Source organism: Misgurnus anguillicaudatus, chromosome 4 (assembly GCF_027580225.2).
Source record: "Misgurnus anguillicaudatus chromosome 4, ASM2758022v2, whole genome shotgun sequence".
In the NCBI taxonomy this organism is placed as follows: Eukaryota; Metazoa; Chordata; class Actinopteri; order Cypriniformes; family Cobitidae; genus Misgurnus; species Misgurnus anguillicaudatus.
The window spans coordinates 35,881,714-36,161,141 of NC_073340.2; the positions used below are offsets into that span (position 1 = coordinate 35,881,714).

General features: G+C 38.0%; 7 protein-coding genes, 1 long non-coding RNA gene and 1 pseudogene across 8 annotated transcripts; all 9 read right to left on the bottom strand.

Annotated features, from left to right (window-relative positions):
* Window positions 1-4,708: 4,708 nt before the first annotated feature.
* Window positions 4,709-6,807, bottom strand: LOC129421355 (uncharacterized; annotated as a pseudogene).
* Window positions 6,808-18,406: 11,599 nt separating this feature from the next.
* LOC129420323 (IgGFc-binding protein) lies at window positions 18,407-143,705 on the bottom strand. The gene is made up of 81 exons (XM_073867205.1): window positions 143,679-143,705; window positions 139,133-139,156; window positions 138,302-138,328; window positions 129,207-129,335; window positions 128,611-128,739; window positions 124,590-124,964; window positions 124,458-124,508; window positions 123,556-123,969; window positions 80,899-81,288; window positions 80,755-80,823; window positions 67,223-67,612; window positions 66,364-66,768; window positions 66,188-66,271; window positions 62,008-62,135; window positions 61,617-61,895; window positions 61,432-61,527; window positions 61,182-61,335; window positions 60,521-60,774; window positions 60,269-60,415; window positions 59,596-60,175; window positions 58,919-59,505; window positions 58,240-58,804; window positions 57,503-58,107; window positions 56,737-57,292; window positions 56,276-56,475; window positions 55,849-55,984; window positions 55,615-55,683; window positions 55,422-55,472; window positions 54,845-54,966; window positions 54,455-54,733; window positions 54,263-54,358; window positions 54,006-54,159; window positions 50,917-51,170; window positions 50,691-50,837; window positions 50,012-50,591; window positions 49,335-49,921; window positions 48,658-49,222; window positions 47,921-48,525; window positions 47,179-47,734; window positions 46,717-46,916; window positions 46,289-46,424; window positions 46,055-46,123; window positions 45,862-45,912; window positions 45,284-45,405; window positions 44,894-45,172; window positions 44,702-44,797; window positions 44,445-44,598; window positions 41,017-41,270; window positions 40,791-40,937; window positions 40,112-40,691; window positions 39,435-40,021; window positions 38,758-39,322; window positions 38,021-38,625; window positions 37,279-37,834; window positions 36,818-37,017; window positions 36,387-36,522; window positions 36,153-36,221; window positions 35,959-36,009; window positions 35,380-35,501; window positions 34,990-35,268; window positions 34,798-34,893; window positions 34,541-34,694; window positions 30,973-31,226; window positions 30,747-30,893; window positions 30,068-30,647; window positions 29,391-29,977; window positions 28,711-29,275; window positions 27,983-28,587; window positions 27,220-27,775; window positions 26,800-26,999; window positions 25,945-26,154; window positions 25,642-25,830; window positions 25,256-25,545; window positions 24,599-24,870; window positions 24,108-24,227; window positions 23,835-24,019; window positions 23,548-23,707; window positions 22,027-22,267; window positions 21,763-21,925; window positions 18,908-19,010; window positions 18,407-18,789 (listed from the first exon to the last, which is right to left on the bottom strand). Exons 6-81 carry the CDS (start codon window positions 124,885-124,887, stop codon window positions 18,686-18,688), a joined length of 21,492 nt encoding a protein of 7,163 aa, XP_073723306.1. The 5' UTR covers window positions 124,888-124,964; window positions 128,611-128,739; window positions 129,207-129,335; window positions 138,302-138,328; window positions 139,133-139,156; window positions 143,679-143,705; the 3' UTR covers window positions 18,407-18,685.
* On the bottom strand, window positions 87,174-113,835 carry LOC129420661 (uncharacterized). Its single transcript, XM_073867315.1, has 7 exons — window positions 113,826-113,835; window positions 113,590-113,730; window positions 113,184-113,315; window positions 112,189-112,302; window positions 87,493-87,867; window positions 87,361-87,408; window positions 87,174-87,232 (listed from the first exon to the last, which is right to left on the bottom strand). Exons 1-7 carry the CDS (start codon window positions 113,833-113,835, stop codon window positions 87,174-87,176), a joined length of 879 nt encoding a protein of 292 aa, XP_073723416.1.
* Window positions 143,706-145,894: 2,189 nt separating the features above from the next.
* On the bottom strand, window positions 145,895-148,683 carry LOC141363653 (uncharacterized). Its single transcript, XR_012369140.1, has 4 exons — window positions 148,607-148,683; window positions 148,441-148,470; window positions 146,957-146,980; window positions 145,895-145,930 (listed from the first exon to the last, which is right to left on the bottom strand). It is a non-coding gene; the product is annotated as an uncharacterized lncRNA (long non-coding RNA).
* A 12,708-nt stretch (window positions 148,684-161,391) lies between these two features.
* Window positions 161,392-176,409, bottom strand: LOC129420663 (uncharacterized). Its single transcript, XM_073867207.1, has 15 exons — window positions 176,010-176,409; window positions 175,841-175,906; window positions 173,714-174,121; window positions 171,974-172,366; window positions 171,824-171,895; window positions 168,387-168,776; window positions 167,812-168,219; window positions 167,644-167,709; window positions 165,793-165,912; window positions 165,521-165,705; window positions 162,921-163,078; window positions 162,564-162,809; window positions 162,318-162,480; window positions 161,977-162,079; window positions 161,392-161,891 (listed from the first exon to the last, which is right to left on the bottom strand). The coding sequence occupies exons 1-15, from the start codon at window positions 176,302-176,304 to the stop codon at window positions 161,878-161,880; spliced, it is 3,087 nt and encodes a 1,028-aa protein (XP_073723308.1). The 5' UTR covers window positions 176,305-176,409; the 3' UTR covers window positions 161,392-161,877.
* Window positions 176,384-196,142, bottom strand: LOC129420664 (uncharacterized). The gene is made up of 19 exons (XM_073866518.1): window positions 196,096-196,142; window positions 195,874-195,932; window positions 195,384-195,410; window positions 192,722-193,138; window positions 192,217-192,609; window positions 192,064-192,135; window positions 191,258-191,647; window positions 188,939-189,352; window positions 188,185-188,304; window positions 187,926-188,110; window positions 186,559-186,716; window positions 185,079-185,324; window positions 184,831-184,993; window positions 184,537-184,639; window positions 178,685-179,086; window positions 178,533-178,604; window positions 176,652-177,041; window positions 176,584-176,599; window positions 176,384-176,408 (listed from the first exon to the last, which is right to left on the bottom strand). The coding sequence occupies exons 2-19, from the start codon at window positions 195,920-195,922 to the stop codon at window positions 176,384-176,386; spliced, it is 3,642 nt and encodes a 1,213-aa protein (XP_073722619.1). The 5' UTR covers window positions 195,923-195,932; window positions 196,096-196,142.
* Window positions 196,143-217,248: 21,106 nt separating this feature from the next.
* On the bottom strand, window positions 217,249-241,893 carry LOC141363660 (uromodulin-like). Its single transcript, XM_073866519.1, has 8 exons — window positions 241,884-241,893; window positions 239,165-239,284; window positions 238,905-239,089; window positions 219,219-219,376; window positions 218,867-219,112; window positions 218,626-218,785; window positions 217,535-217,637; window positions 217,249-217,456 (listed from the first exon to the last, which is right to left on the bottom strand). Exons 1-8 carry the CDS (start codon window positions 241,891-241,893, stop codon window positions 217,356-217,358), a joined length of 1,083 nt encoding a protein of 360 aa, XP_073722620.1. The 3' UTR covers window positions 217,249-217,355.
* Window positions 241,894-242,596: 703 nt separating this feature from the next.
* Window positions 242,597-252,399, bottom strand: LOC129420331 (uncharacterized). Its single transcript, XM_073866520.1, has 9 exons — window positions 252,339-252,399; window positions 252,161-252,225; window positions 252,003-252,029; window positions 251,730-251,780; window positions 245,164-245,571; window positions 244,489-244,881; window positions 244,346-244,414; window positions 243,248-243,637; window positions 242,597-243,084 (listed from the first exon to the last, which is right to left on the bottom strand). The coding sequence occupies exons 2-9, from the start codon at window positions 252,207-252,209 to the stop codon at window positions 242,597-242,599; spliced, it is 1,875 nt and encodes a 624-aa protein (XP_073722621.1). The 5' UTR covers window positions 252,210-252,225; window positions 252,339-252,399.
* A 7,587-nt stretch (window positions 252,400-259,986) lies between these two features.
* LOC141363732 (uncharacterized) lies at window positions 259,987-277,887 on the bottom strand. Its single transcript, XM_073867208.1, has 17 exons — window positions 277,787-277,887; window positions 277,609-277,673; window positions 277,451-277,477; window positions 277,183-277,233; window positions 276,905-276,958; window positions 266,157-266,564; window positions 265,473-265,859; window positions 265,331-265,399; window positions 264,484-264,873; window positions 263,922-264,344; window positions 263,657-263,776; window positions 263,398-263,582; window positions 261,571-261,728; window positions 261,215-261,460; window positions 260,970-261,129; window positions 260,707-260,809; window positions 259,987-260,623 (listed from the first exon to the last, which is right to left on the bottom strand). Exons 2-17 carry the CDS (start codon window positions 277,655-277,657, stop codon window positions 260,589-260,591), a joined length of 2,865 nt encoding a protein of 954 aa, XP_073723309.1. The 5' UTR covers window positions 277,658-277,673; window positions 277,787-277,887; the 3' UTR covers window positions 259,987-260,588.
* Window positions 277,888-279,428: the final 1,541 nt, after the last annotated feature.

Consider the following 279,428-nt stretch of genomic DNA (forward strand, 5'->3'; position numbering starts at 1 on the left):
TAGCCACATGATTTAGGGTTTTCGCCCTAACCGCAATCCCGTATTGTACAGTGCTACTGAGAAGCCAACAGCAGAGAATAACTAGCAACCCCAACAACCGTGATGTTCACATTTTAAGCGTGATATTTTTTAGCTTTAAAAGCCTTATAGCGTCCGCACCGCGGATGAATGTCCTGTTTACCTTTACCTGAACTTGACTTTCACCCGCATGATTTAAATCAACAACAAAATCCGCGTGAAACATGACCGACTCCCCTGTTTCCTGGTCATTTTAATATGATTTAATTAAAAGAGCTAACAATTTCCTAAATTTCCTGTTCATAGTGCTTAAGAAGTAATGTAATTTACAAACACATATAAGTAACCTTGCATAAAACCAACACTGAATAAATGGTTAATGTTATTATGGTTTGTACGTGTTTTAAAGTAACTTAAAGTATGTTAAATGGGACAGAAACAGCCGATTGACCAGAAAGAAGCGCAACATTCACGTTGATATGTCACCATGAAAACTCAAACATTATAACGATCCTGAATTCTGCCATTAAATATTAAATCCCTCTATGAATAGGAGCATATAACATATGCCTGAATAACTTAAATACAGTCAGCAGTGTTTAAATGCTTTTGAATATCGATTTATTAAGATACTTTTAAGCGTAGCTTCCATTGCTCCACAAATATGAATGTATGCGTCTCTCACCTGCGCTCCATGACCTAACGTCCTTTTTTTTGACAGTTGTCAGTGAGAGGAGATGATAGTGGGCGGGGTTTTTTGTGACGTTGACCTGTAAATGCAGATACGATGGCTGGATTGCGTTTACATTACACTGAGATCCGATCACAAAGCGTCCTCGACTACCTCTGCATCAGGACACACAGATCGGATAATGTCACGGGGTGACTTCAGTAGGGCGGAACCTAATAAGAGTGTAATGGTTCCGCCCGGACCTATTTTCGAGGAAACACCAGCGCTTCCGGGTTTCCCGGGAACCCCCGAAATCACCGCAATGGGCTACAGCTGTGCCGATGACGTGGCGGATAGCAATTCGTCAGGATACGCTGGAAGGACGAGTATAAAAAGAGGAGTTAGGAGAGGCACAGGCGTGTGTTGTTATTGAACAGTTGAGTGTGTTGGGCAGACGCTGGGCCACCTCCGTAAGGATTACTCTGGGACTGCAGGAAAGGAAATTAGGAGATCGCTGGGCATCTGCAAAACAAGAGAGAGACATCGTGAGGATTAACGCAGGGTGAGCAGTAGAGTATTAAGAACGCACAAACGATTGGATTGTTGCTGTGTGTACGGAGGCTGGAGAATGCTTCTCACGCGAAGCTGGAGAGAAACCACGGAGCTGTGAGTAACTGCATATATTGTCGTTGGCTACCCGAAGTGTTAAAGGAGTGTGTGTTTTACCTTTCTAGCGGCCCCACCAAGGGAAGTCAGTGGGTGAGCCGGACACCGAGGGAGCTGGAAAGAAACCCCGGAGCCGTGAGTAATTGCATTCATTGTTGGTGATAAACCTAAGTGTTAAAGGAGTGTGTGTTTTACCTCTCTAGTGGCCCAACCCAGGGAAGACAGTGGGTGAGCCAGAGACTAAGTGCGCCTACAGGCAGCGGGCATTAAAGCCTTTAGTTGATTGGGATTTCGTCAGCGCAACGTCAGAGGCTGCCTTCTTCGACCAAGAGCTGGTTTTGTCTAGAGAGGAGCCAGACCCTAATTATTCACTGGAGTGTGTGAAGTGCTGTGTGAGGAGTGATCAATTGATGTGAGTACACAAGTTGCAGTGTGGTGCCGTGCTTTATTGTCTGTGTTCCCACTCAGGGAAAAGGAGCTCTTTGTGAGTACCATCGGCAGCCACCGCGTCGGCGGATACCCAGTCTACCCTATACACGCCAAGATATAAGCCCTGTAAGGACCCTGGGACGCGGTAGGGAAGGCACTGAGAGGGACGTAGTAGTCTGTGCAAGAACCACTGGCGGAGGAGCCGCCAAAAGGAGGGCTGGGGGGCCCAGGAGCTGTAAAAACGCTGTGTGTGGCTAGAGCACCGGAAACAACTGCTATCCCGTCTAGATCTTCGCCTGCCCTAGGAGAAAGGGAAGAGGACGTGTGGATCCCGTTAGCTGGAATCCACGGATAGCGAGGCACCGCCGCGCCAGCCACAGTATCAGAAGGGACCCCCCCCACTCCCGTGTCTGGCTCCGTTGGTGATGTGGTGACATATACCTTTCTTTCCTCCACTTCCTCCAGTGTCACTCGTACTGTACAACATCTTGAGTGCCCTGTAGAAAGAACATACCCATTGTAAACGAGCTAAAGCTATACTTATCCAACACATCTTGAATGCCCTGTAGAGAGAACACACTCATTGTAAACGAGCTAAAGCTATACTTACCCAACACGTCTTGAATGCCCTGAAGAGAGAACACACTCATTGTAACGACCTAAGGCTATACTCACCCAACACGTCATGAATGCCCTGTAGAGAGAACACACCCATTGCAACGAGCTAAAGCTATACTTACCCAACTCGTCTCGAAGGTTCCGAGATCCCAGTGGAAGAATAAACTTACCGTGTAGTGGACTAGGGTGAACTTACCTTGCACGCTTGAACATATAGTGGTACCTAGAAGAAAGAGAATACTTACCTTGTGGCGAGGTGACGCGGCCCATCTCCAGCTTGGCCCAAAGAACCTGAAATAGAGAAACAGAGAAAGATTCAGCAACGAAGACGTGAGCCCGTTAACATATCATCACACTCACTCTGTGTTTTATTCTGCCCTCAGGAGGACGAAGCGGGCCGTGAGGAGACCGTCCATACAGGAGGTGGGTCGAGGACGAAGGAGCTCCGCCCGACCCTTGCCCTGTGATCCTTTGGCCCTACAGCATTGACCTCTCCCCTCCAACATCCCAGGCCCGTAGTGTTCCACCTGAGGGCGAGAGGACATTTTTTAGTCTCCCTTCCCCATTCCCTTTCTTCTTTTTAATTAAATTAAATAAAGATATTCTTATTTTACTTATCTTTCGTTTGTCTGGTCATTGGGGTGCTTTGGGGCCTCCTTGAGGCGGAACTTTGGTAAGAGCGTGACCCACGTAGTTCGTGGTCCGCTCAGGCCGTGACAATAACATTCCGATCACAGACGCGTTTACACTTGTCTTTTCAATGTGTATGTGGACAACATCCGGATACAGGTCGCATGTTAATACCAAGTGTAAACGCAGCCATAATAGAAACATGCAGAGTTTTTATCATTGAAGTCTATCAGTCACATGACTTATGGGTTGCATGCATTGCCAAATACGTCACTTAAACCTAGTCCCAGACTATATGTTTGAACTGTCATAACTGAACAGCTGCTACCAACATATCTATGTTTTCTCTACTGTTGACCCAGATATTGTCTTTACTAAACATCACTTAATATTTTGTGTTTTGGACATAATACTTAAAAATCTTATGTCAAGTGTAAGGAACCACCCACTGGTCCAACGAAGGTATCCAATGATCTGGCGAAGGGATTTTGTGTTCTCGCTTTCCACAGTGTTTCTGAAAGAAATTATCTTCATTTATTAGAATTTAGTTTAATTTACTAGAATTTGGGTTTAAGTCTTCGACTCTGTGAATAATTATAATCTGACTCCAATTGTAATTAATTAATATTTACTGATCATAATTTAACAATAATTATTTTGTTATTATAATATAAATATAGAATGTGGATACATTACTATAAACTTAAATTGAGGATATCCAGTCTAATTTAAGTTTATACTTATTCAGCCTTAAGAAGCGGTTTCTCCAATTTAGTTATAAGTTGAGGTTTCTCCATTCAAGTCTAAGTTGAGGAAGATCCAGTCTAACTTAAACCAAGGCATTCTCCAGTCTAACTTTAACTAAGGTTTCTCCATTTCAGTTATAAAAAGTTGAGGTTTCTCCATTCAAGTCTAAGTTGAGGAAGATCCAATCTAACTTAAACCAAGGCATTCTCCAGTCTAACTTTAACTGAGACAACTTAAGCGTAAGCATACACATTTACTTTCAGTGATACAAATAGTGTGTGTATTAAGAATTACTGACAACTCAGAATTATTTCAAACGTAACAATTTATTTTGCCAGGCAGGTTATACTTAAATCAACCAATCAAACTCATCAGATAGAATTAAAACAAACACATCATTAAATCAAATAATCAAAATGATCAACATAATATGAAACACACGTCACAGAATCAAAGTCATACCTGGCAATATAGACACACAGTAGTGTGGGAAGTTCTGATTGCAGATTCTTCCCTTGAGTCCTTTACCAATGTTCCTTATATACACCAATGAAATGAGAGTTATGGTCAATCTGGTATTCTAGTTTAGTTTCTCGTGCCCCTAAAGATCACCAAATGGGATCGCCCTCCATCTGTACTTACGATTACCTAAAAAAGACACGCCTCTTAGAGGAGCAGAGAATATGTCTTAAAGTTAAATCTCCAATATACTCTTATCTTAGACTTAAAGAAATTAGACCTCTTTTTACCCATCGCACCATGACCTTTAAAAAGATATCAAACATGCTATAACAATATTTCCATCATCACAACATATGATATACCCAATCTTACATGTGTTTAGTATATTTTCAGCCACAAAACCTTTAAGAAAGAGGGGAGAGGGGGAGATTTACAGTTCAGTTCCTGGGTATCAGTGACCCCTGTGTAGAGAGACAACACCATCTCTCGGGAACAGACATAGAATGTCGTTTTATTGTTTTATTGTCCAGCTCCAAAAACACACTCTTGTCCATCTGCCCTACATAACTCCACCCCTGGCCACGCAGGGACAATTTTAAAATGATCCCTAAGGGGACATCCTTGGATGTTGTGAAGTCCTTATGCATTATTTGTTACTGTAAAAGTCTTTGAAACGCAGGCACTTGTAAAGGTCCAAGTGTTAGCACATTGTTGATGGATTCCTTCAACGATCGAATCATATACCTGAAATAACAACACTGGAGTATTGTAAACATGAGAATAAAACCACTGCCAATCACGCATCCACGGAACACCCAGTCCCACCAGGTGTATACATACTGTGCAGACCGTGTAGATGAACTTGACAGTAGCTTTGCTGTTCCTTTGGCCAGGTTTGTTTCCACCTGAGCCTGATTAAGATGATACTCAGTCTGTAGAATAGTCCGTTGGACTAACTCCATTGTTTCAGTCAAAGTCTGTGTGCTGTGTTCGTAGAAGGTGTCCTCCCACCAGGGAGAAACATCTATGTCAAGTGGAATCCTCCCCAGGATATTTATCTGACCCATTGAAAAGTCCTCAGTTACCTCAAGACAAAAGGTATGGTTTGACGGACAGGTCAGACCTCCATAGGTGAAAGAATTCATCTCACTGATGACACACCACTGTGATTGCGAAACCTGTACAGCATCTGCATGACCATGTAATGACTGAACATTAATAAGCTTAGTATCATTAGGAGAGAATGGTTGTAAAGTGTTACAAGTACAAATGACATAACTTGAAGTTTCATGACAACAGGTACGAGTGGTAAATAAGGTCTCATTTCTTTTCAAAGTCATATAACCTGTTAAATGATCCCATTTAATGATCTGATTTTTTACTACCATGCCTATAGAACGTATAGTTGTGGAATTTTGAAAAATTTGATCTGGGTGTATTAAAGGAAAACTGACAAAAAACCCAATACATCCGGCACATTCATTTCCATTATACAACATCAAAGTTGATAACAATTCTGAATATTTAATGTCCTTCATTTTTTTCAGATGCAAACCACCTATGTAAATCCAAAATCTCAATAAGATCATTTAAAGCATGTCTAGGTGTTTTAAGAAGACGCAAGTCTAGAATCTCTTGTCTAGCAACAGTAAATAAATCTTGAGCATATGATCTGCAGGCTAAGTCACGTTCGATGGTACGGGTCTGATTGAATAATGTGTGGCTGATCAATAGAAGCGCCTGCGCTTCAGATCTAACCGCTTTGATAATATTTTCATTACTATTGCTGAGGTGCTGAAAACCAGTGGCCACCTGGTTTGCCAACCATGTTGAAAATTGTGATTGTCCAGTTATTTTGTAAGTGTTGGCAATTGAATTAACTGAGCCGAAGAGACCTGCTAAATTTCCAAGTAGATCTCATTTAGAGCGTACAGGTGGAATTCGGACAGCTAATCTGCCTTTATAATCAGAGATTAAATCATCGATTCGTGACTGTAGCCATGCATATGTTTTATTACCAGTACTACAATGTTTTACATAAGCAGACAAAATATTTGAAATATTATATGTTACATGAGTCATGACTAGATTAACATCATGCAACAGAGTCTTATTAATATTTCCCTTAATAAAACCACCAGGAGGGATTGGATATAATTTTGGACATTGCTTGGGTTTACTATACCCACAAGTGGTTAGATTAAAACAATGCTTTACAGTCCATGTACAATTTTGTGGGCTAGTATAACTATTTACATCAGGCTCACATTTACCCACACAATAGGTTCATTCTTTTCGGCTAGTCCAAATAAAAGTTTTTGGGTCATTATCATCCGACATATATGAAGTGAGGTTGAACTTGTAATCTGCAAATCTCATATGTGTGCTGTTGAGTGTTTCAGTATGTGTGCATCTGTATACTGTGGGTTCTAAATCTTTTATAGCATAACAAATTTTGGGATCTGTACCATTGTTAGATTTTTCATATAGGGTGCGCATACTCCCAATTTTTGCTCCTGGCTCAATTTTAAGTTGATACCAGGCTGTTACATTGTGTGAATATAGAGGTGCGGGGGTGTCACCTGAAATGTTAACTATGGGAGAATAGTTGGAACCTAATTTACAACAAATTTTTGTTGCGCAATTTGGTTCCGGCATTATACCGGGAGGCCATGTAACTATCTCTCTAAGCGAAATTGTTATGTATGATGTGGATGGCCCCTTTGCCTATTTCCAGACCCATCTCCCACATTTCAGGGTGTGTGCAAGTAATACCCTTTGGCCCAAGTCGATGCAGGTGGGCCCTGACACCTTCCTTGCGTCCGGTCTCCATGGGATCGCTGTGACCACCCTGAAACAGAGACAATGAGATATAGTCAATCATTTAGACAACGACATAGTTACTTATTTTTTCAATCCTTTGAACAATTTGCATTGAGACATGTGATACCATCTTAATTTTCCTTTGATGGACACGGCCACAGCGCTATTACAAGTCGCTTTAATTTCATAAGGCCTGTGCCACCTAGGAGAAAATGCATTTTGTTTTACAAAGACTCGTATCATCACCATGTCTCCTTTTGCAAATTTTGTTTTGAATGTTGGATTGAACTGTGCATCATTGCTCAGGTCTGACTGTTGTTGTCTCAGCACTGCCTGAGCTTGCAATACTTTCAGTCTTTCTTGCAGTTGTTTTAGCACAGTCTGCTGTGTTGCAACCATAAGATGGCCCAGATCTGTTGGAGAGATTTCTGGATCAATAGACAATTTCATCACCCTTCCAGTCATAAGTTCATATGGACTAATGCCTGTAGCTTTAGATGGTGTTGCTCGCAAAACAGTTAAAACTGTGGGCAGAGCATCAATCCATTTGTTTTGGTGTTGAACTATCTGTTTAGTGATAGCCTCTTTGATTGAGCGGTTTGCACGCTCGACCATACCAGAACTTTGTGGCCTGTATGGAATGTGAAACTTCTGTTTAATGTTTAGCATCTTATTCATGTCTTTCATGATCTGTCCAGTGAAATGAGTACCTTGATCAGATTCAATTTGAATTGGTGCTCCCCAGAGAGGGATGATTTGGTTCGCTAACAACCGTGCCACGGTAGTTGCAGTGTTATTTCTTGTAGGTATAGCATCTACCCATTTTGAAAATTTATCAATGATAACTAGACAATATCGATATCCACCCCTGGCACTTGGCAGCGGACCAATGAAATCCAACTGCAAAGATTCCCAGGGACCTTTTGGTGGTTCTGGCCTGCGCAAATTGGTACGACCCGGCTTGCCCTGGTTTACTGTGGCACACACAATACATGTACTACACCATCTGTCAATGTCGGCTGTCATCCCTTGCCACCAAAATTGCCTTCTTATCAACTGCAATGTTTTTTCAGAAGATACATGTGAATAATCATGATACAATTTGATTATTGGTTTTTGTAAAGCTTCAGGAACCACATATTTGCCATCTCTCAACACCATGCCTTCATTGACCGTGATCAGCTGATCTTGCTTTAGATGTGACATTAGTTCTCCCTCAGAAACCCACAAGCTTTGCTGATATTGTTTAAGGTCAATTGGTGTAGTTTGAATTGCACTTATTTCTACATATGGTTTTTCATCCCAAATGTCACCCTTGATAGCTGCTAATTTAGCCAGCTGATCTACAATGTTGTTATTTTGTTCATGCACGTTCGGGATTTTGTTTATGTGTGCACGTACTTTAACGACCGAAATGGGAGATTCACGTGTCGTTACAGCGTTCCATATTGCACTTATCGTATTGAAATGTTTAACAGGGGTTCCTGCAGACGTGAGAAATTTTCGCATTTGCCACTGTGTCATAAAGTCATGGACGACGCCGAAGGCATATCGGCTATCGGTTTGAATACACACAGGCTCAGAATGCGCTTTAATGGCTTCAAGCAATGCGACGAGCTCGGCCTCTTGAGCAGACATGTTTGATGGTAATTTTAGTAACACCTGTCGTTGCGCATTTGACTCGGGGAAACTAGGTGTCCATATCGCACATGCAGTATAGAAATGATCATTTTGTTTAAACCTGGATCCATCAATGTATACTTGTGTTTGACCTGGGATCTCATGATCATAAACAGGACTGGGTACCTCTTTCTCAGGCAAACATGTGTGCGGATGGCCATCTATGTCCCCGAGTATGTGTGGCAGAATGCGTGTGTTGTCTGTTGTGATGTCACGTGATTGTATATCAGCTAACCATCTGGCTAGTCTTTGAGATGACACTCCTTTTATTCTGCCTTGCAACAACATTTGTACTGGCGTATGCACTGTATGTATAATTATGGATTGAAAACCAACGATGGGCTCAGTTGTGTTTATCATCCAATGAACAGCCAGTACATGTTGTGTGCATGGATCAAACCCCTGTTCGACGGGTGATTTTTTCCTACTGTAATATGTAATTGGACGCAATTTTCCCCCATGTTCTTGTGCTACCACTCCACTTAAAGTGTCTTCGTACGCATCGACTTGAAGATGGAACGGTTTTACAGGGTTGGGTAAGCCCAGGGCAGGTGCGGAACACAGACGCTGTTTTAAATTGGTGAATGCTTGTTCATGCTCATCTGTCCATTCAAGGACATCCGACGGTTTGGTTTTACCTTTCAAGAGAGCATACAATGGTGCGGCAGTTTTTGCGAAATCTGGTATGAAATCTCTGAGATAGTTTGCAGTTCCTAACACTTTTTGAAGCGCATTTAAAGTGTGTGGACGAGGCAGTTCAGCGATGCATTTCCTTCTATCCTCTGTCAATGCCCTGTGATTTTGCGTAAGTGTGTACCCTAAGTAGTGCACTTCCTTTTGAGCAATTTGGGCCTTCTCCTTGTTTAGTTTAAAGCCTGCCTTGCCGAGCATTTGCAGAACTTTATCTACCACATTTAAGTGATTTTCAAGTGACCCTTCTGTAGCGATGAGAATGTCATCAACATAGTGCACTACTTGGCCATTCCCTAGTAAGGGTTCAAGCACGTCTGCGACTGCTCTATGAAATATGGCAGGGCTGTTATGCATTCCTTGCGGCATCCTAAGCCAGGAATATTGTATTTGGTTTACTGTAAAGGCCAATTTCCATTGGTCTTCTCGCTTGACTTTGATAGACCAAAACCCATTTTTGATATCAAGTACAGTAAACCATGTGGCATTAGTGGAAATTTGTGTCAATATAGTGGATGGGTTTGCCACTATTGCTGTAGCTTTGGGTATTACTCGATTAAGGCGTTGATAATCAATGCATAACCGCCATTTACCATTAGGTTTAGGCACTGGTAAACACGGAGAGTTAGTAGTTGAACTGCATCGTCGAACTATTTGCCTCATTTCAAGTTGTTTTACTATCTCATGAACAGCTGCTTCTGCTTCTGGCTTTATGCGATATTGTTTTTGCGGTGGAGGTGGTTCACCTTCAATGCCAATTTCAAAATTAATTAAGCCACAATCATGTTCATGAGTAGCCCACACGTCTTTGTGCTTGTCAATCAACAACTGAACAGGATCTGTATTAGAGATGGACATTATTTTTGCCTTGTTTACTAGCAAACATTGTTTTGTTGCTTTGTTCGTTTGCAATTCAATCTGTTTTTCAAAGCAATGAATTACAAATCCATGCTTTCCCATAATGTCCATCCCCATCACAGTCCCTTCACTGTTGTTTGGCAAATACCAGAATGGCTCTTTCAAAACAGTCACACCTAGGTCGATTAAAACAGGTTTTGTTTTGGATGCTATCATTAAGGTATCGCCTATGCCTTTGATTTGAATCGTTTCTGCAGTAAGGGGAAAGGGAAGGTTTGTGCAGGAGCATGCAGCACCGGTGTCGATAAGAACATTGGCTAACCGGCCTCCCAGGTTAGCTCTTATTTTAATCCGGTTTCCGCTAGTGATTATGCTTCCTACAGCAACGGAGGCCACGCACCCCTATTGTTCATTTAGAAATTTGTCTAGCACTGCCTGAATGCCTACCGCCAATTCTTCACGACGACTAATTGGAGCTGATGCTTGTGTGTCAGTTGGCTTAGCTGTCATTTGATCGAATTTTTGCTTTAAGCGTTCGTATGTTTGCTCATCATTTTTGGAGACTAGTGGTCGATTAACAGACCTATGTCTTGAACATTGTCTGCTTGCATGATTGCTCCTCCTGCACCATTGACATCGAAAATATGGTTTTGTGTCAGGCTGGTAACTACCTTTACCCTCTGCTGACCATTGCGTTGAGGCTACAGGACGTGTTCTATTTTGCTTTAGCCTGCTTTCTATTTTAGAGGCCCAATCTACCAGTGCACGATAGGTATTCTCAGGTGGCTCTGCCCCATGGTTTAATGCCTGCTGTATGTGGTTGCCTGCATTATTTTTTATAAGCTGCAATAAAACTTCCTGGTCCTTTTCTGCATTTTCTAACCCAGAATGTTCTTTATAACACACCCATTAGCGTTCTGCAAATGCCTCAAAAGACTCTTTTACTCCCTGTTTGATGTCCAATATTCTATTCCATTCTGCATGTGTTGGTCCTCTTAACTCCAACAATGCTTCCTTCAATCGTTCATATACACCTGTCTCTTCTTCATCTTCCCTCTTAACGATTATCTCTCCAGATCTTAAATTATCAGGCATTTTTGCTTTAAGCTCATTGGGTAGGGTAAGAAGGGCTATTTGCCACACATCTCTAAGTTCCAGATTATATACTGAAGCTTGTAGCATTAAATTATCCCAATATGACTGAAATGGGCCTTTCCTTGGCATCATACCTACAACTTCCTTATGCTTAGTGCATTCTTCACAAGTAAGCGGACGGCTGATTGTTGTTATCTCATCGTCCGCATTTGTCATTGTTTTGAGCACTGCTACACTCACTGATTTTTTAGTGATTGTGCCTGTTTTAGTTCTTGTTCTTATTGGACTACGACCTTTTCATTCGTGAGCTCTAACTTCGAGCGCAGCTTCCGGGGAAGGCTCTCGTCTAATTGGCACTGTCTCTAGCTCTATTACTCGACCATCCGAACTTTTCATTAAAGCAATATCCTCGTCGTCGCTATCATCTTGTGTGTTTACATTAACAGATTTTATTATTGCCTCTCTGACCGCAGCGACATGAAAACCTGCACCATCACAACACTCCTCGAGTGCTTTGGTATACTTTTAATCCAGTTGCAGTTTATGTTCGAGTTTTTTTATTTGTGCTTCAAACGCATCGCCCTGTCTTGCCCAACTTTGCTTATCATAGACAGACGCTTCGACTTGAGCGCAGAGTTTTTTTTAATTCATCCGATCGGGTTTTCTCCAGCTCTCGGATACCCGCTAAAGATTGTTTTGCATCCGCTATAACTGCGAGATCATTCCGGCGAAGTAAATAAACAATCGCCGCGGGTATTTTCTTAAATTTGCGCTTCGTTTGTAACTTCCGTCCTTCTGTGGCGTACCAAGCTAAAAGTTCATCATTACCAGAAGTTATTTTTACCTCTTTTGAGTCCAGTCGAACTAACAACGATTTAAGTTGCAACGCAAGGGAATCCATTATTTCCTTATCTACACTCTCGCTATCATTTCCCTGAAAAGCCATGTTGTCGTCTAATATTCTAAGCCCCACCGGATTTCTACGGTCTCCGGTCTATCACTGGGTATTCACGACCCGTTCTACAAATGTGTCTGAATGGTGCACTTATGCTTTCCCTCAACACCTCTAAAAGGCAAAGAAAAATCAACTTACCAACAGAGCTGAAGACAGAGAAGTATCTCAAACCTCATACTCAGCGATGAATGGAATAGTTTGTTTTGGATGCGATGTCGCGCTGGTATGACGTCACTCACTCGCGCCAGGGACACTCGTTCTGGTGTACACGTCACTCTTTCCAGCGTATAACGTATCACGACGGGATCACCAAGCTGTAAGGAACCACCCACTGGTCCAACGAAGGTATCCAATGATCTGGCGAAGGGATTTTGTGTTGTCGCTTTCCGCAGTGTTTCTGAAAGAAATTATCTTCATTTATTAGAATTTAGTTTAATTTACTAGAATTTGGGTTTAAGTCTTCGACTCTGTGAATAATTATAATCTGACTCCAATTGTAATTAATTAATATTTACTGATCATAATTTAACAATAATTATTTTGTTATTATAATATAAATATAGAATGTGGATACATTACTATAAACTTAAATTGAGGATATCCAGTCTAATTTAGGTTTATACTTATTCAGCCTTAAGAAGCGGTTTCTCCAATTTAGTTATAAGTTGAGGTTTCTCCATTCAAGTCTAAGTTGAGGAAGATCCAGTCTAACTTAAACCAAGGCATTCTCCAGTCTAACTTTAACTAAGGTTTCTCCATTTCAGTTATAAAAAGTTGAGGTTTCTCCATTCAAGTCTAAGTTGAGGAAGATCCAATCTAACTTAAACCAAGGCATTCTCCAGTCTAACTTTAACTGAGACAACTTAAGCGTAAGCATACACATTTACTTTCAGTGATACAAATAGTGTGTGTATTAAGAATTACTAACAACTCAGAATTATTTCAAACGTAACAATTTATTTTGCCAGGCAGGTTATACTTAAATCAACCAATCAAACTCATCAGATAGAATTAAAACAAACACATCATTAAATCAAATAATCAAAATGATCAACATAATATAAAACACACGTCACAGAATCAAAGTCATACCTGGCAATATAGACACACAGTAGTGTGGGAAGTTCTGATTGCAGATTCTTCCCTTGAGTCCTTTACCAATGTTCCTTATATACACCAATGAAATGAGAGTTATGGTCAATCTGTTATTCTAGTTTAGTTTCTCGTGCCCCTAGAGATCACCAAATGGGATCGCCCTCCATCTGTACTTACGATTACCTAAAAAAGACACGCCTCTTAGAGGAGCAGAGAATATGTCTTAAAGTTAAATCTCCAATATACTCTTATCTTAGACTTAAAGAAATTAGACCTCTTTTTACCCATCGCACCATGACCTTTAAAAAGATATCAAACATGCTATAACAATATTTCCATCATCACAACATATGATATACCCAATCTTACATGTGTTTAGTATATTTTCAGCCACAAAACCTTTAAGAAAGAGGGGAGAGGGGGAGATTTACAGTTCAGTTCCTGGGTATCAGTGACCCCTGTGGAGAGAGACAACACCATCTCTCGGGAACAGTCATAGAATGTGGTTTTATTGTTTTATTGTCCAGCTCCAAAAACACACTCTTGTCCATCTGCCCTACACAAGTGTATTAAACTAAAACATTCAAGTGAAAATGTTCAGGACATGTTGTGAGGAATACCCATAATGCTTTGTGCATGAATATTTTGATAAATATCATGAATATTCACAGAATAAAAAAGTACTTAAATATTTGCTAATAAAATGTCATGTAAGCTCTTATATTATAAATGTTGTTTTGTTGTAAATGAAATTTTGTGAATTCACCATTCAGGTGATCAGTTTTTACTTTCATGAACCCTGTTTAGCTCATTTTATTGTATTTCTCTCTACAGTAGTACTGACACTTCGTGTCAAAAATGCAGGTTTCTGTGGAGAATCGGCAAGATCACTTAAATGCAATTATCACCCTTCTGTGATACCATTAACAGAAATAAGCTTAGTAATGATAGCAAAATATGTAGGAGAGCATTGCTAGAATATACATATATTGTATTGCCATATGTATTGTTTAAATATTAACATTAAATCAAACTAAACAGATTTTTTTTTAATGAAAAGGTTTAATAACAGTACTGACTTAAAGTTACAATTGAAATGGTTACACTATTAAGGCATGAAATGGTAAATAAAATATGTACAAATAACTGTTTCCAATGTATGTAAGATATTACCCGATAGTATAGAAAACAGAGAAAGAAAGTTAAGAAGAAAGAGAGAAAGCATTGAGAACTGGAATCTTGGTCTAATGGCCTAAACCCAAGAACTCATGTGAAGAAGAAAAGCATAAAGAATGAACCAAGTTTGTGGAGCCCAAACGAGGATTAAGAAAAGAAAAGGAAGAGCCAGAACTCATTCTAAAGGGTATCGCACACCAGCCGCGCCGCGTCTACTTCAAAATGTAAAATATACGTTAGCAGCCAATGTTAATCATTAATGATGTGGGACACATATGATTTTATTTAATGTTAAACTATGTGATTGGCGCTCTGTGGCGCGACAGGGATTTGAACAACTTTCTGAGTCACGCTGGGCGGCGCCGGTGTGCGTACACTCATAGATAACAATGTGTTAAATTTTTTTAGAACGGCGCGGCGCTGAGCTGCGCGGCCGGTGTGCGATCTCCTTAAGGCTGTTCACATGAACACATATCCTTTAATCCAATGTACAATATTTCAAACCTGTTTCCATAATCAATTCCTCCGTCTTTGTTTTCTTCGATAGGTCCGCTCTTTCTTTAACTCCTCTTCATCCACTTTCAATGCCACTTGCCACAACGCCCGCTGCAACCACCGTCAACAATGGAACAAAAACAATGCCTACTAACTTGTGTTTTACATGCTCCTTATATACATCCTCTTCCTCCGAATCCTCCAATCAGCGTTCGCCACGCTGACGCTCTCACCTGTCGCTGGTTTCCGCTGATTGCGTCGCCCGGGGCAACCCGGAAGTGTCGGGGACGGGTTCGAACAAAATGGTCTGGGCGGAACCATTTTCCCAACTCTTGGTTCCGCCCCGATAGTCACTCGTGACAGTATCATACAACAAATGTTTACTGTATATTATGTTTGATGTCACATATTTCCAGATGGCAAAAACAAATTACAATTAATTACTGTATAAATAGTTGCAGAATTAAACTGAGTGATATACAATAAATAATTGTACAAATTACAGAAATGTCTAACAATGTTTGTAGTATTGTAGATATTTACAGTCCACTACGAAAATTGAGATTCTGAACTCACCTTTGTCCAACTGTATTAGTCTGAGATGGGGCTTCTGGTTAAAGGAGATAATCTAAGTCTGTTATCTTTGTCTGTTTGTAACAATCAGTCTTATCGACTGAGTTACAAAAGTATTTAACTCACAGTAAAAACCGTACTATTCTATATGAAGGTAACTTAATCTAAAGCACTAAATCATTTTAGTTATTACAGGGTGAAACTAAACGAGTTAAGTTGTATTAACATAGAAACTCAAAAAGCAGAAAGAAATACAAATATTCAGGAGCTAAGGATTATGGGTATTCCTCACAACATGTACTAATAATTTTCAGTTTACTTTAATGTGTAAGTTAAATGGATTTTGTACACTTAAAAGTTAAATTAACTAAACATTTTTACCATTCATCCAAAACACAAAATATTAAGTGATTTTTACTTCATTGTATAAGTAAGGGCAATACCTGGGTAAATGTTTACTGTTTATACACTTGCTCAATAACAGGTTATTTTTTGCAACCCAATTAATAAATGAAGGAATATGATGGATGCTGGAAATTGTGCCTGTCAAGATTGAACGAAAAATACTTTAAGTAGTGTTGGACTATTTTTTGTCAATAATGTCCAGCCAGTTCAGAGAAAAAAGTTAACATTATCTTCTGAAATGTTTGGTCCCCAGTGTAGGTGAAAGAGAGGTTTATCTCATTGGTCATCTGATCTTTTAAGATGTACTTGTTTTGTCACATTCTGGCACCCCGTGTTACGGTAAATGGACTTTTTTCATGTTCTTTTTATAAAACCAAGCACAATAACAAAACAACAGATTTGTTTTACTCTCTTTAAAACCACATTCTTTAAATCCTTTACAACTGAAAGTAAAAAATTATGACTTCATGCAAATAAGTCAGTCACATTACCTTGGCAAAAACTCCCCAGATGATGATAATGACATGCAACTGGGTTTGACCTCATGACCTTTCACACTCCTAATGCAATGAGAAACAAGCAACACCTGCAGTGAACTACAAAGACCAATCTGGCGGCTTTTCAGGACCTGTACACCTTCAGGACCCTGAAGCAGTTAAAATTGAGGCTGACTTCTCTCATCCTGTGGCCGGTTGCATAAACCGACTGCGTCTTAAGAATGATTCTGACTTACTAGCAATTAGTTAGGCCAGTCTTATTATTTGTATTTAAATAAGACCAATCTACCTTTCTATGTAACATACTTAAAGGAACAGTATGTAAGAAATGTATATCAATTAATCATAAAATGGCCCTGATATGTCACTAGGCATTAGGAAATAATTTTCATTTCAAATACTTATATCACTGACAACAGTGGTCCGGCCAGGATATTGTCATTTAAAAAGTAGAGTTGCAGCCCTCAACTGATATTTATGTTGTCATTTTGTGTATTGGCCACCAGTTGTGTTATTGCAGTACCAGTTTTAGCCACAAGTTTTGTTATTGCAATACCAGTTTTGGCCACAATCCTACATACTGTTCCTTTAAAACAGTTATGATCAGTCTTGAAGAAAAAAAATCATGACTAACTTTTAAGACTAGCCTTAAAGTTTTATGCAACCGGGCACTGGACACAAACTCTCTCCTCTGGCAGGAGGCTGATGTCCATCAGGATCAAAACCTCACACTACAAAACAGCCTCATCATTGTTATAAAATGAAAATAAAATGTATTTGTGAAAGAAATAATTCATTGTCAAAGGAATTATATGTATCACTTCTTTTAAACCACGCCTACACGTCAATCAGCGAGAGAGCTGAGTCACAGGCCAAGGAAAAGGCATCACTTCACGTGACAGCTTTGTTTTATATCAAGATTCAACAATGGCACAAAAGAAGAAGTGTGTTTTTGGATGTAAGGAGAAGAAAGCCAGTATTACGGAAACAATGGATATAGTTTGTTTATCCGGGGAAGCAGCCGACTTTTGCGTGTGTGTTTGTTTAATGCTGCATTTCATTGAAAAGTCCCAACCGTGTCATGAGTTACATGCGATAATTAAGACTTCTGTGTTATGTTGGAAATAAGCCCGTAAGTGCATATTATATAAATGACACAAACATGTAGTGAATTATAAGCTATCCAGTCAGTGCTGTATAAAGTGTTAACTCGTGACTTGCTCCTCACGCAGCTCGTAACTCCTCCTTCCAAATTTTTTTCGTACATTACCGGAAATAATCTGTAAAGCTAATCTGTCTTTTTTAAATCTGATAAAACCAAAGACTCTATAGGTACTCCAGATTAACATCAGATACACAGAAAAAGCATGAGTTATGGACACTTTAACCTGAGAAAGCACCCAGATGTGCATGCAAGATATCTGATTCTTACCTCAGACACATCTCTGCACACATTTTTTTTTAAATACCGTCTAATACAGATAACAACAAACACAAAAAAAACCTCAACACACAAGTAAAAAAATTAACCAAAAAGAAGTTACAATACTTTGTACGCATTCAGCAGTGAAGAGGTGTTGTATTACAAAAGCTTGTGGACGTCTATCCTCTTTTGGTACAAGTGTACAATGAGCAGCGAGTGGAGGTTTCTGCCAAGAACAAACTTTGTTGGTTGTGATCCTTATTAATCAACCAACCTTTTTGTGTTGGGGTTTTAAAGACATTGTTGGAACACAACTACCAAATTATGCAGCCTTATGTTGCCGATGCTACACCAGTAGTTTCTAAAGTATTCTTCTGGCAACAACAAATATGCCATATTCAAAGTCAAACAAATCAACATTTTGATGCTTGGTATGAACTTTATTTTTAACAATCGTTTTTTTTTTAACACAATAAAGCATTTATAAAGAAGAGACAATAAAAAAAGAAAATCTACAATAAAAAGACAGAATAGTCTCAAAATATGCATCAATATAAGTGCTGTTCTAATCCTTCATTAGTGTAATAGAAAACAAAATCAGATAACAGATATGATAAAGCAAATATTAAGCTTTAGTATAGAAACTTTTGAAATTAGAAATTATGCATTGTGGAGACGTCCTAGAAGATGGTGATGGCACTCAGAAGTGAAACCAACAGAATCATCAAACAACCACACAGACCTGGAGCTCCGGACAATGGCTCTTTCTCTAGAGCCCATGTGTCTGTGAATAGGATTCAGTGCATGACAAAGTTACAAAACTCAAATTAATAAGACTTTAAAATTAAACAGTCTGTGTATTTCCGAAACTAAAGTTTAAGAATATTAAAGCAAATGTTTACCTGCATTTCCATCAGACCAGACGAAAGGACCCATGGATATAGAAGAACTGTCATGGAAGTCCAGAGACCTGCCGACCCTCTGGTGATATCCAGAGCCACAGTGCTAAAAGATTGAAAATGTTTCATCAGATAATTAAAATATTGGAGATTTCACAAGAACCATACAATCATAACAGGATTGCATCTGTAAATTATGTAAGCTTTACGTCACGAGTTTTAGGGGTCTTGTACACCAAAGTGTTTAAATGCGGCTGAAAATGCCAGGCGGACGTCTGAGCGCTTTGGTTGCTATGATACTTCTGCTCTGGTCATCAGTCGTTGAACAATGCTTGATTGTTGGGATATTCCCTCCCTCTACGGCTGCGTGAGAAGTGACATTGACGAGCTGAACGTTTCACCCAAAGTTGAATATGAGCACGGAAAGATTGCAGAGCGGGCGCTCAGTGTAAAAAAAAAAAACTACAACAGCTTCTGGTGTTTATGAAAAGCACGGCACTTTCATTGGAAACAGTTGAAAACATACGCCAGCTGCTGTCATAAACGCCTTGGTGTACACACCACCTTATTTTTTGATTCTTGCGCCCTTTAGGGTACTTTCACATCTGTAGTTCGGTTAATTTGGTCTGGACCAAAGGCAAACAATTTCGAAAGCAGTTTTAGTTCCCTTTTACACCACACTGATGCTCTGGTCCAAACCAGTTGAAATGAACCAAATTGATGTGATCACATCACTCGTTGGCGACATGTGTCTTTGAACATTTTTCCTAAACATCCAGGATGTAAACAAAAGAAAAGGAAAATACTGCAGACATTATGCCACTGTTCACTGTATATAGTATGCAGAGACGACGTTTATATTCACGGCCATTATATACTACATAGTTTGTATACACTATGTGCTGCAATGGCGAAGTTTGTCTGCGAGCTGCCATCAGGCTTTTGTTGCTCGTGCTAACTGTCAACAGACACTTTCTCATCCCATAATCCACAGTACCGCTGACAGCAGCTGGATTATTTTGAAAAATGCACAGTACTTTTTGCAGTTAAGTTTGTTCAAGGCCGGATCGCATTCTCACCACAAACAAATCGCTCTAGAGTTCGTTTGAAAGCGTATCAAGACCTTCAAGGAGGTCTGCTTGTTTGGTCCGCTTTGTGTGCACACCCAAGTTCGATTGCTGCATTCTCATCTGCCCAAACGAACCGCATCAAGTGGGATAATGATCACTAGTACGATTCAACCAAACTAAATAAGGCAGATGAGAAAGCACTCTTAGGGGGCGTGCACACCAAAGCTTTTACGCCCGTGGCTGGCGTATATTTTCAATTGATACCAACGGAAGCTCAGATTTTTCAAAAAAGCCAGCAGCTAGGGGTTTTCTTCCGCGCTGAAAACCCACGCTCGGTGGCCGAGAGTTAAAAAAGATTCAACTTTGGGTGAAAAATTTCGTCAATTTCAGTTCTCACATGACCCTCCAATCACAGTGGAGGAGGGGTGGGATATTACCACTGCAACCAACTGGTGCATTGTACAACAACTGATAAACAAAGCAGAAGTATCACAGCCACCAAAAAACTCAGCTAAAGAAAGTTGATGCTCAGCTGAGAAAACAGTGGCATTCGGCATCCTCCAGGCGTTTCAGCTGCTTGAAAAGCTTTGGTGTGCACGCCCCCTTAGTGACGTAATGTGCAGCCTCAACAGAGGGAATTTCACATTCAAAATAGAGTGAGTGAGCATTTAAACCTGAGGAGACTTTGGTCCCGTACACACTGCTTATTAATTCGGTTGTCACTTCACCTTTTAATGCTTAATCCTGTTCTGACAACCGCATAATACAACCGAATTAACTTCCGCAAAATGCATAGGACAACCGCATTTACAAAAACTCTGCACAGTGTGTACATAACCGAACTGAACAACTAGTAGTTAATCAAGTGTTTAAAAGTTCATCTTCTGAAAAAATAAATGCTTAGAAGAGGAAAAAGTCTTCTGTATGCACGGATCAGAAAATGACAGAGTCACAAGCGTTTGCTGACTAGTGTTGCCAGATCTTGCACTAAACAAAACAGTGAACAAGAAAAATCTAATAATAAGCCGAAATAAATTAAATGCTTTACATCAAATTTCGAAATATTGGGGCCGGCACCCTCACACTTTATTAACACCAAAAACTTGATCGCTTCATGAGCCAAAAGCCATAAAAGGTTAAGAGCCAAAACGACATTTACGTACAAAAAAGACGAGGACCTGGCAACACTGCAAGACAGCCTCACAAAAGTGTAAAATACACAATGCAAAGACGGAGGTTTATTGCAAAACACAATGCTGTTATTATTTTGGTCAAAGCTGTGAGTGATAAGCACGCGAGACGGCAGAACTTTGCTATGGTTGTTTCTGTGTCAATCAACACATTTTCGGGAGTGAGTCTTGTTCCGTACAGACATGAAACTAACATTTAGGGGATTCACTCCCGCATTTAAATGCGGTTGTCACTCCCGAAAGTGTGCAGTGTGTACGAGACTTTTACGCATTGTCACCCACATTTTAGTGAATATTACCTGTCTGTTTATATTCCAGTAAGTAACCTTTTTCATTACGAGAGCTTTACCAGAAGATGAACAGTACAAAATGTTGACCCACAGTGGGATGTTGAAGGGGCATTTTTGTACTATGTGAGTTAGTCCAGTCTATTATTTTATTTATTTGTTTTATATTCTTAAATTAATTTGTCAGATTTTAGTAGATACTAGCCAAAATCCTCTGTTTAGAGAACAATGTCCTTATCCAAGAATGCTTGTGACGCATAGGTAGAAATAAAGTGTTTTGTGTACAGTAAATAGATTTTTTGTAAACTCACAGCTTGGCAATAATTGTTGGCCTGAATACAAAGATGAACAGAACAGTGCAGGTAAACTTTAGTGGAGTTTGAGTTGAAGATGAACATCCTGAAGGAGAAACGGCTGGATGTTGAGACACCATTCTGAAGAAGCTTCACTGTGTTATCATGTGGATTTGGACACCTGATGATAAGGAGGATTATTTATTGAACTCATCGTTTTTAAACACAAACACAAAAAAAAAATGTTCTTTGCAAACCCAAAGAAATGTCTTTCTCACTTACTCTCCAGTGATGAGATCCCAGCGCAGACTGTAATCTGGATCATTCACAGGTGTAGCCCAACATGTGTCAATCACTGTCACCAACTGTCGACTGTCAACCCCATCAACACGAACCTCAACAAAAATCTTCTGGTTGAGTTCTGCATTCACACTACCATTGAAGGGCTGAGAGAATCCAACATCATGATATGGGATCATTCGGACCTGATACATCCCTTGACCAACAAGATTCTTGTTCACACGACTGGGAAAACAACAACATAGATCTGTTATAATAAATATATGGGATATAGCCACTAATCTATATAACTGGATGACTGGATTGTGCATAGAATGCTAATGTAACAGCGAGAAATAAAGCCATCAGAAGAGTTCGAGCAGCCATTATTAGTTATTGCTTGGCAGAGGGCATCACTGACTTACTGTACATTCAAAATGATGATCTAAATTTACCTGGTTTACTGCATATTGGTCACACAAGATAAATTTTTAGGATATGTGTACTGTACGTAAAAATATTGTTACTTCTGATGTAGTTAGCAATTTACAAGAGGATGTTTTACTCAAACAGAATAAGGGATTTATAGAAAATGTTAAGGTAATGGTGTCTGCTGCATACTGTTGTAATGAAACAAGTGTAAATGCATAGAAATAAAGTTTTATGACATTGAGAGCATACATGGCCATGGTTATTTCTCTGAATAAGTTGTAAAGTAAAGAAGACTTATATTCTATGGCTTTTTACAAGCATGGCAGTTGGCATCGAAATTGGGTGTTGTTTTTATATTGGTTTTATATTAACAATGTTTCAAAATACATGCAATTGACATTGCAAACACACTTTTTCATATGAACAAAAACAATACTGTATAACATAATTGCAAAACCCAAAAATATTGCATGCACATTCAGTACTTAAAGTCGCCATGAAAATAAAATGAAAAACTGTAATTTGCTTTGGAATACGGTGGTATTTTTTACAAATTTATTATTTTTTCATGTGCCCTCATAATCTTTAAAATGCAAGTCACCTCCCCTCCTCAAAACGATCTGTCTTTACTTCCGGTCATATGGTATGGCGGGTGGGGGAGTCCGGGAGAAGATCGCTACGATTAGCGATTAACACAACCCAAATTCAAACGATTCAATCAGATCTCAATTGACAAATTCAAATGAAATTCTAAATTTTAATACTACATAGGCTGCGGTCGCTATATGTTCGCTACTGTAATGAAGATAAACGTATAGTAGCCCACTGTTTAAAATGTTTACTTAAAATACAGTAAATAACTATGTACATGCTGATGACATTTGCATTTTAATAATGTACAGGGATACTTCCGATATAAAAATGGAGACTGATAAAGTACAGTTTTATCATTGAAATCTGATAACGTTATATTGATTAAATGGTGGCACATTGGCTTCACAATTGTGACGTCATTTATTTAGATCAGTGGTTGTGTATTATTCTTGTATATTGATTATCTTTTATATTTGTAGCAAAGTAGAAATGAAGTCTGACTCTCCAGTGGGTTGATTTCTATCATAGAAAGTGTTTGGGTTTGGGGGTAAACACAGCTGAAAGATATCTGCAAAATCCTCTCTCTACTGATGAGACCTTCAGATGACCTTGGTGCTCCCAAAATAAAGTTCTCATAGATTATATGAGTGCCATTGGCCTGTGGATCACAAATGTTTTTAGTAAAAAAAATAAGAAAGGTCAAAAAAAAGATTTTGATTGAACAAATTGTCAAATTCAGGTATAGTTTGAGTGTATTTGAACACTATCTAGATATTGAGTCTTACCATAAGATTTGTACCACAGGTGTGTCCATCGTTATCAAAACTAAACTCCACTCGGCCATTCTGGATGATTCCTCTGCAGCTGGGATCATTGAGATGCAGGCCATGAGCTGAAAAACCAGCTTCAAAGAGCTGACAGCGAGATATAGATATAGATCCTGTACTGCTTTCACAGGTTTCAAAGAAATCTGAGATGAAAAACATATTGTCAGCACTGTAAAAAAAATGAAAAGGGTTATACAGTATTTCTGAATATTGTAAAGAGCAGATTCAAACCAAAATTGTCAGGATCAGATCTGGTTTTGTTCTCATTGCAGAAACAGCCGTAAACACTGTTCATCTCTCCACACCATTCATCTTCAGTACAGTTGAGCGCAGAACAGGGATCTCTTTCAGCTAAGAAAACAGATTAAATAGATTGTGATTTTATAAAACACATGGACAAATATTGGGTCCCCTGATTTATTTTACATTCCTGTTTGGGTTTAGAGGTAAATAAAGCTTAAAGGAGTAGTTCACCCAAAATGATCCCCACTGACTTGACCACAGTAATTTTTATTCCTACTATAAAAAAGACAGTTCGCCCCATTTTTTATTTTTTTGGTGAACTACTCCTTAAATGGCCTGAGTCAAATGATTTTTGTTGAACAGCTTTTTTTAACAGGAAGTATTTAGGGAAAAATAGTTTTCTTTTTATTTTTAATGTGATGCTGTGCGATCTGTACTGTGGTGGACACATTCGTTGCATGTTGAGAATTTTGACTTACGGCACTGCAGACTGGAGCGCCATTCTGGGATCTGTGTGCCCAATACGACACAAGCCGCCTCATAAGCCTGAACAGCTGAACACAACATGCCATTTTGTGCTGTGTAGAGACACAGGTCATACACACAGGAGTAATAGTACGGTGCAGGGTCAACATGATGATGGCATTCCTGGAAGGGGCCGGTTGGTTTGGTGATAATACTGCACAGATCAGAATACTTCTGTTTAAATGGACACTCGTCAGGATCTCCGGTCCGATCGCTCGCACCACATCCTGGAAAAAACACAACAATCAAGAGAAATTGAGGTCAGTTTAATGTGCATCAAAGCAATGTCTCAAGAACAAGAATGTGTTCCCAGTGCTGTTTTGGTTTTGTATCTTTGTAAATAGCATTGTAAATACTAAAAACTGAACTGAATGAAATGGCATGAATTTTACATACCGATTTAAGAGATTTGTGTAACTGAAAACATCTTCCCATGCCTTTAAGAGCTAAAAGAAAAGCACCTGCACTATGAAATTAAATCCCACATTATCTTAGTACGTTACAGAAATAAATTTGAATCTAATTGATTTCTTTGAATAAATCTGAACGCTATCAGAAGAGACATTTGTCCAGAAGTTGGAGCCACTACTTTAAAGTCCCACACTTCTTACCCTGGTGTACTGGTGTCTGATATCCAGCTGTTGCCAAAGTCATTATCATTAGGTGCAAGGTCTCCGTTAGGTGATGCAATATCATCTGCTGGGTCTCCATTGTAATTGCCACACATTCCACATACGGATCCATGGAAACTTTGGCTCAGTCTGACTAGAAGGGTGCTCTGACCATCAAAATGGACGGTGAATTCATTAAATGCATTCACAACCACAAATCCTGGCTCCTCATATACTTCCACAAGATCACTGATTTGAAAGGTTGATGAGTCAGTGGAGTTCCCATTAACCTGGAGGGAAATTAAAGAGTAAGATTACTTTCTTATTTCTCTCGTTTTTAATTAAAGACAAATGTATCTGCTTTGACAATATAAAATCTTACTCACTTTTAGTCTTCTGTTCTGTCCAATAGTGATTTGTGCCTGTTGTCCATGGTGGGACAGCCAAACATCCACTACAGACACAAATGACACTGCCATGTTTCCACGGTGCCTGTTGGTGGCCACCACACGGAACTCCAGATCTTCATCAGTAACATTACCACAGGTCTGGGCGATCTCATATGAACACGTTCCCTGATAGAAATTGACACGATCCGTCAATAAGTACTTTTAAGTACTTTCACTAATATTCTGTCATGAGTTGGTGAGAAAGTTGTAAGGACTCTTTTATGCTCTTTTGAATCATACCTGAAAGTGGGCGACAGCCCCATCAAAGGTGATGTAGTGAGGGTCACCCCATACTGTACATGTGGACATTTCACCATAGCAGCCACGATGTCCATTTCTGACTGTACACTCCATGGTCGCTGGGCAAGAGGATGCAGAACAACGCAGATCATTCGGGCCAAAACACTCACAACGTTGAGAACATTCTGAGCTCCAGAACTGTTCACCAATCTATTAAAACATAATGATTGAGTGTACATTTCTTTAGCTAAGTAAAAAAGAGGTTACCATTGAGTGCCATGATGTCACCAGATTTTCTTCTTTTTAGAACCACAAAAGGCAGTGCTCCGAATACAACTAAAAAATGAAGAGTTTGGTTCCAAAACGCGATAAACAGCATTTAAAAAATTGTTAATGCCAAAATCAGTATTGTATCAGGTCAGTATTAAAAAGTTAATTCTTTATTTTACGCAAAGTCCGATATCGGCCTTGTTATTCCGTAATCTTTTCTCCCATTTTTTCCAAACCATGACAAACCCCAGACCACCTTCTCTGCAGAATGCAATAAATCCACTCAACCAATCACAGTGCACAATTCCACACTTTGTAAACAATTAGGGCAGCACTTTTAATACACACGGAATGCTAGATTTCATCTTGTCACTTTATTGGTATAGAAAACACATTTTTAGCCAAATTAGTCGAAATGGATTAGTTGCGTTTTGGAACCAAACTCTTCAAATATAGTATATATCAAAACACTATTGTGATAGCACCATTGGTCAAAAGTATAGCCACAGTACTTGACATACTCATCCATAAAAAGAAATGACCAATAACCAGTAAAGCTTATAAAAGCAAAGTTTAAACACTCACATGATAGTAGAATCCGTCATACAAGCAGCCACATTGCTCTACAGGTACACAGAGTCCTGAGCTCCTCACAAATCCATCATTACAGAAACAACCCTCTGAACATGTGTGTTCACAACTAGCATCAATGCTGCTGGCACACGTATGACCACAGTCTGTGCCACACAACTCATAGTGACTGTTCTCTAACTGACACGGCATGACTGTCAATGAAACAAACGAAATATATTTATCACAAAAATGATAAAAATTTTAAGATAGCAATCTACTACACCATCAAATTATTTCTTAGTATCATTCACCCTGTATAATACACTTACTGTTATAAACATTATGCAAAATAACTCAAAGACAAATACCTTAAGCAACATATTTTTAATTACATTATGAGCTAATAAGTGTTTTCCACTTCCAGTCACTTACCACAGGATGCACTTTCTCTCCAGGGGAAGACAACAGCATTGACAGACTGACAAGCCCTCATATAGGATTCCAAAGAGTGGCACAAGACATCATTACTGTTTCCAGAGAGGCACACGTCAAATGAACAGTCATTAAAGTATGCTTGTGGATCTACATCAGCATGGCAGAAGCTGAATGGGCCCTGATTGTCCCTGATGATCTCACACAGACTTTGAGCAATAGTTTGATCTTGGCACAATGGACCTGGATCATCTCCAGATCTATCACTGCATGGCACTTCATCCTCAACCTTCCATTCTGCTCCAAATTGATTTGCTGAAGGTGCCAAAGAACCTGAAGGAGTCATGAAATCATCTTCTGCATGACCGTTAAAGTTGCCACAGAGTCCGCACGTAACTCCTCTGTAGTCTGCAGGTACAACAATGTTTACTGCCCAGAAGCCGTAAGTCACACTGACACCGAAGTCGGTTGAAACAACTGTTTGTGATCCAGTGGAGTAGACAGATACCCTGCCAGAGTCAAGTAGGATTGGAAGATTTCTGATCTCTCCATCAATCTGAACAGAAAAGCAAACAGATAATTTAAAAAAGCAGACAAATTGTGACTTAATACAACTGAGCGTATAGTTGGGGACACCACACAAGCTTGCAAAAGTAATGCATGTATCACTAATAAAAAGCAGTATTAGGATTAAATTGATCATTAATTTATTTTTTACATTTTTATTTAGGCACTAAAATTATAATGAGTGATGTTTGCTTACCTGAACAGAAGAATAACCATTCATGTCCTGCGTCATGTGCACAAGATGCCCAGAAACATTGACAAAAACTTGAACGGTAACTGAAACTGAGGATCCCCACCATGCCTCATTTCTTGCGTCCACCTTGAAGATCGGAAGCCCACGAGTGTCATTACATACAGTGGCCAGCACGTATCTGCATTTGCCCTGAAAATCAAAGTAGGTTCCATCAAAAGATATATAATGGGGGTCTCCTGAAGCAGAACAGCTAGCATGTGGATTGGGATGGCAGCCGTACTCTCCATCCACCACACGGCAGACTTCTTGTTCACTGCAAGATGATGGTGTGCATTGGACATTTCCAGTAATTCCATCACAAACACACAAAGACTGACACTCTTCACCATGCCAGAACTGCTCTCCAGGCTGCCGATAACGTCCAACATAGTGGCAACCACAACCTGTTGGAGGCACACACTGATCTCCATTCAGAACAAGTCCATCATTACACTGACATCCCTCCTGGCACTGCAAGGTGTACTGAAAGGGAAATGATAGACTAGGGCAGGACGCAGGACAGGATGTGCCACACAATTCGTAATGGGTATTTAGTGGACAGATGGGATCTGAAAACAAACCATAATAAGAATGAGCAATGCGATCAGCATTTTGCAGCTCAATTTAAAAGTAATTAATTAAACAATATTCAGTTTTAATTCTGCAAATCTCATAATTTAAAATATACTAACCACAGTAGGTAATGCTCCTCCACTCTCCAACTGTGATGCCTTTCTGTTGGCAGAGCAGTGTGTATCCCCGCAAGGACTCACATAAAGCCTCTCTGGCACCGCTTGTCTGCTCCAACATCTGAATGCAACCTTGTATGCGTTGTGCAGGGTCTAGTGTTCTGCTGCACTCCGCAAATGGTCCATCAGGCATGGACATGATGTTGCAGTGCTCACTGAACTGACTGCTGTTCTGATATTGTCCTGGTTCCCAGAGGTCAGCTGGGTCCTCACAGTGGGCTGATAGGGACCCATCACGCCAACTATCTGCAAATGTCTGGGTGTCATTCAGTAGTACACCATCTGGGCTGTAAAACTCGTCGTCAATGTTTCCATTGAAGTTTCCACATAGACCTCCGAGTGTACCACTGTAAGTGCTTGGTGCTGTGATTCGGACAATGTGTGGCCAGTCAGCTCTAATGGTCACCCCAAAGTTTGTTTCCAGAACAAAACCCCTAACACTGCTGTGATAGATTTGAATCTGACTGGAACCAACACTGATGGGCAAACCAACCATCTGTCCATCCACCTGTATATAAAAATGGAGAACAAATGTTGATTGATCTAGTGTATGGATGATTTTAACATTAGTTATGTTGTTTTTAATGCATAAAAAACTTATGAGATAAAGCATTTTGGCTAACCTGTACATTGCTACCTTCTCCCATTTCTATAGAGACCTGAGTTCCTTCTGCCTCAAACTTCAGGAACCTAGCAAAACCTTGAAGGCCTCTAGGCACTTTCTCCACTGTCAAAGCAAAGGATGGCAGTTGGGATGGCGCCATCACCCTTGCAAGGGTCAATCCACAAGCTCCAGGATATCTGAAAGTTTCTCCATCAAAGGTGTGATATGAACCTAGGCCTTCAACTGAACAGGTAGCATAGCTGGTGGGTCTGCAGCCTCTCACACCATTATGAACTTCACACACCTCTGCTGGACCACACTGATGCTGAGAGCAGATCATTGTCATGCTGCTGCAAACACATTGCCTGCCACAGTCCTCATCCAACACTACTGACTGTCCCTCAGCATAATAGAATCCCTCAAAGGTGCATCCACAGGCAGCTTCAGGAACACATGTCCCAGCACTAAGAATGTACCCATCATCACAGATACAGCTCTCCTGACTTGGCAAGGGACAATTCATCGGAGCAGAGGGATCACTGCAGGTGGCTTGGCAGCTTGTTCCTCGGGCCTCAAAATGGCTGTGCTCAATAGGGCATTGAATCTCTGAAAAAGAGAGGGTGTAAGTAAGAACATGCAAGAATATCTGATCTGTCTCCTTGAACAGTGGTTTATGTTAAGTGCAAACTGTCTTACCACAAAATCCCTGTTGTCTCCACTGGCCTAGTTGTACCCCCTGTTGTTGGCATTGAGCAGCATACACATTGAGAGCCTGACACAGAATTGGTTGGTATCCTCCTCCTAGGCAAAGATCGTAGACACAGTTCTCTACATACGTCTGAGGTGCAAGCACAGAGTGGCAGGCAGCAAAAGGACCAAAAACATCTCCTAGGATCCCGCAGTGGTTTGCATCACTGTAAATACTCATGTCAATTGTATTACAATTAGCACATGCCAGACCAGTGCACCTGACATTATGACATTCAGGGTCTGTGTCTCCCTCTACCTGCCACGAGTTGGCAAAGTCCACATCTGAGCTCAGTATCTCTCTAGAAGGAGAACGGAAATCATCTTCAGGATGCAGGTTAAAGTTTCCACAAAGACCACATGTTGCATTCTGATATTCATAAGGCACTGATATGGTGACCCAGCTGTATGCATCATATGTAACAGCTAAACCAAAGTCTGTGCTGATGACCAAGGTGAAACCTGACTGATAGACCTGGATGGAGCCATTGTTCAGTGTGAATGGCGTTGCTCTAAAGGTACCGTTAACCTGGACAATGTTGACATAAGAGAATTTAGGAAAATGAAAAGATAATCAACATCAAATCGCCATTATAGCAATGTAGTAATAGTATAAAGTAATACCAACCTTTGCCTCATAATAGTGATCTTTAATCAGTTCAATTTCTTGATCATACACAAACACTCTGACCATCCGAGTCCATGACACATGTGTACTACCTCGATGATCATTTTTGCCCTCAATGCGATAGTATGGCACACCATATCCACAAGCCTAAACAATGATACAAGTTCAGAATTATAAATGAATTATACATAAGGTCACACAATTAGATCACAAATATAAATCTAACCTCAGAGAGAACATAAGTGCAAGTTCCCTGAAAGTGAAAAATCTGATTGTCAAAGGTGTAGTAGTGAGGATCTCCTGCGATGGTGCAAGTTTGTCTTGGAATGTTCTGACAAGAGTATTGGAAAGCTGCTGCACGACATGCTTGGGAATAAGTGCAGGGTTCCAGGCTGCACTGGAGGCCACTGCTGGTACAGGTGCACCTCTCCTGACAGGTGGCATCACTCCAGAAAGAATCTCCCAATTGCACTGATAAATCTGAAACAAGAACTTACTGTTGGTTTTGTGGTTATAAACACCAAATATCATTCTTTAAAGCACTAGAAAAGAACCAGCTTAGATCAACATGAGTTTTAAAGCTAATCCAAGGTGGTTCATGCTGCTTTGTGGTTCACCATCCACAACTCCTGATTTACAGCTTTTGATGATGCTGGCAAACCAAATGACGCTTGCTGCAGTGTCTGCAAATGCGCCATGAGTGGGCCATGGGGGTGTGGTCCAGCCACTTGAGTCACTGTGCACCCTTATTTCTCGAAATAATAATGAACTTAATAATTCAAAAAAAATTGTGTTGCAAATTTATTTGGTTATACAATGAATACTGATAAAAATTAAGAGTATAATTACAAAAAAAATAAAAAAACTAACCCATAATGCAATGCTAACATAGTCAGCAGGGACGGATTGGCTATCTGTGCGTTCTGGAAAAGTCCAGAACGGCCGTTCAACGGAAGGCCGTCGCCCGGCCGTCGGCAAAAAAGTCTAATAATGTAATATGAACAGCCAACAGCAGGGGCACTAATACGATCACTTATATGCAGCTACGTGTAAAAAAAAAGTCGGCCTACTGGCCATGATTGATCCATGGATTCCCGGAATTCGAGAGCTTGAATACGCGAGCCTGAGCATCCACAGCCTGGTCATGATGAGGGACAGACAGAGTTAACTTCACATCAGCAAGAGGTCCTGTAAGTGCCAGTAGTCACAGGACACAGTGTATATTATAATGTCACAGTGACATTATAATATAATATAGAAGATATAAAAATAAATAAAACTCGCGTGAAAATGAACGTAATGCGCAACTACTGTTAGAGAGAGGCGTGTGTGTGTGTGTGTGTGAGAGAGAGAAAAAGAGAAAGAGAGAGGCGCGGGCGTGATTGAACAGTGGAAACGTAAAAACAATACATACTCCGTCATTTTGTTCATTTGGGACATCATTCAAACTGCAAAGTGTTTGCTTGTATTTGTGTATAGTCGCAATAAAACAAAAAATTGTGCTTTTGTCAAACTGTAACCTAACTGTCATCTAACCAAAATCACACACACAAACACCAAAGCAAAAAATATTTATCCAACCCAAAAACAGTCTGTGGGTGGACATTGTGGACATTCATCGTATTGTTTTGATTTTCATTTTTTCATTGACTTTATTGTATATGAGAGGTTGTAGTAAGCTCACATTTTCTGCTACAATGAAGACTAGGTATTGAATTAAACGTGAAAATATCAGGCATGCATTGCTACCACTCTAAACGTGCTAATATACAAGAAAGGGGGCTAAATAATTGACCAAATATTAGTTTAACCAAAAAAGCATAGCTTGCACTTTCTGTCTGTCTTCCATCAGAGTCCAGTTTTTCCTTGTCTTTCATATTTGTGTTTAGTATTGTGGAATTGGCAAAGACCTGGTGGTTGTTTATAAAAGCTTTACAGACAAAATTAATAGGGCCTAGCCATTTTCATTATTTCACAGCCTTATTATACATCAAAGTGTAATATGACATTGACAAAATATGAGATAACCTTGTCTGATAGTCTGACAGTATTGTGGCATAGTATCAGGACATCCTTCTGTCTGTTGCGCACTGCTAGGGGCAAATGGCCGGATGATGGGCCTATTTGGGAGAAAGTCCAGGGCTGTTTTTTAGCCCCAGTCCATCCCTGATAGTCAGCCAGTTACATACACACAGCCACTACATTTGAACAACACAAAGTTCTTGAAGCTATTCCCAGTGTATTGTCTGCACTGTAAGTTACTGTCACATTCAGGCCTTAATCGCCATGCGTGAAAACTCATTCTCTGTTCTAAATAATGTTTTTAAAGACTAGAGATGAGCCATGAGCCACACGTGTAAGTCTTAGCATTTGAGCGAGACAAAGAAATTTCACCACAAATAAAAGGACCTTGTTCTTAAAAAGTTTTAAAAACTCCTCTTGTCACCTGCAGCTCTTCTGAAGGTAAATATGCCTAGCATTAATATTATTAAACAATGTCATTGACAGATCTACACCAGAATGGTGACATTAGTCCCTTTCACACATACAGTCTTTACTGGTAATTTACTGGTAAATTGCAGTTAACAGATCATGTGTGAACAGAACCTTTCCGGTAAATCAGTGCTACCAATTTACCAGAAAGACAGGTTGTAAGATTACCAGTAATTTACCGGTAAGGTCTATGTGTGAACGAAAATTATAGGATTACCGGCATTTAGAACGGACGACGTCAGACCGTGCTGACAGTTTCGGGCCAATCATAGCGTTTTAATACAGATGACGCGTTTACCCCCGCACTGTTTACTGACGTTTCCACACACATGCTGCTTGAAAGTTGAGCACACCTGAAGTTTACGTCCACATTTCTTCACCAAAGTTGTTTAAAACAGCTTACCGCCGAATTGCCGACGTCTTTAGCACGCCCTCTGCGAAGCCTAACGTGCAAACAGTAGTGTTGTTAAAAACGCATTTTCGGTTTGACGTCGTCTCATTCAATGTTGTTTGGTCATGAGCAACTTCGCGACTGTTTACCACAGACGTGAAAACAGCAAAATACGGACCGTGGATATGAACGACGTGGATTGTTTACAAATACAACACTGAGCTCGCCGCGTGCTACAGGTACTTCCGCTTTCTCAACGAATTTACCGGTATTTTGATACTGATGTGTGAATGATGTCTTACTAGTAAAATAACGGAACGTCACTGCATGTGTGAACAGCACATTTTTGTATTTACTGGTTAATTCATTCTGGTAAATTCATGGTAATTTACCAGAATTACTGTGTTAAAGAGGCTATTGTTTATTAATATTAATATAAGGTTCAATAACTTACAGTCCTCAGTTTATTTAGATCTGATATTTTAACCATTATAAAAAATTAAATGTATGCATTTACTTGAGTAACAATGTCCCACAACAACTCTTTTCTTTAAAATATATGCTCGTAGTTGCTGTACACTCGCAGAAGTAGCCTACTTTCAGTTTTAGTAGTGAAAAGTATCCGGAGCACATGCTGTTGCCATGGTAAATTGTAATGTCGGAGCTTCATTGATGGTGGCTTTTCATAGTTTTTTTATGCACACGCTTAACTCAGAGTCAACCTACTTAGAGTCGATTGAACTAACTAAGTTCCGATGTTTTGTGAGTAAGTCAACTCAGAGTTGAAGTTTTAACTCAGAGTTGGTTGAACCTCCTTACAGATATGGGCCCCTGGTATCTTCACCGTGTCAACAAATATATATAATGTAATAATGAATACGCACTGGGAAAACTGGGAAAATAAAATTACCATTGAACTGACAACCCTGTGGTCCATAATCTGTTCTGAAGCCCCATCTGCCGGTAACATTGACATTGGTGCTGCGTGTTAAGCCTGTGAAGTCAGTCTGAAGTGTTCCAGTGATTGAGAAATAATAGCTCGAGTTGATGTTGTCATAACCGGCCTAATGGTAAGAAAAAAAGATCCAGATGTCAACTTAGTCATTTAGTTACAGATAATACAATTAAGTTTGATTTTCTTTTATTAGGTTTTCATAATGCGCATACCTGTACATATCGCTGTGATGGAGCAATTCTACCATAGTTCATTAAAACAAATGAGAGATGGCCATTTGAAATCAAAACCACTTGGAAAGATGTTTCCTGTAAGTATATAAGCAGTTTTTTAATATTGAAAGGTTAAGTCATCGTTTTGCTATTTAAATCTTTTATTGGACAAAAGTAAACCGGGTTTCTTACAGTTCCTGAATATGGATAATATGCCACTCTGTCCCAAGTTGCAACAAAGACCCATGAAGCAGAAAAGCTCAGATCAGGGAAGTATTGGTTTATGTCTTGTGTAGCTTGCGTCAGGACATCGCCAGAGGTGTACTGCTGATATGAGATCACACCGTTCCCACGATTATCAAGATCAGTCCAGAATGGAGCGATGATATCTTTTCCACCATGAGCTGGGAAGCTGTATGGGGAGAAGCTGGACCATGGTCCATCAAAAGTCAAGTGTCCATTGTTGTTGACCTGAGAAACATGGATTTATTATTTTGGACAGAATCCTTAAAACATCATCCTCTAATCTTTTAGATCTGAACAGATTTATAAAGAATGAATTTCATATAAATGTTTACTTACATAAATTTGGTTGTATGTGTGTCCAAAAAATATAAACGGTTGGTGGAGGTAAATGACTGCAGAACTTCCATCATCAATGCGTTCATTCACTGTGTCTCCAGATCCAAATGGATAAAATGGGACTGAAATAAAGTATATATAATATTACATACAGTACATACAAATATATACAGCATTTCAGTGACCAGCGTCATGCATATAATCAGGTCAATTAAAATCAGATCATCCTCTTCTTTTCCTCTATTCTTTAGTATATGATATTATTTTCTGCCATGTAAAATTGACTTCTTTCTATTCTCTTTGTATGATTGTTGTTTGTTTATCTCTGTAAGGTTGTATCTGTATGTCTTTGGCCATTGAAAAAAAAACAATGGATATAACAGGATAAGGCCAACCTATCCTATAAAAACAATAATTTTAAATTGCATAGTATTTTTAAAATCAAACACAAATCATCAATTGTGATCTGAAAAGGAACTAGTTCACCACAGATTTCACACACACTTTTATTACATTTTATACAGTCACTCCTCAAGCAATTCAGTAAGACAGTCCTCCAACTGAGGATACAGCACATACCAGTTATATTGTCAGTGGTTTCAACAGTAGTATGAGTAAATCCCCAACCATCTACGTAAAAAAAATGAACAAACATTAAATGAAGAACTAATAAAGAAAGAACTTGAAAGGTTTTGGCACTGATGTAAACACCATTTGTCAATTCAGTTATACAGTCCTCCAGACTGTAATCCAACAGATGCAACAGTACATACCTGTGTCAGTGGTTTCTCTTATTGAAGTTGTTGTCGGTACAACAGTAGTAGGAGTAAAGCCCCAACCATCTAAAAGAAATGAACAAACATTAAATAAAGTTTTTTATTATGTACTGTATTTTGGTATTTGTTGATCATAAAAAACCCCAAAACAACTGCTTGCCTTGCTTGTTTACTATTATGTTCCTTTACAATATGTAATGATACAAATATAAAAACAGAAAAGCGTATCACCATAGCAGCCACGATGTCCATTTCTGACTGTACACTCCATTGTCGGTGGGCAAGAGGATGCAGAACAACGCAGATCATTTGGGCCAAAACACTCACACAGTTGAGAACATTCTGAACTTAAGAACTGTTCACCAATCTATTAAAAACATAATAATTATTACATTTTATTTTTTTTTTACAAATTAGTTTACCGATAAATGCATTATTGTGACCAACTTTTGTTCTGTAAAAAAACACAACATGTAATGAATAAAGAAATCAACTACCAAGTACTCCATATGTAAAAGTACTATTGTGATACCATCATTCCACCATGTTTGACACTTGACATACTGTCCGTTCTTTCACGACTTCTCTGTATGATGGAATGTATTTAGACTTGATATACTGAAGCTTACATTAACATAAAAAAACAAAGTTTGAACACTCACATGATAGTAGAATCCGTCATACAAGCAGCCGCATTGCTCTACAGGTACACAGAGTCCTGAGCTCCTCACAAATCCATCATTACAGAAACAACCCTCTGAACATGTGTGTTCACAACTAGCATCAACATTGCTTGCACACGTATGACCACAGTCTGTGCCACACAACTCATAGTGACTGTTCTCTAACTGACACGGCATGACTGTCAATGAAACAAACAAATTATATTTAGCACAAAGATGAGAAAAATGTAAATATAGCAATCTACTATACCATCAAATTATTTCTTAGTATCATACAACCTGTATAACGCACTTACTGCAGTAAACTTACAATGTGAAAAATATATATATATTTTATTATTTTAGAAATAAAATGAAAGTAAGACAAATATCTAAGCAACATATTTTGAATTACATAATGGGTTAAATAAACTGGTATTTTTCCACTTTCAGTCACTTACCACAGGATGCACTTTCTCTCCAGGGGAAGACAACAGCAGTGACAGATTGACAAGCCCTCATATAGGATTCCAAAGAGTGGCACAAGACATCATTACTGTTTCCAGAGAGGCACACGTCAAATGAACAGTCATTAAAGTATGCTTGTGGATCTACAACCGCATGGCAGAAGCTAAAAGGGCCTTGATTGTCCCTGATGATCTCACACAGACTTTGAGCAATGGTCTGATCTTGGCACAATGGACCTGGATCATCCCCAGGTCCATCACTGCATTGCACTTCATCCTCAACCTTCCATTCTGCTCCAAATTGATTTGCTGTTGGTGCCAAAGAACCTGAAGGAGTCATGAAGTCATCTTCTGTTTGACCATTAAAGTTGCCACAGAGTCCACACGTAACTCCTCGATAGTCTGCAGGTACAATGATGTTTACTGCCCAGAAGCCATAAGTCACACTGAAACCAAAGTCAGTTGAAACAACTGTTTGTGATCCAGTGGAGTAGACAGATACCCTGCCAGACTCAAGTAGGATTGGGAGATTTCTGATCTCTCCATCAACCTGAATAGAAAATAACAGATAACTTACACTAATCAGTTTAGTGTAAAGTTGAGGACACCACACAAGCTTGCAAAAGTAATGCTTGTATCACTAATAAAAGCCAGTATTAGGATTAAATTGATCATTCATTTATTTTTTACATTTTTATTTAGGCACAAAAAATTATAATGAGTGACGTTTGCTTACCTGAACAGAAGAAAAACCATTCATGTTCTGTGTCATGTTCACAAGATGCCCAGAGACATTGACAAAAACTTGAACGGTAACTGAAACTGAGGATCCCCACCACGCCTCATTTTGTGCGTCCACCTGGAAGACCGGAAGCCCACGAGTGTCATTACATACTGTGGCCAGCACATATCTGCATGTGCCCTGAAAATCAAAGTAGGTTCCATCAAAAGATATATAATGGGGGTCTCCTGAAGCAGAACAGCTAGCATGTGGATTGGGATGGCAGCCGTACTCTCCATCCACCACACGGCAGACTTCTTGTTCACTGCAAGATGATGGTGTGCATTGGACATTTCCAGTAATTCCATTACAAACGCACAGAGACTGACACTCTTCACCATGCCAGAACTGCTCTCCAGGCTGCCGATAACGTCCAGCATAATGGCAACCACAACCTGTTGGAGGCACACACTGATCTCCATTCAGAACAAGTCCATCATTGCACTGGCATCCCTCCTGGCACTGCAATGTGTACTGAAAGGGAAATGAGAGACTAAGGCAGGATGCAGGAGAGGATGTGCCACACAATTCATAATGGGTATTTAGTGGACAGATGGGATCTGAAAACAAAGCATAATGAGAATTATGAAAATGAGCAATGTGATCAGCACTTTGCACCTGAATGTAAAAGTAATTAATTAAGCAATAATCAGTTTTGAATCTACAAATCTCATAAGTTACAAGATACTAACCACAGTAAGTAATGCTCCTCCACTCTCCAACTGTGATGCCTTTCTGTTGGCAGAGCAGTGTGTATCCCCGCAGGGACTCACATAGAGCCTCTCTGGCACCGCTTGTCTGCTCCAACATTTGAATGCAACCTTGTATGCGCTGTGAAGGGTCTAGTGTTCTGCTGCACTCTGCAAATGGTCCTTCAGGCATCATCATGATGTTGCAGTGCTCACTGAACTGACTGCTGTTCTGATATTGTCCTGGTTCCCAGAGGTCAGCTGGGTCCTCACAGTGGGCTGATAGGGACCCATCACGCCAACTATCTGCAAATGTCTGGGTGTCATTCAGTAGAACACCATCTGGGCTGTAAAACTCGTCGTCAATATTTCCATTGAAGTTTCCACATAGACCTCCGAGTGTACCACTGTAAGTGCTTGGTGCTGTGATTCGGACAATGTGTGGCCAGTCAGCTCTAATGGTCACCCCAAAGTTTGTTTCCAGAACAAAACCCCTAACACTGCTGTGATAGATTCGGATCTGACTGGAACCAACACTGATGGGCAAACCAACCATCTGTCCATCCACCTGTGTATGGGAATGGAGAACAAATGTTGAATGATCTAGCGTATGAATGATTTAACGCAAGGTACATTTTTTTATCTAGGAAAAACTTATTAGAAAAAGCATTTTGGCTAACCTGTACATTGCTACCTTCTCCCATTTCTATGATGACCTGAGTTCCTTCTGCCTCAAACTTCAGGAACCTAGCAAAACCTTGAAGGCCTCTAGGCACTTTCTCCACTGTCAAAGCAAAGGATGGCAGTTGGGATGGCGCCATCACCCTTGCAAGGGTCAACCCACAAGCTCCAGGATATCTGAAAGTTTCTCCATCAAAGGTGTGATATGAACCCAGGCCTTCAACTGAACAAGTAGCATAGCTGGTGGGTCTGCAGCCTCTCAGACCATTATGAACTTCACACACCTCTGCTGGACCACACTGATGCTGATAGCAGATCATTGTCATGCTACTGCAAACACATTGCCTGCCACAGTCCTCATCCAACACTACTGACTGTCCCTCAGCATAATAGAATCCCTCAAAGGTGCATCCACAGGCTGCTTCGGGTACACATGTTCCAGCACTGAGAATGTACCCATCATCACAAACACAGCTCTCCTGACTTGGCAAGGGACAATTCATGGGAGCAGAGGGATCACTGCAGGTGGCTTGGCAGCTTGTTCCTCGGGCCTCAAAATGGCTGTGCTCAATAGGGCATTGAATCTCTGAAAAAGAGAGGGTGTAAGTAAGAACATGCAAGAATATCTGATCTGTCTCCTTGAACAGTGGTTTATGTTAAGTGCAAACTGTCTTACCACAAAATCCCTGTTGTCTCCACTGGCCTAGTTGTACCCCATGTTGTTGGCATTGAGCAGCATACACATTGAGAGCCTGACATAGAATGGGTTGGTACCCTCCTCCCAAGCAAAGATCGTAGACACAGTTCTCTACATACGTCTGTGGTGCAAGCACAGAGTGGCAGGCAGCAAAAGGACCAAAAAAATCTCCTAGGATCCCGCAGTGGTTTGTATCACTGTAAACACTTATATCATTGGTGCTACAATCAAGACAAGCCAGACCAGTGCACCTGACATTATGACATCCAGGGTCTGTGTCTCCATCGACTTGCCAAGAGTTGGCAAAGTCCACATCTGAGCTCAATATCTCTCCAGAACGAGAACGGAAATCATCTTCAGGATGTAGGTTAAAGTTTCCACACAGACCACATGTTGCATTCTGATATTCATAAGGTACAGAGATGGTGACCCAGCTGTATGCATCATATGTAACAACTAAACCAAAGTCTGTGCTGATGACCAAAGTGAAACCTGACTGATAGACCTGGATGGAGCCATTGTTCAGTGTGAATGGCGTTGCTCTAAATGTACCGTTAACCTGGACAATGTTGAGACAAGAGAATTTAGGAAAATGAAAAGATAATCCACATTAAATCGCCATTATAGCAATGTAGTAATAGTATAAAGTAATACCAACCTTTGCCTCATAATAGTGATCTTTAATTAGTTCAATTTCTTGATCATACACAAACACTCTGACCATCCGAGTCCATGAAACATGTGTACTACCTCGATGATCATTTTTGCCCTCAATGCGATAGTATGGCAAATCATTTCCACAAGCCTAAACAATGATACAAGTTCAGAATTATAAATGAATTATACATAAGGTCACACAATTAGATCACAAATATAAATCTAACCTCAGAGAGAACATAAGTGCAAGTTCCCTGAAAGTGAAAAATCTGATTGTCAAAGGTGTAGTAGTGAGGATCTCCTGCGATGGTGCAGGTTTGTCTTAGAATGTTCTGACAAGAGTATTGAAAAGCTGCTGCACGACATGCTTGGGAATAAGTGCAGGGTTCCAGGCTGCACTGGAGGCCTCTGTTGGTACAGGTGCACCTCTCCTGACAGGTGGCATCATTCCAGAAAGAATCTCCCAGCTGCACTGATAAATCTGAAACAAGGACTTACTGTTGGTTTTGTGGTTATAAACACCAAATATCATTCTTTAAAGCACTAGAAAAGAACCAGCTTAGATCAACATGAGTTTTAAAGCTAATCCAAGGTGGTTCATGCTGCTTTGTTGTTCACCATCCACAACTCCTGATTTACAGCTTTTGATGATGCTGGCAAACCAAATGACGCTTGCTGCAGTGTCTGCAAATGCGCCATGAGTGGGCCATGGGGTGTGTGGTCCAGCCACTTGAGTCACTGTGCACCCTTATTTCTCGAAATAATAATGAACTTAAAGGAATAGTCTACCCTTTTGCCATATTAAACTATGTTATTACCTCAACTTAGACGAATTAATACATATCTATTGTTTTTCAATGCGTGCACTGTACAGCGCGTCGTGAATGTGTTAGCATTTAGCCTAGCACCATTCATTCCTATGGTACCAAACAGTGTATATTATAATGTCACAGTGACATTATAATATAATATAGAAGATATAAAAATAAATAAAACTCGCGTGAAAATGAACGTAATGCGCAACTACTGTTAGAGAGAGGCATGTGTGTGTGAGAGAGAGAAAAAGAGAAAGAGAGAGGCGCGGGCGTGATTGAACAGTGGAAACGTAAAAACAATACATACTCCGTCATTTTGTTCATTTGGGACATCATTCAAACTGCAAAGTGTTTGCTTGTACTTTTGTATAGTCGCAATAAAACAAAACATTGTGCTTTTGTCAAACTGTAACCTAACTGTCATCTAACCAAAATCACACACACAAACACCAAAGCAAAAAATATTTATCCAACCCAAAAACAGTCTGTGGGTGGACATTGTGGACATTCATCGTATTGTTTTGATTTTCATTTTTTCATTGACTTTATTGTATATGAGAGGTTGTAGTAAGTAGACCTGGTTGAGTCGCGACTCACTCGGATCTTTAACCCGGATCTTTAAATTAACTCATGAGTCGCGAGTCTCTAGTGTCATTTACCCGGATCAGTTGAGTCCTACTACAATTCAATGTAAAACCATAAACAGCGCCACCACACACACAAACCTCTTTCAACATTATTGATGAGACTTCGCTCGCACTACAGATCCACTCGTAACCACCTGATCTGCGCGAGAACTGACCCGAGAATCTCACTCAGAGCCGGAAACATTGCAAACTCAAGAGACCAGCGGATCCGTGCGAGCCGCGAATTGACCCGAGATTCTCCCTCAGAGCCGGAAACATTGCAAACTCGAGAGACCCGCGGATCCGCGAATTGACCCGAGATTCTCCCTCAGAGCCGGAAACATTGCAAACTCGAGAGACCCGCGGATCTGCGAATTGACCCGAGATTCTCATTCAGAGCCGGAAACATTGCAAACTCGAGAGATCTGCGAATCTGCTCTGACTCGAGAATCTTTCAACTCGTAACCGGTTGATCCGTAACCGGCTGATCCGCGCGAACTGTCTCTCCGCCTCTGGGGGCGTGTTTTTGTATATTTTTATGCGAGTATTATTAGGCCTATTTTTTTAAATTGTAGAACCAAAACACCAAACCTAAAACATAAGCAGGTTATCTAAGAAGTGTAAGGCGTTTGTTGGGGATTTGCTTTTGAGGAGACTTCAGTCGCTCTATAGATCCACTCTGAGAATCTTGAGTCGCGTGGATCAGCCGGTTACAAGTGGGTCTGTACTGAGTTTCCTTGGCGATTTAGCAATACTGACTCAAGTGATTCAAGTGACTCACACAACCCGGATCACTTTAGTGAGTGACTCACAATAACCCGGATCCTTAAAAGGAGTCGAGTTTGCAAGGCCTAGTAGTAAGCTCACATTTTCTGCTACAATGAAGACTAGGTATTCAATTAAACGTGAAAATATCAGGCATGCATTGCTACCACTCTAAACGTGCTAATATACAAGAAAGGGGGCTAAATAATTGACCAAATATTAGTTTAACCAAAAAAGCATAGCTTGCACTTTCTGTCTGTCTTCCATCAGAGTCCAGATTTTCCTTGTCTTTGTTTAGTATTGTGGAATTGGCAAAGACCTGGTGGTTGTTTATAAAAGCTTTACAGACAAAATTAATAGGGCCTAGCCATTTTCATTATTTCACAGCCTTATTATACATCAAAGTGTAATATGACATTGACAAAATATGAAATAACCTTGTCTGATAGTCTGACAGTATTGTGGCATAGTATCAGGACATCCTTGTGTCTGTTGCACACTGCTAGGGGCAAATGGCCGGATGATGGGCCTATTTGGGAGAAAGTCCAGGGCTGTTTTTTAGCCCCAGTCCATCCCTGATAGTCAGCCAGTTACATACACACAGCCACTACATTTGAACAACACAAAGTTCTTAAAGTTGTCTGCACTGTAAGTTACTGTCACATTCGGGCCTTAATCGCCATGCGTGAAAACTCATTCTCTGTTCAAAATAATGTTTTTAAAGACTAGAGATGAGCCATGAGCCACACGTGTAAGTCTTAGCATTTGAGCGAGACAAAGAAATTTCACCACAAATAAAAGGACCTTGTTCTTAAAAAGTTTTAAAAAGTTCTCTTGTCACCGGCAGCACTTCTGAAGGTAAATATGCCTAGCATTAATATTAATAAACAATGTCATTGACAGATCTACACCAGAATGGTGACATTGTTTATTAATAATAATATAAGGTTCAATAACTTACAGTCCTCAGTTTATTTAGATCTGTTATTTTAACCGTTACAAAAAATTAAATGTATGCATTGACTTGAGTAACAATGTCCCACAACAACTCTTTTCTTTTATATGCTCGTAGTTGCTGTACACTCGCAGAAGTAGCCTACTTTCAGTTTTAGTAGTGAAAAGTATCTGAGGCACATGCTGTTGCCATGGTAAATTGTAATGTCGGAGCTTCATTGATGGTGGCTTTTCATAGTTTTTTTATCCACACGCTTAACTCAGAGTCAACCTACTTAGAGACAATTGAACTAACTAAGTTCCGATGTTTTGTAAGTCAACTCAGAGCTTCACCGTGTCAACAAAGTGTTTGTCAACTGTTATATATATATATATATATATATATATATATATATATATATATATATATATATATATATATATATATATATATATATATATATATATATATATAATGTAATAATGAATACGCACTGGGAAAACTGGGAAAATTACCATTGAACTGACAACCCTGTGGTCCATAATCTGTTCTGAAGCCCCATCTGCCGGTAACATTGACATTGGTGCTGCGTGTTAAGCCTGTGAAGTCAGTCTGAAGTGTTCCAGTGATTGAGAAATAATAGCTAGAGTTGATGTTGTCATAACCGGCCTAATGGTAAGAAAAAAATATCCAGATGTCAACTTAGTCATTTAGTTACAGATAATACAATTAAGTTTGATTTTCTTTTATTAGGTTTTCATAATGTGCATACCTGTACATATCGCTGTGATGGAGCAATTCTGCCATAGTTCATTAAAACAAATGAGAGATGTCCATTTGAAATCAAAACCACTTGGAAAGATGTTTCCTGTAAGTATATAATCAGTTTTTCAATATTGAAAAGTTTAGTAATCGTTTAGCTATTTAAATGTTTTATTGGACAAAAGTAAACCGGGTTTCTTACAGTTCCTGAATATGGATAATATGCCACTCTGTCCCAAGTTGCAACAAAGACCCATGAAGCAGAAAAGCTCAGATCAGGGAAGTATTGGTTTATGTCTTGGGTAGCTTGCGTCAGGACATTGCCAGAGGTGTACTGCTGATATGAGATCACACCATTCCCACGATTATCAAGATCAGTCCAGAATGGAGCGATGATATCTTTTTCACCATGACCTGGGAAGCTGTATGGAGACCAGCTGTACCATGGTCCATCAAAAGTCAAGTGTCCATTGTTGTTGACCTGAGAAACATGGATTTATTATTTTGGACAGAATCCTTAAAACATCATCCTCTAATCTTTTAGATCTGAACAGATTTATAAAGAATGAATTTCATATAAATGTTTACTTACATAAATTTGGTTGTATGTGTGTCCAAAAAATATAAACGGTTGCAGGAGGTAGATGACTGCAGAACTTCCATCATCAGAGCGTTCATTCATTGTGTCTCCAACTCCAAATGGATAAAATGAGACTGAAATAAAGTATATATAATATTACATACAGTACATACAAATATATACAGCATTTCAGTGACCAGCGTCATGCATATAATCAGGTCAATTAAAATCAGATCATCTTCTTCTGTTCCTCTATTTCTTAGTATATTATATTATTTTCTGCCCTGTAAAATTGACTTATTTCTATTCTCTTTGTATGATTGTTGTTTGTTAATCTCTGTAAGGTTGTATCTGTATGTCTTTGGTCATTGAAAAAAATAATGGATATAACAGGATAAGGCCAACCTATACTATAATAACAATAATTTTAAATTGCATAGTATTTTTTAAAATCAAACACAAATCATCAATTGTGATCTGAAAAGGAACTAGTTCACCACAGATTTCACACACACTTTTATTACATTTTATACAGTCACTCCTCAAGCAATTCAGTAAGACAGTCCTCCAACTGAGGATACAGCACATACCAGTTATATTGTCAGTGGTTTCAACAGTAGTATGAGTAAATCCCCAACCATCTACGTAAAAAAATGAACAAACATTAAATGCAGAACTAATAAAGAAAGAACTTGAAAGGTTTTGGCACTGATGTAAACACCATTTGTCAATTCAGTTATACAGTCCTCCAGACTGTAATCCAACAGATGCAACAGTACATACCTGTGTCAGTGGTTTCTCTTATTGAAGTTGTTGTCGGTACAACAGTAGTAGGAGTAAAGCCCCAACCATCTAAAAGAAATGAACAAACATTACATAAAGTTTTTTATTATGTACTGTATTTTGGTATTTGTTGATCATAAAAAACCCCAAAACAACTGCTTGCCTTGCTTGTTTACTATTATGTTCCTTTACAATATGTAATGATACAAATATAAAAACAGAAAAGCGTATCACCATAGCAGCCACGATGTCCATTTCTGACTGTACACTCCATTGTCGGTGGGCAAGAGGATGCAGAACAACGCAGATCATTTGGGCCAAAACACTCACACAGTTGAGAACATTCTGAACTTAAGAACTGTTCACCAATCTATTAAAAACATAATAATTATTACATTTTATTTTTTTTACAAATTAGTTTACCGATAAATGCATTACTGTGACCAACTTTTGTTCTGTAAAAAAGCACAACATGTAGTGAATAAAGAAATCAACTACCAAGTACTCCATATGTAAAAGTACTTTTGTGATACCATCATTCCACCATGTTTGACACTTGACATACTGTCCGTTCTTTCACGACTTCTCCGTATGATGGAATGTATTTAGACTTGATATACTGAAGCTTACATTAACATAAAAAACAAAGTTTGAACACTCACATGATAGTAGAATCCATCATACAAGCAGCCACATTGCTCTACAGGTACACAGAGTCCTGAGCTCCTCACAAATCCATCATTACAGAAACAACCCTCTGAACATGTGTGTTCACAACTAGCATCAATGCTGCTGGCACACGTATGACCACAGTCTGTGCCACACAACTCATAGTGACTGTTCTCTAACTGACACGGCATGACTGTCAATGAAACAAACAAATTAGATTTAGCACAAAGATGAGAATAATGTAAATATAGCAATCTACTATACCATCAAATTATTTCTTAGTATCATACAACCTGTATAATGCACTTACTGCTGTAAACTTACAATGTGAAAAAAATATATATTTTTTTATTATTTTAGAAATAAAATGAAAGTAAGACAAATATCTAAGCAACATATTTTGAATTACATAATGGGTTAAATAAACTGGTATTTTTCCACTTTCAGTCACTTACCACAGGATGCACTTTCTCTCCAGGGGAAGACAACAGCAGTGACAGATTGACAAGCCCTCATATAGGATTCCAAAGAGTGGCACAAGACATCATTACTGTTTCCAGAGAGGCACACGTCAAATGAACAGTCATTAAAGTATGCTTGTGGATCTACATCAGCATGGCAGAAGCTAAATGGGCCCTGAGTGTCCCTGATGATCTCACACAGACTTTGAGCAATGGTCTGATCTTGGCACAATGGACCTGGATCATCTCCAGATCTATCACTGCATTGCACTTCATCCTCAACCTTCCATTCTGCTCCAAATTGATTTGCTGAAGGTGCCAAAGAACCTGAAGGAGTCATGAAGTCATCTTCTGCATGACCGTTAAAGTTGCCACAGAGTCCACACGTAACTCCTCGATAGTCTGCAGGTACAATGATGTTTACTGCCCAGAAACCGTAAGTCACACTGAAACCAAAGTCGGTTGAAACAACTATTTGTGATCCAGTGGAGTAGACAGATACCCTGCCAGAGTCAAGCAGGATTGGGAGATTTCTGATCTCTCCATCAACCTGAACAGAAAAAAACAGATAACTTACACTAAGCAGTTTAGTGTAAAGTTGAGGACACCACACAAGCTTGCAAAAGTAATGCTTGTATCACTAATAAAAGCCAGTATTAGGATTAAATTGATCATTCATTTATTTTTTACATTTTTATTTAGGCACAAAAAATTATAATGAGTGACGTTTGCTTACCTGAACAGAAGAAAAACCATTCATGTTCTGTGTCATGTTCACAAGATGCCCAGAGACATTGACAAAAACCTGAACAGTAATTGAAACCGAGGATCCCCACCATGCCTCATTTCGTGCGTCCACCTGGAAGACCGGAAGCCCACGAGTGTCATTACATACTGTGGCCAGCACATATCTGCATGTGCCCTGAAAATCAAAGTAGGTTCCATCAAAAGATATATAATGGGGGTCTCCTGAAGCAGAACAGCTAGCATGTGGATTGGGATGGCAGCCGTACTCTCCATCCACCACACGGCAGACTTCTTGTTCACTGCAAGATGATGGTGTGCATTGGACATTTCCAGTAATTCCATTACAAACGCACAGAGACTGACACTCTTCACCATGCCAGAACTGCTCTCCAGGCTGCCGATAACGTCCAGCATAACGGCAACCACAACCTGTTGGAGGCACACACTGATCTCCATTCAGAACAAGTCCATCATTACACTGACATCCCTCCTGGCACTGCAAGGTGTACTGAAAGGGAAATGAGAGACTAGGGCAGGATGCAGGAGAGGATGTGCCACACAATTCATAATGGGTATTTAGTGGACAGATGGGATCTGAAAACAAAGCATAATGAGAATTATGAAAATGAGCAATGTGATCAGCACTTTGCACCTGAATGTAAAAGTAATTAATTAAGCAATAATCAGTTTTGAATCTACAAATCTCATAAGTTACAAGATACTAACCACAGTAAGTAATGCTCCTCCACTCTCCAACTGTGATGCCTTTCTGTTGGCAGAGCAGTGTGTATCCCCGCAGGGACTCACATAGAGCCTCTCTTGCACCGCTTGTCTGCTCCAACATTTGAATGCAACCTTGTATGCGTTGTGAAGGGTCTATTGTTCTGCTGCACTCTGCAAATGGTCCATCAGGCATCATCATGATGTTGCAATGCTCACTGAACTGACTGCTGTTCTGATACTGTCCTGGTTCCCAGAGGTCAGCTGGGTCCTCACAGTGGGCTGATAGGGACCCATCACGCCAACTATCTGCAAATGTCTGGGTGTCATTCAGTAGAACACCATCTGGGCTGTAAAACTCGTCGTCAATATTTCCATTGAAGTTTCCACATAGACCTCCGAGTGTACCACTGTAAGTGCTTGGTGCTGTGATTCGGACAATGTGTGGCCAGTCAGCTCTAATGGTCACCCCAAAGTTTGTTTCCAGAACAAATCCCCTCACACTGCTGTGATAGATACGGATCTGACTGGAACCAACACTGATGGGCAAACCAACCATCTGTCCATCCACCTGTGTATGGGAATGGAGAACAAATGTTGAATGATCTAGCGTATGAATGATTTAACGCAAGGTACATTTTTTTATCTAGGAAAAACTTATTAGAAAAAGCATTTTGGCTAACCTGTACATTGCTACCTTCTCCCATTTCTATGATGACCTGAGTTCCTTCTGCCTCAAACTTCAGGAACCTAGCAAAACCTTGAAGGCCTCTAGGAACTTTTTCCACTGTCAAAGCAAAGGATGGCAGTAGGGATGGCGCCATAACCCTTGCAAGGGTCAGTCCACAAGCTCCAGGATATCTGAAAGTTTGTCCATCAAAGGTGTGATATGAACCCAGGCCTTCAACTGAACAAGTAGCATAGCTGGTGGGTCTGCAGCCTCTCAGACCATTATGAACTTCACACACCTCTGCTGGACCACACTGATGCTGATAGCAGATCATTGTCATGCTACTGCAAACACATTGCCTGCCACAGTCCTCATCCAACACTACTGACTGTCCCTCAGCATAATAGAATCCCTCAAAGGTGCATCCACAGGCTGCTTCAGGTACACATGTCCCAGCACTGAGAATGTACCCATCATCACAGATACAGCTCTCCTGATTGGGCAAGGGACAATTCATCGGAGCAGAGGGATCACTGCAGGTGGCTTGGCAGCTTGTTCCTCGGGCCTCAAAATGGCTGTGCTCAATAGGGCATTGAATCTCTGAAAAAGAGAGGGTGTAAGTAAGAACATGCAAGAATATCTGATCTGTCTCCTTGAACAGTGGTTTATGTTAAGTGCAAACTGTCTTACCACAAAATCCCTGTTGTCTCCACTGGCCTAGTTGTACCCCCTGTTGTTGGCATTGAGCAGCATACACATTGAGAGCCTGACACAAAATTGGTTGGTATCCTCCTCCTAGGCAAAGATCGTAGACACAGTTCTCTACATACGTCTGAGGTGCAAGCACAGAGTGGCAGGCAGCAAAAGGACCAAAAACATCTCCTAGGATCCCGCAGTGGTTTGCATCACTGTAAATACTCATGTCAATTGTATTACAATTAGCACATGCCAGACCAGTGCACCTGACATTATGACATTCAGGGTCTGTGTCTCCCTCTACCTGCCACGAGTTGGCAAAATCCACATCTGAGCTCAGTATCTCTCCAGAACGAGAACGGAAATCATCTTCAGGATGCAGGTTAAAGTTTCCACACAGACCACATGTTGCATTCTGATATTCATAAGGCACTGATATGGTGACCCAGCTGTATGCATCATATGTAACAGCTAAACCAAAGTCTGTGCTGATGACCAAGGTGAAACCTGACTGATAGACCTGGATGGAGCCATTGTTCAGTGTGAATGGTGTTGCTCTAAAGGTACCGTTAACCTGGACAATGTTGAGACAAGAGAATTTAGGAAAATGAAAAGATAATCCACATTAAATCGCCATTATAGCAATGTAGTAATAGTATAAAGTAATACCAACCTTTGCCTCATAATAGTGATCTTTAATCAGTTCAATTTCTTCATCATACACAAACACTCTGACCATTCGAGTCCATGACACATGTGTACTACCTCGATGATCATTTTTGCCCTCAATGCGATAGTATGGCAAACCATTTCCACAAGCCTAAACAATGATACAAGTTCAGAATTATAAATGAATTATACATCAGGTCACACAATTAGATCACAAATATAAATCTAACCTCAGAGAGAACATAAGTGCAAGTTCCCTGAAAGTGAAAAATCTGATTGTCAAATGTGTAGTAGTGAGGATCTCCAGAGATGGTGCAGGTTTGTCTTAGAATGTTCTGACAAGAGTATTGAAAAGCTGCTGCACGACATGCTTGGGAATAAGTGCAGGGTTCCAGGCTGCACTGGAGGCCTCTGTTGGTACAGGTGCACCTCTCCTGACAGGTGGCATCATTCCAGAAAGAATCTCCCAATTGCACTGATAAATCTGAAACAAGGACTTACTGTTGGTTTTGTGGTTATAAACACCAAATATCATTCTTTAAAGCACTAGAAAAGAACCAGCTTAGATCAACATGAGTTTTAAAGCTAATCCAAGGTGGTTCATGCTGCTTTGTTGTTCACCATCCACAACTCCTGATTTACAGCTTTTGATGATGCTGGCAAACCAAATGACGCTTGCTGAAGTGTCTGCAAATGCGCCATGAGTGGGCCATGGGGTGTGTGGTCCAGCCACTTGAGTCACTGTGCACCCTTATTTCTCGAAATAATAATGAACTTAAAGGAATAGTCTACCCTTTTGCCATATTAAACTATGTTATTACCTCAACTTAGACTAATTAATACATATCTATTGTTTTTCAATGCGTGCACTGTACAGCGCGTCGTGAATGTGTTAGCATTTAGCCTAGCACCATTCATTCCTATGGTACCAAACAGGGAAGCCACCAAACACTTTCGTGTTTTCCCTATTTAAAGACTGTTACATGAGGAGTTATACCAGTAAGTATGGTGCCACAAAATAAAACTTTTTTAGGAATGAATGGGGCTAGGCTAAATGCTAACACATTCACAACGCGCTGTACGGTGCACGCATTGAAAAAAGATAGGTATGTATTAATTCATCTAGGTTGAGGTAATAACATAGTTTAATATGGCAAAAGGGTAGACTATTCCTTTAATAATTCAAAAAAAATTGTGTTGCAAATTTATTTGGTTATACAATGAATACTTATTAAAATTAAGAGTATAATTACAAACATAATAATTAAAATACTAACCCATAATGCAATGCTAACATAGTCAGCAGGGACGGATTGGCAATCTGTGCGTTCTGGAAAAGTCCAGAACGGCGGTTCAACGGAAGGCCGTCGCCCGGCCGTCGGCAAAAAAGTCTAATAACGTAATATGAACAGCCAACAGCAGGGGCACTAACACGATCACTTATATGCTGCTACGTGTAAAAAAAAAGTCGAAGAAGAGTCGGCCTACTGGCCATGATTGATCCATGGATTCCCGGAATTCGAGAGCTTGAATACGCGAGCCTGAGCATTCACAGCCTGGTCATGATGAGGGACAGACAGAGTTAACTTCACATCAGCAAGAGGTCCTGTAAGTGCCAGTAGTCACAGGACACAGTGTATATTATAATGTCACAGTGACATTATAATATAATATAGAAGATATAAAAATAAATAAAACTCGCGTGAAAATGAACGTAATGCGCAACTACTGTTAGAGAGAGGCATGTGTGTGTGAGAGAGAGAAAAAGGGAAAGAGAGAGGCGCGGGCGTGATTGAACAGTGGAAACGTAAAAACAATACATACTCCGTCATTTTGTTCATTTGGGACATCATTCAAACTGCAAAGTGTTTGCTTGTACTTGTGTATAGTCGCAATAAAACAAAACATTGTGCTTTTGTCAAACTGTAACCTAACTGTCATCTAACCAAAATCACACACACAAACACCAAAGCAAAAAATATTTATCCAACCCAAAAACAGTCTGTGGGTGGACATTGTGGACATTCATCGTATTGTTTTGATTTTCATTTTTTCATTGACTTTATTGTATATGAGAGGTTGTAGTAAGTAGACCTGGTTGAGTCGCGACTCACTCGGATCTTTAACCCGGATCTTTAAATTAACTCATGAGTCGCGAGTCTCTAGTGTCATTTACCCGGATCAGTTGAGTCCTACTACAATTCAATGTAAAACCATAAACAGCGCCACCACACACACAAACCTCTTTCAACATTATTGATGAGACTTCGCTCGCACTACAGATCCACTCGTAACCGCCTGATCTGCGCGAGAACTGACCCGAGATTCTCACTCAGAGCCGGAAACATTGCAAACTCAAGAGACCCGCGGATCCGTGCGAGCCGCGAATTGATCCGAGATTCTCCCTCAGAGCCGGAAACATTGCAAACTTGTGTCTGTTGCGCACTGCTAGGGGCAAATGGCTGGATGATGGGCCTATTTGGGAGAAAGTCCAGGGCTGTTTTTTAGCCCCAGTCCATCCCTGATAGTCAGCCAGTTACATACACACAGCCACTACATTTGAACAACACAAAGTTCTTAAAGTTGTCTGCACTGTAAGTTACTGTCACATTCGGGCCTTAATCGCCATGCGTGAAAACTCATTCTCTGTTCAAAATAATGTTTTTAAAGACTAGAGATGAGCCATGAGCCACACGTGTAAGTCTTAGCATTTGAGCGAGACAAAGAAATTTCACCACAAATAAAAGGACCTTGTTCTTAAAAAGTTTTAAAAAGTTATCTTGTCACCTGCAGCACTTCTGAAGGTAAATATGCCTAGCATTTATATTAATAAACAATGTCATTGACATATCTACACCAGAATGGTGACATTGTCTATTAATATTAATATAAGGTTCAATAACTTACAGTCCTCAGTTTATTTAGATCTGTTATTTTAACCGTTACAAAAAATTAAATGTATGCATTGACTTGAGTAACAATGTCCCACAACAACTCTTTTCTTTCAAATATATGCTCGTAGTTGCTGTACACTCGCAGAAGTAGCCTACTTTCAGTTTTAGTAGTGAAAAGTATCTGGAGCACATGCTGTTGCCATGGTAAATTGTAATGTCGGAGCTTCATTGATGGTGGCTTTTCATAGTTTTTTTATGCACACGCTTAACTCAGAGTCAACCTACTTAGAGTCGATTGAACTAACTAAGTTCCGATGTTTTGTGAGTAAGTCAACTCAGAGCTTCACCGTGTCAACAAAGTGTTTGTCAACTGTTATATATATAATGTAATAATGAATACGCACTGGGAAAACTGGGAAAATTACCATTGAACTGACAACCCTGTGGTCCATAATCTGTTCTGAAGCCCCATCTGCCGGTAACATTGACATTGGTGCTGCGTGTTAAGCCTGTGAAGTCAGTCTGAAGTGTTCCAGTGATTGAGAAATAATAGCTAGAGTTGATGTTGTCATAACCGGCCTAATGGTAAGAAAAAAATATCCAGATGTCAACTTAGTCATTTAGTTACAGATAATACAATTAAGTTTGATTTTCTTTTATTAGGTTTTCATAATGTGCATACCTGTACATATCGCTGTGATGGAGCAATTCTGCCATAGTTCATTAAAACAAATGAGAGATGTCCATTTGAAATCAAAACCACTTGGAAAGATGTTTCCTGTAAGTATATAAGCAGTTTTTCAATATTGAAAAGTTTAGTAATCGTTTAGCTATTTAAATGTTTTATTGGACAAAAGTAAACCGGGTTTCTTACAGTTCCTGAATATGGATAATATGCCACTCTGTCCCAAGTTGCAACAAAGACCCATGAAGCAGAAAAGCTCAGATCAGGGAAGTATTGGTTTATGTCTTGTGTAGCTTGTGTCAGGACATTGCCAGAGGTGTACTGCTGATATGAGATCACACCGTTACCACGATTATCAATATCAGTCCAGAATGGAGCGATGATGTCTTTGCCACCATGACCTGGGAAGCTGTATGGAGAGTAGCTGTACCATGGTCCATCAAAAGTCAAGTGTCCATTGTTGTTGACCTGAGAAACATGGATTTATTATTTTGGACAGAATCCTTAAAACATCATCCTCTAATCTTTTAGATCTGAACAGATTTATAAAGAATGAATTTCATATAAATGTTTACTTACATAAATTTGGTTGTATGTGTGTCCAAAAAATATAAACGGTTGCAGGAGGTAGATGACTGCAGAACTTCCATCATCAGAGCGTTCATTCATTGTGTCTCCAACTCCAAATGGATAAAATGAGACTGAAATAAAGTATATATAATATTACATACAGTACATACAAATATATACAGCATTTCAGTGACCAGCGTCATGCATATAATCAGGTCAATTAAAATCAGATCATCTTCTTCTGTTCCTCTATTTCTTAGTATATTATATTATTTTCTGCCCTGTAAAATTGACTTATTTCTATTCTCTTTGTATGATTGTTGTTTGTTAATCTCTGTAAGGTTGTATCTGTATGTCTTTGGTCATTGAAAAAAACAATGGATATAACAGGATAAGGCCAACCTATACCATAATAACAATAATTTTAAATTGCATAGTATTTTTAAAATCAAACACAAAGCATCAATTGTGATCTGAAAAGGAACTAGTTCACCACAGATTTCACACACACTTTTATTACATTTTATACAGTCACTCCTCAAGCAATTCAGTAAGACAGTCCTCCAACTGAGGATACAGCACATACCAGTTATATTGTCAGTGGTTTCAACAGTAGTATGAGTAAATCCCCAACCATCTAAGTAAAAAAATGAACAAACATTAAATGAAGAACTAATAAAGAAAGAACTTGAAAGGTTTTGGCACTGATGTAAACACCATTTGTCAATTCAGTTATACAGTCCTCCAGACTGTAATCCAACAGATGCAACAGTACATACCTGTGTCAGTGGTTTCTCTTATTGAAGTTGTCGTCGGTACAACAGTAGTAGGAGTAAAGCCCCAACCATCTAAAAGAAATGAACAAACATTACATAAAGTTTTTTATTATGTACTGTATTTTGGTATTTGTTGATCATAAAAAAAACCAAAACAACTGCTTGCCTTGCTTGTTTACTATTATGTTCCTTTACAATATGTAATGATACAAATATAAAAACAGAAAAGCGTATCACCATAGCAGCCACGATGTCCATTTCTGACTGTACACTCCGTAGTTGGTGGGCAAGAGTATGCAGAACAACGCAGATCATTTGGGCCAAAACACTCACACAGTTGAGAACATTCTGAACTTAAGAACTGTTCACCAATCTTTTAAAACATAATAATTATTACATTTTAATTTTTTTACAAATTAGTTTACCAATAAATGCATTACTGTGACCAACTTTTGTTCTGTAAAAAAGCACAACATGTAGTGAATAAAGAAATCAACTACCAAGTACTCCATATGTAAAAGTACTATTGTGATACCATCATTCCACCATGTTTGACACTTGACATACTGTCCGTTCTTTCACGACTTCTCCGTATGATGGAATGTATTTAGACTTGATATACTGAAGCTTACATTAACATAAAAAACAAAGTTTGAACACTCACATGATAGTAAAATCCATCATACAAGCAGCCACATTGATCTACAGGTACACAGAGTCCTGAGCTCCTCACAAATCCATCATTACAGAAACAACCCTCTGAACATGTGTGTTCACAACTAGCATCAATGCTGCTTGCACACGTATGACCACAGTCTGTGCCACACAACTCATAGTGACTGTTCTCTAACTGACATGGCATGACTGTCAATGAAACAAACAAATTATATTTAGCACAAAGATGAGAAAAATGTAAATATAGCAATCTACTATATCATCAAATTATTTCTTAGTATCATACAACCTGTATAATGCACTTACTGCAGTAAACTTACAATGTGAAAAATATATATTTTTTTTATTATTTTAGAAATAAAATGAAAGTAAGACAAATATCTAAGCAACATATTTTGAATTACATAATGGGTTAAATAAACTGGTATTTTTCCACTTTCAGTCACTTACCACAGGATGCACTTTCTCTCCAGGGGAACACAACAGCAGTGACAGATTGACAAGCCCGCATATAGGATTCCAAAGAGTGGCACAAGACATCATTACTGTTTCCAGAGAGGCACACATCAAATGAACAGTCATTAAAGTATGCTTGTGGATCTACATCAGCATGGCAGAAGCTGAATGGGCCCTGATTGTCCCTGATGATCTCACACAGACTTTGAGCAATGGTCTGATCTTGGCACAATGGACCTGGATCATCTCCAGATCTCTCACTGCATTGCACTTCATCCTCAACCTTCCATTCTGCCCCAAATTGATTTGCTGTTGGTGCCAAAGAACCTGAAGGAGTCATGAAGTCATCTTCTGAATGACCGTTAAAATTGCCACAGAGTCCACACGTAACTCCTCGATAGTCTGCAGGGACAATGATGTTTACTGCCCAGAAACCGTAAGTCACACTGAAACCAAAGTCAGTTGAAACAACTGTTTGTGATCCAGTGGAGTAGACAGATACCCTGCCAGAGTCAAGCAGGATTGGGAGATTTCTGATCTCTCCATCAACCTGAACAGAAAAACAAACAAATAATTTACACTTAGCAGACTAAATTTGTGACTAAATACAGCTTAGCGTATAGTTGAGGACAGCACCCAAGCTTGCAAAAATAGTGCTTGTATCACTAATTAAAGGCAGTATTAGGATTAAATTGATCATTAATTTAATTTTTACATTTTTGTTCAGAACTGAAAATTATAATGAGTGATGTTTGCTTACCTGAACAGAAGAATAACCATTCATGTCCTGTGTCATGTGCACAAGATGCCCAGAGACATTGACAAAAACCTGAACGGTAACTGAAACCGAGGATCCCCACCATGCCTCATTTCGTGCGTCCACCTGGAAGACCGGAAGCCCACGAGTGTCATTACATACTGTGGCCAGCACATATCTGCATGTGCCCTGAAAATCAAAGTAGGTTCCATCAAAAGATATATAATGGGGGTCTCCTGAGGCAGAACAGCTAGCATGTGGATTGGGATGGCAGCCGTACTCTCCATCCACCACACGGCAGACTTCTTGTTCACTGCAAGATGATGGTGTGCATTGGACATTTGCAGTAATTCCATCACAAACACACAAAGACTGACACTCTTCACCATGCCAGAACTGCTCTCCAGGCTGCCGATAACGTCCAGCATAACGGCAACCACAACCTGTTGGAGGCACACACTGATCTCCATTCAGAACAAGTCCATCATTACACTGGCAACCCTCCTGGCACTGCAATGTGTACTGAAAGGGAAATGAGAGACTAGGGCAGGATGCAGGACAGGATGTGCCACACAATTCATAATGGGTATTTAGTGGACAAATGGGATCTGAAGACAAAGCATAATGAGAATCATGAGAATGAGCAATGTGATCAGCACTTTGCAACTGAATGTAAAAGTAATTAATTAAGCAATAATCAGTTTTGAATCTACAAATCTCATAAGTTACAAGATACTAACCACAGTAGGTAATGCTCCTCCACTCTCCAACTGTGATGCCTTTCTGTTGGCAGAGCAGTGTGTATCCCCGCAGGGACTCACATAGAGCCTCCCTGGCACCTCTTGTCTGCTCCAACATCTGAATGCAACCTTGTATGCGTTGTGAAGGGTCTATTGTTCTGCTGCACTCAGCAAATGGTCCATCAGGCATCATCATGATGTTGCAATGCTCACTGAACTGACTGCTGTTCTGATATTGTCCTGGTTCCCAGAGGTCAGCTGGGTCCTCACAGTGGGCTGATAAGGACCCATCACGCCAACTGTCTGCAAATGTCTGGGTGTCATTCAGTAGGACACCATCTGGGCTGTAAAACTCATCGTCAATGTTTCCATTGAAGTTTCCACATAGACCTCCGAGTGTACCACTGTAAGTGCTTGGTGCTGTGATTCGGACAATGTGTGGCCAGTCAGCTCTAATGGTCACCCCAAAGTTTGTTTCCAGAACAAATCCCCTCACACTGCTGTGATAGATACGGATCTGATTGGAACCAACACTGATGGGCAAACCAACCATCTGTCCATCCACCTGTGTATGGGAATGGAGAACAAATGTTGAATGATCTAGCGTATGAATGATTTAACGCTAGGTAAATTGTTTTTAATACATGAAAAACTTATGAGAAAAAGCATTTCTGCTAACCTGTACATTGCTACCTTCTCCCATTTCTATGATGACCTGAGTTCCTTCTGCCTCAAACTTCAGGAACCTAGCAAAACCTTGAAGGCCTCTAGGCACTTTCTCCACTGTCAAAGCAAAGGATGGCAGTTGGGATGGCGCCATCACCCTTGCAAGGGTCAGTCCACAAGCTCCAGGATATCTGAAAGTTTGTCCATCAAAGGTGTGATATGAACCCAGGCCTTCAACTGAACAAGTAGCATAGCTGGTGGGTCTGCAGCCTCTCAGACCATTATGAACTTCACACACCTCTGCTGGACCACACTGATGCTGATAGCAGATCATTGTCATGCTACTGCAAACACATTGCCTGCCACAGTCCTCATCCAACACTACTGACTGTCCCTCAGCATAATAGAATCCCTCAAAGGTGCATCCACAGGCTGCTTCAGGTACACATGTCCCAGCACTGAGAATGTACCCATCATCACAAACACAGCTCTCCTGATTGGGCAATGGACAGTTTATTGGAGCAGAGGGATCACTGCAGGTGGCTGGACAGCTTGTTCCTTGGGCCTCAAAATGGCTGTGCTCAATAGGGCAATCAATCTCTAAAAAACGGGAGGGTGTAAATAAAACAAGCAACAATCTCTGATCTTTCTCCTTGCACACTGATTTAAGTTAAATGCACATTGTCTTACCACAAAATCCCTGTTGTCTCCACTGGCCTAGTTGTACCCCCTGTTGTTGGCATTGAGCAGCATACACATTGAGAGCCTGACACAGAATTGGTTGGTATCCTCCTCCTAGGCAAAGATCATAGACACAGTTCTCTACATACGTCTGTGGTGCAAGCACAGAGTGGCAGGCAGCAAAAGGACCAAAAACATCTCCTAGGATCCCGCAGTGGTTTGTATCACTGTAAACACTGATATCATTGGTGCTACAATCAAGACAAGCCAGACCAGTGCACCTGACATTATGACATTCAGGGTCTGTGTCTCCCTCTACTTGCCAAGAGTTGGCAAAGTCCACATCTGAGCTCAATATCTCTCCAGAACGAGAACGGAAATCATCTTCAGGATGTAGGTTAAAGTTTCCACACAGACCACATGTGGCATTCTGATATTCATAAGGTACAGAGATTGTGACCCAGCTGTATGCATCATATGTAACAACCAAACCAAAGTCTGTGCTGATGACCAAGGTGAAACCTGACTGATAGACCTGGATGGAGCCATTGTTCAGTGTGAATGGTGTTGCTCTAAAGGTACCGTTAACCTGGACAATGTTGATATAAAGAGAATTTAGGAAGATGAAAAGATCCTAAATAACACATCACCATTAAAGCAATGTAGTAATAGTAATACCAACCTTTGCCTCATAATAGTGATCTTTAATCAGTTCAATTTCTTGATCATACACAAACACTCTGACCATCCGAGTCCATGACACATGTGTACTACCTCGATGATCATTTTTGCCCTCAATGCGATAGTATGGCAAATCATTTCCACAAGCCTAAACAATGATACATCATCAGAATTATTAAAGAATTACAAATTCCATCACACAATTAGATGACAAATGTAAATACATAAACACGTTTGTTTAAAAAAATCTAACCTCAGAGAGAACATAAGTGCAAGTTCCCTGAAAGTGAAAAATCTGATTGTCAAAGGTGTAGTAGTGAGGATCTCCAGAGATGGTGCAGGTTTGTCTTAGAATGTTCTGACAAGAGTATTGGAAAGCTGCTGCACGACATGCTTGGGAATAAGTGCAGGGTTCCAGGCTGCACTGGAGGCCACTGCTGGTACAGGTGCATCTCTCCTGACAGGTGGCATCACTCCAGAAAGAATCTCCCAATTGCACTGAAAAACCTGAAACAAGCACTTACTGTTGGTATTGTAAATATAAACACCAAATATATTTCTTTAAAGCACTAGAAGAGAACCAGCTTAGATCAGAATGAAACTTAAAGCTAGTCCAAGCTGATTCATGCTGCTTTGTTGTTCAGCATCCAAAATCCCTGATTAATAGTTAATTCTGCTGAAGCTGGCCGACCTAATGAGGCTTGCTGGTTAGGCAGCCAACCAATTTAAATGTTCAAGCACAAAGAAGCCATGCACATTAATGTGGCAGCATTCAATACTGAGGACTGCTGCCCAAAACACAACATGTATGCTGTTGACAGTGTGTGCTGGACTTTAAAACCTAGTAGCTTCACCATGTCAACAAATAGCTTGTCAGCTGTTAACATCAAATATGCACTGGGGGAAAAAATTACCATTGAACTGACAGCCCTGTGGTCCATAATCTGTTCTGAAGGCCCATCTGCCTGTAACATTGACATTGCTGCTGTATGTTAAGCCTGTAAAGTCAGTCTGGAGTGATCCAGTAATTGAGAAATAATAGCTGGAGTCGATGTTGTCATAACCGGCCTTAAAAATAAGATTCAGATGTCAACTTAGTCATTTAGTTACAGATAATACAATTAGATTAGATTTTCTTTTATTAAATTTTCATAATGTGCATACCTGTACATATCGCTGTGATGGAGCAATTCTACCATAGTTCATTAAAACAAATGAGAGGTGGCCATTTGAAATCAAAACCACTTGGAAAGATGTTTCCTGTAAGTATATAAGCAGTTTTCAATATTGAAAAGTTTAGTCATCGTTATGCTATTTAAATGTTTTATTGGACAGAAGAAGTCTCTTACAGTTCCTGAATATGAAAAATATGCCACTCTGTCCCAAGTTGCAACAAAGACCCATGAAGCAGAGAAGCTCAGATCAGGGAAGTATTGGTTTATGTCTTGTGTAGCTTGCGTCAGGACATCGCCAGAGGTGTACTGCTGATATGAGATCACACCATTCCCACGGTTATCAATATCAGTCCAGAATGGAGCGATGATGTCTTTGCCACCATGACCTGGGAAGCTGTATGGAGACCAGCTGGACCATGGTCCATCAAAGGTCAAGTGTCCATTGTTGTTGACCTGAGAAACATGGATTTATTATGTTGGACAGAATCCTTAAAAAGTAATCTCCTAATCTATCATATGTGAACAGATTTATAAAGAATGAATTTCATATAAAAAGTTTACTTACATAAATTTGGCTGTATGTGTGTCCAAAAAATATAAATGGTTGCAGGATGTAGATGACTGCAGAACTTCCATCATCAATGCGTCCATTTTCTATGTCTCCAGCTCCAAACGGATAAAATGGAATTGGGCCTGAAATAATATTGAAGAGTAATAGATCTGTAAAACTATCATATAGTTTTGTGTATGTGTGCATCCTTATGAAGAGTACTGCAGTCAGATAATACAGACTCCAGAACATTTTATAACCACAGGGAATGATCAACAGTGTTCGCCCAAGGGGGATCAGAATAAGACCAGTCCACTATTTTAAAATGCACTCTGCACTTTACACATAGACTATCTTACCCAGAAGTACTGACACCTTAAAACCACTACACTATGCTGTCACTAGCTGGGTTTCACCCTGATTTTATGCACATTTGAAGTATTGCACGAGAGTAAATGCAAATAATGGGAGATGGAACTGCATTTGTCAAATAAATAATGATATGGTGAAAATTAAAGCAATGTGACTGACCATCTAGCAGTATTAGCTAACGTTGTCCTTATCATATATGGGTTTCGATGTCATCTCAATGCCCTTGCTGCTAGTGCCTGCATCAAAAATGCTGCATTCCTTCTTCTGTGCTAAGCATTCAGTTTGGCAATTACAAGCTGCACTGCTAGTAAATGTATTACTTGCCCAATTGTAATTAAATTCAGTCTTGTCTCGAATTTTAAACCATGCCTTGTTTTATTTACTGTTGGTTATAGGTTACCAGTATCACAGTAATTCACTTGAACAACTTAATGGAACTGCACTTAATTCGCATTTGTTTGTTGTTGTTTTTTTGCGAATTTTTAAAGATTCGATTCATGTTTGCATGGAAACTCCCAGAATCTGCAAATTTTAAGTAAATTATTATAAAAATTGCAGTGTGTTTCAGTGGCGGCTGGTGACTTTTTTTTAAGTGTACAATGCGAAGTTTGTCACAACATGTATGTAGCCTGACATGTGTGTGGTTCATAATTTTTTTAAATATGTGTTCTGCGCTTTGAGAGATCGTGTATGCATCAGGTGTCATGCCAAAATAAGTGCCTGCTGCAGACGCGTCTAAAGGGTTTATGATAAAAGAGACGCTCGCGTTTGCCAGATACTTGCATAATCTTATGTGTAATCAGAGTTAATTGTTAAGGAAGTGTCTAGCGTGTATTTTGGGAACGTGAGCGTCTCTTTTATCATAAATGGTTTTGACGCGTGTGCAGCAGGCACTTATTTTGACAAAACACGTGATGCACACAGGATCTCTACACACGCAGGACACATATTTTGGAAAAGGGAACCACACACATGATTCTCCGAACACTTATTTTGACTTATTCGCGTATCCTGAGATGAGTAGTCACTTGCCGCCACTGGTGTGTTTTTATTTACTTTTGAATAAACTGTTATAAAACAGTTTGCCCTCGTCTAGCAATCTTTATGCTCTAATCATTTACCATCTAAAATTATATTTATTTGTACTTTTTGTAAGAGGTGTACCATCCTAAATGCTTAACCTAATATAAAGATGCTTGCCCATACACTTGCAAGTGACATTTTGGTTTCAGTTTTAAAACATGCAGGAATTAGAAAATAAAGTGCAGGACTTGCTTAATGATAAAAAAAGCTATTAGGAGCGATAAGACATGAAAACGATCTTTCTTGGGCTGACTGACAGATTCGAAGCATGCACAGACATACCCCAATAGACATCTACACAGAACTACAGTTTTAAAAATATCAGTTTTGACAACGAGTTCACTGGCTTTGCTGACTCTGTCAACTTCAAACAGGTGTAGCTTTGTTATTTTGGTCGAATTCCAAAAAATCATACATTGTTTTGAAGTTTTTTTGTATAATATAAATACTTTTTTTGCTCAGCACAACTCATTTTGCCAGAATGGGTTCCATATGTAAATATCTGTTATATTAAATAGTTTGCTCCGTTTGTTTATTTTGTATTAATTCAGTGTAAACATGTGCTGTAGTTATGCAGACGTTTGCCAGTAACTTATTGTAGATTTAAATTGATGTTATTTACTGACAAAAGTTTCTTCAAAATTAAATGAACATTAAAAATTAAAAAATTAAGTCTTTGTCATTACAGAATAAAACTGAAATAACAGCCTCATGCAAAGCATTCTAGGAACCAGAAATCCTTATGAACCCTTTTCTGTTGAAAAGGATGAGGCTATTATTTTAGATTTATACTTTAAAGAGACTTGTTAATGCTTAATGTTCTTTTAACTTTGAAGAAACTGTTGCCCGTAAATAACATAAATAAATATACAGTAAGTTACTGGCAAACAGCTACCAGAAATACTGTCATTTCTACAGAATTTTTTTTACAGTGTACCATTTTCTTACTTTCTTCTATTATATATTTGGTGCAGTATAGTTCTGGCTTTATATCTCTGGTGCACTCTAAGTAAACATGCTAATTTTCCGATATTTTACTGAATTCTTTTGGAAAACTTCTATTAAATAATCTGTATTCGGTAACACTTTATTTTGATGGTCCCCCTATAGATCTTATTTTTATTCTGTTATAATTATTTTAGGTATGGTGGTTTGTAAGCCTACACAAAACATTTACTATTAAAGAAAAAAGAGTTTCATGAAAATATGCCATAAGAGCACGCCCATCGCTATGGGCGGGCCTTAGGGGGCCGGGCCCGCCCTCAAGGACGCTTGTCCCCCCCCAGTATTTAAAAAAATACTGTCATTTTAAATTATTAATGTTGCTAATTTTGTGTTGCATTAATGTTGTATTCTTTATAATTAAAACATTAAAAATATAAAAACAATGGTGTGATTTTGTTTGATTGATGGGAATCTAGCTACACTGCAACAGCCTATCACAAGGCTACGTACGACACGTACGAGACGTAGCCTACGTCAGTGTAGCCGCTCAACAGTTACCGCACTTTTTTAAAACTGGATGAGTTTTCGCTTAGCTATACTGCTTTAAGATGGATATTATCCGCAAATGGTTAAAAGCCCAACAACAGTCTCCAAAAGACGCGCAGTAGTCAGACAGAAAGAAACTCCGGTGGCCTTGCAACCAATTTGGTGAGCTGCTCCATTGGTTTTACTTTGTTATCTGACGACGACACCAACGTAACCGCTAAAATGTAAATTTATAATTGACTGACATGTGTGTCTTAACGAAAATTAACCTTCCGACAACCACACAATGTTGCAGGCGCTCTTGGCAAACAGATGAGAGGTTTGAAAAGGACATTGACGCACACAGGCGAGAGAGTTTGCATCTTCTCGGGTCCGTTCAGAAAAAACACATTCATTTTTAAATTACCCGAGACCCGATGCCGCTATTGTTGTACCCGACCCGTGTCCGAGGCACTTGTGAAACTTTTAGACCCGAACCCGATCGGGTCTCGGGTCGGACCTAGGGTTTTGGGATCTAAGTGGACCCGTGAAGACCTCTACCGTGGAGCCCGACCCCGGGCCTAACAGACTACTACATTCAGAAGATATGGACTTGTTCACTGCGGTGATTCAGCTTGCTTCTGAAAAGGACCTCACTCACAAGTTTAATTCCGAGTGGACACTTTATTAATGAGGAGCTTCTGACCGGAGAAACGCCGCCTGCCGCTGTACTGACAGGAGGGAAGGGAGAGACGACAGCGCTGCCTCCACAGTACCGTAGGTTCAAAGTCTGCGTGTGTGTGTGTGTGAATGTGTGTGTGTGTGCACACGTGGCAATGCATATCCCTCTGTTGACTGCTTTAAAATGCAATGTTTGAGAGATGTCTCTGGAGTTACATGTAATATGTTGTATAGATTTATGGATATTCATAAAATTGTTTCTATATGTAATGTGGTGTGTAGGCTATAGGCTATCTGGTCATATTGCTGATGGTTGTTTAACGTGGTGATTACGTGCTGCACGAATAGAGTATATATTATTGTAAGTATACGTACTGTAGGCTAATAATAAGTGTGCCCTCCCATGCATTTCATATGCCCCCCTTAAGACTGAGGTCTGGTGACGGGTCTGCATAAGAGTGCAAATAAGAGATTATAAATCAGGGGTTCCACTCCTGCTACTGGAGGGCCAGTGTCTTAGCTAAACTCTGCAGGACACTGGCCCTCCAGGACCGACTTTGGATACCCCCGTCATAAATGAATACTTTACCAGTGGTTGTGATGGGTGAAGTAGTGGGTTGTGTGGTTGTTGTTGTCTGTGTTGTTGTTGTTGTCGTCGTCATTGTGTTACTCACTGTATTCAGAAGCATTTGTAGATATCAATGTGAATAATTTTTAAACAAAACCCAGAAATGATAAAAGAGACGGTGTGAGTAAATTCTCTACCTGCACAATAAGCTGAGCACTCAAATGGTCTGACAAATTCATAAACGTAGTAATTTCCTGGACAGGCTTTGACTTGTATGGGATGAGATTGAAAATCACAGCAGCTGTCCCTAGAGGACATACAGACATGTCGTGTGACCACTCCATCTCCCAGCTGTGGATGAGGATCTCTGAGGAACATTGGGTAATAAGTGCCACACATCCCCCAACTGACACATGATTCTGGCATCTGAGTACTCTGACCATTGATGAAAAGTCTGTACCAGCCGTTCCAGTCGACATTATAATCACACATGGCATTATAGTAGTTGTAATAGTTATTGTAAGAATTATCAGTGGATCTCCAGGGTTCATCCAGACTGGTGTAGCTGTCACAGGGGTCGACGCTTGTAGTGCTGAAAACAACTATTATAGAAAAAAATAATCCATTACTAAATGTTGATACAGATTAAAGACATTAAGGATAAAGTACTTTTTAACAAAAAATGTAAATTTCTGAAAATGTAGCAGACATATCATGTAATCAAGTAATCATGACTAAACATCACTAATTGTGAAAAACATAGAAAAAAACAAAAACAAAAAACATAGTTTGTACCTAAACCAAGGAAAACTTATAAAACATTTTATTTTGAGTACTTAACACTTAAGTCTTTAGTACCAAATACCACATAGAATACCCACATACCATCACACCTGAATATTTTAATTATATAAGCTTGGTCAAAGAATAAGAATTGACTATGAAGTCACTGTTCAGGTAATAAGTGTTTGCTTTGGTAAATATAGACCCTGATGAGCATGTTGTATTTCTTATCCACAAAAATTAAAATGAATTCTATAAGAAGATTGAATCTACCTGCACAATATGTAGGCAGTGGGATCTCTACGTTTGGTCTGGTGAATTTATAGACATAATAATCTCCAGGACAAGCTTTGACTTGGATTGGGTTTGATGTGAAATGACTGCAATGATCATAATAAGAGCCGTAGACTTCACGAGTAACAACTCCATCTTCTACTTCAGGATGAGAACCAGCAAGCCACAGAGAACTGAAACCTCCACATGACATATAAGCAGAACACCAGTCAGGCATCTGAGCGCTCACTCCATTTAGGAAGAGTCGATACCAGCCGTCCCATTTTACACGAGTGTCATCATGTTCACCTATCCATCCATACCAATACCAGTAATCCTGTGTGTTTCTCCAGTAATCATCCAGTATGTTGTAGCCTGAGCATGGATCACCTGAGATTCAAATAAATGTTTATTTCAATAAGGATTGTAACTACACAACATATATTTAATTAGTCTGACATCAAATATATGACCAATGTCATTTATGAGATTTATTTACATTTGACCAACACAGTTAGTTTCATTTTGGGGGTGCCATTTGTACATGTGCAAGACAACCTCAGGATAAAGAGTTCAGACCATTTTCTCATGTTAGCTCTGGGAGAACGGTTACAATGAAATCTCTTGCTGTTGTATTTGTTATTGGTAAGTATTCACTTTATATCACTGTCAAAGGATGTGTTTGATAAAGCAGGGTTGAAAGTTTAGCGAGGTGAAATCTTCCAAGCTTCACTTCAGGCTAGTACTGTCAGTAAGAAACTGCAACTGTGCACCAGGCAAGCTAACGGTGAAATTTCGTGAAATCTGATGAGCACTGTTTTTATGGTAATCCTACCCCTAAAACCTAACCCTAAACCTAAATTTGCAGGGGATTTAGGCCGTAGCTCTATTCCATCAGGTTTGTCCATTAATTCATCATTTAAGACTTACATTTCCTTGGTCCCTGCTGGAAAAAACAGCATACCAGCATGTTGTGTTTTGGTGCTGGTTTGCTGGTGAATTATGCTGTTCTATGCTGTTTTTTCAGCAGGGTTTGCATTGTTTCTAAACGTTTGGCACTTTCTAGTGGCTGCGGTGTTTTGTTTCTACTTCTTAAGTAGGTGATGCACTACACTTGCGTCTCCTTCGCATGCATGTAGAACATCACATCATCTTAACTGTAAATCAGACGAAAGGCACAATGCTGAGGAAGGTTACGTTTCAGTAGATTATCAACTTCAGAAACAATACCAATATAGTACTGTATGAAAATGGCTTACACACTACAATTTAAACTATTATCTCTAATGCTCAAATTGATTTTGCCAAGTGGTTGATGTCCTCAGGGCAACATATTGTGTTGACCCAAGGACAACATTTTTCTAAATGAAACCTAAGCCCACCCTAAACCCTAACCATAACCAAATAATAAAATCAGAGGGACATGATAAGGAAAAAACAATGGTCTAGAAACAGTTAATCCTGGTTGTAAGCTTAAACTTAAAACAAACTGTAAACCTATTTCTGAAATCTGATTGGTTGATTGAAATGTTGTCCCAGGGTCAACATAATGTTGCCCTGAGGACATCAACCACTTGGCAAAATCAGGAGAGCCTATCTGCTTTAGTGTAGAAAATATTAGTACTGCTGAGCCTACAGGAGCGGCCACCTTGCCGAAAACATCTCATTTAACATCTTGAGTGGTTCTGTGTGATTTGGATTTCAAGGTGTTCCCCCTGCTCTTAATTAAACCCCCTGCTTCAAGTTACCCCCGCCTTGTTACACCCCTGTCTTGCAGTCCACAGACAGATACTATTTTCACAGTGGGCTGTTTGATATCCTCAGCCTGTGAGATCACCGATACGCGATAGGGTTGGGTCAGTAGTTTACTCATTTTATTAATTTGTTCATTTTTGACTCATTTATGACAAGTCACTGGATTGGTGGAAAAAAGAAGCAAGGGCAACACCGTCATGACCGCAACCTTCTTTATTTGACACTCATAAAAAAGTTATTTCTTCTAAAACTCAATAAAAGTTTACATTTATTCTCCAAATTATAACTTTAAACATTATGGTAACCTACTCAATGTGAAGCTTGATCCAGGAATCACAGCTGGAGTTGTGAAATTGGTCTGTGATGCAGTGCTGGTGTCTAAAAAATAAGAAAACTGAATACATGACTGAAATCATTTTAAACCATTTTAAAGTCATAGTAAGAAAGGAAATGTTTTACCTGTACAGTATGCTGAGCACAAGTCTAGTGGTTTCACAAGTTCATAGACATAGTAATCTCCTGGACATGCTTTTACTCTGATGGGTTTTGACTTAACATCACAGCAGCCACCCCAATAATTTCCCCCACAGACCTCACGGGTCACCACCCCATCTTCTATCTGAGGATGAGGACCATTGAGTGACAGACTCAGGCCTGCATTACAGGTGTATGTATGAATACAGCTCTCTGCCATTTGGATGTTCATCCCATAATGATAAAGTCTGTACCAGCCATTCCAGGAGAAATAATCATCACAAATGTACAATCCACTTTCAGTTGTTGCTCTCCAGGGACGATCCAGAGACTCATAGTTGTAACAGGGATCGTTGATGCTGCTGCTGCTGAAAGCAACTGAAATGAAGAAAAAAGTTTTTTAGAAAAAGCATCACTGATAAACTGTATGTGCATAAAATATCATTTACAGTATGGGATCAATTATAGTGTAACGACATTCAGGTATATATAAATGTTGAATTTAATCCTTTAAAATATGCCAATCAAAATGGCTCCATATTGTTACTGTTTTAATGTGAGAATGTGGTCCTTTACATGATAGTTCTTCATTCATTGTAACAAAGGCCTTAACAACCTAATTGTCATTATGAAAATAATAATGGTCAATGAGCAGGAATGTTTACCCTAACAGTCATATAAATGGATTTACAATATAAATATATAGACTTTTGAGTGACAGTCATATTGTTTTTAACAGAACATATGACAGAACTTGAACCATTGAACATGTTTTAAGGAATTATCAGATTGTGCATTGTAATTGAATGAGTATTGTGGTTTGAATCTCTCTGTACTACAAATGCCAATAATATTCTTTTTAAACAAAATTTCTTTACAAAAAAAAAATTCTTATAGAAAGAAAATATCACACTTCAGAGATCTCTACCTGCACAGTATGAAGGTCTGTAGATTGACACATCTGGTGTGACGAGTTTATAGACATAATAATCTTCTGGACAGGCTTTGACTTGGATGGGGTTGGATCTGTACTGACCACACTGGTTGTAGTAATACCACCACAAACTGCTTCCAGCAACCTCACGGGTCACCACTCCATCCTCAATTCTTGGATGAGAACCATTGAGATACAGTCCAGTTTCACCACCACATCCCACAAAACTCACACACCATTCAGACATCTGAGCATTTGTTCCATTCAAATACAGTCGATACCAGCCGTTCCACTCAACAGTAGTGTCATCGTATCCATAGTCTTGATGTGAATTTAGCCGTATGTCTCTCCAGTATTCATCAATAGTGTTATACTGATAACATGGGTCATAGCTGAGAGTTGTAGGTACTGAGAGAAAAAGAAAGTTACACAAAGCCTCAGTTAAAAGAGTGAATCTGAACTGCTCATAAAAATCAATAATATAAACAACACAACACATACCAGTTGTAGTTTCTGTTATTGGGGTTGGGGTCGTGATAATGTTGGTAACATCTGTGGGGAAAAGATGAATATTAAATCAAAAATGAATTAATTATCATATACTGCGGGTAAAATAAGTATTGAACACGTCACCATTTATTTTGTAATTATATTTTTAAAAATGTCTAAATGATATATTTTTCTATAATATACAGTGGCAAAAAAGTATGTGAACCCCAAGGAATAAACTGGTTTTCAACAGTGATTTGATAGACAATAGACAAACACAACGTGCATAAGCTGACAACACACAAAGAGTTCTAGTTTCTTTTTTAAAACACCCATTACACATTCACAGTTCCAGAGGAAAAGGTAAGTGAACCCACAGATTAATTACTTTAATTAAAGCTCATTTGTGTCAACAGCTGGCAAACTGGAGATTAATTATTGAAATGAGTTTAAAGGTGTGGTTAAGTGCAAAGTTGATTGATTAAAAGACACTCAAACATTTTAAGATTGCTGTCCTTTAGAAGAAGCTCTCTAAAGATATCCGACCAAGAGTTGTAGCATCCATAAGGCTGAAAAGGGATACAAAACAATCTCAAAATGTTTAGACATCCATCAGTCGACAGTTAGACAAATTGTCTATAAATGGAAACAGTTTAATACTGTAGCTACCCTTCCTAAAAGTGGGCACATGGCCAAGAAGGCTCATAAATGGACTGCATTTATATAGTGCTTTCATGGACCAATGGCCATCCAAAGCACTTTACAATTTGCCTCACATTCACTTACACATTCATACACCGACGGCTGTGTCAGCCATGCAAGGCGCCATCCAGCTCATCAGGAGCAGCTGGGGTTACGTGTCTTGCTCAAGGACACCTCAACAATTGGTCAGGTGGAGCCAGGGATTGAACCACCAACCTTCCAATTTGTAGATAACCTACATGAACCACTCAACCACTGCCGCCTCATAAGGCACAATGCAGAATATTCAATGAAGTTAAGAAGAACCCACAAATAACAGCTAAAGGCTTGAAAACATCATTGAAACTGGCACACATCTGTCTTCATGAGTCTACCTCACGTACTGTAAGTCCTTGAACAGCCACGGCGTCTATGACAAAACACCACGGAGGGAGCCACTGCTCCCCTGAAAAACATTACTGTGAGCCAAAAGTTTGCAAAAGATCACCTTGGCAAACCCCACTGCTACTGGGAAAATATTGTATTGACTGATGAAACAAAAGTTGAATTGTTCAGGAAAAATACTATGGCACAAAAAGGGCACAGCTTACCAGCATCAAAACATCATCCCAACAGTGGAGTATGGTAGAGGAAACATCATGATTTGGGCATGCTTTGCTGCCTCAGAGCCTGGACCACTTGCAAACATTGAGGGGAAAATGAATTCCAAAGTTTAACAAAATATCCTACGTGATAATGTCATGGCTGGCCACCAGTTGAGGCTCAGTAAAAGTAAAAAATCCTTCTGAGCGCTGTGCAGGTCTGATTCAGAACTACTGAAAGCGCTTGCTTAAAGTAATTGCTGCCAAAGGAGGTTCAACAAGCTATATTAAATCCAAGAGTTCACTTATATTTTTCTCAAGCACTCTAAATATTTAATGGGTGTTTTCAAAAAAGACACAAGAAACTAGAATTTTTTGTGTGTTGTCAGTTTATACACATTATGTTTGGCTATTGTTGTGACCTAGATGAGGATCAGATCACATTTTATGGCAAATCACTGTAGAAAACCAGTTTATTTCTAGGGGTTCACATACTTTTTCTTGCCACTGTTTTTCTCTATACTTATAATGTCTACATAAAAAGGTGCTACTGACATAACATTTTCACCAGATTTTGGTAAAAACCCATGCAATCCACAGGAAATTAAACCATGGATTTCCATAAATTAAGTTATATGTACAGTAATCATTTTCAGTCCCAAAGGATGGCCTATAAAACAATGACTCAGTACCAAGGTGTCAGGCAAAAAACATCGGTAACACTTTATTTTACGGTGTCTTTGTTACACATGTTACATGTAATTATTATAGTTATAACAGTTAATTATGCATAATTACATGCAACTAATCCTAAACCAAACCCTAATCATAACCCCAACCCTACAGTAAGTAAATGTTGTTGATGATTATTACTTAGTACTTAAATATATAATTACAATGTAACAGTGACGCCTTAAAATAAAGTGTAACCAAAACATCTCATGACGGGCCAGGAAGAACTATGGAAGAACTAAAGATCAGAGTTGATAGATTAGACCCACATAACCTTCAAGATTTAAAAAATGAAAGGGGTCAAAATTACACCTGAGCAATGCATGCAACTTGTTTATCCATGCAGGAGGCTTCTTGAAGCTTTCATTACCAACAAAGGATTTTGTACAAAGTATTCAATACATTTTTGTACGTGTGTTCAATACTTTTTTCCCTGTGTCATTTTACATTATTACACATAATTTAATTTAAAATATGTTAACTGAGAAAAATTGTGACGCGTTCAATACTTATTTTACCCGCTGTACGGTGTGTATACAAAAGCACATGTCAATGTATTTACCTGCACAGTATGCCAGATAGCAGGCTGTAGGACTCACAAACTCATAGACATAATAATTGTCTGGACAGGCTTTGACTCTAATGGGATTGGAGTGGAACCGGCAGCAGTCACCGCTCCAGTGACCACAGACGTCTCGTGTGACCACTCCATCTTCAACGGTTGGATGTCCACCACTTAACCACAGTGGTGCATGAGTACCACATCTCAACGCTGGGACACATGTGTCTGGCATCTGAACACTCTCACCCTGAATGATGAGACGATACCAACCCGCCCAATTCACATTCATGTCACACATTATCTGAGATGAATCCTGATTACTGGTGGATCTCCAGAGATCATCCAATATATTGTAGTTGGAGCAGGGATCAACTTCTGTTTAAAACATAAGAGTAAGTACAGTTTTGGTTGACGTTATTTACTTTTTCTAACATGAAATATAGTATAAAATATCTCCCTATGTGGTATGTTTTAATTTGATGTGAGTTTCATGTAGTGTATGTTTTAGGGTTGGTGACATTGCTTGAGTCAGAAGGGATGACTCAGAGACACAGATAATGATTTTTATTGACATTTATTGCAATTTGAACACACAATGAAAAAAACAGTAGGATTCCCAGTTCTTGTCTATTTTCTATAGTCTAGTGGACTTTTCAAATTAAAACAGTTTGGGTGATGACAACGATAATTTGTGTCTGCTGTACGAAAGCCAAAGGGTAGCAAAATTTGAATTCTTGTAGAATAAAACTTGTCAAATAAAAATCTAAAGCTGAACATTGAGATTTGTACCCGTGGTCAGGTTTTCACAAATCTTCCCTATGAATTTGAAGTTGCAGACAAATGTGTAAACTAGCATTCACATTGACATATTTTATTTCATCTATTCAATTTAATTCTATTTATTATAAAGTTAATGAATGTGAACATTTTATTAATATTTTAATGTGTAGTAACTGCAACTTGTGATTTCTTAATTAAAGTCAGAAGTAAATAGCACCTGTTGTTTGTGATGCAGTCGTGAGTCCTGAATGAGAGGTCATCACTGGTGGTGTTGATGGTGTTGGTGGTATAGTTGATGATACAGGAGGCATTGAAATAATATAAAGTAAATAAAAACGCAAGAAAAATATATGATCATACGTTTTTCTCTTCTGTACACTGCATAACCTATACAAATTATTCAAAAATCAAACTTCTAATTTTTTTGTAAAAAAAAATTAAATATACTTTTCATAATTTTTATTTAACACAGTGTGCACTGTACATGATCTTTAGGCACATAAAAAAATATTAAAAGCTAACAAGCAGATTAAAATGTGAGAAGTAAATGTTTGTGTTGATAATATTTAGTCTTACTTGAAGAGCATGTCGGAATGTAGTCACTGCAGCAGTCCCCAAACACCATGCATATCTCATCACAATAACACCCACGGTAGCAGCCATTATTTTGTCCAAGACAGCAGAGCATTGAGGGCTGAGAACATGACCCTAAAAGACAAAAGACCCAAGATATTAATACAGCGAGGGACAGTTGTGGAAGTTTGTGATCGGTTCCTCAACCTTAACACTTGTTGGCATATTTTAGCACATTTGACAGGGGGTCCAGGGCATAGCATAATGTAGTATGCTAGAAATTATTATTTTAATATTTTTTGTGATGTAAACATCATAACAAAGTTGATTACTGATTACTTGTTTCTTGAATATTGTTAGTAGTGCATTACTGCAAAGAATACACCATGGTTGGGAAATTACTTTCAAAAGACCTCTGGAATAAAGTTGTAGGCACAAGTTAGGAGAAGGCTACAAAAACATTTGGAAGGCATAAGCTATACCCAGAGCATCGCTAAGAAGTAGAAAGCATATGGCACCACCAAAACATGGCCTAGATGAGGCCGTCCATAAAAACTGGATGACCAAGACAGAAGGACATTGATAAGCGAAGCTTTCAAGAGGGCAAAGGCAGCTTTGACGAACTTACAAGGCTTTCCAACTCTTACAAAGCTGGCCTGTATGACAGGGTGGCACGAAAGAAGTCTTTCCTAAAAAGTGCCACACACAGTCTCATTTTCGCTATGCAAAACACACTTGGAAGACATTTGGCAAAAGGCCTTTTTGAACTAAACTCCTGTAAGACAGAATGTTAAACAATACACTTTTAGTTTGTTTATGGAGAAACACTGTAAAGCAATAAAACCTCAGTGGATGTCATTAACCTAAATTTGACCGTCAGGTGGAGTTGTTACAGATATTTAACTCTTTTTTCTCCTAATCTCTTAATTACAAAGGTTTTTAACCTGAACAGTCTTCTTAGCTTTTAGGCTCACATGACTGGGTATCTGCTGAGAATATATGATTTAATGTACTGTATATATTATGTGCTTCTAAGATTGCAATTTCATATTCATAGGTGGCATAATTTTAAAGGTGATGGTGCGATGGGTAAATTGGACTAATTTCTATAGTTCTAAGAGAAAGTGTACCAAAGTTCAGAACTTAAGGCATAATCTGCACCCCTTTTAGAGGTGTGTTCTCCTGAGGAGATCTAGATTACAGATGGTGAACAATCCCATTTGGTTGCCCCTTCAGATCATGACAACCTAACCAACCAAATACTGATTTTTTTTATTTTATGGTCCTTTGTCTCATCTGTGTATATAAGGTGGCTTGGCAAGAAACTCGGGGGGATTCTGTAGTCAGAATCTTCCTACCCAACAGTGTGTATTAAAGCATAATGTAATAAATCTTTAAGTATCTTCCTACACCACTTGGTGTGTAATATATCCATTTTGGAAGTACTCTGTTGCCAGTGTCTATATGACTTTGTAACTTTTGCAACTGTTGATAATTTTTTATAACTGGAATTGAAATATATTCTGTATGATAGTATTTAAAGGCGCTCTAAGCGAATCTGTGTGACGTCACTTTTTGTTGATATTTGAACTGTTTTCAAACAAACGGAGCGTAGCTTGCTCCTCCCCCTCCCTTTCGTGCATTCATGAATGCGCCCAACCCCCACCCCCAAATACTTCTTGTCGTTTATTGGCTGGAACACTTTGTTATGGTTTCTGGTGGTAGGTTTGGCCACTTTGTTTTTATTGCAGTTTGTGAAGCCTGGGCTGTTTACAGAGATCGTGTTTTTTTACAGTTTGATCAGCGGACAGGCAGCAAGCAAATAGTGAGGAGATGTTTGCTGTATGTAACCAAAAAAAAAAAAAAAAAATATATATATATATATATATATATATATATATATATATATATATATATATATATATATATATATATATATATATATACACGCAATGGCTGACGTATACTCTGTGCGATATTGGGAATAATTAAGATAAATAGAGATAAATAATCAAAAATCTAAACTATGATCAACAGATAATTGGTATTAGGTACTAAATTCCTATTGTATTGAATTGGAGTCATATTATAATTTAAACACAGAGGTTAAAGAAAGAAATTGAAACCTACTGTAATAAATTGAATTATTCTTATAGAAGTGCTAAGGCATGAAAGAACACATGATCCCTTCACCCACGCCATTGGATGCCGTCGTTGGGCCGATGAGTGGCTTCTTACATTCCAAGCGCTATTTTTGGCAAAAAGCAAATCGAACACACCATCCAAAACACACCACACCTACTGTAAAACATGGTGGTGGCAGCATTATGTTTTGGGGGTGTTTCTCTTCTGCTGGGACTTGGCTATTGATCAAGATTGGAGGGAAAATGGATGCTGCCAAGTTTAATAAAAATATCTCAAAAAGATGCAGTTGAACGCTCATAGATGAAGGAGGACTTTACCAGTGTTTGTGATGGGTGTAGAAGAGGATTGTGTGGTTGAGGTCTCTGTTGTCTGTGTTGTCGTCTGTGTTGTCGTCTGTGTTGTTGTCTGTGTTGTCGTCTGTGTTGTCGTCTGTGTTGTTGTTGTAGTTGTCACTGTGTTACTCACTGTAATCAGGACCATTTGTACATATCAATGTCAATAATTTTAAAACAAAACTTAAAGGGATACTTCACCGATTTAGCATTCAGCTTTGTATCTGTAGAAACCCGGCAGTATTACTGAATGACCATGTTTCCCTCCATCATTTCCCCCTGAGAGGAGAGATATCTGCATTTTGGTTCTGCAAAAAAGTCCTCCGATGATGCAAAAATCGTCATATTACATCATCGGAGGACTTTTTTGCAGAACCAAAATGCAGATATCTCTCCTCTCAGGGGGAAATGAGGGAGGGAAACATGGTCATTCAGTAATACTGCCGGGTTTCTACAGATACAAAGCTGAATGCTAAATCGGTGAAGTATCCCTTTAATAATCTGACAATATAAGTAAATTCTTTCTGCACAATAAGCTGAGCAGTCGAATGGTTTGACAAACTCATAAACGTAGTAATTTCCTGGACAGGCTTTGACTTGTATGGGATGAGATTCATAACCACAGCAGCCGTTCCATGTTGACATACAGACATGTCGTCTGACAACTCCATCTTCCAGCTGTGGATGAGGATCTTTGAGGAACAGTGGGTAATAAGAGCCACACATCCCTTGACTGACACATGATTCAGACATCTGAGTACTCTGACCATTGATGAAAAGTCTGTACCAGCCGTTCCAGTTGACATTATAATCACACATGCCATAGTTGTAGTTGTAATAGTTATATACAGAATTATCAGTGGATCTCCAGGGTTCATCCAGACTGGTGTAGTTGTCACAGGGGTCGACACTTGGAGTGCTATAAACAACTATTAGGAAAAAAGAGTCCATTACTAAATGTTGATTACAGTATTTTGGCATTTGGCACCAATTGAAGGCATTAATGGTAATATTATATCTTTCACAGATCTGCAAATGTAGCTGAGATACAAGTTGCACACTAAAAATCCTAAATTTGTCTTTACTTATACAATTAAAGCTAATTTCACTACAATGCTTCAATCTTCATTTCATAAAGTGACAATAATATTTTCTGTGCTCATAAAGTCTCTGACTTTACTGTATTTATGAAAGAAACAACATGAGGTTAAATTAATGACAACATTTTCATTCTTGGTTGAACGAACGGTTTAAGTTATCATGACTAAACATTCCTACTTGTTAGTTAGAGACAAAAAATAAATATAATACCCATAAGCTCTCACACCTGAATATTTTGACTATATTAGCTTGGTCAAAAAATAAGAACTGATGTAAATGCCAATAGTTTACTGTAATGTCACTGTTCAGGTAAGTGTTTGCTTTGGTAAATATGGACCCTGTTCAGATGTTGTATTTCTTTACCACAAAAATGCAAATGAAGTTTGTTGTCTATTTCTGTAGAGAACCAGTCATGACTCCTACTCTTTAAATGATTTTGAGTAAAGACTACTGATGTAAACTTTGTCTAATGTATGCAGTTAAGGTTCTGTTCATACAATTGTCAGGTCAACTAATCCTGTTTAAAGTGAATTTACTACACAATTTATGAACATGTAAAAGCAGAATGAATGTATACCTGCACAATATGTAGGGACTGGGATCGCTACATTTGGTCTGGTGAATTTGTAGACATAATAATCTCCAGGACAAGCTTTGACTTGGATTGGGTTTGATGTATAATGACTGCACTGATCATAATAAGAGCCGTGGACTTCACGAGTAACAACTCCATCTTCTACTCCAGGATGAGAACCAGCAAGCCACAGAGAACTGAAACCTCCACATGACATTAAAGGAACACACCAGTCAGGCATCTGGGCACTCGATCCATTAATGAAGAGTCGATACCAGCCATCCCATTCTTCAATGGTGTCATCATGCCCGTTTATCATTCCATACCAATACCAGTAATTCTCAGTGCTTCTCCAGTACTCATCCAGTGTGTTGTAGTTTGTGCATGGATCACCTGAGATTCAAATAAAGTAAGTTTTCAATAAGAGGTGTAACTTTATGACATTTGTGATACATTCTTATGCTTATTAATGAAGCTGTCACACTGACACTAAAAATTGAATTTAAAGGCAACACATTAATATATATATATATATATATATATATATATATATATATATATATATATATATATATATATATATATATATATATATATATATATATGAAGAGTTTGGTTCCAAAACGCAATAAACGCCATTTTTGAAAAAAATGAGTTACTGCCAGAATCAGTATTATATCAGGTCAGTATTATAAAGTAAATTCTTAATTTTATGCAAAATCCAATTTCCGCAGTGTTATTCTGTCATCTTTTCTCCTTTTTTCCCAAAATGCAATAAAAGCCACTCCCCCTTTTCTACAGAATGCCATAAATCCACTCCTCCACAGATTACAGCGCACCTCACGCAATGTAAACAAAGAATGGCGGCGCCCTGAGTACACGGAATCCTAGTTTTCCTCATCTACTTTGTACTTCGTGATTACCAAACAAACAAAAACAAAATAATACTTTAATAGCATTGATAAACCTGTGATAGTTTTCTGTGACGGGAAAGAAACGGAAGCCATCAACATGTAATAATTTACGCAGAGGAACTCGGGAGACCGTTTTTTTTATGAAAAACTTTCCATAATTTTACTCAAAGTCAACGAAAATCGAGCAGGACCAAAACATTTTACAGCTGATCGCTTTGAAAAACGTTAAGCGAGGACGTCAGTATAACCGATGACTTCTTAATATCACAAAGTAAGTGTTTTGATTAATGACAATAATGTTTATATTTTTAATTAGTGTGTACAACTAAATGAATATAACATGGCAAAGATGAATGCACACTTATATAGGCGATTGATTCAATAGATTTATAGCATTTTTAATAAAAACTTGTCATGGATTTGTGGAAAAAATTATCCGTTTTTATAATAAATCTTTGAAAATCAACTTATGGATTAGAATTTTTTATGTTTTTATAACCTAAAGATGCTGTGTGAAAGTTTGTAACAGAAAATAGTGGTTTTCATCTTGTCACTTTCTTGGTATAGAAAACACGTTTTTACCGAAATTTGTCAAAATGGATTTATTGCGTTTTGGAACCAAACTCTTCATATATATATATATAAACTATAATACAATTATGTAATAATAATAATTAACAAATTTGAATTTGAACTAAATTCATCAATAACAGACTAACAAGCCAAATATGCACCAAATGTACTATAATTAATGCAAGAATTCACAGAAGCTTAATTTATTTCCAAATAGATTTTATTTCAAATGTAGACTTTATGTTACAGTTACATGAAAAGTTCCAAGTTTTTCCAAAATTAAATATTTTTTAAACATTATGGAAACCTACCAAAGGTGCTGGTGAATCCAGGAGTCACAGCTGGAGTTGTGAAATTGGTCTGGGATGCAGTGCTGATGTCTAAAAAAGAAAACTGAATACCTTAAATCATTTCAAAAGATTTTGAAGTCATAGTAAGAAAATATAAAATATTACCTGTGCAGTATCCTGAGCACCAGTCTATTGGTTTCACAAGTTCATAGACATAGTAATCTCCTGGACAGGCTTTAACTCTGATGGGTTTTGATTTGTAATCACAGCAACCACCCAAATAGTATCCTGCACAGACCTCACGGGTCACCACCCCATCTTCTATCTGAGGGTGATGCCCATTGAGCGTCAGACCCAAGTATGTGTTACAGCTGTATCCATTAACACAGCTCTCTGCCATTTGGATGTTCATCCCATAATGATAAAGTCTGTACCAGCCATTCCAGGAGAATGAATCATCACAAATCCACAATCCACTTTCAGTTGTTGCTCTCCAGGGACGATCCAGAGACTCATAGTTATAACAGGGATCATTGTTGATGCTGCTGAAAGCAACTGACATGAAGAAAAGCGATGTTACAGTATGAGATCTTAAAAGCACAATATATTAGTTTTGTGATTTTAAGCAATTGTAGTGTAACCGTTAGTCAGGCCCTTTACAGAAGATTGCTATAACCACATAAAAATGTTGAATTAAATCCAATTTAAACATGTCAATCATAACTGCTGCATTCTGTTATTGTTTTTTTTTGTGAGCATGTGGCCATTTATATAATATATGTCAGGAATCGGGACGAAAGGCGCGGAACACGAAGGAGGATGCAGATGCAGGTTACGAACAAAAATGACATTTATTTAAATAAATAACATCAAACAATACACAAGCAAACCAACAGGCAGGAACTGGAACAAAACAGAACACGGAGTACAACTGACATGTAACAGGCGACGATGAACCGGTGAGTGAATGACAGAAAACAAGGGTATAAATACACAGACAATCAAACAAGGAACAGGTGTAATGAGTTAATGTAATCAGTCAATGAAAGTCCAGGTGACAAGGATCAGAGACAAACACAAAACATGACACGGATAGAACCGTGACATAAGCCCCCCCATAAGGAGTGGCTCCCAGACACTCCACCACGACACAAAAACACAAGTCCAGGTGGGCGGATCTGGGGGAGGGACGGAGGGCTCAGAAGCCCAGGCGGAACCGGCAGAGCGGAAGTCCAGGGCGGATCCATCCACAACGGACCACCATCACTGGACCAAACAGCGCTCTTCTTCGGCCATCTTGGGCCAGGCAGAGAGTTCAACCACAGAGGAACTGACTTGGAAGGTTCGACCATCACAGGAACCGACGTAGAAGATTCGACCATTACAGGAGCCTACTCGGAAGACTCAACGAACACAGGAATCCACCCAGAAGGCTCGACTGCTACAGGAACCGACGTAGAAGGTTCAACCGTCACGGGAACTGACCTTGTCCCCACCGTTGCGTAACCCGCTGCATCCATGTATGACCGGTTCATCTGTCAGGAATCGGGACGAAAGGCGCGGAACACGAAGGAGGATGCAGATGCAGGTTACGAACAAAAATGACATTTATTTAAATAAATAACATCAAACAATACACAAGCAAACCAACAGGCAGGAACTGGAACAAAACAGAACACGGAGCACAACTGACAGGTAACAGGCGACGATGAACCGGTGAGTGAATGACAGAAAACAAGGGTATAAATACACAGACAATCAAAAAAGGAACAGGTGTAATGAGTTAATATAATCAGTCAATGAAAGTCCAGGTGACAAGAATCAGAGACAAACACAAAACATGACACGGATCAAACCGTGACAATATATATATATATATTTAACAGTCCTTGTGATTTGTTTATTGTAGCAAAATGACTAAAAATCCCAAACAAGTTTGAGCTTGGGGCCAGACTGGTATATCATTGAATTTATACCGGAACATGTGCTACGATTTTAACATGAAGTACTAGATAATTAAAATTAATAACATTTTCGTTGACTGCATTAAAATAAAAGCCTGAATGTTAAATAAAAATTATAAAACGGGCAGTTCTGGTTCTTCATTCTGATTGGTTGAAACGCGTTCTAAGCCTTGATAAAATACACCGGTAACCTCACGGTTCAGACCACATTACATAAGTATCACTGCACCACTGTTGCTGCGTACTGATTTATGAAAATAAACACAACAGTCTTTAATCATATTTTTAATTTGTCTACAATTGCACAATTAATGGCGATATATCCAAATAAATGTCAATAAATACTGTTGAGTCATCTCGTCGATAAAGAGAAAACGTTGTCTGAGGAGTTTATAACTGAAGTTCATACGCCCGCTATCCACTGGGTGGCGATCTTACCCAACTTAAACACTGACGCATTCACTGAAAACACCGTGTAGTACTGTTCATGGCTCCGTCTGAATCTGATCTCTTACTAAAGTTCTTCACAAAAATGGAATTATCTCCGCTTTTAGCTGAAAATTTGAGAGGTGATAACTGATAAGAGAACAAATTAAGGTAGGATGAAACTTTTTGTTGTTATTGTTGTTGTTTGAAAGCGGATGGTCTGTTCTTTCATTTTATATTTATGTTTATTTAAAGAAGATAATTTTTCTGTAAGGCATTAAACTAAAACCGGATGGCAACTTTAAAAAAAAACGCTGACGGGGAAAGAGTTCAGCATGCCTACAAGCATATTTGATCATCACTTCAACAGCACAATATAAATGTTAATGTATAAATTAGATGAATGTTGATTTATAAAATAAACACCACCGTCTTTAATCATATTTTCATTGTATCTTTGCTGCGTCTGTGTTGTTTGTGAACTGCGCTCTGTTTCAGCCACACTTGATTCTGAGGAACTACTTTGTTTGGCGGAAGAGTAATATTTGTGTTTTATTTTATAAAATCCCGCTAACTTTATGCATGTGAAGAAACCATTTTATAAACGCAATAAACCCCTCGAAGCGTTGGGTTACCAGTGCATTTATAACACTGCATTTTATAACGTGCCCAACAACGCCCCTTAGCTGTTATAAAATGCACTGGTAACCCACTGCTTCTTGGGGTTTATTGCTTTAATAAACATCATAATGGTTTACAAAGGTTTTTGTAACTGCAGAACACAGTTAAAAGAAAAGAATGATGACCATTTTTATTAATAATATTAATACTTTAATTAGTGAAATTACTCCCACAACATCAATTTTTATTATAAAACTGATCAAACATTGAAGCATCCTAAATTACAACGAATTACAGTTTGACAGTAAATATAACAATTATATTAAAGTAGACTTATTGTCCTACACTGCAAGAAACAAAACCCAGTGTTCATTTGTTTTCTTTTTTTCTAAAACACAACACAATTTAATGCCTAATTCAAAATACCAATATAGCCAATTTGTACAACATATGTTTGTTTTAAAATGTATTTTCTAAAATATTTTTTACTATTTAATTTGCATGTTCAATAGAGTCATAACCCACAACGCAATGATTAACAGAACACCCATAATCTGACATGAACATCATTTTAATTTTAATATTTTTAGAAAATACATTTAAGAACAAACATAGAAAAGCAAAGGCATCAATCCCAGGCCATCAATATCTCTGTTTGCCTCAAGTTTAATATTACTAATTTCCATAGGAATAATGTAGCTTTTGACTGCTACTTTTTATGTAATGCAGTCCCATCTAACTACAATTTACTGTGAAACTTTGTAAGTGTCGATCTGAGGCACAGCCTATATTTAAAATAACTAATGGCCTGATAACGTGATGATATATGTGCAGTGATTCCAAAAGGATGTCCAAAAAACTTAAGTAATACGTTAAATAAAAAGTTTAATGTCTCTTACATGTTAAATAAAAAGATTAATGCATTTTCTGCACCTGGCTTTCTTGCAATGAGCTTGCACCTTACAGCTTGCACCTTAAACTGTGGTCATACAGATAAAGGTAAAATAAACTTTCAAAATTGTAAAAGGTGTACTTTTATTTGTGTACACCCATGATAATAGAAAACATTGGGCTTCTTTAAAATAATTTACAAAATATAATGTGCTGTCTGCTGCATCGGTTTTGGAGCGTGTTCCAAAAAAAAGAACAGAAACTCATATACGTAGGCTAGGCTACTTTTTTTAATTAGTTTTGTTAATCTGATAATTATTTAAGTGAAACATATTTCGCGTAGGCTTATTTATATTATTATTATTTTCTCCAAACATAGACATAATCATCATGTTCTGTTGATTTAATGCTATTTGCGCATGAAACTAAACCCCTGTGAAAATTATATTTTAGGAAATGTATTTATAAATGAGTAAACAGCGTGAATCAAGAAAGGACTTTATTTCTCTATTTAGCTCTTTCACCGCCATTGACGAGGTGTCTCGTCGGTTGGGAGAGGACGCTTCCCCGCCGGTGACGAGATTTTCCGTCTTTCCGCAATATCGCTATTATCCACCAGGTGTCCACAACTTTTTAAACCCGGAAGTATTGCCCTATGGCAAGCTGCTGCATGTCCGTGTCTGTTTTAAAGATCGATCTGAATGGGATCTCTATGAAAAGTCCGTCACAAAAATGGAATTATCTCTGCTTTTTGCTCAAAATGTGGTGTTTTTGCAGAAACCTACCCATATTCAAAAGCTGATTACAAAAGATCTACTGAAGGTAGGATAAAACGTTTTTTTTGTTGTTGTTGTTGTTTGAAAGCAGAGGGTCTGTTCTTTCATTTGGTATATTGTATGTTTATATATTTAAAGAAGAACATTTTCTGGAAGGCATTAAACTTTGGTGAAAATCATGAAAAACGCTGGCGCTGGCTGGCAACTTTTTTAAAAAACGCTGGCGGTGAAAGAGTTAAGACAGCCAGTCTGACAGGGTGGACATTAGGTAGCCTGATTTTGCCATCTGCAGCCGTGGGTTATTCTAAAAGAGATACAGCAAACACCGAAAGTTTAGGATTAGATTTGGAGGAACAGGATTAGTATAAAAACAGCAGTCCTGGCTAGATGAGACACAGCTGCAGCCTGCAGGATTAGGATGAAACGATCAGGTGAGATTTCATTTGCTGTATCCCTTTTAGCCACAACTGCAGTCATGGAAGGCAGAATACACGCACCGGAAACACACAAGTGACGTTACCAGGTTTTGATAAATACACATATTATTAACTGATTAACTATTGTTTGACAAAGTATCTTGCAAATTAGCATTTTAAAATGTATGATAACCTAAATAAATATGTAATTTTGTTGTGGAGAATAACATATTTTATGAAAATCCCTGTAGCCAATGGGTGGCAGGCCCCCCGCAAGCTCCACCTAAAGGTCAACCAGCAGGAATCTGCAACCTAAGAGTCTTACAAAGTGATTTACAGATTATAAATCAAAACACACGTCACATAACACGAAACACATGTTTTTCAACAGAGCAATTGACAGGTTTCCTTGTTTCGGCTTCTTTGCTTGCCAAATTCTCTTTTTCTTTTTTTTCAAAAAGTATGAATATTCCAAGGGTCAACGATCGATTTATATGAGGAAAACTAAAGCATTACCACTTGAGTTGGAGTGTGATATTGCTCTATATCAGCAAGGCTAAAATTAGGTCAGAGGCGCGAGGTTGTATATTGCTAGCGCAATATTGCTGTATGTAAAATTATTATGCAAGATATTACAATTCTTTGGGTATTATAATAAACAAACTACAAAACACAGCGTCAAGATATGTGTTTATGATGTATTTTTACCCCAACTAGTAATTTTTTGATGCCAACCCTTGCATCCCAATCTTAAACTGAGCCCTGGTACAAAAGGAAATAAAAAACTATGCAAAAGAAAAAGTCCCGTCTGGCCTTCATTGTGAATAAAAACAATCAATGAAGCTAAAAAGTTAGAAGAACTCGAGCAGTTGGATATGTTTTGAACAATCAGTAGCAAATTGTGTTTTGCATAGCAACTGAAGTTTGTAAACTAATATTAATCTTTGTATCTTTATGAGATATAAAAACAGAAAAGACCACAATAGTTCCTTAAAGATCTTTACCTGCACAGTATGAAGGTCTGTAGATTGAAACATCTGGTGTGATGAGTTTATAGACATAATAATCTCCTGGACAGGCTTTGACTTGGATGGGGTTGGATCTGTACTGACCACACTGGTTGTTGTAGTACCACCACCATATATTGCTTCCCAAAACCTCACGGGTCACCACTCCATCCTCAAGCCTTGGATGAGAACCGCTGAGATACAGTCCAGTTTCACCACCACATCCCACATAACTCACACACCATTCAGACATCTGAGCATTTGTTCCATTCAAATACAGTCGATACCAGCCGTTCCACTCAACAGTAGTGTCATCATGTCCATAGTCCTGGTATGGGTTTAGCCGTATGTCTCTCCAATATTCATCAATAGTGTTATACTGATAGCATGGGTCATAGCTGAGAGTTGTAGGTACTGAGATAAAAGGGAAAGTAACACAAAGCCTCAGTCAAATCAGTGAATCTGAACTGCTCATAAAAATCAATATTCCTCTAGATGTTAACTGAATAAACAACACAACACATACCTGTTGTAGTTTCTATGATTGAGGTTGGAGTCGTGATAATGTTTGAGTCTGTGGGGAATGGATGAATATTAAATCAACAATGAACTAATGATCATATCATATGTATACAAAAGCATATGTCAATGTATTTACCTGCACAATATGCCAAAGAGCAGGCTGTAGGACTCACAAACTCATAGACATAATAATTGTCTGGACAGGCTTTGACTCTAATGGGATTGGAGTGGAAATAACAGCAGTCGCCGCTCCAGTGACCACAGACATCTCGTGTGACCACTCCATCTTCAACCGTTGGATGTCCACCACTTAACCACAGTGGTGCATGAGTACCACATCTGTACTCTTGAACACATGTGTCTGGCATCTGAACACTCTCACCCTGAATGAAGAGACGATACCAACCCGCCCAATTCACATTCATGTCACACATTATCTGAGATAGATTCTGATTACTGGTAGATCTCCAGAGATCATCCAACACATTGTAGTTGGAGCAGGGATCAACTTCTGTTTAAAACATAAGAGAAAGCACATTTACTTAGCATTATATATTTTTTATAAAATGTAATATGGTACAAAATATCCCCTTAGTACACTGTCGTTTGAAATGAAATCAAATGAACAAACAGTTTGTGTCAATATACTGTACATGCGTTAGATTTAAAATGTGTTGCTAGGGATAAAGATGATGGAGGGCATTGCACTAAGCACCACGACACAGACAATCATTTTTGACATGCAGCCTGACAAAACATAGTTAGTTCCAGTGCTTTACTCCGTGCCAAATGGAAAAAAAAGAGGACGTTTTGATTGGCCCACACTATTTCTGCTTATCATCCTTTCAAAACCCCCTTCATCATTATCTGAAGACATGGTAATCATAAACATTCCTTAAGGAAAAGCATTTTTCAAATATTGGCTTACCAAAGAACAAAACTATTTACATTCTTTCACAAACAAAATGGACTTAAAACCATCACCTATTGACTTCATACTCGCTTAGAGACACTAGCATTCTGAAAACATCTTAACAACGGTTATTAACATATGAATGAATGCATGCACGATATGGTAACATTTTGCTGTCATGTTTATACTTTTTACAATCAGGACAATGCCAAAGGTATTTCAGAAAGGATTTGGTAAGTGGAAAATCCATAGGTGAAAGTTAAATTCTGTACTATATGCTATACAAATTAGTTCCTCACAGTGAAGAAGGGTGGGACACATTCTGTGGGCTTCCTCTGACATCCACAGCCAATCACGGTTCTGCATTAGAAAAGCACCAAGATGCAAACTCCTCCTTATCTAAAGTTATAAAAGTACATTTTTTCCAGACATTTTTTGCTCTGAGTCTCACCCTAAAAAAGCTATGCGTCCTCCTAAAAGAGAGACATTAACAGGATACACACAATTTCTGAGGCTCCCCAGAGATTGTAACAGGACAAACCAAAACCTCAAAGTTCTGAGTCTCTGGCCCTTTGCTAACCCCCATCGCTCTGATTGTACATCCTGCATGTTAGAGATTGCAACAGGACAAACACCATCATTCTGAGTCTTTTGCCATGTGCTAAGAGACTGAAACAGAGCAACCAACTTCTGAGTCTCCTGCTGAGAGAGACTATAACAGACATTGAAAAACCAACCAAGTTTCTGAAGCTGTCCTTGAGATTTTTACAGTTCCTCGTTTGACAACAGAGACTGAACCAGACCAACCACAAGTTCTGAGTTTCTGGCTTGTGCGTCCAGAGATTAAGCATATCACACTACGTTCTGAGCTTCTCGTCCAGAAGGCAATCACAAACGTCTGCAACAAGGTGAAGCTCAGAAGAGCAAACCTATACTCCAAGGGACTTTCATCTGTGTGTTCCAGGACCTTCTGCACCGACTACAGGACTGCGTCTGCGTGTTCCAGATCGCTAGAAATCTCAATGTGCGTCCCGGGGATCAGCATTTTCACAACACTTTGTGTTCAAGGCTGTTGAACTAAACCTGACTCTTTCCCCATTGCAGGACGGGAAAAGCCTGACACGTGGCCGACGGGCCACCACCGGACTGCTCATTCAACCGCACACAACGTAAATATCACATTAACAAACCTCTTTCCATGGCATTGCTCTGTTCTATTAGTAACTATTTACTATAGATGCTTCTCAATATTGCATAACTGAATTCTTTAACGTTTATCAGATAATTCTTTGATTATTTGGGTTATTAGAAATAAGGTTTTCATCTAATCAGAAACAGAAAACATTCTGCCATAAATTCAGCTTGGTCACTTTAATTTTCTATTCTTTGTATTTTAGTTTCCATCTTTATCTAGTCTTTAGTATTTTAGTATCATTTAGTAGTGTTTTTAGTTTTCTTGTTTATCTTTTGTTAATAAATTCCATTTTATTACCACAGTGTCTTCCTTGTGTTGATAATACAGTTCTACAAGCTGGCCAGAATCTCACAAAATCCTTCAGATAAATTAGATGACAAACTCTCTCTAACTTACATATTTTCTTATTTGTTGAATAATCTATTTAGATCATTATTATTGTTAAAGTAAAATTCTTTAGCTGGTGCCTGAAGTAGAGAAGGGAGGGGTCATCTGACACGCACACACACTTAAGGTGAATCCTCTAGTTTACGGTGTATGGCATACTAAGCAATGGTTTCCAGTGTAAAAATCTCTAAATTAATTGGTGCCCGTGTCAAAATGACTACAGCTGTATGGAGGTCAAGCAGGATGCGTGTAGATTTAAATGTAAGAATTTGTAAAACAAATATTTGTACTTGTATGCAAAAATTTTGACACAGCTTCAGTGTTAAAAAATGTATAAAACTCAAATAAAAAGCTGAATGTTTTGATTTGCTCTCCTCAACAATATATGCACAAACTTTTCTTCTGAATTTGAAGTTGCATACAAATAATGTAGTCACAAATGTGTAAACTGGCATTCACACTGACATATTTTTAATGTTTAGTAATTAGGGGCCAAGCCCGCAGGGCGGCAGGCCACTATTGCGTTTGATGGTTTTCTTATTATTATTAGGGGTCAAGTACCGAAGGTGCTGTGACACCTATTGGAATTGTTAGTATTATTATTAGGGGTCAAGCACCGAAGGTGCTGAGACACCTATTGGAATTAGGGGTCAAGCACCGAAGGTGCTGAGACACCTATTGGAATTGTTAGTATTATTATTATTATTATTATTATCGTCCCATGGGAGTCTATGGCAGCCCTATGAACCGTACATAGGAAAATGATGAAATTTGGCACAGTTGTAGAAGTGGTCATAAATAGTCATGTGACCAAAAATGGGGTCTCTAGCAATAACTCTATAGCGCCACCAGCAGTGCAAAAAATCAATGTTCAAACTGTTATAAATAGTGAACCATATGATCTATGAAAATTCTACTTAGTACACGTGATTGCTCTCATCCCGCTTATTGAATTTGATAATTTACAGTAAAACTCCACCCATTACAGTAACGGCCATTTTGAAATGTACAGTATTTTATTTTTTCGCTACTCCTCCTTCAAATGTGGTTCAATTCTTATGAGATTTGGCACAGGTGATCTTTGGAGTGAGCCGCATAGAAATGACTGAACAGAATTTTGATATTTATCTTTGTTCAAAAGTAATAAATGCGCAAACTTAACGAGGTTGACGCAAAAATGGTTCTGAAGCTGTAGCTCAGTCATTCTTTGATCAATTGAAATGAAATTTGGTACACTTCATGTGGACCATGAACTTGGGGTCCATGCCAAATTTGGTGACAGCGCCACCTATGGGTCATGAGATAGAAAAATAGGCTATTATTGCCCATAACTTTTGAACTGTTTGTCAGAAAATTATGATCTTGATGTCTATGGATTGCTTACCTCATGCCGCATCTGTCGATGTGAATTATGCCGGGTTTGACCAAACCGCCTGTCCGCCATTTTGAAATTTCAAATAAATTGTTATATTTTTTGAACTATTGGACATATCCGCACAAAAAATGGTAAGGAGCTTCGACATGATGTCCTGAAGGTACATGGGAAGTCAGAGTACAGCGCCACCTAGTGGTTATAAACTATAACAGTTCTTGTTGAACTGCTTATAACTTCTGAATACATTGTCTGATATACATTTTCTTTGTGAAATTGTATTCACTGTTTTATGCCGATCGCAACGATACCTTGTTTGTCATTTTCCAACATTATGTTCAGGTGTTATTGTAAGGCATATGGTAAATGATTTTTTCGCTACTCCTTTTACAAATTTTGTGTATTTTATGTCAGGTTCTGCTCGTATAATGTTTGGAGCAATCCGCACAGATGTGACCGAACAGATTTTTGATATTCTGTTCTCTTTCTTAGAAATACCACTCTAAAGTTTACCGTGCCTGTGACGTTGTCTATTTGTCATAGTAATAAATTAATGTGACTGTATATTACATTGTATAGCATCACTATACATAATGATCTGCTTGTCTTCAATTTCACTTGAACTCATGTACATTGTATTTCTGTTATTTCTACTTCTGCTGTGTCAATTCTGCATCTTTGGTGATTGACATGTTAATCCTTTCAGCTCTCTAATCTCTTGTCTGCTGCCTCATGAACTGTGTCAACTGAGTGGCGCATCTAGTTAAGCCACATGCATTGAGATTCTGAGTTCCTGGGTTCGAATCCCACCTGAGTCATGACGTTTTGTTCTTCCTCATCAATTCTTCTCAACCTGTCTGTAGTTCACATGTGTTCTATTTTTCCATGTTTGCTGTTGTTGCTCTGCATTGTGGTGCTTCTGCTGTGTCTTTCCTGCATCTTTGGTGATTGACATATGTTAATCCTTTCAGCTCTCTAATCTCTTGTCTGCTGCCTCATGAACTGTGTCAACTGAGTGGCGCATCTAGTTAAACCACATGCATTGAGATTCTGAGTTCCTGGGTTTGAATCCCACCTGAGTCATGACGTTTTGTTCTTCCACATCAATTCTTCTCAACCTGTCTGTAGTTCACATGTATTCTATTTTTCCATGTTTGCTGTTGTTGCTCTGCATTGTGGTGCTTCTTGCTGTGCTTTCTGTGCTTGCTGTGCTTTGTGTGCTTGCTGTGCTTTGTGTGCTTGCTGTGCTTTGTGAGCTTGCTGTGGTTTGTGTGCCTGCTGTGATTTGTGTGCTTGCTGTGCTTTGTGTGCCTGCTGTGCTTTGTGTGCTTGCTGTGCTTTGTGTACTTGCTGTGCTTTGTGTATTTGCTGTGCATTGTGAGCTTGCTGTGCTTTGTGTGCATTGCACCGAAGGTGCTTGACCCCGTGTTGCTGCTTGCAGCTATATTTGTCAGTATTATTATTATTCTGCTGTTTCTTCTTCTTCTTAGCCATAGGCGTCTATGGCAGCCCTATGAACCGTACATAGGAAAATGATGAAATTTGGCACAGTTGTAGTGGTGGTCTTAAAAAGTCACGTGACCAAAAATGGGGTCTCTAGTACTAACTCTATAGCGCCACCAGCAGTGCAAAAATTCAATGTTCAAATGGTTATAACTGCTGATCCGCTTGATCCATGAAAATTCTACTTAGTACACGTGATTGCTCTCCTCATGCTTATTGTTTTTAATACCTTACATGAAAACTCCACCCATTACAGTAGCGGCCATTTTGAAATGTACAGTATTCCGTTTATTCGCTACTCCTCCTTCAAATTTGGTTAAATTGTTATGAAATTTGGCACAGGTGAACTTTGGAGTGAGCCGCACAGAAATGACTGAACAGAATTTTGATATTTATCTTTGTTCAAAAGTAATAAATGCGCAAATTTAACGAGGTTGACGCAAAAATGGTTCTGAAGCTGTATCTCGGTCATTCTTTGATCAATTGAAATGAAATTTGGTACACTTCATGTGGACCATGAACTTGGGGTTCATGCAAAATTTGGTGACAGCGCCACCTATGGGTCATGAGATATGAAAAATTGCTTTTTTGCCCATAACTACTGAATTGTTTGTCTGAAAATTATGATGTTGGTGTTTACGGATTCCTTGCCTCATGCCGAATCTGTCGATATGTATTATGTCGGGTTTGACCACACCACCTGTCTGCCATTTTGAAATTGATCATAAATTGTTATATCTTTTGAACTATTGGACATATTCGTGCAAAAATAGTCAGGGAGCTTCGGCATGATGTCCTGAAGGTACCTGGGAAGTCAGAGTACAGCGCCACCTAGGGGTTATAAACTATAACAGTTCTTATAGAACTGCTTATATCTTCAGAATACTTTGTCTGATATACATTTTCTTTGTGAAATTTTATTTACTGGTTTTTGCCGATTGCAACAATACCTTGTTTGTCATTTTCCATCATTCTGTTCATGTGTTATTGTAAGGCATATGGTAAATGATTTTTTCGCTACTCTTTTTACAAATTTTGTTTATTTTATGCCAGGTTCTGCTTGTATAATGTTTGGAGCAATCCGCACAGACGTGACTGAACAGATTTTTCTGCTGAGTGTCAAATTTTTGAGAAATACCTCTGTAAAGCGGACCGTGCCTGTCATGCTGTCCCTTTGTCATATTAAAAAGAATCTGACAAAATTTGCCCATGTTGTTTTATTATTGTACAAAATGTTCTTCACAAATTCAGTGCCATTTAAGTTATCTGATTGTCCTACACTTTGTATTTCTGTTTATTTTTGCTTTGTTGTGTTATTTTTGCCCTTTCAGTGATTGGCATGTCAATGTTTGCAGTTTTGAAGCCTCTTTTCCACAGCCTTTCAACCCATGATTCCTCAGTGGCGCGTGCGGTTAGTGCTGTGCTTTGAGAACCTGAGTTCATGGGTTCAAATCCCATGTGCAGTGGCTTTTTGTCTTAACTTTTTTTCTCACTTAGTATGTGATTTTCATACTATACATTGTATTTCAGTTATTTGTGCTCTCTGTTGTCATTTCTACACTTTTGGTAATTGCTGGATATCAATGTTTATAGCTGTAAAGCTGTATTCTATAGCTTGGACACACCAACTCAGTGTTTTAATCGTTTACTCAGTGGAGCATGCGGTTTGTGCTGTGCTTTGGGAACATGAGGTCATGGGTTCGAATCCCAGCTCTTACTTTCACTTATTGAGATTTCCTTTTGTGTTCCCTTTAACACGTTCTTCTCGACCTGTCTGGTTTTCCACACGTGTTATATTTTTGAAATCTTTTCTGTTGTTGCTCCGCACTGCAGTGGTTCTGCTCAGCATTTGCTTTGCTTCGGGTTCGGGCTCTGTATTGCGCGCTTTCTGCGCTTTGCGCATTTGCAGCGTCGTGTGGTTTTTGCTGTGCTTTGGGTGCTCATTGCGCTGAAGGTGCTTGACCCCGCAATTGCTGCTTGCAGCTATATTGGTCATTGTTTCTGTTAGTAAATTTTTCTTCTTCCCCAATGGGAGTCTATGGCAGCCCTATGAACCGTACATAGGAAAATGATGAAATTTGGCACAGTTGTAGTGGTGGTCATAAATAGTCATGTGCCCAAAAATGGGGTCTCTAGCACTAACTCTATAGCGCCACCAGCAGTGCAAATATTCAATGTTCAAATGGTTATAACTGCTGATCCGCTTGATCTATGAAAATTCTACTTAGTACACGTGATTGCTCTCCTCATGCTTGTTGTTTTTAATGCCTTACAGTAAAACTCCACCCATTACAGTAGTGGCCATTTTGAAATGTACAGTATTTCGTTTTTTCGCTACTCCTCCTTCAAATTTGGTTCAATTGTTATGAAATTTGACACAGGTGATCTTTGGAGTGAGCCGCACAGAAATGACCGAACAGAATTTTGATATTTATCTTTGTTCAAAAGTAATAAAGGCACAAACTTAACGAGGTTGACACAAAAATGGTTCTGAAGCTGTAGCTCGGTCAATCTTTGATCAATTGAAATGAAATTTGGTACGCTTCATATGGACCATGAACTGGTGGTCCATGCAAAATGTGATGACAGCGCCACCTATGGGTCATGAGATATGAAAGTAGGCTATTTTTGCCCATAACTTCTGAACTGTTTGTCTGATATATATATTCTTTGTGGAATTAGTTTCACTGGTTTATGCCGATCGCAACGATACCTCGTTTGTCATTTGCCAACATTCTTTTCATGTGTTATTTTAAAGCATATGGTAAATGATCTTTTCGCTACTCCTTTTACAAATTTTGTTTATTTTATGCCAGGTTCTGCTTGTATAATGTTTGGAGCAATCCGCACAGAAATGACCCAACAGATTTTTTATATTCTGTTCTCTTTCTTAGAAATATTGCTCCAAAGTTGACCGTGCCTGTGATGTTGTCTATTTGTCATAGTTAATTACGGTATATTACATTTCATAGCGTTTCTGTACAGAATGTTCTTCTTGTCTTCAACCTCACTTGAGCTTGTTGATTCTTATATAGCCTACATTATATTTCTGTTATATCTGCTCTGCTGTGTCATTTCTGCATCTGTGGTGATTGGCATTTGTCAATGCTTTCATCTCTGTACACTTTATTCTGCTGCCTCATGAACTGTGTCAACTAAATGGCGTATCGTGTTAGTCATATGCAAAGAGATTCTGAGTTCTTGGGTTCAAATCGCGCCTGGGGCAAGTTTTAATTTGTTCTATTAAAGTTTTGTTCTGTCTCACCTATTCTTCTTGACCTGTCTGTAGTTCACATATGTTCTATTTTCGTCATGTTTTCTGTTGCTGCTCTGCACTGCGGTGGTTCTGATCGGTGATTGCTACGCTTTGGGTACTTGTGTTCTTGATTCACCTTGGGTGTTCAATGCGCATTGGGTCATTGATACCTTCTATGTTGCTTGCTGTGCTTTGGGTGCTCATTGCGCTGAAGGTGCTTGGCCCCGAATCGCTGCTTGCAGCTATATTTAGGGGTCAAGCACCGAAGGTGCTGTGACACCTATTGGAATTGTTAGTATTATTATTATTATTATTCTGCTTCCTCTTCTTAGCCATTGGTGTCTATGGCAGCCCTATGAACCGTACATAGGAAAATGATGAAATTTGGCACAGTTGTAGAGGTGGTCCTGAAAAGTCAAGTGACCAAAAATATGGTCTCTAGCACTAACTCTATAGCGCCACCAGCAGTGCAAAAATTCAATGTTCAAATGGTTATAGCTGCTGATCCGCTTGATCTATGAAAATTCTACTTAGTACACGTGATTGCTCTCCTCATGCTTATTGTTTTTAATACCTTACAGTAAAACTCCACCCATTACAGTAGCGGCCATTTTGAAATGTACAGTATGCCGTTTATTCGCTACTCCTCCTTCAAATTTTGTTCAATTGTTATGAATTTTAGCACAGGTGATCTTTGGAGTGAGCCGCACAGAAATGACCGAACAGAATTTTGATATTTATCTTTGTTCAAAAGTAATAAATGCGCAAACTTAACGAGGTTGACGCAAAAATGGTTCTGAAGCTGTAGCTCGGCCATTCTTTGATCAATTGAAATGAAATTTGGTACACTTCATGTGGACCATGAACTTGGGGTTCATGCCAAATCTGGTGACAGCGCCACCTATGGGTCATGAGATATGAAAATAGGCTATTTTTGCCCATAACTTCTGAACTGTTTGTCAGAAAATTATGATCTTGATGTCTATGGATTGCTTATCTCATGCCGCATCTGTCAATGTGTATTATGCCGGGTTTGACCGAACCATCTGTCCGCCATTTTGAAATTTCACATAATTTGTTATTTTTTTGAACTATTGGACATATCCGCACAAAAATTAGTAAGATGCTTCGACATGATGTCCTGAAGTTACCTGGGAAGTCAGAGTACAGCGCCACCTAGGGGTTATGAACTATAACAGTTCTTATGGAACTGCTTATAACTTCTGAATACTTTGTCTGATATTAATTTCTTTGTGAAATTGTATTCACTGGTTTATGCCGATCGCAACAATACCTTGTTTGTCATTTTCCAACATTCTGTTCATGTGTTATTGTAAAGCATATGGTAAATGATTTTTTCGCTACTCCTTTTACAAATGTTGTTTATTTTATGCCAGGTACTGCTCGTATAATGTTTGGAGCAATCCGCACAGACGTGACTGAACAGATTTTTGATATTCTGTTCTCTTTCTTAGAAATACCACTCCAAAGTTGACCGTGCCTGTGACGTTGTCTATTTGTCATAGTAAATTAATGTGACTGTATATTACATTGTATAGCATTACTATACAGAATGATGTTCTTGTCTTCAATCTCATTTGAGCTTTTTGATTCTCATATACATTGTATTTCTGATAGTTCTGCACTGCACTTTCAGTTTTGCCTCTGTGTTGATTGGCACATGTCAATGTTTGCAGTTTTGAAGCCTCTTTTCCACAGCCTTTCAACCCATGATTCCTCAGTGGCGCGTGCGGTTAGTGCTGTGCTTTGAGAACCTGAGTTCATGGGTTCGAATCCCATGTGCAGTGGTTTTTGTTTTGTGATTCTCATACTATACATTGTATTTCAGTTATTTGTGCTCTCTGTTGTCATTTCTACACTTTTGGTAATTGCTGGATATCAATGTTTATAGCTGTAAAGCTGTATTCTATAGCTTGGACACACCAACTCAGTGGTTTAATTGTTTACTCAGTGGCGCATGCGGTTAGGGCTGTGCTTTGGGAACATGAGGTCACGGGTTCGAATCCCAGCTCTTACTTTCACTTATTGAGATTTCCTTTTGCGTTCCCTTTAACACGTTCTTCTCGACCTGTCTGGTTTTCCACACGTGTTATATTTTTGCCATCTTTTCTGTTGTTGCTTCCCACTGCAGTGGTCCTGCTCTGCATTTGCTTTGCTTCGGGTTCGGGCTCTGTATTGCGCGCTTTCTGCGCTTTGCGCATTTGCTGCGTCGTGTGGTTTTTGCTGTGCTTTGGGTGCTCATTGCGCTGAAGGTGCTTGACCCCGCAATTGCTGCTTGCAGCTATATTTAGGGGTCAAGCACCGAAGGTGCTGAGACACCTATTGTAATTGTTAGTATTATTAGGGGCCAAGCCCGCAGGGCGGCAGGCCACTATTGCGTTTGATGGTTTTCTTATTATTATTATTATTATTATTATTATTATTATATTTCTTCTTCCCCAATGGGAGTCTATGGCAGCCCTATGAACCGTACATAGGAAAATGAAACAAATTTGGCACACTTGTAGTGGTGGTCCTAAATAGTCATGTGACCAACTATGGGGTCTCTAGCATTAACTCTATAGCGCCACCAACACTTCAAAAATTCAATATTCAAATGGTTATAACTGTAGAATCATTTGATCAACAAAAACTCTACCTACTACATCTGAATCCTCTTCTCACGCTCATTACAATGACCACCTTACATTAAGACTCCACCCATTACAGTAGCGGCCATTTTGAAAAGTACAGTATTTCGTTTTTTCGCTACTACTTTTGCAGCGTTCATTGCATTGTTACGCAATTTGGCACAGAGAATCTTTGGACCGAGCCGCAGAGAAATGACCGAACAGAATTTTGATTTTTATCTTTGTTCAAAAGTAATAATTGCGTACATTTATCGATGTCGACCCAAAATTCGTTCTGAGTCATTATCTCGGTCATTCTTTGATCAATTGAAATGAAACTTGGTACCCTTCATTAGGACCATGAACTGTGGTACCATGCCAAATTTGAGGACAGCGCCACCTATGGGTCATGAGATATGAAAAATGGCTATTTTTGCCCATAACTATTGAAATGTTTGATAGAAAATTATGATCTTAGTGTCTATGGATTCCTTGGCTCATGACCAATCTGTCGATATATATTATGCCGGAAATGACCAAACCGCCTGTCCACTATTTTGAATTTTGCTTTAAATTGGGATAACTATTATTCTATATAATGTATCGGCACAAAAATCGGTAGGAAGCATCGGTATGATGTCCTGAAGGTACTTGGGAAATCTGAAGACAGCGCCACCTAGGGTTCATAAACTATATAAAACAGCCCATAACTTCTGAAAACTTTGTCTGATATTCATTTTCTTTGTGAATTTTTATTCACTGGTTTAAGTCGATTGCAACGATATCTCATTTGTCAGTTTTCAACATTCTGTTCATATCTTATTTCATAGCATATGTGAAGTAGTTTTTTCGCTACTACTTTTGCAAATTAAGTCTATTTTATGCCAGGCTCTGCTCACATAAACTTTGGAGCAATCCGCACAGAAATGACCAAACACATTTTTTATATTCTCTGCCATTCCCGAGAAATACCTGTCCAAAGTTGACTGTCCCTGTGACATTGTCTCTTCGTCATATTAAATTATTATGACTGTATTGTAACATGTTGTGCATTCCTATACAACATGTTTTTCTTGACTTAAACGTTAACTCTTCTCACTTAAACTATCTGATTCTCATATAAATTGTAATTTTGTTATTTCTGCTCTGCAATGTCATGTCTGCACCTTCCTTCCTCCATTTGAATGCTTGCAGCTCTGAAAACCTTGGCTAGCTACACTGCCTGTGTAGCTCAGTCTATTAAATCGCATGCATCAAAACTCAGAGGTTAAGGGTTCGAATCCCGTCTGATGCATGTGTTATGTTTTTCTATTAATATTTGTTGTTTTGAGTTTATTCTCACCTATTATTCTCAACCAGTCTGTTTTCCATGTTCTGAACATGTTTTTCTTGACTTAAACTTTAACTCTTCTCACTTAAACTATCTGATTCCCATATAAATTGTAATTTTGTTATTTCTGCTCTGCAATGTCATGTCTGCACCTTCCTTCCTCCATTTGAATGCTTGCAGCTCTGAAAACCTTGGCTAGCTACACTGCCTGTGTAGCTCAGTCTATTAAATCGCATGCATCAAAACTCAGAGGTTAAGGGTTCGAATCCCGTCTGATGCATGTGTTATGTTTTTCTATTAATATTTGTTTTGAGTTTATTCTCACCTTTTATTCTCAACCAGTCTGTTTTCCATGTTCTGCGCGGCTTGCAATTTGGTGGCCAAGCATCATCACCGGTTCAAAAATGCAGTAGCGGCCATTTTGAAAAGTACAGTATTCAGTTTTTTTGCTACTACTTTTGCAGTGTTTGTTGAATTGTTACACAATTTGGCTCAGATTATCTTTGGACCGAGCCACATAGAAATGACCAAACAGAATTTTGATATTTATCTTTGTTCAAAAGTAATACATTTGTCAACAGGAATAACTTTTAAACCATTTAATCAACTAAACTTCTATGGAGAATATTTGATGGGGTAATCTATGCCTTCCCAGTAGCTCAACCAAATGCGTGATGGGCATGAAATCCAGAGGTTGCGGGTTCAAATCCAGCGTAGGGCAGCAATTAAAATGGTTCATACTAATGATATATCATGTAGACTCAAATGTTTGAACAGGTTTGACTACCTACAGGGGATTTAAAAAAATATTCTGTTCTTGAGAAAAATCTCTCCAAACTTGAACATACACATTGTCACTACAGCAATCTAGCTTAAGCAGCTGTCTGTATGTATGTGGTCTCCCCTGTAGCTCAACCAGATGGGTGACGGGCGTGAAACCTGGAGATCCTGGGTTCAAATCCTGGCTAGGGCAGCAATTGAAGTCTCTTACTTTAGAGTCAAAAGCTTCAATTCATTATTTGTATTTTACTTTATTATTTTTACAGGTATTATTTCGTTTGTGCTCTTTTGGTTTAAGTCTCATGTGTAACATGTATGATGCTTTGGTGGTTCAATTGTTTTCTAGGTCAGCATTGGACTAATCGGTCCTTCTTTCAGCATGCAAATAAATATTATACTTCAAAATTTTTATTTTTTCATTATGTTCATTCTCATCTCTGAGTCCTGTGTGCTGATAGTTCCCATACATATCTGCTACATTGCATTCTTCAATTGCATGTCCTTTCAGCTTCGTTGCGTGTTGCAGGACCATTGTTGCTTGGCCCCGTATCGCTGTCTACAGCTATATTTATTATTATTATTATTATTCTGCCGTTTCTTAGCCATAGGCGTCTATGGCAGCCCTATGAACTGTACATAGGAAAATGATGAAATTTGGCACAGATGTAGAGGTGGTCATAAATAGTCATGTGACCAAAAATGGGGTCTTTAGCAGTAACTCTATAGCGCCACCAGTAGTCCAAAAAATCAATGTTCAAACTGTTATAATTGGTGAACCATTTGATCTATGAAAATTCTACTTAGTACACGTGATTGCTCTCATCGTGCTTATTGAATTTGATACTTTACAGTAAGACTCCACCCATTACAGTAGCGGCCATTTTGAAATGTACAGTATTTCGTTTTTTCGCTACTCCTCCTTCAAATGCGGTTCAATTCTTATGAGATTTGGCACAGATGATCTTTGGAGTGAGCCGCATAGAAATGACCGAACAGAATTTTGATATTGATCTTTGTTCAAAAGTAATAAATGCGCAAACTTAACGAGGTTGACGCAAAAATGGTTCTGAAGCTGTAGCTCAGTCATTCTTTGATCAATTGAAATGAAATTTGGTACACTTCATGTGGACCATGAACTTGGGGTCCATGCCAAATTTGGTGACAGCGCCACCTATGGGTCATGAGATAGAAAAATAGGCTATTATTGCCCATAAATTCTGAACTGTTTGTCAGAAAATTATGATCTTGATGTCTATGGATTGCTTACCTCATGCCGCATCTGTCGATGTGAATTATGCCGGGTTTGACCAAACCGCCTGTCCGCCATTTTGAAATTTCACATAAATTGTTATATTTTTTTAACTATTGGACATATCCGCGCAAAAAATGGTAAGGAGCTTCGACATGATGTCCTGAAGGTACCTGGGAAGTCAGAGTACAGCGCCACCTAGGGGTTATAAACTATAACAGTTCTTATTGAACTGCTTATAACTTCTGAATACATTGTCTGATATACATTTTCTTTGTGAAATTGTATTCACTGTTTTATGCTGATCGCAACGATACCTTGTTTGTCATTTTCCAACATTATGTTCAGGTGTTATTGTAAGGCATATGGTAAATGATTTTTTCGCTACTCCTTTTACAAATTTTGTGTATTTTATGTCAGGTTCTGCTCGTATAATGTTTGGAGCAATCCGCACAGATGTGACCGAACAGATTTTTGATATTCTGTTCTCTTTCTTAGAAATACCACTCTAAAGTTCACCGTGCCTGTGACGTTGTCTATTTGTCATAGTAATAAATTAATGTGACTGTATATTACATTGTATAGCATCACTATACATAATGATCTGCTTGTCTTCAATTTCACTTGTACTAATGTACATTGTATTTCTGTTATTTCTACTTCTGCTGTGTCAATTCTGCATCTTTGGTGATTGACATGTTAATCCTTTCAGCTCTCTAATCTCTTGTCTGCTGCCTCATGAACTGTGTAAACTGAGTGGCGCATCTAGTTAACCATTTGCATTTAGATTCTAAGTTACTGGGTTCGAATCCCACCTGAGTCATGATGTTTTGTTCTTCCTCATCAATTCTTCTCAACCTGTCTGTAGTTCACATGTGTTCTATTTTTCCATGTTTGCTGTTGTTGCTCTGCATTGTGGTGCTTCTGCTGTGTCTTTCCTGCATCTTTGGTGATTGACATATGTTAATCCTTTCAGCTCTCTAATCTCTTGTCTGCTGCTTCATGAACTGTGTCAACTGAGTGGCGCATCTAGTTAACCATTTGCATTTAGATTCTAAGTTACTGGGTTCGAATCCCACCTGAGTCATGATGTTTTGTTCTTCCTCATCAATTCTTCTCAACCTGTCTGTAGTTCACATGTGTTCTATTTTTCCATGTTTGCTGTTGTTGATCTGCATTATGGTGGTTCTTGCTGTGCTTTGTGAGCTTGCTGTGCTTTGTGAGCTTGCTGTGCTTTGTGAGCTTGCTGTGCTTTGTGAGCTTGCTGTGCTTTGTGAACTTGCTGTGCTTTGTGAGCTTGCTATGCTTTGTGAGCTTGCTGTGCTTTGTGTGCTTGCTGTGCTTTGTGAGCTTGCTGTGCTTTGTGTGCCTGCTGTGATTTGTGTAATTGCTGTGCTTTGTGTGCTTGCTGTGCTTTGTGTGCTTGCTGTGCTTTGTGAGCTTGTTGTGCTTTGTGAGCTTGCTGTGATTTGTGTAATTGCTGTGCTTTGTGTTCTTGCTGTGCTTTGTGTGCTTGTTGTGCTTTGTGTGCTTGCTGTGCTTTATGTGCTTGCTGTGCTTTGTGAGCTTGCTGTGCTTTGTGAGCTTGCTATGCTTTGTGAGCTTGCTGTGCTTTGTGTGCTTGCTGTGCTTTGTGTAATTGCTGTGCTTTGTGTGCCTGCTGTGATTTGTGTGCTTGCTGTGCTTTGTGTGCTTGCTTTGCTTTGTGTGCTTGCTGTGCTTTGTGAGCTTGCTGTGCTTTGTGTGCTTGCTGTGCTTTGTGAGCTTGCTATGCTTTGTGTGCTTGCTGTGCTTTGTGTGCTTGCTGTGCTTTGTGAGCTTGCTGTGCTTTTGTGTGCCTGCTGTGATTTGTGTAATTGCTGTGCTTGCTGTGCTTTGTGTGCTTGCTGTGCTTTGTCTGCTTGATGTGCTTTGTGAGCTTGCTGTGCTTCGTGTGCCGGCTGTGATTTGTGTAATTGCTGTGCTTTGTGTGCTTGTTGTGCTTTGTGTGCTTGCTGTGCTTTGTGTGCTTGCTGTGCTTTGTGAGCTTGCTGTGCTTTGTGTGCCTGCTGTGATTTGTGTAATTGCTGTGTTTTGTGTGCTTGCTGTGCATTGTGTGCTTGCTGTGCTTTGTGTGCTTGCTGTGCTTTGTGAGCTTGCTGTGCTTTGTGAGCTTGCTGTGCTTTGTGAGCTTGCTGTGCTTTGTGTGCTTGCTGTGCTTTGTGAGCTTAATGTGCTTTGTGTGCTTGCTGTGCTTTGTGAGCTTGCTGTGCTTTCTGAGCTTGCTGTGCTTTGTGTGCTTGCTGTGCTTGGTGAGCTTGCTGTGCATTTTGAGCTTGCGGTGCTTTGTCAGCTTGCTGTGCTTGGTGTGCTTGCTATGCTTGGTGTCCTTGCTGTGCCTGGTGAGCTTGCTGTGGTTTGTGAGCTTGTTGTGCTTTTTGAGCTTGCTGTGCTTTGTGTGTTTGATGTGCTTTGTGTGCTTGCTGTGTTTTATGAGCTTACTGTGCTTTGTGTGCTTGCTATGCTTTGTGAGCTTGCTGTGCTTTGTGAGCTTGCTGTGCTCTGTGAGCTTGCTGTGCTTTGTGTGCTTGCTGTGCTTTGTATGCTTGCTGTGCTTTGTGAGCTTGCTGTGCTTTGTGAGCTTGCTGTGCTTTGTGTGCTTGCTGTGCTTTGTGTGCTTGCTGTGCTTTGTGTGCTGGCTGTGCTTTTTGTGCTTGGTGAGCTTGCTGTGCTTTGGGTGTTGCTGTGCTTTGTGAGCTTGCTGTGATTTGTGAGCTTGCTGTGTTTTGTGTGCTTGCTGTGCTTGCCTTGGGTGCTCATTTTTGCGCTGAAGGTGCTTGGCCCCGAGTTGCTGCTTGCAGCTATATTGGTCATTGTTTCTGTTAGTAAATTTTTCTTCCCCAATGGAAGTCTATGGCAGCCCTATGAACCGAATGTAAGAAAATGATGAAATTTTGCACAGTTGTAATGTTGGTCATAAATATTCATGTGGCCAAAAATGGAGTCTCTAGCAGTAACTCTATAGCGCCACCATCAGCTCAAATATTCAATGTTCAAATAGTTATAACTTGTGATCCATTAGATCTATGAAAATTCTACTTAGTACACGTGATTGCTCTCATCCCGCTTATTGAATTTGATACTTTACAGTAAGACTCCTCCCATTACAGTAGCGGCAATTTTGAAATGTACAGTATTTTGTTTTTTCGCTACTCCTCCTTCAAATTTGGTTCAAATGTTATGAAATTTGGCACAGGTGATCTTTGGAGTGAGCCGCATAGAAATGACTGAACAGAATTTTGATTTTTTTCTTTATTCAAAAGTAATTAATGTGTGACCTTAACGAGGTTGACGCAAAATTGTTTCTGAAGCTGTATCTTGGTCATTCTTTGATCAATCGAAGTTAAATTTGGTACACTTCATGTCGACCATGAAATGGGGGTCCATGCCAAATTTGGTGACAGCACCACCTATGGGTCATGAGATATGAAAAAATGCTATTTTTGCACATAACTTCTGAATTGATCGTCTGATATATATATTCTTTGTGAAATTAGTTTCACTGGTTTATGCCGATCGCAACGATACCTCGTTTATCATTTTCCAACATTCTGTTCATGTGTTATTGTAAGGCATATGGTAAATTATCTTTTCGCTACTCCTTTTACAAATTTTGTTTATTTTATGCCAGGTTCTGCTCATATAATGTTTGGAGCATTCCGCACAGAAATGACCGAACAGATTTTTTATATTCTGTTCTCTTTCTTAGAAATATTGCTCCAAAGTTGACCGTGCTTGTGATGTTGTCTATTTGTCATAGTTAATTACTGTATATTACATTTCATAGCGTTTCTGTACAGAATGTTCTTCTTGTCTACAACCTCACTTGAGCTTGTTGATTCTTATATACATTATTCTTCAGTTATATCTGCTCTGCTGTGTCATTTCTGCATCTGTGGTGATTGGCATATGTCAATGCTTTCATCTCTGTACACTCTATTCTGCTGCCTCATGAACCGTGTTAACTGAATGGCGTATCGTGTTAGTCACATGGAAAGAGATGCTTAGTTCATGGGTTCGAAACCCGCTTGAGGCAAGTGTTAATTTGTTCTATTAAAGTTTTGTTCTTTCTCACCTATTCTTCTCAACCCTTCTGTAGTTCACATATGTTCTATTTTTGTCATATTTTCTGTTGCTGCTCTGCACTGCGGTGGTTCTGCTGTGTGATTGCTACGCTTTGGGTACTTGCTGCGCCTTGTGTTCTTGATGCACCTTGGGTGGTCAATGCGCATTGGGTTATTGATACCTTCTATGTTGCTTTTTGTGCTTTGGATGCTCATTGCGCTAAAGGTGCTTGGCCCCGAATCGCTGCTTGCAGCTATATTTAGGGGTCAAGCACCGAAGGTGCTGTGACACCTATTGGAATTGTTAGTATTATTATTAGGGGTCAAGCACCGAAGGTGCTGAGACACCTATTGGAATTGTCAGTATTATTATTATTCTGCTGTTTCTTCTTCTTCTTAGCCATAGGCGTCTATGGCAGCCCTATGAACCGTACATAGGAAAATGATGAAATTTGGCACAGTTGTAGTGGTGGTCTTAAAAAGTCACGTGACCAAAAATGGGGTCTCTAGTACTTACTCTATAGCGCCACCAGCAGTGCAAAAATTCAATGTTCAAATGGTTATAACTGCTGATCCGCTTGATCCATGAAAATTCTACTTAGTACACGTGATTGCTCTCCTCATGCTTATTGTTTTTAATACCTTACATGAAAACTCCACCCATTACAGTAGCGGCCATTTTGAAATGTACAGTATTCCGTTTATTCGCTACTCCTCCTTCAAATTTGGTTAAATTGTTATGAAATTTGGCACAGGTGAACTTTGGAGTGAGCCGCACAGAAATGACCGAACAGAATTTTGATATTTATCTTTGTTGAAAAGTAATAAATGCGCAAACTTAACGAGGTTGACGCAAAAATGGTTCTGAAGCTGTATCTCGGTCATTCTTTGATCAATTAAAATGAAATTTGGTACACTTCATGTGGACCATGAACTTGGGGTTCATGCAAAATTTGGTGACAGCGCCACCTATGGGTCATGAGATATGAAAAATTGCTTTTTTTGCCTATAACTACTGAATTGTTTGTCTGAAAATTATGATGTTGGTGTTTACGGATTCCTTGCCTCATGCCGAATCTGTCGATATGTATTATGTCGGGTTTGACCACACCACCTGTCTGCCATTTTGAAATTGATCATAAATTGTTATATCTTTTGAACTATTGGACATATTCGTGCAAAAATAGTCAGGGAGCTTCGGCATGATGTCCTAAAGGTACCTGGGAAGTCAGAGTACAGCGCCACCTAGGGGTTATAAACTATAACAGGTCTTATAGAACTGCTTATATCTTCAGAATACTTTGTCTGATATACATTTTCTTTGTGAAATTTTATTTACTGGTTTTTGCCGATCGCAACAATACCTTGTTTGTCATTTTCCATCATTCTGTTCATGTGTTATTGTAAGGCATATGGTAAATGATTTTTTCGCTACTCTTTTTACAAATTTTGTTTATTTTATGGCAGGTTCTGCTTGTATAATGTTTGGAGCAATCCGCACAGACGTGAGTGAACAGAATTTTCTGCTGAGTGTCAAATTTTTGAGAAATACCTCTGTAAAGCGGACCGTGCCTGTCATGCTGTCCCTTTGTCATATTAAAAAGAATCTGACAAAATTTGCCCATGTTGTTCATTATTGTACAAAATGTTCTTCACAAATTCAGTGCCATTTAAGTTATCTGATTGCCCTACGCTTTGTATTTCTGTTTATTTTTGCTTTGTTGTGTTATTTCTGCCCTTTCAGTGATTGGCATGTCAATGTTTGCAGTTTTGAAGCCTCTTTTCCACAGCCTTTCAACCCATGATTCCTCAGTGGCGCGTGTGGTTAGTGCTGTGCTTTGAGAACCTGAGTTCATGGGTTCAAATCCCATGTGTAGTTGTTTTTTGTCTTAACTTTTTTTCTCACTTAAGTTTTGTGATTTTCATACTATACATTGTATTTCAGTTATTTGTGCTCTCTGTTGTCATTTCTACACTTTTGGTAATTGCTGGATATCAATGTTTATAGCTGTAAAGCTGTATTCTATAGCTTGGACACACCAACTCAGTGGTTTAATCGTTTACTCAGTGGCGCATGTGGTTAGTGCTGCGCTTTGGGAACATGAGGTCATGGGTTCAAATCCCAGCTCTTACTTTCACTTATTGAGATTTCCTTTTGTGTTCCCTTTAACACGTTCTTCTCGACCTGTCTGGTTTTCCACACGTGTGATATTTTTGAAATCTTTTCTGTTGTTGCTCCGCACTGCAGTGGTTCTGCTCTGCATTTGCTTTGCTTCAATTTCGAGCTCTGTATTGCACGCTTTCTGCGCTTTGCGCATTTGCTGCGTCGTGTGGTTTTTGCTGTGCTTTGTGTGCTTTCTGTGCTTTGTGAGCTTGCTGTGCATTGTGACCTTGCTGTGCTTTGTGTGCTTGCTGTGCTGTGTTTGCATTGTGCTGATGGTGCTTGGCCCCGTATCGCTGCTTGCAGCTATATTTAGGGGCCAAGCCCGCAGGGCGGCAGGCCACTATTGCGTTTGATGGTTTTCTTATTATTATTATTATTATTATTATTATTATATTTCTTCTTCCCCAATGGGAGTCTATGGCAGCCCTATGAACCGTACATAGGAAAATGAAACAAATTTGGCACACTTGTAGTGGTGGTCCTAAATAGTCATGTGACCAACTATGGGGTCTCTAGCATTAACTCTATAGCGCCACCAACACTTCAAAAATTCAATATTCAAATGGTTATAACTGTAGAATCATTTGATCAACAAAAACTCTACCTACTACATCTGAATCCTCTCCTCACGCTCATTACAATGACCACCTTACATTAAGACTCCACCCATTACAGTAGCGGCCATTTTGAAAAGTACAGTATTTAGTTTTTTCGCTACTACTTTTGCAGCGTTCATTGCATTGTTACGCAATTTGGCACAGAGAATCTTTGGACCGAGCCGCAGAGAAATGACCGAACAGAATTTTGATTTTTATCTTTGTTCAAAAGTAATAATTGCGTACATTTATTGATGTCGACCCAAAATTCGTTCTGAGTCATTATCTCGGTCATTCTTTGATCAATTGAAATGAAACTTGGTACCCTTCATTAGGACCATGAAGTCATTCTTTGATCAATTGAAATGAAACTTGGTACCCTTCATAAGGACCATGAACTGGGGTACCATGCCAAATTTGAGGACAGCGCCACCTATGGGTCATGAGATATGAAAAATGGCCATTTTTGCCCATAACTATTGAAATGTTTGATAGAAAATTATGATCTTAGTGTCTATGGATTCCTTGGCTCATAACCAATCTGTCGATATATATTATGCCGGAAATGACCAAACCGCCTGTCCACTATTTTGAATTTTGTTTTAAATTGGGATAACTATTATTCTATATAATGTATCGGCACAAAAATCGGTAGGAAGCATCCGGTATGATGTCCTGAAGGTACTTGGGAAATCTGAAGACAGCGCCACCTAGGGTTCATAAACTATATAAAACAGCCCATAACTTCTGAAAACTTTGTCTGATATTCATTTTCTTTGTGAATTTTTATTCACTGGTTTATGTCGATTGCAACGATATCTCATTTGTCAGTTTTCAACATTCTGTTCATATCTTATTTCATAGCATATGTGAAGTAGTTTTTTCGCTACTACTTTTGCAAATTAAGTCTATTTTATGTCAGGCTCTGCTCACATAAACTTTGGAGCAATCCGCACAGAAATGACCAAACACATTTTTTATATTCTCTGCCATTCCCGAGAAATACCTGTCCAAAGTTGACTGTCCCTGTGACATTGTCTCTTCGTCATATTAAATTATTATGACTGCATTATAACATGTTGTGCATTCCTATACAACATGTTTTTCTTGACTTAAACTTTAACTCTTCTCACTTAAACTATCTGATTCTCATATAAATTGTAATTTTGTTATTTCTGCTCTGCAATGTCATGTCTGCACCTTCCTTCCTCCATTTGATTGCTTGCAGCTCTGAAAACCTTGGCTAGCTACACTGCCTGTGTAGCTCAGTCTATTAAATCGCATGCATCAAAACTCAGAGGTTAAGGGTTCGAATCCCGTCTGATGCATGTGTTATGTTTTTCTATTTATATTTGTTTTGAGTTTATTCTCACCTTTTATTCTCAACCAGTCTGTTTTCCATGTTCTGCACGGCTTGCAATTTGGTGGCCAAGCATCATCACCGGTTCAAAAATGCAGTAGCGGCCATTTTGAAAAGTACAGTATTCAGTTTTTTTGCTACTACTTTTGCAGTGTTTGTTGAATTGTTACACAATTTGGCTCAGATTATCTTTGGACCGAGCCACATAGAAATGACCAAACAGAATTTTGATATTTATCTTTGTTCAAAAGTAATACATTTGTCAATAGGAATAACTTTTAAACCATTTAATCAACTAAACTTCTATGGAGAATATTTGATGGGGTAATCTATGCCTTACCAGTAGCTCAACCAAATGCGTGATGGGCATGAAATCCAGAGGTTGCGGGTTCAAATCCAGCGTAGGGCAGCAATTAGTATGGTTCATACAAATGATATATCATGTAGAGTTAAATGTTTGAACAGGTTTGACTACCTACAGGGGATTTAAAAAAATATTCTGTTCTTGAGAAAAATCTCCCCAAACTTGAACATACACATTGTCACTACAGCAATCTAGCTTAAGCAGCTGTCTGTATGTATGTCTCCCCTGTAGCTCAACCAGATGAGTGACAGGCATGAAACCTGGAGATCATGGGTTCAAGTCCTGGCTAGGGCAGAAATTAAAGTCTCTTACTTTAGAGTCAAAAGCTTCAATTCATTATTTGTATTTTACTTTATTATTTTTACAGGTATTATTTCGTTTGTGCTCTTTTGGTTTAAGTCTCATGTGTAACATGTATGATGCTTTGGTGGTTCAATTGTTTTCTAGGTCAGCATTGGACTAATCGGTCCTTCTTTCAGCATGCAAATAAATATTATACTTCAAAATTTTTATTTTTTCATTATGTTCATTCTCATCTCTGAGTCCTGTGTGCTGATAGTTCCCATACATATCTGCTACATTGCATTCTTCAATTGCATGTCCTTTCAGCTTCGTTGCGTGTTGCAGGACCATTGTTGCTTGGCCCCGTATCGCTGTCTACAGCTATATTTGTGATTTGTGATTACTTAAAGGAATATTCCATTTTCTTAAAAAAAAAATCCAGATAATTTACTCACCCCCATGTCATCCAAAATGTTGATGTCTTTCTTTGTTCAGTCGAGAATAAATTATGTTTTTTGAGGAAAACATTGCAGAATTTTTCTAATTTTAATGGACTTTAATAGAGCCCAACATTTAATACCTAACACTTAACAGTTTTTTTTAACGGAGTTTCAAATGACTATAAACGATCCCAAACGATGCATAAGTGTCTTATCTAGCAAAACGATTGTCATTTTTGACAAGAAAAATAACAAATATACACTTTTAAAGCACAACTTCTCATCGTGTAGATCCGGTCGTGATGCGCCAGCTGACCCCACTACGTCACCGCAATACGTCATGACGTCAAGAGGTCACAGAAGACGAACGCGAAACTCCGCCCCAGTGTTTACAAGTGTGTTGAAAGAGGACCGTTCCTACATTGTTGTATGTCAACTGATACTAATTAATGTCTTTGTGGCAGTTTATTGTTTAAAATGGTCCGAAAATGTGCGTTTTATATATGTAACCTCCCAACGTCACTACACATTTACGTTAGGTCACGCTGGACCGGACCTTGACGAAAAGTTGTGGTTTAAAAGTATATATTTTTTATTTTTCTTGTCAAAAATGACAATCATTTCGCTAGATAAGACCCTTATGCCTCGTTTGGGATTGTTTATAGTCCTTTGAAACTCCATTGAAAAAAACTGTTAACGGTTGAGTTAAGTATTAAATGTTGGGTTCTATTAAAGTTCATTAAAATTAGAAAAATTCTGCAATGTTTTCCTCAAAAAACATAATTTCTTCTCGACTGAACAGAGAAAGACATCAACATTTTGGATGACATGGTGGTGAGTAATTATCTGGATTTTTTCTTTTAAGAAAATGGAATATTCCTTTAATTGAAGTTGAAAGTAAACAGCACCTGTTGTTTGTGATTCAGGTGTGAATCCTGAATGAGAGGTCATCATTGGTGAAGGTGTTGTTGGTGTTGAATATGGAGTTGTCGATACAGGAGCCACCGTACCGTTAACTGAAACTATATAAAGTAAACAAAGACATTAATAAAATAAAATGTTATATGTTTTTCTCTTATGTGCACTGCATGAACTACTCATACAGATTATCGTACATTAACAAAGCTGCTGAACATTTTGAAGCAAAAAGTAAAAAACATTTTTAATTTCCCTTTAACACACTATACAGTATACACAAAGCAACACAAAACACAAAAATAAGTTTGTGGTGATAATATTTACTAACAGCTTGCCCCAGCACAAACCATCATTTTCACATTAAATAATGACTGTCATGATTTACTAAAGACGCGCAGTGGATAATTAGCGCTGTAAAGGTGTGGTCTTATTATTTTTGCCACTGATCTTATTGCATATGCATTTCTAGGAGTTTCCCTTTGAGAGTCAACATTTTTAGAAAAAAAATTAATGATTCATGCAATGCTGTTCAGAGGATTGTTTTAACACGTAACAGTTTGTTTGAAATGCCAGAGGAACATTTTATTCAAAAATATTGTTTGCCAAACCATGTTATTTTTTATTTTTTAACACAATAGCAGGTGTTTCAAAACGTATAATGTTTTTTGTCCTCCAGTCCCTTTCAGTGTTCTATGGCTTCGTTAGCTCAGATTACAACCCCTGAATTTTCCGCTGCAATGTCTGTGGTGCTGAATTCAAGCGCATTAGGTGTTAGTAGATTACCCGCACCTCATCAGTTCTGCTTATTTCGACCCTGAACAAATTTTTGTTGCTCTTAGTTGATTGTGTTGGTCATTATGGAAAACAGCACTTACATCTGTGTTATTTAATTTAATTTATTTAATTATTTAATTAACCCGCAGATATTACCACTCCCTTCCACTTTTTTAGAACGGTGTTTAGTAAATCTGGCCCTAAGTCTTACTTGAGGTGCATGTCTGAATGTAGTCACTGCAGCAGTCCCGAAATGTGAGACAGGCCACATCACAAAAACACCCGCGATAGCACGCGTTATTTAGTCCAGGACAGCAGAGCATTGAGGGCTGAGAACATGAACCTAAAAGACAAAAGACCCAAGACATTAATACAGAGACAGTAATAGTGCAGTTCACCTAAAAAACAAAAACGTTTCATTTCAGATTTTTTCACCCCCTCGAACTAGAGTCGCCCAGTAAATTAGGGCTTAGAGGTTATAATTGACTATGGGGTTAGCTTACTTGTAAGCTTACATAACAAATTTACTCCACTTGCAATACACAGATAAAAAAGAGTTTAATGAAAATATCCCAGAAAGATGCAGATGAGCACTCATAGATGGAGAAAGACTTTACCAGTGTTTGTGATGGGTGTAGGAGAGGATTGTGTGGTTGAGCTCTCTGTTGTCTGTGTCGTTGTCTGTGGTGTTGTTGTTGGTGTTGTTGTTGTTGTTGTTGTTGTTGTTGTTGTTGTTGTTGTTGTTGTTGTGTTACCAACTGTAAACAGGAGCATTTGTACATATCAATGTGAATCATTTTCAAACAAAACCTAGAACTTATAAAAGCAGTGCTTAAAGTGGGACGGTACTCACTGGTACGCATTATAGGTTCTTGTTTATTTTTATCTTTAACCTACCTGCACTTTTTCTTGCATTCCTGGGACCAACAGAATGTGTCAGTCAGAACACCCAGAGAAAATAAACACTGTCCGCAGGACAGTTTTCTAATGTGTAATGTCTTTTAAGTTTATCTTATACACCCCTGCACCACTTTTATTAGATTCTTTAAAAGCTCCTCTATTTATGCCTTACTAAACTGCATGTTGTTCATGCAGCTAAATATATGATATGAGCGTAGTGTTATACCAGATATACCAGGTCATGTGTCCTTATGTGTCTTTATTTGGGTGGTCAATCTGCATTTGAAAGGGTTTTAAATCTCCATAAGGCAGTTTCCCGGAAAGGGTTTAGATTAATCCAGGAATAGGCCTTGTTATTTTGGGACATTTAACAAACAAACCTCACAGAAAACAATAGCCTACTGGTGTGCATCTTGAGACAAAACAATGTCAGTGCTAGTATAAGTCAGTGCAAGACATTTTTAAATAAAGGCAGCTCAAACATGCATTTTAGTCTGGGACTAGGATAAGGCATGTCCGGGAAACCATCCCTATGGGTTTTATTATCTCTAATATCTATGTCAATGTGAGTACCGGAACCTTTTTCCCCAATTCAAGCACTGGATTGAAGAGATGATATGAGTAAATTCTCTACCTGCACAGTAAGCTGAGCAATCGAATGGTCTTATGAATTCATAAACGTAATAATTTCCTGGACAGGCTTTGACTTGTATGGGATGAGATTCATAACTACAACAGTCTTCCCATGAGGACACACAGACATGTCGTATGACCACTCCATCTTCCAGCTGTGGATGAGGATCTTTGAGGAACATTGGGTAAAAAGTGCCACACATCCCATATGTAACACATGATTCTGGCATATGAGCACTCTGACCATTGATGAAAAGTCTGTACCAGCCATTCCAATCAACATTATAATCACACATGGAGTAGCTGTAATAGTTATATATAGAGTTATCAGTGGATCTCCAGGGTTCATCCAGACTGGTGTAGCTGTCACAGGGGTCGACACTTGGAGTGCTATAAACAACTATAATGATAAAACAAAGAAAGTACATTTCTAAATGTTAATTATATTGGATACAGATTAAAGACATTTAGGGTAATAATAGCTCACCCCAGAATATAATTAATTTCTCATCTTCATGTTGTTCAACACCTTTATGATCTTTGATTATCTTCGTTACACAAATAAATATTTTTTATATTAAATCTGAGAGCATTCAGTGCCCCCAAGGCCCAGAAAAGGCAGACAAGACATCATTAATATAGTCAATGTGATTGCAGTGCTTCAATCTTCATTTCATAAAGTGACAATTATATTTTCTGTGCTCATAAAGTCTCTGACTTTACTGTATTTATGAAAGAAACAACATGAGGGTTAAAGCAACACTATGTAGTTTTTTCAACTTTAAATAATGTCTCTAAAATTATTTCAGTGATAGAACAACTTTTAACTGGACAAATTGTACTGTTGCTGCAATCTGAGCAGCCTCCTAGCTGCTACAAGCACACTCTGAAAGTGGTGGTGGTGGAGGGTAGGAAACACAGCCCCGCCCCTCCCCCTGCCTGCAAAAGAGTGTCTGATACCCGGCACTGTTGCGCTTTTCAACCACATGGGGGAGCTGTAAGTCATTTTTACATGGAAACTACATAGTGTTGCTTTAATTAATGACAACATTTTAATTCTGGGGTGAATATACGCTTTACGTAATCATGACTAAACATTGTATGTTATAGCCAAAAATAAATATAACCATAACCTGAATATTTTGATAATCTTGGTCAAAGAATAAGAACTGATGTCAATGTCAATAGTTTACTGTGACGTCACATAATTTAAAATTAAGGTTTGTTGTGTATTTCTGTGGAGAATGAAGTTTATTCAATGATTGACAAAGTCAGTCATGACTTCTACTCTATACTCTGGAATATTGTGAATGAGTTTATTTCATCATCAGCTTATCTGACAGCTTATCAGTGTTTTCAGTGCAGAAACAAAATATTTTTATGTGAGTGAATGAATGATTTTGAGTAAAGACTACTGATGTAAACTTGATTTATCTAATGCATGCAATTAAGTTTCTGTTCATGCAATTGTATTGATCAATTAATTCCTGTTTATATTGTACCTACAACACAATTCATAATAATATTTAAGAAGATTGAATGTACCTGCACAATATGTAGGGAGTGGGATCGCTATGTTTGGTCTGGTGAATTTGTAGACATAATAATGTCCAGGACAAGCTTTGACTTGTATTGGGTTTGATGTGTAATAACTGCACTCTTGATAATAAGAGCCGTGGACTTCACGAGTAACAACTCCATCTTCTAATAAAGGATGAGAACCAGCAAGCCACAGAGAACTGAAACCTCCACATGTCATATAAGTAGCACACCAGTCAGGCATCTGAGCACTCGATCCATTGATGAAGAGTCGATACCAGCCGTCCCATTTTACACGAGTGTCATCATGTTCACCTATCCATCCATACCAATACCAGTAATCCTGTGTGTCTCTCCAGTACTCGTCCAGTATGTTGTAGCTTAAGCATGGATCACCTGATATTAAAAGAAACTTATTTTTCAATAACAGGTGTAACTTTATGACAGAAATATTTCCATACATTAGTATGCTAATCAATGAAGCTGTCATATTGACACAAAAAATCTAAGTACAAAATATAAAACAAATATAGAAACTATAATACAATAATCTAATAATGATCATTGCAAATTTACACCATCCATACAAACATTCACCACATTTTGCCTCCTGATCATTTCATTACTAAAATTACTGCAAGAACTTGCAGAAGCTTCATTTATTGCCAGATAGACTTTTTGTAAATTTACATTTAAAAATTAAATACAGTCCAAAATTACATATTTTTTAAAACATGGAAACCTACCCAAGGTGCTGCTGAATCCAGGAATCACAGCTGGAGTTGTGAAATTGGTCTGTGATACAGTGCTGATGTCTAAAAAAGAAAAATGAATACTTGACTGAAATCATTTTAGAAGATTTTAAAGTCATAGTAAGAAAGTAAAAAAGTTTACCTGTGCAGTATCCTGAACACCAGTTTATTGGTTTTACAAGTTCATAGACATAGTAATCTCCTGGACAGGCTTTTACTCTGATGGGTTCTGATTTGTAATAACAGCAGTCACCCCAAATATTTGCCCCACAGACCTCACGGGTCACCACCCCATCTTCTATCTGAGGATGAGGACCATTGAGTGACAGACTTATGACCGTGTTACACATGTATCCTTTAACACAGCTTTCTGACATTTGGATGTTCATCCCATAATGATAAAGTCTGTACCAGCCATTCCAGTAGAAAGATTCATCACAAATGTTTAATCCACTTTCAGTTGTTGCTCTCCAGGGACGATCCAGAGACTCATAGTTGTAACAGGGATCATTATTGATGCTGAAAGCAACTGCCATGAAGAGATGTTAGTAAAAGTGCCACTGATATATTGCATGTGCACGAAAAAAATATTTACAGTATAAGATCTCAAAAGCACAATACACTAGCTCTGTGATTTTAAGCAATTATAATTTAACGCTAGTCTGGCCCTTCCCAGAAGATTCTTATCACCACATAAAAAAATTGAATTAAATCCCATTTAAACATGTCAATCATAACTGCTGCATTTTGTTGTTTTATTAAATTTTTATTTGCTTATTTATTTTCATATACTGTATATATTTTAACAGTCCGGTGATTAGTTTATTGTAGCAAAATGCCACCCCCCCCCCCAAAAAAAAAAAAAAACATTCACACATTATGAAAATAATTATGGTCAACCAACAGAAATCTGCAACCTAATAGTCTCACAAAGGAATTTACAGATTATAAATAAAAACACACAAATTACATGCTAGACTTTGGAGAAGCCATTGTTTTTTAGGGGGAGGGGATTGCCCTGTAGCTACACTTTAATAAATTATGGATGGTGTTAAATACAACCAGTGAAAATTTGTTATAGTTTACCTAAGTATAAAAGCTAGCAAGTTAAATGCAAAACAACGGGTACATTCTATCTATTATTTAACATTATACCACAGGTCTGTTGAATGCTTTGTTCTGATTGGTTGAGAAATGTTCCATGGGTGTTTATTATTGTTCTGTAAACCACACACCTGACCTCTTAAATGTCTTACAATGGGCACCAAACTAACTAATGAACTTTAGTGTAAAGTGTTACTGGTTTTTACAGTGTAAAGATATATTAAAGGGGTCATATTATGAGGGTGCTTATGTGAAGTTTTAGCTCAAAATACTCCACAGATAATTTATTATAGCATGTTAAAACTACTAATTTGTAAGCCTGAGCAAAAGTGTGCCGTTTTTGGGTGTGTCGTTTAAAATGCTTTAAAATATAATAGATGGTACAGTTTAATGTTGGGTCTTCTTCAACCTATCCTCCAATCCATTTGTTAGGTTGTTTGTTCATTCCCCCAAATACAACACAAAGATATGTTTACTAAATTAGCGCCTTTACTAGGGTATGGATTTTTCAACCCAATCTTAAGGCAAATCATGTTATAGTTACAAAATATTTGATTAATTTATTTGTGTTCATGGACACAATTTTCATTTTTTCTCCGTGCCATTGAGCACGAATGTCTTTTCCACAAGTCAACACAAATTTTTATAAATAGTTTGTCGTGTTTGTGGCATGACTTTCTTTATAGTGTCATTTTATGTATTGTTTTCTCATCGTTTTTTCCTCTTTTAACTTGAAGTGCATGCGCACTTAAATGCAGTAAAGCTCATTCATTGCTGAGGTCTACACAAAAATTACCAAAAATATAGCTGCAAGCAGCAATGCCGGGGTCAAGCTGAAAAGGGCACAGAAGGATGTAAAGTTGCGTTTGGATAAGCAGACTAAAGAACCTAGGTAAACCTTATGATTTCAGATGAAAAAACGCAAAAGTAATCAACAAAAATAATCTATGTTCTTGTCTACTGCAATCGTCCTTCTGTTATTGACAATCATGGAACATTAGAGCACTGAAAGACATGTATGTGATGTTTGCAGTGGCAAAACATGGGTCACAATATGTTACAGCAAGTTAAATCAGTCAAAAGAGACCATCCCCGTGTCTCTACAATGTTATGATGCAGAGAAAAAGCTGTTGCAAAAACGGTTGATAAGGTATTCTCATTGGTTGCTAGAGAGTAAATGGACATCCACCAGTGATAATAGTTCAATCCATGAAAGGAATAATCCATGAAGACGCATGGTTTTAGATGTGTTGTTGCAGTAGTTTTAGGCAAAAATAGCCATTTTCTATCTCCAAACCACTAGCTGGCGCTATGAAAAATTTGTGCATGTAACCTCAGGTCATGACCGCATTACATCTAGCTAGTTTTATGACTATACACTTTAGTTTAATTAAGAAACAGTTGTATGACCATAAGGCTGGCTTGTTATCAAAGGTTTTGTTCAATTATAAGGCCATCTAGTGGTGCAAGCATACAATTTTATTTGTGTAGCCTCAGAATGTGATCATGCATCAGCGTATCAAATCTGGTGAAAAAATATATTTGCGTTACGAAGTTACAACCATTTATGTGTAAAAAAAACAAAATTTGAAGGTAATTTTTCGTTTTTTGCAATTTTCGGCCATTTCTGATGAAAATTTTAATATAACGGCAATAGAACTTTTTGTTCAGAAGGTAAGGTTAGTTTCTTCCTATGGTGTTTTTGAGTCGATCAGAAAAACGCTCGCGGAGATATTCACGCGTGTTTTTTAAGCGCTATTTTGCTGCGCAGGGTTAACCGTAAGGCGAGTTCTGGCATGTTTGGTATCGTTGGACTCGGCAACTATTCAGAACTCCAAAGAAATAAGTCCTGTGAAAATACGTCAATCGGAGCCAAAGTTATTGGCGTGTAAAGCATAAGTCTGACCACTAGGTGGCGCTGTGACGAAACTCTCAATGCACCCGTAGTTCCTGACTGGCATCACAAGTACCAAGTATCGTGTCAATAGGCTTAAGTTTGCCGAAGATACAGCCTCAAATCCGTTTTTTGGCGCTCTACGTAAAATTCGTTGACGCGGTTTACGGAAAAGGATTGACGAATTGACATGAATTCCATAACTTTTTGCCGGGAGGGTCTGTAGATGCTACATACCGATTTTCGTGGAAATCGGGCAAAAGCTCTAGGACGAGTTTTACAAATAATTCAAAATGGCGGAATTTTCGAATCGAAAATCGAAGTCGAGTCGAATCGTCTTGAGCCAAGGAATCAGAGGAAGGAAGAATTTTGTTTATAGGACTTTTGGATCAGAAGTTATAAGCAAAAACATAAGTGCAACTTTGGACTGTTGGTGGCGCTAGCGGGTTAGAGATTAAGACTCCAAATTTGCTGTGGGGACTTTTTGGGCAGTCCTTTATAAGCGTGCAAAATTTCATAACTTTCCTATGTACGCTGCTATGGGCTGCCATAGACCGCAATGGCGGAGGAAGAATAATAAGAAAAAGAAAAAGAAGAAAACTAACAGTTTCAATAGGGGTCTTCGCCCATTCTGGGCTTGACCCCTAATTACCTCAGGTATACAGTGCTGATGCAGTTGCTGTGAAATTCATAATGCTTTTTCTATCACACTGACTACGCCAAAAGGTAAGATATTATTACACAAACTACTACGTTCATTGTTTAGTTACGTGAAACGCAGCGAGTTGAGGACATCTGCTGATTTCCCGCTGTGTAAATGCAAGAACAGCATATTTACATATTCAGTGACATGTAAACAATTGCAAAAAAGTTTTTATTACAAGAAATATCCAATTTTAGGTAAATTAGCATGAAGTTATCATTATGATGTGGTCACTAATATATTTATCGTTATAATGTCCCTTAAAGGTTTTATACATTGCTGTCGTGTTATTTGAGCTGTTTCTGGATGAAGGCAGACTGCTGACAGCGAGTCGTATTGGCAGAGTTCACGTAAAACTTCCTAATGTCAAGTTTAAAATGAATTTGTGGTTAAGGTGCGTGACTAAAACACGCGCACTTCAGTTAGTGCAGTATAAATGCGATTAAAGCGTTTACATGGATGCATACTGCGATTATAAACGGCGTACGCCACCTCTTTTAATGCGATTATACTTACTGCGATTATGAGCTTAATCGCATTATTTTTATCGAATTATTGCATTTACATGAGGTAAGGTGTAATCGCAGTATTGCCAAAATCCCATTATAATCGCATTATTAGGGTGCATGTAAACATGGTCATTCAGAGAACAATTCTCACCTGCTTATGGAAGCGTTTTTGAGGATTTATTGAGGATTTACATTTTATAACTGTCTATCAATGTATCTATGAGGTAAAATCACTGCAAATTTCAGTGAAATGCATTTAAACAAAACACAAGCTGCCTAAGTAAGTAACTATATACTTTCTCACCTTATTATTTCTGACGTCTTTAAAACAATAAATTGTATATCCATCTATAAAAAGGGATATATGCAACAATGAGCAAATCGTCGCTGCCCGATGAAACTCTCGTATGTCCAAATGGTTACTTTTCAGAAAGTGAAAAAAACCCACTGTATATCAAAAGCAGTTGAATGTAGCGTTGTCATACTTGGTACGGCATATTTACATGTAACCATATTCTTGCCAGTGTCATGATATAATTCACATTTGACCAAAATTGAGTTTAAATGGAAATGCGTGCATATTTTACAGTAACTGTGATCGATACGCGTTCTTCCGATCATTAATTAGAATGGCCAAGTCGCGTTTCGTATTGACAGATGAATACGCTCAGTTCATTAAATAGCCTACGTCTTAGTTAAATACGCTTACTTTATTTAATATTAATTATACATTTATTAAATGTCTCTTGCAAACTATAAAGGGACAATGAATCATTACACTGACATGGTAATGCTAGACAACAGGGGCGTCAGTTTGTGTTGAAAAGTGGTGGGGACAAAAGATCAGATAAAAACATTACTGCAGGACAGGAAAACTATTGAATAACGGCACATCAAAAATGGGCATAGCGTAGGCCAGTCAACAACAAGAAAATACTCAGAATAAAACCCTCAACAATGTCGACTGCACACATGTAACAGTCTCTGCAACACCAGCTCAACCGAACAATGCCAAAGCACCATACCGTAGAAAACAGCAGCGCGTTTAGTCAATGATTACAATGCATTTCATTACACATGTACAAGAAAACCCACCATAAGCATACAACACAACATATGTGACACTAGACCACAAAACCAGTCTTAAGCATCGCTTGATTTTTCAGAACATTTTAACCAAATGCTTTCAAAAAGTGGTGGGGACATCCCCAGCGTAAATAACATTATGATAGACAGATACTTTGTTTGCACAGTCCTACCGTAATTAAGTAACTCCTAGATGTTAGTCTGGCGTCCGGGGGAAACGTTTACCTCGAAGGAAAGTCATTGTCATGTTTATTCGGCTATATCCAGTGCTGAGCTTCGATGAAACTTTACGAGACCGGCGAGATGCTTCACAGGCGGAAGATATGCGGCGTGATTGACAGCTTTGACACCAAATGGGTACGTGAAAATCAGATGACATGATTTCACAAGTTTTCATTGGCCATTTAGGTATGTGACGCATACTGTATACGGAAATGAACCTGGACATTCAATTTGTCGAAAAATATCAAAATCGGCAAAATGAACATACGTGATTTTCATCGGACAGCGACGAAATGTACTTTAAATACAATGTTACCAAGGACAGTGTGCAGCAGAGGAGACAGACTAGATCAGAGCGCAACAGTAAGTTAGACGTCATGCAGATAATATATCAGTTGACGCTATTTAACAGTTTTTAAATCACATAACTATAAATATACACTTACAGTAATAACAGAGGCACTGTAATCATAAACACTTTGAAAAATGCGTTTACTGTGGTCTGTGGGGAGATTCCGTAGATTTATTTGCATTCTACTCGCATCTCTCACTCATTTTCAGTTGAGTGGGGGACCGAAGAGTTTATAGCTGAATGCCGCCACCTAGCGTACTGGATGAATTCATTTTACAGATCTGAAAAGATTCGGGGCTTTTGACAAAACATTCGGGGCTTGAGCCCCATAAGCCACCCCCTCGCTCTGCCCCTGAATTACATCCTAACCCAAACGCCAAATCTTACCCCGAGCAACAACGATTTAAAAATAGGAAAAACAATTAGAAAACAATACATAAAATGATACGAAAAAGAAAGTAATGCCACGATTATGAAAAACTATTTATATAAATTCCTGTTGACTGACACGAAAAAGAAATTCATGCTCAATGACACAAAAAAAGCTTAAAATCGTGTTTATGAACACAAATAAATTAATAAAATATTCCGTGACTATAACACGACTTGCCTGGAGATTGGGTTGATGCGCCGGGGAACATATGATGATTAACTTGCACCTTACAGCTTAAATTGTGGTCATTGTGACTGAAAACAATTTTACCCATGAAGCTAAAAAGTAAGAAAAACTTGAGCAGTTGGACATGTTTTGAACTGTAGCAAATTGTGTTACGCATAACAATTGAAGGTGTTGGTTGGTTACATTCATAATGTATTAATATTAATCTTTTTATCTTTATGAAGTAAAAGGAACACAAAAAGATCACAAGAGTTCTTCAGAGATCTTTACCTGCACAGTATGAAGGTCTGTAGATTGACACATCTGGTGTGACGAGTTTATAGACATAATAATCTCCTGGACAGGCTTTGACTTGGATGGGGTTGGATTGGAACTGACCACACTGTCCGTAGTACCACCACCACATATTGTTTCCCAAGACCTCACGGGTCACCACTCCATCCTCAAGTCGTGGATGAGAACCACTGAGATACAGTCCAGTTTCACCACCACATCCCATTGAATTTACACACCATTCAGACATCTGAGCATTTGTTCCATTCAAATACAGCCGATACCAGCCATTCCACTCAACAACACTGTCATCATTTCCATGTTCCTGGAATGAGTTTAGCCGTATGTCTCTCCAATATTCATCAATAGTGTTATACTGATAGCATGGGTCATAGCTGAGAGTTGTAGGTACTGTAAGACAAGAGAAAATAACACAAAGTCTACGGGTGTTTTCAGAACTGTAGATTGATTGCTTTGTTCCAAAACCGTGGGATAAATGGCAACAGTGTTGCTTTTTTTCCATTTCGGTTTGGTTCACATTCACAAGGGAATATTTCCATATGAGCCAGACTTTATTAATACAAGTCACATGCGAGTAAACTCTCATTTAATTGGATGGGGTGCATCTGTTTATTTTCAGAGAACCGCTTCAGAGTTTGTTTGTAGTCGTGCTGAGACGACCTCATTCAGACGGTCTCAGATCGGTTGTTTTCGTGCGGATCCGAGCGTGACTGCCTTGTTCACATATGCCTAAACACACTGAACTAAGGGAGTAAACTCACCAGGTTCTGGAACAAAGGCTCAGGTGTAAAAACACCATCAGTCACAACAGTGCATCTGAACTGCTCATAAAAATCAATATTTCTCTAGATTTTACCCCAATAAAAAATAGTACATACCAGTTGTAGATTCTATGATTGAGGTTGGAGTCGTAATAATGTTTGTAGCATCTGTGGGGAATGGATGAATATTAAATCAACAAAAAATGAATTATATCATATGTATACAAAAGCATATATAAATGCATTTACCTGCACAGTATGCCAAATAGCAGGTAATAGGACTCACAAACTCATAGACATAATAATTGTCTGGACAGGCTTTGACTCTAATGGGATTGGAGTGGATATAACAGCAGTCACCGTTCCAGTGACCACAGACGTCTCGTGTGACCACTCCATCTTCAACCGTTGGATGTCCACCATTTAACCACAGTGGTGCATTAGTACCACATCTGTACTCTTGAACACATGTGTCTGGCATCTGAACACTCTCACCCTGAATGAAGAGACGATACCAACCCGCCCAATTCACATACACGTCACACATTATCTGAGATGAATCCTGATTACTGGTGGATCTCCAGAGATCATCCAACACATTGTAGTTGGAGCAGGGATCAACTTCTGTTTAAAACATAAGAGAAAGTACAGTTTTACTTGATTTTATTTACTTTTGTTAAAAAGTTTTAAGTATTATACTGTGGTTCTCAAACTGGGGGGGGGGGCATGCACCCAAAAGCTTTAGAACCATTACCTTAGTACACTTTCATTTGATAAGACATTTAGAAACAGTTTGATATAATCAATTGTAAATGTTTTTGAATGAGAATCCGAATTCTGGTCTTTTCTACGATGCGGGCGAGAGCTTCGTCCAACAGTTCTCAGCCGCCCAAAAGTAAATTGAGTAACCCTCACCGGGGGAAGAAAAGTCTGCTGCATCTCCAGGCTGCCCGCTTTAAAAAAAATGGAAAAAGGTGTACGTGCTGCTGTGCTGGGTGACCTGGAGACACAGCTGGTAAGGGCCGGGGAAAGATGCTGACGCACAAGAGCATTTCCAGTGCATCCGTCCCCAAGATTGGTTTGCAGGCATAGACCTGAAGGACACAAACTTTCATGTCTCAATTTTCCCCCGACACAGGCATAAAAAACTCCTGCAAGGTATAGATATAGATCAAGCCTCAGCCAAGTAAAACAAAATAATGCAAAAGTAACTTAACAGTAACATAAGTATTACTTTCCATCAAAAGTAACTGAAAATTAACCAAGTAATTAACTATTTACTTTTTGGTGGCGTAACTTAATATTGTAATGCATTACATTAAGGCAGCCATATCACTCTGTAGCCCAAGACAGCTTGCCCACTGAAGCTAAGCAGGGCCTGGTCAGTACTTGGATGGGAGACCACCTGAGAAAACCAGGTTGCTGCTAGTAGAGGTGTTAGTGAGACCAGCAGGGGGTGCTCACCCTGTGGTCTGTGTGGGTCCTAACACTGGGTGGGACACTATACTGTCAAAAAGCACCGTCCTTCAGATGAGACGTTAAACTGAGGTCCCGACTCTCTGTGGTCATTAAAAATCCCAGGATGTCCTTTGAAAAGAGTAGGGGTGTACCCCGGCGACCTGGCCAAACATGCCTGTTGGCCTACTAATCATCCCCGCATACTAATTGGACTTCCGGGGGCGCGGTTACGCTGCTGACCCTGTGTCTCACAGCTCACTACTATTATTGTGTATGTTGTTAGACCTAAACGGTTTAGTATTTTATATTATTTTATTTATTGTGTTTTAGCTGTTTTCAGCTGTTTTGCGCTTTACCGCCATGAATCTCTCCGCCGTCTGCGCCGTTCTGGCAGCACTGTTAGTACTACCTGGAAGCAACGTCGTCCACTCTGACAATACTGCACTTTGGATTATACCTACTATCACCTATTCTGGGGAGGTTTTACTCTCGCTAAGGAATAACGCAAACAGTTTGGAAATCGGGACCATTTACAACAATTGCCCCTTGAAGGAAGGAGGGAAGAAAAGGAAACAAATTAAAAGGCGAGGCTCAAGAGGAGGAATTAGAAACCGGTTAAGAAGATGGAGAAGTCGTCACCCTCTTCCAGTAATCACTCTATCCAACGTGAGATCACTTAACAACAAGTTGGATGAGGTTACACTTTGTTTTAAACATGAGGAGGACTTCAGACATAGTAATCTCATCTGTTGTTAAATCAACTCAGATTTACAAGTCATGTCAACAGAGATGAGTCGTCACAACTTATAAAATATAGTTGAGAAAAGTCAACTCAATTTTATAAGTTATAACAACTCACCTGTAGTTATAGCAACTCATCTCTTGTCAAGATAAATAATAGTAAGTTGAAATGACTTGTAAATCTAAGCTGATTCAACAAAAAATTTTAAGGCAGCAAAGTATTTTTTACAGTGTAGTTTTGCCCAGACAGGTTCGCTTCCCAGTTTGCTTATTTTAATATAATGGGTTAAGAAACTAGAAATGACTGTCCTTCTGCAGTAAGCCTAGGTCTGAAGAAGCTGAATATTTGCACAGGTACTGGAAGGGGCAGCTCTCGTGGCGCTTTGGTAGGAATTCCCAATGCGTGACATCGTGGGAACCATCTGAAAGGGAATGTCTTTGTTACATATAATTCTTGTTTCTTAATGGAAGGGAATGAAGATGCTACGTCCTGTGTCCACAGTCCTGCTGTACCATTGCTGACACTGGCCGCACACTGATGATCAGCTTTCTTAGCAAAAAAGCTGATTTGATATTAACTGGCATATTAGAAGTTTCTCGAAGTAGATTGGTCCAGCGAAGCGTGTTCCCTTCATTCAGGGAATGAGAGTTACATACGTAACCGAGATGATTTATATTACTTTTTTTATGAATAATTGCTAATGATCCGCCTTTGCGTTTGCCTGTGGGTTCTGCAAATATTTAACAAATTAAAATGATTTAAAAGAGCTTGTGATGAAAACTCTCAGATGTATTGTCCTTAAAACCTTGTAACCCTGTCCAACATGCATCTGTCATAAATGTGGTGTCTTCGTGTTTATAATGCAAGGCTACATACTCAGACATCCCAACCATCAATAAGTCATTTCAGGGAGGTATCCCAAAGCCCCCCAAAATAGCATAATATTTCTATAGGCCTATGCAATTATTGGTAACATTTTACAATAAGGTCTCATTTGTTAAAATTAGTTAATGTATTAACTAACATGAACTAATCGTGAGCAGTCATTTTGTTACTGTATTTATTTATCGTTAACGTTTTCTTAACATTAGTTAATAAAATAAAGCTGTTCTTGGTTTGTTCACGTTAGTTCACAGTGCATTAAGTATTTTTAACAAAATTTAAATAATCTATTAGTAAATGTTTAAATTAACATTAACAAAGAAAAACAATGCTTTATAAGTGCAATTCATTATTAGTTTATGTTAACTAATGTAGTAAACGAATGTTAACTAATGAAGTGTTACCTAATTATTTGTAGATTATATTAAAATATGTAGAACACTTTTACTATTTATATAAACTGCTTATACTACTTATGTAAACTGTTTTAATTTATCTTCCATTGCAACTTTAAACAAGTAACTGTAAACTAAGGAGTTTGATGTTTTCATGTAGCATTGGCAACTAGCCAGCCTAAAAAAATATGCACATGAAATTAAACTTGTTGAACTCATCTCAAATGTCTTAACCCGCCATGGGCAATGCTGAAGTCACTGTTACAAACTGTACACTGTGCAAGATTGTCATTATTTTTAACTCTTATAAGACAGGGGGACACTTTCGTAGTCTGATGTAAAATCTGTCTTATATGTTCGCTTTTTAGGGCACTCTCTCTCTCTCTCTCTCTCTCTCTCTCTCTGACATGCCATGGCGCACCTGATTGTAGATACACTGATTAATTTGGTTCGGGAGAAGAGATAAAAGCCCGCCCACACTGACAATTAATTGGTTGATTTACTGAAACAGACCAATCAGGATGCTCTCTGTCTTACATGCTAAAGAAGTAATGAAATAAGTATTTAAAGTAGATTTTATGTGATTTTAGGGAAACACACGTATGCACAGACCCACAATCTCATTCTTATTTGAAAAAGTTTAAAATTTTATTCCATTCTATTTATTAACCTTTAAAACATAGCAGAAGTTTATGAATGTAAACAAAATTTTTGTTCTTTTCTTTCCTTTGACCAGGTATTTTGTCATTTGTAATATGTGCATTTTGTGATGTGAAATTGAAATCAATGGTACCTTGGGTTGTAGTGAGAGGTGATTGTTCTGAGGTTGGTGTTGATGGTGGAGGAGAAGATGATGATTGCGTGGAATATGGTGGTGGTGTGTATGATGCAAATGGGTCTAAAGTTGGTGATGCTGTAAAAACTGTACACCATTCAACACAAACAATATAAAGTGAGCAAAGACACTTTTGCATGAACTACTCGTACAATTACGCATACATTAACAAAGCTGTTAAAAATCTTAACAGAAATCACTTTTCATACTTTTTATTTATTGTTCATTAGACAGTTTAAATCATGAAAGATAAACAATGTTTATAAACTAAAAAACAGTTCTTACATTGAGAAGTAAATGTTTGTGTTGATAATATAACTCCGTTTTTTTAATTGTTCAGAAATCTCATTTTTTTGTTGTGCATTCCAATTAATATCAATTCAACTGCAGTTGGTTTGATTTGATTTAAACCTTCATAACTTAAAAAATACAGCTAAGTAGCACCATAAAACAAAATAATAACATGGTAACATAATAATAAACATGTTTTGACAAAAATAAAAAAAAATGGATTTATCTCGTTTTGCAACGAAACTCTTCATATTTAGTCTTACATTGAGAACATGTCGGTATGTAGTCACTACAACAGTCCCGAAACAAGAGGCAAATCTCATCACAATAGCACCCACGGAAGCAGGTGTCATCGCGACCAGGACAGCAGAGCACTGTGGGCCAAGAGCATCCTAAAATACAAAAGACCCAATGCTGCTGAAATGTACATTTTTGTCTGGGACTATATTAACCCTGTCCGCGAAACCCAAGATCTTTACAATTTAACATCGCAAATGCTTTGAGATGAGGCTCAGCAAATATGACTGTGATCTGATAAAACTTTAGGATAACCCTTACGAAAATTAACCATCGTTTTATTGTGGTAAAATTGTAGTAACCATGTTTTTTTGGTGTATTGATTACTATCAGCAAAACTAAAACAGGTATATGGTTTAACGATTTATGATGGCAATCACATAACCCCTGTCAAAACAACTGTATGTCCATGTGAACAACTCAAAGCAACTATACAAAAACTAAAGAAAGATAAATAAACGTTCCATTTATTATAACCAATATATATTAATATATGTATTATTGGCTCATTTATTCATAAAGAAATAAAAATTATAAACTTGGTAACACTTTACAATAAGGGTGCACTAATAATCATAAATTAATGCTTAACTAATGCACAGATAATACTGAATTAATGTATTAATGATTATCTAAGCTATTCATTAATGATTGCCTCATTAGCAACTATTGAAGAGTCTCTCTGATTAATATATTAGTTCATATATGAATTGTAATTAATTAAATATGTAATTGTGGATTAATTCCATTATCACCACTTTTATGAACTAATAGTGTTAATTAATTTCTTATATAGTCCTTGGTTCACGTCAGAGTTAGCCGCTCTAAGCCAAAAAAAAAGAACTCCCTTTGGCGTGCAGCAATTTCTACAAAAAGCTCACTTGAGCTACAGCTTTTTAAAGAAATCAGAAATCGGTACACACAAGCGGTCAGGAATGCTAAGGCTAACTATTATAGACAGAAATTTGTTTCTTGCGGTACTAACTCTAAAAAGTTTTGGGATACAATAAAGTCTATGGAAAATACGAAACTCCACTGCACAGTTACCCACTGCTCTAAGAACACAAAATTTTGTTACTACTGACAAGCCCACCATAGTTGAAAATTTTAATAAGCATTTTGCTATGGCTGGGTCTGCTTTCCATCTGGCAACTCCTTTCTCAACTACTAGTACATCATCCCTTGCATCACCATGCTCGTCCTCTTTATCTTTTTCTTTTACCCATATTCAGATAGCTGATGTTTTGAGGGAACTGCAAAATCTAGATCCCCTTAAATCAGCTGGATTAGATAATTTGGATCCTTTTTTTCTAAAATTGTCTGCTTCAATTATTGCTTCGCCTTTCACCAGTATTTTTAACCTCTCCCTTGACTCGTCTGAAATTCCAAAAGACTGGAAAGTTGCCGCAGTGATTCCTTTATTTAAAGGAGGGGACAGGCCCGACCCAAATTGTTACAGGCCCATTTCCATTTTGCCTTGTCTCTCAAAGGTCTTTGAATGCCTTGTCAATACACAGATCGTCACTCATTTAGAATCTTATCGTAGTTTTTCTGATATGCAGTCGGGCTTTCGAGCTGGCCATGGGTGCACTTCAGCCACTCTTAAAGTTCTAAATGATATTATATGTGCCATTGATCAAAAACATTACTGTGCAGCAGTTTTTATTGACCTGGCCAAGGCCTTTGATTCTGTTAATCATACCATTCTTCTTAGTAGGCTGAAGAGTTTGGGTTTCTCCGATAATTGTCTTGCATGGTTTACAAATTACTTTTCGGAACGTTTCCAGTGTGTTAAATCTGAGGGCCTGTTATCTAGTCTTCTGGCTGTTTCTATGGGGGTTCCGCAGGGTTCAATCCTCGGGCCGACCCTTTTCTCTATATATATTAATGACGTTGCCCTTGCCGCAGGTAACTCTATGATACACCTATATGCAGATGACACTATTCTTTATACGTCTGGCCCTTCTCTAAGCACTACATTACAAAATCTTCAAGCGAGCTTTAATAGTATTCAGCATTCTTTTTGTGGCCTTCAATTGCTTTTAAATTCTAGTAAAACTAAATGTAAATCATCACCTATCTGTCCAATAAACATCACTACCCTTGATGGGTTTGTTTTAGAATGGGTTAGTAATTATAAGTATCTAGGGATCTGGTTAGACTCTTCACTTTCTTTCCAAACCCATATCAATCATCTTCAATCTAAAATAAAATCTAGGATTGGCTTTCTTTTTCGTAACAAGGCCTCCTTTACCATCTCTGCTAAACATGCCCTTGTGAAAATGACCATCCTTCCTATATTAGATTACGGTGACGTGATTTACAGATCTGCCTCAAACACTTTTCTCAGGAAATTGGATGTACTGTACCATAGTGCTCTCCGTTTTGTTACTAATGCCCCATATAGCACTCATCACTACAATCTTTACGCATTAGTTGGATGGCCCTCGCTTCATATTCGACGACAAACACATTGGTATTGTTTTATCTATAAAACTCTTCTAGGCAAAACTCCATTTTATTTAAGGTCTTTAATTACTATAGCCACTCCTTCTATAAATCTTCGTTCAAGAAGGTTTATCTCTTTGGCTGCCACAAAAGCTCGTACTTCTTTCGGCCGTCTCTCCTTCCAGTTTTCTGCAGTTAATGACTGGAATGAGTTACAAAAATCTTTGAAGCTTGAATCTTTGGTCCCTCTGATTACTTTCAAAAGATTAATATCTAACCTACTGACTCATAGCTGTTCGTGTTAATTTGTACTGTCACTTTATATTTTGCTGTACTACGCTACCTCAGTATTGGCTTTTATCATGTTGTTTGTATGTTACTGCTTGTCATTTTAACTCTGATTACTTATTGGTGGTAGCCATTTATTTATCATCTGGGGCTTATGCATTGATGTGTAGTTTTTACGAATGTTTGTACATTGTATTGTCTTTTTGTAAATTTGTCTTGTTATTTGTGTGTAACTATTTGTTGTTTGCACTCGGCACTTTATCTTGGCCAGGTCGCCGTTTTAAATGAGAAATTGTTCTCAATGTGCCTACCTGGTAAAATAAAGGTTAAATAAATAAATAAATAAAAATAACCAGAATGATCCAAAGCCTTATAATACAGGTAAACGAATATGCATGAATACATTATTAATTAAAGCATTAGTAGTGTGCTAATTAATACTATTACTAAATAATGAGTTAATAATGATGTGCCTCAACAAGTAAAGTCACAACATAATGATATATTTGGAAACCATTAGCTAATGATTAACTAATAATTAATGACCATCACTAGAGTTTATAAAAGCTATTTATTAAACACTGGTTTCCAAAAACATTGCCAAAAACACATTTCCATAACACACTACATTTAAACACAACAATAAAACATTAAAAAAATTATATAAAATGAAATAATACAAAAAGAAGACTGATCAAAATTAGACAACACGTTCAGATACCACCCGTGCTAATACATAACACAAATGTACATTTTTAAGTCCAAATGTTTCAGTCTGTCAGTTGTAAAAATTGGATGGTAACAAACTCTGATAGAGAAAAAAAACATGCACAGACAAATCCAAATAAAATCCTGCGGCTCGTGACGACACATCGATGTCCTAAGACACGAAACGATCGGTTTGTGTGAAAAACAAAACAGTATTTATATGTTTTACCTCTATCTATTTTTACACTATCCAGAGCAACACGTGCATTCACTTCATCGCCTTATTCATCTAATGTTTAATGGCGGGTTGCAAAACAACTTCATAGGTGCATACCGCGCCCTACTGTACTGGGTGTACGGCATCAGGGCGCTAATAAACTATACAGGGCTCCCAAAACAATAGGTGGCAGTATGCACTTACACTGTAAAAAATGTATATTTCAAAAAATTGTGGAAACCGAAAGCAAAGCATTGACCAAACACACTGCCCTCAAATAATTCTCCCCAAACAAAAATATGCATTGTGGTAATTAAAACTTAAGGTATTGGGGTAAAACAAAAATGTATATTCACAGAACATATCAAACTCCGCTCAGCCAATCTATCATGCCAAACGAAAAAACCGAGTTCGCCGAACGCAGCCCGAGACAGAAAAGCGCACGGGCACGCACCCGAGACCAATTAGCTTGGGTGCTCGGGAGTTGATGATCGACATTTTCTACAATAAATTTATGGTAAGTACTTAAATATTTACATTTAATTCATTTTTAAGTATTTTTAAAGTCATTTTCAAGTTAAAAACTGAGTGAAAATCTGAATAATTACAGCATACAAACAAAAAGCATATGATGTTTTCTCCTCAGTGTAACGCACCGAGCTAACGCTTCATTTAGTGAGGAAATGGCAAGGTCACTACAACTTTCACAGTGAGTATATTATATTTGTATTTGTTATATAACATATTTGTGTGAAAACTGTTAGCTTTTTCAAGATTTAGGTGCGTTTTTTTATTAAAAGCAGCTGCGCCTCGCCCACACACGTGCACACATAGACATGAAAGGCTGCTTGCAACCTGCACCTTTCTAGAGAGAAATTGCCGTGTTTTTTAAATTAATGAATATATTATGAGTGTAGGGGCATCTGTATTTGACCTGGACTTCACGAAACAGGCGCATTGTATACATATATTCGACTGCATGCAGCACTGCGCAGACAAACCACCCCTTGACATCAAAGTTCCGCGAGAGCCATTCAAAAGCTTATATCTCGCGTTACATTGATCTCATGTGTCAATCGATCTGCGCCGCGCATGCTGCTGTCGTCATCTTGCATCAGTAAATCCACGAGGGGTAGATATGAAAAGGACGCTCTCTAGGCTGGTGTTGAAAAGCTGCAGGTGATACTCAATGTCGCGAGTCTCAAATAAGTGCACGAACACCGCTTAAAACGGACGAGATGTTTAAATAATCAGCGGGTTGCCTGTACTGTAATCCCTCGTTCAGACAGCCAGCGACATTATCGCTGTGTGTCGCTTGTCTTTTTCAATGAGACGTTTCTAAATCTGCTTGTCATAAACAAATGAGTACCATCCATGCCAGTAACTGACGAGAGAAGGATGACGTGATTTCCACTGCTTTGTTCTCATTGGTAGTCGCTCCCGAAAGTCGCTCGACATTTACATAAAGTTAAACTTTTCTTAACTTTCTCGCGTCGCTGGACACGCCCATACGGTCGCCAACGGTCATTTTCGCTCGTGTCGCCGGAAGTCGCCAGGTTTCCATTGAAATGAATGAGATCGCGTCGCTCTGCTACTGCTTGTCGTTGGCTGTCTGAATGGGGCGTAAGTAATCAAATATTAAACCAACACGAAGTAGCACGAAGTGTAGTATAGGCTTGCTTGAACAATTCGCACATCCCTTAGAAAATTAACCATAGTTTTACTATTGTTAAGGGTGGATAATAACCACACATTTACCATAGTCTCAGTAAAGGAGATTTTCAGTGAAACTATAGTAATGAAAAATGTCCAATACCAAATTAGCTGTACTTCTATATTAAAACTGTTTTATTTTCATAATGTTGAACAGCAATATAGCTAAGAGCAGCCGTTTTTCTATGTTCAGAAGTGTAAACTTTGAGGATATTCTATATTGATCTGGTTTTATTTGTTACATTGGCTTCATTTGGTACATGTACACTCAGTGATACTTTTTTACTTCTTACAGAATACTGAGGCTTTGGTGATTTACACACGTGACATGAAAATGGGAATTCGTGAAACTCTGAGCAGTTTCTGATCCATGTCAAGATTCATTTCCAGTGAGCAGGTTGTGCTGGAAAATTTTGTGAGACTTTATGCCTTTAATTTGTAGAATGTTTTAGGTGTTTAATGTTTAAACTGTTATGAGGCATTGTTTAAATGTTTAAAGTGTTCAAAGTAGTTTCATAAGCTCTTACTTAGTGTGAGAATGTTAAATTCAAGTGAAATTGTGATTAACATTAGGTGAGGAACCCTCCCAACTTTTATATTGGTGTTTTTGGAGATATTTGAAAAAAGGTTTACATGTTTAAAGTTTGAATTGTTAAGTGGCGGGTCCATGAGCTTTGAGTACTTTACGTGATCTTTGAGTAAGAATGGTAAAATCTATGTGAAGCTTTCTACTGAACACTTGGGTGTTTTCCCTTACAGGGTCTAGATTAATCTAGAGGACTAGGCCTTAGTTATATTAGGACATTTATGGAGCTTTTCCATTGCATAGTACCCCACGGTTTGGTTTAGTTTGGCTCGGGTCAGCTTACTTTTGGGAGCTTTTCCATTGGGTGCAGTACGTAGTACCCAATACTTTTTTCGTACCACCTCGGTTGGGGTTCCAAGCGACCCGAGCTGACACCAAACGTGACGCGAAAACACTGTAGATCACTGATTGGTCTCAGAAAATCACGTCATCGCTATAATGTAGATTAGCTTTACCTGTGCTAGCTTGCACTGTCTCAAGCAAACATGTTGTCCTCTGTGCTCTGCTATAAGTTCCCAAACTCCCTTAGCAATGAAAAACATCCACAGGTTGGGAATCAGGAACACCATAACAGTTTTTTCCAAACTTGCAGTTTTTGGCGGAACATTCACATCGAGCACTTCAGCATTATATGCTTAAATGCAACTTCATTGAGGCTCAGCGGAGCGCCGTCGACTGACGCCTCGGGTGTTTGAACAGAAACTGTAATGTGAGACAGATGTAACATGATGTGCAAACATCTATTTGTGGTGGCCAATTTTAATTTTGTGGCGGACTGATGAATAAATAAATGTATGAAAATGTACAAGGATGCTCTCACTTAATGTCACAGCAGTATGCAGCGCAAATATAATGACACGCCTATAATCCCTCCCACTGCGAAGTGATACTAAACTCGATGGAAAAGCTAACCACGCCAAAGTGAGGTGAGCTGACCCGACCCAAACTAAACTAAACCGTGGGGTACTATGCAATAGAAAAGCGCCATTAGGTAGTTTTTACAAACAAACCTTATAAAAAACATTACTGGTGTGCATCTTGAGACAAAACAATGGCACTGATATTGGTTAAGATATGTTGGTGAAAGATGATTTTAAATTAAGACAGCTTAAACAGCTTTTTAGTCTGGAACTAGGATAAGCCCTGTCCAGGAAGTCGCCCCTTGGAGAGGTACACTCAGTTACTTACATTTTATTTACATTTTCACTAAATATTTGTGATGGTAAAAAAGAAGTTAATCTGATTTTTAAATGCCACATTGTGCATGTTTGCATCATAAAAATAGTGCAGAGTAACTGAAAGCTCTATTCCCCATAGTTACAAGACGGACAGAGGGAACAATGAAATGGGAAGCCAGTGTAGCTGTTGCAAAACAGGTGTAATGTGATGAATACAGGGGTACGGGCGATAATGCGAGCAGAAGCATTTTTAACGAGTTGCAGCTTATGAAGGGTTTTGTAAGAGAGCCCAATAAGAAAAGAAATAATAGGATACTAGACTGTGAACAAGAGTGGTGGTTGATTGAGTTGTGAGAAAGGAACAAAGCCTATTGATATTTCGAAGATGAAAGTATGCAGCCCGAGTAACATTCTTTACATGAGAAGTAAAAGTAAGGGTACTGTCAGAAATGCACCAAGACTCTAAACATGAGATGATGGAGCTAAAATTTGTTTAGCGTAGATTTTGTGCCTATAATTAGATATTCTGTTTTATTACTATTTATTTTACGAAAGTTTGCAGAAAACCATGATTTTATGTCAATGAGACAATCAGTAAGAGCAGACGGAGTGAGTTTGGAATGTGGTTTTGTAGAAAGGTAGAGCTGTGTGTCATCAGCATAGTAATGAAACTTAAAGGAATATTCTACTCATTTTCAATATTAAAATATGTTATTACCTTAACTAAGAATTGTTGATACATCCCTCTATCATCTGTGTGTGTGCACGTAAGCGCTGGAGCGCGCTGCGACGCTTCGATAGCATTTAGCTTAGCCCCATTCATTCAATGGTACCATTTAGAGATAAAGTTAGAAGTGACCAAACACATCAACGTTTTTCCTATTTAAGACGAGTAGTTATACGAGCAAGTTTGGTGGTACAAAATAAAACGTAGCGCTTTTCTAAGCGGATTTAAAAGAGGAACTATATTGTATGGCGTAATAGCACTTTTGGGAGTACTTCGACTCGCCTGAAAAGTCCGCTCCCCTTCTCACTCTCATAATGGGAGAGGGAGGGTGTTACTGCGCCGAGTCGAAGTACTCCCAAAAGTGCTATTACGCCATAAAATATAGTTCATCTTTTAAATCCGCTTAGAAAAGCGCTACGTTTTATTTTGTACCACCAGGACATAGCCGTGGGGTACACCAGTGCTAACGGAAACTACTGAAGATGTGAATGATTTTAGTTTAATGAACTGTGTGCGATCAGAGAATTATGAACGAAACCATTTCAAGGGTGTGTTGAAGCCTGTTGTAATGAATATCATGGGGAATTGTGTCAAAAGCTGCACTCAGATCAAGCAGTAGGAGGATGGATAGGAAACTAGATTCAGCTGCTTTAAGCAAATAATTTTTAATGATTTTTAATGATAGCACTATAAGCGCTATCACATCTGCTGTTCATTACTCATTACTACCTCACCTGTTTCTCATTATTATCTGAACTATTTAAACCCTGTTCATTGTCTCTCTCATTGCAAAGTCTTCTTAGCTGTTTACTGCAATTCTGAGCATTAATATTTCACTTTGGTTACGATCTCTGCCCGTTCATTGGATTATCCTGCTCTTGTTTTGCCCATGTCTGTTTTGTTTGCTTATCTTTGGATTGCCTACATGTGTATGACTTTTTGCCTGTCTCATGGATTTATGTTTGTGGAATTACCCCTTAATAAAACCTGCACTTGGATCTTCAGCTCTTCAAGTCTCAAAGCAGTCTGTTACAGTTGCATTTTAAAATGAAAACTGACACACTTTTATTATCATTACATTATAGTCTTTAAGGAACAGACTTAATATTAGCTATAAAGAATAGATCTACACATGATCAAAAGACAAAAGTAAATGTTAATACACTAAAGATTAATTGGAAAATTGATTTTACTACCTGTTGTTGTTCCAGTGGTTGTTTCAACTGTTGAACAAAAATATAACCACAATGACTTAATGTTTGGAAATGGTACTCAATTCACATTTATTATAATATCTTATTAAAGTGCAAGACAGTTTCTTCAGGCGTGTATTTAAAGAAAAACGCTCTGCACCTCAGTTAAATCTGGGATCTTGTATATTATTAGAGAAACCAAAGAGAACTTATCACTCATTTATGGTGGAAATTGCACCACCACTGTGAAATCAACCTTATGTCCATACAGAAAACGCACTAAATTTAGGCTTTATTTATCTATTTTTCCAAAGTGACCAAGAATTGTTGGCTAATTTGTCATACAAAAACATACAATTAACTTAAAAAAACAATAATGAAACCATAACCCCGCCTCTAACCACAATGTCACAGAGCAAAAGCAAATCTTACAAAAATTTACAAATGTGATCAAACTAATACAAAAAATGTACGATTTGTCATGAGATAGCATTGACGGCACCACTAATTGCTTGGTCATGTTTCTCTCATGTGACAATGATGCTGAAGAAGTTGTGATTCTGAAGAATTAATGTGACAATTCTTCAAAAATACTCACAGATATTACTGATGTTTTGTCTATGATACTGATTTATTGTTTGTTATCGACAGGTCTACACCAGTATTTTGTTTTGACCCATATACATTTGGCGAAAAGTGTGTTTGACTTCATGCAGCGCTACAAATCGACTACTGTTAGTACAGATGTAGACCAGTGCCTTATTATAAGTGATGTAGAAGACATGTTATATGCTCAAAATAGTAAAGATGAATTGAAACATTTTGTTTTAGTACCTGTTGTTGGATCAGTGGTTGTACCTGTTGAACATAAAATAACCACAAAGACTTAATGTTTGGAAATGATAGTCAGTTCACATCTAATAATATCGTATGCTTCTACACTGTAAAAATTTTCACTTGGGCCAATAGATTTTCTGTTAACTGAATTTTATCAATCGTGGCAACGATCTTTAAACATTAGCTCAATGGGAAATAACAGGTTGAGCCAATTGAAAATAAGAAACCAGCATTCTTTTTTTAATTTACCCAATTTGAAAATGTATATTGGTAAAATTATATTGGTAAGGAATCATGGTGAATTGTTTATTCCCCATTGTCCTAATAGAAAAAGAAACACACAAACTATTTTGTAACATTTTATTCATTTTTATTTATTAGTAATACCTTAAAATTGTAAACATACAGAAATGGTCTGCATACAATTGCACAGAAGACATTAGAAAATAATTATTTTTAACAAAAAGTTTTATACAATAACAGTCACAAATATTTTGTGAACATTTAAATAAAATGTAAGTAACTGAGTGTACCTTCCCAAGGGACGATTTCCTGGACAGGGCTTATCCTAGTTCCAGACTAAAAAGCATGTTTAAGCTGTTTTAATTTAAAATCATCTTTCACCGACATTTGTTTTGTCTCAAGATGCACACCAGTAATGTTTTTTATAAGGGTCGTTTGTCAAAACTACCTAAATGTCCTGATATAACTAAGGCCTAGTCCTCTAGATTGATCTAGACCCTGTACGGGAAAACCCCCAAGTGTTCAGTAAAGCTTCACATAGATTTTAGTACTCAAAGCTCATGGAACCGCCACCTAACAATTCAAACGTTAAACATGTAAAACATTTTACAAACAGGCCTATCTCCAAAAACATCTATATACTGTAAAAGTGGGGAGGGTTCCATTCCTCACCCAACGATAATCACAATTTCACTTGAATTTTACATTCTCACACTAAGTAAGAGCTAATGAAACTACTTTAAACACTTTAAACATTTAAAAAATGCCTCATAACAGTTTAAACATTAAACACCTAAAACATTCTACAAATTAAAGGCATAAAGTCTCACAAAATTTCCAGCACAACCTGCTCACTGGAAATGAATCTTGACATGGATCAGCAACTGTTCAGAGTTTCACGAATTCCGATTTTCATGTCACGTGTGTAAATCTCCAAAGCCTTGCTACTCTGTAAGAAGTAAAAAAGTCTCACTGAGTGTACATGTACCAAATGAAGCCAATGTAATAAATAAAACTAGATCAATACAGAATATCCTCGAAGTTTACACTTCTGAACATAAAAAAACAGCTGCTTTTGGCTATATTGCTGTTCAACATTATGAAAAATAGATTTCAATATAGAAGTACAGTTATTTTGGTATTGGACATTTTTCATTGCTTTATTATAGTTTGACTGAAAATATCCTTTAGTGAGACTATGGTAAATGTGTGGTGCTTAATGTATCGCGAGAGTTATAAGCTTTTGAATGGCTCTCGCGGAACTTTGATGTCAAAGGTTGATTTGTCTGCGCAGTGCTGCATACGGTCGAATACATGTAAACAATGCATCATTTTTGTCACGTCCAGGCCAAATACAGATGTCCCTACACTCGTAATATATTCATTAATTAAAAAACACGGCAATTTCTCTCTAGAAAGGTGCAGGTTGCAAGCAGCCTTTCATGTCTATGTGTGCACGTGTGTGGGCGCGGCACAGCGACTCTTAATAAAAATAAAGCACATAAATCTCGAAAAAGCTAACAGTTTTCACACAATTATATTATATAAGAAATATAAATATAATATACTCACTGTGAAAGTTGTAGTGGCCTTGCCATTTCATCGCTAAATGAAGCGTTAGCTTGGTGCGTTACACTGAGGAGAAAAAACATATCAGTTTTATAACAAACATCGTATAACTACTAACATATAGTCTCTCAATCAATCAATACAATCACAATAAAGTTAAACACTCGTTTTAAAACATTAAAACAATCGGAAAATCTGTCTTGCTTTCAGTTCCTCTGGCTCGGCAATATGCTTTTTGTTTGTTATGCTGTAATTATTCAGATTTTCACTCAGTTTAACTTGAAAATGACTTTAATGTAAACATTTAAGTACTTACCATAACTTTATTGTAGAAAATGCGGATCATCAACTCCCGCGTATCCACACTGAAGCCAATTATTTTCAGGTGCATGCCCATACGCTTTTCTGTCCCAAACCACATCCAGTCAACCCAGACCCTTCATTTGACATGATACATTGGCCGAGCAGAGTTTAATATGTTCTGTGAATATATATTTTTGTTTTACCCCAATACCATGGGTTTTAATTACCACAGTGCATATTTTTGTTTGGGGAGAATTATTTGAAAGCAATATGTTTAGTCAATACTTAACTTTCAGTTTCCACAATTTTTTAAAATATAATTTTTTTACAGTGTATAGAGAGAAAGATTCTTCTTTACATGTGTAAATAATTAAATATTCCAAGTAGATCACTGCTTGCAAGCAGAATAGTTAACTCTCTAGTTGTGAACATTTACAACTCGCATTTTATGAGTGGACTAACTAGTCCCCACCCCCATTGTACAGTTTGTGGCAGGGTAGTTAGACCCTCCCTGTAGTGACGTCATTATTGGTAGCCTATCGTCCGGCAGGGAGGTGTGTATAAATGGCTGTTTGGTGCGGGCCGGATGTGCGTCATCTGTTCTGTGCCTGCGCTCTTCCTGTCTACCGGCATTCAATGGAGGTCTGTGGTTAACACATAGCTGGGTGGAAATTGTAGCACAGCTTGTGTCATTTGCGGGGCTCTGTGTACGCTGGAGAGCTTATCAGTAAACAACCGTTGGTGCGGTCTGGCTCGTTATACTGCCTAGTCTCAGCGTTCCTGTGTGTTTACCGTTTGAGCTGGTACGGTGTCTAGCTGCGTTGTCCAATATATGTTGTTTGGCATCATCTCCTTCACTTCTATCCCGTGGATGTTGACGTCCGCTCTGCTTTTGGTGTGGCAAGCGGCTGCGTTATCCGGGTTAAGACTGTGCGTGCTGCACTTCCCTACTCATCTGGAGGCACGCTGCTGTTTTGTTCCTGCTGGATTTGCTTTCGTTTCTTTTTCTTTATATTTTTGCTGTGTTTTTTCATCATTTTCGTCCTGGGCGATTTAGCGCGGCCAGATTTTGGAGTTGTTGGTTAAAACCTGCTCCTACTGTGACTGTATTTAAAGATCTTTTCCCCGTACGTTGGGAAATAACGTGTTTGAGGGCCGCGCTCATTCAGATTGTTTATTTCTTCATTTTCCCTTTGTGGTGTTTCTCGTTTTGGACTGATTCAGACTGCTGAGATTTTCTCCTGGACATTTTCTTTAAATTTCTTTTTTTCCCTTTTCTTTTGTGTTATTATCTAGCTGTTTAAGCTAGAATTTATTTCTTTTTCTTTATGTTGGGAGGGCTTCTTTTGCCCCCTGCATTTAATAAGTTGTTATTGATTATTTTCTATTGATATATTTTGTTTTGTATCACAATTGCAGGAGCTGTGTGTCCGACGGCAGTGAGGCTTTCCTTCACCGTGTGCTGTGTTATGCTGTGTGAGCACCACTGATAAAATCACGGGTATTGGAGTGTGTGTGTGTGTATGCGTGTGTGCACTCAGTGTGATTCTCTTCTCTTGCTCCTCTCTTAGTCCATCTGATGCCCATAGGCTGCAGCTCTGAATTAAATGTGAATCCTTATTGTGGATTGTGATTTCCAGCTTTAGTAATTGGCTGGGTGACTACTTTTATTTCTGCATTTTAAACTTTTGTACAAATAAACAAATTCTATTTTGCTACCCACGTCTCTTGCTCACTTTGTTCAGTAGAATGAACCTGGGTTCCTTATAACATTTTTAAGTGAACTGTGATTCCCTGGTATAGTCCCAGGGTGGCGTAGTCTATCTGTATATCTTTGAGTCTTGAACATTACTGCAAATGACCTCTTTGCCACAAGTGCATACAAAGTGGACTATCGAAATAAAATGTTACCGATCGGTCTACTTTTTAAAAATAGTGTGGGTGTGTTCACTGCTTACTGGATGGGTTAAGTGCAAAGTCATATTCTAAGTATGCGTTACCACACCTTGGCAATGACATTATTTATAGGGCCAAGATTTGATGATTTAAGAGGATAGGTATTTTGACTTCATGCCGCACTGCAGAGAGCAAATGGCGTAATTTGTATTGTAATTTGTTGTCATACCCTGATCGGTCTCTGCGCAGTGTTGCATGAGGTTGAATACATCTGATGTTTCACTTTTAGAACTTCCTAGCCAGCAATGATTAACTAAATTCTTAATAATGGGACATGGCAAAACTGAAATAAAAAAGCTACTTAAGTAATACGTCTACATTTTAAAATGAAAACTGACACACTTTGGTTTTCATTGCATTATCTTTAAGAAAAAGACTTTATATTAGCAATAAAGAAGACATCTACACATGATCAAAAGACAAAAATAAATGTTAGTACACTAAAGATGAATTGTAACATTGATTTTTGTACCTGATGTTGTTGTAGTGGCTGTTTCAACTGTTGAAAAAAATAACCACAACGACTTAATGTTTGGAAATGGTACTCAATTTACATTTATTAAGATAATATCTTTTTGAAGAACAAGACTTCTTCAGGTGTGTACTCAAAGAAAACGTTAGGGCTTTGCACCTCAGTTAAAACTGAGATCTTGTTATATTATTAAAGAAACAAAAATAGATGTTATCACTCATTGTAAGGGTTTTGTCTTGTGTTTGGTTGTGTTTTGTACTTTTATTTTGACACCATGTTCTGTTCTGACTTTTATTTTGATATCATGCCATGTCACACTTCACATCCCACTTCCTGTCTGTATTGTATAAAGCCACTTCAGATCTGGATTTTCAGATCTTACTGGATGTGTTTGCCAGCCCTTTTGGGATTTTACTTTAATAAACCTCTTTTGCACATGGATTCAACTCTCCTTCGCTTTCTTTAAAGCACCCACATTACACTCATTCATGGTTGCAATTGCACCACTGTAAATTAAATAAATGTAGGCTTTTTTATCAAAGGTGACCTTATGCGAATTAATATGAATTTAACGAGTTGGCTAATTCGTATGATTTTGTAAAAAAAAAATTAAAAAAAAACATACGATTACCTTAAAAAAACAATAATGAAACCCCACCCCTAACCACAACGTCACAAAGAAAAAGCAAATTGTACAAACATGTAAGAAAACTGATGTTTATATTCAACTAAATAGTTTAATTTCACCTTATACCTCATCTCACAACAATGTATAATCGTCCGACTGACTTGACAAGGAAAGATGATAAGTGTGTTTGACTTCATGTAGCGCTACAAATGGAGTACAACATCAAAGTACCGCAGGAGCGAACTGTTCTGTACACTACACAGACTACACGCTCAATCTGTGTAACATCTCATGATGTTGAGCTTATTTTAATTCAGAGAATTTACCTGGTCAGACAATGATCTATCAGGAAAAATCTCTATTCTCCTTTCTTAAACACCAACTATGGTCCGATTCACGATTTTACATTTGCTTTGGTGTGTAAGTGTGTATTAGTTCATGTTAACGATATGCAAAAGGTTCAAAATCCAAGGTAAACAATGACGCATTGAAGTTATCATCTCCAATGTAAATCTCTTTTCTTGCCCTACAACAAACACACGGATTGTAGGCAACAATTTACTTCCTGTGATTAGTGATGTAGTAAAGACTGACATCATCATAATTCATCTTCTGTAATAAGTAATACCTAGATAGGTACATATTCTGAAGAAAATGTGAAGTGGTGCTTGCCGTGGAAAATTTTGGGGGACAAAATGTTACAATATTGTGAAAATTTGTCAAAAGAGCCCATCCCGATGTCTCTACGATGCTCTGATGTAGAGATATAAGGCTTTGTTTATTCGTTGCTAGGTATTGTATTTGATTGCTAGGGAGAAAAATCGCATCCACTAATGATTACACTCCAAAAATGGTCCAACCCCCGTGTCTCTACGATGTTCTGATGCGGAGTTAAAAGGCTTTGTTTATTTGGTTGCATGAGTTGCTCAAAATTGGTTGTTAGGGTGTGGCTCAATACGTCTGTAAGGATCATGAAAGACTGATTGGATGCCTGAGTAAAATGAGCCCATTACCATGTCTCCATTTTATGATGGCAGTCAATGGGATCGGTTGCTAGGGTAATGTCTTTGGATGCTAGGGCGTGGCTTGGGAGTGGCCAATGAAGAAGCTCCATAGGCTACTTGCCATCATGAATGATATAAACCAACCCCCATGTCACCATGACATTCAGATTTGGAGATATAACTGATTGGATGTAGTAAAATGAGCCCACCCACATGTCTCTATGACACTGTGCTGTAAAGATGTCCATCTGATCACTGCCTGTTCATCGTATTATCCTGTTTTTGTTTTGCCTTTGTCTTTTTTTTTCTTTGCTTATCTTTAGATTGCCTACATGTGTATGACCTTTTGCCTGTTTTGTGGATTTATGTTTGTGGATTTACCCCTTAAGAAAACTGCACTTGGATCTTCATCCCTTTAAGTCTCAAAGCAGTCTGTTACAGTTGCATTTTAAAATGAAAACTGGCACACTTTTATTTTCATTACATTATTTCTTTAAGGAACAGACTTAATATTAGCAATAAAGAAGAGATCTACAAAAGACAAAAGTAAATGTTAATACACTAAAGATTAATTGGAAAATTGATTTTACTACCTGTTGTTGTTCCAGTGGTTGTTTCAACTGTTGAACAAAAAAATATTACCACAATTACTTAGTGTTTGGAAATGCTACTCAATTCAAATTTATTAATATAATATCTTATTCAAGCACAAGACAGATTCTTCAGGCGTGTATTTAAAGAAAAACGCTCTGCACCTCAGTTAAATCTGACATCTTGTTATATTATATAACCAAAGAGATCTGATCACTCATTTATGGTGGCAATTGCACCACTAATTGCTTGGTCATGTTTCTCTCATGTGACAATGATGCTGAAGAAGTTGTGATTCTGAAGAATTGAAATGACAATTCTTCAAAAATACTCAGAGTTATTACTGATGTTCTGTCTATGATACTGATTTATTGTTTGTTATCGACAGGTCTACACCAGTATTGTGTTTTGACCTACCCAGTCTCACAAAGTTTCTTGATATAGTCACGTATTTTTTTAATTCTTTTTTCGTGCTAGTATCACGAAATTTCGTGTTTTTTCGTGATCGTATAACGAATTCCTGTTTTCGTGTGATTATCACGTATTGGTTACTCGACTGGTTTTTTCCTATTTTTAAACCATTGTCGCTTCGATGTAGGGTTAGATTTGGTGCTTGCATGAGAATGTCACTTTATATATTGATCTATACTATTTTTTCTGATTTATTTTTTTATATGTCGCCTGGCGTTAGGGTTAGAGTTGGGTTTGGTTAGGGATGTCATTTTATGTAAATCTAACCCTAAACCGAAGCGACAATGATAAGAAAATAGGACAAAACAGTCGAGTAAACAATACAAGATAATCACACGAAAACAGGAATTCGTTATACGATCACGAAAAAACACGAAATTTCGTGATAATAGCACGAAAAAATTATCAAAAAAATACGTGACTATATAATATACATTTGGCGATAAGTGTGTTTGACTTCATGCAGCACTACAAATCGAGTACTGTTAGTACAGATGTAGACCAGTGCCTTATTATTAGTGATGTAGAAGATATGTTATATGCTCAAAATAGTAAAAATGAATTGAAACATTTTGTTTTAGTACCTGTTGTTGGATCAGTGGTTGTATCTGTTGAACAAAAAATAACCACAAAGACTTAATGTTTGGAAATGATAGATATTCTTTAGATGTGTAATGAATTAAATCTTCCAAGATTTAATTCAAGATTTGAGCTGCATCCCATTTTTTCTACTTATACTACAATATGCCTTAATACTGCATTTGTGTTGAAAAGGTGCCTAATTTTGAGTGCAAAATAATGCAGAATGCACACAGTCACATACTGGGACATACTAATGGAAATGGAAGTGGGCAAAGCTGTGATTCAAACATTAGAAAACTTCATACACTGAAAAAAAATGATTCATTGAATTTAATAATTTTTTTAAGGTAAGTGGTTGCGATCAATTTATTTAAGCTACATTTAAACAAAAAAGATTTGTAAAGTAAAATAAAATATAAAACTTTTGTTTAAATGTAGCTTAAATAAATTGATTGCAACCACTTACCTTAAAAAATTGATTTAATTCAATGAATCATTTTTTTTCAGTGTACAAGTATGGGTTACCACACCTTGGCAATGACATTATTTATAGGGCCGAGATTTGATGATTTAAGAGGATAGGTATTTTCAACTTCATGCGGCACTGCAGAGAGCAAATGGCGTATGACATTAAGTATCGTAATTTTTGTCATACCCTGATCGGTTTGCGCAGTGTTGCATGAGATTAAATACATCTGATGTTTCGCTTTTAGAACTTCCTAGCCAGCAATGATTTATTAAATTCTTAATAATGGGGCAAAACTGAAATAAAAAGGTCTAGCAACATTTTTAATCTTCAAACTACCAGGGGATTTTGACATTAAAGTAGGCTACATCATTTGTTACAGTCCACCTTCCAGTCAAGGGGGTTAGGAGGAAGTAACAAAACACAAATAAAAATGGATGTAACATGGGCTTACATAAGATTTAAGTTATATATACAATCTTTTACAATGGAAATGAGAAAATAGTGTATGACTGCTGCATAAGCGTGGCTCGGGAATGGTTGAAAAGTTTAATTAAGACCAGACCCATTTATTTAAAATAAAACATTCAAACTATTTAGGCCAAACTACTGTACCAAAGATTCCAGATCAGGAGAGTGCTGAAGCTGATTACTTTACTTTGGAAAGACACATTTTGAACTAAATTACTTTCATTAAACATCCTATTAGTGTTGTTATTAAACTGAAATGCTGTGGGCTATGTGTGAATAATCCGAAAATAAAAACTGCATGTAAACCGGAGTGAAGGGGTTAGCTCCAGTCATGTAAACATCTTACTGCGATTAGGACCTTACTCGCATTATTGGAAATAATCGCATTAATGGTGTGCATGTAAACGTGGTCAATGATTAAAGTCTTTAGAAACAATACTCTACAATATGACAAGGTGTAATTTTAAAATGAAAACTAATACACTTTTATTATCATTACATTGTCTTCTTCAAGGAACAAACTTAATATTAACAAACTTTGTTCTGTACCTGTACCTGCCACTCCAATGGTTATTCCATCTGTTCAACACAAATTATGATTATAGTGACTTAATATTTAGAAAAAGCAGTAAATTCAAATTTATTAATATAGTTTCTTTCCAAAGCACAAGACATATTCTTCAGTTGTGTATTTAAAGATGTGTTAAACACTCACCATAAATCAATAACTGCAAACACACAGACAATGAGATTAAAAACCTCATTGTGTCAAACCTGCAACTCCTGCACCTGCACACACACACACACATGATGTATATATTACACAATAATTTAGATCTAAAAAAAGATAAATAATTATGAGAATTAAATTTACCTATGATAAAAAGCTACTGCGGAGCAAAATCACAGTTGAAGCAGAATATGCAGAATGCTGCAGGTGATGCTATCTGTGACTTAATTAATAAATGATGGGTGGAGCTTTACTGGAAACAACTAAAATTGTAGAAATACCAGTTTTTCTTTCTCTTTATGTGAAATTTGTCTTTTTAACAGTTTGCTTCCCCATTCACCTGTCAGAAAGATGTTGTTTGTCTTTGAATGAATTGATGAATGCGGATGGAATGATGACAGTTAAGTAAATCATGAGTATACAAACACAGAGAGAACCACATTGACCCATATATACAGAAGCGTTGCACAAGATCTCGGGCCCTATGCATAGGCAGTCCTGATGGCCCCCCATGCCCCATCCCCATAATATATTACAGACTTTACAAGGGCCCACTCTTCCTTTGGGGCCCTGGTAATCAGTACTGGTTTTACCCCCAGTCCGACGTCCCTGCATATATATATATATATATATATATATATATATATATATATATATATATATATATATATATATATATATATATATATATATATATATATATATATCATGCATTGGCAAATACATCACTTTCACTTAAATATGATCTTTTCACTTAAGGTAATAAATGTATTCATCATCTACTGAATACACTGCAGCACTTTTTGAGAAATAGTATGATTAGGATAAACATGACATGTAAATGTACAGACTAATACTTCACAAATATAGAGTGATAAGCATATAGTAAATAAAAGTAAAGTTTCATTTTACCCTGAGGTGGAGTCTACAAAAGTTACACAATGCCCGCACGACGACACAGTTCACCTGCAAACAATTTTACAGCATGCACACAATATTGACACCTTGGCTGATAATTTGGAATTTAGCAATCTTCCAGTAAATATTTGATCTGATTTTTTTAGTTATAGAACAATAACAATGTTCCAAAAATATGATATAAAATGCGAAAAAGTTTAATGTTTTAATAGGTAAAGGAAGGCAACAGTGGGCTTTAGGGTTTAAGTCTTAAGTCACCAACCCATTCTCACCAAAAAGCAAACAAATGACACGCAGTGTGATTATTGTGCAATAGATACGCCAAATTCCACTTTTGAGTGCCTATGATACGTGTTTGGGCCTCTTTAGTTCTGGTTTCTCTTCACCATATTGAATTTACAAGAATTCACATTTTATAAAAAAAAAAAACATTTATACCAGCGCAACAACATTCCTCATGAAAACTGTCAGCTTCGTGCCACTTAGTGTCAAAAGCATCACCTTGGTAAATAACTAAACCGGTTGGACAGGTAGAAGTAAGAACAACTATATGATGATCCAGAGTCTGTTGAATGCTTTATTCTGATTGGCTAAGAAATGTTCTATGGGTGTTGATTACTTTTCTGCACACCTAACCTGTTAAATATCTAAAAATAGGCACCAGAGCGTTGGTTGTGGTAACCGTGGTATAAGCGGAATAATTGACTCCGGTCCTTTAAATTGTTTGAAAATAATTTGGGTGTGCTTTATTTTCTTATAATTTAATAGCCTGTCGTCAATCACTCATTACTTACACAAAAGAAATAAATTGCAAAATGTAGAAATACTAGACAGACTATGAAGCTAATCTTCTTTAGCATGTTTACCAATAAAATAATTGGGGGGGGGGGTAGTTTGCAATTAAAAATCACAGTTTTTTAAGAGAAATCTTGGGTACAATAGACTGCTAGAAAATTTTATGAAAAAAAAAAACAGGAAGAAACTTGGAGGAAATAAAATGTTTGACAGTAATACAGAGGAATGCACACATTTAGTTGATATGTTACGTAATGCAGTTATGCTCAATCTAACAACATAGCATAGTTCACCCACAAAATGAAAATTGCATAATTTCCTCAATTTCATGTTGTTCAAAACCTGCACGCAGTTGATGGTACCCATTGACTCTGAAAAGTGTTGGTTTTTCCCTACTATGGAAGTAAAAGGGTACTGACAATTGTGTCTTACCTTCGTTTATCAGAATCAACCAACGGTGTGTAAATATTGAATAAACAAATCTGAGGTTACAGTCCTCCCTTGCTTAACAAGGAAAAGTCTTGGTTTCCACTTCAATATAATTCTAAGAAGTACACAACCCATTTTTTCACTACACAAACAATCACTCTTGTTATATGCATTATACAGTACAAAAACACAAACAATATTGGCATAACGACACATTAAATCCTTAAACTTTTCAGATTTTATTCTCCATACTATGAGTTAGTTGAGTAGGGGTCACAACCCGTCCAGGGGCCTGAGAGACAGTAGGGGAAACACTAGGTCGTGACACAGAGTCTGGCTCAGACAAAGAAAGAGTTTGAGCTGAACACTAACTGCAAGTAATCTGTTTTGCAAGTTGGTTAGGCAAGAGTGTAAGGAATGCTCAGGAATACTGGGATCCATTTTGCGGTGTTTATTTAAAATAAACCAATCAGGCAAACAAACTAAAACGTCAGGCAGAAGAGTAGTCAGAGTTCAGGCAGGCAGATCAAAACACAGATAGGCAGTCCAATCCAGGCAATCAAAACAAAGGGCAAATCCAAAGGCAGATAAACAGATATAACAGGCAGATGGTCACAACAATAGGCAGTCAGAATAACACTCAGAAAACGCTCGGTATGCAGGTAAACTGGCAATACTTCGCGCCAGCCATAGGCTAGGTTGAATCTTAAATAGCACCAAACAGGAAACAGTCAGAGAAGCAGAGGGCGGCGCCATGTCAGTACTCTGGCGAGGGCTCCCTCTGGCGGCGTGGCGGTATGGACGTTACAAAGAGTAAGGTGGGGTAATTAAGTGACTAAGCAATATCCATAACAGGAGGGACCAACACTGGCAAGGAACTGGCAGGTAAAGGCCAAAAGAAACCCTCTTAAGGCTTTAGACGATTGTGATGAACCAGCCCCCTTCTTGACTGTAGATTTTGTATGGCGCTTTCCATTTAGGAGCAAGCTTATTCTGCTGGCAGGGCTCAATTTAAGTCTGAATCTGAGCTACTCTGGGTTCGGACGTTTTTCATTCTTTACATGGTTGATTGACTAAGGAATGAAACTCATCTAACCTCATCCCACAAGAAACGTGACAAACTTCACTTGTCAGATGCATTGCTCAAACACAAGTCACACCTGCTTTTACAGAGGTTACTGTACATGCTACATAAATACCCAACACATTCTCACCCCATGGCGTCAATATTTGACGCACTTGACCATGCGTCAATATGTGACGCGGAGGGTATACCTTTCGCGTCATTTTTTGACGAACTGGGGACTTCAATACTATTACGTCCGTTGCATTCTCTTTCCTTTTTTCTTAACATTTTCGCGTCGGTTTAGGGTTAGATTACGCGAAATTAAACAGTTGTCACCTGGCGTTGGGGTTACAGTTAGGTATGACAGTTGTCACCTGGCGTTGGGGTTACAGTTAGGTATGACAGTTGTCACCTGGCGTTGGGGTTAGAGTTAGGTTTGGGTAGGGATGTCATTATGTAAATCTAACCCTAAACCGACGCGAAAATGGTAAGAAAATAGGAAAGAGAATGCAACGGACGTAATAGTATTGAAGTCCCCAGTTCGTCAAAAAATGACGCGAAAGGTATTTTCTCCGCGTCACATATTGACGCATGGTCAAGTGCGTCAAATATTGACGTCATGGGGTGAGAATGGGTTGCAATACCTGCTACTATCGAATGTTAGGGTCTAAATGTCAAACATAAAGTAATTACATGTGAACTCTTTCCCAATTTTGGACTGAATCTTTGCCAAAACATTCATCTGTGACCTGGCAGGGATTAGAATGGGTTCCAAAGTCAATGCACTGTAGCATAAAGTCTGCTAAAAACAAATCACAACACGGGATAACCAGATGTGTAGCATTCCTAACCTAAGTATAATGTCAGAACACTTCCTCATCCTTTGTGATAGTAATAGGCAACATAATCTATCAAGTGTCAAGATAGCCACCAGTCACTGATTTTGCCAAAAGAAAAGATTTCTTAATAGGCTTGTTTGTGAGCCAGGAAACTGAGATGCTTAGGGCTCTATCTTACACCCGGCGCAATGCAGCGCAATGCGCGACGTAAGTGTCTTTTGCTAGTTTTCACCCTGCGCAATTATGATTTTCACGTTTAGCGCCGCGTTGTTTAAATAGCAAATGCATTTGCACCCCCTTTTGGGCCGATGGGCGTTCTGGTCTGAAAACGAGGTGTGTTCAGGCGCATTGTTGGCGCGTTGCTATTTTGAGGCCACTAAAATAGACTACACCATTGACCAACAAAACCTGCTCTAAAGTCTAAAGTCAATGGCGCAATATGTTTTTTTGTTATTTAAAGAGCGCATTAGTAATATGCGCCTATAAACGGGAGGACAACGCGGGTTTGCTTATCACACACATGAATGCCCTGCAGCACAAAAACGCTTTAAATATGAAAGATTAAAGGATTGAATGTAAAAGATTATTATTGAGTCTCTTGGACATAAATGAGGACTAATTATGAGACGTTAGAAGGCGTAAAGAGCTGCTTCACCTGCAGCCTGGTAAGTAAATAAATGCTTTGCTTTAAACAAATGCATCTATTTTAAAATGTTTTTAAATGCTACCTCACGGATTTATTGTATATGATGACTCTGTACCTGTGGATATGGTGAGATGAAAAACATTTTTAAGTAATGCTTAACTCATTCACCGCCAGCCTTTTAGGGAAAAGTTGCCCACCTGCATTTTTGTGATTTTAACAAAATTTTCACAAAATTCCTTGCAGGAAAAATCATTTTCTATAAATATATAAACATACAAATTATATAAAATTAAAGAACACACCCTCTGCTTTCAAACAAACAATAAACAAACAAACAAAATGGGGAAAAAACGTCTCGGTTACGTATGTAACCCTCGTTCCCTGAGGGAAGGGAACGGAGACGTCACGTCGTGACCGACGAATTGGGAACTGCTTCGCGGGTGACCTATCTACTTCGAGAACTATCAAAAAATGCCAATGAACTTGGCATGCAGATATTTGCATAATGCCGGCGCCGCCCCGCCAGGTGCGTATATAAGGCGCAGGTGCACAACACCAAATCAGCTATACCACTGCTGAGAAGCCGAGCAACAGTGCCCGGCCTGAACAGCAATGGAACAGCAAACTGTGGCGACGGGACGTGACGTCTCCGTTCCCTTCCCTCAGGGAACGAGGGTTACATACGTAACCGAGACGTTCCCTTTCAGTCGGTCACTACGACGTCACGTCATGACCGACGAATTGGGAATCCCTACCAAAACGCCACTGCAGCTGAACCCTTCCAGTGCCTGCAAAAGCCCTCCGCCCTCCACATAAAGGGGCGGAACCTAAGGCAAAATGCAGAAGGCCGGTCACTACCTGTTCCTTAACCCACGATAGTGAAGCAGCGAACTGGGAGAAGCGTCTAACTGAGCGGAGCTAGAGCACTGCGGAAGCCATCCCCTAAGAAGGTTAAATGGATGACATAAAAATATATGAAACAACCGACAGGTTGCTCAAAAAAGTCTCTGAACAATACATGGTATGTTGAGAGATGCAGAGCAGGCTCTGCTAAGGAAAAACGTGGAGGATTAGAACCCCACGGACTATACACACAAATGAACCCCACGTAGGGGACAAATGTGGACGCCTAGCCTACACAGGTTTACAGAGAATACATCAGTGATAGGTTGACAGCGGATGCTCCGCAACACCAGCTATCAGGGCGGTGGAGGAGAGGCAAAAACAGTTTTTGTGACGTTTTTGCCCCGATTGCCTTCCATATTGGTGCAACTGTACAGCACCAAAATAGAGGCTCCAAGCCGACACACGAGCCGACCCTCGGCATTCTTAACTAGTTAGTAGAAAGAACCCGAGTGGAAACCGGTTCGACACGAACACTATAGAATCTTGTGAACGTATTAGGTGTCGCCCAGCCTGCAGCTCTACAAATATCTGTTAGCGAGGAACCGCGAGCCAGTGCCCAAGATGATGCCACACTGCGTGTAGAGTGGGCACGTAAATTAAATGGACAAGGCACATTCTGCTTTTGATATGCAAGGGCTATAGTATCCACAATCCAATGGGACATCCTCTGCTTGGTGACAGCTTTTCCTTTCTGCTGACCGCCGTAACAAACAAAGAGCTGATCTGAGGTCCTAAAACTTTGCGTCCTGTCTATATACACACGTAGTGCACGAACAGGGCATAACAAAGCCATGGCTGGTTCTGCCTCCTCCAAAGGCAGTGCTTGGAGATTCACCACTTGATCTCTAAAAGGAGTGGTGGGAACTTTGGGCACAAAGCCGGGCCGGGGTCTCAGTGTTACGCTGGATGCAGCCGGCCCGAACTGAAGGCACGATTCATCGACCGAAAATGCATGAATATCCCCTATCCTCTTAACAGAAGCCAAAGCAAGGAGAGTTAATGTTTTCATTGTAAGAAATTTAACACTCACACTATGTAGAGGCTCAAATGGGGCTTCCTGGAGTGATTTCAGCACCAAGGACAGGTCCCAAGGAGGAATAGAGGGGGGACGCGAAGGATTCAGTCTTCGAGCGCCTCTGAGAAATCTAATGACTAGGTCGTGCTGACCCACTGTTCTACCGTTTACGGGTGAATGGTGAGCTGATATCGCAGCGATATCGACTTTAATAGTGGATGGTGACAGCCTATTCTCCAAACGACGCTGGAGATATAAAAGCACAACACTAATCGGGCATTCTCGGGGGTTTTCACTTCGGGAAGAACACCAGTCGACAAACAGGTTCCATTTAAGCGCGTAAGCCTGTCTCGTAGACGGCGCTCGCGCAGCAGCAATAGTGTTAGATACCTCTTGCGGTAAATCACTCATATCCTCCGTGCCCCGTCCAGAGACCACACATGGAGGTTCCACAGGTCGGGGCGCGGGTGCCATAATGTGCCCTCTTGTTGAGAAAGAAGGTCCTTACTCAGGGGAATCTTCCACGGAGGGGCTGTCACGAGGAGAGAGAGATCTGGAAACCAACTCCTGGTTGTCCAATACGGTGCCACCAACAGCACGCTCTCCTCGTCCTCCCGGATTTTGCATAAGGTTTGCGCAATGAGGCTCACCGGAGGGAACGCGTATTTGCGCATGTTTCGCTGCCAGCTGTGTGCCAATGCATCCACGCCGAGCGAGTCGTCGGCTAGTGAATAGAACAGGCGACAATGGGTCGTCTCTGGGGAAGCAAACAGATCTATCTGCGCTTTGCCGAAACGTCTCCAAATTTGCTGAACCGCAATGGGGTGGAGTCGCCATTCGCCGGGACGCGCAGCCCGAGAGAGCGCATCCGCCTCTACATTGAGCGTGCCCGGGATGTAAATGGCACGAAGAGACCTCAAATTCTTCTGACTCCAAGTGAGGAGGTGACGGGCGAGATGCGACAGGTGACGCGAGCGTAAACCGCCTTGACGATTGATGTACGCCACGGTCGCAGTGTTGTCTGTTCGAACTAATACATCTTTGCCCCGTAACTCGTTGCTGAAACGGACGAGCGCAAGATATACAGCCCACATTTCCCGGCAGTTTATGTGCCAACGCAGCTGGGGTGTCGTCCAGACCCCCGAAGCCGCAAGCCCATCGTACGTGGCCCCCCACCCCGTGTCTGACGCATCTGTGCATACTATCGCATGCCTGGAGACCTGTCTCAGAGGCACACCGGCTCGGAGAAACGCACGGTCTAACCACGGAGTGAAAGTGTGACGACACGCAGGTGTAATGATAACACGGTGAATGCCGCGCAGCCACGCTCTCCTCGGGACTCGATCGTGAAGCCAATGCTGAAGCGGTCGCATATGAAGCAGTCCGAGCGGAGTTACAGCTGCGGCTGCTGCCATATGCCCCAAAAGCTTCTGAAATTGTTTCAGCGGGACCGCGCTCTTGCTCTTGAACGTATTCAGGCAAGTCAGAATCGACTGTACACGCGCTTCTGTTAGACGAGCTGTCAAATCGATCGAGTCCAGTTCCATACCGAGAAAAGAGATTCTCTGCACGGGGCAAAGCTTGCTCTTTTCCCAGTTGACCCGAAGACCCAAACGAGCGAGGTGTTTTAAAGTTAAATCTCTGTGATCGCACAGCGTCTGACGTGTTTGAGCTATTATTAGCCAATCGTCCAGATACGCGAGAATGCGCACACCTCTCTCTCTCAGGGGTTTTAAAGCCCCCTCCACTACTTTGGTGAATACACGGGGCGACAGAGAGAGCCCGAATGGGAGGACTTTGTACTGGTATGCTCGCCCCTCGAACGCAAAGCGGAGAAACGGCCTGTGTCGGGGGAGAATCGATACGTGAAAGTACGCGTCCTTCAGGTCGATAGATGCGAACCAATCGTTTGGACGAATGCATGGAAATATGCGTTTGGGCGTCAGCATTTTGAACGGCATTCTGTGAAGTGCACGGTTCAGCGAACGCAGGTCCAGGATCGGTCGCAAGCCGCCGCTTTTCTTGGGTACAATAAAGTAAGGGCTGTAAAACCCCGACCTCATCTCGGCTGGAGGGACCGGCTGGAACGCGTTTTTCGCCAATAAGACAGCGATCTCCGCACGGAGGACGTGCGCATCGGCAGCTCTCACCGTAGTGAAACGAACGCCGGAGAATTTGGGGGGACGCCGGGCAAATTGGATCGCATAGCCGAGACGAATCGTGCGTAAAAGCCAACGCGACGGGCTGGGAAGCTGTTCCCACGCCCCCAGATACCGTGCGAGGGGGACTAAAGGCACGATCGGTGTACCCGCGGCGGGCGCAACAGAGGTGATCGCCGGTGTGTGCGTAACGGCCGCACCGACAGCAGTGTTGTGTGTGATAACACTCACCTGAGTCCGTTGCTGGGTGGTTGAGTAAGGGAGGCTCTGCTGAAGACACCTCACACCACTTGATGCACCCTCTGGCGAAGGAGGAGGGAGACGATGGGTTATGAGCCCGTAGCTGTCTCCTACCGGCTGAGAGCCCGGTGGGGTTATGAGCCCGTGCGTCGCTCTCGTTCTCCTCTGATGAGTCGGAGAACGAGGGGGGGTTATGAGCCCGCTCGTGTCTCCGGCGCTCATCTGAAGACCTAGAGATGGAAGTGGAATTCGCTCTTTTTGTAGATTTGTGGGTGCCGACTGAAAAGTCGGCGGAACAGAAAATGAAACAAAAGATTCCCCAACCGGCCCTCCTCCGGTGGGGGGAGTGGTGCCTTCACCATCTCCCGAAGAGCGATCCCTTCCATCTCTAGGTCGCCCGTCTCAGGGCCGCTTAGATCTTCTTTTACCACCCTTTGAAGCGGGCTGAGCGGGCGAGGCGGGCTGCTGACGACCGGTTCCTCGCTTCTTAGAAGAGCCCCGGGGAGGAACGGAGGCGGCAGGCGCAGGACGCTTCCGACGTGGCATGATCTGAGCGATGGCCTCAGTCTGCTTCTTGGCCGCGGAGAATTGCTGCGCAAACTCCTCGACCGTCTCGCCGAACAGGCCGGTCTGGGAAACCTGAGCATTCAGGAGCCGGGTTTTATCAGCGTCCTTCATGTCCGCCAGACACAGCCAGAGATGGCGTTCCTGGACTACCAGGGTAGACATCGCACGCCCGACGGCGCGTGCGGTGACCTTGGTCGCACGAAGCGCCAGATCTGTAGCCGCACGTAGTTCCGAGAACTCCGCCGAGTCGTGACCTCCCGCGTGCAGATCCCTCAGAGCCTTAGCCTGATGAACCTGCAGCAATGCCATGGCATGCAGGGCAGAGGCTGCCTCCCCACAAGCCTTGTAAGCAGCACCGGACAGCGCCGAAGACTGCTTACAGGCCCGTGAGGGGAGAGTAGGCTGGTCCCGCCAGGAGGAAGCTGCATCGCGACCGGGCGCTCCACTGACGGGATACCAGTGTACCCCTTGGCATCTCCACCCTCGAGAGAGGTGAGAGGTGAAGGCTGATACGGCCGGTTCCGGGCGGAAAACGGGGTTTTCCACGACCGCGTCAGCTCTTCATGCACCTCGGGGAAGAAAGGCACCGGGGGCGAGGACTGAGAAGCCCTGGCACCCCCGAAGAACCAATCATCGAGGCGGGACGGTTCAGGTGGGGGAGGTTTAGTCCACTCCAAGCCGACCGCCTCCGCCGCCCGAGCGAGCATGGCTGCCATCTCAGGGTCGAACGCAGAACCCGCAACCTGGCCCGAAGGCGGGAGCGGATCCGGATCGACGTCCGAGGCTGACAACCCCCCCTCCGACGTTACGGTGGACATCGCGTCAGGTGGAGGCTCGACAGAGCGCGAGGACACCGTAGAACACGGGCCGCTCGTCTCCATCGGGACCTCCGCTGGCAACGGATCAGGGCGCTGGGAGCTACTGGACGAACCAGCAGACCGACCCAGCAACGTTATACGGAGGTCATCCTTCGCAAGTTTGGTAGCTGCGCCCTTAGCAGCACCAAACTGGGAAGGCGGGGGCCGTTGCCGGAGGAACGACACCCGTCTCCGCAAATCCGCCATAGTCATGCCCTCACAGATGGGGCATGAGCCATCACGCAACGCTGCCTCTGCGTGCTGGAGCCCCAGACACGAAAGACAACGCTTGTGGCCATCCTGGGGGGCGATGAACACACCGCATCCAGAAACGGAGCACGGACGGAAATCCATCTTTAAAAAGACGACCCCGACCGTGACACGAATGAGTGGCTGTCTTTAAAAAGACACAAAGCTCAAACGTGCTGCTCTTTTAGGGAAATCACTCTTTTGTGTGAGCTGGTGAAACACACAGGGAGAGGCAAACGCACTCACTCGAACTCAAGTCCTAAAAAAAAGAGACAGAGAGAGAGAGAAAGGGTGGAGAAAACACTGCGAGCCTCCGCTGAGGTGTCTTTGCCCAACCAACTTCAGCAAGCTGAGATTTTTTTCTTCCCACAGAACAGGATCTACGAAGATCAGTTTTCAGAATAGCTTCTCGTGAGCAGATGTCTGCCGGCTTCGAAGCAATAAAGCTGATTTGGTATTATGCACCTGCGCCTTATATACGCACCTGGCGGGGCGGCGCCGGCATTATGCAAATACCTGCATGCCAAGTTCATTGGCATTTTTTGGTGGTTCTCGGGGTGGATGGGTCGCCCGCGAAGCGGTTCCCAGTTCGTCGGTCACGACGTGACGTCGTAGTGACCGACTGAAAGGGAACTTTGATTATATATTTACTTTTTCTACTTAATTTAACCACTGAAATATGGATATTTCTCTTCAAAAATACAACATTTTGAGCAAAAAGCTTAAAAAATTGCGTTTTTGTAAAGGAATTTATGTTAGAGATCAGACTCAGAATGACTATCAAACATTAAGGCAGTTAAAATTAATCATTAACTCATTTTAACTTGCGTTTTTGATAAATTTGATTTGGCGCCATCTGGTGGATAAAAACTTTCACTTTGAAATTGTCCAAAAAGGCATATCTATTAGTTAAATATGAACTCATAAATGACGAGAGATAACTCATCAATGGCGGTGAATGAGTTAAAAAAACTTGTGATGCTGTCCAAGTGCTGAAACGTGCGGAGAGCCGTTTGTAAATTCTTTATCTCCTGTTTTAACAAAGAAAGTATTTTTACAGTACAAACCTTTTCTTACATACTTGTAAATTATTTTTTTATGATATTGGATAGCCATACATTTAAAGCAATTACAAGCCTGCTTTTTTACTTCCGTGACTAAAAGAAAACGGGATTTAAAGGTTTTAATAAAAAATAACAATTTCAATACAAGTGAAAAACAACACAATTATTTAACATTAATCTTAAACTGGGGGTCTTCTTCCTCCGCTAAGTTTTTCAGTTTACAAAGTCCTTCATCTAAATAAGGATTAGACATAGCGCCAGCGCAACTGGTTTTTAAAGGGGATGAGAGCTGAGACTCTCATTGGCTTATTGCACGTTACGCCCAAAATACTCCCATTAATCATTAAAAAAAATAGGACCTACAAAAAATAGTGTCTACAAAAGCTTGTTTGGGAATGTTCTCGCAGTAAAAGCAAAACATAAGGAGTGGGAATGACAGGATATTGGAATCCCCATCAATGAAACAGACACGATGATCACTAGACAAGGGTAGATTATCACTAGAAGGTCGTAGGCCATATTTCTCATTGGAAAACTTGTTGGAGGAGCATTCTGTCATATAACAATCCTGATGATGGGAAGTGTGCTGTAAGCAATGATCCTGAAGATCAGATGCTGAGCTGTCATATTGTTTAAGAAGAAGAGAAGTAGGGCTGACATGTTGTGCACCATAAAATGGAGGCAGGCTGGTGTGATGTTCTCCATGATGTGGATATGGGCTTTTTATTTGTGTTAACTTTTAACATAAAGAGCATCGAAGCTTCCTGAATTTTGCATTGCATTGTGGGAATTTTTTTAGAAGGATTTTGCGATTGGGACTCCCTGATCAGTGCCCTGACTATTGAACAGTGGAGCTAATTGAGACACAACCTAAATCATTCAGCAGGATTGACTCACAACAACGGTTAGTTAAATGCAAATCCTGTAAAAAATTATAGGAATCACTGCCACCAGTCTGCAATACTGATGTTAAAACTCAGACATGAATAAAACACAGGTTACATGGGTGATAATTCACATTTCTTTCTTTTAATCAGCCTTGGCATTACAGCATGGACAGCACACACACCAAACTTTCATCTTCTCACCTCAAAGAGGCAGGGGCACCAATTAACTTTTCTAACTTATGCATTTTAAACTTTGCACAAGGCACATGAAAATACAAAAGATTTCTAAATAAACTGTTAGGGGCAGTTTCCTGGACAGGGTTTAGGTTAATCCAGGACTAGGCCTTATTTATATTAGGTCTTTTAAGAAGTTTTTTACAAACATAACTTACAAAAAACACTATAGGTGTGCATCTTAAGACAAAACAATGTCACCAAAATATGTTACAATTAAACAGGACAAGCAGCTCAAACACGCTCAAACATTAAAATGAGGTTATTCTTAAGTAAAGCATTGTCTATATTTTGTGAAAATTTACTTAGGGAAGGTAAAAGAAGTCATGAGAGAAACAAGCAACTGCATCAAAGAACTACACAGACACGGAGCCACTGACTTCATTTAATGTGAGATATCTGTAAAGAGTAAATATAATGTAACACAGTGAAATGTTATTGATCCACAACTAAAATAAATCATAAAATCATCTGAAATCTTCACCTGTGTTTCCATCAGACCCAATCAGAGGACCCATGGATATGGAGGAACTGTCATGAAAATCCAGAGATCTGCCGATCCTCTGATGATATCCAGAGACACAGGGCTAAGAGATGGAGAAGATACAAGCAATATAAGATCTTCAAAAATGTGTTTGAAGATTTGAAAACTGGATTTATTCAACAAAGAAAATATATATTTAGTCAATAACAAACAAATTAAATGATAAATATTAAATATATAATACATTTTTTGCAGTGGAACATTATAATGAAAATAATTTCAATATGAATTACTTTACTTCAGAAACATTATATGAGTTCTGCTAGAGTTTATAAACTCACCGCTGAGCAGTAATTGTTGGCCTGAATACAAAGATGAACAGCACAGTGCAGATAAACTTTAGTGAAGTTTGAGTTGAAGATGAACATCCTGAAGGAGAAACGGCTGGATGTTGAGACACCATTCTGAAGAAGCTTCACTGTGTTATCATGTGGATTTGGACACCTGAGGATAAGGAGGATTATTTATTTAACCCTTTAAATGTCTAAACATGTTACAGCAAACACAAAGAAATGTTAGTCTCTTACTCTCCAGTGATGAGATCCCAGCGCAGACTGTAATCTGGATCATTCACAGGTGTAGCCCAACATGTGTCAATCACTGTCACCAACTGTCGACTGTCAACCCCATCAACACGAACCTCAACAAAAATCTCCTGGTTGAGTTCTGCATTCACACTACCATTGAAGGGCTGAGAAAACCCAACATCCTGATAAGGGATCATTCGAACCTGATACATCCCATGACCAGCAGGCAGGGTCTTGTGCACAACACTGGGAAAATAACAAACATAGATCGGTTATAATAAATATATAATAAATAAAATACTTACATATTGAATGTCTTTTATATACTGTATGTAGCAAACTATAAAAAAGTCTCACCTCTCCAGTGGGTTGATTTCTATCATAGAAAGTGTTTGGGTTTGGGGGTAAACACAGCTGAAAGATATCTGCAGAATTCTCTCTCTACTGATGAGACCTTCAGATGACCTTGGTGCTCCCAAAATAAAGTTCTCATAGATGATATGAGTGCCATTGGCCTGTGGATCAGAAGCATATTTTTTTAGGACAGATACTGACCTAATTTTTGTTCACTCCAATTATCCTATAGAACCCCTCCCTCTGCAATTCTCTCTTCTGTAAGGATACATAAGGATATCTTGTGCCACCTGGCTGAAGTCTCACACAGCCAACAAAGGTTTGTGGTGGAGTTGACTTCATGTCAGGAGAGGACCGAACGTGAGTTTGAAAAGCTTTGTCTAGATACCACCCAACAAGCTCCCCAGCCCAAGCCATGGCTAACCAACTGCTTACAAAGTTGACAGAACTTGATGTAGAGGCCTACCTTCACACATTAGAGGTGGTGGCCGAACGAGAGGGGTGTGATGCGACTGAGTGGGCTGGCATAACTTTTAGGTGGGGAAGCACAGTGTGCCTACAATTTACTATCCCCTGCATTGGCTCCATCCCTTAAGCAACAGACATTAGCATGGGTTGGGCTGTCACTTGTGTGTGCAAACAAGCAATTCTTAGGGTGGACATATGATCCACAACCTCAGTGCGAATGCAAGCATCCTAGATCTGCAGGTTAGCCCATTTGTGGCTTATTACTGGCTAATATACCACTATACAAGTTGCTGAGAAAGTGGTAATATATAAGCTGCTTTGATCTCTGCCCCAAGTACACCAGAAGGCAGTGGGGATGCATAATCCAGAATCACTTAGTCAGTTGGGGCAGGGGGTGGAATTGGTGGAGATGGCTCAAGCACAGGACATTAGAGAGCGATGGAGGATTCACTTTCCAGAACATTGCAAAGGAGTTATTTCTTCTGTCTAGTCGAGTGGGCCTTTCCAGGGAAATATTGACAAACCAGGGTACTCAAATCGTCTCCCGGGTCATGGCAGACTTGAGCAAGTTATTGAAGGTAAAGCAACTATGTATTTATGTTTGCCACCCCCAGACAAATGGGTTGGTGGAGCAGTTTAATCAGCAGTTCAAAGAGCAGTTCATGAGATTCGCACCCCCCTCCAAAACCATTTTTAGGCAGCAGGCCTACCATGTGCCGTAGTGCGATGACAGGCTACAGAGGAGGAAGTGCAAGGGATGCTTCAGTTGGGAGTATTTGAGTAATCTTGAATCCCTTGGTCCCTTGGAGTTTATGCCAAAGCCTATATCGATAATGTGTTATTCACTCAGAACATTGGGAGGCCTACCTAGAAAGGCTGAAGAAAGTCGTGATGGAACTACAGAGAGTAGGCCAACCCAAAGATGTGTCACCTGGGCCTGTCAGAAGCACAGTACCTGGGTTGCAGGATTGGCAGAGGGCTCACCAGGCCACAAGAACAAAAAGTAGAAGCAGTAAAGTAGTTCAGCACACCTATCACCAAGTCCCTGGTATGTGCCTGTATCTAGTTAGTGGGCTATTACAGTTGCTTCATTCCTAACTTCTCCTCTAGCCTGTCCCATCACAGACCTGACCAAAAAGGCCTGCTTGAGAAGTTACATTGAACCGAAGATGCAGAGTGTGCTTTCCAGCTACTTAAGGTGGTGTTTACCACTTTGCCAGTTCTGCATGTCCATGATTACAGTTGTCCCTTTATTTTACAGACAGACGCATCCAACATAGGAGAAGTAGTCATGCTTTCCCAAATCCAGGAAGGAGAAGAGCATCCCATTGTCTATATCAGCCACAAGCTCTCCCCTGCTGAGTCACAGTATGCAGCAGTGGAAAAGGAAGGCTTGCCATAGTGGGCTGTCCTGGAGCTGAGGTATTATTTGAAGGAACATAGCTTCACCGTGGTCACCAATCATGCTCCACTACAGTGAATGACTTGGGCTAAAGATTCCAATGCCTGGGAGACCAGGTGGTCCTTGGCACTCCAGGACTAACACTTTACAGTACAGCATTGAGGGGGGCATCACATGGTAATGCGAACGATCTGTCCCATATGGTCAATGGATGGCCAGGTCTGTGTCTCTCTTGCCCCCCCCCCCTCCTCAGCGTGGTCATGGAAGCAAAAATGACCCAATTACCAGGAGGTGAAGTTTGGGAATATGAGCCACCTGATGGCCATCAAGACAAGATAATATAAACAAGAGGGAAGCTTAAGAGGAGCTAGATCTCCCAATGCCAAACTAACATTTAAACTTTTGCTGGTTCTTTTCTCCTGTGGGCTCTAGGGAATATTAAATGACCCATGTTGCAGTTCTTCAGCAAGTTTGCACATATTCACCAGTTCTACTACAACAGCTCATTGGACTCCTGCACTAATTCCTATCTTTTGTCACTGAATAAAGGCCCCTTCCGGGTAATTTTACTGCAAGTTGTGTCTTATTTTCTTTTCTCCTGCCACATTTGAAAATTAGAAAATGATTAAAAAATGATTTAGATGAACCCTTTTTACAATTTGTTCAATTTCATTCATAAAAGTTACTCAGGTATTTGAGTGTATTTGAACACTATGTAGATATTGAGTCTTACCACAAGATTTGTACCACAGGTGTGTCCATTGTTATCAAAACTAAACTCCACTCTGCCATTCTGGATGATTCCTCTGCAGCTGGGATCATTGAGGTGCAGGCCATGAGCTGAATAACCAGCCTCAAAGAGCTGACAGCGAGATATAGATATAGAACCTGTACTGCTTTCACAGGTTTCAAAGAAATCTGAGAGATATAAACATATTAACAGCATCAGGAAATAAAGAAAATGGTTATACTGTATTTCAGATATTGTAAAGGGATGATTCTAACCAAAAGAGTCAGGATCAGATCTGGTTTGGTTCTTATTACAGAAACAGCCGTAAACACCGTTCATCTCTCCACACCATTCATCTTCAGTACAGTTCAGTGCAGAACACTGATCAGTCAGAGCTGAGGGTAGAATGTAGGCAGGTGATTTATTTATTTGTTTTTTAAAACATCATTATTTACTAAGTTAAACTAAATATATTAAATAAAATTATGACTAGAGTCCAGATTTAGATAAAAAAACATGTTATCACAGAATAAAGCAATGATACAATGTTGAGTCTGTCTAACAGCTTGTTATATTTGATCTCCTCCACAGTGCTTTATAATACTGTATATAATCATGCTGTGCAGAATCTAAACAGGTTGGATACTTTAGTTTTTGGCACAGATAAGGAGATAAGCACACATGATCCACTCATGCGCACATGAGACGCATATCACTGTATACGTATAAAGTTGTTACCGTATTGCCGTTTCGTCCACACGGATCCGGCGTTTTGAGAGAGTGAAACCGCTATTTTTTGAAACCGGGTCCTAAAGTGGATAAATCTGAAATCGTCACCCTTGCGGTTTCGTGTGTACAGCCAATCCGTATATTTTGTGAAGCGAAAACGTCATCACATCACGTGTCGGAAGCGTCACACGTAACAGCAACAACAATAACGGCGGACTACGTGATTGTGTTCGTGCTACAGAAGCTACTAAAGCCTACTAGCTTTATTTCAGCAAAATCTATTGCTTCTATGCAATTGTGGTGAGCAACAAGCGATAATGGACAACATCATACGTTGGTTATGCGAATGCTCAAAGTCTTCTTCTTCGTGTATAGTGTATATCTGTGGCAGAATTACAGCGCCCCATACTGGTCCAGCATATATACTACACCGCTTTCAGTCGGTTTCAGTGGTTTTGTGTTTACGGATTATATTTTAGAACAAGGAAAAAAATTATCGGATAGGGAATGCACCGGCTTCGTGTGGACAAAGCCTTAGAAACATTCAAGTTATCTTTAGTTGTTCTAAATTCATTGTACAACTTCCTGGGGGTGACTGCTTTATTAACTGTCATGCTTTTTTCTCCTTTGGTTTTTACTTGCTGTTTTTTTAAGGTGTATTCATTATTGGAGCTTTTACATTGTATAGTACAGCATGGTTTAGGTCAGAGCAGCTCACTTTTGGGGGGGGTTTACACCGGGTACAGTACTTAGTACCATATACTTTTTTCTTTCACCTCTGAGCTTAGCTGATACCAAAACGTGACGTGTAGATCATTGATTGGTCTGAGAGAATCATCACTACCAGCGTCATTGCTTAATGAAGAATAGCTTTATATCTTACTTTCGTAAATGCGCTGTCTCAAGTAAACCAAAATTCCCAAACTCCCTTTTAGCTGTGACAAACATCCACACACTGAGAATCAGGAACACCACTCCAGTGTTTCCACAGACTTGCAGTTTGTGGCGGCACATCCACATGTATGCACAATATTTTTGCAACTTAAATGAGGCTCAGTGGAGGTCTTTGACTGGTGCACAGGTGTTTGAAACACTGCATTTCATTGATGCTGTGTTGCTCCCACTTTATGATGTCCCAGGAGTAGGCAGCGCAAATATAATGACACGCCTATAATCCCGGTACTCAATGGAAAAGCAAAGCAAGCCCAAGTAAGGTGAGATGAGTCGAGCAGCATGGACCGATCAAGACAATGGAAAGCGGCTTATTCTAATATAATTTTACTTGCATCTTTATAAAATTATTATATCGCAAATGTACTACACTTATATTTAAATATGAAAAAACTGAAATGTTAAAAAGATGTAGATGAGAGCTCATCAAGGAAGCACTACATTACCAGTGGTTGTGAAGATTGGAGAAATGAATTCAGTGGGTAGCTTTGTTGTCTGTGTTGTAGAGGTAACTGTGGTGAATATTTTGGTTTATTTATTTAATATTGATGTCCATTATTTAAAACAAATCAGAATGTTTTTAAGGTATACATATATATGAGTAAATTATCTACCTGCACAGTAAGCTGAGCAGTCCATTGGTCTGACAAACTCATAAACATAATAATTTCCTGGACAGGCTTTGACTTGTATGGGATGAGATTCATAACCACAGCAGCTGTCCCATGTGGTCAAACAAACATGTCGTGTGACCACTCCATCTTCCAGCTGTGGATGAGGATCTTTGAGTGAAAAAGGACTTGATGTGCCACACCTACCGTACATGGCACATGATTCTGGCATCTGAGCACTCTGACCATTGATGAAAAGTCTGTACCAGCCGTTCCAATCGATATTATAATCACACCTGTAACTGTAGTATCCATGGTAATCATTATAGAGATAATAATAGGTGGCTCTCCAGGGTTCATCCAGACTGGTGTAGCTGTCACAGGGGTCAACACTTGGAGTGCTGGAAGCAACTATTAGGAAAATAAAAGAAATGTTGCATTTTATATATTGCAGATTAAAAGCAAGATAATCAATATCAATTATTTTTAACATGACTGCTAAGATTGTTGTTATATAAAAATCACTCCTACAACACTATTTATTATAAACATGATGTCTATAAGCAGAATAAATGTACCTGCGCAATATACAGGGAGTGGGATCGCAACATTTGGTCTGGTGAATTTGTAGACATAATAATCTCCAGGACAAGCTTTGACTTGGATTGGGTTTGATGTGTAATGACTGCACTGATCATAATAAGAGCCGTAGACTTCACGAGTAACAACTCCATCTTCTACTCCAGGATGAGAACCAGCAAGCCACAGAGAACTGAAACCTCCACATGTCATATAAGGAGCACACCAGTCAGGCATCTGAGCACTCGATCCATTGATGAAGAGTCGATACCAGCCGTCCCATATTACACGAGTGTCATCACTCTCAGTTATGTATCCATGCATATTAAAGTCATTGAGTTTGGTCCTCCAGTAGTTGTCCAGTATGTTGTAGTTTGAGCATGGATCACCTGAGATCAAAATAAGGTTATGTTTTTAATGATGACTTTGGATCTAGTTTTTTTATTACTTTGTGGCATATATACTAAAGTCTTCAAAGCAACAGTTCACCCAAAATTAAAATATACCATGATTCCCTCACCTTAATGCTATCCCACAGTAGGTGTTTATAACTATGTTTGTTCAGTCGAACACATTTGGAGTTGTATTAAATAATATCCTGACTCTTGTAATGGCATTAAGTAAAATACATTGTTTGAAGCCCATCCATCAATTGAAAACTGAATCCATAGTGCATTTGTGAGAACAACATTTTGTATTTCGAGAATATTTAGTGATCTATATGTTTTTATTTAAATACAAATTGTGGCATGTTGGCCCCACATCGGTTGCTTTTGCTTAATAAGATAATAAACCCACTGAAGTCGTATGGATAACATTTTCTGATGATGGATGGGCTTAAAAATTGGTGCAATTCAATGGCATTTCAATGCCAGGATGAGCCAGGATATGATTTAATATAACTTTAAATGTAATTGGCTAAAGAAAAAAAGAAAGTTATATACATATAAGATGACATTAGGTGGGTAAATGATGGAATACTTTTCATTTTCTGAACTATTCAATTTTTATGAACTGAAATAAACAAAATCACAAGAAATAATTTCTTGATTTTAACATCAGATACATTCCCTAGATGTAAAGACTTGATAAACTGACATGTTTACATGACATTCCCCACCTAAGGGAAGTGAAATCGCAGAGGGGTATCTGGACAGCTTAAATGACAGTGAATGGTAGGCTTGTCTCGGAAGCTGAATGGCGCCCCCTAGATGATTTTTTCACGACTCTCAAAACGTATCGGGGGGCAGTCCCTAACTCGAGGGACCCCTCGGAAGCATTTACGGGGCCCTCGGCTCGAAGGGGGCCACGTGAAAAATTCCTGAAAAATGCTGATGGAATGGCAGGTCAGGGGCAATTCGAGCCTTTGCCACAGGGTGGCGCACGACCTCCAGGGCTCAGCTTAGATGACGACGTCATTTAGATGGTGGCCATCCTCCTTGGCTCGCTTTTGGCAAGAGGGGCCTACAGTAGCAGTGTGGCACCTCCAGGGGGAACCTTACCTCCCCCACATCCACCGAGCGCACATCCTCCCCCTTGGTGTGCTTTTTCAAGGGGGTTGTCCAGCTCCCGCTGGGTGCTTTAACGTCAGCCTAGCTATTCTCTCCCACGGAAGGCCTATTCTAGCCTGGCTCCGCCCTCTTACGTGCTTCCGCTTAATTTTCATTTAGCTTCAGTACTACGTCTGTAACTGCTATGTAGAGTTTTGTTTTCTCCTGCAAAAATCTGCAGGTCCAATCAGCGAACAGAGGGGGGTGGCTAAGAACGATGACGTTCGGTCCGAATGTACAGAAGTTAAAGCCGGAGCAAGAACCAGGTTTGCTAAGTTTTGTTGGTTTGATTATTCTGACTTGTTGTTTCCGGCATGATATACGTCATAACCACACGTTAGCGATCGCCTATGGTAGATCCTGAGTGACTCTGGGCAGATCCAATAGTTTTAAACTTCAAAAGAGGACCCTCCTTAACGGAAGTAATGCTTTGCAATGGAGCGTGGCCAGACTATCTGTACAAATGAAATGAATGTACGAGAGTCTGGTTAGAACAGGCTAGGCCTGTTCATCCCCAGACCGACTTCATGCCGAAAGCAACCTAAATGACGAACTGTCACCCCCTGACTGTGTACGACCTCCCGTGGAAGGCCTGTTCATCCAACTGACCGCTTATCTACAGTTGGCTGCCAAAACAACACCCTGGCATCCCCGTGACCTCATACGGCCAAAATAGGCTACAGTCGGGATGTACAACAACAGCAGTCAGGATGATTTTTTTCATTTGTATCCTAAATGTAACTTATTTGACATGGTTGATTAGGTTGTCATTTTACATCCCAACTGTAATGTATTTGACATGAACAAACTAGGCTGTTGTTGAACATGCAGACTTATTCAATGCAAATTATCTAGGCTGTGGATCGAAAGTGTGTTATTTCAACATTATTCCAATCTTATTTTTTTGGTTGTACACATACAGGAAGCCATGTATGACATAATAATGTAATGTACATATGTTAAACTTTACAGAAAGTTGTGTTGCGTGGCCCTAGACTTCGGAGGCGGAGTCGGGGGCCCTCGACAAGAAACACAAGCGGGCCCCACGGCTGCCCTTTTTTAGACAGGGAAGGTCACAGAGATGCAGGACTTGGGGCCCCATGCCCGGGGTACCCCTGAGGCTGAGCGTGCTGAATTTTGAGGTCCTGCAACCAGAGAAGTGGGGGATGGGTAGGTCGTTAGGGACTACGGAATGTAGGCTGTCAGGGGGATAAATAGGCCGTCCGCAGGTACAAGGAAGACTACGGTGAAGTTATGTGGTCAGAGGGAGGTTAAGGTGCTCCGTGTATGAGATTAACAAAAATAAGCAGTCAGGGAGATGAATAGACTGTCCGTGGGTGCGAGGAAGACTACAGTGAAGTTAGGCGCTCAGGGGAGGTTTAGGCCCTCCGTGTACTAGATGAAGAAAAATAAACAGTCAGGGGATTAATAGGCTGTCCGGGGGTGACGTTAGGGGGTCAGGGGGAGGATATGGCGCTCCCTGGACAAGACGAAGAAGGTAGGCGTCAGGGGGCTAATGTTGGCTTCCCGCGGGAGAAACGAGCTGTACTGAATGACGTGAGCTCCTCTAGAGGCATCCGTTCAGCTCCTATGCATTAAAACCATCAACATCAATGGGCTGGGGATGTACACAAAAGGTATACAATCCATCCCCCTGTGATGTAACCATGCTATAAGTTAAAATATTTCAAGCTTAAAAATATATTTCTCTGAAATCCAATATAACCACTCAAATTATAAATCATCAATATACGCCGACCATTTAGAATCAGGGTAAGTTAAGAAGAAGTGAATTTTTATGCATTACTCAAGACCTGATTTTTGTTTATTTTTATCTGAAAAGGTTACAAGACTGCAGCTTTAATAACCCTATAATGGATACCTACTCATGGTGAAGCTGGATCCAAGACTCATGGCTGGAGTTATTGTGGAAATTGTCTGTGATATAGTGCTGACATCTAAATAAATAAAAAAAACATTAAGATCTCACATACTTAAGTAATTTTAAATCATTTGACTTTAAAGAAAATCTGTACCTGTGCAGTATCCTGAACACCAGTATTGTGGATTTATGAGCTCATAGACATAGTAATTTCCTGGACAGGCTTTTACTCTGATGGGACCTAGCTTGTAATCACAACAATCACCACTCCAATAATTTGCTCCACAGACCTCACGGGACACCACCCCATCTTCTATCTGAGGATGAGGATCACTGAGCGACAAACTTATTACTGTGTTACAGCTAAATGCATTAACACACGTCTCTGTCATTTGGATGTTCATTCCATAATGATAAAGTCTGTACCAGCCTTTCCAAGAGAAAGATTCATCACAAATGTTTAATCCACTTTCAGTTGTTGCTCTCCAGGGACGATCCAGAGACTCATAGTTGTAACAGGGATCATTGTTGATGCTGCTGAAAGCAACTGACATGAAGAAATTATTTTTTAATACCATTGCTATACTGTATGTACATGAAAAGCAATTAAGAGTTTTGTAAATTTGGTTATTACAACATTATGAAAATTGTTTTACATTTAAAAAAATTGTTTAATTAAATTTAATTATGACAATGAATAACTGTAGTCATCTTATTACTATGTAGGTGTGCCACACACATCTTGAAAAGTGAAGCAATCCATTGCCCCCAGGTGGCTAGCTGCAGCATATGTCTATCCCCGCCCTCTCCATGTAAATGAATGTGAGGTGAGCCAAGCATATAAACACTTCATATAAATTTCCCCCAAATAGTTTATTTTATTTAAGTTGTTATCACATTTATGATTATTTAAGTAATCATTTTCCAAATAAGTTTAAGTTTTTTGATGCTGGGGTGATGACGATTTGTGTGTTTGAGATCGAATCAAACTTGAATATGGACGGGACTTTAATACTATGTCACGATCACTATTCTGGCTCCAAATGAAGTCATCAAAACAAATTGTCATCAGCCATTTTTGGGAAATTGGCTCTTGGCAACCACACCAATGAATTTGTTGACGTAAATGAGAACAGATCGGTGTATCCAAAATCTTTAAAAAACTTTTTGTCTTGTGTTTGTCTAGATGATACATACCACATTTCCTGCAAATATGATGCTATAGGAAGAGTAAGAAAAAGTAGCCTTTTCAAACAATTCAAATTGGTGAGAAAATTTGAAGAGTTTCATTGCAAAACGAGATAACCACCGTTTTTTTTATTGTTCAGGAATCTCGTTTTTTGGTTGTGCATTCCAATTAACTTCAATGCAACTGCAGTTGTTTTGTTTTGATTTAAACCTCCATAACTTAAATAATACAGCTAAGTAGCACCATAAAACAAAATAATAACATGATAACATAATAATAAACATGTTTTCACAAAAATGTTAAAAAATGGATTTATCTCGTTTTGCAACGAAACTCTTCATTTATAGAAAATCTAATCATCAAGTTTTAGAAAAACACTAGTACAGTATGTCTTGTAAAGAAACACATATTTTGCATCATCTTTGGCAAACGTACCACTTCAAGAAATGTGCCAGACAGGACAATGAGGTTTAGCTAGACCGCACAAAAATATAACTTAAACAAATTAACATGCAAAGTTAAATTAACTGTTATCACAGCACCAAAAATGTACAAGACTAGTTAGTCAATGTGTAGTGATAAGCACTCTAGCAATGTTTCATGTCACTGTACAATTTTTCTTTTGCGAAGATATAGCCTCAAATCTATATTAGTATGCTAGCTGACAAATTAAGAGTAAAAAAAGATCACAAGTTAGAACTTCACCTGCACAGTATGAAGGTCTGTAGATTGAAACATCTGGTGTGACGAGTTTATAGACATAATAATCTCCTGGACAAGCTTTGATTTGAATGGGGTTGGAGGTGGAGATGCCACACCGCTTGGAGTACAACACTTCAGCTCCCAGGACCTCACGCGTCACCACTCCATCCTCAAGTCGTGGATGAGAGCCGTTGAGATACAGTCCGATTTCACCACCACATCCCATATAACTCACACACCATTCAGACATCTGAGCACTTTCTCCATTTAAATACAGTCGATACCAGCCGTTCCACTCAACAGTAGAGTCATCATGGTCACGGTCCTGGGGTGGGTTTAGCCGGATGTCTCTCCAATGTTCATCAATAGTGTTATAGTTAAAGCACGGGTCAGAGCTGAGCGTTGATGTTTCTATGACAGAAGTTAGGGTAAATGTTAAAGTTTCTTCTAACATTTGGGGGAAAAAAATAATATTAAAAAGCATGTGCAAATAACATGATGACATGAATAACAGTCATGATATACTGTAAAGACATGGATAAATTAGTTTGCTTATGAACATTAACCATGGTTTTACTAAAAAAAAAACAAGCATTACTGTAGTAAACAAATAATATGATAAAAAATCATAGACAAAAATGCTTGGTACCCTTACACGTTATATTTTATTATTGCACAATAATTCGAAGCAATCAATGCTAACATGAGCTCTCAGCGAGGCGTCTGCACCTGTCAACAGCTATTTTCTTTCCCCAAACTGCTTCAGCTGTCTCAGAGTTTAAGGATTCCTTCTCCATTGCTTTTCTATTCTTAACATTTTTAGCTAAGCATGTTTTAAGTCTAAATTTGCTAAGTGTTCACCTGTACAATCCAAAGAAGTGATAGGCCTAATCCAAAATCTAGTGTTGTAGTCAAGACCACCTAAACCGAGACCAAGTCATGACCAAGACCAAGACAGGCTGAGACCAAGTCAAAACCAAGACCAGTCCAAGTCACTGCACTAAAACACTTATGATAAAATGTGAAATATGCATATGATTAGGCACTTCTTATCTGTGTGCGTGTGTGTGTGCGTGTGTGTGTGTGTGTGTGTGTGTGTGTGTGTGTGTGTGTACCTGGTAATTATCACGTTGTGGGGACCAATTGTCTCCACAAACATAGGAATACGAATGTTTTTGTGACCTTGTGGGGACATTTTGATGTCCCCATGAGGAAACAAGCTTATAAATCAAACGGAATGATGTTTCTTGAAAATGTGAAGTAGTAGAAGGGTTTCTGTGATGGTTGGGGTTAGGGAATGGGGTAGGTTAGGGGAATAGAATATGCAGTTTGTACAGTATAAAATGCATTACGTCTATGGAATGTCCCGACAAAACATGGATACCAGTGTGTGTGTGTGTGTGTGTGTGCGTGCGTGCGTGCGTGCGTGCATGCGTGTGTGTATGCCATCAGAGAAGTTGATAAAATAATCAAAGGCATTGCAGATATGTGGGAATTTATTTTTGTCTATAAGCAAATAAAAGTGAACAAACACTAAAGAGCTGAAATCAACTTAACCATTTAGTCTTTCCATGGCTTGTCATCCACTCGTGTTTTTAGTAATAAATTAGAAAAATTGTCATTGGGAGAAACTTAAACAATGCTTAAACAATGCCAACATCATATGCCAAACCTGAAAAAAAACAGATTTTTTTTAAATTAATGATAAAAAATAAATTTGTGATGTGCCGTAGTTGTGGTCTTGACCGGTTTTGAAATAAAAATTCTGAGTCCTCTTTGTCTGAGACCGAGACGAGACGAGCAGCTTGGCTAAGCTAAGCTAAGCTAAACATGTGCTCATGCTGCCTCCTTTTATGGCTAGATCCTTATTCAGACCAGGAAAAAAGATATTCACACATTAAACACTGGAATAAAATGGAACAGACAACATGTAAAACCTATTAAAACTCAAATATACTGAGTGGTTAAAACTGTGTGACAGTGTTAAAAGGGTACCAACAAATCACATCTGTAATTTATCTCCCTGTTTCACTTACACAAAGTGTAAGTTTTTCATTTTTGGGTGAATTATTTCTTAAATAAAAATATGTCACACGTGAGCTCATAAAAAGAAGCAGTACAATACTTTACCAGTGATTGTGATGGGCGTAGTAATTGACTCTATGTGCGGAGTCTCAGTGGTGATGCCTGTGACTTCTGTGATAGAAACATTTATTATCAATGGCAATTATTATTATTATAAAATTATTATATTATTTATTATCAATGGCAAACAGAAAATGAGAAATGAATTCTTTACCTGCACAGTAAGCAGAAATGCCTATTGGTCTGACAAACTCATAAACATAGTAATTTCCTGGACATGCTTTGACTTGTATGGGATGAAATTTTATACCACAACAGTCTTCCCATGCAGACATACAGACAAATCGTGTGACCACTCCATCTTCCAGCTTTGGATGAGGATCTTTCAGCCACAGTGGGCAATAAGTGCCACAATGCCACTGAGTAACACACGACTCTGACATCTGAGCACTCTGACCATTGATGAAAAGTCTGTACCAGCCATTCCAATTGACAAAATAATCAGACATGGTTTGGTTGCTGAAGTAATAGTGATAATTATCAATGGATCTCCAGGGTTCATCCAGACTGGTGTAGCTATCGCAGGGGTCAACACTTGGAGTTTTGAACGCAACTATTATGAAAAGCAGAAGGTGTGCATTAATAAATAGAGATGCTTTCAAAAATGATGCCATATTCTTTCTTAATTATTGGCATGGTATCGTTAAAGGTTTTGGCTATTGGCTATGACTGACTATGATATCTGTCTGACCTGATATCATTGTCTATAACGCAGTATATTGACATACCTTTGCAAGGTCATGTCTGCAAATCAGTTCATGATAAACATGCAAAGCCAATAAGCAGTATGAAGTACCTGCACAATATACAGGGTCTGCAATTGATAAATTTGGTCTGGTGAGTTTGTAGACATAATAATCTCCAGGACAAGCTTTGACTTGGATTGGGTTTGATGTGAAACGACTGCACTGGTCAAAATAAGAGCCGTAGACTTCACGAGTAACAACTCCATCTTCTACTCCAGGATGAGAACCACCAAGCCAAAGAGAAGTATAACCCCCACATGCCATGGAAGAAACACACCAGTCGGGCATCTGAGCACTCAATCCATTGATGAAGAGTCGATACCAGCCATCCCATTTAACCATAGTGTCATCATGTCCAAATGTAAATCCATACCAATACCAGTAATGGAGTGTGCTCCTCCAGTTGTTGTCCAGTATGTTGTAGTTTGAGCATGGGTCACCTGAGATTAAAATAAAGTTATATTTTAAAGAGGTGTGCCACTGCATGACAGGATAATTGGCATGTACAGGGCAGTCGTGGGCTAATGGTTATAGAGTCGAGCTTTTAACCCAAAAGTAGCTGGTTTGAGTCTCACTGTTTTATATGTTTTATTTAATACCGTACGCATTACCTACTGGGTACATTCACTAGTAGGTCCATAGTAACTGAATGAAACAGGACTGTAAAATAAAGTGCTGCATTTTACAAAGTTATTAAACAAGACCTACCACCTAAGTTAAAGCATAGTATAAATATACCCCTGTGACTTATATTAACTAGTAAAACCATAAAATAAGATGCATTGCTGCGGATAATGTATATTGTACATTAATTTGTAAGTACAGAAGTGTTTCTTGTTATTTACTGTATACCTATACTATAAGTATGCATCTGGTATTACCCAGTACTTATTTAGAGTTAGATAATAACTACCAAGTATGTACCACTGGTAAGTACAGTAATGATACCATTTAATTACCATGTACATACTTAAAAGTAAGTACCACACATTTGTCTGTAAGTACAACATATTTACAATATATGTACAAGGTAAGTACACATACTGTAAAATAAACATCACTTTTATATTTCAAACAAAGTATTGAAAAGCATTTAAAAATAAATGATTTCTTAGTCCTTTATGTATGTTGGCTAAATTGTCTGATCTTGGTGTGAGATAACAAATCACGTGTTCCATTCGCTTCCACCGAAAATGAATCACTTTGTTTCCATCAGATCGATCCTTCACAGCCTTGGCTATCCCAAGATTCAAGTGTATATTTTGCAAATGAAAGGTCCTTTTTTTAGTATAATAAATTATATTTTAATGAGGTGAAGTAATATTATTGCTGCAATACTGTGCATGTAGGTGACGCTTCGTGGACTTTAGAGGCTGCGGCCTTCGAATTAGGATGCACCCAGTCATGTGAGAAGCTTACACATACAGTAGGAAACTGATTGAGACATGTAACAAGAACTGACAATGACATTACGATAAACACATTCTGGAAAAAAAATGAATATAACAGGCAAAGAACTCAAATAGGACAGGACAATAACACATCTCATCTGCAGATGTGATGCTTGCTTTGCGAATCAACAGCACACACAAAAAAAAGAGATAATATTTAAACTTGCATAGTGGTGCCGGTGCCGACTCGTTGATGCATCGCAGCAGAGGGTTAATGCTGCATCTACGCATGTATGTCTATGGTCTACACGTTATACATAAAATAGCAACACTGAACTCTTGCACTGATGTCAGGGAGCTGTTGAAAAGTTATGTTGCAGTGTTGTTTAAATTTGCTTGCAGTGTTTATAGACTTTATTTAAATTCAATTCCTTTGTTTTAGAGAAATTTAAATAGTTTTGAACCTCAGATAGAAAAATGCTGTCTTTAATCCAAAGGTCATTTAATCTGTAAGAATTAAATCGAATAACGAATACCTACTCAAGGTGAAGCTGGATCCAGTAATCATAGCTGGAGTTGTTGTGGGAATCGTCTGTGATATAGTGCTGATGTCTAAAGAAAACATGTCACTTAGGTGATGACTCAAGTCATTTTTAAACTTTTGACAAGAAGACTTAAAAGAAAAGCTTTACCTGTGCAGTATCCTGAACAATAGTATAGACCTGAATTGTATGGATTCACAAGTTCATAGACGTAGTAATTTCCTGGACAGGCTTTAACTCTGATGGGTTCATACTCAACATCACAGCAACTACCAATATTATTTGCCGCACAGACCTCACGGGTCACCACCCCATCTTCTATCTGAGGGTGAGAACCATTGAGCCACAGACCGAAGCCTGCATTACAGCTGAATGGATCAACACAGCTCTCTGGCATTTGGATGTTCATCCCATAATGATAAAGTCGGTACCAGCCATTCCAGGAGAAATCGCTGTCACAAATTATCAAATTACTTTCAGTTGTTGCTCTCCAGGGACGATCCAGAGACTCATAGTTGTAACAGGGATCATTGGTGATGCTGCTGAAGTCAACTATCATGAAGAAAAGAGGTGTTAGCAAAAGCAGCGTTAGAGGATTGGTGACAAGGTGGTGACAGAAAAAAACAGCACCTCACCTGGTCAACAGAAACAAAAATAAGAGAATCACAACATATGTTGGGTGTGATCCTTATGCAATGATCAAGCACTGGTGTCAAAAGTATTCACATTCATTACTCAGGTAGAAGTATAAATACTGTATCAGGGTTTAAAAAGACTTCTGTAGACGTTGAAGTATTAACTCAAGCTTTTTACTCAAGTAAAAGTGTAAAAGTACTGGTTTCAAAACTACTTTAAGTATACAAGTAAAAGTAATGTAAGGAAAAAATGCCATTAAGGACATTAAGGACAAAAGGACATAGTGCCACAGGGGCCTATTGTGCACTACCCCACCTCCTCAAAAAAACATTTTCTAAACGCCATAATGACTTTAATGTTATATCAAAATGTTAAAGTTAAAAAATGTCAATGCACTGACATGAAGTTAAAAAATGCAGCATGAAGTTAAAACAACTGGGTTTGCAAGTCAATTCAACCTTTAAGTTTTGACTTAAAAAAATTTTGACATAACTTGAACTTAATCTTTTAAGTTAAAGTAACATAAAAATATATGTTGATTTGACAAAAAATGCTGCATTTTTACAGGGTGTTTCTCAAATATATTTAGTTTTTTATCTTCATATATTAACAAATATTTCAAAATGTATTGCAGGGGCAATAAATACATTTCTAATTTTACAACCCATATGGCAAAAAAAAATCATCCAGTTCGTTATGACTTATACTGTAAGGCAGAATCATGTTTTCAGACACATTTATGTTATAATGAGAAACACCCTTTGCAACAGTAAAATGATGAGAGTATGTTACCATCTATTGTATTTGTATTTGTATTGCATCAAATTATTCATTTTGGAGCAAAATTTATCTTAAAATACATTTAATACAAATGAAAACTCATGAAAGTGTTTGACCCTTCTGTCATGTTGTCACTGAAAGGAAGGTTCTTATTGGCAGTTCTGCTAAATAAATGTGTTGATTATTTATTTAAGTTTTTGCTCCTGTATAGCTCAGTAGAGCATTGCGTTAGCAGCGCAAAAGGTCATATGTTCGAACCCAGGGAACACACGTTAATAAATGTATACATTGTAAGTACTTTTTTAGGCTTACTTCTTTAATGGAATCTTCCTGATTTAATCATGTAAAATTAATGCTTTTCTTTACATGTTATTATATACACCATATTATGATGAGCAAGTAAGACAAGACTGGCATTAGCACAGTTGAGTGAATTAACACACATCCTGATTTTCATTGTGTCACCTACAGTCTAAACACAAGCAGCACTCTTCTGAAAAGTGGTAACTACAAAAAAAGGTACATGCACATTAAACATTAAAAAAAGTGTTTATTTTTAGTTAAAAACACATCAAATGTTTTATTTCAAATTTTACTTTTCAAATGCCGTCCCATGCAAAGCATGAACTACAACTCCAATGCCTAGTTAGTTATGTCAACCAAAACCATTATAATGTAGATTGAACACAAACTTATTAAGTTAATTTCCTTTTTACAAATTTAAGTGGATCATACATGATAAAGTTAAGTTGAATTTAAATTATTCCAATTACTCACATTTCTATGTTTTTTTTAACTCAAATTTTGTTTAAAAAACAAGAATTAATTTTTTTAATATAGTTTAGTGATTTTATTTCGTTAAATCTACTAAGGAATATAACCATTTTACAGTGTACGTGATGTACAGAGCCGTGTCATGAGAATGTGTCCAGTTAAGATTCTTATCTGCACTTGCATCAATGTTTGCTATGTCTTTCAGTACTGAGAGGTTTGCTGTACTTTGGAATTTGTTCCTAGAAAGATTTTAACAAGAAGAGTTTTTTTCACTACTGTACTTAATCGTATTTATTTTTATCCTTTCCATGTCTAACCTCAGTTTCTAACTATACCAAAAACAGACGATGTTGTAAAATCAGAGACTGTCAGTCCATAAAAAATATCCATGTTTAATACTCTTTAGAAGTAATACTCTGTACAGAAAGCAATGGATCTTAAAAAAAGAAGTAAATGTTATTACAGTAAAGATGATATGAAGTAGAAGATTGATTACAGTACCTGATGCTTGTCCATTGCTAATTTCACCTGTTAAACACAAAATATAATCACAATGATTTAATGTCTGGAAATGCCAGTCACTTCACATTTATTATTACAGTGTCTTTCTAAACCACAACTCTGGGTCTTCAGGTGTGTATTTAAAGATGTGTTAAACACTCACCACAAATCAACAACAGCAGACACACAGATAATGAGATTAAAACCCTCATTGTGACAAACCTGCAACTCCTGCACCTGCACAGAAATGATGTACATATACTGCACATATATATTAAATGCGTCCAAGGCTTTGAACCGGTTCACGAACGAAAACAAAAACCAGAAACTTTTGATGTTTTGCAAGGAACAGACATGAAAATACTTTATATATGTTCTGGAACAGAAACGTTTATTTAAAATAATGGTAACCAATTAATAACGTTATTTTTTTCCATTCTTTGACAAGATTTCTGTGCAATACTCAATGAAGTTCACTTCTAGTCATTGTTGACTCGTCTGAGAAATGAGAAGCTTGCCACCAGCAAGTAGTCTACTCAAGCCCAAGTCTCTAATGCTCAATCATAAAAGGTAAATATTGTAGTCTACCAAGTATCTCAAGATGTTTGTTTTTTACTAATTAGTGGTGCAAAGGATCGCAGTTGATCCGTGATCCGTACAGATCACGACCCACGGTTCGACTCGCATGCGATTCACGGACTAATACGCAAATTTAAATAGAGTGAAAGTTGATCATTTGCACGTGTTTCAAAGGTTTGCAAATGTTCACACTTAAGTGATTTTAAACAATTTTACCACTAAAAGACGCTAAAGTGAGCAATTTTCTGTACGCACTACGCACATGCGGTTGAATGTGTCTGGTCCAACTCCGCCCTTCAAAGATCAGAACTCTTGATGTGTAAACTTGAGAGAGAGAGATGCGGTATACTGTGTCTCATACTGTAGTCCAGTAAAATACATTTGGTAAATAAAGCACTGAAAAGCAACGTAATTTACACTTTATGTGGAGCGACTGTTTATGCTGCATTTTCTTCCCGAAGCGCCGTTTGGCATTCGTCCTCCGTCTGTGTATGTATGCGTGTTTAAGTGCACTTAACAAATGTGGGCATGTCAGAATTACAGTTACGCCGCTTACATAATGTAGCCTTTTTTAATGTTTGATGACAAGATAGAGACTTATGGAAAATTATGTAGACTAATAATTTAAGGTTAAAGTCCTAATGATCAGCATACTTATTTGTATGTCCCACAGCTGACATGGAACGTTATTAACCGGTTCAGGAACTTAATTTTTTTGTTCTAACCGGTTCAGGAACATCTATTTTAGGGTTGACCCGAAAACTTTAAAATACTGTTTCTGTTCGGAACGAACCAACTGGGGAAAAATTCTGGTTCAAAGCCCCTATACATATTTTTTTTTGCTATATAAATAAAATATTTCAAAAAATACTTAACATTACCTGAGATTAAATGGTACCGCAGAGCAAATTCAAGGATTTTCTCTCCTCTGCATGCAGTTGAAGTGCTTTACTGGAACCAGAAGTCATCTCTTTATCATACTGTAAACCAGTTTGTCTTCACGTGACATGAAAACATTTGTCCACTTTAGAAATTTGCTTCCTCATTCACTTGCTTTTTGCATGAATAGATTTGAAAAGATTGACTGACTGATGACAGTTAAATTATGATGTTAAGTTTATATCAGTTTTTAGCAATGAAGGCTATCGGGCTACATTACCTTAGGGGCTGTTTCCCAGACAGGGATTAATCCAGGATAGGGAATTTCAGTAGTTTACCTTACAAAAAACAATACTGCATGTGCATCTTCAGAAAAAAACAAGGTCACTGATAAGATGTCAGTGCAAGGTGTTTTTAAAACTAAGGCATCTCAAGCATGCATTTTAGTCTGGGACTAGGATAAGCCCTGTCCAGGAAACCACCCCATAATGACATAATTTCATCACATCTTTAATTTAAAAAATACATTATTTTAAAGCAGCTTTACATATGATGGTCCAATGAACAACCCAAAGATGCATGTTTTTGCTAAATGTCACCAAGCCAAATAGTGAACACTGTGAAATTATAATTTTGAGATTATCGATTGATTTCAATCATTGATTTTACTTAAATGTTTAATCTTTTACATGATCTTACTCAGTCTATATTAAAGATATCAAGGTCTTTGATCTATCAATCAATGTTTTTCAAATTGTTTTTAAACACAAAGAACTATACTAAAATTATGTTGCATTTAAGATTCATAAATGTTTATAATTTGTAATCATTCATTTATCAGCCATCTATAGAAACATTATTTTTTATTTATTTAAAGTAATAGATACTGCATATTCTGCCATATGTTCACTATTTAGGTATTTTCCACTTTATCCACATTATAATACTGTCAGAAGTTTTATGCACTTTTTAATGGTCAATTCTTTAACATTCACTGCACAAATATGGAGTAATGTTAAACATTTGTTAAATGCTAAAATATAGTTCACATAACCTGTTATTTAAAAATATGTGATTTATGAATATCCTGTAGCCTATTTTTTATTGCTGCATTATATCTTAAGACATCGTAGCTGATGAGAAGCACAAAACTAGAAGGAAACAAATAGGCAGTTATTTTTAGAAACTTGTGCTTATCAGTGACTGAATTTTTTTTTTTTTAACTGGTTAGTCAACATTTCCAACATGTCCAAGTACATGACAGTGCCAGAATATTTTCTTTACAACAATAACTTCTCCACTTACTAATCTTCTATTATTTAGCATTACAAAAATATCCTCATATCATTTCATCTGTTAGAATAGATTTACATAAACTGATATTATAATACACATATTTATCTTTCACAGAACTTCAGCAAAACTCTTTTGAGATCTTCTGTTTCTGCATGAAGTCAATAAACATGAGTCTGAGGATCTTTATTCCTGCAATTCATCTTTAAAAAAACTATAAGGTTAATTTATTGTAAAATAATAACTATTATAATCCTTATAAGTCATTATCGATGAATATAAGCAATAAGCTAACAACGTTTTAATAAGGCAAGAATTTATTAAATGAGATTAAATGATATGCATGTAAAAGTTTGCTCTGTTTTTTGTAGAAATCTACTGAAGGAAGGGAAGAAAACTCAGAGAAACAAGCAACACCATCCGAGAACTATACAAACATGAAGCCACAGACATAATCTTCATTTGATTTAAGATATCTGTGAGGAGGAAAAATAATGTAACAGTGAAATGATACTGTGGATCCAGTGATTTATAAATAAGAAAACATCTGAAATCTTCACCTGTGTTTCCATCAGACCTAATCAGAGGACCCATGGATATGGAGGAACTGTCATGGATATCCAGAGATCTGCGGGCCCTCCGCTGATATCCAGGGACACAGGACTGAGAGATAGATAGAGAGAGAGAGAGAGAGAGAGAGAGATAGAGAGAAAACATAATCCATTTTTATCTCACAATTAAGAGCACAATAAACATAACTACATTACAATTAATGTTTAGTGTAACATTTATATAATCTACTTAGTATCAGAAACATTACAGTACATAAGTTCTGCTAAAGTTTATAAACTCACAGTTGTGCAGTTATTGTTTGACAGAAGACAAAGATGAACAGCGCAGTGCAAGTAAACTTTAGTGGAATCTGAGCTGAAGATGAACATCCTGAAGGAGAAACGGCTGGATGTTGAGACATCATTCTGAAGAAGCTTCACTGTGTTATCATGTGGATTTGGACACCTGAGGATAAGGAGGATTATTTATTTAACCCTTTAAATGTCTTTAAACACATTACAGCAAACACAAAGAAATGTTTGTCTCTTACTCTCCAGTGATGAGATCCCAGCGCAGACTGTAATCTGGATCATTCACAGGTGTAGCCCAACATGTGTCAATCACTGTCACCAACTGTCGACTGTCAACCCCATCAACACGAACCTCAACAAAAATCTCCTGGTTGAGTTCTACATTCACACTACCATTGAAGGGCTGAGAGAACCCAACATCCTCATATGGGATCATTCGGACCTGATACATCCCATGACCAGCAGGAAGGGTCTTGTGCACAACGCTGGGAAAATAACAAACATAGATCAGTTATAATGCGATATAGTCATGTGTCATTCTTCTACACTCACCTAAAGGATTATTAGGAACACCAAACTAATACTGTGTTTGACCGCCTTTCACCTTCAGAACTGCCTTAATTCTATGTGGCATTGATTTAAAAAGGTGCTGAAAGCATTCTTTAGAAATGTTGGCCCATATTGATAGGATAGCATCTTGGTTTGAGATCTGGTGACTGTGGGGGCCATTTTAGTACAGTGAACTCATTGTCATGTTCAAGGAACCAATTTGAAATGATTCAAGCTTTGCAACATGGTGCATTATCCTGCTGGAAGTAGCCATCAGAGGATGAGTACATGGTGGTCATAAAGGGATGGACATGGTCAGAAACAATGCTCAGGTAGGCCGTTTAATTACGATGCCCTATTGGGGCCTAAAGTGTGCCAAGAAACATCCCCCACACCATTACACCACCACCACCAGTCTGCGCAGTGGTAACAAGGCATGATGGATCCATGTTCTCATTCTGTTTACGCCAAATTCTGATTTTACCATCTGAATGTCTCAACAGAAATCGAGACTCATCAGACCAGGCAACCTATTTCCAGTCTTCAACTGTCCAATTTTGGTGAGCTTTTGCAAATTGTAGCCTCTTTTTCCTATTTGTAGTGTAGATGAGTGGTACACGGTGGGGTATTCTGCTGTTGTAGCCCATCCGCCTCAAGGTTGTGCGTGTTTTGGCTTCACAAATGCTTTGCTGCATACCTCGGTTGTAACGAGTGGTTATTTCAGTCAAAGTTGCTCTTCTATCAGCTTGAATCAGTCGACCCATTCTCCTCTGACCTCTAGCATCAACAAGGCATTCGACCACAGGACTGTCGCATACTGGATGTTTTTCCCTTTTCACACCATTCTTTGTAAACCCTAGAAATGGTTGTGCGTGAAAATCCCAGTAACTGAGCAGATTGTGAAATACTCAGACCGGCCCGTCTGGCACCAACAACCATGCCACGCTCAAAATAGCTTAAATCACATTTCTTTCCCATTCTGACATTCAGTTTGGAGTTAAGGAGATTGTCTTGACAAGGACCACACCCCTAAATGCATTGAAGCAACTGCCATGTGATTGGTTGAATAGATAGTTGCATTAATGAGAAATTGAACAGGTGTTCCTAATTATCCTTGAGGGGAGTGTATACTGACTTTTATATGTCTAGCCAGTACAAAAGAAGTCTCACCTCTCCAGTGGGTTGATTTCTATCATAGAAAGTGTTTGGGTTTGGGGGTAAGCACAGCTGAAAGATAACTTTAGATTTCTCTCTCTGGTGATGATGTCTCCAGATGACTGTTGTCCACTCAGAATAAAGTTCTCGTAGATGATATGAGTGCCATTGGCCTGTGGAACACAAACATAATTTAGATATTAATACAAATCAATAAAAAAAAAAACATTTTAATATTAAAAATATGAAGCTATGTATGATGGTTTTATATATTTAATATATAATTTGATATACACTGATCTATGAATATGCAAATTCACCAGTGATTGTGTACATAGATGCAACATTCTGCATATCCAGACACATAGCTTTTACAATGCACAAATGAGTTGCATGTTTGCAGCATATTTTTTGGCACTCATGTTAACATATTAGAGCATTTACACTGTGCGTGGGAGCAGGACACAATACTGACTTGGAAGTAGAGCTTTACAAACTTGATTTTCACCACATATGCTTAATATGTAATTTTAACAACTAGAGGTCGCTATACAACAAAAAATTGTGTCAGCTTAATGTTGTAGTCAGTCTTCACTGTTAATATGAATCAATTTGACAGGAATCACAAATCATGTTTATGAATGATGTATTGAAATAAAGTTTTATAACCATTGCATTATAATGCAAGCTACACATTTAATGTGTTGTCCTTAACTTGACACATCTCTGTGCTATTTTTGGAATAACAATCTTTGTGTTGTTTTAACAGATCTTGTGTTGTCCCTTATTTATTTGAACACAAAGTAAACATGATGGGTTAAATAGAATAAAACAAAACAATATGTAAAAACTACACATTCTTTCATAGAGTGTACTTCTGCATTTTGTGTACTTTCATGTATGAATTATTACTGCACAAATCAATATGTTCTATTGATATTGATGGGCACAAACTATTCGTATCATGATATGAATTCGCAGGTCAGAGTTTAACAGACTTGAACTTTGCTATGGAGCGACCTGCAAAATATCGTGGCACGTGCGTTTCCATTCTGACTCATTCACATGCGCCTGAATAGAAGTCAGCGCGACGAAAAGTTTAGTTTGATGTTAACAGCTAAGGGGCGTTGTTAGGAACGACGCAAAGTGGACTTGGATCTGGATATCGCCATTAATTGTGCAATTGTAGACCAATTAAAAATATGATTAAAGACTGTGGTGTTTATTTTCATAAATCAGTACGCAGCAACAGTGGCACAGTGATACTTATGAAATCCGTGGGGCACCAGAACGGGTTGTTTTATAATTTGAAATAATCTGTATAAATGTATTAATTAATCAATAAAATCACCCATCACTACAGTATAGGTATTGAGTCTTACCACAAGATTTGTACCACAGTTGTGTTCATTGTTATCAAAACTAAACTCCACTTGGCCATTCTGGATGGTTCCTCTGCAGCTGGGATCATTGAGATGTAGGTCACTTGCTGAAAAACCAGCTTCAAAGAGCTGACAGCGAGATACAGATATAGATCCTGTACTGCTCTCACAGGTTTCAAAGAAATCTGAAAGAGAAAAATAGATTGTCAGAATTAAAATATAAAGTTTTACATTAGAAATGTTGTGAAATGATTCTAACCAAAAGAGTCAGAATCAGTTCTGGTTTGGTTGTTTTTGCAGAAACAGCCGTAAACACCGCTCCTCTCTCCACAATATTCATCTTCAGTACAGTTGAGCGAAGGACACGGATCAGTCGGAGCTGACAGGAGAACAGAGACAGAAAGATGATGTCACACAGATTCCGGGTTCCCTGAATTAATAAAGTTTTGAGTCCCACATTTATTGCTTGGCTGGTTTTAGATGTTGCCCAGCTTGAATTTAGCTAGTTTAGTAAACTGGTTTCAGATGGACTTTGGCCACGTTTTAAAGGGTTAAGCTGGCCTTAACGTGACGACCAGCTGACCCACCAGATCAAATCAGCTAACATCAGCTTTGCCAGGCTAGGAGGGCCAGATAAGACCAAACAACCAGCTTAAAAGTAACCAAAACCCCTCTAAAACCAGCCTACTAATCCATCTTAAACCAGACTGCCAGATTTGGCAGGTTTTGGCTGTTTTTCAGCAGGGCGATGTTTTGGTCCTGAGATATTACTGGCTTATGTTGCTATTCGGTTCCTGTGCTAAATTATTACTAGCAAAGATATTTCATATTAAGATATATAATATTCCTTTATAGTGTTTTGATCCTAAAAATCACTCTGATACTTTCTCAAGTCTATAGGATTGGTTGCAAGGCTGGGATTTACCTAAAGTTGGGGATCAGACAAACATTTAATATCAATAGGAATTTTTTTCAAACAGAAAAGTTAAAGTGGAAATAAGTAAATTCTCTACCTGCACAGTAAGCAGCACAAACCATTGGTTTGACAAACTCATAAACGTAGTAATTTCCTGGACATGCTTTGACTTGTATGGCATGAGATTCAGTATGACAGCAGCCGTCCCATGAGGACAAACAGACATATCGTCTGACAACTCCATCTTCCAGCTGTGGATGAGGATCTTTGAGGAACATTGGGGCATAAGTGCCACACATCCCTCGACTGACACACGACTCTGGCATATGAGCACTCTGACCATTGATGAAAAGTCTGTACCAGCCGTTCCAATCGATATTATAATCACACATGACATTGTAGTAGTTGTAGTAGTTGTAGTAGTTATATACAGAATTATCAATGGATCTCCAGGGTTCATCCAGACTGGTGTAGCTGTAACACGGGTCGACACTTGGAGTGCTGAAAGCAACTATTATGAAAAAAGTGCATTAATAAATGTAGACTGGATGCAGATTACATTCATTCAAGGACCTCACACCCCCCAACTCCGATACATTGCTTACATGCAAAAATTGTTTACGTGCAATAACATTATAAGCATTTTTTTTTCATTTACATGCAATTTAGCCAATATCAGTAATAGGGTATACTGCATTCAGGTAAATACGCACCTCAACTCTTCCTAATTTTATATATTTTCATGTAGGGTAAATAAATTCACGGTTCCTAAAATATGAATGTGAGTGGATGGATAAAAATATTTATCTACTTTTTTACTACATATATTGAGTCTGGTTTCATTGTATGCAATAACAATATTTTTTATCTCAACATACAGTATCTATAACAAGTCTGCCTAATTGTCATATATTGTGTATGCCTACAACCAGTGCTTTAAGTGGGCCAAAAGAGGTGCCGATAATATGGAGCTAGAAGAGTCTCAATAAAGATAAATGCACGCACTGCATTCGCATGTGCACACACGGGATTCATGGATGCACACGCGGGATACACAAATGCACACAAAATTCACAAATAAATGCACACACAGAATTTGGGAAGCACAGAAGATTCACGGGTGCACACGGGGTTCGGAAATGCACACGGGGTTCATAAATACACAACCAATTCAGAAATGCAAACAACATTTACAAATGCACTCAAGATTCACAAATGCACAGGACAAGATTCAGAAATGTATTTCTGATGCACACACAAATGTATCTTGATTTACAAACTGTTTTTGGTCTGTGAACTTTACTGCATTTGTGTGTGAATTTTGAGACTCCCCTGACTTGGCTCGACACACAAATGCCTTTTTTTAAACAGGGAATGATCTGCAACCAATCAGATATCTCCCTTGTTTTAGCCAATCACAAGAACGCACCCCACGTGGGGGATTTTTTACTTATAAGCCAATCACATTACCTTTAAGCTGGTTTGCCAACCGTCAATAAAACCGAAAAAGAAGAAGTAGTTTACACAGCGTGTGTGTGTCGAGCCAATACGGGGGGGTCTCGGAATTCACACACAAATGCAGTAAAGTTCACAGACCTTTTACAGTTTGTAAATCAAGATATATTTGTGTGTGCATCAGAAATACATTTTTGAATCTTGTCCTGTGCATTTGTGAATCTTTAGTGCATTTGTAAATGTTGTTTGCATTTCTGAATTGGTTGTGTATTTATGAATTTTGTGTGCATTTTTTTTTTTGCTGACTCGACTCCTATATTGAAGGGGTTTTATATTCAGCAGTCAACAGACGACCTTGTAAAAAATAAGAAATCCTTTTATAAGTTTGTGGATTTGCTTGAGCTAGAAATAGCTACTGAACATAAATAAAATGAGCAAAAAGGATTTTGAAAAAATACCATTAGAAAGAGCTACTGTAGAAAGAGCTTTTGAACATAAATAAAATGTGCAAAAGGTAGATATGTGAGTAAAATTTTCAGCATGGTTAAATGCTAAAACTAGTTGTTCAGATAGAAAGAGCTTGAAAAAAACTTTAAAATGACACCAAGACCATGTCAATGGTCCGACGCATGCGCTTTTAACTTGTAAACGCAAGGGTGTATGGGTAATGTAGTCTCTGCTCTCGGTGGGACGAATTAGGAAGCGTACATCATCAAGGGTGCTCTGAAAAGCCGCAGCGCAGCCAAAGGATTAAATTAAACCTCTGATTTTTAAACAGATGTGCAAATGAGCGTTCCGGTACGCTAAAAGCACGTTCTGGGTGCACGGAGAGGTGGTGGTACGCTCAAGAGCTATTTTTGGAAGTGGCGGTACTGAGTACCGGGGCGTTCCGGCCCACTTAAAGCACTGCCTACAACATAATTCATTATAAACATAAAGTATTTAAACAGGATGAATGTACCTGCACAATAGCTAGGCAGTGGGATCGCTAGATTTGGTCTGGTAAATTTGTAGACATAATAATCTCCTGGACAAGCTTTGACCTGGATTGGGTTTGATGTGTAATAATTGCACTCATAATAATAAGAGCCGTGGACATCACGAGTAACAACTCCATCTTCTACTTTAGGGTGAGAACCAGCAAGCCACAGAGAACTGAAACCTCCACATGTCATGACATTAACACACCACTCGGGCATCTGAGCACTCGATCCATTCAGGAAGAGTCGATACCAGCCATGCCATTTTACACGAGTGTCATCATGTCCATGTAAATGTCCAAACATATTCAATACATTAAGTGTGTTTCTCCAGTTGTTGTCCAGTATTTTGTAGTTTGAGCATGGATCACCTGAGATTAAAATAAATTATATTTCAATAAGAGATCCAACTTGTATTGTATGTATCATGCATTGTAAAGAAAAATTGCTATCTTAATTTTTTTGTTAAATCAACTGAGATTTATAGGTGATTTTAACTCACTATTATTTATCTTGACTAGAGATTGGTTGTTTTTTATTAAAAAAAGTCAACATGCCAATCTTGCTTTAAAGTGAGATGACTGCATGAAACAACAAAAGCATTGGTTTGTTTTCACTTAAAAAATGTATCATCATTAGCTGAGAAGAAAGTTAGGACACCCATGTCCTAATAGCTAATGTCCCCCCTTTGGCTAAAATAACATAAATGAGATGATTCTTGTAGCCATTTACCAGTATACTGTATCTAAATATACATCTATAAACATGATATATTATGGAGACCTACTCATGGTGATGCTGGATCCAGTAATCATAGTTCTAGTTGTTGTAGAGTCTGTCTGAGAGACGGTGCTGACATCTAAAGAAAATAAGTAATTTAAGACATCACTGCAGTTATATGAAAACACTTGAAAAAGTTAGACAATGGCAAACGTTTTACCTGTGCAGTATCCTGAACACCAGTTTATTGGTTTTACAAGTTCATACACATAGTAATTTCCTGGACAGGCTTTAACTCTGATGGGTTCTGACTTCACATCACAGCAGGAACTATACCACAAATTCCCCCCACAGACCTCACGGGTCACCACCCCGTCTTCTATCTGAGGATGAGGACCACTGAGTGACAGACTTATGACCGTGTTACACATGTAGGCATAAACACAGGTCTCTGGCATTTGGATGTTCATCCCATAATGATAAAGTCTGTACCAGCCATTCCAGGAGAAATCACTGTCACAAATCCACAATCCACCTACAGTTGTTGCTCTCCAGGGACGATCCAGAGACTCATAGTTGTAACAGGGATCATTGATGATGCTGCTGAAAGCAACTGACAGGAAGAAAAGAGATGTTACTTATAATTAGTACATTTATTAGTACTAATTATTTATTAGTACGCCCCGTGTGAATGTACTGTTAGAGGAAAAGAGTTAAAACTTTACCTGCGCAGTATGAAGGCTTGTTGAGTGACACATTTGGTGTTACAAGTTGATAGACATAATAATCTCCTGGACAGGCTTTGACTTGGATGGGGTTGGAGCTGTAGTGACCACACCGGTATTCCCACAAATTACCTCCAATGACCTCACGGGTCACCACTCCATCCCCAAGCCGTGGATGAGAACCACTGAGATACAGTGCAGTTTCACCACCACATCCCATTAAACTCACACACCATTCAGACATCTGAGCACTTTCTCCATTCAAATACAGTCGATACCAGCCGTTCCACTCAACAAGACTGTCGTCATGGTCACGGTCCTGGGGTGGGTTTAGCCGTATGTCTCTCCAATATTCATCAATGATGTTATAATCATAGCACGGGTCAGAGCTGACTGTTGTAGAGAGAATAGATTGTACTGTAAAAAGAACAAAAAAATATGTAACAACATTTGCTTATTCAATGAATAAGTAATAAATAAAACTAAAAGTATACCCTAGTTTTGTGCAGTGGTGTTACTTTTTATAATATACATTAATTTATCATACATTCTGTGTAAATAAACCTAAAAATAAGGCTACTAACCAACAGCAATGCATTTTTTTTATTTAATGTTTTGTTTAATTCAAATTTTGAGTTATTGAATGTTTTATTTCATATATGTTCTTGGGGGGCCATGAAGGGATGCACCGTACACAAGGGGGGCCGCATGGCAAAAAAAGTTTGAGAACCACTACACTCTAGTGTGTCTTTTATAGCATCTTTTACTCTGATTATAGAATCATGTGCATCATGGGTCGTCAAAATATGAGCCTGCTACACGCGCGTCAAAGGGGTTTATGGTAAAAGAGATTCTCACATTAATCAACATTGGCTTTCAAATATTGTTCACTCCGCCTTTAAGTTAGTGTCTTGCGAGTATTTTGTCAAAAGTGAGCGTCTCTTTTACTTAGCCTCAAATGAGAGCTAAAACTCCTTTCACATATTTGCAAGTGCACTCTGCCTCAAGATGTATGCGTCACATGCAGACCCATACCAACAAGCACAACCTATATACTGTAAGGTTAAAATGTTTAACTCTTTCCCCGCCATTGACGAGGTATCTTGTCAATTAAGAGAAAACATTTGCATAAAAAAATGTGTTTCTGAATTTTTAAATGTTAATCTGCAATACCGTGATTATCCAGTAGAAGGATCCACTTACTCATGAAAAAACTGAAGCCAAAACGTTATTTACTAATTTTAAACTCTATGTATGTTTTGATAATCGTTCTGAATCTGATCTCTAACAACCTTTCTTCACAAAAATGCAATTATTTCATCATTTTGCTAAAAAAAATATATTTTTAAGTAAAATAATATTTAAAAGTTTATAAGCAGAAAAAAATATAGATAGGATGAAACATTTTTCCCCATTTTGTTTGTTTGTTTGTTGGAAAGGAGAGGGTCTGTTCTTTAATTTGATATCTTATATGTTTATATATTTTTAGAAGAAAATTTTCCTGGAAGGCATTTTGTGAAAATCACAAAAAAATGCTGGTGGGCAACTTTTCAAAAAATGGCTGCAGGGAATGACTTACTATGAGTTTATTCTTGTTTTGAGCGAACACAAATTAAGCTTGAAAAGCAGAATGAAGATTTTTTATATACCATCAATGAAACCACAACCTAAATATTAGGTATGTTAAAGTTATGTACATGCAAGAAAGTGATGAAGCTGGTTGTGATATTGGGCTGACTGCCAGGTTTAAAGAAGAAATGTGATAATATGTGAATGATGAAAGCAGTCCCACCCCTTCACCCCTGCAGCAATATGAGTTAAACGTTTCAGTGACTGTTGATCATATCTTGAAAGAATTTTAAACCATTATAGCCCAGAGATGTTTTTGCTATTTTTAGCATCTTGTAACTAACCCCTTATTCACACCATGATTCTGTGTTTGTGAAGAGGTAATAATATAAAGCGGTATGCTAATTATTATACAATAAAAACTTTCCTAATATATATTTTTTTCAATTCAATTCAATTTTATTTATATAGCGCTTTTCACAATACTTAATTGTTTCAAAGCAGCTTAATATTAATAGAAGCAGTAAAAGCGCATAAAAATGACAGATAGCACAGCATAATACATGATAGCATAAGCAGTTAAATTTGCTGCGGCTATGACTCGACATTATAAGTGAGCGTATTACTAATGTAACGTCTAGAAGAGGAAGCTAAGTTAAGCCCAAGAAGGCTGCCTCCCCGGGTTAAAAAAAACCCTAGAAGAAAAAAACCCCGGGCTGTTTAGCCGAGGAAATAAAAAAAGTCTTAGGAGGGAAAAACCCTTGGGAGATATATATGTATATACACACATATAAACGGATAAGGAGATTGATCTATAAATTAATCTATATAATTTCATATCACTTTATTCTAACAGGTTTTGAATTAAGTTCCTGCTTCCACATTGTACAACTCTTTAAGTAATTACAACACTGAAATAATGTGTTACTACAGTAAAAAATACAAAAAAATGAAGATATTTGTAGTTTTTACAAATAATTCATGACAAAATATGATAGGGTTACTGATTGTAACCTTATTTAAACAAGAATTTAAGAAAAGAGAACAAGGAAACAAAAGGTGAAGTAAATGTCATGAAGATTGATCATAGTACCTGATGTTTGTCCACTGATCATTTTACCTGTTAAGCAGAAAATATTTTCATATTCACATTTAGCAGACATTTTCATCCAAAGTGACGAAAAAAGCGATTCATCTTAAAGAGGCAATAATACAAGACGTGCTGTACACTGAAAAAAAATTATTCATTCAATTTTCCCAATTGTTTAGGGTAAGTGGTTGCAATCAATTTATTTAAGCTACATTTAAACAAGTTTTTTATTTTATTTAGTTTCTCTTTTTTGTTTGTTTGTTTAAATGTAGATTAAAATAAATTGATTGCAGCCACTTAAAATTTAGCAAATTTAATGCATTTTTTTCATTGTACTTTTATTTTACATACAAATTAATAGTTAATTAAAATTAATTAAAAGTTTTTTGTAAAGGTTTTTTTCCTGCCTTCACACATATGAAATACATAAATAAAATAGTATTATTCTACAGCGTAAGACAGATGTGTATTTAAAGATGTGTTAAACACTCACCATAAGTCAACAACAGCAAACAGACCCACAATGAGATTAAAAATCTCATTGTGACAAACCTGCACTTCAAACACATCATACACAAAATGTATAAACTGTGTCTGTATATAGAATTTGATTAGATATTTTTATTGCACATTTGTAAATAGAAATGTAATGCAATATTCATAACTAATAATTTAAAATATTAATAAAATGGGCTAAATGTGGAGAATTACTTACCTGAGATGAAAAGCTACTGCAGAGCAAAAGTACGATTCTTTGTTCACCAGTTAAAGCTGATTATTTTAGTTGTTTAGTTAGTCTGGGTCTTAATTATTTGTTAGGGGCGGAGTATTGGAACCACAAACAATCACTTAAAAATACTTGAAATACTTTTTCTGCAGCTGAGAAAGATGTGTCATTTCAAGAGTTTGCTTCCTCATTGAAATAAACAAATGTGAATGCAAATGAAATAAATGAAGGCCATTAAATAAATGATGAAGTTGTTTCCACATAAACTCACACATTCTTTACCGTTTATGGATATTTGAACTTTGTTTACAATATAAACCCACAATAACCCGTAAAAATTCCCAATAGCTTTTTTGAACGCAAAGCAGCTTTATAGAAAATGGCGGCCCCCTTAAAACATCAAAATGAATAAGCCAAAGGTGAAAAAATCCTTTAGCTAAAAGTTTGGCAATAGAAAGAAGCAAACCCTCTGTTGTTTTGTTGTATCTTTGTGTAGTTAAAGTTCATAGTGTTATTATCATTTCAAAGCAAATGAAATGTGGTTAAAAAAGGATTAAAATGCTGCACAACAGCTTTAAATAAAGTTCATGACCTGAAGTTTGTGCTCCAGTTATTAGTCAATGAAGTTTTACAGGAAGGTAATCGATGAAGCTGGCTGATCAAGATTCCTTTCATGACTCATCACTGTGACAGAATAATTGCTTTTTATTTTTAATTGTCCATAGACAAATGTTTTTTTTATCCAAGCACTGACATATATTAGAAAGACTCCTTAGTTACACTCTGAACTCATTTTACCAAAAGGCAATTATCAAGTAAATATTTCATCCAATATCTTTCATCATGTGAGTAATAAATATTTTTACGACAGTATTATGACATAAATGTGATGCTGTTTTCTGACTGGTGAATGAATTCAAGAGTGGACTTTATTTGTGGAAATTTTATTTACACAGTAGAGCATATTTAATGATGAAAGGAAAAGACAAAAATCTGATTAAACTTTATTTAAGGACTGAAAGAGAAAAATTTGATAAATGTTTAGAGTTAACATAATAGTATTTTTAGGGTTATAAATGTGTTCTTTTAAAAGAAACTTAAAACAAAGGTTCATAAACATCATGACTTTTAAAATCAGTGAGTTTATATGAAGATATACAACATATAAAACCTTTATGAGAAGGATTTCATCAATGATATATTGATCAATTCTTGTGTCTATAGGTGAAAAGAGGTAAATAATATCACACTGGTATCCATTCTGACACAATAAAATATTTTTTTTCCAACATTTCAATGGAACTGAATATATATACCATTTTATACATGTCAAAGTAATTTTTACTTTTATCATGACATGTAATATTTCAACCACGTATCACGAAATTACGTACCTATAGGCACGTATGGACCAGCATGACAATATCACGCTTTGCCGCGTTTGAGCGTGAGCATGTCACGCTTTTCTGTTTGTGTCACTGTCACGTATTGGTTACTCAACTTTTTTGTCCTATTTTCAAACCATTGTCGCTCAGTATCAGAAACATTGCAGTACATAAGTTCTGCTAAAGTTTTTAAATTTTATATTTATAAGTTGTGTCAACTCATCTCTGTTGACATGGCTTGTAAATCTGAGATGATTTAACAAAAAATTTTTACACATTTAAACAGTGCAGGTGTAGCCCAACATGTGTCAATCACTGTCACCAACTGTCGACTGTCAACCCCATCAACACGAACCTCAACAAAAATCTTCTGCTTGAGTTCTGCATCCACACTTCCATTGAAGGGCTGATAGAACCAGGGGCGGACTGGCCATCTGGCAGACCGGGTAGTTTCCCGGTGGGCCGACGTACTTTTTGAGCCGATCCATCTCATACTATTTTTGTCTGAGCAGCCCAGTTAGCGTCTTTTTTTTCCTAGACAGACCGGCCCACTGACATTTAAGCAGCAGCCCATTGGTTATTTTTTTTAAACGACATTAAGCTGGCCCAATGACGGACCAGCCCAGTCATCGTCCTTTTTTTACCCCAAATAGACCGGCCCACTCACATTTAAGCAGCAGCCAATTGGTTATTTTTTTTAATGACATAAAGCTGGCCAAATCACCGCTTTGGTCTCTGTTCAAGCGAGCGTGCAACGTCGGTCAGTTCACGTGTCAAAATAGAGAGAGAGAGATGGAGAAAAAACTCAAGGGAGGTGCAGAAAAACTGCGCGACAAAAAGAAACAGACTCTTCAGGCAGACGCTGGAAAATAACACAACTGTTTTCTTCAACTCGCATCGCTGGTGATGATGATGATGGTGGCGCGTGGCACTGGCAGCACCAGCACGCAAAATGTCAGTGAGGAGAGGGAGAGAGAGACGAGGGAGAAGTGAGTTGCGGTAAGCAGAACTGCTTTCAAAACACAAGTTTAGATAGATACCCCTTGATAAAACCAAGTCAAAAACACTCAATTATGGTGATAAAGCTGCAACAAAATAATTGCACTCTTTGCTCTGTGACTACAACCCAGTCAATATTTGACGACACTTGACCATTCGTCAATATGTGACGCGGAGGGTATACCTTTCGCGTCATTTTTTGACGAACTGGGGACTGCAATACTATTACGTCCGTTGCATTCTCTTCTCCTATTTTCTTACCATTGTCGCGTCGGTTTAGGGTTAGATTTACATAAAGACATCCCTACCCAAACCTAACTCTAACCCCAACGCCAGGTGACAACTGTTTCTAACCCCAACGCCAGGTGACAACTGTTTAATTTCGCGTACACTGTTTAATTTTGCGTACACTGTTTAATTTAGCGTAATCTGACCCTAAACCGACGCGAAAATGGTAAGAAAATAGGAGAAGAGAATGCAACGGACGTAATAGTATTGAAGTCCCCAGTTCGTCAAAAAATGACGCGAAAGGTATACCCTCCGCGTCACATATTGACGAATGGTCAAGTGTCGTCAAATATTGACGACATGGGGTGAGACTGTGTTAGTGACTACGAGAGTGTATCTGATTCGTAGATTTTTCGTTGATTGTCTGTTTCAAAACGTGTCATTTCTCTTCAAGCAAAATCAAACAATCCAGGACATCTGCTTACAGACAAAATATATGTTTATTGTATATAACAACACAATTGACAGATAATGTTAAAAAGCTCTATTACTGTAATCACACAAGTTTACTTCAGTGAATGTAGTAGTGAATACTTTCCTGTAAGTACTGCAAGTAATAATCAGTTTTCAATATTATTGTAATCAGCACTTGTATTTTGTTAAAAGTCAGCAATTCAATGGCAAATTTTGCCAATTGCACCATCTCTGGTGTCCTGTTCTTCATCATAAGGTACTCTTTATCTGCCTCTCAGACTGTTTACAATCCACACAATTGGTAAAGAATACCATTAGAAAAAAGCATGTACAATTTTGAGTTGTTGTGTTTGCTTGATGACAACTGAGTTGTAGTTGTGTTCATCTTTAGCAGCCTGCCTGTGTTTAGCATTTATAAAACAAGTTCATTGCAGTGTAAAATGTGTGTTTTACTCAGAAGTTTGTTTAGAGTTTAGCCAAAAGAGTGCATGACGAATGTGTTTAGGCCGCTATGAATTTGGTTCAGAGATTGGGGTTTAGTGTTTTAGCAATTCAGAAAAACTGTAATCAACATATAATATGACAGTTAATCAGATAGGAATATTTTTGTTGTGTTCATTATTTATTATAGGCTACGGTGTGTAGTGAATAGTGTTTTTAGGACCTAACAAAAATGTTTACAAATGTTTGAAGGATGAAGCTTGTTTAAGGATTCATGTGGATTATACAGTTTTACTGCATTAATAAATAACACGTTCTAGAAGTGTTTGTTGTTTTATGGAATTGGAGTTGCTATTGCTTAAAGGCTTGCAAAGATGGGTGGTATTTGTAAATATATGTAGTGTGGGCCGGTTTGGGCCAAAATGCCAGGGCCGAATTTTTGTCCCAGTCCAGCCCTGGATAGAACCCAACATCATGATATGGGATCATTCGGATTTTGTGCACAACGCTGGGAAAATAACAACATAGATCAGTTATAATGCGATATAGTTGTCTATTATTCTTGTATATTGATTGTTTTTTATATGTGTAGCAGAGTAGAAATTAAGTCTTACGTCTCCAAAGGATAATGAATGTTAGACAAAGCTGAAAGTTTACTTCAGATTTTTCTATCTGCTGATGACGTCTCCAGATGACTGTTTTCCACTTAGAATAAAGTTCTCATAGATGATATGAGTGCCATTGGCCTGTGGATCACAAACAAACCACTACAACAAAACATCATCTGTCACCTCTCAAAAAGACACTTAAACATTTTAGGATTGCTGTCCTTAAGAAGCATCAGCTCTTAGAAACATGCCTCTCTAAAAATATCCAATCAAGAGCTTGTGCACTCCATAAGGCTGAAAAGGGATACAAAACAGTCTCAAAATGTTTAGACATCCATCAGTTGACATTTAGACAAATTGTCTATAAATGGAGACAGTAATACTGTAGCTACTGTTCCTAGAACGCACAACACAGAATACTCAATAAAAGTAAAGAGGAACCCATGAATAACAGCTAAAGGCTTATAATCACATGTGCTATAGTAGTTGTTGTACTGCCCCTATTTCATCCGATGCCTTGTTGTGCGAGTCCTGATGCCGTTTCACCTGATGACTTTTAGTCCGAGGCCATTTGGCCCCATGCCTGATGTGCGAGACCATGTTTTTCTGAGAACTAATGCTTTTAAGTCTGATGCCATTTCATCTGAAGCCTGAGTACTGATGCTGAGGTCTGAGCATGTCCTAAAATGTACACCGTAGTCAGGGTCTAAAGTATAATTCACTACTTATGTTCAAAGTGAAATTATTCTGAAGTCTTTTTACATTTGTTTCAAATTTCACCTGGTATTTATAAACCACAGTTGTGAGTTATTGGCCATAGCACATATATATCTCTGTCTAAAACGTTAACTTTTTAAAATGACATTTTTCTGAAAAATTGTACTATCGCCCCTGCTGTACTCTAAAGATTAAATGAAGTATAGAAGATTGATCACAGTACCTGCTGTTTGTCCACTTGTTATTGTTGTTTGTCCATAAGTTGTTATATTTGGAAATGTTTGAATCACTCTCAAACTGTCTGGACTCTGCCACGAGAATCTTGTTTTATATTTATGTTTTATAGTGATGGCAGGGTTCTGACAGTCTCTTGTTTCATGTGGAGGCTCATGCCTGGTTTATTGTGGCATGTGCCTCTGGTGTCTCGTCTCTAGTCCCCGCCCCCCTTGTTCTCTCTGTTAATTATTCATTATTAGTTCATCCCTTGCACCTGTGTAAGGTACCACCCACAAGCCCAACGACGGATGCAAGTGGAGTGGGTGAGGGGTCTCGTGTTCGCTCCTTCCTCAGCGCTTCTATAATAATAATTCCATTTATTAGGTTTCCATTTATTTATTTTACCTCGGTAGTTAAATTATAATCTGACTCCAATTTATAAAAGATCAATATTATTCTGATGCTGATCATAATTTATATTTATCATTATTATGTTTTCATTCTCTTCATTATTTAAATATACATAGAGAATAAGTTATAATCCTGAAGGTGCTAAGGCAGTTCCATACAGCTGGGCGTAGAGGCATTCTACTTCTTACTTAAATTAAAAGTAGAGGTTTCTCCAAAACACATTGAAAATAAGAGGATCCATATATAGTTTAGGTTGAGGCATTTCTCAATCCAACATATAAAGTGAGGCAATTATACACATCATATTTTCAATAGAGGCAATTTTCCTAATCTAGGCCCCCTTCGGTATCTTTCTCTTAAATACTTAGAATACAAGAAAAGACTTGACAAGTTTCAAACTGAGTAAATATTAACTATTTATTTTGACAGTCAGGTTTCACTTAAATCAATAAGTTGTTTATTCAAATCAATCAATTACAAATATATCAAAACATTCACTAAAATATCAGCATAGAAAAATGAACGTTTCACAAGATTCAAATCATACCTGGCAATTAAAGACACACAAAGTGGTCTAGGAAGATTCTTGTTAAAGATGTCTTCCATAATGTTGAATACACACACCCAAAGTGTGGGGAAGATTCTTGCTAAAGAATGCTTCCCAGAGTCTCTTGCCAAGCCACCTTATATACACAGAATGAGACAAAGAATAATAAAATCTCAAAACAGGATTTGGTTGGTCGGTTCTCGTGACCTGAAGGAGCACCAAATGGGACTGTTAACCATCTGTAATCTAGATCTCCTCATGAGTTGACACCCATCAAAGGAGTACAGATTATGTCTTAAGTTTTAAACTTTGATATACTTTTTCTTAGCATTATAGAAATTAGACCTTTTTAACCATCGCACCATGACCTTTAAAACAACACCAAACATGAAGTTGAAACCTTTGTAGCATCACAACATATGATATACCCAATGTTACATGTGTTTAGTATATTTCCAGTAACCAAAACCTTAAAGGAGAAGAGAGAGGGGGTGAAATACAGATCAGTTCCTGTGTATCCGTGACCCCTGTGGAGAGAGACAACACGTCTCTCAAAAATAGACACAGAATGTGTTTTTTATTGTTTTATGGTCCAGCTCCAAAACCAAAACTTGTCCACCTGTCCTACATCTCCTCCCCTGACCATTGGGAAACTGTCAGAGTACCCAAGGGGTCATTTTGGGTGGACATCTTTGGTCTCCATACGTCCTTGTAATTGTAACAGTCTTTTTTTAAGATGAACACCTGTAATGTTAAACAATGCCTGCAGATATCAAAGCAGGAACTTAACTGTGATGAACAGGCGTCTGTGATGGACAGAATCTCTGTGGTTCTCGTAGTTAGATTTTCTCTCAACTGGATCTGGTTGAAATTTGTTGTACAAAGTCCATTGTGTCAGTTGAAACTCATGTGCTCTGTTCATGTTAGCTGTCTCCTCTCACCATTTAGAAGCATTTGTCTCTAATGGGGTCCTCCCCTGGATATTTTTCTGACCTTTTGAACAGTCCTCTGTTACCTATTGGCAGAAGGTATTTTTTGATAGAAAAGTCAGACCTCCGTAGGTGAAGGAATTCCTCACACTGAGAATGCACCACTGTATGAGAGGGAATTGGAATATAATACACATGACCATGAAATGACTGAACACTGATGAACTTGACTTTCCTTGGAAGGAAATAGTTGTGAATGATTACAATAACACATGACATTATAAGATGTTTCATGATATTGGTGCGAATGGTAAATAAGGTCTCCTTTCCTTTTTCAAAATAATTTGTCCCAAAAGGTGATCCCATTACCAAACTCTTCACTACTATGCATATTGAACATAGAGTGGAATTTTGATATAATCTGTGTATTTTAAAGGGAGAGTGGCAAAAGTTATTTTAACTAGCATATTTACCAGTGGTATACAATACATCATTAAAGCATATAATAACAATACCATTCAAATATAATACAAATAAATGTAAATTATATGTATATAAAATACAGATATTTATACTAAAGTATATATAATATGATATATTTATAATTTTAATAATAATAGAATTATTCAAAACCTTGAAATGCAAGTTAACCATGTATATCTAAGAATTCAATGAAGTACTTAAAACATACCTAGACAACTTAAACTTAAATCAAGATTTCAATGAAGTAACTTAAAACATACCCAGACAACTTAAACTTAAATCAAATAATTTCTGAATTTCTTATTTATCCATTGTCAATAATTCTTTGCATGTTGTCAAATAATTCTTTACATATATGTTGGTTTAGTCACATTCAATGGTAAGGTGTCTGATTTATGTGATTGATCATTAGAAGTGCCAGCACTTCAAATATAACCATTTTTTAAAGTTTGAAATGTTCAGACATGTCTGCAGCCATGCTAGCCATTTCATTCTTCACTTACTTATTTTAATCTGAAATAGGTCTTATGTAATCAATTAATAGTTCTTATTTTACCTGTATTTGTACAATCAGAGACAAAACAATTGATGTGTGACTATAACCATACATATGTTTCATGCACATTGAAATGTTTCATGTAGTTCAAGAGAAAATTGACCCAATAGTTTATATTACCATGAAATTAAAATCATAAGTTGACCTTTAATTTTCTCTCCTATGTGTGAGATGCTAAATGGGTTTGCATGTATGACAAACTCTAGAGTTTGGATTCTAAGTCATTTATCATAAATATGTGTGATGGTTTAAGCCTGGATAGTTTTAAAACTTATACCAGGTTGCAGTGTTATGTTGTTGCAATGGTGAAAATATGTGCATTACATGTTCATGCCTGGAAGTGGGTGGATTCTAACCTAAAGTAATCTGTGTTGCACAATTTTAGTTCCGATGCTACATCGGGAGGTCATATAATGAATATAGTAGTTTATTACTGTGAGATGTGTATGACCCCTCAAAGCATTATCACACCCACCTCCTGCATTTTAGATTTGTGCCTGTATTTGGGCTCAGACACGTCTCTAGTGTCAGGACTCTTAAGGAGTCATAGTAATCCACCTGAAAGGAAAAAAGTTAAGATAACAAACAAAGAAACATTAATTTCTAAAATTTTGGGCAATTTGCATTAAGACATGGCATCATCTTTAGTTTAAAATGATGTCACTATCACACAGCTATCAATGACAGCAATGCATTAGAGGTGTAAATTCTTCCTGGTAAGAAGATTTGTATCATTACTTTCTGCAAATTTATTTCAGAGGCCAGATTAAGTTGGGAATTTTCTGTTATATTTGACTATGTTGTTTCAGTATAGTCTGAGTGTGTATAGCACCATAAACTGCACTTGCATTTAAACTGTGAGCATAAGAAGTCCCAGTTTTGCTGGGGAAATTTTTGGATTAACTTTTTAATCTTAAACTTAAATGGCTTTACTCTGAGTTGTTCTCAGTACCGTCAGCTCACATGTTTAACTGCTGTGCTGTCTGTTTATGGTACACACTATTAAACTTTTCAATCTCTGTGACCTGTAGGACTGTAATTTCTGATGATTTAACATTTCCCACAGTTTTAACCAACTATAAAAGTACATTGACTGATCAGATTCAGTTTAAATTGATGTTTCCAACTTATAAAAGAGTTGTTTGGTCTGCTATCTTGTGCCATGATATTATCAGTGTTCCTGCAAAGCAAAAAACAAAGCCAAACAAACAAAGCCAAACAACAACAAACAAACAACACTAAACAACAACAAACAACAATAAACAACAAAACGAACAACAAGCAAAAGCATACACATACCCCCGTTTTGGCACGAGATAGTGGACCAAATAAATCTGAATCTAAATATTCCCTGGGCCTTTTTGTGGGTCTTAATCATGTAAGTTTGAAATGCATGTAATGCATCATTTTTCACCATATTAGGCCTGTCTGGCCATTATAATATAATATATATTATAATGTCATTATAATATAAATTACATTATATTAAAAATAATATGAATTAAAATAAATGTTATAACTGGTCTCAAGGGCTTCTAGAATGATGGTACTTTTGCAAAATTGAGAACACATTTCTGTGAATTGACCCTGCAGTAGCAGCTGTATTACATGTCCACTAACAGCAACAGTTCTTTGTTGTTTTTAGGATGCAATGCACCGCAGCACATGCTGGGTACAGAGCTTAACTCATTGCTCAGCTGGGGTTTTTTGTGACCCTCTGGAATTGGGCACAATTTTCTCATGTTTTAGCTGAGGTCTCATTAACTCTTCTTTAGATGTGATTCTATTTGAATATGAAAAGTAATCAATGAATAGAGCGTAAGGCACAAATTTTGCTTTAGATTTTGAAGTCATAAACTTTTAACCTGAAGACATACAGATACAGAAGTGTAAAAAGATTTTTAGCTCTGACTGATTCAATTTAAACAGGTATTCTGTATTCCTGCTGTGACTTTAGGACTCAGCTATAATATCTATTTTTATGACTTTCACAATCTTTAGACAATTAGACAACAAATTGTTCAATAACAATTTCCACAATCTCATAGAGAAAAAGCTAAGCCTAGAACTTTTAACACTGATGACTACACTGTACTGTATATAATGATGTTAATTGTGGCCTTAAATCACTTTGATTGATTCACAGAAAACAATGATGTATTTTATTTGTTACAACCAAGCTAACATATTTCCCTTGAAACAAGGAGAAACAGCAGATCTTTTCTGAGAGGGGGTTTAAGCCCTTTGATCTCAGTGGTGAAACTTTCTCAGTGAGATAAGATCACATGTGTTTTATTGACCATTTTAGCAGTTTCATCATTATCTTGCTGTGCATCATTCAAAGCTTTCGCTCAATTGACCTTATTTACATAATGATCAATCCTGCATTAATAAAGGAATTGTAACAAAACTTCCTGGTTCCATTTTATCTACACTTATCTCCCTATTTGCTTAATATCCAACATTTAGTTCCACTCTGCATGCACTGTACCTCTAACCCCAACAATGCTGCCTTCAATCATTTACACTTCCATCTCTCCTTCATTCAACATAATTACAATTATCTCCTTAACTCATCATGTATAGTATGTAAAATGTATAGTTTACTGCATTTAATGATCCTATAAAGATTAATACGAACATTTGCTCTTGTCATATCAATCATGTAAACCTGAAATTCACTTCTCATATGCAAACACCTTAACTTACACTGTAGTTTAAATGTATATAACATCCTTTATTTAAGTTAATTCTTGCTCTGAAGGATTTTGTTCCTTTAAATGTTGCACATGTGCTGTGAACAACATAAAATCTTATACAGAGAGTTCAATAGTTATCACTGTATTAATTCAATTTTTACCCTTATTTGAGAACCAGAATAAAATTTGGAAGATGTTAATCCATTTTAAGTTAATCTTTTGTTGCTTTAACAAACAAAAGATCTTTAATTTGCTAACAAAGGGACTTTATTCTCATCTACACTACTGTTGTCATGCTGTGTATTTCCATTAACAGAGTTATTATCGCCTGTTTTGCGCTGGTGTGTTTACATACGTGGACGCATTGACTTGGGCACGGAGTTTTGTCATCCGACTGGACTTTTATTATTCACGGATATTCGCTAATAACTTACTTTACGGGTTTCAGATATAGTTGCGAGATCGTTCCACAACGCAAATACATAATCGCCACGGCGATGTTTCCACATTTAGACTCAAATTTACGACTTTGCGTAATGTACCACGATAACATTTAGTCATTAGTCCATGTAATATTCACTCCTACTGAGTGTAAACACAGGAGATGATGTTTGAATCGAAGCGCGAGGAAATATATTATTTCCCTATCCGCAATGTTATTATTTCTCTGACAGCTGTGTTGTTATTCAAATTTTCATGCCTAGACGGATTTCTCCGGACTTTCAATGGGAGTTTAACGTCCCATTCTACAACATACGGGTGCGTTTATGTTCACCCTCAACATTTCTAATAGGCAAATAAAATCAACTTACCAACACAGCTGCAGACAGAAAGGTAGACGTTTAAAACTCCTATTTTGCGATGAATGGAATACTCTGTTATGGTTGAAATGTCGCGCTGGAAAGCTTCCTGGAGTACCACGTCACTCTTTCGGGTGTACTACGTCACCAGAATCCTGTGGTATACGTCATCACGTCGGGGTCACCAAGCTGTAAGGTACCACCCACAAGCCCAACGACGGATGCAAGTGGAGTGGGTGAGGGGTCTCGTGTTCGCTCCTTCCTCAGCGCTTCTATAATAATAATTCCATTTATTAGGTTTCCATTTATTTATTTTACCTCGGTAGTTAAATTATAATCTGACTCCAATTTATAAAAGATCAATATTATTCTGATGCTGATCATAATTTATATTTATCATTATTATGTTTGCATTCTCTTCATTATTTAAATATACATAGAGAATAAGTTATAATCCTGAAGGTGCTAAGGCAGTTCCATACAGCTGGGCGTAGAGGCATTCTCCTTCTTACTTAAATTAAAAGTAGAGGTTTCTCCAAAACACATTGAAAATAAGAGGATCCATCTATAGTTTAGGTTGAGGCATTTCTCCATCCAACCTATAAAGTGAGGCAATTATACACATCATATTTTCAATAGAGGCAATTTTCCTAATCTAGGCCCCCTTCGGTATCTTTCTCTTAAATACTTAGAATACAAGAAAAGACTTGACAAGTTTCAAACTGAGTAAAGATTAACAATTTATTTTGCCAGGCAGGTTACACTTAAATCAATAATTTGGTTATTCAAATCAATCAATTACAAATATATCAAAACATTCACTAAAAGATCAGCATAGAAAAATGAACGTTTCACAAGATTCAAATCATACCTGGCAATTAAAGACACACAAAGTGGTCTAGGAAGATTCTTGTTAAAGATGTCTTCCATAATGTTGAATACACACACCCAAAGTGTGGGGAAGATTCTTGCTAAAGAATGCTTCCCCGAGTCTCTTGCCAAGCCACCTTATATACACAGAACGAGACAAAGAATAATAAAATCTCAAAACAGGATTTGGTTGGTCGGTTCTCGTGACCTGAAGGAGCACCAAATGGGACTGTTAACCATCTGTAATCTAGATCTCCTCATGAGTTGACACCCATCAAAGGAGTACAGATTATGTCTTAAGTTTTAAACTTTGATATACTTTTTCTTAGCATTATAGAAATTAGACCTTTTTAACCATCGCACCATGACCTTTAAAACAACACCAAACATGAAGATGAAACCTTTGTAGCATCACAACATATGATATACCCAATGTTACATGTGTTTAGTATATTTCCAGTAACCAAAACCTTAAAGGAGAAGAGAGAGGGGGTGAAATACAGATCAGTTCCTGTGTATCCGTGACCCCTGTGGAGAGAGACAACACGTCTCTCAAAAATAGACACAGAATGTGTTTTTTATTGTTTTATGGTCCAGCTCCAAAACCAAAACTTCTCCACCTGTCCTACATCTCCTCCCCTGACCATTGGGAAACTGTCAGAGTACCCAAGGGGTCATTTTGGGTGGACATCTTTGGTCTCCATACGTCCTTGTAATTGTAACAGTCTTTTTTTAAGATGAACACCTGTAATGTTAAACAATGCCTGCAGATATCAAAGCAGGAACTTAACTGTGCTGAACAGGTGTCTGTGATGGACAGAATCTCTGTGGTTCTCGTAGTTAGATTTTCTCTCAACTGGATCTGGTTGAAATTTGTTGTACAAAGTCCATTGTGTCAGCCAAACGCATGTGCTCTGTTCATGGAAGCTGTCTCCTCTCACCATTTAGAAGCATTTGTCTCTAATGGGGTCCTCCCCTGGATATTTTCCTGACCTTTTGAACAGTCCTCTGTTACCTATTGGCAGAAGGTATTTTTTGATAGAAAAGTCAGACCTCCGTAGGTGAAGGAATTCCTCACACTGAGAATGCACCACTGTATGAGAGGGAATTGGAATATAATACACATGACCATGAAATGACTGAACACTGATGAACTTGACTTTCCTTGGAAGGAAATAGTTGTGAATGATTACAATAACACATGACATTATAAGATGTTTCATGATATTGGTGCGAATGGTAAATAAGGTCTCCTTTCCTTTTTCAAAATAATTTGTCCCAAAAGGTGATCCCATTACCAAACTCTTCACTACTATGCATATTGAACATAGAGTGGAATTTTGATATAATCTGTGTATTTTAAAGGGAGAGTGGCAAAAGTTATTTTAACTAGCATATTTACCAGTGGTATACAATACATCATTAAAGCATATAATAACAATACCATTCAAATATAATACAAATAAATGTAAATTATATGTATATAAAATACAGATATTTATACTAAAGTATATATAATATGATATATTTATAATTTTAATAATAATAGAATTATTCAAAACCTTGAAATGCAAGTTAACCATGTATATCTAAGAATTCAATGAAGTACTTAAAACATACCTAGACAACTTAAACTTAAATCAAGATTTCAATGAAGTAACTTAAAACATACCCAGACAACTTAAACTTAAATCAAATAATTTCTGAATTTCTTATTTATCCATTGTCAATAATTCTTTGCATGTTGTCAAATAATTCTTTACATATATGTTGGTTTAGTCACATTCAATGGTAAGGTGTCTGATTTATGTGATTGATCATTAGAAGTGCCAGCACTTCAAATATAACCATTTTTTAAAGTTTGAAATGTTCAGACATGTCTGCAGCCATGCTAGCCATTTCATTCTTCACTTACTTATTTTAATCTGAAATAGGTCTTATGTAATCAATTAATAGTTCTTATTTTACCTGTATTTGTACAATCAGAGACAAAACAATTGATGTGTGACTATAACCATACATATGTTCCATGCACACTGAAATGTTTCATGTAGTTCAAGAGAAAATTGACCCAATAGTTTATATTACCATGAAATTAAAATCATAAGTTGACCTTTAATTTTCTCTCCTATGTGTGAGATGCTAAATGGGTTTGCATGTATGACAAACTCTAGAGTTTGGATTCTAAGTCATTTATCATAAATATGTGTGATGGTTTAAGCCTGGATAGTTTTAAAACTTATACCAGGTTGCAGTGTTATGTTGTTGCAATGGTGAAAATATGTGCATTACATGTTCATGCCTGGAAGTGGGTGGATTCTAACCTAAAGTAATCTGTGTTGCACAATTTTAGTTCCGATGCTACATCGGGAGGTCATATAATGAATATAGTAGTTTATTACTGTGAGATGTGTATGACCCCTCAAAGCATTATCACACCCACCTCCTGCATTTTAGATTTGTGCCTGTATTTGGGCTCAGACACGTCTCTAGTGTCAGGACTCTTAAGGAGTCATAGTAATCCACCTGAAAGGAAAAAAGTTAAGATAACAAACAAAGAAACATTAATTTCTAAAATTTTGGGCAATTTGCATTAAAACATGGCATCATCTTTAGTTTAAAATGATGTCACTATCACACAGTTATCAATGACAGCAATGCATTAGGGTGTAAATTCTTCCTGGTAAGAAGATTTGTATCATTACTTTCTGCAAATTAATTTCAGAGGCCAGATTAAGTTGGGAATTTTCTGTTATATTTGACTATGTTGTTTCAGTATAGTCTGAGTGTGTATAGCACCATAAACTGCACTTGCATTTAAACTGTGAGCATAAGAAGTCCCAGTTTTGCTGGGGAAATTTTTGGATTAACTTTTTAATCTTAAACTTAAATGGCTTTACTCTGAGTTGTTCTCAGTACCGTCAGCTCACATGTTTAACTGCTGTGATGTCTGTTTATGGTACACACTATTAAACTTTTCAATCTCTGTGACCTGTAGGACTGTAATTTCTGATGATTTAACATTTCCCACAGTTTTAACCAACTATAAAAGTACATTGACTGATCAGATTCAGTTTAAATTGATGTTTCCAACTTATAAAAGAGTTGTTTGGTTTGCTATCTTGTGCCATGATATTATCAGTGTTCCTGCAAAGCAAAAAACAAAGCCAAACAAACAAAGCCAAACAACAACAAACAAACAACACTAAACAACAACAAACAACAATAAACAACAAAACGAACAACAAGCAAAAGCATACACATACCCCCGTTTTGGCACGAGATAGTGGACCAAATAAATCTGAATCTAAATATTCCCTGGGCCTTTTTGTGGGTCTTAATCATGTAAGTTTGAAATGCATGTACTGCATCATTTTTCACCATATTAGGCCTGTCTGGCCATTATAATATAATATATATTATAATGTCATTATAATATAAATTACATTATATTAAAAATAATATTAATTAAAATAAATGTTATAACTGGTCTCAAGGGCTTCTAGAATGATGGTACTTTTGCAAAATTGAGAACACATTTCTGTGAATTGACCCTGCAGTAGCAGCTGCATTACATGTCCACTAACAGCAACAGTTCTTTGTTGTTTTTAGGATGCAATGCACCGCAGCACATGCTGGGTACAGAGCTTAACTCATTGCTCAGCTGGGGTTTTTTGTGACCCTCTGGAATTGGGCACAATTTTCTCATGTTTTAGCTGAGGTCTCATTAACTCTTCTTTAGATGTGATTCTATTTGAATATGAAAAGTAATCAATGAATAGAGCGTAAGGCACAAATTTTGCTTTAGATTTTGAAGTCATAAACTTTTAACCTGAAGACATACAGATACAGAAGTGTAAAAAGATTTTTAGCTCTGACTGATTCAATTTAAACAGGAATTCTGTATTCCTGCTGTGACTTTAGGACTCAGCTATAATATCTATTTTTATGACTTTCACAATCTTTAGACAATTAGACAACAAATTGTTCAATAACAATTTCCACAATCTCATAGAGAAAAACTAAGCCTAAAACTTTTAACACTGATGACTACACTGTACTGTATATAATGATGTTAATTGTGGCCTTAAATCACTTTGATTGATTCACAGAAAACAATGATGTATTTTATTTGTTACAACCAAGCTAACATATTTCCCTTGAAACAAGGAGAAACAGCAGATCTTTTCTGAGAGGGGGTTTAAGCCCTTTGATCTCAGTGGTGAAACTTTCTCAGTGAGATAAGATCACATGTGTTTTATTGACCATTTTAGCAGTTTCATCATTATCTAGATCTGCATCATTCAAAGCTTTCGCTCAATTGACCTTATTTACATAATGATAAATCCTGCATTAATAAAGGAATTGTAACAAAACTTCCTGGTTCCATTTTATCTACACTTATCTCCCTATTTGCTTAATATCCAACATTTAGTTCCACTCTGCATGCACTGTACCTCTAACACCAAGAATTATGACTTCAATTATTTACACTTCAATCTCTCCTTCATTCAACATAATTTCAATTATCTCCTTATCTATTCATGTATAGTATGTAAAATGTATAGTTTACTGCATTTAATGATCCTATAAAGATTAATACGAACATTTGCTCTTGTCATATCAATCATGTAAACCTGAAATTCACTTCTCATATGCAAACACCTTAACTTACACTGTAGTTTAAATGTATATAACATCCTTTATTTAAGTTAATTCTTGCTCTGAAGGATTTTGTTCCTTTAAATGTTGCACATGTGCTGTGAACAACATAAAATCTCATACAGAGAGTTCAATAGTTATCACTGTATTAATTCAATGTTTACCCTTATTTGAGAACCAGAATAAAATTTGGAAGATGTTAATCCATTTTAAGTTAATCTTTTGTTGCTTTAACAAACAAAAGATCTTTAATTTGCTAACAAAGGGACTTTATTCTCATCTACACTACTGTTGTCATGCTGTGTATTTCCATTAACAGAGTTATTATCGCCTGTTTTGCGCTGGTGTGTTTACATACGTGGACGCATTGACTTGGGCACGGAGTTTTGTCATCCGACTGGACTTTTATTATTCACGGATATTCGCTAATAACTTACTTTACGGGTTTCAGATATAGTTGCGAGATCGTCCCACAACGCAAATACATAATCGCCACGGCGATGTTTCCACATTTAGACTCAAATTTACGACTTTGCGTAATGTACCACGATAACATTTAGTCATTAGTCCATGTAATATTCACTCCTACTGAGTGTAAACACAGGAGATGATGTTTGAATCGAAGCGCGAGGAAATATATTATTTCCCTATCCGCAATGTTATTATTTCTCTGACAGCTGTGTTGTTATTCAAATTTTCATGCCTAGACGGATTTCTCCGGACTTTCAATGGGAGTTTAACGTCCCATTCTACAACATACGGGTGCGTTTATGTTCACCCTCAACATTTCTAATAGGCAAATAAAATCAACTTACCAACACAGCTGCAGACAGAAAGGTAGACGTTTAAAACTCCTATTTTGCGATGAATGGAATACTCTGTTATGGTTGAAATGTCGCGCTGGAAAGCTTCCTGGAATACCACGTCACTTGTTCGGGTGTACTACGTCATCACGTCCCGTGGTATACGTCATCACGTCGGGGTCACCAAGCTGTAAGGTACCACCCACAAGCCCAACGACGGATGCAAGTGGAGTGGGTGAGGGGTCTCGTGTTCGCTCCTTCCTCAGCGCTTCTATAATAATAATTCCATTTATTAGGTTTCCATTTATTTATTTTACCTCGGTAGTTAAATTATAATCTGACTCCAATTTATAAAAGATCAATATTATTCTGATGCTGATCATAATTTATATTTATCATTATTATGTTTTCATTCTCTTCATTATTTAAATATACATAGAGAATAAGTTATAATCCTGAAGGTGCTAAGGCAGTTCCATACAGCTGGGCGTAGAGGCATTCTCCTTCTTACTTAAATTAAAAGTAGAGGTTTCTCCAAAACACATTGAAAATAAGAGGATCCATCTATAGTTTAGGTTGAGGCATTTCTCCATCCAACCTATAAAGTGAGGCAATTATACACATCATATTTTCAATAGAGGCAATTTTCCTAATCTAGGCCCCCTTCGGTATCTTTCTCTTAAATACTTAGAATACAAGAAAAGACTTGACAAGTTTCAAACTGAGTAAAGATTAACAATTTATTTTGCCAGGCAGGTTACACTTAAATCAATAATTTGGTTATTCAAATCAATCAATTACAAATATATCAAAACATTCACTAAAAGATCAGCATAGAAAAATGAACGTTTCACAAGATTCAAATCATACCTGGCAATTAAAGACACACAAAGTGGTCTAGGAAGATTCTTGTTAAAGATGTCTTCCATAATGTTGAATACACACACCCAAAGTGTGGGGAAGATTCTTGCTAAAGAATGCCTCCCAGAGTCTCTTGCCAAGCCACCTTATATACACAGAATGAGACAAAGAATAATAAAATCTCAAAACAGGATTTGGTTGGTCGGTTCTCGTGACCTGAAGGAGCACCAAATGGGACTGTTAACCATCTGTAATCTAGATCTCCTCATGAGTTGACACCCATCAAAGGAGTACAGATTATGTCTTAAGTTTTAAACTTTGATATACTTTTTCTTAGCATTATAGAAATTAGACCTTTTTAACCATCGCACCATGACCTTTAAAACAACACCAAACATGAAGTTGAAACCTTTGTAGCATCACAACATATGATATACCCAATGTTACATGTGTTTAGTATATTTCCAGTAACCAAAACCTTAAAGGAGAAGAGAGAGGGGGTGAAATACAGATCAGTTCCTGTGTATCCGTGACCCCTGTGGAGAGAGACAACACGTCTCTCAAAAATAGACACAGAATGTGTTTTTTATTGTTTTATGGTCCAGCTCCAAAACCAAAACTTGTCCACCTGTCCTACACCTGTGTTGCCCTCGTTAAGTTTCCCTATTTAATCTCCTCTTGCTCTTGTCTTGTGCTGGTTCATTGTGTTTCTTGCAGTCATTATTATTCAGCAATGTTTCATCTTAGTCAAGTTCATCATGTTTAGTCAGTGTTCGTATATCTTGCTTAATGTTGAGTTGCCCCCTGGTGGGTTTTTTGTTTCATGTTTCATGTTAATAAATGTTATATGTTCACTGTGTATATATCATCTGTGCTTGGGTTCTCTTGTTCCCCGTCTCAATCTTCACACAAACACAAGACAGATTTTTTAGTCGTGTATTTAACACAATTAACTCATTCACCGCCATTGACGAGTTATCTCGTCATTTATGAGTTCATATTTAACTAATAAATGTGCCTTTCTGGACGAATTTCAAAGTGAAAGTGTAATACCGCTTTTATCAGCAGTGTTTGAAAGGCACAAGGCTGAAATCTTTTCTGTTTTGAATGTGTGGTTCACAGTTTTGACAGCAGTGTGTTAGCATTTGAACAAAGTGCTGTAAATCCACAGTGATGTCCAGGTTGTGTTTAAAGTCATGGGATAAGTGTGTAGAGTTTTGAAAACAGTGTTCAAGCAATGAAAAACGAACTAGAGTTTGGTCCACATGAACTGCTGCTGTGCAGACTGTAGTTAGAGTTTTGCACATGTGACTCCAGTTGTGATCACTGTCGTTTAGCAATCGAACAAAAACTGTAATTCAGTTTATTGAAAGGAAACTCACACCAGATTTAGATATAATCACCATTATTACATTTTACTCCTCCAGATGCATTACTCAAAAATATAGCATTATTTATTCACAAATATGTGGCATATTTATAAAAGAAACATTTGTCATGATTTCGGTCTTACTGGCTGCTGTGTTTTGTTTCCCTGTGTTTGTGTTTTGTGTTGACAGCTTCACACGTGCACATCTCTCACATGGGTGTCATCAGTGTGATTTCCTTAAAGTCCCCTGTTGTTTTGTAGTAACTAAAGCATCAGAATAACTTCATGTCAAATGAACAGGAGAAATATGCGGTTACTTCCGAAAACAAAAGCAGATAAAATGCTACTAAGCAACTTCAAAGTCAAGTTTCCAGGTGATATAAATGAAGTTTACAGGTAATCGTTTAAGCTGGTTGATCAAGATTCCTCCAGACTTACACGACTCTATACATCACCAAGAGACTATTTGTTTTTAAGTTTGCATCGACAAATTTGTTTTGTAGCTTTTATCCAACTGTTGACAGACTGACAGACTTTTATAGATAGACAAAATGTCTATAAAATAGTTTGTTTATTTGTTATTTAAATCTGAAACTAAAATGAATGATATTGTATAAGTTTCCCTTCATCAGATCAAAGTGTTATAACATTACAAGATCATTGTTTTACTCGCTATGAAAAGAATATTTAATCCATTTTAACATCATTGTTTAAAAATGAAAGATGAAGAAAATTTCTCTCTTCTGTCAGTAGCATCGCCATGAAAAATAATAAAACCACAGATTGTACAGAAGTAATAATGACTACATGATGATCAATATTATTAATGTTCTTTATTCCTAAAAGAAAAGATTTAAAGACAAAACTAGAGAAACCTTCATGCAGTTATGATGCAGAAAAACTGATAAGAGATCAAAGATCTTCATCTACAGCATCAGACTCTTTTAAGATCTTCTGCATGATTTGAACAAACACGAGTCTGATGATCCCTATTCCTGTACTTCATCTGAAAGTTAATGCATTATAAAATAATTCAAATCTTATTTCATATATATGTCACTATTATTGATTATAATTGCTTAGTTACAAAATAAAGAAAATTAAGAAACCTTTAGAAAGTTATGATCAGAGTCACATTAATTAAAATGAGATTAAATGATATGTTAATGTTATTCATGTTTTCTAGAAATCTACTGAAGGAAGGTGAAAAAACTCATGAGAGAAACAAACAACACCATCAGAGAACGACACAGACACGCAGCTCCAGACTTCCTTATTCGATTTGAGATATCTGTAAAGAGGAAATATAAAGGTCAAATGTTATTCATCCACACATAAAATAAATCAGAAAATCATCTGAAATATTCACCTGTTTCTCCATCAGACCCAATCAGAGGACCCATGGAGATGGAGGAACTGTCTTGGAAATCTAGAGACCTGCGAGCCCTTCGCTGATATCCAGAGACACAGGACTGAAAAAGAGAGAGAGATTAAATATATATCACCTTATACATGTGTTACGTCCTTGAAGACGTTTATTATTTTGTTAAAGGTGGTGTTTTTATTTTATCATTGATAATGTGCTGTTTTCTCCTGTTTGTTTTCCACTCCTCCCACTGTCTGCTTGCAGGGTAAGCAGTGCCACCTGAAAATCATCAGTGTGCTCGTTAAGGAGACTATTTAATCCTGAGTTCTCCAGGCCCAGAGTGTGAGAGAGAGAAAGGCTGGAGGTGTTCCTGGTCTGCACTCTGAGGTCCCAACGCAAAAGCAGTGGTTTTCTTCAGTGTTGTATAAATGTAGTAGTAGTAGTAGGTGATCCTAACTTAAAGAGTTGTGTGAATTTCATGTTTACCATGTGCAGCATTACCCTAAAGTGCTAAAAGTTGTTTAAAAGGGCTGGTGAGCCTGAAAATAGTTGTGATTCAGAATAGTTATCATTTTGTTTGTTTGCTTCTGTTTAGGAACTATACTTTGTACTGTTTAACAAAGACTTGACCCTATTGAAGGAGGGAGAAGCCATTCACTTTTAGTTTTAATCCTTTTCTCCTGTTTAATTTTTAGAGAGGGAGTCAGGGAAGTACATTGTTTTTTTGTTTGTGTTAATTTATTTTTGTTCTAAAGGGAAGGCAGAGGTTTAAAATTAGGAAGACTCTTTTTTTTGTTTGTTATTTTGGCTGTATCCTTCAAGTTTTGCTTTAAGCCCTGAATACCTAAAAAAATAAAAAAAATCAATTTGGGCTTTAATCCTGACTTGTGTTTTCTTTTAACTGAGTGTGTGCCTTGGGACCTAGAGCCAGAGGTCTCTCTCTCTCTTCACCAAAAACAGTTACCTTCCCCAACCCCTAGACCATGGGGGAAACGTAACACATGTCAAATTAATGTTTACCAGAGAAACATTATAAACTACTCAGTATCAGAAGCATTACAGTACATAAGTTCTGCTAAAGTTTATAAACTCACAGTTGTGCAGTTATTGTTGGCCAGACAAAGATGAACAGCACAGTGCAGGTAAAGTTTAGTGGAGTCTGCGCTGAAGACAAACATCCTGAAGGAGAAACGGCTGGATGTTGAGTTACCATTCTGAAGAATCTTCACGGTGTTATCATGTGGATTTGGACACCTGAGGATAAGGAGAATTATTTATTTAACCCAATATCTTTAAACACGTTACAGCAAACACAAAGAAATGTTTGTCTCTTACTCTCCAGTGATGAGATCCCAGCGCAGACTGTAATCTGGATCATTCACAGGTGTAGCCCAACATGTGTCAATCACTGTCACCAACTGTCGACTGTCAACCCCATCAACACGAACCTCAACAAAAATCTCCTGGTTGAGGTCTGCATTCACACTACCATTGAAGGGCTGAGAGAACCCAACATCCTTATATGGGATCATTCGGACCTGATACATCCCATGACCAGCAGGAAGGGGCTTGTACACCATGCTGGGAAAATAACAACATAGATCAGTTATAATGCGATATAGTTGTGTGTCATTCTTCTATATTGACTGTCTTAAATATGTGTAGCAAAGTAGATATGGAGTCTCACGTCTCCACTGGGTTGATTTCTATCATAGAAAGTGTTTGGAATTGTGGGTAAGCACAGCTGAAAGATATCTGAAGATTTCTCTCTCTGCTGATGACGTCTCCAGATGACTGACGTCCACTCAGAATAAAGTTCTCATAAATGATATCAGTGCCATTGGCCTGTGAATTACAAACATATACATTTAGATATTAATATAAATCAATCAACTATAATAAACATTTATTCAAATAAAACACACAGTGGTAAACTATGAACTACTGAATATAGTCGGGCTGAGGGGGATGGCAAAAAATGTATATGTATATGTACATGTGTAAATGATTCACAATAACGATTAGAAGTAAATGTCCTTTTATTATAAACTTGCAAGATATTATATTATTTATTAATTAATATTACCTTATATTATATTATATTTACTATATTTCTTTCATCCACTTTTATCTACTTATAGTATATATAGTCAACTGAAATTAAATTTAATTTAGTAAATAATTTACTTTAGTCAACAAGAAGTCAATAATTCAGATTACTGAGGATAAGTTTTAAAGGAATAGTCTATCCTTTTTCCATATTAAACTATGTTATTACCTTAACTAAGAAGAGTTGATACATACCTCTATCATCTTAGTGTGTGCACTTCATCGTTGTGGCGCGCGGTGACACCCCGATAGCACCCAGCCCAGCCCCACCCATTCAATGGCACCAAACAGAGATAAAGTTAGAAGTGACCAAACACATCAACGCCCCTCCCGTTCAAGACGAGCAGTCACACGAGCAAGCATGGTGGCACAAAACAAAACGCAGCGCATCTCTAAGCAGACTCAAAATGGCAACCATACTGTACGGCGGAATAGCACTTTTGGGAGTACTTTTGACTCATTATGAGGATTATAGCGGATTTTTCAGGCAAGTTGAAGTACTCCCAAAAGTGCTATTCTGCCATATAATATAGTTACCCTTTTAAATCCGCTTAGAAATGCGCTACATTTTATTTTGTGCCACCATACTTGCTCGTATAACTACTCGTCTTAAATAGGAAAAACTTTGATGTGTTTGGTCACTTGGTCACTGTTTGGTACCATTAAATGAATGGGGCTAAGCTAAATGCTATCAAAGTGTCACCGCGCGGCACAACGATGAAGTGCAAGCATGGGTACTGGGTAATAACAGATACATACTTATAGTGTAGGTATACTGTAACTAACGAGAAACATAACTGTTCTTACAAATAAATGTACAATATTTAAGCAATATCGCTCAAGTAGGAGTGTGATATAGCTCTATATCATCACGGCTGTGATTGCCTACGGCCTCGTGTCTCTGGCCTAATCACAGCCGTGATGATATAGAGCTATATCACACGACTCCGAGAGCGATATTGCTTTTATACAACAGTTCGACGGCACACGTTTGAAAATAGAAAACTAAAAAACAACAACGGAGTTATTTTAAAAGCCTCTTTGTTTGAGAACTACTTCTTCCGCCACGGATTTGAGGGCGGCCAGAATGACAGGTAACACTTTCGGCTGCTTTGAATCTCATAACAACTCAATGGACGGAAAAGCTGTTTCTTTATATTACTGTTTCTTGGTCACAAAGTGTAGTTTTAAGATTAGTTCAGTCGAGAATATATATGTATAATATTTAAATCTACAGTCGATTAGTAAAGATAGCGCCTGTTTGAACGTTTGCTTAGTGAGATTCGGTACGTATGAGAACCAAAGCATGAGCGGACATCAGTGTTCACTCGCCCCGCTGACCACCGCCCTCTCTGGGCTACATCTCTGACAGGGATTCCCTGGCTCTCATGTTGGCCTGATGGTCAAAAATGAGATCAAATCAGCAGTATTTGGTGTCATGATCAAACTATTACTTGTTTTTTATTCATATTTGTCTTTTGTGTTGTTATTGTTTTGGTGCAGGGTAAAAGTGAATAAAACTATACTTGTATAATGTTACTATTGCGTTCCCATTTACTCTTAACGCGATACGAGCACTCGATTATTATTAAACTTTGTTCAAATAAATGATCAATGTCCACATTTAAAAGCTGCGGTGCTTACCTGCAGTTCCACTGTGTTTTCGCGCTCTGATAAGAGATATAGCTCCAGAAAAAAATGAGAGTTTACATTCCTCTTTCCAAGTGTTAACCCTCTGGGGTCTAAGGGGTTTTTAGGGCCCTGGCGAAGTTTTGACATGCACTGACATTTGTGCTTTTTTCAGTTGCTTTAAAACATAATAATGGCAAAAGTCTCATAAAACTGCGTTCATAACAAACTGTGCTACAATATCATATAATCAACATGTATGTACATGTTTGTATTTTTGAGAGAAAAATGTTTATGCGTGGTTTTTGAAAAAGCAAAAATTTTAAGTCACTGATATAAGTCCACAAAACTAATTCTAAACATGTTTTCCCAGGACTTTCCAAAACAGGATCTAGTAGTCTAGAGTTTTTTCTTCAAAATGATGTGAAAATCATTCGGCCTACTCATTCACATAAAGCAAGATATTGATTTACAATTTTTAAGACACTTTTGCTTGGGAAAGGCTGTATGCGTGGAGGCGGGAATGCTCCTGAATAATCAGTGATTGACAGCTGAGAGACAAAAGGGTTGCATAATGAGCCACATAATGAGCCTTGTGGGGATGTTCAACAGGAATGTAACTTTCTCTGTAGTAAAACCATGATATGGTTTACTTTTCAATTTAAATGTAAATACACACACATTATATATATATATATATATATATATATATATATATATATATATATATATATATATATATATAGTTACCTTTTAAAAACCTTTTATAAGTGTAAGTTATCTTTTAAAAACCATAGCAGCCTAATCATGGTAAAGTGAACACAGGGTTTGTGTGCAGTAAAAAGCTCAAAAGAACAACTGCCTATCGTTGTTTGGACTCTTATTTGGGTTTTTGTAATCATTATATCATTATAGTAGAAACACAACAAGGGACAAGCATGATAAACTTGCATGATAAACAGTGTTGGGAGTAACGCATTACAAAATATAATATATTACAGTAATATATTAGTTTTTGCTGTAACGCAGTAATATAACGCATTACTAATACAATTTTGGTAATATTTTACTCGTTACAGTCTTAGTAACGAGCGCGTTACAACAATGCATTTCAAAATTAGACTGTGTTATTTTAATTTTTTTATTTTTGACCAATGCGCGCGACCAGCATCCACACATGAAAAAGCTGCGTGTAATAGTTATGGCTGCGTCCCAAACCGCATACTTCTATACTATATAGTGGGCGAAAAGCACTACTTCTCGTACTCTTTGCCTACTATATAGTATGGAAGTAGGCGGTTTGGGACGCAGCGTATGTCTGTTTCCACGTGCTGTATGCAACATGTTAATTTTTACTTTAACTTTGTATTTGAAATGCGATTTGGACGCGGTGCGCGTCAAATATAGACATGTGGAAGTCCGCGGCCGTAAGCATTGACTAAAGTGGTCGCAATCAGGTCCGGTAGCGCTGCACACGCGTAATTTTGCGAAGAGCACTAAGTAAAAGCAACAGAAAGTTTCTATCGGTCTCCTGTGCTGCTTGAACCTCAGAAGTAAAGAGACTTTTACAAATGTTGCCAGTAAAATCCATATCACACCAGCAATGACAAGGTAAGCTTTGCTATGATTACAGTGCTAGGCTATTCCTATGCTATCTACAGTTTTATTACAAACAGCAACCTAAACTACAACATAACATTAGTGAAGACTTAAACATGGTTATCTAAATATAATTTAGTACATTTAAACATCACTGTTTAAAGTTTTTACCAGCCTTTGTATGGGAGCCTATATTCATTGTTTGGCAAAAAGCAGTGTTCCTCTGTTTGTCTGTGTTTTATATGTTAGTCTACATGTAATCCTTATATTGTACTGAAATGAGCTGTATTCCTTGAGGCCTGATCCTCCAATAGCACTTTTTGATAAGTTGTGTCAATCCAGTGCATGCCAGGTTTGTGCTGTGAATCTGAATTAAGAGTGATCACTTAAGAATAGAAATGAAAAGAGGTTGCGTGTCTTGCCATGTTATTAGGCTATAGGTTGCATTATAGTGGGCTCTATTGTGTTTGGTATGTGTACCATAATTTACCAGACTTTTACCAGATCATTTGTCTATGTTTTTGATTCTGACAGTGATTGTTACTGTATTTTGCCATAAATCTTCACTTTGCCTATTCAAAGCTCAAGGGCCAACACATAACTGTCACGCCGGGAAACGGGAATCAGGACACATATGCAGGGTTCACATAAAAGGATAACATTTAATATAAATAACATAGAAAACAAACACGGGAATCAAACAACGGGCAGAATAAATAAACAGGAACAGACAGGATGGAGACACATGGCGACAATGATCCGGCAAGTGAGTATAGCACAAACAGGGGTATAATTACAGAGAGACTAACAATGCACAGGTGTGATGAGGAAGGAAAATTAATCAATGAATTGTCCAGGTGACAGTAATTGGAACAGACACAAAACATGACACGGATTTAACCGTGACATTACCCTCCCCTCAAAGAGTGGCTACCAGACACTCAAGACAAACACAAACAAAAAGTCTGGTAAGGTGGATCCAGGGGAGGGACGGAGGGCTCGGAGACCACAGCAGAGCCGGCGGAAGCCGGGGCGAAGCCGGCAGGGTAAAAAGCCGGGATGAAACCGGCAGGGCAGGAAGCCGGGGTGAAACCGGCAGGGCAGGAAGCCGGGGTGAAACCGGCAGGGCAGGAAGCCGGGGTGAAACCGGCAGGGTAGGAAGCTGGAGTGAAACCGGCAGGGTAGGAAGCCGGGGTGAAACCGGCAGGGCAGGAAGCCGGGGCAAAGCCGGGAGAACTGGAGCGGCCATCTCAGGGACCGGCTCTGAAGACTCGATCCTCCTGGGAACCGACGGGGATCCGATAGTCCTGGGAGTCGACTCCCACCATCTCGGGGAAACGGGCTCCTCCGCGGTAGCGACCATCCCGGGGAAAAATCGAGCATGGCGTCCGTGCTGAGCCCCAAATCGAGCATGGCGTTGGACCTCCCAAGAACCGTCCCAGGCGACTCGACCGACAGGAGAATCACAGGAACCGATTCGACATAACCCGGCTCGAGTGTCGCGGCCACCACCCCGGGGAATGAATCGGGCGTGGCGACAGCTAACTCGAACCCGGCCTGGAGTTCTGAGCATTGCCTCACAGTAAGCTCCAAGGGACCTCCTCCTTGAACCCGCTGCGTCCTTGAAAGGCCGGATCATTCTGTCACGCCGGGAAACGGGAATCAGGACACATATGCAGGGTTCACATAAAAGGATAACATTTAATATAAATAACATAGAACACAAACACGGGAATCAAACAACGGGCAGAATAAATAAACAGGAACAGACAGGATGGAGACACATGGCGACAATGATCCGGCAAGTGAGTATAGCACAAACAGGGGTATAAATACAGACAGACTAACAATGCACAGGTGTGATGAGGAAGGTAATTAATCAATGAATTGTCCAGGTGACAGTAATTGGAACAGACACAAAACATGACACGGATTTAACCGTGACAATAACTTCTAGATTTATAAGCAGCAACAAACTTCATTTTAACATTTTATAATGCCTAGTCATACTTCTGTTCTTTTGATGAAAGTAACTCAAAAGTAATGCCAAAGTAGTGTAACTCATTACAGTTCAGAGACAGTAATATTGTAATGTAACTAATTACTTTCAAATGACAGTAATTTGTAATATATAATGTATTACACTTTGGAAGTAACTAGGGCTGGGTAAAAATATCGATTCATCAATGCATTGGAATTATTTGTTCCTCAATTCAATATCGATTCATCAAATCCTATGAATCGATTCAGCCTAACGGCCAGTGGCGGCGCTGTGGGTGGGCAACACTCTAGCACCCGCTCCCCGAGGTAATTTGATCCGGCCCTTTATGTTGTCTGTGAAAAAGACATCTCTAAATAAATGTAGAATTAAAAAAAATGTAGTTGGACAACGGGCCCTACAGTTACGAGTTGATGAGCGTGCATCTGTTACAGCATGAGATGCAGAGCGCGAGTCACGTGACTGGCGCGAGCAGCTGTGTCACGTGTTTATATTCACGCTTTGGTCCAACGCGAGCCGCTCGCGCCCGCATATCAAGACGCGATGACTGACCGTGTGTCTCAATTCGTTCCCTAGTTCCCGAGGTCGTGAATCAGTATATCGTGTACACAGGTTCGGGCACTGGTAAGGACCCTAGCTCACTTCACATTGGGACAATGTTCACTTATTTTTCTGTCACGTGGCTCCTTAAGCGCGTTGTGATTATTCACAGCTGTTACTCATCAACAACCGGCAAAACCAACATCTCTCTGACTTAATTTTAAAAACAGTACATTGTGGAAAATGCTGTCATTATTCTCTTACATATCTGTGCATAAAATTGGAGGCATATAATTACATTTTAAATGTAATAAATATATTTACAATTTTAAATAAATATTATTATTTTAAATATTGAGTAGATTGTGGTGCCTTACTGTGTAGCATTTCATAAAGTTTATTGAGTTGGATCACGTGATGTTCGGTTGGCGAGCGTCAGAAAAGGTCACGTGATTTCCGGTTAGGGAACATAGGGAACATCGATGCTCAATGGTTTTTGCGTTGCATTGTGGGAATTTTTAGGGAACGAACGTTCCAGTGCACTGAACGGATTTTGCGATTGAGACAGCCCTTAAAATGGCCGACTCCCTGATCAGTGCCCTGACTACTGAACAAGGGAGCTGATTGAGACACACGGTGACAGTGGTGAGACCATGGACTCTATGGCTGTTTTAACTTCTTGTATTTCAATCTTACAATACCGCCTTTTCCGACAGTTGTTGTTTGATATGTCGGCTAAATAATGACTTGCTTATCCACAATGACATTAGATGTCTTAATAAAGGAAACGCATTGAAACGATTAGTAACAGTTAATCACCCATCGCGCCCAACACCTGCACCACTGAACGCGTATCTACTGACAAACATACACCTGATTTTACTGCTCTAGCGAAATCTAAAAGTATAATTTTTCTCATTAGAAGTTAGATTAATGTTTGCCAATTATTAAGATGGCTGTTGTAGTTTAAATAGGGGTAGTGAAATAATTAGCTTTGACAAAAACAACATAAAACAATGTTATGTTACATATTGTAAACTTTTTGTGTACTGAAGTGAGTAAATAAGTTAAATTCTCAATGAGTGTGATATGGCTCTTATTTACCCCTTTAAATGTAAATTAAAGCATCTTACAGTGCACTTATGTTGTTATGCAGTTTTAAAATACACATATGAACATGTCTGGATGTAGAAAAAGCCTACTTGGACATCTTACAATGCACTGATTTTGTTGTTATGCAGTTTAAATATAGGAAAATGTAGTCATAATCACTGATATATCTTCAGCCCCTTATTTGAGATGCTTTTCATGAACTGGCCCCCATGACAAACTAACTGAATAGCCCTGCTCTAGTGAGAGCGTTCAGCGTTGTACAAGACACGCTTTACCAAAACACGCTTTACCAAAACAGCAAGATGGCAAACAGCAGCTGCACTCCGTTCAAGCCTGCACCAAAAGCTAAAATTAAAATATAGGCTACTCAGGTACTTAATTACTTGTGGATCTTCTTATTATTGAATCGATATTGAAGCAAACAAATCAATATTGAATTGAATCGAATCGACTTGAATTGAAGCCTCAAGAATTGGAATCGAATCGAATTGTGAAATTCCTAACAATACCCAGCCCTAGAAGTAACTTGCCCAACACTGATGATAAACTTGCTCAATGTTTGTTTACAGCCGCCGCCATTACCTCACGTGTTGCTCATGAAAGCAGTAACTTATGTGTGCACATGCGAGTGATCCTGTGTTTAATAAACGTGCTGTGCGGAGATATACGCTTAGACGCAACTAAATAAGGATTGTACTGCTTGCAGTCGCGCATTTTATAAGAATACCAAAAACCGCGTTGAGTTTCCTGACTCGTGTGTTTGTTTATGTGTGTTCCCCTCGCGTGAAATGTTTGACGGAAAAACAAAGAAAACACTCGCGTCTGGAGATACTGACACACATACGCAAGTAAATAAGGATTTAGATGTAATGTTTTGGTGCAATCGGATGAAACAACAAGGAATGGAGAGACTGGGTTGTGGATTGCGTATCCATTGACTGCAGGAGGCACAAGTTATGCATATGGATGTCTCTGCTCATTCACTTTAATGGCGCGGGGGCGTGGCGATCTCATCTCATTACAGATAATCAGGTAACATTAGAGAGACGGTCCCTGTCCTACTTCTCATACAGTTTACACCGAATGACAATATATGTTTTCGATCTCACTTACATCATTTAAAAGCTGACATTCCAAGCATTATGTAGACATTTATCTTTTGTTTATATGACATGTATTCGTGAAGTTACAGTTAATTTTCTGATGCGTTTCTGAAATGACTTCACTGAGGGAGAGAGAACAAAATGGGAATCATGTTTATTTTCTTAATTTTGCGAAAAGCACAGCATTCTGTTTTTATTAGGAGTGGACAGAAAAAAAACTAGACACTTTAACGTTTTAAATGATGTATAAATCATATCTGTATGTCCAAAATCAGCAGAGTTATCTAAGTCTCTTTACGGAGTGATTGAAAAATAAAGAGTTGGCGGCGCCCGCGCCGCAGCCGACCCCAGAGTGTTAATCGTCCACACGATGTGACAAGACATTACTCCAATTAAGTTTAACGTAACATCCAAGAGCGCTGTTGACGGAATAATAACTTCTGATTGGGATTCACAGACTGATTTACGAGCTAGTGAACTAATGAGACACACGGAGAGTGATTCAAAACAGCGCGATTGTGTTTGTCCGTGTGTGGGTGCAGTTTTTCCATTCAGAGATGAGCCTGTTTAGAGGACCTCCATTCACTAGGTGGCGGAATGATACGAAAGGTGAAGCGGTTACTGTGCCGTTATCAGTAGAATATTGCACGCCTCTTAGCCAATCAGATTCGAGAACCAGAAAGAACTGTTGTATAAAAGTATTTAGTATTTACAGGCAAGTTAGGGTAAATGACATATTTATAGTGTACATATATGATAACTAACAAGAAACACTAGTGTACTTACAAATTGTATATACACGATAAGTGTGTGGTACCTGCAGGCAAGTGTAAGTTATACTTATACCATACGTATATATGATAACTTAGAACAAACATTACTGATGTGCCATTTTGGTACTCAAACTCAGCAGTGTTGTAATGTAACGAAGTAAAAATACTTCGTTACTGTACTTAAGTAGAAATTTCACGTATCTGTACTTTACTTCGCTATTTAAATTTTTGTCAACTTTCACTTTTACTCCACTACATTTTCTAGATAAAATGTATACTTTTACTCCGATATATTTCCACTAAGCATATTCGTTACTCGTTACTACAAAATAAAATCAAGAAATGTGTGCGACCTCAAAAAATGAGGTTTTGGCGAATCAGTGCTTCTAGATTGATTTACGCACGCTCCGCACACTCTATTTCACGCACACTCTATTTTAGCGTACACTCAAAAAATAAACTTGGGCATGTGTTGGATTAGCTAATTAGGAGTTTGCTTAAATTACATGAATGAATGGGGTTTATCTTCTTTAAATGATTCATTCTTGTCTGTAAAACGTGATTAAAAGTAAATTCAGATGAATTATTAACATACAGATCAATGCAATGAGAAGTGGATTAATCAAAACAACGACCGTCTGTACTACGTCATTGACCGGCAGCTGATTGGACGAACGCGTTACGTGGGTCTAGGTACTCTCCTGAATTTCAAAAGCATAATGGCGGCTCGTTCGGAGTGTACAATCTCGTATTTTACGAAAATGGTTCATCGAAACGTTTTTTTGAAGACATTTGAAGCGAGAAATAGGCTATGCAGTTGCTGAATCTGTCATCATTTCAGATCCACAAAGGTCAGTTTGAAAGATTTTCGTCAGATTTTGAAAGGCGGGAAACGAGACGGCCGCTACTCATTTGAATACAGGTAGTTTGATTCAACTAATTCAACTAACATGAGAATGAGCGGGCGAATCGATGCTCCGCTTCTCGTGAAACTACCAGAATGCACTGCACAGCTGCTCCCTTGAAGCGTGGACGTGAGGCTGACTTTGAACTAACGTGATTCAGGAGTCGGATACAGCAGACACAGATGACTATGAAGCTGCATGTTTCCCATGCTCCATCCACGTGTAAGTAATACATATATTTAAATATCGTTAATTTGATTTAACTTGGTCAGTGATAATAGTCATTGGCCCTTGTGAAACGTTTCTCAGTGCAATTGTTTTCTCTAGACCTAACGTTACAATATAATCTGTGTTTTTTTAATTTCCTTGATATTACATTTTCACTGGTAAGTTGTGGAATTCATTATCTCTATTTGGGTTGATATAATATTGGGTTGTTTTTTCATAAAAAAAAAGATTTTCTGCACAAAGTTGAGTAACGTCTCTTATGTGTAACTACGAGTACTTAAATGCTTATTTGCAACATAAATATTGCTTATGTTTTAACATTTTAAAAGTGTTTATCTCTTTGTAACCAAAAATTAATCCGAAATGTATTTGTTTCAATTCTTTATTTTTTACAGGTAACTTAAGTCCATTTCGAACAAGTTCTGTCCCTATGCTTTGAGAGGTGTACCTCATGAAATACATGGTAAGTTAATGTATTGTTAATATATCTTTTTAATCATTGTTTATCTGAATTTATACGGTTTTATTTAGTTCGTGCATATTACAAGTTTGATTGAAATGTACATGTGGAAAACGTGGCATATAACCAACAAGTTAGGTGTTTTATTATTCTATTGGTTCGTGTGAGTTAAGTACCGCCCTCACTGGGTTTTGCTGGAATTTGAGTGGTTGTTCGAGAGAGGTGATTGACAAGTGCGGAGGTTTTGTTTTGAGATGTGAATTGTAGATACGCGCTTACGGTAAGAAGATCGTTATTTGCTTAATTATTTGCAAGTTTAAAAATCTTGAACTGTAATGTAGACCCTAGGGAAAGCACCGACACAAAGATGAAACAATTGTTTACTTCTTCGAGTTCGCCGCGGGTGTTCTGCGGCCGTGCCGTATACGGTCCAGTGTTGTTGATCTGCCGTGCAGGCGCAAGTGCACGGTTTCATTGTTGATGCGCATATCGGCGACTCGAGTGAGTAACTCCTTTGCGTCCAAGTGCCCACACCTGCGGTCTTGGTAACTGGAGAGCGCGTGCACGTGACATGAAGTAATTGCACAAGACTTTCCCATGTCTTAACACTGGCAAAATGCAGTGCCCTCATCGCACAATTAACCCACACTACCATACCGATTCGAAGCGGTTTTCAAGGCTAAGCTATCACGTTATGCATCATGTTCTGAATATATATGTTGAAACGTTTACCCAGACCTCGCGAGATGTCGTGGAAACGTTTAACTGTATTAATAAATGGATTTTACATATTTTGGTAGTAAAACAGAAAGTGTTCCACATTTAATTTGTGCAAACATTATGTATTTTGTAAAACTTCTGTAACTGCTTTTATAACATTAAAACAACATTAAAGCTCACATAACACTCGCTATTTCTGATGTTAATCTGAAGTACATATATGGTCAGGGACTATTTTTTCTAGCGGAAGGAATGCTTTTTATTGATTTAACTTCATGTAAGTTGCACTAATATTTTTTTTTACTTTATTGTGTGGTAACTGTTTGATAAAAGCAATAAGTTACTTGAGGCAAGTCCTGTATCGTGAATAAGTAACGGCTGAAGGGGTTGCAGGCACTCCGCTTTGCGTCGTGCCTAACAACGGCCTTCGGCCGTTACTTATTCACAATACAGCACAGCCTCTCGTACCTTATTGCTTACGTATGCAAGTTTGGACTGACCATTTGAATCTATTATGTGCATAGCTGAAATGGTGTAATAGCTTCAAGCACACATAAAACATTTTACCCATTACATCCCGCAGAACACAGACCTCGAGGCCAGTGCTTCCATGGAGCAAACTGTGATGGGGGTGTATGTCATACAGAAGGAGGGTGCGGAGCCTGAAGATAAGCCAGAGGACATTGGTGTCCTGATCGAAGGTGTGGAGGTCCTCCGTGAGTTAGGAAATATTATGGACGCTGGGCTTTGTTATTTGGACTAATGTACTGTCTGAACCTAAGTTACCCAGCAAACCCAGACCTGCCAAGTTTTAGGCATTTTACGTAGCAGATACGCATTTAGACATCAAACTACGCTGCTACGATTTGTCTTTTTAAAATATGCGAAAAGCCATTGATGGCTTTGAGTTCAACTGTCAGTGCATTCGCGCACTAGGCAACTTGTCTATTGCCGTAAACGCATTAGGCAGCAACCTGTTGGTAAAAAACAACGTCGACCAATCATAGCACTATTTTTAAACTCTTTAAGGCGGAGAGCCGTCAAAACGAATAACGAAAATAACGAATGGTTTTCATCTCTGTCCATCTTCATACTGTGAATTGTTTTACATGGATGATGGTTCTAAACACCGTTTTAAAGGTAAATGGGCAGGCTATGGGAATTGTGAATTGCATCTATTTTAATAAGCCTGCCAACCGGGGCGTGTAGACCCATTTTACTGTTGCACGTGCCCCAGTGTAAATCTGTTGTACCCAGTGTCCTATGTTGCTCTCCAAGTTTAAGTTTTTACTTTATTTGCCAGTATATTAATTTACACTGCTAATCGCGGCAAAAACTGTGCTATATGAAAAGTAATTCACGCTTGTAAACGCGTTGCAGTCCCACGTTAACGGAAAAGACAAACTTGCGCGAGCACGCAGAAATTTAAGTCCGCGAGCGGAGCGTCTGTGTTTACTTTTTGTAGCACGCAGTCGCTCACTCAGAAGAGCACACGACAGCACGCGAGAAAACATGACAAAACGAAAGTAAGTTTCTAAATAATATCAATCTTATTCTTACTCGATTGTTACTGGCTCCTGTCGATGTACATCCGATTTTTTTTGTGCAGAGCAAGGAGCAGAAAGTATAGATGGTGAGGGAGGTAAAACGAACTATATGCTCAGCCAGTCAAAACCAAGTATAGAGCTTTGCATTATTGCTGAGAAAATCAAAACATGTTTGTGTACTCTTCTGTATTGTCAGATATGAAATCACTGTTCTACTTTAGGACACTACATAAACAGTTGGTATCACTGCTGAAAAAAACTGTATACTAGCATTTGTTTGGGTGCTGGTGACCATCAGCATAGACCAGCTTAATTATCATGCTGGTTTGGTGCTGGTTTAGCTGGTGGTCATCAGCATACCAGCACCAGCAAGACCAGCATGTGTTGTGTTTTGGTTCTGTATGCTGGTGACCACCAGCTAAACCAGCACCAAACCAGCATGGGAATTATGCTGGTCTATGCTGTTTTTTTCAGCAGGTTTAGACACTATGCAGATAATATAATCAAATGATCATGCACATATGCTTTTTATTGTAGTAGCTAAGTAATGTTATAGTAAATTTTTATAAAAGACTCATTATCAGTTCTGTAGAATGCAAATCTGCTAACATGGCATTTATGCCTTAAAACATATTAATACTGTTCATGTTAGTTATGTTAAAGAGAAAGTAGTGGGAGGCCTTTTCCCCAGTGGAGCTTCATGTCAACGTGCCTGCTGGAAAATAAAGCAAGGATATAGCCTGCTATTTGTTGATTCTTTGTTATTTATAATGTCCCATGTATTTAAGACATATGCCATAGGCCAATACAATTTTCAATTATGTTTAAGTTTTGTTTAAGAAGCATATTTTTTGGGATTGCCTTTTCATTAAAATAGTTCTTCATAGCCTACTTTTATGTTAAAAAACTAGATATGGTGGTGAGTGGGAACTATGTGCTTAGTAATAAGTGATAAGTGATCATGTGAACTCAATCACTACTGATCAGCAAATGTGCCGAACCTCGCGCCGCGCCGCTGCAGTAAGTTGCTACTCAAAAAAAATTTCCAAGGTTGGCAGGTCTGCAAACCTCAAATGCACCTTTGAATCCGCAAATACCGATCTCATACCAGTGTTTTTAAAAATGTTTACATTTCGTTGTTTTAACAGCTGTACTGCCTGTATTGATGTGACCAGTATTGCAATCTTGTAAAGTAAATTGTTCCCAGTTTAGTAGCAAAATGCTATAATTGGCTGCATGTGTACTTCAGACAAAATGTTTTATAAAAAGCACTGTTGCATAAATAAAAATGTAAAATGGATTTGGACGTTTTTTTTTTACATTCTTGTCCTAGGAATGAAAACAACACTAATAAAACCAGCAAGATTGACACAAGTTCATCCAACAACACTGACATTACTATAACTGACATAATCTATACGAGTTGATATGTCAAGGTGGAATTTTGTTCTACTGAAGTATTTGACCAATGTAGAATAAACTCAAATTGATTTAACTAAACCGACTAAGAAAAATCATATAACTTAAACAAAATGTAAATGCGTTGAATGCAAATACCAATATTATGTTTAACCAACACATGTATACTGTGTTCAAATAACATCATGAAGGTTCGTTGACTTGACTTGGTTTGTTTAGATGGAATATAGGTGGCATGATAAAATCATGTTCATCCAATGAATTTTTTTTTTGAGTGTAGTGTTGCCAAAGGATGAGGAAGCACAACTGTAACTGCAATGAAAGCACCTACTGGAGGACCTCCCGTTATCGTAATCGACCACCCCGACGATGAACAGGGTGAGAAAGCTAACGTTATACATCCGTGGCCGTATTTGTAAGAAATGTTTTTGTACATTGGAATTAAAGATTCCCGATTACCGAATAAAGTGCCTCTTATGCCTACCGAAAATCACTTACATTTTGTCATTTAAAAACTCCCCGTCCAACCTGAAGAATCACATCAAGGTACTTTGTAAAGCCACAATGTCAATGTGATTAAACATTAGTTATCATAAGCCGTATTGGATAATTATCTGTCTAATGTGATGGCCAGGTGCACGTTTAATAAACGTCAACGTTAACGTTACACCGCTGATTTTCCCATGGATTTATTTAATTCACAGAGAACTCTCAACTGAAACACGCTTAACTGTTTATGGTAACATTATAGCATAACTGCCGGCCGAATATTCCCTCCAGTAGGCTAATGTTAGATTGAGAAATATTTTTTTTTAAAACTGCTAGTTAATCAGTGGCAGGTTAGAAAGAAAGTGTTAAGGACTGTATTCACATCTTCAAAAGCATCATACGTTTTGTCAAACTTAAGATTTCCTTTTATGTTAATTAACTCAAAACTCAGTGGTTATAGGATAATGTTGTGCTAATGTTATACATTGTGAATGTACGCTTGCATTGTTGATCAAAGTCACAGTGCTTTCATTGCCACACAACGAGTTTTCTTAGTAGAGCAGCTAACTTAAAGGGATACTCCACTTTTTTCAAAAATATGCTCATGTTTTGAAATAAATAAGTTATTATTTATTTTTCATTTTTACCTGTAGTTCATACAAAAGTGAAATTTCTGCTTTTTTATTTGATGTCAGCTCTAAAAATATGCTGTTTGCTCTTTAAACTTAAGAGAATTGTGCCTGAAAAGTCCTGGAAAAGACGGGTTTTATTTGATGATTGAGATTAAGAAGATAATGGGAACCCTGAATATGCTTTACTATAAGAAAGCAACAATAAAGTTCACAATCAAAGTTCTAACCGCTTGCTTTAAAAAAAAAAAAACTTTTTACTTTTACTTCAAATACTTAAGTACATTAAATATCAGAAAATTACTTTTGATACTTAAGTACAGTATATATCAGATACTTTAAGACTTTTACTTGAGTACTATTTTAAAAGACAACTTTCACTTCTACCAAAGTCTTCTAGTACAATACTTGTACTTTTACTCAAGTATTGCTTTCTAGTACTTTATACAACACTGAAACTCAGTATCTTTGTCCTTAAAACCAAGCATTAAATAGCCATATGCATTAACTACTGGGTACAACACTAGTATGTTCATGGTAACTGCATGGAAACAGGACTGTAAAATAAAGTGTTGCTTTTTACACAGTTATTACATAGGACCTAACACCTAAGATATAACATCATATGCATGTTACTGTGAGGCAAACCCAACCATTGACTATCAAACGCATTAACTACTGGGTACATTCACTAGTGCACACTTATTGTGTATATACAATTTGTAAGTACAGAAGTGTTTGATATTAGTTTTCATATATGTACACTATAAATACCTGTCATTTACTCTAACTTGCCTGTAAATACTAAATACTTATATTGTACATTTATTTGTAAGAACAGTTATGTTTCTCATTAGTTACAGTATATCTACACTATAATTATGTATCTGTTATTACTTGTACTTATCTAGAGTTACATAATAACTACCAAGTATGTACCACTGGTAAGTACAGTAATGATACCAGTTAATTACCATGTAGATACCTAAAAGTAAGTACCACATATTTGTCGGTAAGTACAATATATATGTACAAGGTACGTACACATACTGTAAAATAAAATGCTACCATTCTATTTTATGTGGAATTTTTATTCGCAAAAGAGACTTGTTCTCAAATGATTTCCTTGGTTAAATAAAGGTTAAATAAATAAAAAAAAATTGTAAAACTGAATATTCCAGCCCCGTCTCATGAAATTTCGTTATATAGTCACGTATTATCATGAATTTTCGTGTTTTTTCGTGATCTTATAACGCAGTGTTTCCCAACCTTTTTTTTTGCCACGGCACACTTTTGATAAGTAAAAAATCATACGGCACACCACTATCAAAATAAGCATTAACAGAACTGCACAAACCTGTATTGCAATGCTTAAAATTACTTGTTAAAATAAAATGTTATATTAAATGTAGTACTCACATTTAATGTGAAACTTGAGCTTGTTTTGATGCACACAAAGATGACACCCTAGCTGGAATGGATGACAGTGACACTCGCAGCTCTTGGTCAACTGCTCTGAGTCTTTCTCTGTTTTTGTTCTTTATGTATGTCAAACTAGAAAAGCTGAGCTCACATAGGTTGGTTGTGGAAAATGATAACAACACTGAGATTGCACTGTCTGCGATGACTGGATACTCTTTGGCCACAGTCAACCAGAAACTGTCCAAAGGCAGATCACTGAAAGCAATTTTCAAGCCACGGTCCTGTCTCATTTCAGTCAGCTGCTCTTGCTGCTGCAGTGACAGTTCGTTTGCATTCTCAATTGCAGATGAGCTAAATAGGTCTCGCACCCAATCAAAGTCTTCAGATGAAGTTGAGGGAAAATAAAAAGAGAGTTTTTAGATGCTTTGAAATGACCTCACACAATGTCGCAGTGTTGTCTGAATGTCCAGCGTGGGTAAGGGGAAACATTTCAAGAGAGCCTCTTTCCACATGTTGTCGCCGAAGAGCAAGCTTTGATTGGAATCCATGCAGTCTGTCTGTGCTTGTTAGTAAATATTCATTTTTCCCTTGCATTCGTATGTTCAATTCATTTAGGTGTGCAAAAATGTCTGCCATGTATGCTAACCTAGCACACCATTCATTATCTGCCAGCAGCAATGCGTACTCGTGTTGTGATTTCTCTGTCATTAAGAATGTTTTCAATTCTTCCCTCAGCTCATAAACGCGCGACAAACTTTGCCGCGGGATAGCCATCGGACCTCTGTATGAAGTAGTAAAGTCTTATGGTTCGCACCCATCTCCTCGCATAACGTGGCAAAAAACGCGGCTTTTCAAAGGTCTTGTTTTTACAAAATTGACACTCCGCACTGCACTATCCAACACATCAGATAACTCATTTGGTAACGTCTTTGAAACAAGTGCTTCGCGATGCAGAAAACAATGTGTGACCACAACGTCTGGATTTTTCTCTTTCACCCTGCTGACAAATCTTTTGGTAGACCTGGTCATAGCTGCTGCTCCATCGGTACACACACTTGCACAGTTTTCCCATTTTAGACCTCCTTGCTCGATATAATCGGATGACACCCGAAATATTTCCTCTCCTGTTGTTTTTGATGGCAACTCCTTGCAAAACAAGTAATTTTCTCTGATAATTTCACCATCCACAAAGCGCACATTTGCTAACAGCTGAGCATGGCCACTTATGTCTGTTGATTCATCAACCTGCAGGGCAAATTTTCCTCCACTTGTTTTTATTTTTTCAAGGACAACACTCTCAATGTCAGCGGACATATCATCAATGCGTCTGGCGATTGAATTGTTTGAAAGGGGCACTTTTTCTATTTCTTTGGCAGCATTTACACCCAACATTGTTTTTACAATTGCTTTGCATGCCGGAAGAATTAACGACTCCGCCACTGTAGGTGGCTTTTTCGATTTTGCCACCAACTCAGCAACCCGGTAGCTAGCTTCGAGCGCAGAAACCGTGGCATTCTTTCTCATAAACGTAGCCTGTTTCTCTGTTTGATCTTTCAAACGTATAAAATAATTGATGTCTTTTTTAATGAGTGATGGGTGCTTTGTTTGTAGATGGCGTTTAAGTTTGCTGGGAACCATCGCATGGTTGGACAGTTTTTCTCCACAAACCAAGCATAGGGGGAGTGCTGCCGAGGGATCCCCAGTAAAAGTGAACCCATATGACAGATAACTGTCACTGTACTGTCTTGAGCTCACCGTTTTTGCCTTCTTTCTTATATCCTCACTGTTAGACATTCCAGGTTCAGATTCAGGATCAGTAGATTTTCTTTTAACGAATTTCTCCATGTTTACGCGGGTCTTCGTAGTAATTTGTAATGTGAAATGCGCACATTGGGAAAACGTGAGTCACGTTGAAACGCAATGATGTCACAATCAGCGAGAGGGCTGAATGGGTGATGATAAAACAACTACTTTGCATATATTACTTCTTTGGAGCAATGATGCGCTGCATAAATAATTTTAATAATTGTAATAAATAATTTGGTTGTTTTTTCATGGCACACCAGACCGGTTGGGAAACGCTGGTATAACGAATTCCTGTTTTCGTGTGATTATCACGTATTGGTTACTCAACTGTTTTGTCCTATTGTGTGATTATCACGTATTGGTTACTCAACTGTTTTGTCCTATTTTCTTACCATTGTCGCTTCGTTTTAGGGTTATATTTACATGAAATGACATCCCTAACCAAACCCAACTCTAACCCTAACGCCAGGCGACATACTGTATAAAAATAAATCCGAAAAAATGTATAAACCAATATATAAAGTGACATTCTAATGCAAGCACCAAATCTAACCCTACACCGAAGCGACGCTGGTTTAAAAATAGGAAAAAGCAGTTGAGTAACCAATACGCGTTAATCACACGAAAACAAGAATTTGTTATAAGATCACGAAAAAACGCGAAAATTTGTGATATTAGCACGAAAAAAGAATAAAAAAATATGTGACGTTATCACGAAACTTTGTGAGACTGGGTAGAATATTCAGATGATATTTCACTTTGCAACTTTTCACTTTGACGTTTCTAACTAAAATGATTTAAAACATACATACAGCACCTTGATATAACTTCATCAAATGTGAATAAAATCACCCATCCCTACTGTACAGATATTGAGTCTTACCACAAGATTTGTACCACAGTTGTGTCCATTGTTATCAAAACTAAACTCCACTCGGCCATTCTGGATGGTTCCTCTGCATCTGGGATCATTGAGATGAAGGTCGCTTGCTGGAAAACCGGCTTCAAAGAGCTGACAGCGAGATATAGATATAGATCCTGTACTGCTCTCACAGGTTTCAATGATATCTGAAAGATAAAAAGTGATCGTCAGCATTAAGAAATAAAGTTTTATATTAGAACTGTTTAAAAAATTATTCTAACCAAAAGAGTCAGGATCAGATCTGGTTTGGTTGTCTTTGCAGAAACAGCCGTAAACACCGCTCCTCTCTCCACAATATTCGTCTTCAGTACAGTTGAGTGAAGGACACGGATCAGTCGGAGCTGACAGGAGAACAAAGATGAGATGAAAGAGATGCATTCATCAACACACAGATTTATATTAAAAAAATAATGTGTGAGGTAGGAAAGAAATCCTACAAAGGAGGATTAGGGCCAAGCTAAAATAAAAAAAAAAACATCTCGAGATTAAAGTCATTAAAATGCGAGAATAAAGTCGTTATTTAACGAGAATAAAGTCGTTATTTAACGAGAATAAAGGTGTAATATTTTGATAATAATGTCATATTTTTACATTCACGTGTTTGGAGTGATGTGAACAAACAATTAATCAAACAATATGAGGGAGATGTGCTCAGAAAGGCATTTTAAGGAATCTCCCTCATATAAAAGGCAATATGGGGGGAAATAATGTAAACGAACAAAATTCGGTGCACACCTTAATAATGAACCGAATATCGTGATGAATAATGGGTTTTGTTAATTGGGTAGTGTAACGTATACGCACATGAAGGCACACCTAAATGAAAGTGCACAGGTGATGGGGGATATTAATCAAATGGCCCAGGGAGGAATGGAAAGACTATGCGGCTTTGTGAACTAACAATTGAGATAAATGCAACGAGTAGGCTACGATTCACTTTAAACGTGTTAAGCAACAATATAAGAGCTTTACATTAAGTGGGTGATTCTCAAGAAACCATTGAAACACCACGGCACTAATGATTTTAGCTTTAAAATGTGTAATATAGGTACATTAAAAAGCATCAGAATTAACACAATACTGTGTTCTACCTTGCACAATGTGTGATTTCAACATAAGAATTTATAATTGTAAATTTTATCTCATTTTCTGATGAAATTCTCATTACCGCAATGTGTCCGGCTGTGTTTGAACATGCGTTATGTTGTAATTTAATCAAATTAACACAAAAATATTAAGAAACAAAATAAATGGATGTTTTGCTAGACTACTTTAGATGACAGAAAAAATATTAACTGAATATTCATGTATAATAATAATGAAGAAAAATTAGGAAAATGATGTGTCCATGCCTGATGTTCTCATCCTCCGCAACACTTTTTGAGAACAGTTTAAGCACACATACAGAATTTTAATAAAGTTTGATTTTGAATGACCAAGCACATGGACCAGTTACTTCAAGATGGCTACCAGGTACGATCATTTTTTACAGTTAATTTGAAATATTGTCTTGTCAGAATGCTTACATGACATTTTGATTATCATTACCGCAACAGATGCTTATTAAATGTTAATTTAATTAATAGAAGCATAATACTTTGATTTTAAATGCATGTGCAGAATCTCCAAATTATGTTCTTTCAGGTTTGTCATGTCATTTTGAAAATATGTCAGTGTTGATGTTTTCTGACTGTTGCGGTAATGAGATTATTTAGGACTAATTTTTTAAATTATGTTAGAAAAAGTGTTAAATGATAAGTAAAAGTTTTTAAATTAATGTTCCCATTAATTTCCAGACTTTGTTTTTCAATGTCTGGTGGGAAAAAAAGTAAATTTAATCAATTTTTACATTTTCATGGTTGACATTTTTAAAACCAAGTTTTCGTGAGAATCACCCAAGTGCAGACCCTTATAAAACCCTAAAAGACGACATTGAATGTGGCTTAATGCATTTAGACAGCATTATTAAAACACTGTCATGGTTCTGCCAGTTTATCCTGTGTTTAATCTAGTCTTGTGGCAAAATCATGACATGCCCATGTTCTGTGTGGGATCACGTGGTCTGAGTATTGTGCTGAGTCCCAATTCGCCTACTTATACTACGACCTAAAAGTATGTACTGTTTTTGTGAGGAAAATGTACATACTTTTGAGTGTGTAGCAAGAGAGTATACACGTTCTGGGACGTACTTCGATGACGTCATGCAATGTGAACGAAAACGTGGTTGCCTAGTTACACACACCATGACTGTTATTATTTCATTCATTCTTATAACTTATGTCAAATATAATTTTATTTACTATTCCCATCTTTTTTTCTCGTCGTTTTTTTTTCACAATACACTTCACAATACATTGTGTTCTACCAAGTTGAGGAGTGAAGCAGAGCGTCATTAGAACCAAATGAAGGTCGTTTGTGAGGCGGCTGGTTCTGACGTTCATGTGCAATGTGTGTAACGAAAGCTACATATTTTAAAGTCAAAATATTAAAAAGTTTATAGAATAACTACCGTTTAGCGTATTTATACTTAATTTTATACTTATATATAACTCAAAAATACCCAGATGAAAATGAACCATGCTTTTACTACAGTAAAAGTGTAGTAACCATGTTTCTTTCGTTGGACTAATAAAGTTAACATTTGTACAGCCACAGTATTACTACAAATAAGCAAGAGGGTCAGTGTGGTTAAGCTCCTCCCTCCCGCACGCAATGGGTTGTGGGCAATATTAGCCGTTAGAGTTTGTATTGATCTGCACTTCGAATTCTAACCGGAAAAAGTAGACCATCTGGGTATCTTTGGGATACTCATTTCAACATACTACGATTTGGGACGTACTAATTCTAGTTTCGAATACTATTTAGGATGGATAGTATGGGAATTGGGACTCAGCATTGGTTTTACTAGACCACGTGTTCCCGGTGTCTTGTCACTTTTACCTCGCTCCATTGTCACCCTCATTGTTTAATTCATGTCACCTGTTGTCTTCATTAGTTCTCCCCTATTTAAGGTTCTTGTGTTTGTTAGTCTGTGCCTGTTCATTGTTGTTTCATGTGTATTTCCATACCTTGTTAGATCAGTGTGAGTACTTTGTCTGTTTAGTCTAGTTATCAAGTGTTATTGTGTTTTATCTTGTTATTGTTTCATTGTTACCCAATTTAGTGTTTTTATTATTCTGGTTATGTTGTTTTGCCCCCTTGTGGGTTGTTTATTTGTGTTTTCTGTTATAATAAATTCTATTTTTGATACCTCCGTTTCTTGCGATTGGGTTCTGTCAAACGTATCTTGACAAACACAATATTCAGCAATCATTTTATTAATAAAAACATTCTGTGTACAGGCAAGCAGAGGATCCCAGAATAAGAACACAACCCACTAAAGGGCACATTTGTTTCCTTTAATGAAAACGAGCACATTCTGTGCTTTTCTGCTTACATATGTAGTGAATTTAATGTATTTATATCACAAAGTAACAACGTAAGAATTAAGCTTAAACTGAATATATTGACTTTTCAAAATTTTAGGACTTTATTCTTGTTAAATAGCGACTTTATTTTTTTATATTTACTTTAAGACTTTTTTCTCCTTAAATAATGACTTTATTCTCACATTTTAATGACTTGAATCTCAAGTTGGTTTTATTATTTTTATTTTAGCTTGGCTCTAATTCTCCTTCGTAGGATCCCCAAAAGTGCATATGAGTAAATTGTTTACCTGCACAGTAAGCACCACAGAATATTGGTCGGACAAACTCATAAACGTAGTAATTTCCTGGACAGGCTTTGACTTGTATGGGATGAGATTCATAACCACAGCAGCCGTTCCATCCAGACATACAGACGTGTCGTCTGACAACTCCATCTTCCAGCTGTGGATGAGGATCTCTGAGTGACAGTGGGTAATAAGTGCCACACATCCCATACGTAACACATGATTCTGGCATATGAGCACTCTGACCATTGATGAAAAGTCTGTACCAGCCGTTCCAGTTGACGTTATAATCACATGGGCTATAGTAGTTGTAGTTATAGTAGTCATAATAATTGTAGTAGTTATATACAGAATTATCAGTGGATCTCCAGGACTGATCCAGACTGGTGTAACTGTAACACGGGTCGACACTTGGAGTGCTATAAACAACTGTTATGAGTAAACATAGAGAGAGTGCATTAATAAATGTAGATTATACTGAATACAGATATAAAATTGCTTTCAAAAAAACAATACATGTAGGCTACAGTATCTTTTTTTAGGGTTTTCAACTTGAAAAGTTAAGTAAAGTCTATAATCAGAATGAATGTACCTGCACAATATGTAGGCAGTGGGATCTCTACGTTTGGTCTGGTGAATTTGTAGACATAATAATCTCCAGGACAAGCTTTGACTTGGATTGGGTTTGATGTGTAATGACTGCACTGATCATAATGAGAGCCGTGGACTTCACGAGTAACAACTCCATCTTCTACTCCAGGATGAGAACCAGCAAGCCACAGAGAACTGAAACCTCCACATTGCATATAAGGAACACACCAGTCAGGTATCTGAGCACTCGATCCATTCAGGAAGAGTCGGTACCAGCCATGCCATTCTTCAATGGTGTCATCATGTCCAGTTATATATCCATACCAATACCAGTAATCCTGTGTGTCTCTCCAGTCGTCGTCCAGTATGTCATAACTTAAGCATGGATCACCTGAGATCAAAATAAAGTTATATTTCAACAAGAGACTTGATGTTACACCCGAGCAATTGGCATATCATAAATTATATTTAAAAACATTTTCATGAATTGTCATAAAAAGAAAAGCAAAATGAGATGTTTTCATTATTACTCAATTGAATAAATTGTCTGATATGCGTCTGGAAGCTCAGCAGAAAGAAAACCTCTCACGTCAAGTCATTAATTCACATCAGTTTTTAGCAATTTCAAATATAACACATGCACTTTTTCTAGCTGTCAATAAAATCACACAAGAAGGATGTGATGTACGATGGTGGCCTGTCTCACAAAGATGTGTGTTTGCCTTTATGTGGCTGCACAGACCAATTGGTGAATGACATCAAAGTAACATGAGAGTGATTTGAGAACAATGGAGCGGAGCTGCCTGCTCTTCAATTGCTAATTTAATGTCATCCAATTGGTCTGTGCAGCACTGCATGAAGTCAAACACACCTGAATACACCAAATCATACTGATGTACCTCGTGCATTTTGGATCGGCACCTATCAGAAAGCATTATAAAATGGAAAAATAATGCAGTTCATAATCCCTTAATATAAAACTCTACGAATATATACTGACTCTTCTTCTTTCAGATGCATTAAAGTCGCATTGCACCTCATGCAGTCAAAACTAGCGTGCATGAGGTCTACATTACAAACGACTTGTATTGAAACCTACCCGGAGTGATGGTGGATCCAGTAAATATAGCTGGAGTTGTGGAAATCACCTCTGAAGTAGTGCTAACATCTACAGAGAAAAACAATTATAGACAACACTATAATAACTTTGAAGCAATTAAAAGGAAGTGGGAAAAGTTGTACCTGTGCAGTATCCTGAACACCAGTCTATTGGTTTTACAAGTTCATAGACATAGTAATTTCCTGGACAGGCTTTTACTCTGATGGGTTTTGATTTGTAATCACAGCAGCTACTACTCCAATAATATGAGCCACAGATCTCACGGATCACCACCCCATCTTCTATCTGAGGATGAGGACCATTGAGAGACAGACTCAGTTCTGCATTACAGCTGTATCCATTAACACAGCTCTCTGGCATTTGGATGTTCATCCCATAATGATAAAATCTGTACCAGCCATTCCATGAGAAAGAATTATCACAAACGTACAATCCACTTTCAGTTGTTGCTCTCCAGGGACGATCCAGAGACTCATAGTTGTAACAGGGATCATTGTTGATGCTGCTGAAAGCAACTGACATGAAGAAAAGGGGTGTTAGTAAAAGTACCATTAGAATCCTTAGAATTCATATTATAAATACACATAAAAACACACAGGTGACATGCTGTATGTTGAACTCATCATTTGTTTAAAACAAAAAAGCTAACGGACAAATTTCCTATAGTCTGTACTCAAATTGACAAATTCAGAAAACTTGTTTCATTGTGGTTTACTTTAAGTCTTTCAATGCACACTTAACTCCTCATATTGATACAAAAATTATATCTAAACATAACAAGAGTTATAGATCTTTACCTGCACAGTATGAAGGCATTGGCATTGTTACATTTGGTGTGACGAGTTCATAGACATAATAATCTCCTGGACAGGCTTTGACTTGAATGGGGTTGGAGCTGTAGATACCACACTGGCTGGAGTACCACAAACGATTTCCCACAACCTCACGGGTCACCACACCATCTTCAAGACTTGGATGAGAACCATTGAGATACAGTCCAGTTTCACCACCACATCCCACAAAACTCACACACCATTCAGACATCTGAGCATTTGTTCCATTCAAATACAGTCGATACCAGCCGTTCCACTCAACAGTAGTGTCATCGTATCCATAGTACTGGTATGAGTTTTGGTTTATGTCTCTCCAATAGTCATCAATAACGTTGTAAGTATTGCACGGGTCAGAGCTGACTGTTGTAGAAACTGAGAAAAGAGGGGACAGACTTTCACTGACTGTTTAAAGTGACTACAAACAAAAGGACATTGAAACTCTATGAACCAGATTGTGTGTGAGTTGTATCAATTATTCACATCCATTGTGTTTATTATGATAGATGTGAGAATTAAATGGAAATGGTATTGTAAAGCCTATCTAAAATACACAATAAGATGTTACAGCCCAAGTATTCTTTTTCTTATTGTAACCCACTTCTGAGTATGTACACCGTAGGTTCGTAGGAGGTGAGAAGTACAGTAATAACCAAGCAACACCAGTGTAACATTTTGAAATGTGTAACCCTTTAGTTCAACAAAATATTTCAACACTTCACGACAATTGTGTGCACGCTACATATAGCCTAAAATAAATTGAATGAAATAAATAAAATAAAATGTCCTTCTTGAAAATGTTCTGTGGAAATCATTCTTAGGAATTTCAGAGTTCAATTCAGAGTTCAAGTCAGTAAGTCAAAAAGGAATAGTCATGTCAAGGGTAAAGAGTCGAAAGGGAAAATCTCGTTGGTGTCGGTTTGGTGAACTGACACAATCCTACCACAGGTGTCCGAGATGCTGTGGTAGATGTTCACGGCTCATTGGAAAGGCTCGCCATCTATGGATCAATGGTTCACCTGGTATGATTCAAGGACTGGAGCTTCTGCTCGCCTAAAAAGACCTGACCAAGAAAGGATTTTCATTATGAGAGGTCAGGACAGATAAACGATTTCTGGATGGCTCTCGAACCTCTTTTCTTCACAGTTTGTTTTGAAAATATCTTTGTGCGCTACTTTTCGTTTCCCGCAAAATGTCTTTCAAAATAAAACCCCCATTACTCATAAAGTAAAGTATAAGTAATTACTGATAGTAATTAAATACAATTTACTGGCTAACCTGCTTTAGGTGGCTTACATTATATTAACTCAGCGCCATCGCTGATGGGGTGAAAGGTAGTGACAATTATAGGGTCCCCCACAAAATCCAGAAGATATAATATACTGGCCCCCATTTGGTTAATAATGTTTAGTATTTGTTAGTTATAAGATTTTAATGAAAACCACAGAAAAATGCAATTTGGTAAAAATTGTTTTTTTATATATATTTCATTCTCTCTAAAATGATTTAATCTGATCCGACAGTGTTTCAAATTACTCAGTTCAATCAGTGACAAACAACCGAGGGAGCCAATGAAAATGTAATTCCCATGTTCAGCTTGTGAACAGAACCAATCAGAGTGCGGACGCTTTTTTGTAATAAAGTACAGAGTGGAAGAGCAGGAGACTGACTGACTAAGCTGTTAGGAGAGCTGTTGTGTCTCAGTTGTTCAAAATGTTCTTTAACAAGACGGGTTAGTTATTATCATCTCGCTGCCCGTTTACTATTGTGGGAGTGGCTATCACTGACGAAGTTGTCACGTCTTTTTTATTACTGTAGCGGTGCAGGCTCCACCGCCGACTTTAAGGATGGGTCTCAGATGGGCCGCGGCAGTCGCAAGTTTGTAGTTCATTTTCAACAGTAAAAATGAGGAAAGCGACAAAATGTGTGCGGTTTAACAGGTGGAGCAGAGGCTTGTGATAAAAATAAAGATTTTTTAAGATAAAAATATTAGCACTAAATTTGGAACAAAAAACGCTTCTAGTACACTTGCCAAGAACAATGTGTAGCATACGCAGTCAAAATCCCAGTCAATAACAACTTTATTCTCATTAATAACGACTTTATTCTTGTTAATAACGACTTTATTCTCGTTAATAGCGTCTTTATTCTCATTAATAATGACTTGATTCTCGTTAATAACATCTTTATTCTCAGTAATAACGTCTTTATTCTCATTGATAACGACTTTATTCTCGTTAATAACAGCTTTATTCTCATTGATAATGACTTTATTTTTGTTAATAACATCTTTATTCTCGTTAATAACGACTTTATTCTTATTAATAACGACTTTATTCAAGTTAATAACGTCTTTATTCACGTTAATAGCGTCTTTATTCATGTTAATAACGTCTTTATTCTCGTTAGTAACATCTTTATTCAAGTTAATAACGTCTTTATTCTCGTTAATAACCTCTTTATTCTCGTTAATAACGACTTTATTCTCGTTAATAACGTCTTTATTCTCGTTAATAACTTCTTTATTCTCGTTGATAACGACTTTATTCTCGTTGATAACGACTTTATTCTCGTTGATAACGACTTTATTCTCGTTGATAACGACTTTATTCTCGTTGATAACGACTTTATTCTTGTTGATAACGACTTTATTCTCGTTGATAACGTCTTTATTCTCATTAATAACGACTTTATTCTCGTTAATAACGTCTTTATTGTCATTAATAACGACTTTATTCTCGTTAATAACCTCTTTATTCTCATTGATAACGACTTTATTCTCGTTCATAACGTCTTTATTCACGTTAATAATGTCTTTATTCACGTTAATAACGTCTTTATTATCATAAATAACGACTTTATTCGCGTTAATAACGTCTTTATTCTCATTAATAATGACTTGATTCTCGTTAATAACATCTTTATTCTCAGTAATAACGTATTTATTCTCATTGATAACGACTTTATTCTCGTTAATAACATCTTTATTCTCATTGATAATGACTTTATTCTTGTTAATAACATCTTTATTCTCGTTAATAACGACTTTATTCTCATTAATAACGACTTTATTCAAGTTAATAACGTCTTTATTCACGTTAATAGCGTCTTTATTCACGTTAATAACGTCTTTATTCTCATTGATAACGACTTTATTCTCGTTAGTAACATCTTTATTCTCGTTAGTAACGTCTAACGACTTTATTCTCGTTGATAACGACTCTATTCTCTTTGATAACGTCTTTATTCTCATTAATAACAACTTTATTCTCTGTAATAACGTCTTTATTGTCATTAATAACGACTTTATTCTCGGTAATAACGTCTTTATTGTCATTAATAACGACTTTATTCTCGTTAATAACCTCTTTATTCTCATTGATAACGACTTTATTCTCGTTCATAACATCTTTATTCACGTTAATAATGTCTTTATTCACGTTAATAACGTCTTTATTCTCATAAATAACGACTTTATTCTCGTTAATAACGTCTTTATTCTCGTTAACAACGTCTTTATTCTCGTTGATAACGTCTTTATTCTCGTTGATAACGTCTTTATTCTCGTTGATAACGTCTTTATTCTCATAAATAATGTCTTTATTCTCGTTAACAACGTCTTTATTCTCATAAAAAACGACTTTATTCTCGTTAATAACATCTTTATTCTCGTTAACAACGTCTTTATTCTCGTTGATAACGTCTTTATTCTCGCTGATAACGTCTTTATTCTCGTTAATAACGTCTTTATTCTCGTTAATAACGTCTTTATTCTCGTTAATAACGTCTTTATTCTCGTTAATAACAACTTTATTCTCGTTAATAACGTCTTTATTCTCATTGATAACGACTTTCTTGTCATTAATAATGTCTTTATTCTCATTGATAACGACTTTATTCTCGTTAATAACGTCTTTATTCTCATTAATAACGTTAATAACTTGGGGGTAAAATATCTGATGTTGAACATTATCCTTCCTGGCACAGTAGCTACAGATTGTAATGCCTTTTGTCTTATGTCGAACAATACAATCAAACAGTAAAAGAAAAACAAATTAACTTCATGTGAACCAAATTTGTTGGTATTACTAGGGGTTTTAAGGTGTGGTTTTGTTTTAGAACCTTCAAAAAACTAATTTACTCAAATATGATTTCAAACATATTTACCGCTGTAATTTTTGTCAGATTCCAACAAATCATATTGGTGACTGTCACAAATATTTTGGCCTGAATATGGTAAATGTATGTTTAGGGTTGGTTAATGAGTAATTTAATCTATCATTGCATCATATATTCATTTAAATTTCTAACACAGTGGTGTGCCGAATCATTATGACAGGAGCGATGTGCGGGAACAGCTTTTACCTTTTTCGGTTTTACCTTCGTTTAGTACATGCTACCTACTAGACATCTCAGATTTAAGATATTTCTTACCTCAACATGGAAATTATGTCTGGAATGACGCTTTGTTACTGAACCCTTTAAATGTTTCGATGTTACTAAATTAATTTTTACATTCATGTTATAATTAGGGCCGGGACTCGATTAAAAAAATTAATCTAATTAATTAGAGGCTTTGTAATTAATTAATCTAAATTAATCGCATTTTAATCGCATATAAATATTTGACCCGAGAACATTAAGAAGTAATTTTTTACATGGATGAATAATGACTGAATACATAAGCTTAAGCAACAAAATATTCGGACAGGATTAGTTTTACAGGGGTAGATGGCGTAATGTAATTTTACCACAGGACGTCGGTAATATTAATGGTCAATTCGGACGGGATTAGAAATCTCAGTAAAACATTCAGAAGTGGGAGGGGTAACTCGTTGGCGCAGCGCGTCACCTCTCGTCTTCACGTGCACGTTACCTTGCTTCCAGATATCAGATGTGCAAACAACATGACACAGACGAGGGAAAACGCGAAACACTGTGTTTAATTTCAGTTTTATAAACAGTTCCGTGCCTCTGAAAAGTAAATTTGACTTCTTTTTTTTTTTTTTTTTTAAGTTTGTGTCGTGTTATTCAGGAACTGACTTGTAACTGACTTGTTTCTCCGTCTAGAACGCAAGTAAATGCTTCTTTAAGCGCTTTTATATTTAAAAGAAACCCGCAAATTAAAAGGAAATGACGCGATTTACGTGTATATTTACAGCTGGTCTATTCGCACTGGATTTGTATTACCTGAGGTAATTTCTCCGGACCTTTTTACAGAAGGTAAAAGACGCCGTAATCTTTACTGACATTGTCCGTAATGATTACTGACATGGAGCATTCGGACTGGATTAAAATCACCGAGAAGCTCTGATAAAAACTTGCTTTACCCCACATCCCTATGTAAAACTAATCCCGTCCGAATAAGTCGTTGTGCCCGGAGTCGGGCTAATGTCCACGCTAGCTGCTGTATGTTTTGCATTGAGATGCTCGATGTGCTGCGGTGATATGTGAATTCCTTGTTGCATAGCTTACACACAACCATGCTTTTATCGACGCTTACATCCGTTCGTTTTTTATAAAAAAAAATTCCCATCAACGGGGCCAACCAAAGCGATCTCATCAGCCTCTTGGTTCATGTTCACTGTGGTTTGTTGTGAAGTCATGAACGCTAGTTGGTGCTCCAGTATAATCGGACCGCCGAAACTCATGAGAAATGTTCCGCGGTGCAAAAATAAGTGCGATTAAAATGCGTTAAAAATGTTTAATGCGTTATTTTTGTGTAATTAATTAATCTTAATTAACGCGTTAAAGTCCCGGCCCTAGTTATAATGTTACTGCAAACTTTTTATTTTATTTTATTCAAACGTTATTTGAGGTGGGAACGCAGGGATCCTTTTAAGGTTCCAATCTCCAAATTTGGATACAGAAAGTATTTTGGCATGTGGCATCGATACATTAATGCCATATTAGACCAGTTAAGGCTGCCCAACAAACACATATAAGTTATAATTAAAAAATACTATATTTTGGTTTTGATGGTTTTTTATTCAAACTCAAAATATTATTCTGATCACAATTCATCGTTTATGCTTGGGTGAGGGCAAGCATTGCTTTAGCTCTAAAAAACTGATAGAACGGAAGATAGACCTACTAAAAATAATAACTATATACAAATTATTTATAAACTTGTTTGTATGTATAAAAATAAGCTTGGCAAACATAACTATTTCAAACAATTGATGAAACCAAAGTAATAATAACACTCTCAAATATATTATATTTGGAATATTAATATCGTTATTAGTTATATATATTTGACTCTCATTATATGTTAAAATGTTTTAATCAACTAAAAATGTATAATTTATAAAATGTATTATTATAATTTATAATTTATTAATGACACATAACTAAAATTTTATTTTGTCCAGTTAAAGTAAGTAACAATGTTTATTAGACTTCTGAAACAAAACTCTGTTGATGACTGGTAAAATATAACAAGGTTTAATTTTAAATGGAGAAAAACAAAAGATGAAGTAAATGTCATTACAGTAAAGATTATATGAAGTGTAGAAAATTGATCACAGTACCTGTTGTTGGTACACTTGTTGTTGTTGTTGTTTCTTTATTGGTTACTCCAACTGTTAATTATTGATCATTGATTATTTCACCAGTAAAATATAAAAAGGTTTAATTTTAAATAGAAAATCAACAATAATTTTTGAACAATATTTTTTAAGAATGATTAATATCTTCGTTAATAACCCTCTTTAAACAATTTTTTTTTGACTAGCAAAGAGAGCAAGAAAACAAATGTCATTATCGTAAAGATTATATGAAGTGTAGAAGATTGATCACAGTACCTGTTGTTTGTCCATTGATTATTTCACCTGTTGAATACAAAATATGTATTATGATCATAAGTTATAATATTTGGAAACAATACTTCACATGTTTTAATCATTCTCAAACACAAGACAGATTCATCAGTTATGTATTTAAAGATGTGTTAAACACTCACCATTAAACAGCACCAGTAGACACACAGATAATGAGATTAAAAACCTCATTGTGACAAACCTGCATCTGCACACAAATCATGTTTGTATATTTAATACACTGTTTAAAGAAATGTCTTTTACACGACCAAACAGATTCATTAAAAATAAAAAAGTAAACACAATGAGAATTAAATTAACCTGTAATGAAAAGCTACTGCAGAGCAAAATCACTGAGTTTCTCTTCAACAGATGAAGCAGAACAGTGATGCTGCAGGTGTTCAAATCTGTGTGCTTATACATACATGTGGGTGGAGATTTACTGGAACTATAGACAGTTACTCAACAATACTTTAAATACTTTCTCCTCATGAGACAAAGACTTTTGTTATTTAAAGTTTGCTTCCTTGTTCTTTGTCTTAGCATGAATAAAGGTGATTTAATAAATTAATAAAGTACTAATTCCCACACAAACACACACAGTTTTTACAATTGAAGGCTATTAGACTAATTTTGTTTGTCATTAATAACCTGTAATGACCTATATAGAGTTAAAGCACATTTATTTAATGGTCTCTCAATTTTATAATAGCTTTCTATCTTGTAAACAAATGAAGAGCTCTTTTCCAAAATTTAAAAAAATGAGTTTCTGAACGTTTCATGCCAAATCACTATATTTCCTTGTTAAAATGTAGGTACAAGATGTCGTTCTTTTCCAAAACGCGATAAGCGGCAGAGCCTTTTTTTAGCCTAAACACGATTTATCCTGTCGACCAATCAGAATTCGGTGAGCGTTCTACGCAATTCAATTGCGGCGCTCTAAACAGAGGCTTGTTTATGTTCATTCTTTCCTCAAAATGAGTGCTTTAAACGGTGTAAACACTTTTGATGGCCTTGAAGATCCAGCGAGACCTACACCTGAGGTAGAAAACACAGACTGGGCAAAGAAAATAACAAAAAAGAACATCCGGATTAATGTCATGTTAATACATCCAGTACTTCCAGTGAAAACTTCCGGTGCGGTGATCTGACAGCGAGAGCGGTAGACAGAGAGACAACATCGACCGAGTTCAACAAACAGTGACAAAGAGATATGTTTAAAGAAAGGCGAAAAAGTCAACATTAGATTGTTGTGTTCCCATTCGTCACGTTATAATAACGCAGAGATACGCTTTCAGTCCTGTAGATACTGTGGTAAGTCAAGATCCGTAGGGACCGCTTTAACCCTGCCTACCTGTGTGTGTAGCTGGCATCTTTCGAAGTGACTACTAAGGGGTTGAGGGGATTAATAAAAGCAGCTTAACCGGTTCTCTTACCCCGGACTTGACTCTTTTTATACTTAAAAAAAACCTTCTTATAAATATATTTCTAAAATGTTATCATGTAAATACTTTATAATGAATGTTTCCCTTTGCAATAGTTTCTTGAAAATACTTTATAATTAATGTTCTATGATTTAGTTAGACATTTACTTACCAGAATTGATTAATGAAACAATACTTTGTTTACATTTTTTACATTATTAAAAAGATAATTATTTTCAAACAACCGTATACATGTATATGAACCTTTTAAACCTCATCCTCCAAAAGTTATGAGATGGAGAGTTACACGTTACAACTAAGGAAAGTTTAGCATTGCTTTATACACCTGACCTGATAGCATTAAGAGGAAGCCACACATAGGAGCACATTAATGTAATATATTTATTAAAGAGGACAAATTTTGTGCATATTAATGAAATTACATGCCATAAGTGATTAAAACATCCATGTAAAATAAAAATAATCTCCCTTATGGTTATAGCCACCAAAGTCTCTCTGTAGATGTGTTGAATGATGTCTCCTCTGCAAAAACACCAAAATCACATCACTGCATCACTGTAAGCGACGGCTGGCCTTGCACCTGCCAGTAGTAGCTGTGAGTCTGCTTAATTTCATCGTTACACGTTCGCATTTTTAAAGAGCTACAGTCTACATGGCTCTTTGCATTGGGACATTTATTTTCCATCAGTCGGAAGGGTGGGCTCTCAGTCGGGTGCTCTTCCAGCAACGCAGTCGTCAAAGACAATCTACACATTAACACAATTTATGTCATTTTCCCATTCAGAATCAGGACACAATTTCAATACTTCACAGAAAATGAGTATACTGATCAGGTAAGTAGTGGGCCAGTTATGGAAATAGGCTAAATCATGTCAGGTTATCAATTGCATAACACTGTACACAATACTATAATGTAAGGACACCCAAATAATTCGCAATTTACACTTTCATATTGTTTTATAAAAACAGTGAAAACAAAATCAGTACTGGAAAACCACTAGCCAATGAACCAAAATAACTGACTGTACATGGTTTATAATAACCATACAGCAGCCGTCAGAACCAAGTTCTGCGGTTTCCATGAAAGCTATGTGTATGTTTAAGTAATTTATTTGTCATTTTACAACACAGGGTTGCAAAACGGAAAATAAAGAAATAGCCTAGTCATGTCATACTACACACAAGTAGCTGCTAACGTTAACATTTGATTTGCAAATGTTACAATACATGCAACCTGTTGCAAAACACCAGCCAGATAGGCTTAATTGAATCCTACGTTACAGGTCAATGTTATCTCCCTTCAAAACTACAGAACATAAACCTGATAAGGCTTTGAAATGATGAACACTTCTTATTTTTTACTTCCCACTTGAAGGTTCTTGCCCTTTCTGTAGCAGCCCTGACGCTCACCCTCCCTTATGAATCTTTGTTTGAAACTGTGAGGGTCTGGACATCATTCATGTTATGCATGCACTTCGTAAATCGTAAATCATCAAATCCCATTGCACTGGATCAAAAAGCCTGTCAATTTGTCAAAGTCAGTCAGTAACAAACTGTTAGAACTAGCTAGCCAGGCAGTTAGCTAATGCTATTACTTACCTTCAAAGTTGACGATGTAATTAAGCAATATCGCTCGAGTAGGAGTGTGATATAGCTCTATATCATCACGGCTGTGATTAGGCCAGAGGCACAATCACAGCCGTGATGATATAGAGCTATATCACACGACTCCGAGAGCGATATTGCTTTTATACAACAGTTCGACGGCACACGTTTGAAAAACGAAAACTAGAAAACGGAGTTATTTTAAAAGCCTCTTTGTTTGAGAACTACTTCTTCAGCCACGGATTTGAGGGTGGCCAGAATGACAGGTAAAACTTTCGGCTGCTTTGAAGCTCATAACAACTCAATGGACGGAAAAGCCGTTTCTTTATATTACCGTTTCTTGGTCACAAAGTGTAGTTTTAAGATTAGTTCAGTCGAGAATGTATCTGTATTATATTTAAATCTGCAGTCGATTAGTAAAGATAGCGCCTGTTTGAACGTTTGCTTAGTGAGATTCGGTACGAATGAGAACCAAAGCATGAGCGGACGTCAGTGTTCACTCGCCCCGCTGACCACCGCCCTCTCTGGGATACATCTCTGACAGAGATTCCCTGGCTCTCATGTTGGCCTTGTTTGATTATGATCGTCAAAATGAGATCAAAGCAGCAGTATTTGGTGTCATGATCAAACTAGTACTTGTTTTTTTATTCATATTTAGTGTCTTTTGTGTTGTTAGTGTTTTGGCGCGAGGTAAAAGTTAATAAAACTACTTGTATAACGTTACTATTTCTCATTTATTCTTAACGCGATACGAGCACTCGATTATTATTATTAAACTTTGTTCTTGTCAGTACTATATAAAACGTTTTTTTATAAGTGTCAGAGAGATGTTTTTGCATGCTGCTTATAAATATACCAGTGGCCATATCTCATAACATGTTTTAATAGTCAGGTCACGATAAAGTAAATGATCAATGTCCACATTTAAAAGCTGCGGTGCTTACCTGCAGTTTCACAGTGTTTTCGCGTTCTGATAAGAAATATAGCTCCAGAAAAAAAACGAGTGTTTATATTCCTCTTTCCAAGTGTTAATCGTCCACACGATGTGACAAGACATTTCTCCCATTAACTTTAACGTAAAATCCAAGAGCGCTGATCTTTGACGGAATAATAACTTCCGATTGGGAATTCACAGACTGATTTATGAGCTAGTAAACTAATGAGACACACGGAGAGTAATTCACACAGCGCGTCTGTGTTTTTTCATTCAGAGATGAGCCTGCTTAGGACCTCCATTCACTAGGTGGCGGAATGATACGAAAGGTGAAGCGGTTACAGTGCCGATATCAGCACAATATCGCATAGGTCTTAGCCAATCAGATTTGAGAACCAGAAAGAAATGTTGTATAACTTAATATATACATCTTATAATCCTTCTTTTGTTCCTGGGGCTGAGCATGCCGCTTGTACTAGCCGGTGTTCATCTGTGATTGTTAACTTTGGTAGATCTTGCAGACTTTGTGTGTAAAACAGCGCCGATTCATATCTTCCTTATTTCATATCTTGAAACCGGAAATGGTCGACCGTACACTCAACGCGGCAGAAGTAGAACTCTTTAGTTACGTGCACGGAGCCTATTGGCTTGTAATTGTTGTAATTGATGTTGTTTATAGCATAAGACTTCAATTCAATTGAGTTCAGCGTACATTTTTGTAGGTTTCTCCTTCGCTATAAAGTTTTTTCCCTGTAAAGAAGCCTGGAAACGTAACATGAAAAGTACTGAATAGTTTGATAGCCTACTGATAGATAGATAGACTGCTGTTTGATACATTGACCATGATAAGGTGCTATGGTAGATTGTGTGTAGTGTATAGTTGCATGTTTGTTAACAAACAATCTTTTTATTGTTGTATTTAATTTGCTCTGGTTTAACCTCAACAAGTTTAGCAACAATATAAAGGACATAAATAAAATCTCCCTGTTGTTTAGTTGTAACTATAAGAATTAAATTCAATTGAGTACAACGTACATTGTTTTTTCTTTGCTTGTGGGGTTAAAGTTCATGGTTTATTATGGTTTCAAATAAACAGAAGAAATATGTGCTTACTTCAGGAAACAAAAGCAGATACAATGCTGCTAAGCAATTTCAATGTAAAGTTCCCAAAATGAAGTTTGTACTGCCAGTTAAATAATAAATGAAGTTTACACTGTAAAAAATCCAATTAATGAAATGTTGGAAGGGCAAAAATATATAAGTTAAACCAATTTTCTTGTTTGGGCTTAGTTGAGTAGACATATTATTTTAAGTCTAGATAAATCTGTGTTTAAAACATTAAATGAATGGTTATTTTCAAATTCAGTCAACATTCAGAATGGCTATGTTGACTGAACTAATTAAGACAAATCTGGTCAATATGTGGACTTATGACAGCTATGTTTCCTGACAACAAAATGCTCATAATATTACTGTTATTTGGTAACAAAATGTAATTTTAAGAGTTGTACAGGCGTGAATGTATGTGCTTTAAGTTTAAATATGCGGTCGGTTAATAAAGATAGCGTCTATTTAAAAATGTGCTCGGACACTTTCAGACGGAGAAGAGCTCCAGATGAGCAACAGAAAATCACAGACACTTAAGCGCTCACACCCCGCCGAGCGCAGTCTCGACTCGGCAAGCCCATCAGACTGCTGGCTCTGATATCTCTGTGGCGTTTAAACATGCGATTTAATTCATTTTAATTTCTTATACTTAATAATAAAAGGTTTACCGGTATGTTTTAAATCATATTTAGGATTGCACTTAAATGATATCGCTGTTGAATGATATTTCATATCTTTCACATTTGTTATAACTGGGCTGCGTCCTGCCTGCGAATTTGAACTTCAGAGATGAAGGAGCGAGTGGAGAAATAGTCCCAATATCATAACAATCTTAAATAAAACTTCTAAATATACCCGTGTGTGTACCCGTGTGTGTGCGTGTGTGCACGCGCCCCGCTCGCGTGTGTGCATGTATGTATGTATGTGCGTGCGTCTGTGTATTTTGAATTTAAAATGTTTTAACTCGGAAGGATCTGGATCACAGGTCATTTCATCTGAAATCAATCCGCAAATATAACAGCCGGAATCACTTACTGATTCACACGACACAAGTCATCAGCCATTTCCTCAAGTTCACGTCAGGTAAGTGTTTGTAATTAAATGTTAATTTTAGAATATATTAATCGACAAAGACGCAAATACTCGACGTTTTTGTAATGATATTTTTGTAAAGATATATTTAGAAGTGTGTTATGTTATGTGTCCGAAGTAAAGTGGAGCTATTTTAGTAAAGATAGCCTGGATATAGGGTTGGTTTAACGGACAGGGTTTAGAACTCGGTCTTTATTATAATTGGGACATTTTTACAAACAAACCTTATAAAATACAATAATGGCGTGCATTTTGAGACAAAACAATGGCACTAATATGTTTAGAGATGTCAGTATTTTAGTCAGTGATAAGCCCTGTCCGAGAAAACCACCCAATAGTGTTTGATTAGGTGTGATGTCTGAGGGAAATTTGGCCTAAAGTTAACGTTATTTTAGGAAATAAAGTCTTTCACCGTCAAGCTTTATTATATTAAACATGTTTATGTATGTGTGTGTGTTTATATTCCTCTGTTTATTAAACCAGAGCGGTGATGATGTGAGAGGCAGACGAGAGGGCTGAAGAAAGTCTCCTAAATGACCCTACAGATGTTCTGACTGACTTTGGAGTGCTTTTTGGACTGTTTTATGCCCTCTATTTAAAGAAGACTTAATTCTGTATGTTCAGTCTGTATGATAAGTGAATAAGTGAATAAAAAGCTTTTGTTTTTATGTGACTGAAGTTAATTATTTGTTAACAACACCAGCATAAATTATTTGATAAATAATTTAAAAATGTTATTAAAATCCCAAATAATAAATATTAATTGAAGTAACACATAAAACATTGAGTAAATACTTAAATTTTAATGAACAGAGTCTTTCCTGTAAGTTTTTAAAGATTCAACTGATTAAAACATTTTAGTTGAATGAACTATAAAGCTAATTGAGCAAACATACTTTTTATATTTGAGTCAAATTTGGGCCAACTAAAAAACATCAATCCAGGTAACACTTTGGAGACAGAAATTGAGTGGACGTAAAATTTCTGTGGAACTAGTTAATAAAAAATAATTCATTGAGCCAACAATTTATTTTTTACAGTGTACAGGTAATTGTTGAAACTATGTAGTTGATCAAGATTCCTCCAGACTTACACGACTACATTACTCTGACAGACTATTTGCTTTTTAAGTTTGCACTGAAAAACAGTTTTGTAGATTTTACCCAACCATTGACAGACTGACAGACACTTCTTGGTTTATCAGAATCCATTTTGATGTTATATCAAAAATAATTTGTATCAAAAGATGGTTTTGTGGCAATCATCCTGTCAGTAATTGAATAATGAAGAAAATATTTCAAAAATATCTCATATACTGTAGATCGGACCCAATATTTTTATACAGTAATAGATAGAAAAATATTAATCTAATGAAAACTTTTATTTAAAGAGCGAAAGAGGGATTTTCTGAGATAAACATACAGAACTGATATCCTAAAAAACTAAATATTCATAAACATCATGACATTTAAATCCAGTGACTTAGTGCTGCCGCGATTTTTTGTTGAATCAACTAAGATTTCAACTTACTGTTATTTATCTTGACTAGACATTAATTATTTCTAAGTTAAGTTAATATATAGTTGAAATATGAGTTGAAATTACTTGTAAATCTCAGTTAATAAACAAATTTAATGCATCATTGTGTATTGACACTTATGAGGAGTACAACAATATTGTTAAACTGAAAAATGTTTGAAAATGTTTGGCTTAAATCTGAAACTGATTGATACTGTATATGGAAGTTTCCCTTCAACAGACCGAGTGCTATAACATTACAAGATCATTATTTTACCCTTTACAGACAAGAATAAAGTATTTTAATCAGTTGAACAACATTCTTTAAAAATGAAAGTAGAAGGAGTTTTATCTAATACAAATTATTGTCAGTAGCATCACTATGGAAAATAACAAAACCACAGATTGTACAGAAGTAATAATGACTACACTATGATCAGTATTATTAATGTTCTCTATACCTTAAAGAAAAGATTAAAATACAAAACTACAGAAATCTTCAGGCAGTTATGATGCAGAAAAACTGATAAGAGATCAAAGATCTTCATCTTCAGCATACAGACTCTTTTAAGATCTTCTGCATGATTTAAACAAACACGAGCCTGATGATCTTTATTTCTGTACTTTATCTGAAGGTTAATGCATTATAAAATAACTCAAATCTTATTTCATATATATGTCATTATTATTGATTATAATAGCTTAGTTACAAAATAAAGAAACCTTTAGAAAGTTATGATCAGAGTCACATTAATTAAAATGAGATTAAATGATATGTTAATGTTATTCATGTTTTCTAGAAATCTACTGAAGGAAGGTGAAAAAACTCATGAGAGAAACAAACAACACCATCAGAGAACGACACAGACACTAAGCCCCAGGCATCCTTATTCGATTTGAGATATCTGTGAAGAGAAAATATAATGTAAAGGTAAATGTTATTGATCCACAAATAAAATAAATCAGAAAAATCATCTGAAATATTCACCTGTTTCTCCACCAGCCCCGATCAGAGGACCCATGGAGATGGAGGAACTGTCGTGGAAATCTAGAGACCTGCGAGCCCTCCGCTGATATCCAGAGACACAGGACTGAAAAAGAGAGAGAGATTAAATATATATCACATTATACATGTCAAATTAATGTTTACCAGAGAAACATTATAATCAATTTAATATATATATCAAAACTAAACTACTCAGCATCAGAAGCATTACAGTACATAAGTTCTGCTAAAGTTTATAAACTCACAGTTGTGCAGTTATTGTTTGCCAGACAAAGATGAACAGCGCAGTGCAGGTAAACTTTAGTGGAGTCTGCGCTGAAGACAAACATCCTGAAGGAGAAACGGCTGGATGTTGAGACACCATTCTGAAGAAGCTTCACGGTGTTATCATGTGGATTTGGACACCTGAGGATAAGGAGGATTATTAATTTAACCCTTTAAATGTCTTTAAACATGTTACAGCAAACACAAAGAAATGTTTGTCTCTTACTCTCCAGTGATGAGATCCCAGCGCAGACTGTAATCTGGATCATTCACAGGTGTAGCCCAACATGTGTCAATCACTGTCACCAACTGTCGACTGTCAACCCCATCAACACGAACCTCAACAAAAATCTCCTGGTTCAGTTTTGCATCCACACTTCCATTGAAGGGCTGAGAGAACCCAACATCCTCATATGGGATCATTCGGACCTGATACATCCCATGACCAGCAGGAAGGGTCTGGTGCATAACGCTGCATGGGAAAATAACAACATAGATCAGTTATAATGCGATATAGTGGTGTGTCATTCTTGTGTATTGATTGTCTTTTATATGTGTGTCAAAGTAGATATGGAGTCTCACGTCTCCAGTGGGTTGATTTCTATCATAGAAAGTGTTTGGAATTGTGGGTAAGCACAGCTGAAAGATATCTGAAGATTTCTCTCTCTGCTGATGACGTCTCCAGATGACTGACGTCCACTCAGAATAAAGTTCTCATAAATGATATCAGTGCCATTGGCCTGTGGATTACAAACATGTACATTTAGATATTAATACAAATAAATCAACTCTAATAAACATGTAATCAAATAAAACACACAGTGGTAAACTGTGTATAGTTATTATTGTAGTACTAAATATAGTTGGGCTAAGGGGGATGGCAACAAAATCTAGCTGTTTTACACAACGTGTAAAATGATTTACAATAACGATTTTTAAACTTTTTAAATCTTTTATTTTATAATGTTTTCTATATTAAAGTGATTCGCTGAGCTCCGAATGATTCACTGAGCTTTGAGAGATTCACTGAGCTTCCAGAGATTCTCTAAGCTTTAAATACTTTGCTAAGCTTCGAGTTATTCACTGAGCTTCGAGTTATTCACTGAGCTTCGAGTTATTCACTGAGGGATTTGCTAACTTTTTGTAAAAATGCATTAATTCCTTGCAGTTAATTTGTAAGTTTAACCACACTTGAGTAAATTATGACAGTTGTTGTATGTCATAGGTCAAAGAACATATGGGTTACATGACAATAATGAGTCCAGAATGTATTCATACGGTACCCAACACATATTATATAAAATGTACTATTTAACTAATAAAGCAGTAGATGCTTCATCTAGTCACAATACACAATTTCGAATGCAGCCAATCTCATGGCAATAAAAGGTGCCCATCGTACCATCTCATTTGGATGTTTTAATACTGTGTTTGGCACCTGTAATGTTGTGGTTACATTGGTGCTTTTTTCTAAATATTGTATGTTTTGCCAACACATCCTCACTCCCAACTCGTAACATATTGACGCTTGGTCAGGAGCTCTTTGCGTCAATACTATACGCACCGGGTACCCCTTTAGCGTTATTTTTTGACGTCCTTGGACTACCCTGCACGTTGAAAAATAACGATTTATTAGTAAAAGAAAAACTAAAATAAAAATCAATCAATAAACAAACCAAACAATAAATAAATAAACCAACCAACCAACCAAACAATAAATAAATAAACAAACAAATAATTTAAAAAATATAATGTAAAATGTTAATTGCATTGCATTGCGTTTGCAATGATTAATCTTTGAATAACCAAACATAATCGAAGCACATTAAAAACAGTATGACTATCCCTGCCATAACTAATTTATTGTAGCAAATTCTTTATTTTTATGCTTATTTTATCACTGGGAAACCCAGGACGTCAAAAAATAACGCTAAAGGGGTACCCGGTGCGTATAGTATTGATGCAAAGGGCTCCTGACCAAGCGTCAATATGTTACGAGTTGGGAGTGAGGATGTGTTGTTTTTGCATCTTACAAATGTATAAAAAAATGTCCATTGCGTAAAACAGTAAAATTTTTACATGACACACTTGGTGACTGAATAGTTAACCGTTATTAAAACAATCTGGTACAAAAGAGTCATTAGTTTGTGAATCAAGCACTAAGACATGTTGTGTGTTCAGAACAGAATGAACTTGCTGGAAACACCTCTCTATCTCATTGCATTCAATTCAGACAAGTACACTGAAATACATGTTGTAAAACTGCTGAAAAAATCAAATGATATCGGCAACTTTCACTTTGACGTTTCTAACTAAACATTTTTTAAAACATAAATACTGCACCTTAATATAACTTCATCAAATGTGAATAAAAACGCCCATCCCTACTGTACAGATATTGAGTCTCACCATAAGATTTGTACCACAGTTGTGTCCATTGTTATCAAAACTAAACTCCACTCGGCCATTCTGGACGGTTCCTCTGCATCTGGGATCATTGAGATGAAGGTCGCTTGCTGGAAAACCAGCTTCAAAGAGCTGACAGCGAGATATAGAGATATTTCCTGTACTGCTCTCACAGGTTTCAATGATATCTGAAAGACAAAAAATGATCGTCAGCATTAGGAAATAAAGTTTAATATTAGAAATGTTGTGAAATGATTCTAACCAAAAGAGTCAGGATCAGATCTGGCTTGGTTGTTTTTGCAGAAACAGCCGTAAACACCGCTCAACTCTCCACAATATTCATCTTCAGTACAGTTGAGTGAAGCACACGGATCAGTCGGAACTGAGAGGAGAACAAAGATGAGATGAAAGAGAGGGATTCATACAACACACAGATACAGTCTTACATTCTGAGTCCTATTCATTTGTCAAAAATAAAGTTTAAGGTAGGAAAGAAATCCCAGAAAGTGCATATGAGTAAATTGTACCTGCACAGTAAGAAGCACATTCCATTGGTTTGACAAACTCATAAACGTAGTAATTTCCTGGACAGGCTTTGACTTGTATGGGATGAGATTCATAACCACAGCAGCCGTTCCATCCAGACATACAGACGTGTCGTCTGACAACTCCATCTTCCAGCTGTGGATGAGCTTCATTGAGTGTCAGTGGGTAATAAGTGCCACACATCCCCCAACCGGCACACGATTCTGGCATATGAGCACTCTGACCGTTGATGAAAAGTCTGTACCAGCCGTTCCAGTTGACGTTATAATCACATGGGCTATAGTAGTTGTTGTAGGGCTCATAAGAATTGTAGTAGTTATATACAGAATTATCAGTGGACCTCCAGGACTGATCCAGACTGGTGTAGCTGTAACAGGGGTCAACACTTGGAGTGCTATAAACAACTATTATGACATAGAGAGAGTGCATTAATACATGTAGATTATACTGGATACAGATATAAAGTTGCTTTCAGAAAAATAATACATGTAGGCTACAGTATCTTTAAAGGTCACATAAAGTCTATAAGCACAATGAATGTACCTGCACAATATGTAGGGACTGGGATCGCTAGGTTTGGTCTGGAGAATTTATAGACATAATAATCTCCAGGACAAGCTTTGACTTGGATTGGGTTTGATGTGAAATGACTGCAATGATCATAATAAGAGCCGTAGACTTCACGAGTAACAACTCCATCTTCTACTCCAGGATGAGAACCAGCAAGCCACAGAGAACTATAACCTCCACATGTCATATAAGGAACACACCAGTCAGGCATCTGAGCACTCGATCCATTCAGGAAGAGTCGGTACCAGCCATGCCATTTTTCAATGGTGTCATCATGTCCAGTTACATATCCATACCAATACCAGTAATCCTCTGTGTTTCTCCAGTAGTCGTTCAGTATGTTGTAGCTTAAGCATGGATCACCTGAGATCAAAATAAAGTTATATTTCAACAAGAGACTTGATTTCACAACCGAGCAATTGGCATATCATAAATCTAATTTAAAACTTCTATATAAAAATACTAATTAGATATTTTCATAATTATTACTCAATTAAATCGATTGTCTGATATGTGTTTAGAAGCTCAGCAGAGCTGCGGAGAAACCTCTCACGTCAAGTCATTCATGCATGTCAGTGCTCAGCAATTTCAAATACAACACATGAACTTATTTTAGCTGTAAATAAACTCAAACAAGCTCAGAACAGAAGGGTGTGATGTACGGCAGCTTGTCTCACAAAGACGTGTGTTTGCCTGAATGTGGCTGCACAGACCGATTGGCGAATGACATCAAAGTAACATGAGAGTAATTTGAGAACAATGTCAAGTCAAAACTAGCCTGCATGAGGTCTATATTACACATGCTTTAATTGAAACCTACCAGGAGTGGTGGTGGATCCGGTGAATATAGCTGGAGTTGTGGAAATCACCTCTGAAGTAGTGTTAAGATCTAAAGACAAAATGCAATTAAAGACAAGACTAAAATAACTTTAAAGCATTTGAAAAAATGGGAAAAGTTTTACCTGTGCAGTATCCTGAACACCAGTTTATGGCCTTCACAAGTTCATAGACATAGTAATCTCCTGGACAGGCTTTAACTCTGATGGGTTCTGACTTCACATCACAGCAACCCAAATAAGTTGAACCACAGACCTCACGGATCACCACTCCATCTTCTATCTGAGGATGAGGACCATTGAGAGACAGACTCAGTTCTGCATTACAGCTGTATCCATTAACACAGCTCTCTGGCATTTGGATGTTCATCCCATAATTATAAAGTCTGTACCAGCCATTCCAGGAGAAATAATCATCACAAATGTACAATCCACTTTCAGTTGTTGCTCTCCAGGGACGATCCAGAGACTCATAGTTGTAACAGGGATCATTGATGATGCTGCTGAAAGAAACTGCACAGTATGAAGGAAATAGTTATTAGTAAAAGCACCATTAGAATCTTTAGAACTAATTCATATTATCTATGCACATAATACACACAGTACACATGCTGTATGTTGAAGTGATACTCATTTTTGTTTGAAACGAAAAAGCTAACTAACAACTGACATTTTTTAGTCTGTACTCTGCTTGCTTGACAAATTCAGAATATCTTTCACTGTGATTTACTTTAAATCTTTCAATGCACACTTAACTCCTCATATTGATAAAGAAATTATATCTAAACATCACAAGAGTTATATCTTTACCTGCACAGTATGAAGGCATTGACAGTGACACATCTGGTGTGACGAGTTCATAGACATAATAATCTCCTGGACAGGCTATGACTTGAATGGGGTTGGAGCTGTAGTAACCACACTGGTTGTAGGACCACATATAATTTCCCAGAACCTCACGGGTCACCACGCCATCTTCAGGTCTTGGATGAGAACCATTGAGATAAAGTCCAGTATAACCACCACATCCCACATAACTCACACACCATTCAGACATCTGAGCATTTGTTCCATTCAAATACAGTCGATACCAGCCGTTCCACTCAACAGTAGTGTCATCATATCCATAGTACTGGTAGTTGTTTTGGTGTATGTCTCTCCAATAGTCATCAAGAACGTTGTAATTATTGCACGGGTCAGAGCTGACTGTTGAAGACACTGAGAAAAGAATGTAAGAAAGTCATGAGAAGATAGACATTCACTGACTCTGTAAAGTGACCACAAACAAAAGGACATTGAAACTGTACGATATAGTGTTAATAATGGATTGCATTCGTGTGCAAGTGAATTTTCACTGGAAAGAGTAGACCATCCAGGTACTTAAAGGATATCCATTTCAACAGTATGATATTAAGGACATACTAATTCGTATTTCGAGTCATTTTTAGGATGGAAAATAGCAGGTGAATTGGGAGGAATGAATAGAAATAAATAAACTTAAGAGGTTACATCCCAGTTAAAAGGTTTCATGCTCCAGAGACTGCATTCAAACACTGAATGACTAACATCAGCCTCGAAATGTGACCTGTGCATTCTAAATGAGTCGGAATCATAGACTGTATAAAACATGTCTTTGACGTCAATAGTAGGTTTCTGAAGAGCGTTTTTGAATCTAAAAGTGGGCGGAGCTGGTCGTCCATCTTGGCAAACGCTTCACCGCATGTTACTCCCTGATAAACTAAAATGGCCAAGCTGCCACCCCCTTAATTATGCAGAACTTTAAGGCTTAATATAATTTAAACGAATGACTTAACTGTGACAAAAAAATTTACCCCCCTCACAGTTGCCATGAATGGCAAAGTTAGCTATATTATAGACCAAAATCACTTTTTGCACCAGGTTGTAAACATTTTAATTTCCGCTGTAAAGTTGGGGGTCTATGTGATTGATTCCCTTCGGAGCCAGTTTCTAGCAGCCTGTCGATGAAGTGCAGTTTAAGTTACTGCCAAATGGCTTCATCAGAAGGATCAAGGTTGCCCCTCATTCTGAATATTTCATGCATTCTGACTTAACACAGTTAAAGAGTTGGTTTCCTTATGCTAAATAAATGCAAAGTGTCAAAAAAGCAGTTGGATGTGTTACAGAGTATTTCTGTGATGAATGCACTTCACCAGGGTTAGTTTTTTTTCAAATACGGGTTCAGCTGACATTTCAGGGTTATGCTCTACGTATCATTTCTTTTTATGGCCACTTCCCCCGGAAAACCACACCCACAAGTCAATCAGGGGGAGGGGGAGAACCGAGGATGCTAAGTTACAGGCTTCACGCGTAGCTTTGTTTTATATCAATACTCAAAAATGGCATGAAAGAAGAAGTTTGTTTTTGGATGTAAGGAGAGAAAAGCCAGCATTATGGAAACAATGGATATAGTTTGTTTATCCAGGATAGCAGCTTTGTTTTGTTCATGTGTTTGTTGAAAGCTGGATTTCATTGAAAAGTCCCAACCGGTTCATGAATTGCATGTGGTAAGTAAACTTCTGTGTTATGTTGCATATTATATAAACAACACAAACATGCAGTTAATCCTAAGTTATCCAGTGTGTTGCATGACACGTGACTCGCTCCTCCTACAGCTCGTAACTCCTCCTTCTGAATTTTTTCGTACGTTATCAGAAAGAATCGATAAAGCTAATCTGTATTTTATAATTCTGATAAAAATAAAGACTCTTTGGAGATATAAAGGATGTAATACTACACTAAAGCAGAAGTCCCCAACCACCGGGTCGCAACCCAGTACCAGGTCGTGGACAAGTTGCCACCGGGTCGCAAGAACGTCCCAAAAAAAATTATAATATCTACATAATAGCTTAATCGGATATTTTGTACTTTTAGAGCTGACTTGAAACTCTGTTCTGTTACTTGAACTTGGGGCTCAAGCCCAACCAAGTGTCAGGATCCTGCCATAGAGTCTTGTTTTATATTATGTCTTGTCATGATGGCAGGGTTCTGACAGTCACATGTTCTATGTGAAGGCTCATGCCCTAGCCGTTTCTCAATATGCATTCTTGTCTGTACTTGTGTTCTTGTGGACTTGTAAAACATCATCAGTCGCAGCCCAAATACTGTTCCAAATCAAAGTTCGCATAAAATGACGTTTTAAGAGCTGTTTAGTCGAGAATATAGATGAATAAACTTCAAATATGTGATCAGTTAGTAAAGATATAAAGATATATATTTTTATTTATAAAAATTTCCTTTTGGATATGTGAGTTCCGTTGAATCAGCAGGTGGTCAGTGGCGTATACACCGATGAGAGCAGCCTCATCTCGGCAAGAGCTTCTGAAATTTGCCGCGATCTCAGTGCAGCTGCTCTGCCCTTCCGGTGTCTGATGGTAAAACATCAAATATTCCCTTTGGATATATCTAACTGGCATTGTTTTGTCTAATCCATTTTTTCTTTTTATTATCCATAGTGAAGTATTATTGGTTATCCTTTAACTGATGGTAAAGTTAAGTTTCATAAATTAAATCACATATATTTTTATATAATCTTAACACTGTATTAAATTACTGCGCTTTACTTTAACTGAGTGTTTTTCTTGTGTTTATTTCATGTTGTACAATCGTATATTATAGTTTAGTAGTATTAAAATAAATGGTTTCATAATTAAATAAATGTGCTTTATATCATATTCCAGTTTGTAATAAATACATTAAGCTAATCAGCGTATTCACGTGTTGCCTTAACCACATATTAGGGTTTTTGCATTTTATATATTTAGTTAAAAATACATTAAAATAAGAATAGCCAGGACTGCACGTATTGGTTAGACTGAATGACGACCTCAACTACTCTGCTGTTCTATTTGCAATATAAGCGGACTCGCGTTCTCCCGTCCTCGAACTTGCAAGTCCGAACTACAAAGGACGCAATTCCGAACTTGGCGTACTTGGTATTGAGAAACGGCTCTTGTGTATCGAGTAATGTCTCGTCTCGTCCTTCGGTGTCTCGTCTCTTGTCTCCGCCCCCTTGTTCTCCCTGTTCATTGTAATCATTAGTTCATTCCCCTCACATGTTTTTCCTTGTTATCTTGTTTAGTTTTTCCTATTTATTTCCCTCTTGTCTTTTGTCCTGTGCTAGATAATTTTGTCCTGTTTGTGTTTATTCCAGTCGCGTGTTGTTCAAGTCAAGTACCTAGTCTAGTTTTATGTCAAGTTGTTAGTCAAGTGTAGTGTATATTCTCTGTCATATGTTGTATAATGCTGTTTGCCCTCACGTGGGCTTTGTTTTGTCTTGTTTATCATTAAAGTATTTTTGTTTAACCCCTCATCGTCCGCTATTGGGTTCATCTTTCCAATTCCTGACACCAAGATTCAAGCTGCCCTCAAGAACAGCAAGCCAAGTTCGTTTAACATTAATTATTAACTCTTTCCCCGCCATTGACGAGATATCTCGTCAATCAAGAGAAAACGCTTCCCCACCAATGACGAGTATTTCCGTCTTTCCGCAATACTGCTATTATCCACTAGGTGGCGCCTAGCCTTTTTAAAACCGGAAGTATTGCCCTATGGAAAGCTGCTGCATGTCCGTGTCTGTTTTAAAGATCGCTCTGAATGGGATCTCTATGAAAAGTCCGTCACAAAAATGGAATTATCTCAGCTTTTTGCTCAAAATGTGGTGTTTTTGCAGAAACCTACCCATATTCAAAAGCTGATTACAAAAGAACTACTCAAGGTAGGATGAAATGTTTTTTTTTTTTTTTTTGAAAGCAGAGGGTCTGTTCTTTCATTTGGTATATTGTATGTTTATATATCTGAAGAAGAACATTTTCTGGAAGGCATTAAACTTTGGTGAAAATCAGGAAAAACGCTGCCGCTGGCTGGCAACTTTTTTTAAAAATGCTGGCGGTGAAAGAGTTAAGAATAAACGGGCAGGTAAACTGAAACAATGAAAGTAAAGAAACTATCTGCCAAAATATGGTTTTACACGTCTATATAAAATATACTATAAATAAAGCAATTATTAATTTTTAAAATCAAAGGATTAAAATGTAAAAGATTATTATTGAGTCTCTTGGACATAAATGAAGTTTGATTATGAGACATTAGAAGGGGTAAAAAGCAGCTTCACCTATAGCTTTAGTAAATACATGTTTTGCTTTAAACAAATGAAAATCTATTGAATCCATTTTAAAATGTTTTTTTTTTCTTACTACCCACCGATTTATTGTATATGATGACTTTGTACCTGTGGATATGATGAGATAAGAATTATTTTTAAGTAATGCTTTTCAAAGCACTCAAGGGACTGTCGGAGTGCTGAAGGCTCTTCAAACGTTTGTAGATTCTTTATCTCTTGTTTGTATTTTTAGAGTACAAACCTTTTTTTGCATATTTGTAAAATATTTTTGAGATAACACAGATCATGTAGGCTATCCATTCATTTACAGTTATTAAAAGACTGCTAATTTTAATTCCATGACTGAAAGAAAACGACTTTTAAAGGTTTTTATTCCAAAAAAGAACAGTTTCAATACAAAATATAGCTGCAAGCAGCAATGCCGGGGTCAAGCCGAAAAGGGCACAAAAGAATGTAAAATTGAGATATGATAAGCAGATTGAAGAACCTAGGTAGACCTAATAATTTTAGATGAAAAAACAAATAAGTTATCAACAAAAATAATCTAAGTTCTTGTCTACAGCAATTGTCCTTCTGTTATTGACAATCATGGAACATTAGAGAACTGAAGGACATGTGAGTGGTGTTTGCAGTGGTAAAACATGGGTCACATCATGTTATAACAAGTTTAATTAGTCAAAAGAGACCATCCCCGTGTCTCTACGATGTTCTGATGCAGAGATATAGCTTTTGCAAAAACGGTTAATAAGGTATTCTCAATGGTTGCTAGGGAGTGAATTGGCAACCACCAGTGATCATAGTCAAAGCCATGAAAAGAAAAATCCATTATGACTCATGGTTTTAGATGTGTTGTTGCAGTAGTTTTAGGCAAAAATAAAAATGTTCTCTCTCAAAACCAGTAGGTGGCGCAATGACAAAATTGTGCATGCAACATCAGGTCATGATTGTGTTACATCTAGCTAGTTTTATGTCTATACACTTTAGTTTAGTGAAGAAACAGTTGTATGACCATAGGGCTGGCTTGTTATCAAAGGTTTTGTTCAATTATAAGGCCATCTAGTGGTGCAAGCATACAATTTTTTTTGTGTAGCCTCAGAATGTGCTCATGCATCAGCGTATCAAATCTGGTGATAAAATATATTTTTGTTACGAAGTTACAACCATTTATGTGTAAAAAACAAAAAATTTGAAGGAAATTTTTCGTTTTTTGCAATTTTCGGACAATTCTGATGAAAATTTTAATATAACGCCAATAGAACTTTTTGTTCAGAAGGTAAGGTTAGTTTCTTCCTATGGTGTTTTCGAGTCGATCGGAAAAACGTTCGCGGAGATATTCACGCGTGTTTCTTAAGCGCTATTTTGCTGCGCAGGGTGAACCATAAGGCGAATTCTGGCATGTTTGGTATCGTTGGACTCGGCAACTATTCAGAACTCCAAAGAAATAAGTACCGTGAAAATACGTCAATGGGAGCCAAAGTTATAGGCGTGTAAAGCATAAGTCTGACCACTAGGTGGCGCTGTGACGAAACTCTGCATGCACCCGTAGTTCCTGACTGGCATCACAAGTACCAAGTATCGTGTCAATAGGCTTAGGTTTGCCGAAGATACATCCTCAAATCCGTTTTTTTGCGCTCTACATAAAATTCGTTGACGCAGTTTACGGAAACGGATTGACGAATTGAAATTAATTCCATAACTTTTTGCCGTGAGGGTCTGTAGATGCTACATACCGATTTTCGTGGAAATCGGGCAAAAGCTCTAGGACGAGTTCGCAAAAGTAGGTTTTACGAATAATTCAAAATGGCGGAACAATTTTCATGACGGAAAATAACGTCATAGGGTCCAGTCGAATCAGAGGAAGCAAAAACTTTGTTTCTAGGACTTACGGATCAGAAGTTATAAGCAAGAACATAAGTGCAAATTTGGACTGTTGGTGGCGCTAGCGGGTTAGACAGAGACTCCAAATTTGCTATGGGGACACATTGGACTGTCCTTTATCAGTGTGCCAAATTTCATAACTTTCCTACATACGGTTCTATGGGCTGCCATAGACCGCAATGGCGGAGGAATAATAATAATTATTATTATAAAAAGAAAACTAACGGATACAATAGGGGTCTTCGCCCCTTCGGGGCTTGACCCCTAATAAAAACAACAAAATTTTTTTATATCAATCTTAAACTGGTGGTCTTCTTCCTCCGCTTAGTTTTTCAGTTTACAAATTCTGCTTCCTAAATAGGGATTAGACATGGCGCCAGGCACAACTTGCTTTTAAATGGGATGAGAGCTAAGACTCTCATTGGTTTATTGCATGTTACGCCCAAAACACACCTATTACTCATTATGGGAATAGGAACAACCCAATTGGGCCGTGTGCTAGGCGCATAAACTCTTTTTCCCTTTGTTAAAATATTCAAAAGTGGAATTGGACACCCCGGTTTAGACCGTGCACCATGTGCTTTAGACAATGCGTTTAGATCAATAAAATAGTGCTCTAAATGTTTCAATGTTACGAAATCAATTGTTACATTAATGTTTTAATGCTAATTAATTTAAACATTATTTTCGGTTTTGAGGTGGGAAATATATAAACAGCATTCGAGGGTCGCGTTCATTGAATGCTAGTTCATGGCCATCTTGCTTTAGCTCTAAAACACTGGGTGGATGAAAGATAGACCTACTAAAAATAATAAATATATTAAAATAACGTATAAACTTGTTTGCAGGCCCGTACCTAACCCTAACCCTAACCCTAACGAGAAATATGAAATCGCAGTGATTGTCATGGTGACAAGACAAGAAGCATTAATGCAGCTGAGCCAGATGGGTGTCCAAATCTAATGAGCTGCTTTAACTCCCTCCAGTAATTCACTTCCCGTTATTCAGCGTGTTTATTAACAAAATTCAATGCCACCATTTAATTCTTGAAGAGATCTTTGTACTGTATATTGATTAGATTCACTGGACTGCTGCTTAGCTTGAACTTGAAAACGCGATGCATCAAATGTGCTGTACAACGCTTCATCCACCGGTAGCGTATGCATGAAGTGAGCCCATTTTCAGCTTTTGGCTTAAACATTTTATTTCATTCGGTCTTAAAGCTTAATAAACAGTACCTGTTGAAGTCATTAAAGTGAATTAAGTAACTTCTTCCTATAGTGTTGAGCTCTGCTACTTAAAGTATGTTAAAGGTTTATGATGGAATTTTGATTTCCTGAACAACTTTTACTAAAGTTACTGCAGTTGGCTACAACATGAAGCCTTTTGCTTTATTAAAGGCGGAGTCCACGATGTTTGAAAAACGCTTTGGAAAAGGAGACGGGCCGACTACCAAAACACACTTATAGCCAATCAGCAGTAAGGAGCATGTCTACTAACCGACATCCTGGCCGGGTTGCGTATGTGTGGGGCGGGTCTATCAACAGAAGGTCCAGATTCTTTTGGGGTAGGGGCGTGTTTGTTTAGGTGATTTCAAGTATCAACATTGGCTTCCAAACATCGTGGACTCCGCCTTTTTACAGACAGTAAATCAGATGTGAAAATTTTTAAATTGAGCCTTGCATTATGTTTACATCTTACAGTTTAATGCATGCAGGGCAAGAAGAATATGTATCTTATGTGGGGTAATGTGAAGTAATCGTAGATTCATTTATACTTTTTTAATAATTACAGTTTTCTTTCACAGGATATGGAACTCTTATCCTTGGCCAACCCATTTATAAAATTCTAGTTCCACCACTGCATTACAGATGTTGTATTTCAGCATATTAAGTGTATAATAAGTATGTGCATATTGTGAATTAATTGAATAAACTAATTATTGATAGCATTTACTTAATTCACTTAAATGATCCTATATTCAGTTAGCCTACTGTATGTTTACTTTACTGACATAGCCTAGTGTGCCCAGGATGGTAAAATATTTTTTACAATGTATTCATAATGACCAACACAAATCTTCTGCCTTGAAATCAAATAATCTGATTATTTGGTTTAAAAATACTTATACTGCATGGACCTTGGTATTTATAAAATCCTGCATACGACCCTGCTCATAATTAAATACAAAAGGAGGAGAAAAACAGCAAAAAAGTCCACTTTTTGAAAACAATGGCCAGCAATACCACATTAAACAGAAGTAACTGCTGCTGCTTCTGCTTGCCAATCAATTCTTGTAAAGTACCTTACCATTAGTTTAAAAGTGTATTACATCATTTTTAAAAGTCGTTAAACCCATGTCAAGAAGCGGCACAAGTGGCACAACGGGATAAGGAGGGTGGATAATTAGCGAGGGATACCTGGTTCGTCTACCCGTATTACTGACAATTTGATAATTTAATTAATAGTCTTTATTTTACGGATAACTTAAACTATGTTAAAATAAATGTTACTGGAATAATTTGAGTAATGTTCCATTTGTATAGAACGTGTTGTCTTTCTTAACGCCGTAATCGCGTGAAGTGGAAAATCGATCCCTGAGCGATCGATCGCATATAATTCAGCACCTTCACTTGGGACAGCGCCACTGTTACGTTGAACTTAGAGGCAGCGTGTTAAGAAACTTCCTAAGAGACACTTCGGGGAACACACTTAGGAACACAAACAACTTTGCTAAGATATATCTTTCTGAGTCTTCTTAGCACGCTAAGAGTTTAGTCTCACTAAAATGTTCTAATCAACTAATAATTTATAAAATTAATGACTCAATTACTTTTGTTCCAGCTTAAATTTTAAGAAATAACTTGAAATAAATGATTTGTTGATGTAAAATTTAAATGAAAAATAAAAAGCAAAATCAACAAAAATTGTATTTTGTCCAGTCACAGTAAATAACAATGTTTATTAGCCTTCTGAAACAAAACACTGTTGTGGACTTGTAAAAAATAACAAAGTTTAATTTCAAATGTAAAATCAACAACACTTTTTCAAAAATATTTTTTAACATAATAAAATTTAACATAGTGGGCCCTATCTTGCACCCAGCGCAATTGACTTTGTCAGTGATGCATGTATCATTTGTATTTTGCACCGGCGCACAGCGGGTTTTCCCTCCACAGACGCACGTCGGCAAACTAGGGAATGAACTTGCGCTCCCTGGGCGGTTCAGCGCAAAAAAAAGGCATGTTGCTATTTTGCAGTTTCAAAAAACAATTGCAAAGTATGTGCGCGTTGTGCACGCCACACATCACGGCCAAGCATGCGCCCCCAAAACAGCACAATGAACAACGCGCAATGCGCCACCGACTGTAGACTAGTTTTTTCTGGTCAGTGGCGCATTGCGTGTTGTTCACCATGCCATTCCAAGGGCGAATGCCCGACCACAATGCAAGGCGTGCACAACACGCACACACCTTGCTTATTTAATCTACACAGATGCAACAGTTATTTTTGCAAATCATAAATTGTTACAATAAAAAATATTAATACATGAGATAAGGGAAATAATAGTGGTGTGCATTGTGGTGATAGTTTTTATTTATTGTGTGGCTGCGTTAAAAAATTCTCATACAAATAACGATTAAAATATTTTCATAAGTTTGTTGTTTGTCTGTATTAAGTTTATTTTATGTAAATAATAATTCAAATGTTTTCATAAGAAACCTTAATGTATATGAACTTGATTTGTAAGTGTACTTTGGGGTTGGACTGCTTGCGTTTCTTGGCTTTCAGCGGTGAGGGTGGACGCAGCGATGTCCTCTGCTGGCGTCAGATCATGTGTAGAGGCAGATCCAACCGTGTCCGATTTATGCTGTCAAGCTTGGGATTCTCCCGTCTTCTGACATCATTGTAGCGGTTGCGGCGCAACGTCCTGGGGATGCCAGCTGATGAGACAATTGTGGCTATTTCCTCTCACGCCTGTTTAACCGATGCTAAATTGGGCGCGTTTCTCCAATCCCCATACAAAACAACTTCTCTGTCTTTGACTGCTCTTACAAGAACGTGGGTCTCCTCGGCTGTGAACCGCTCTTGGCGTGCGCCTGGTAAATCTGTCATAATAATAGCAACCGCCATGGAACTTGCGCACTTGTGTTTAAAGGGAATGTTGGATAGCGTTCTGATTGGTTTATTTGACGTTACGCCCAAACCACACCTATGAATAATGAACCTACTTCTCTGACCAACCCCTTATTGATTTGCGCCTGGCGCAAGACTTATTTCTCCCGCCAGGAAAATAGCAACAGCGCCCAAGATCCGCCAACAAAGTCACTTGCGCTTTGCGCTTCGCAATTGTGTTTCAGATAGTTAAAATAGGGCCCAGTATATTTTAACATAATTTATATTTTTAAGAATGTTTAATATTTGTAACCCTGTTTAAACAATTTGTATTATATTGACAATAGATAGTTAGGAAACAAAAGATAAAGTAAATGTCATTACAGTAAAGATTATTTGAAGTGTAGAAAATTGATCACAGTACCTGTTGTTGGTACAATGGTTGTTGTTGTTGTTGTTTCTTCAGTGGTTACTTCAACTGTTAATTATTGATTATTTCACCAGTTAAATATAACAAGGTTTAAATTTAAAATGAAAATCAACGTTTTAAAATTATATTTTAATAATATTTTTTTAAGAATGATTAATATATTTGTTAATAACACTCTTTAAACAACATTTCTTTGACTAGCAAAGGAGAGCAAGAAAACAAATGTCATTACATTAAAGATTATTTGAAGTGTAGAAGATTGATTAAAGTACCTGTTGTTGGTACAATTGTTGTCGTTGTTGTTTCTTCAGTGGTTACTTCAACTGTTGATTAATGATTATTGTTATATTGAAAATATAACAAGGTTTAATTTTAAATGAAAAATCAACATTTAACATTATATTTGAACCATATTTTTTAAGAATGATTAATATATTTGTTAATAACCCTCTTTAAACAACATTTCTTTGACTAGCAAAATGAGAGCAAGAAAACAAATGTCATTAGATTATATGAAGTGTAGAAGATTGATCACAGTACCTGTTGTTTGTCCATTGATTATTTCACCTGTTGAATACAAAATATGTATTATGATCATAAGTTATAATATTAGCAAATAATACTTCACATGTTTTAATCATTCTCAAACACAAGACAGATTTATCAGTTATGTATTTAAAGATGTGTTAAACACTCACCATTAAACAGCACCAGTAGACACACAGACAATGAGATTAAAAACCTCATTGTGAAAAACCTGCACCTGCACACACATAATGTTTGTATATTTAATACACTGTTTAAAGAAAATTAATTTACACGACCAAACAGATTAGTTAAAAATAAAAAAGTAAAAATTATGATAATTAAATTAACCTGTGATGAAAAGCTACTGCAGAGCAAAATCACTGAGAGTCTCTCTTCAACAGATGAAGCAGAACAGTGACGTGACAGGTGTTCAAATCTGTGTTTTTATACATAAATGTGGGTGGAGATTTACTGGAACCATATATTATTTAACAATACTTTAAATACTTTCTGTCAGGGTGTGGTGGTGGATAGAACCCAAGCGCAGACAGCTCATACTAAAAGACGTTTAATGTAACATTAAACCCTTGTGGGGGCAAACAATGATGACAGTACTAGAAAATAATCATGACAAGACAGATCACAAGAGATGGTATTATTAGATACACAATAAACCAGCACAAGACATCAGACACAATGGCATTAAATATGGAAAACTAAACTAGGGAACAATGACAAACAGGTGAAGGGAATTAACTAATCAAGACTTAACAAGGAAACAGGAGGGTAAGGTTAAGACTAAAGACAGGAGAGCATGCGGTACACAAAACATACACAGACCACATGACTCTCCACACAAAACCAGACAACAGTGGGCTGCCATGATCCTGTCACATGAAACACATAAAATACATACAGGGCTGACAGGACCATGACAGTACTCCCCCCTTAACGGACGCCTCCAGGCGTCCCCAGGTAACATCTAAACATAACAAACACGACAAAACAAAGACAAAGTCCAGAATGGCCGACAGTACTGAAGAACAGGACCACCACCACGAGAAGCGGGACGGACGGTCACCGCACATGAAAAGGGTCCAGTACACAGCACCGCTCGGCCCACCAATCCCAAACAGGACACATGACCCGCCGTCCAAGAACACTCGCGGGGCTCACTGACCAGTGAGAATCACGGAGCTTGCTGATCGACCCACTCTCGCGGGGCTCGCTGACCAGAACTCCCTCGTGGTGACTCTCCGATGAAACAAACACACCCACGGGATCCGCCGACCAGGAACTCTCCCGCGAATCTCGCCATCCCGGCACTATCCACGGGGCTCACCGACCAGCACACTCCCGTGGGGCTCGTCGGCCCAGAACAGTCCCGCGGAGCTCCCAGATCACGAACACACCCGCGAAATCCTCCGACCAGTAGCCCTACCGTAGAGAACACTGATCAGGAACAATCCCGCAGAGCTCGTAGAACGGCCACAGGAACACAGACGGACTCCAAGGACGAAAGACAGACAACAGCACACTCGACGACCAGGTAAACTTGACAAAAACAAAAGAGCTGTCTGCTGGGTTCCAGAATGGCCGGTTCATTCTGTCAGGGTGTGGTGGTGGATAGAACCCAAGCGCAGACAGCTCATACTAAAAGACGTTTAATGTAACATAAAAACCCTCGAAGGGGCAAACAATGACAGAATTAGAAAATAATCATGACAAGACAGATCACACGAGACAGTATCATAGATACACAATGAACCGGCACAAGACGTAAGACACAATGGCATTTAAATAGGGGAAACTAAACTAGGGAACAATGACAAACAGGTGAAGGGAATTAACTAATCAAGACTTAACAAGGAAACAGGAGGGTAAGGTTAAGACTAAAGACAGGAGAGCATGCGGTACACAAAACATACACAGACCACATGACTCTCCACACAAAACCAGACAACAGTGGGCTGCCATGATCCTGTCACAT

What these genes read in the sequence shown, in the direction of transcription:
- LOC129420661 (XM_073867315.1), bottom strand. An exon ending in TACACCCATCACAAACACTG is followed by an intron (nt 113,316 to 113,589) that starts GTAAAGTCTTTC and finishes TTTGTCTTTTAG; the next exon opens with GTTCATGTTCTCAGCCCTCA. An exon ending in CTCTTTGGCATATTGTGCAG is followed by an intron (nt 87,409 to 87,492) that starts GTAAATACATTG and finishes CATTCCCCACAG; the next exon opens with ACTCAAACATTATCACGACT.
- LOC129420323 (XM_073867205.1), bottom strand. Translation starts at nt 124,887, where the DNA reads ATGTGTGACGTGTATGTGAATTGGGCGGGTTGGTATCGTCTCTTCATT. An exon ending in AACCACTGACAATATAACTG is followed by an intron (nt 54,967 to 55,421) that starts GTATGTGCTGTA and finishes ACTTTATTTCAG; the next exon opens with TCTCATTTTATCCATTTGGA. An exon ending in ACACATACAACCAAATTTAT is followed by an intron (nt 35,269 to 35,379) that starts GTAAGTAAACAT and finishes CATGTTTCTCAG; the next exon opens with GTCAACAACAATGGACACTT.
- LOC129420663 (XM_073867207.1), bottom strand. Translation starts at nt 176,304, where the DNA reads ATGTCTGATTATTTTGTCAATTGGAATGGCTGGTACAGACTTTTCATC. An exon ending in CCTGTGGTACAAATCTTGTG is followed by an intron (nt 163,079 to 165,520) that starts GTAAGACTCAAT and finishes TCTGATCCACAG; the next exon opens with GCCAATGGCACTCATATCAT. An exon ending in TGGGATCTCATCACTGGAGA is followed by an intron (nt 162,481 to 162,563) that starts GTAAGAGACTAA and finishes CCTTATCCTCAG; the next exon opens with GTGTCCAAATCCACATGATA.
- LOC129420664 (XM_073866518.1), bottom strand. Translation starts at nt 195,922, where the DNA reads ATGAGATTTTTAATCTCATTGTGGGTCTGTTTGCTGTTGTTGACTTAT. An exon ending in CAAACAATAACTGCACAACT is followed by an intron (nt 184,640 to 184,830) that starts GTGAGTTTATAA and finishes TCTATCTCTCAG; the next exon opens with TCCTGTGTCCCTGGATATCA. An exon ending in TTGTTCAGGATACTGCACAG is followed by an intron (nt 178,605 to 178,684) that starts GTAAAGCTTTTC and finishes TGTTTTCTTTAG; the next exon opens with ACATCAGCACTATATCACAG.
- LOC141363660 (XM_073866519.1), bottom strand. An exon ending in ATCTGATCCTGACTCTTTTG is followed by an intron (nt 239,090 to 239,164) that starts GTTAGAATAATT and finishes TTTATCTTTCAG; the next exon opens with ATATCATTGAAACCTGTGAG. An exon ending in GAAATCAACCCAGTGGAGAC is followed by an intron (nt 219,113 to 219,218) that starts GTGAGACTCCAT and finishes TTATTTTCCCAG; the next exon opens with CATGGTGTACAAGCCCCTTC.
- LOC129420331 (XM_073866520.1), bottom strand. Translation starts at nt 252,209, where the DNA reads ATGAGGTTTTTAATCTCATTATCTGTGTGTCTACTGGTGCTGTTTAAT. An exon ending in AATCAATGGACAAACAACAG is followed by an intron (nt 251,781 to 252,002) that starts GTACTGTGATCA and finishes AATAATTAACAG; the next exon opens with TTGGAGTAACCAATAAAGAA. An exon ending in AATGCCTTCATACTGTGCAG is followed by an intron (nt 244,882 to 245,163) that starts GTAAAGATCTAT and finishes TCTTCATGTCAG; the next exon opens with TTGCTTTCAGCAGCATCAAC.
- LOC141363732 (XM_073867208.1), bottom strand. Translation starts at nt 277,657, where the DNA reads ATGAGGTTTTTAATCTCATTGTCTGTGTGTCTACTGGTGCTGTTTAAT. An exon ending in AATCAATGGACAAACAACAG is followed by an intron (nt 277,234 to 277,450) that starts GTACTGTGATCA and finishes ATTAATCAACAG; the next exon opens with TTGAAGTAACCACTGAAGAA. An exon ending in AATGCCTTCATACTGTGCAG is followed by an intron (nt 265,860 to 266,156) that starts GTAAAGATATAA and finishes CATACTGTGCAG; the next exon opens with TTTCTTTCAGCAGCATCATC.